The following is a 288,358-nucleotide window of genomic DNA, read 5'->3' as shown; positions in this document are numbered from 1 at the left end:
CTCCCTTCAAATCCCTGTGCTTTCCAAAAAGTGCTTGCTGAGCAGCCACATACATGGGGAAGCGGGTTTCATAAACCCCAAAGTGCTACGCATCCCCGTACTCAAGGAAAAAACATGTGAAGGTCTATCTCCAAAAAGGAGATGACCTAAACTTAGCAAGGTGGGTGGGATAAAATATAATCCAAACTAATCTACTTTGCAAGGACCAAAGTCTGCAAAAATTGATGGAGGGAACAAGTGATGTCATCCCCAATGATGACAGTTTTGACATTGTTAAAACTTTTCTTTTCTTTTTTAACTTTTTTAAAATGCATTCTATGACTGACCTGCAAGGGGGAAAAATTAATGCAAAAGTTTCTTAGGTAAGAAAAGATATTGTTCCATTTTATCTTTATATATATTTTGTCTCTTATTTATCTTTTAATTTAAAAAAAGAACATATTTTAGATATTAAAGATATTTAAGAGAATCTTTTAAAGATTCTCTGTCTCAAAGGAGAATTTAAATTGCTCCCCATACAAAAACCAGAGAGTTTTTACTCTCTTGGTACATTTTTTTTTTGACAAATTTTTTCTAAGTATAGGTTTCAAAGTAATGTATTTTTTTTAAGGTGTATTTTTTTTTAATAGATTTTAAACATGGATTTAATAATTGTATCACAATAATACTAGATTTATATGATCTCCTATGTTAACTTCATAATGGTTTTTGACACTTGAGTGCCAATACACTTACCTACTTTCAATATTGGAGCCGAGTACACCATGAATGTCGAGCCACAACATGAGCCGAGTTAGGAAAGACTTCAGGTGTCGAGTGATCTTCATGTGCCGAGTAGTTTTCAGATGTCGAGTGAAGATCAGGTGCCGAGTAAAGTTCAAGAGCTGAATGACTTTAAGTGCCGAGTCATATTCAAGTGCCGAGTCATAGATGATGCCGAGTAATACAGAAATAAAACAAGTGCTGAGTAAGCCAATTTTGTTTAGGTGTCGAGTTATCCACGAAACAGCATGTGTCGAGCATCAGTAATGCTTCAAGAGCCGAGTAACTCAGAATATCAGCATAAGAGTTTGTAATTGCACAAACTATGATGCAAACAGTTTTTGTAGTTGACATCAGGTAAATCTCGAAGGATTAAATGATAAGATCAAATCTTTTATCTTTCCTATGCAATCTACATGCAGCCAATAAGAAAAATGATGAAGGCATGCAACCAATGGAAGAAGTGCAAACAATGAGCGGAAAATAGAGATTGAATATGGATCGAAGATCCATACCTAACCCTAAATCCTCAAATGTCTTTATAAGGAAGACGAAATTTCATTGTAAAAGATACGAGCGGATATACAAGGGTGTATAAGGAAATCTACTTTTAGAACAAGGGTTATCAGATCACAAAGGATCAAGATCAGAGAAAGCAGAACAAGTGCCTACATTCAACAATCAAGGATTGTAATCTATCAGGTTCATTGTACCTAATACTTTCTAGCAATTGTATTAGAATGAAAATCCTATGGTGATAGGTTAGCTTAACAGCTATTTCGTAGATCCTTTAAATAGGTGATTAAATCCTTTAACAGGGTGGCACTTCATGTAAAGTGTTTGTAAATCCTCTAACCAGGTCACTATTGACACAATGTAAAGCCTTTAACAGGGCAGACCTTCATAAGTGGTTGAACAATATTGCTGCAGTAATTTTTGTGGGTATCATCCCCACCCCAATTTTACCTTCTTATTCCTGGAGGGTTTCTGGATTACCAAATTCCAGTGTTATGTGTTGTTGATGCATGTCTTAGTTTCATGTTTACTTGATGTATTTACATGCATGCAATTTACTTCTACCTAAAAGTTATATTGGTTAAAGAGTGATACTTCTGATTCAAACCCTCTCCCCCCCGCGCCCCCCCCCCCCCTCTCATAAGTCTTCTTCCTATTTGAATATTCCAACAATTGGTATCAGAGAATCCAGGTTCTCACAAGGAAAAGTTTGACAGCTTGGAGAAAAAGATCTAAAGATGGAAGTTTTCAAATTTGGAAAGATCATTGAAAACCAGGTGATTGATGTGCATCTCGCTCTACAAAAAGTAGAAGAAGCAAGAGTGGAATTAAGAAAATCTTTAAAGAGAAAAAAGGAGATAGCCATAGTTGAAAATGATATACACTACAAGGAGGTTGATACCACACAAGTGTTTACCAATGGAGACACTAAAGAATTTGATGCAGCAATAGCAGAACTGATGGAGAAAAACAAAGTTCAAGCAGAGGAGATAAGATCTCTCAGGATGGAACATGAATCACAGGCCATAATGATATGTGAAATTACTGAACAAAAGAAAAGAGCAGTTGAGGATAAAGTCATGATGGAAAATGACAAAAGAAATCTTGCAAACAGACTTGAAGAAAAATGTACTGAATTGACAAGGATCTCAAAAATGCAGATGGATACACTTGCCCAAATGATGAACCTTCATCATGAACTCAATGTGAAAGATATTGAGATCTCTACTTTGAAGATGCAGAATGAACAAATACAGAATGAATTGAACAGAGAAAAAGAGGCAGCAGAGAATCTCAACAAGTCAAGTGAAGCCATCAAGTATTTTGAACAATTGATGAAATTCCCAAGATCCACCCATGATACATCAGGACTTGGATACAACAGCACTGAAGTTGGAGAATAATCAAAGAGTGCTAAACAAAGAAGTGACAAAGGTAAGGATTCAAAACCCACTTGTCATTACTGTAATAAGAAGGGGCATACAGCTAATGTTTGTAGGAGTAGAAGATTCAATTAATCAAACACACCCAAGAGTAAGAACTTCAGTCACAAGTGCAACATGCAAGGACATATGACACAAGATTGCAGATCCAATGTCACAAGGACTCAGAGATTTGATGAGTAAAACTTGGAAAAAGAAAGATGAATGCAACACATCAAGTGGAGGGATCACTTCACCCAATGGGTCAAGTGATCACACTTCATTAAACTAAGCATGAGAAGTATACGGGACTGATATACAAAGCTATATCACACATCAGTCCCAAGACAAATAAGCTATGCAAAGTATAAACCTGCATGAGACAAGATGTCAAGACAAAATCTAAATGATGTTGCCAAGCTATCTTTGGATGCCGAGTTAAACTCCAACACATGTCGAGCTCCTAACAGCGATCGAGTTAATAACTGATGCTGAGTTAGGTCAAAAAAAATTCAGAAGCCCAGTTGGCAATTAAGCATTTAATGCAATAAAAATAGGGTATATTATCACGATTTTAATTAGTTTTACTCATCGCGATCAAGAAGCAAAGAAGAGAAAAAGAGCAGAGCAACTTCACAGCAAAGAATCCAGCATTTCAAGCAGATTGCAACCTCTCCCAACGTGTTTTCATCGATCTTGAGGTATTTTTCATTTGTGTCGAGCTATGCAATTTTATATTTCGTGTAAAGGAAACCCTAGTTTGCATAAATGGTGTCAAGTTCCAAGAAAATTGAGGACAAAGAGTTATTTGAAGTTCAGTTAGTGTCCAATGAGGTCAAGCAACCTGATTTTCGTCCCATACCTGAAGTTGCATACAAAAACGACCCAGTCGGAGCTCTCTCCCAAATACCCCCAAAAGTTGTAATGGTTCAAGACGTTAGGAAATGCTACAATTGTAAGATAGATGCCCTAGGAGATATGGAAATAAGGCAAGCCTATGAGAAATTATGCGTAGATGGAGTCTTAAGAGATGAATTCAAAATTGTTGAAAGAAAGGGTTTGACCCGAGTTTTGAGCTTTCCCACCGTATTCAAGACAGAATGGGTTAGACTTGTGTTGAGCAGAATTCATGGTGGTAGTCTGTGGTTAGAAGATATTCCCATCAAATTAACTAAAGAAATCATACATAGAGTAACAGGGTACCCAACCCTAGATCAGTTCAAAACTTTGAAAAGTGAATTGAAGGAGGTTATTGAAAAGAACAATGGTGCTCAGTGGAATAAGAGAGGAATGACAATTCACACCATACAGGATCCTCTAGTTGAATTTGCGGTTAGAGTCATCACCCATAAGTTCTACCAATCCAGTAGACTCAACAGTGTACCATGTATTGCAGTAGATGTAGGCTACAAATTGGTGAAAAAGGATCATACTTATGATCTTGCAGAACTGCAACTACAACAAATTAATGAAAACCTAGCTACCATAAGAAGGACAAAGGTACTCAATGCAAATTTGGAGCAATTCTAGTTTGTATATTCTTCTATGTTCAAAATGAGTTTCCCTCTTTTGGCAAAGTGACATGGAGGAATGATAGAACAATCATTGCCCAAATCAATGAATATATAAAACAAATGGGAGAAAATTTTGATACCCTGATGACAAGCTATTTTGAAGATTTCAAGAAATCCATGAAACAAAGGGTGAGAATACCAGTTACTTTAGTAGAAGAACATGTTAATGATATATGTTTCTTGGTTGATATTGACTTCACATACATCCAAGCAACAATTCCAAGAGTGAGATGGCTAAGGCCATTTGGATATGAAATCAATGGTGATGAGGCATCTGCAGCAATAACTGCATTATTGGCAGAAAAAATAGATAAAAGTGCTCCACATTTTGGCACTTATGATGTAGTAAGGTCAAAAATAAACATGGAATTAAAGACTACTTCCACATTAAAGAAGAAAGACAAATTGTTAAAGAAGATTAAGAAGAAATTTGGTGAAGAAATTGAGGCTGAAGCAAAAAAAGAAGATGATGACAATGATGATGAAGATGAGCAAGAACAAGGCCCAATGGAATTAACTCAAGGACTGGGTGAAGACAAGGAGGAAGGTGCAAAAGACAAAGAAGCCAAGGAAGCACCAATTGAAGCTGAGTCAAAGAAAAGAAAGGCAACAGAACAGCCTCCAGCTCAACAAAAAACAAAGAAATTTGCCATGCCATCACCTCAAAAGCCTACAACACGAGCTGTAACAAGGGCCTCCACTCAAAAGGTTAAAGAGGAAGTTACAAAGAAGAAACAAATCAAGGAAACACAGGAAGAGCCGAGGAAAAGAAGAAGATATGTGGCTCAACCTGATACTGATGAAGAAGATCAATCTGAAAAGGTAAGCCATTCTTCAGTTGATATTTTATGTAAAAAGATTGGAAATGGTTATTTAAGCAACTTAAATAAAGTTGATTTCAATAAGTTTACCAAAGAAGAACATAATAGGATAGAAGAAACAGTCTATGGAATGATGGCACAGTTCAAGTACACTCCACTTGAACTAGATGGACAATTGCCAAAAGAACTGTCTAAAATTGTAGAAGACAGATGGCATTTTTGTTTGAAAATGGAGAAGGAGATGAGGGAATCAACCCTAGTAAGCATATTGCCAGATTTGACTAAGGAACAAGTAAAGAAAGCAGTCAAAAGGCATAATAATAGGTTTACACCTAAATACAGGGCATTCTTCATACTCCAAAACAAAATGGAAGAAATTGTTCAAAGAACAATGAAATCATGGAAAAACTTGTACAAGAAGATTGAAGATTTTCTTGAAGAAAAATACAAGGAAGAAGCTGCTGCTCCACTAGAAGAGAGGAGAAAAAGGAGAGAAGAGAAGATAGCAGTAGAGAAGGGAGAAGAAGAAAAGAAAGTAGAAGAAGAAAAGAAGATAGAAGAAGAGAAGAAGGAAGAAGAAAAGAAAGATGGAGAGGAGGAAGAGACACAAAAACAAGATATAACGACAACAACTGAGCAAGAGCAGCAACCAGATCAGAGTGTGCAAGACACACAATTGCCACCCTCTAGCCCTCCTCAAGTATCCATCACACCTGCAAAAACTGTAACTATTATTGATGTTCCTAATACTTCTGGTCAGAATATCAATCCATTAACTGCAAAAGATCTCAAAAGAATCCTTGACCAATCTACACAACGAGCAATATTATGTGCAGATCCAGTATTGGTCAGTATGGATGAATTGCAAAAACTAGTAGAAAGCACAGTTAGAGATAAGGTGAATCCACAAGAACCACCTTCCATCATCTCTACAACTACTAGTAGTCAACTTCAAATGCCAACAGTTATCTCAACAGGCATAGTTGATACTACAATACAAAAGCCGAGTGCAGCTGTAGAAAAAGGAACATAACAAACAAGACAAACAGAACAAACAGGACAAACTATTACATCTAATCCTATAGCACAAACACAAGGTGCACTTCCTAAGATTACCATAATTGATCAAGATAGAAGACAGCAGGAGGAGGAAATAGTGGAAACCCCTAAAGAGCAGGAGGCAATACAAACATTGATAAATTTGCCTACCTCAAAAACTCCTTCACACCAGCCATTGCAAATATCTATACCAACATCTAGTACTACAAAAGTTGCAAGAGTACTTCACTATGGAGACCCTGAATTAGATGAGGAGATAGTCATACCAGGCTATGACTCAAAAACTATAACCATTGATCAAATAAATGAGGTGCAGGAAGCATTGAATAGGAGAAAAAGACAAGAGATACTTAGGAAGGAGTATAAACAAAAGCAAACACTACATGATATTAAGGACATCTTTATGGATGCCTTCAGTTTGCAATCACCATATGAGTCAAAGCATATCACGGAGCAATTAACAGATATTGTTGACCAGGTGACAAATGGAGACCAAGAGACAAATGCAAAACTTATGGAATGGTCTAAAAGAAAATTCCAGGGAAAAGTAAATGATCAAATATCAAGTCAAATTGCACTTTCCCATGTTAAATTGGCAAAGCTAATTGACAAAGTGAAAAAGGTACTTGAGAATATATTCTCATTGTACAAAAAGTTGTGTGACTTTTCATACTTCACACAGGAGACTAGCTAAAAGACAATGAGCTTGGAAAGAAATTTAAATATTTCTAGCATGTAGCTACCTAAAGATCCAGCTCAAAATGAGAATCATTTTACCCAGACGCTTTACACTCAAAAGGAAATAACTGTGTTAACAACAGAAGAGGCCAACATCAAGGCAAAATTGATACAGCTCCAGTCCTCCATTACCCCACATTTAGAAATACTCCATAAAGAGCAAGTCTATGCTGAAACTGTTCTCAAGAAAGACCCTAATCTTTCTGCATCAGATGGACTTATTCATCTTGCTGCAGAGACTACCATCCAGCATAAGTCACTAGAAATTGCTTTAAACAATTGGAATGCAGCTCTCAGGATGATTATGGAGGTAAACAACACATTTTTGGCTAAATATGGTCTTAACCCTTAAACATTCTTTGACATAAGTATCAAAAAGGGGGAGAAGAAAAAGAGATATAATAGGGGGAGATACAGATATTATGAAGATAAATTAATGGGGGATAAAAGATAAAAGTAGGAGCATGATATACAGATAATGGCACAATCAACTCAAGGGGAGTTACAAATTTTTTTGAGGTATATATTGTAAGTTACAAATTTTGATCAAGTTTTCTTTAAACTCTGTATATACCAAATAGATTAGTAAATGTACTCATAAGGTCAGTTAAGTGTTTTTGTCACTCATGTCAAAGGGGGAGATTGTTAACTTCATAATGGTTTTTGACACTTGAGTGCCAATACACTTACCTACTTTCTATATTGGAGCCAAGTACACCATGAATGCCAAGCCACAACATGAGCTGAGTTAGGAAAGACTTTAGGTGCCGAGTGATCTTCATGTGCCGAGTAGTTTTCAGATGCCGGGTGAAGATCAGGTGCCGAGTAAAGTTCAAGAGCCAAATGACTTTAAGTGTCGAGCAGAATAAAGTGCCGAGTGATATTCAAGTGCCGAGTCATAGATGATGCTGAGTAATATAGAAATAAAACAAGTGCCGAGTAAGCCAGTTTTGTTTAGGTGCCGAGTTATCTAGGAAATAGCACGTGTCGAGCATCAGTAATGCTTCAGGAGCCGAGTAACTCAAAATATCAGCATAAGAGTTTGTAATTGCACAAACTATGATGCAAATAGTTTTTGTAGCCGACATAAGGTAAATTTCGAAGGATTAAATGATAAGATCAAATCTTTTATCTTTCCTATGCAATCTACATGCAGCCAATAAGAAAAATGATGAAGGCATGCAACCAATGGAAGAAGTGCAAACAATGAGCGAAAAATAGAGATTGAATATGGATCGAAGATCCATACCTAACCCTAAATCCTCAAATGTCTTTATAAGGAAGATGAAATTTCATCGTAAAAGATACGAGTGGATATACAAGGGTGTATAAGGAAATCTACTTTCAGAACAAGGGTTATCAGATCACAAAGGATCAAGATCAGAGAAAGCAGAACAAGTGCCTACATTCAGCAATCAAGGATTGTAATCTATCAGGTTCATTGTACCTAATACTTTCTAGCAATTGTATTAGAATGGAAATCCTATGGTGATAGGTTAGCTTAACAGCTATTTCGTAGATCCTTTAAATAGGTGATTAAATCCTTTAACAGGGTGGCACTTCATGTAAAGTGTTTGTAAATCCTCTAACCAGGTCACTATTGACACAATATAAAGCCTTTAACAGGGCAGACTATCATAAGTGGTTGAACAATATTGTTGCAGTAATTTTTGTGGGTATCATCCCCACCCCTGTTTTACCTTCTTATTCTTGGAGGGTTTCTGGGTTACCAAATTCCAGTGTTATGTGTTGTTGATGCATGTCTTAGTTTCATGTTTACTTGATGTATTTACATGCATGCAATTTACTTCCACCTAAAAGTTTTACTGGTTAAAGTGTGATACTTCTGATTCACCCCCCCCCCCCCCCCTCTCATAAGTATTCTTCCTATTTGAATACTCCAACACTCCTAAACAAATTTAAAATGAAAAATATCAACCATATCCATTTTTTTTCTTTCCTTAACATAATTTTCATTTTTAACATATAAGGAAACTTGAAAATTTTGGCTTCATTAAACCATCATCATATCATCTTATTTCTGATGTGCATCCATCTAATTGAAAATTTTACAATTAAATCTCATGATAAACAAATATACTCAATCACCATTTTTTTATTGGCCAAACCTGATTCAAAGGCTCAGCCAGGAAAGAACCAGGAAGAAAACCTGACGTCGTTGCCATTACAACATAGTTTTGAAAAAAATAGTTACATAGGATTTCAATCCCAAATTACAACAGTTTAATTGAATTTCCTTCATGACCCTCATCGAGGGTTCGATAACAATTTCTGCAACCCTTTTCTAAGAACCGTGGAGGGAACAAAAACTGATCAGGTGACAATGAGCATGACCTAGAAACAATTCAAACATGCATATTCACACAAGGTAATCACATTAGGATTCACAATGAATCAAAACTAGGGAAAGGTGGATTTTTCCAACAGGAGATGTCAGACACAACACCAAATCAGGTGCCCAATCGGGGCTATAAATCAAGAATTTCTGTTCTTCCATTCTTACACGCCAAAACTCATACGTGGTTTGTGCTGACAGGTAGGGGCCCATAACACCCTACCCTCTCTCCCTCTTCTCGTCCTTAGAAGAGACTCTACACTGTTGGAGTCCAACTAAAATGACCTTTCCCGAAATTGGCCACTTCTGCCCTCTCCAAGGGTGAGTAATACCAAAACACCCATACAAGAAAGCTTCAAAATTTCAAACATAAACATGAAAGGAAATCATTCAAAATAACATGGTTTTCAAATCTTCCCAACATACCCACAAACATACAAGCATTCAAACAACAAGAAGGTAGCATAAGCATGAAACAAGAATGAAATCTGAACAAGGGAGATGAGAATTCCTACCTGCACAAAGAGGTAATGGCAAATGAACAAGTTTGAGTAGAGCTTTTCCCTTCCTTGCTTCAATCTTCCAAGACTCCTCTCTAAATGTAGAGATTGGGTAACAACCTCCACTAGACCAAGAAGGGTCTCTAAATAAGCCTCAAACTCAACCACCAAAGGGAGCAATAACTTCTCCCATCCACCTACAAATCTAGAAGCTCCTAACTCAACCCATACTATGGTTAACGACTAAGTGGAGGTGAGGTGAGACAACTCATGGTAGCCATAGTCAATTTTCGCACAAAGGCAAAAAGAGACTTTTTGAGTGACCTCAAAAGTCAATAAAAGGGGCTTAGGGGTTGGAAAAGACCCCCAACCCATACCCATACCCCTTGGGTATAAATATTTCATGTTTTAAAGCCTTAGGAATAGGTTTGGAACCAAACAAAAGCTAGGAAAATAATTAGGACCATCTAACAACTCAAAAATGCAAATTAAGCACTAATCCGGATTAAGGGTGACTAAACTCGATTAAGAACCCAATTAGCAAAAGATACTAACTTAATCTGACTTAGGTCCAAAGGTTACACAGCTAACCCTATCTGGCATGCTGAAGAGCATACACAATTCACGAGTGTCAAGCGACACTAAAAGAACATAGTTACGAACATTGACATTTATTGAACACAGAAAGAAAATACATACATCTCACAGTTAAAAATACTTGAACAAGGTTTCCAAAATTAGCACATAAGGATCAGTTCTGTTCCTCCATCGGCTTTCTCGACTAAAATATCTGCACACTCATTGCACACATCAGTAGTCCCAAAAATCACATGTACATATGTATATATACGTATCAGGAATCACATAAATTAAAACATCCATCTATAACAAAATCAGGGTTCCTATCATCCTATTCAATTCTTAACCATTTAAAATATCTTAAATCAAAGTATCAATCCTACATTTATTGATTTCATCAACATACATATACATAAAACATTAAATGACAAACATCAAATATCTAAAAATAACATCACACAACATGAAATAATATAGTATGTTCTAAGCATCAGATAATGTCTCGACATCTAGAGTCGTGAGTATCAAAATGATAAAGTAACAACTAAGGCTACGAAGGGTCGAGGCAAGGCCTCACACCTAGATTATGCCTGTTAATCTATCTTCGAAAAAGTTGAATATATAATATAAATTAAAGTAGTTTGGAAAATTTGTATTAAAAACAATTTTTAATAAATTAACTTTTTTCCTGATTGGCTATATCAAATTTTCCCAGTGGTTTAATTTTATCTAGAGAAGAAAAAATAGCAAATTTCAAGGCTAGGCAATCTTGTTGCGATGTTGACCTTTGTACAGACTTTTCGAAAAATGGGTTGGCTTTTACAAGTGTACATTGGCCCTTAATAAAAGCTACATTTATTTACATACTACAACTATTATATTCTCTTAGATTTAATAAAAGCTACATTTATTTACATACTACGACTACCATTATATTCTCTTTAAGAGCTTTTAGTGGCTTCAAAGATTACGAGTTCTTGACTGTTGCATCCAAAAACATTGCTTCTCTAATTTTGGAAACGCATCTGCAACCATACCAAGTATGAGGAGTTAAATGTTTCCTTCATTTGAAATTTTGTCGGAAGATTAACATTTTTGCAGTTGTATTCACTCCCAAGTTTTTTTTTTTTGTTGGTCTATTATGATAGGAACCTTAGAAAATTCCCAAATTGGGTAGGTGTGATTATGGGTGCCTCAACTTCAGGCTAGGTTACAACCTACCAAGAGTAGTAGCAATAATTTGTAGATGGCTATTGAATGTTATTATATTTACTGCATGTGAAATTTTGGTTGAAAATTAACATTTTTGCAGATTTCAAAATAGGTTCTCCTCATCCTATTATGTTAGAAGTTGGAGTTAGGCATGTTGGTCCTCATCTTTTCCCTTGCCTGTCAAATCTTCTACCATTGTTTGGATATGGGCTAATAGGAATCATATTTTGTAGAAAGTCTTTGCAACAACCTGTGTGCTAAAAAGCCTTCTCCATCTGAGGCTTGCATGCCATGTAAAATTGTACATGTACAATACATATATACTAGAAATATATACATAGGACTATACACCTCTGCTCGTTCTCTTCAACCTCTTTCATATGCTCCAATTCATGCATACAACAACCATTGTTGTGCACTTAGTCAGGTGTTAAAATTCCATATTTTGAACTTATATTATACAGCTGATCATGCTTAAAAAAGGCCTTCAAATTTAGGGATTTTTCTAGATGCATGTCCTCGTAAATAATCCTTATGAATGTCTTCAAATTTGAGACTTTTCCAAATATAGATGTTTGGAAAAATGGCTTGCGTCCTTTAAATTTAACACTAAACATCCACAATCAATAATTAACCTACACACTACAATTCTTTTTTGCTCCTTTGGAATTTCTAAAACCCTTTTTCTTCTTTGTGTTATTTGTCTGCAGAATGGGCAGAGCTAGGTAAAGTATAGATGGCTTGTTGTTTAAGGATAGAGGATATACTAAATAAATATATGGATGCCATGGAATAGGCATGTTGTATAGATGGACTAGGGGTTGGATTTTTGCTCCAACTTAGTGCTGGCAGGAAGACATTTTGAAAAGATTGGAGCCACAAATTGTGCATCTAAAATGCGATAAGAGTTACAGTGATCTTAGAATGTAATTGATGTGTTTTTGCACACAATCTTTTGTGCTTACAAGGGGTGTGCATACCATTTTTTCACATATTTTCTTTGTATACTATATTTGAAATCGTATTGAATTTTGTTTTCATACTTTATATAACCAAGCATATATCTATTTTTTCGCTTCATATACTTGGATTATTAAGATTGAGTTCATCTTTGCTGACTTTTCGATGAGAGAATTTTCAAGAAATAAATACATACACAAAATAATATCCTATGAGGCTTATTTAACAATGATTGATGTGAACCACTGTGACCTCATAGGACTTTGGGATTTCAAGCTCCTAGTCCCGTCCATGGGACCCTCTGCCTGTTCTGATGCCATTGATTCTAACTCTGGGACCAACATCAAATTTTATAACTAGCAATATAAACAAACCCGTCACCCATCTGAAATAGTATATAATTTGTTAAAAATGATAGCTACCAAAAGAAATGGCATCAGGAAAAATAAATATTAGAAGTTAACATTGATGAATATTTGTCGTATAAAAATTAGGAATTTTCAATAGAGTTTTTGGTTGTGTCTTCGGTAATTTTGGAATGAATACCTTTGGAGAGAGACTATTGATAATCATTGAGTGATTTGGCTAGGATGTCTTCTGTCATCATATTCCAATACATGTAGATCTATGGTCTATACTATGACCTTTTCTCAAACATGCCTCTACCATCAATACTTCCTTCCATACAATAGCTATCAATTTCTCAAGAAAGTGAATAAGGTGCGAGCCCTTTGCACATATTGCCTTCAATTTATGTAATTGCCAATACAAAGCAGAGCTTTAAAATAATGTAGCGGTCATTATCCTTATGTGGACTAAATGATGAGCAACTCTTATATATTTCTGTAACTTTTGATTCACTAGACTCAAAAACTTGAACACACAATTAGTAGTCTGAATGTTACAAGTAAGGTGTCATTTTGCCAAGCTTGAACATTAGACCTTTAAATTGCATAACGCTTTAGAATGAGTATCAATTTTCAACCCATGCTTGCATGACTCACATTGGTGATGGTAGATTTATATGAATTTGATACGGTGACTGAATTTACTTATTTATACTTTTTTGATAGCCCTGTATATTGCTGTCAGTTATTAGTTGTTTAATCAATATATACCACTGCATTTATAAATCTCTATTTTTTCAATATTTTGTAGTCAGTATCGTAAACACTATATCTTTTCCTTCTTTGTCCACTTAATGCCTCTTCCAGCACTTTGGTGATATAATATCTATTGTTTGCCCACTATATGTGTCATGTTGGATGAATGGATATGTGTTCTTATTAGTTCCTACCTATTCTAGAGAATTCTGCCTATTATAGGGAACTAATGTTTTTAGTAGAGTCTAACAATTAATTACTTGAATACTAAGTATCTAATATTATAAGATTCTAAGGTGATTTATTTTTTAAATGTATTTATGTTCATTAATTTCTAAATTCTTATTGGCCACCATTAATTTTGTTGGGGTTAAAATTGTTTTTTTTAATCTAAAAAATAGAAAAAATATATCACGCATTCTAAAAACTTTGCCTAAATTCTAGTACTTTGTTGACTTCTCCTTCAATTCATCCAAGCAACTATTGATAGTGAAGTTAAGGAAAAGCTCCCAACGGGCCAGAGAATGGTGTCATGACCAGTGTTGGTACAATCAGAAGTGCAACAACTACAGTAAAAATGAAAGAAGCAACACATTGCAAGATGAGATTTGTTCTGTTATAAAAACATGGCGAGTGCTAACCTCTTATCAATGGTGCAGTATATTCGGCATTCCCCCCAACAAATATATGGTCATCATTATAGTTTTAGGCTTGATGGTAATGGTAATATGTGGAGTTCAATTCTTACTGAAGTACTACAATTTATTCCTTTTATCGGTGCATGATTTCCTTCTCCAATAATTAAAGCAACTTGACTATTGAGTGATGAGCACCATAATGGTTGTTGTGATTGATCCAATGCAATATGACTTGAATATTGCCTAATTTGGTATGCATAGCTTAATGTTTTTAAGTTTTCCTTTTTATTGTAAAAGATTGAAAATTTTAAACATAAATCTATGAAATTAGGAGTCGGACAGTGTGTGAATGGCTATACCATTATAATATTGATTGTTTTAGCTTTCTTTAGGGAATGCTTTTCAGTTTTTAACTCTCTCTCTCTCTCTCTCTCTCTCTCTCTCTCTCTCTCTCTCTCTCTCTCTCTCTCTCTCTCTCTATATGAGAATTTTTTAACAACTTGTTTTTTTAAAAAGTGTTTGAGATTTTTTAAAGAGCTGAAAATGTATATCAACAGGCACAGAACACTCCAACTAGTTTTCATTGATCACAGTAAATATCATTAACAAAATCTTTCTGAATCACAATTGAGATTCACTTTAATGCAATAACAGATCTCACAATAAATTCACGTCAGAAAAAAAGTTGTTGCGTCACTATCACTTGTAAAAAAAGTATGTTTGGTGAACAAAACTTATGTGGAGAATAATATATGTTTGGTGAATTTATTTAGGGAATAATTATTCAATTTTCTTTATTGAATTGAAAAAGATTTATCATTAATTAATTTAAAATTTATTAGAACAATTTCTTATCAATTTATGACCTTAGGAGATTGAATATTTTAATTGAAGTCAATCAAAGTGTATTATTGTCAAATCTCAAATTAAAATATTTATCATTTTAATTTTTGAAAATTATTATTTTCAATTTTTTTTTTCCCCTAAAATAATTTAACCATATGAATCTTTTCTTCAAGTTAGTTAAATTATTAGTCGTACCACAAAGAACCAACATTAAACCCAATCTATTAATTTTTGCAATAAAAATCTTAAGTTTGAATTTTCTATATTTTTTTGTTAAAATATATTTTAATAGCTCTTGACTAGTTTTAAGACTTATTAATTAGTTCTAAATACATATTATCTAATAGATATTAGTTTAATTAATATTTATTTATTAAAATATTTATAATTAATTAATAAGAATTACTTTAGGTTGATTAAATTAATCATATTACATCAAATCTATTGACTTTTACAATAAAAATATTCTAACATTCTTATAAAGTTTGAATTTTTTTTTTTGTAATTAGTGTAAGTGTGCACATAACCTTGACCTTGTCTAATTGACTAAACTATAAAATCGATTTAATTATCGTACAAATCAGACTAGTTTTTGACAAAAGGTAGGGACTCAAGCTCTACTAGAGCTCTTGTTTCAATTAATTCAGATTTCAAATTTTGTGCTTAAAAACAAGCATCAAAATATAGGTTCATGTGGCCACTAGTTCCACAATTATTTCCTAAAAATGTTGAGCAACCATGCTAACCAAAATAAGCTTAGTGGTGGCATGAGAACATGCTCTAAGGCCCCGTTTGGTTGGGGAAGATGAATTTGTGGCATAACCAGGTTATAAAATAACTTGGTTTTCGAAAATCTGGTTTTGTGGTTTGGAAAGCCAATGGTTCGTTTGGTTGACACGAAAGATGAATATACCGTGGACCCCACAATATTATTAAAAAAACTATCATAAAATTCAAAACCTGATTTTAATTTCGAATTCCACCTTTTTATTGGAAGAAACATCTTCCAATTTTTGACCAAAATTGGAAGATGAAATTGAAAACTAGGTTATAATTTTAACCAACCAAACGCCCATGTCTTTCTGCAAAATCTGGTTTTACCCATAATAACCCAAATTTGGCCCTCATCTTCCAACAACCAAATGGGGTCTAAAGGTTAAATTGGAATCTTTTCCTACAAAATAAGAGCTCCAAATTTTTAGCCCTCTCAATTTGAGCAAGTGAAAAAGGGGTGGGTTGGATTTAGCCGGGGTGGAGTTGGATTTAGCTTCACCTTAGGGAATAATTCTGCCATTTGTCAACAACCTACACTTCATTTCCCACCAAAATAAAATCTCACCAAATAAATTTAATTTTTATTTTAAACATTCATAAGATAAAAGTTTCCTTGAATTTATGAGCTAAATTTTTTGTTGAGGATACACATATAAATCCATAAGACCAAAGTTTCCTTGAATTTATGAGCTAAATTTTTTTGTTGAGGATACACATATAAATCCATAAGACCAAAATTTCCTTGAATTTATGAGCTAAATTTTTTGTTGAGGATACACATATAAATCCATAAGACCAGTTCCCTTAAGTAGGTCCTCTTCCTAGTGTCCGTTTGTAAACTCAAATTAAATGTCTCATTTAATTGCATTAGCCTTATAAAAGGGTTTGCAAGAACACGTGTCAAGTGCGTCCTCAAAAAGCGAAAGTAAAATCGACAGCTTGGCTAGATCCGAGTGCACAAGCGGCCTTCCAATCAGATTCGAGCACAAGGATTCTGTGCTTTCTTAAACGTAATGTCAACCGTCGATGTTTGACGCGGAGTAGCATGGGCCGCCGATGGAAAGCTTTGTCTACAAATGAACAACAGCCGTTGGATGGAGAGGCGGCGTTAGCGCGTTACCGTCGAAATAGAAGAAGAAGAAGAAGAAACACAAACGTACTATTCGGGTTAAAAAACAAGAGTTAAAGAGGTAGGTCGGCTGAGATGTGTAACCGGTATATACCTATATAGCCAGCGCATGATTGCTTCGTTCAAATCCTTTGGCGCTGAATCTAGCGGGAGTTTTATTTTTGTGTTCTGCGATCGCTTATATCGTCTGTTTACCGTCCGGTGATAACATTCTTCAGTGAAAGGTATGTAAGAATGTTCTTCTGTCCTCCTTTTCGAATTCTAGTAACTTTTGCTTAAAGGCTGTAAATGGGCCATGACAAGTTTTAGGGTTAAACAATAGGGGTTTTTTTATTTCAGCAGATCTAGGGTTTTAAATCTACGTAGCTGTTTTCTTATGTTCTGATTTGGTTGTGTTGGAAGGTCCTTGATGTTTTTATACTGCGTTCTAGGTTGTTTTGGTTGAGGTTTTCGAGATTTGGTTAGTAGACATCGTGCTTGTTAGATTTTTTAGGGTTTGAAGACTGGTTTTAGCCCGTCTGTATACTATTTTAGGTGCGCGATGTATATGTGTCATAATTTCTTTTTTTATGTGCAAGTTGGAGAACGCTAAAAAGGAACATTTTCATTTTAATTTTCCACATCAGCCAAATTTTTCCTATGCTGTTCAGTCTAATTATTCCATAGTCCATGGTTTTGTTTTGATTTTTAGGTGCTTAGTTTAATTATGGCAGGTATGGTTTATATTTATCTGTATCTGCACGCAATTTTTTTCGGAGTTGTTTGCGTTGTGGAGGCTCTGTCCACTTGCGTGGCTGCAATTTTTTCACCCGCTGTCCGTTTAAGTCTATGGTTTTATGGCTATTCCTATATTTCTTAGTATAATTTAGGCATATGGGTATACGATTGTTTGTATCGTTACTTCAAAATTTTCCGAGATGTTTGTATCATTTAGGTTTTCTATGTATCCGTGCGCTCAGTTTTATTCTGACTAAATCCTTTTCATGCTTGGCAGAGTTTCAGGTTTTGTGATATTGCCCTTGATTGAAAAATGGCTCGTACCAAGCAAACTGCGCGTAAGTCTACAGGAGGGAAGGCTCCAAGGAAACAACTTGCAACTAAGGTATGCATGTGTGAAGGGCTTTTTATATGTTCCTCCTACGTAGTGTCATTGAATATCGGATTGTGGGATTTTTTCTGACCTTTTTGGGATGACAAGATTTTGCAACTTGTATTTTTCTAATCATGGGTAAGATATTTATGTAACTGTTTGTTTTTAACTTTTCAGGCTGCCCGTAAGTCGGCACCTACGACCGGAGGTGTGAAGAAGCCTCACAGATACCGTCCTGGAACTGTTGCTCTACGGTATATGACCTACAATTTCAATTAATTGATATTTTCTTGAACTGCTCTTATTTTCGAGTGATTGTACAAATTGTTCTGGTTTTAAATTTTTTCTTCTCTCTTTGATGTACAGTGAGATCCGAAAGTACCAGAAGAGTACTGAGCTCCTCATACGAAAGTTGCCTTTCCAGAGGCTTGTGAGAGAAATTGCTCAGGACTTCAAGGTGATTGCTGGGTTATTGTAATTTCCTTTATTGAAATTTCTTTTCTTATTTAATTGGAATTAAGAATTAGTTTACAAATATTTTATTGTAGTTTGTTGAAGGACGCCTGTTTTAGAATTTCTTAATTGTAAGATCTATGTTTAAGTGCTACATGATTTGTCTGATATAAGATTCATAAATGAATGCGCATGATTTATATTAGTTGACAATTCAGTTGTTGCAACGTGGTCGGAATATTAATACTTGTCACTATATTGCATTGTAGACTGACTTGCGTTTCCAGAGCCATGCTGTCCTGGCACTCCAAGAGGCTGCAGAGGCCTATCTAGTGGGTTTGTTTGAAGATACTAATTTGTGTGCCATTCATGCTAAGAGGGTTACAATAATGCCAAAGGATATCCAGCTTGCTAGGCGAATTCGTGGTGAAAGGGCTTAGGCCAGTTCATTTCTTTGGGATTAATTTGTAAAATCTACATTTTGTTCTGGTGGATTGTAAAATGTACATGGTCCTGGCTTTGAAGATCTTTTTTTGTGTTCAAGGAAGAGCAATCCTGTATGACTGCTCTGTAAAAACCAGTTACTTGGAATGCTAATTGATTTCACTCAAAAGTATTATGTACTGAAAATAAGGCGTCAAATTCAGTGTTTTTTGTTATTGATGTTGTTTCATCTTTCGAGATGGTACTAATTGATTAGTTTCTTCATATTTGGGGAGGAAGAAACCTAACTATTTAAATCTTTGTATGTCGACTTGTTCTGAATTAATGGCATGCTTTTGAATGGGTACTTGCTATATGTGAAAACTTTGAATCGCATTTGTGGTTGGAGAATTCATGAATTATTATGTGCTGAAAATAGGCTGTCAATTCGTTCTTTGTTGAAGGTAACGAGGACGTCTTTTGAGATGTAACTAATTGTAGCCTTCATATTTCATGTGTATGTGGATATGATGTAATTTTTGGTATGTATTCGATGGGAATCAATATGTTTTCCAGAAAAGCTCTCTTCACTGGTTAATAGTGACTGCATATGTTCTTTTTAGTGGTCAAGATTGAAAAGATATGAATTTGTATCTTCTGAGCTAAGTTCTGAAAAATACGTTGTTTATATTCATATTTAGAGCCTACCTAAATTCTGAAAATCCTTTTTATATATATCATAATTTTGCCCTATTTGTACTTCCTATCTATTTGATTGGATGATATTCTGGTTTTGTTCTGTACATGCTACACGGGGTTTGAGGAGTTGTCTTGATTGTTGTATAATCAATATAGTGAGTTATATTCATATTTAGGGTGTACTTATAATTTATGAACTTAACTATCATAATTTTGCCATGTTATTTGTACTTATTATCTATTTGATTGGGTGATATTTTGGTTTTGTTCTGTACATGCTATAAGGGTTTTGAGTTGTCTTGATTGTTGTATAATCAATATAGTGAGTTATATTCATATTTAGGGTGTACTTATAATTTATGAACTTAACTATCATAATTTTGCCCTGTTATTTGTACTTATTATCTATTTGATTGGGTGATATTTTGGTTTTGTTCTGTACATGCTATAAGGGTTTTGAGTTGTCTTGATGTTGTATAATCAATATAGTGAGTTATTTTGTTAATACATGGGTGCGATTGCTTGCTCAATCCCTTTATTGAGACAAGGCATATATCTTCATTTACTTTGAGTGTGGAGGTCGAATACTTCTATTTAGTATATAGGAGGTTAACCAAAAAAATTTCCCTGGAGTCAAATGTGGAAGGCTAACCAAAAGGATTTCCTTGGCGTCAAATATCATAAAACCTTGGTTTTGGTTAAGCATCCTGTTGGTTAAAGCGTCAAATATCAGGTTTTGTGAAATATCATTTGTCTTTTGACAGAGTATCATCTGGTTTAGTACGCTTTATTGTCCAGACATTAAGTGTCACCTCGCTTCTGTGAGGTGTATCGTATGGCTCTTAGAGAGACTGAGAAGTGTAGCTCAAATCTGATTGCTTGCATAATACGAGTCTTTTAGCCTAGTTTGTTGATATTTCCTTGAATAATGGATTTTCACATTCCTTAAACATCTCCTATCAAGTTGTTTTGTAGGGATCTTTGCTTCATTTGCATATCTTCTGATCTAGCTTTCGGTTTTGTTGGGATTGGTTGCAAAAGGAAATTGCATTAAAATTGAATACTAAATAAAAAGGTTGGAGTTGACGGTGTTAATTTTTTTGCTCATTTAAGGCTGTTAAGTAACCATTTCCTACGCATTAAAAATGAGAAGCGTCAATACCAAAGAAAAATGGGGAAGCTAAAATCAAATTTACCTATATAGATAATGACAACATTATTCACATACTTGAACCTGCAAATGAATTCATTAACATGGTGAGACCTAAAGAGAATGGACCCAACTATGGTTCAGAAGTTGATGAGGCACGTAGAGTTGTCTTGAGAGGTATTGTTCTTCTATGCAATCAGTTCTTGTAGTGAGCATAAACCTATGGTTCAGAAGTTGATGAGGCACGTAGAATTGTCTTGAGAGGTATTGTTCTTCTATGCAATCAGTTCTTGTAGTGAGCATAAACCTGTGATCATTTGAGGTGTCAATTCTTCTTCCCATGGAGAAAGCTTAAATGATTTCTAGGAGTCCAAACCTAAGATAAACTAATTCTAAGCAATAGGGATCCTCTTCCAAACTAATTCTAAGCAATAGGGATCCTCTTCCAAACAAGGCTACTTCTAACTAATCAACTTATAAGGGAGACCCCAATTTGGGAAGATCCATTATGTCACCACTTTTTTCGCTCTTTCAAAGTCGGCTCTGGTAGGAGCCAACCTTGTTAAATGTGACTTGAGGAATAAATTATTTTGATAGTAGTGGTTTTGTTAGAGGACTTTGATCATTCCATTTATAATGTCAAACTTTTTTAAAGATTTACATAGATTGTTAAGTCTTTCAAATGATTGTTAGGTCAACTTTTGTTAAAAAGATTTCAATACAAATTATTAGGGTTTTGATTTGTATAATTACAATTCACTTTTGTAAGTTTGGATCATTATTCGGTTTGACAAACTTACGCTTTTTGCTCAAATTCACTTGATTTCAACAATGTTGTGCAAGCAATTCCTTTTAGTGCCTCTCCCATTTGATATCTATAAATCACCCTAATGGGTGCAACTTTGATATTTTTTTGTGATGTGATTGTGCTACGAATATTTACATCATTCGTGCGGTAATTTTTTACTATTGTGCCAATGAAATGATTTAAATGGACTATTTTAATAAAATTAATTAGATGCTTTAATTATGTGATTTTGTATAATTGTTGCTTAGGCTATTATATATTGTGCATTTACATTTGAATGTGTTTGTTTCTAGTGTAAGACTTATATCCTTGGCAATAGCACATGGAGTTAGTGATCAAACTTTTTATGATGAGCAAATATCATTTTTGCATTTGCAATATATCTTTATTATTATTTTAACCTTTTGGTAATTGGTAAATGTAGAGTCATTATGCATGTTTCTAAACTTGTGAGCGTGTGCATTTAAGAGTCCATAGTGATTGTGGAAGTTATTTAATTAAAAATGCTTTAATTATTATAATTACTAACAGCTTTGTTGTAGTTAAATTTCATTTACTAGGAATTGCTTGATTTTGTTTGGGTTGAGAAGGGGTTTAATCTAGTTGGCCAATTATTTACCTAGTTTTATATTGCACTTTTAAAGTGAATGCATATCCCAAAAAGTGAGTTATTTCACATTTCTCACTTTGAAATTGGATTTTGGTGATCAATAACCCAAATCCTCTTAAGGAGGTATTATTGTGTTGCTCGTTATATGTGGGATTGACACGAGGTTGATGTCGTTGGATTTGGCTTGGGGAGACCTTGATTTTTTGATACTTTTGATAGCTTTAGCGGAGTGATTATTTTATTGTGGGCATTCCTATATTTGCCATTTTGGTTGCCAAGTAGGGGTCTCTCGTTTTTACATTTTGGCTTTGTTTTAGAGTTTGTTTTAGATAATAGTTTGCTAGAGGCAGAGAATTAGTGTTCCCCCCGTTCTTGTGTGATGGCTCTACTTTAATGTGATTTTTGGAGTTTTTTTTCTTGATTGTAAAAAGGATTTTAATTTTGTTGAATTTTTGGTTATTTTAAATTTTGTCTCAATTTGTGTGCCACCTAGCTTCCTTGAGTGTTTCTTGGCACCGATGTTGGTCATGGATTCAAATTCTCTATGAGGTTTCCAATTTGACCATGGTTTCTCTTTGCATCATTGGGATTTGTGTAGAATGTATACTTCCAAATTTAGGTCGGTTGAGTGAGTTCATGATGTTTGGTATTTTGTTGCCTTATTGGGATTCATGCAGAATCCATACTCCTAGATATATGCCGGTTGAGTGAGATTGTTCTTCTTGTTTGTTTTGTGGCATTTCTCATATCCCACCCTTGTATTGGTATTATGTGATTATTTCATGAAGTTGGTTGTGCCCACACACGAGCACGTGCGTGTGCGTATGACAGGATCTTGTGAGGCTTGAACTCCTAGACATAGGTCGTTTGGGGGATTGTTCATTTAGGGTTGGGTTGGGAACTTGCATTGTCTCTGGGCACTCATCATGTGATGAGCATGGGTGTGTAGGGTAGACGTGTGAAGTGGCTTCTCTTTTCATATACCTTGATGTGTATTTCAACAAGGTAGCGTGAAGAAGTTCTAATAAGTGATAACTAAATTAATAAATGGCTCCTAAACTTAATATCAAAAAAGTGAACACTTGGGCAGTCAATCTGAGGGCGTGGCTTGTACAGTTAATTCGAGGGCATGGTGATGGTTTTTTGAGGGATTCATTCTGCACCAATATGATGGTTCCCTGAGGGATTTGTTCCGCACCAAATATAGCTTGAGCTCTCCGATGCCAAGAAACTTACACTCCACTAGAGTCCCTACATAGTTATCCATAGTGGGTATGACCAGTGATTTAATGTATTGTATTGTCTTCATGATCATATAAATATTTGTATTACGTTCTTGATTGGTGTGTGTGTTAGCCATGGGTGATTGTCCTCTGTGATTGTGGTTGGCTCATTATCTCCACGAGCACGATAGGTGTGGACCTATGGGTACCATGTGGTTGGGAGGCGTAGCTACGTATACCATTGCTGGGGACCGGTATACCAAAGATCTATTTTCAATTTGAGGCCGATGCTAGAGATTCACTTGGTACTTCAGTGTATCAAGAGTATGTTGTCTTCTGATTTATGTGATGATTTAAATGCATTTGATATCATGTTTCGATGATGATTAATACGTTACTTGATGCATTCCTTTATCACGATGTTGTATCATATTGCTAGATAAGGTTTCTTACCACTTCTTTGGATTATTGATGCTATTGGTAGATTAGCATGTTGGATGTACTTGTTTTGATTAGAGAAAAACAAGTTTTGAAAGGACTCGAAACCTTGTACAAAGGGACAAGAAAGATATAATGAGGATTAAAAAACAATTGTGGAAAACCACCTGACAAACTAGAGGGACACAACAAGGTTCCCCACAAGAGGGCAAACAATCGAAGAAACCATTGACCATCAAGATTTACATTTTGGGCCAGACTTTTGAGAACGTAAAGACATATCAAATGAAGGATTGAAGGATTTGCCTTTTTTTCTTTTAACTGATGTCCAACCATCCTCCACCTTCCCAGTAACCTTCTGCCAATTCCCACTGACCCCCAAAACCCTTGCTGTAGGAGAAGCACCAGCAATAGAGTTCTGGACAGAGTCAACAACAGAAAAAGGGACAACATCAACATTCTGACTCAAAGCCACCAAAGGGACAACAATTGAATCAACAGAGTCAATAGAAGGAGAAGGGTCAAGAGTAACATTCTGAGTCAAAACCATTGAAGGGACAACATTCAAATCACCAGAGATAGCAGCAAAATCCTCAGCCAAAGAGAGATCAACATGAGAAGAGCCATCCAACCCATCCACCTCTATGGATACTCTTTGAACTGTATAGTGATCATCCAAAACCCTCAAACACCAAGAAGGTGATTTCTTCGATTGAACCATGTTAGAGGAGCATCGCACAACGAGATGGCTAGTCATATGACATTTCTTGCATCTAAAGGAAATACTCTCATAATCAAGACGTTGAATCCAAGATCCATTTGGCCCAACCAACTTTATCTTTTCAGAAAGCCCCTTGGAGACATCTGTCTTCACAAGGATGTGGGCATACGTTGTCCTATAGATATTGGAGGAAACTGAATCAATCAGCAAGAAATTCCTAAGGGCATCCTCTATAGCCTCCAAGATTGAATCTAATCAAAAGTGAAGGGGAAGATTCAACAATTATACCCAAAGAGGAATCTTATTAAAGGATTCAATATTTAGATTAAAAGGATGTACTTGTTTTTATGATGTTATTTGCTGGTTATTGGTAAGAATGATCTCATGAAACAACTCCAACTGTCTTCTTAGCAATTTAAGATTCATGCTTGGGGGATGGTTAGGGCCTTTGAGGTCTCATGAGGCCATTATGGTTGGGAGGAAACAAACATAATTGTTTTTAGTTTGGTGGTTTCTTTGCTTGTGCTTTCCTTCTTGTGATAGTTGATTTATGCTCATGTATATTCACTGCAATGTTGTTTTACGCATGAATACATTTGATGCTATGGATTAGAGGTTGAGTTATTTGGTCCCATTTATGCTCTCGAGTGATTGTTCCTCAATTTACATGGATCCAGTACTCCCTAGTGTGGAGGTTTTATATTTTTATGCTTTTTCTTTTTGCCTTGTTGATGCGTTGGTAGTATTTCTTCGTGTGGGAAGACATATTCTCGCATGAGAATGTATTGTCTCATGTGAGCATGTACTTTCCTCGCGCGAAGAAATGCAGTCTAGCACGAGCATGTATATCTGATGGAAAAACTCGCGCGACTTACTAGGAAAGCTTGCACAGGAGCAAATCCTATCTCATGCGAGCATCTTCGCTGTTTCCTTGCATGGAAAACAATGAGTGTTTTCGCACACTTCGAGTAGATGTGAAATATGGTTTTGATTACCCTTTTTGGCCTTGCATATTCCCATATCAAAACATATTAGTTATAAGGTGGATAAAATATACTGTTGAAGTATAAGTTGATGTATATTTAATTTCTTAAGATATATTTTAATATATGCAACCATTCATTTGAGATAGGTTCCAGATCTCTCCGAGTTAAGATAAAGATTCTACGAAATTTCATGGCTTCAGGAATTTAGACTTAGCCAAATTTAAGTGCTTCAGGATATTATTTTTTTTTGCAAAAAGAGGGGTAAAAATTTATTAAGACAAAAAGGAATACAACAAGGAGAGCTCAACAAGGAGCTCGATCCTGACCAACAAGATCATCAAATTCTTGCACCATCTCAAAGGACAGTTGCCTCCTATCCCTAATATTCCAACCCGGATCACGACTAGATGCCCATTTGGCTAAACAATCAGCAGTTCTATTCCATTCACGAGGAATATACGTGAACCTAATGAACTAAAAAAAGGAAGAGAAGAAAAGAATCTGCTTAACAATAGTGTCCAGCTGCCAACTAACATCCTAAAGCTCTTGCGAAGAAAGCATGTTCACCACCACCTGGGCATCAGACTCACAGATAATCTTACTCCATCCCCGCAAGCAACATTGTTCCACAGCATATAAAATAGCCTGAGCTTCCATGAGATTGTTAGTATAATCACCCTTATGAACTGAGAAGAAAAATTTAACATCCCCAGAATTGCAACGAGCCACTCCGCCAATACCAGCCGGACCAGGATTCCCACGGGAAGAACCATCAGTGTTAATTTTCAGAACTCCACAAGGAGGAGGAGTCCAGTGACCATCCCGGTTAACTCGACCCTTCCTCTGATGGTGAAGCTGCCTGGACATAGAAGGAAACCTATGAGTTGTAGCCCCATCCTGCAAATGAAAATTGAGGCGATTACAGATAGCAAGATCAACCGGATCCATACCCCCATCAAGCTCACACTTCACAAGAATAGTTTCCTGAAGAGAATGTGATATTTTTCACCAAAGATGTAAAAAACCAAGCCGAACATCTTGGAATATGTGACAATTCCTCTCCAACCAGATATGCCAAAGCATGAAAGATGGGCCAACAATCCAAGCAGCATGGAGAAAAGAAGACTTGGAGGGAATAGTACCCAAGCGGGCCCAGAATTCAGGCAAAGAGGAAGCATGCCGACAAGAGCAACCCCAAGCGCTCCACCAAAGGTGCCATATCTGAGTAGAATAGGAGCAATGGAAGAACAGATGGGAGACAGACTCCTCTCCATTACCACACAAAACACAATAAGAGGGGCCCTGAAATCCACGTTTACAAAGATTATCCCAGGTAAGACAATGGTTGTGAGCCACTAGCCACATGAAAAAATTGCACTTGGACCAAGAAACTTTATTCCAAACCTGCTTCCACCAAGGGACCTCAACATCCCCAAATAATTGTCTAGTTATCTCCTGATACCTAGCAGAGACATGATATTTACCAGACAAGGTACCGCCCCAAGCCAAAACATCTGAACCAAGCAAAGAAGAACACTCTCTAGAGGCTAGAATTTGAGAAAGCTCCTGACGATCCATGTCTGTACCTCCAGGAGGCCAATCAGAAGAATGCTTCCATCTGTAACCAACAGCAGGTCCCAATTGATAAGGAGTCTTGTAATGAGCCACTTTATCCCATCCAGCGGCAAGAAAAGAGTCACAAAGAGGCTGAAGATGAGGGTATATGGATAAAATGGAAGGGAATCCATCCCAAGCATCAGACCAAAACAAAGCCTGAGAACCTCCTTTACATATCCAAAACAGACCCCTCTTTACCAACATCGCACCTGTCTTCAAAGTATGCCAAACCATTGAGCCACGACCTTCAAGAGGAAGTGCAGAAACAGAGCAAGGATCAGCACCATGAAAATATTTATGAGTGATAATAAGAGCCCAAAGTTGATGTTGTCCAGAGCACCATCGCCAATAAAGTTTAGCAGCCAAAGCTTGACTACTCAATAGAGCAGATCGAAGACCAAGACCACCCTCCTTTTTAGGCCTACAAACAGTTGCCCAATTAACCAAGCTCCATTTAGTACTACGCAAATTACCACTCCAAAGGAATTGTCGAGAAAGAACATCAAACTCCTTGAGAAAGTAAATAGGTGCAGCGTGAACCATGCTTCGATAAGTAGGAAGAGCTTGGATAATAGCTTGAAGAAGAGTAACCCGGGCAGCAGTAGAAAGCCATCTATGAGTCCAATGATTTACCTTATCCTGAAGCTTGGTAATCAAATTTTTCCAGAAGAGACGTGGCTACCTGGAAACAGCAATAGGTATGCCAAGATAAGTCAAAGGAAGTGATCCTATCTGAAACCGTAGGATACCAACAATCCTGTGCTGAATAGAATCAGGAGTGTTAAAAAAGTAAATGGAAGATTTGTGCTCATTAACTTTCTGGCCTAAAGCTGCCAAATAAACGTCTAAAGCATGTCGAAAGGCTTCAACTTCCTTGATCCAAGCAAGACCAACAAGAGCAGAATCATCAACAAATTGAAGATGGGAAAGAGAAGGTAAGCCATTACCCCACCGCCAGCCTTGAATAGAATTCTGGGACACCTGATGCTTAATGAATCTGCCCAAGCCTTCAGCCATGATGATGAATAGATATGGGGAGAGAGGGTCACCCTGGCGGAGGCCTCTAGAAGCACCAAATAGTTGAGAAGGTTGACCATTAATAAGAACAGAAAAAGAGACAAAAGTAACACAACTCATAATCCAACTCACCCAGTCAGAGCTAAATCCAAAAGAAAGAAGAATACTCCTTAGGAAGCTCCATTTAACTCTATCATAGGCTTTAGCCATATCCAGCTTAACAAACATGGCTCTCTCCCTTGAAGTAGCCATAGAGTGAATAGCCTCAGTAGCAATAACCACCCCATCCAAAATTTGTCTGCCAGCAACAAAACCACCTTGTTCTTCTGAGATAATAATGGGAAGCCACCTTTTCAATCTCTCAGCAATCAACTTAGTAATAACTTTGTAAACCACATTACATAAGGCAATTGGTCTAAAAAACTCCAATTAATTAGCACCCTCTCTCTTAGGAATAAGAGTCAAGAATGTAGAGTTCAAAGCACGAAGCATCTGCTTGCTAGCATAGGATTCTTTAACCACCTCCAACAAATCATGATTAATGATGTCCCAAAATTCCTGAAAGAATTCAACTGGAAAGCCATCAGGACCAGGAGCCTTCCCCTTAGGCATGCCAAAGACCACCTCCTCCAGCTCTTCCAAAGAAATAGGATGCATGAGATAATCATTCATTTCCTGAGTGATAAGGGAAGGAATACAGGACAAAATAAGATTTTCTTCATTATCAGCAGGAGGAGAGTCCTCAGAGAAGAGGGTAGAGAAGTACCAAATAGCCTCCTGGAACAAAGCTGGCAAGGAATTCAGTTGGATACCTTGAGAATTAACCAAAGAAGAGATAGTGCTCTGATTCCGGCAAGATTGCATTGTTTTATGGAAAAAGGCAGTGTTACGATCACCTTCCTGGAGCCAATCAACTCTAGCCTTTTGCTTCCAAAAAATTTCCTCTCGAAGTTCCCATTCTTCTAGAGCTCTAGAAGCAAGGGATTCAGCCTTGCCAAGATCCTCTGAGAAACCTCGATCTCTAATCTCCCTTGTGATGACATCAAGATCTTCTTGAGCAAGCCTCTTCATAAAGTGAAGGTTCCCAAAGCATTCCCTATTCCATATCTTGAGCTGCCTTTTAACATATTGAAGCCTTTTAGAAAATGAGAACATTGCAGTACCATATGCAGGAGCACCATCTTTCCACCAACAGAAAACACAATCATGAAGAGAGGAGTCCCGAAGCCACATCAACTGGAACTTAAAAGGAGGATGCTTTGGAACATAAGCCCCTATAGCAGAAAATTTGATTGGCCAATGATCTGAACCCCTCCAATCAAGGATTTATGAAGAGATAGTAAGGGTGCCACTAACCCAGAAGCAAGAAACAAGAAATCTATCCAGACGTTCTGAGATAGCAGCAACACCAGTCCTGCGATTATTCCAGGTATAGAGATCATTAGAAGGCTTAACATTAGAGAGATGCAAAAGAGATATATGTTGCCAAAGAAGAGCAGAAGAAGGCCCCAATCTAGCCAAACCACCATGCTTCTCCTCCAGACTTAAAACTGAATTGAAGTCCCCTGCTAACACCCAAGGATGATAAGGATGACAATTTCTAACATATTGAATATGTTCCCAAAGTTCCTCCTTTCCCACAAGATCAATAGGTGCATACACATTAGTAACCATGATTACCTCTCCTGAGTCTAGAGCAGAAGCTACCATAGAGAGAGCTGAGCGAGAAGACATCCAACCAAGAGGAGAATTTTTTTGAGGATCCCAAAATATAGCTAAACCACCCGCACTGCTTGTTGCCCCAACACACTGGCATTGGCCACGAGACCAAATACTAGAGGCATGTTGGACCATAGACTCCACAGAGAGCTTAGTCTCTTGGATACAAAAAACATCAGGGCTATGATCAACCACCAAGTTATGAATAGCCTTTTGTCTAGGGATACTATTCAACCCCCTTACATTCCATGAGAGAATAATCATCATTGGGTAGAATTGGGAAAATGAGAATCCAAAGATTTCACTGAACCAGACTCAATCAATATATCTCCTGTGAGTTTAATCTTCTCTTGGTCTGTTTTGCGCCCACTCCTTAGAGGAGGAGCAGAAGAAGCCCGCTTAAAGGGTCGAGACATCAACCCCAAGGGGAGAGGAGAACCCTTGCCCTTACCTGATGGTAGCACATCCATAACCAAGTCAGCTAAAACAACATCATTATCCTCCAACACTGCAGGAGTCACCAGAGCCTCTGTCACAGGAGCTACAGGGACCTCACAGTTTTGATATACTACAACTTGAGATGCCCCACAAGCATCATTAGGAACAGATCTCTCATCTGGGCAAACTGGATCAGAAGAGATAGGAGGAGGAATACCCTCCTCTAGAACCATACTATCCAGCACCTCGAAGCGGTTAAAACCTGAATCAGATAATCTTTCTTTCAAAGGCCTCTTTTGACCATGGCCCTTAGCACAAGGGCGAACAGGGGTAAATCCATCCTTATCCTGCATTTGAGCCTTACCCTTACCTGTAGCATCTTGCGGATTCATCCCCTTGGTAGTATTAGCCATATGAGATTGTCCTCTCCCTGTAGTATCTGCCAAACCATTAGTATTGCCAGCTGTAGAACCATCCACTCCTTTGAAACTTGAGTTATGGGGGCACTGACGCAGTAAATGACCATACTCATGACAAATCCGACAACGGAAAAGGAGAGATTCATAATCTAACTTCTGCACTCAAGAAAAATCCCCCATACAAATTTCCAAAGAATCTGGTAATGGGTTATTCAAATTAATTTCAACACAAATTCTAGCATAAGAAATAAGCTTTTTATCGAGGGATTGATGTGCGATCGCAACCGGCTTCCCCAACAAAGCAGCAATTTGTTGAAGGATGTCTTCACGCCAAAATTCCAAGGGAAGACGAGGCAAGCGAACCCAAACTGGCACTGTTGAAGGAAGATCCTCAGCAGAATTAAAACCTGAATGCCAAGGTTTGACAAATAACCCCACATGGTTGTAGAAATAAGGACCTCCTTCAAAAACACGATCCCGATCAGACATGCAAGAGAATACAACAAAAAAATAACTATTCCCCGCCAACATAATCTCCATATCGCCTTCCACCTGCCATGAGCGGTGGATCCATGCCTCAAGAGCGGATAGGAAAATCCGGATTCCAAGAAATTTGCATATCAAAGCATGCTTGGTCCAATAATCAATGTCCTCCATTACAACCGTTGGAGGACTAACCAGAACATGGCGATCATGGCTGCGCGGAAAACAACCATTAACTTTTTTCAGCTTGGAGCTCTCCCCTGAATAAAATGATTCAGATCGCATTGCATGCATAGTTGGAGAAGAACCATCTGTTCTCACCAACGGAGAAGAAATCCCAGGCCCTGCCATGCAAACAATAAAATCCCAATCCAAAATTTACTGCAGAAGATTTCCAAAAACATCGACGCAAATTAAATCCAGTAGCTAGCAATCCAAACAGAACAGAAAAATAGTAAAGATCAAACACCAAGAACAGGCTAGGGGAAAAATCCTAGCCCAGCCGGCAGCCAACGCTTCTCCACATTCCAAAAGGGTTTGTGGTAACCTAGTGTGACTCGAACTGGAGTTGATGCGTAGCACCGGGATCATTAGCCTAACACTACGCCTCACGACTCGCCTTCACACCAACTCGGCTATTCACTCACCCTTGCTTCAGGATATTAGACTTAGCCAAATTTCAGGATTCAACATGGAGTCCAGTAGATTGGTGGTTGTAACTTTGAGCCCTCGTCTTGTGCATGGTCATTATTGGTCTTTGCTTGTAATTCTTGATTATGTTATGATTAGTGGAAATGGACTCATATGTTTAACCATGCTAGGAACTTGATCTTTGAGGCTTAAAAATATCTCTCCTTGTGTATTCTCATGATTCGTGTGATCTTTGGTTTGTAAATTATGGTTTAGTGCTTGGAGATCTTTGGAAGTGTTTGTAAAACTTCTGCTGATGTAGGCGAACTTGTGAGTTCAACCATATTCCCTATTCTCATTACCTTATTTAGATGTTTCATTCTTGCACTTGGTTACTTTATGTGGTTTCATTCCTTTCTTCACTCTCACTATATCTTCATTCACACTCACACTTTCTCCTTTAACTCTATGCCTCCTTAAATAAGTAATTCTTTCTTTGCCATTTTGCACAATCACCGTAGATCTTAGGGTTTACAATTTGGTTCATCAAATTCATTATATATGCCCACCTTCTTGATCATCCTCTAGAAAATTCTCTGGAATCCATCTATTAGGTATTTTCCTAATGATCCAACTCATCAATCTTATTTTCAACACAGTTTACATATCCCAAGAAATCAATTGATTCGACTGGAAATCATAATTTTTCATATACATTCAAAATACTATTACTAGGTAATCACTAAGTTCAGACACTTGGTCATCACTAAATCACTCTGTTTGCTGTACAACTTCTAGCTCAAAATCAACTAGCTTGCTTGGTCAACACTAAATTTTCTCGGCTTGCACTAGAATTTGGTTAACACTAGCATCACTCGACATTCCTTAATCTTTTACTCTTTTTCCTAGTTAAGCTTTACATCTATGATATAAACAATCACTTTGTATTATCAAAGTATAACTAATCAAATATCTATTGTAGCTTCCTTTGCATAACTCAACCTTTCCTCTTAGGTGCTATTGTTATGAGAAAACTTTCAAATTCTCTTCTTGAATTAAATAGATATGAAATTTAGATCATATAGAAACATGTCTTATTAATAGATCTGACATCAATGACAAAACAACAATTATTTCAATTGTAAGTTTCCAATAATCTCTCTCTTTGACATTGATGACAACACCTCAATACATCTTACAATACATATCTATGCAAGAATACAATTTCCCTCTTTGTTACAATGCAATCCAAAAGATTTCACTTCTGACCATTCTAATTCTCATCTTTGCAAGTTCATCTATCATTCTCTCCCACTTGGGTACATCTCTCTTCTTCTTCTCTTTAGTATATCTCTCCCTCTTTGACAAAAATGCCAAAAGCACTTTAGCATTCTTGACTTCAACTATCATCTGTCTATGACTAATCTATTATACTGATCTTCTTGTTAACTTCACTACCTTAGGCATGTTCTAAAGTAGAACTGTTTGCATCAATGTGTATGATATTCTAATTATAACATTTGATGCAATGCACCTTAACTATTTAAGTTGCTTTATTTAGGGGAATAACCCCTAATTTACCTCTAAGATATTCATGAGCATATTTAAATATGGCTTTAGTGAACATGTCAACAATTTGTTCTTTTGTGTGCACATATTCTAACTTCACTTTTTTGTCTTGAACTAATTCTTTCAAATAGTGATACTTGATAGCAATGTGCTTGGTCTTAATGTGCACCATTGAATTCTTTGAATTGTTGATGGCACTTGTGCTATTACAATAGATAACCAATGGATATGTAATCTCTTCTTTCATTCCTTTAAGTAATTGCTTGATCCACATAATGTTTGAACAATTCACTACAACAGGCACATACTCAACTTTAGCTGTTGATTGGAAAATATGAAGTGCAATAATAAGTTGTTGAATTGGAGATAGTGGGTGCTCGACATCCACTATTAGCAGTTCAACAACTTGTTATTGCTTGTCCATGACACCAATCTCTTTCCTAGAAAGAATGCACCTCGATTAGTGCTTTTTTTGTCATCAATATTTCCTATCCAATCTGATTTAGTGAATACCTTAAGTTCAAATCTATCACTTCTCTTGTAATACAATCTATAATCTTTTGTACCTTTGAGATATCTCAATATCCTTTTCACTACCATCATGTGATTTTTCTTAGGATTTGCTAAAAATCTAGCAGCTATCCCAACTACTAATGCAATATCAGGTCTACCATGAACAACATATTGCAATTTCCCAATAATTGATCTATATAATGTTTGGTTTACATCAACAGATTCATCATTCTTAGATAACTTACGTCTTGTAGACATAAATGTTCTTATTGGTCTCGATTCTTCATTTCCAAAAGTTTTTAATATTTTCTTGATATATTTGGACCGAGTAATGAAAATACCAAACTTCATTTGATATACTTGCAATCCAACAAAGAATTTGATTTCTCCAAACATAGACATCCCAAATTCCTTCTTCATTTCATTAGTAGATGATTTGCAAAGTGACTCTTTTCCTCCAAATATAATGCCATCAATAAATATTTTAGATAGTAGTACTTGTTCTTACTAGTCTTCAAATATGGGTTACTGTTGTCATTTGTCCTTTCAAAACCAATCTTCACCAAATAATTATGCAGTCTTTCATACCATGCTCTTGGGCTTGTTTCAATCCATAAAGAGCTTTGTTTAGTTTGCATAACATATTCTTATTTTTTGGATCCACAAATCCTCCAAGTTGTTCAATATACACTTCTTCCTCAAGTATACCATTCAGAAATGCAGATTTGACATCCATTTGATATACCTTGAAATTCTTGTAGGTTGAATTTGCAAGCAAGGTTTTGATTCCTTCAAGTCTTTCCATTGGAGAAAACATTTATCCATAGTCAACTCCTTCTTCTTGAGCATATCCTTTGCATACTACTCTTTCCTTGTTCCTTATAACTTCACCATTTTCATTGAGTTTGTTTCTAAAAACCCATTTTGTTCCAATAATATTTGTCTTTAGGTCTTGGTACTAAGGTCCAAGTAGTGTTCTTCTCAATCTGTTCAATTTCCTCATTCTTCACTTGAATCCAATCTTCATTGTCTAGAGCATCCTTTACTGATTTGGGCTCAAATTCACAAAGTAAGCATGTATCATCTTTGAGTCTTTTTCTTGTCATAACACTTGATTCAACATTACCAATGATTTGTTCAAGTTTGTCATGTCTCCTTACAAGCTTGGCTAGCACAAGTGGTTTTCTTCTATGTTCTTTAACAAGTTCATCTTGAAAAATAATCTCAAGCTCATTAATTCTTACCTTTTCAAGTTCAAGTCCAGATTTTGCATGCTCAACATTTTCAGTCTATTGCTCGATACCCACTATCTTTAGTCTGTAACTTCTCTAGAATCAGTCTATTAGGTGTTTTCCTAATCCTCTCATTGAATTTAATGATCCAACTCATCAAATTTTGCTCAACACAGTTTACATATCCCAAGAAATCAATTGAGTCGGTTGGAAATCACGATTCTTCATATACATTTAAAATATTGTTACTTGGCAATCACTAAGTTCTTAGATTCGGTCATCACTATACCACTCAGCCACTGTAGAACTTATGGCTCGACATCAACTAGCTTGCTTGGTTGATACTGATGCTCGATCAACACTAGATTTGCTTAGCTTGCACTAGAACTTAATTAACACTAGCATCACTTGACATTCCTTAATCTTTTTCTCTTTTGATCAGTTAAGATTTACATCTATGATATAAACAATCACTTTGTCTTATCAAAGTATAACTAATCAAATGTCCATTGTGGCTTCCTTTTCATAACTCAACTTTTCCTCTTAGGTGCTATTGTTATGAGAAAACTCTCAAATCCTGTTCATCAATCAAATAGATATGACATTTAGATCAGATGGCAACATGTCTTATTAGTATATTTGACATCAATGGAAAAACAACCATTGTTCCAATTGTAAATTTCCAACAAAAGGTCCATGCTATAATGGAAATTCCACCTCCCAAGAACATAAGTCAATTGAGGAGTCTTCAAGGACGTCTTTAGTCAATTAGAAGGTTATCAACTCATTGATAAATCTAAAACCTTCAACAAAAATCTACATAAAGGTGTTACATTGTACATAAAATGCAGAATGTGAGAAAAGTCTAAATCAGATCAAAGGATATCTAGCTAAACCTCCAATCTGATTGCTTCCTAGTCTAGGGAACTCACTTATTCTATATATCTCATCTATGAATACACCATTGGGAGCATTAATGGAAAGACAATGTGAATAAGGGAAAGAAAGAGCTATATACTATATCAATAGAAGTTTAGTAGATTATGGGGCCAACTACAATAAAATTAAAAAATCTTGCCTTGCTGTGGTATTTGCATCTCAAAAATTTTGACACTACATGCTTACTCATACTAAACATCTTGTGGCTAATATTGACCCATTGAAGTATCTTCTAAGAAAGGATACCCTTACTAGGCGCTTAGCTAATTGGATGATGATTCTATCTGAATTCGTTTTTCAATATATCAATCATAAGGCTATCAAAGGACAATCTATATAAAACAAGTTAGCTAATTTTCCACTTCAAGATAATGATCCAATCCAAATTGACTTCCCAAATCCATCTATTATTTATGTGACTAAGTGTACATGGAAGATGTTCTTTGATGGATCTCACACTCAAAATGGTGTTGTAGTTTTTGTCACACCTCATGGTTACACTATTCCGAAGTCATATAAGTTTCTATTTCCTTGCACAAACAATATTTCAGAAATTGAGGCTTTGACAAATGTGATTAATTTGGTTATTAAATGTAGGATAATTGAGCTACATATCTTTGGAGACTCTCAAATCATCATCAATCAAACTAATAATGATTACCAAATCAAAGATGATAAATTGATTCATTACAAGAAAGTGATTGACGATCTTAAGAATTAATTCACTTTTGTTATATTCTAGTAGATCCCTAGAGATGAAAATAAGGTGAGTGATGCTATAAGCTACTTTAACTTCCATTTTCGAGTTTCAAGAAAATGGGTCCAGATTTGAATTCTTGGTAGAGGAACTATGTCACCCTGCCTATTACTCCCCTTATAACCATGCCATTTTCACTATAGTTGGTCATAATTCCTCTTGATATGCTAACATTTAATCTTACCCACATGACCAAATCATTCTTGATGGCCTAAGCCATAATGAGAAAAGACAACTTGTTCGTAATGCTTCTCGCTATACCCTCATCTGGTGACATATTTAAGAGGATTCTAGATGGAACACTTCTTAGGTGTCTAGAGAAATATGATTTTGAATGTGCACTAGTTGAAGTCCATTCTAGCATATGCGGGTCTTACTTTAATGGTCTTGCACTAGATTGACACTACTACATTTGAGCTCATTTTTCGACCATTAATTAAAAAAGTTTAGGTTGGTTCAATTGTAAAGGAAAATTTTCATTTTTTTTGAATCTAAGCCCATGTTGGTCAAAATTTTGATCAACACGTGCTTAACTTTGAAATGAAAAATCATTTTCAATTTGATGGAGCGCGTGAAGGACTCCTTGTTGCTCACTATCAGGACAGTGGCGTGCGTATCACTAGAGACAATCCAGTTGGTACATCCAGGGGAGAATTAATTCTATTGCAAGATGAAGACAAAGACAGAATTGAGGTGGAAGGTGGCGATGAACAAGAACAAGTTCAACACCAGGGCAGTGACACCAGGAAAAGACATGGTAGAAAACCCAAATTGCTCTCTTCATCCCCATCAACAACTAAGAAAGCTGAAGAAGAAGAAGATGTTTGCTTCGATTGTTACGATGGTTATATGAGAACCCCAGTACCAATAGTTGAATAATGGTCCTTTATTGTTACTTTTGCCTAATAACGCTTGTCATTTTGAATGCTAGCTTTTAACAAGTTCTCTCTTCTTTGGGCTTGAGCATGACTTACATTTTTGTCTTCTCTTGCTCTCATTTTTTTTGCATTTTTTTGCATCTTGACAACTAAATTGATTATACCCTAGTTTGACATTTTTGATTTTTCAATCCAAATATTATTATGTAGGTCAGAGTGAGTTTCATTCTGAATTAGGAGTTTTGTTGAGTCAAAGGCAAGCTTCTTAGAGTAATTTTTGGCTAAGTTATGTCAATTCACAATTTTTTCGTGAGTTTTTGGTTTATGATCCAAGAGGGTGAGATTTTGTGCTCCCAAAAAGAAAAACTCAACATGTTTAACCTATGCCGTAATAAGTGTTTTTGAGAAATACACAATTAAGTTATTAACACGCATACAAAAACATTCGCTTCCATCCAACCACTACTTTTGCTATATTAAAATTGGTTAATAGATTTTTTTGAGAGATTTTGGGTGATGAAGGCTTAGAAGATAATGGTATTGGCTCCAGTATAGAGTCCTTTCATTTTTTAGCATATTTAGAACTGGGACAATTTTTATGTTTGCTTTCTTATCTCATATTGAAGTTAGTATGATGAACTCATAGCTATGTGTACTTTGATGTCCAAAGTAGGTGTTTAGTAATTGACTTATGTTTGTTCACTATGCAGCTTGAGGAGGATGACTAAAAGCGGCAACGTTTAATTATGTTCCCACCTACAGACTGGCAAGCTTTAGAATTTCACATGCAAACACTGATATAGGATATTGCAGCAGCATTATTGATGGAGTTTGAAAATTGGGTCCTCCATGCAAAATCTACTAGAACCATCCTTAAGACTCCATTAGATTCTCAAGCAAGTTTAAGCTCAAAAGAGGTTTGTGTTGCATAACTGTTTGAGCAAATGTGTATGTTTCTAGGTGAATCTAAAAATGAAATTAAGAACCTAACAAATAGTTTGGAAAAAATTGGAGGAATGTTTCATGACATGAATCTGCAATGACATTTGTTATTGTATTTGTTGGTTTAAATATTGCAAAGATATGCTAAAGGATGTTGATTTAACACAGGTGATTAAAGCAAAGAAAAGAAGGCTTGGACGTGCCCAAAAGACAATTGGGGATTTTTTCCTTTTGGTAGGTTTGCCTGTAGATGAAAATGCCCATTACTCAACAACAATAGAACTTGTCTGATTAATAGGAGATGTATTTTGGCATGATGGGGTCATAGAAGGCAGTGTGTGCACTTTAGTGGTATCTTGATCATAGATATCCATGGTAAATTAGAATCTGTATAAAAGAAACTTCTTTGATGTCTTTTATATTATCTTTTTGATCCCTGTCAAGTACTATATTTCAGGTTCTCAACTCTCAAATAGCCTCCTTTTATTTCATCTTTAATTTCAAATATATTAATTTACTTTGTTTCCACCTTAATTGTAATGTTAAACTATCAGTAATTGTTGAGGAATCCTTTATTCTTGAAGTTGATGTCAACTTTGTAAGTCTTTCACATGTCTAGATAGACTGGATGGGGCTGAAAGATCAAATGTTGGAAGAGGAAGTAAAGTACCGGTATTATGAAGCGATTCAACTTTATCGAAGGTAAGTTTATGGCAGCTTTGGTTTTGTTTTTGTTTGCACAAATGTGGTGTGGCTAAGATTTAAAAAATAATAGTAGTTTGAGTGAGTAAAATCATTTCTAGAAGTGTACCTTTTTGTTCTTGTATCTGTTTGCACTGATATATAATTGCTGCTTCAAGCACACCACAATTATGTTGCTCATTGAGGTATGATTTTAATTTTTATATAATCTTGTTGCAAGTGCAACTGTAAGATATCATAAATTGATCGTAGTTATTTAAAGCCAACTACGTTGACTTGGAAAAAATGTGATAAATCATGAATTGGTTGGCCACAAATTCACATTAAAAAGTTGTTGCGTTAACAAAAGCTTGTAGCTTATGGTTTGAACAGTAAAATAATGCAATGTTCTCATTTATGACCACAATAAAAGTGCCTAAACTTGCCCCCAAACCAGTGAAATTACAATTTTGACCTTGTTTTCATCTAAAGCCTTCTTTTATTCTCGTTCTTTTTGTTGGCTGCATCATTTTTTTGTGGAAACCCTAACCTAATACATGTTTTCAACCAAGTAAATCATGATTACTGTAAAACTCTTTTATCTTTTGGTTTGCCAATCTGTTTTTGAGAATGATTTTTGCTACTTGATTCAAAGCATACCCTACTTTCTTATACAACTTTGGCCATTATAAAGTTTATTTTTTTCATTACAAAGTTACTTTCTTGATAGAACATATCATATAACCTATCTTTTATTTTTAATTAATTATTGAGGGTTGCATTGGGCCTCTCCTTAAATTGTAGAAAAATCATAAGTTGGCTACAAAAATTAAACAATATTAATGTTAAATTGAGATTAGGCATTGCCAAATACTAAGAATAAATAATAAATTATAAAACCAAGCTAGTTCAAAGAAGCAGAGAACAAGATCATGAAAGTTGGGAAGAAAGCCTCTAATCTACCATAAAGATACACACATTCCTGATTGAAGAACTAGAATTCAAATGCGTGCAGGATGGGACCAACTTCCCTCCCCAGAAATTTGTTTGTTCAAGCCAGTTCAAAGAAGCAGAGAATAGGATCATGAAAGTTGGGAAGAAATCCTCTAACCTACATAAAAATGCACACATTCCTGATTGAAGAATCATAATTCAAATGCCTACAGGGTGGCACCAACTTCCCTTGTTAGAAATTTATTTGTTCTTTTGTATGCCACTTCACCCATTACTTGGTTTCTGCAGGAACTATCATCTCTGGCATTGTTGACTTAGCTTGTGCTTTCCAGATCATGGTAATTTAATTTGTTGCACTATTAGTCATTTTTGTTCCAGAAGGGAGAAGAGACCGGGATAATGCTTACATGAGCTAAACTCACACTAGGAAGAATCTTTCACCGTCCTCTTTTTAACTTTAGATCTTAAAATCATCTGGGAAGAAGCTCTTTTTGTTGATTCGTCTTTTCTGTTCGCAACTTTAGCTCAGAGACCTATCTTGGGAGATACAATCTTCACATCTTTCTCTATGCCTCAACTCCCTCAACAAAGAGGTATTCCTTTTTTGAAGATAGATTGATCAAGCATTTTAAATTCTAAAAAAAATTAATTACATTTAACATTGTTGGACAAAGACAACCATCAGCTTTTAACACACCCTTTTAATAAATTGGAAAAAAATCTTTACTGCCCCTTGACTATCAAGGTTCAACAATGATGTCTTCTATGTAGCTTGATGTATCAAAGGAAAATTTGAGAAGACCTTTCCAAAATAAGTACTGTTTGAGAAACTACCACACACTATTAGTTGCCACAAACTATACTATTTTTATCTAGATTTAATTCTTCTTCCATGTGTGCCTTTTGTAACATCCCTTCCTTAGTAAAATGGATACATTGTAGTTTAGGAAGCAATTTCTTTTTGAGTAGTGTTTGACGGAGAAAGCACGGGTATGGAGTTTTTGATGTTAAATCTATTCCTGGAACGATCTTGTTAGCATTCCCAAAACTAGGCCTTGACTAGTCTTTTTGAAGTCAATTTTTATGGCTTCGTTAAGGTTTTTTTATGGTGCAATTGAGGTGTTGTCATTTTCGTGGCTGATTTTGGGTTTTTAGTGACCCATTTAGACTTTTGAAACTTTGGAACTTCAAATTGGCGCTGTAAGTGGGGTTGGGGTTCGTTTTTGGTCTCGTTGGGGTTGTTTCATGGTGGAGCTAGGGTTCGCTTGTCAAAATTTAACTTATTGACAATTGAGATGACAACTAAACTGAGTCTTTGAATCATTTGACTAGTCTCCACATACATACACTTAGTCCTCTATAGACTTTCCACAATACCGATTGCCTTCAACACATTTATGTGCCAACAACACTGCATAACAAAAGGTTCCAGTGATAGTAATCTTTGTCAATAGTCAACTTTTTGAAAAGATTAATAGTTTATTTTGGATGATTTTCCTACGCTTCTCTAATGATATCTCTATTCATATCCCATCTTGGTGTGACATAGTTGCTGCTCCTTTCATGCGTTAATAAATCCATAGATAGGGTCGTGTTCTACAGTGCTGAGGATGAGAGTGAGTTACAATAGTTTGGCTTCTCCATAATCACTATTACTTAGCTATCCGATAGTCTTTTCTTGGTAATGTGATTTCGTCTGAGGATTATGTTGCTCTCAATGATCCTCTTTAATATTTTAATAGTATTAGTTGCCAATCCACGTTATTTTCTCAGTTGTAACATCTTTATTAGTTAGTAATATATTATTGTTGTTGATTGCCAATCTTTTCTTTGACTCAGTAATTAACATATCATTCCTTTGGTACTACACATAATGATAATGGTTATTATCTTTTAATATTAAACTTTATTTTATGGAAGGGGATATTACACCAACTTAGAATAGTCCTCAGACTATATCACCATCTCACCACAATCCCTCTGCTTAAGACCTTATGGATATCCAATTACTTGGAAGATCCATCCTTGTAATCCTAGGAAAAAGATTTATTTCTCCTAAGTCTTATGCATACCCTACTTTGAGTGTATCTATCTTCGCATATGTATATGTCCATAACTCTAACAATATATACTGACCTTCAAAGATGTCTAATCTTTGCCTTAATTCCTTATTAAAAATTATAACATTCAACTTAGAATGTCTTTGGTTCTTGTTCTTATTCACTAGCTAATGCAAGTTCTTCATCTTGTTTGTTAGTGAGGATTTCTCCAATTAGCTAGTTTTGATCTGTTATCCTTGAGGAGGGTTGCTTATTGTTGGGATACACCATTCTTGAAGTATTAATGTTTAATGCATTTCTATCTTAGATTCCCTTCTTCTTAGCTACTGTGTGCTGGAAAATGAATTTTAGGGTTTGTCTATCTCCAACTGTGACTCATAATGATCTTCATCAAGTGGAGATTTAGTTCTTTTGTGCCTTGTGATTACTATTCTTGTTTTGCAATGGGATGTATGAATGTTGATTATTATGTTAGTTCTGATTTTCTTTTGAAATTAATGTTGGCTGTGTGTGATGTTGACTGTAATTTTATATGTAATGTTGGCTGCGTATGGACTTATATTTGATTAGGGGTGGGTGGCTGATTATATCTTATATGCTAGTGATGTCCCATGTGTTGACTTATCATAAACTTTTGATTGGATTGTTAATGCAGATCAAATATTCAATCTACTAATGCAAGGGTATAATAAGCTTGTGAGTCTTCAATCTGATGATTCAATAGTGTCTTTACTCTTTTAGACTTTGAAGCTAGTTTTGGAAGCCCTGATGGTTATTGGTATTACAATTGATTTGGGTCCCATGTATGACTTAACTGAAATTACTTTCTATTCTAGTTTAAATATTAATATGATTGTTCTTTAAATGTTGGATTGTCTTGATTTTGATGATGAAGTATGTTATATATTTATAATCCTTGTCATATTACCCCTTCCCATTTAGTCTGGAAATTTCTCTTCGTTATTTGTGATACACATTGCATTTGAGCACATATGAATTGATTCTTACTCGGACTATAAATATTTTCTCCCCTATTTGCTGTCTAAATTTGTTTACACTTTCTTACTATTCTTCGAATTTGGCTAAATGAAGTGGTCATTTTTCTTCCATTCTTCGTTGTCTTGGCTAGTTTAAATTATTTTGCTAGAGCATTTTTTGTCAGGGCTAGTTAAGACCTTATTCTTCCCTTGGGTTTCATCCAAGTGCCCTCTCCTCTGTGCAACACTTATTTTATCACTGCTTTTGGTAGAATTTTGGTCTTCATTAAAATGTTTTTGAAATCACTTTTGTGCTATCAAATTGCTTCAGAGACCTCTTTCTGATCTTGAAATAGTAGTGGGGATCTCTTCCGAGTGGTAGATGAATTAGGGTGTTTATTACCACTTAATGAGCCCTTGAACTAATGTTCTCAGATTTATTGTGTTTTGAACCATGGGCAGGATGTATGTAATTGCAACATTATCTTATTTGATCAATCAATTTATCTATTTTAATTGGAATTTGATTTCTATTGTGGAAAATTGAGTGGGGTCATGCAATACTTGAAATCTTTCCAGTGAGAAGTTTTGAGTCTAATATTAAGGGCTGATATTATTGCTGGTCAGTAACATGGGGAGGCTATTTCTGGTATAGCTAAAGGGGCAGATTTATGTCTACAAGTTCTGCAACAGTCATCTTGCAAATATTGATGAGGTTGTCTCTAAGGTAGGCAACTTGTACTTGTAGCTTGAATTTTGCATAGGAATCACATTAATATATATTTGATTTGGGCTTTAGTCAGGTCAAATGGAGGGGCATTCAAGACTTCTTTAAAGTGGATGACTATGCTTTTGATTTCTTATTGTCTAAGTTGTCAAGTATATTGTTTGGAATAAGCCCATGCATTCATTGATTCTGGACTTTCACATTTGTTGAGGTTATTTTACTTGTGTGTTTTTAAAGCATCTTAATGCAACCTCCACAACTAGTCATTGAACTAAGACATATCTTCCTCATGTATGTTGGTATTAGGGACAAAGGGACCTGCATGGCTCATAGTCATTTAAAGACTTTTTGACAATTTGTTAGTAGGGGAGTAGTGAAGGGTATAATCCTCCCATGTTGAGATTTTCACTATCTAGCCACTTGTCCTATTGACAAAGCATTTTGGAACATGTGATGCTCTATATGTTATCCTTGTTATTTAGTTTTGACCAATGCAGGATTTAATTCAACGACAATCCAATTATATATTTGTGTTAAGTAATTGAAGGCTTCTACTAGTATTTATGGTTACATTTCATTTAGAAATTTGATTGTATTACTGTGAGTTTTCATTTTAGAAATTTCATTGTTCCTCATATATGTTGCAAATAACTACAAGGAAAGGGGGTACAATTAGCACACAAGCACCTTTAGTCATCTGGTAGTAGGAGGAAAGGATGTATAATCCATTACATTTAAAATTTCACCCTCTTTCTTGGGTCATATATTATATATTCATGGGTGAATGAGTTTGACTCAAAAAATGTATAGTTGAATCCTGATAGCAATATCACAATTTGACTTGCTGTGGAAAATATCTTAGGCTTATCTGTTGATGAGCTCAAGGGACTTTCTAATGAATGGTTCATAAGGAACAACACTTGTTGTAGGTTTTGCAAATGGGATTGCAAGTAGAGTGGTTTAAACCATGGAGGAAACTCCATAGTTAAGCTTGCTTGAGCTGGAGTAGTACTGGAATAGGTGAGCCTTTGAGGAAGTCGTGGTGCTTCACCTTTGTGAGCACTACCTAGATGCAATGAGTGCCAAGTGTTCCATTCATTCTCATGATAAATGAGTTTGTGTGAACTACTATGCATGAATCATGGTTCAATGAGTTTGACTCAAAAACTACACTGTTGAATCTTGATAGCAATATCAGAATTTGACCTGATGTGGAAAATATCTCCTACTTATCAATGATTTATGTGTCTGAAGTTTTAACATATTACTTCAATAATAAATACACCTTCAAAGTTCAAAGTTCAGACAATTCTGCTTTTCAACATTTTGTGGTTTTGGCCTGATATAAGACAATTATTGAAAACAGTAAGGTTTTTATATTTCTCATTATTTATTATAAAACCACTTCCCAATTGAGGATTGGCTTGTCATTGTGATGGTGTCCTTATCAATGATTTTAATTTAGAAAGTCATTTTTGAGATTATTGTTCTTAAGTCTGGAAGTTTTTCTTTGATGATAATTATGTCTTTAGTGTGCAGAACTATCTCTATTTTGCAACTTGTGATTTTGTTTAGATATGAAGCAATAATTGCATATGGTTATTGTTTTTAGTTTCAGTGGTTGATTGAAATAGGTATTGTTATGATTTGGGCGAAGAATATATTACAATTTATAACGTCTAAGGCCTCAGGGGACTGGAACCTTCGACCTTATGTGGAACAATGGGTGTGCCGGCTTGAAAAAAAAGTATGGAACAACAGCGTTCAAGCTACTGCAGATAATAGAGAAAATGTCAGGTGGTGGGGCGTTCTGTATGTTTGGCGTGGTGGTACATGTTGCTGGTACATATTTGGCTCGATAATACATTTTGGGCAGGCTTTGAGACAGTGACATACATGCTTGAGGTACCATGGAAGTTCCTCTGGACTGTCAATTGATTTGAGAGGTCTGGTTGTCTTTTCTCCCATTTTTTATAATGTCTTTTCAATTGGTGTTTCAGTTTCCTCGTATCTTGAAGATAAGAGTGTGGTGGGATTATGTGTGGGTTTTGGACTATTATGTTTTATGGATTAGAGCAATCTTAGGTAGCATTTTACATTCATATTGTTTTAGTATAGCCCGTTATTTTTCCTGGACTTCTATTGGGATATCATTAGTTTTAGGGTACGTAGAATGTGTTGTAATGGTATAAATGTTAATTTCATTGTATTTATAGTGACTGTTGAAAAATTGGCCAAGTTAATATTTTAGTTCAGATCTTCTTTTAACCGTCTTGCATTTTGTAAATTTTATCATATCATTTGGGTGTGTGGATATTTTGTTTACTGTCAATTCTATATATTGTATTTACATCTATCTTGACTAAATGGTTACATTTTTAATGTCGCAATTGAGGTATCTGTTTGGGACTCTATCAACCTTTTGTGAATCATGGGTCAATATCATTTAAATTGATTGTCTCATTATAACAACATTCTTGACAAGAATTTTTCAATGGAAGAAATTGATGAGGCATTTTGTAATATGGCCACTGAAAAGAACCCCGAAATGGATATACTTCCTATTGAGCTCTACCTTGCTTTATGGCCTTACATACCTGAAGACTTCTACAATGTGTATCTAGAAGGAGTTGAAATTGGTAATTTAGGTTAGTTATTAATCAAGATCTTATTAAATTCATTCCTAAAGGCAAGGGTGAAGACTTTGTGGATGGTTGGTATCCTATTACAATGCTCAATACCTCCCACAAAATTACTACTAAAGCTGGCCTTATGAATTAAACTTGTTACTCAATGATTGTGCACAACTAGAACAAACATTATTTTTAGGAGGAAGATTTATCTTGGACAATCTTGTGTTGGTTTTCCTCTTGCCCTTTTCTTGTATGTCCTTGTGGCTGATGCCCTTAGGTATGTTCTACATCATGCAAAGACTAATAAACTTATTCATGACATCTCCTTACCTAACAATTCCAATTCTCTCAACTTACACTTTGATGATGACAACTTACTTTTTATCCAACATTCTGCTAAAGAGGTGGTCAACATTATGGATGCCTTGGAAGTTGGCTATGCATAAGATAGAATTTATGGATGCCTTGGAAGTTGGCTATGCATAAGATAGAATTTATGGATGCCTTGGAAGCTGGATTTGAAGTTTGGAGTGCAGTTGGCTTCTACACTCGGGACTTTACTCTTTGGAACTTGGCAAGTTGGATGCAACTTGAAATTAACATGATAAATGTTGTGTATGTAGAATAAGTTGACTTTAGTAATGGTTGATGAATTGTAATTTGTGAGCATACGATGGTGTATGTGAATATCTGTACTTGTAAAACTAGGATATGTGATTTTGAGACCTAGTTGAATTCATTGTTTGTGAAACAAGAAATCATGGTCTGAGCTAACTTATTGTCATTAGGTTTATTTTGCCCCTCTTGAACATAATTGTTGCCAGATATTGTGAAATTTTCCAACAAATAAATATTTGAAATCAAATTTTTGCAAAACTGGCTCTTGTGGGACTTAGTTGAAGGAAGACCATAATTAGAGCGTAACATAAGTTTTCAAATGAAAGAAACAAAGTAAAGGTTCCTAAATTAATTTTTGTAACAATTTTTAGAACATATTTTCTTACATCAATCAATGATTTGTAATTGACATTTAAAGATATAGAAGTGTGTTAAGGTGTTGGATACTCATTCTGTGAGTCCAACATTATAAGTGACATTAGTCTGTCCACTCAATGACTATTTACACATTTGAATAAAAAACTAGTAAGAGGCCTGAGACTGCACAAAACCTATTTACTTCATGTGAAAATGTGTGGGTTGCCATAATTGAGAATGTTATCATTTATATAAGCAAAGATAAGTACTTGTATTGTAACTTTAAGCATTTTCTCATTTTCTCAAATAGTTTGTTGATGTCTATTGATCACTTTCTTTCAATAACTTTTTTAATATTTAGAGGAGATATTTAGCTTATTGCTGTATTATTTTTTGATTGTATTTTGGCGTACATTGGTGATATAACAAAAATTTAAATGCATAATTTTGATATGTATTTAGGACCAAATTGGACAGATTTATGCATCAAGAAATACCATATTTGACATGAAAAAGGAGTAAAATGCAGCAGAAAGTAACTAGCAAAAATGCATATAAGGCTTCAGTTACATTAATTGCTTTGATGCATGTTGGTACATTGATGCTAACTGAAACCCTTTAAAATACAACTATAACCTGGTGGATTAATAGATAAAAATTAGCTCTGTAAACCAACATAGACCAGTGGTGACTTCAACCCTCTAAAACAGGTCTTATTTCACACACTCAGATCAGCATAAGAGCCATGCCAACTAGGTGACCTTGCTGTGTAGAAAAAAGACGAAAATAAGTGCTCAAAATATTTGAAATAAACCCTTGACCGCCATAGATGAACCATGTGAAAAAAAATCACTGCATCATCTTTCTCTTCTTATGTTTGTGAGTTCACCATCCTTATAATTGCGTTTGGATTATTATTAGTAGATTTTATTTCCTTTGGCAGAATCATCTCCCCATTGAGCATCAACATCCACAAGTATTAGAGATTGTATAGATTCTAACAATAGTTCCTTAGCTCTTATCTCGATGACTTTGATAGATAATTTTTAGAAATCTTAACCTACGTAGGTCACTTTGAAATCCTTGTTGTGCACAACCTATGTCAACTCCCCAACAATTTGGTAGCTTGTGTTTGAAGTTGTCATGTATTGCAAAAAGGTTTTGGTGGCACTAAACGAGCCATTTGAATAAGCTTTTAGAAAAATAGAAGGGTTCCGATCTCACCTATAAGACACCCACACCCTTAAGAACCCTTGACACTTTTGGTCTATTTGTTCAATATCCAGCTCTGGACTAAAAGCCACTCTACAATTTGTCTTCTTTTTGTGGGGGAAATGACAAATAACTATGAGCCTCAAAATATTTTGACCAATGCCTAACAGTTTTCTACCAAGTAGTTTTCTACCAAGCATTGGTCAAAATTTTGACCAATGTCCTGCAATTTTCTACCAAGCAATGGTCAAAATTTTGACCAATGCCTTGTAGTTTTCTACCAAGAATTAGTCAAAATTTTGACCAATGCTTGGCAGAAAATGTGCTAGCAATTTCAAAAGTTTTCGACCAACCAGTAGGTTGGTTGAATTTTTTACCAGAAAATTTTTGACCAATGTGTTGGTCAAATTTGGTCGAAAACTAGGTGAAAATTTTGACCAGTAAAGGTCAAAAAATGAGCCCAAATGTACCACTGTGAAAAGTACTAAGGGCTAGTTATTATTGGCCTACCATGCAGACTAATGCTATGCACTATGCTAAGTCTTGTAACAAGAGTGAAATACATGGGAACCTAATTCATGCTCTAGGATGAGAAATTATTCCATCTATTACATTAAGTCTTGAGAGATGCTCCAAAAAATAATAGAATAAAGCACAAAAAGGGAAGTTTGAACTGAATTGGCCGCGTCTTTCTATAATCACTTCTGCTTTTGGGTCTGGTGCATATCATTTTTCTACACTCAAAGGAGAAAAACTCCCCAAACCTATCAACATCCTTCATTCAAAGAAGTTCTACATAGGATGCTCTTACTTTCTAGAGCTTTTGTACATATCTTAATATCATGAAAAAATGATCCATCTTAGTGAAACCTAGCAATAAGTGCTTTGATGTATCACCCCCCCACAAACAAAAAAAAATCAAATGTCCTTAAAAAAGAAAAAAAAGAAAATCCAGGTGGCAAGAACCTAGAAATATGAGCTACTTGAGACCTATGTACTCCTATCTATCCTCTTGTCACTTTGTGCGCTGATGCATTTTTTCTTTCATCTCTTTCCTTTGTCTCCTTTGTCTTTGATTTATCTCTATCTAGGTTTAGGGGGTGTGAGCTATATCCTACTTTGGTCTCTTGTGTAATATGGTATTTATTAGCGACTCACCCCAAATAGTGTTTCTCAATAGTTCCTTGAAATTGAGTGTTTCTTAACACTTATCGAATATGCTCCTTTGAGCCGATGCTTTTTTGTGTGATATTCATAACCTTCAGGAATGAGTCCTAGTGAGACAATGATTATCTTTTCTTTTTCACACAACAATTAAATTGAAATGAATGAGACTTGTTATGACTTATTTTCTTTAGGTTTCTACTTGTACTTGATGATTTTCACTCAACGTTCCCTCCTTAGTCTCTCTAGGATATCACTCAACTAGATGAATGGGGCATATTTTCCTTTGACTTCTTGTGGGTATAGTTTGATAATATTAGGTGTCTCTTGATTGATCCCTTGGACACTTAGGAAAATTGAAGCTATGTCCTTGTCTATTACATTGTGCTTATGGATATCTTGACATTTTGTATCTCAATACAAGAATAATATTTCTATATTAAATCTAGGGAATGTAACTACACTATTTTGATCTCTATATATTTAATGCATGGGTTAGGTTCCCACTGTAGAAGTTGAGAAAACCAACTTCACAGATCCTCAAGAACACCTACATGCAAATATCCTACAATGAAGAGAAACCATAAAATTAAAAAAGAAGAGCTTAGAAGTTCTCAAAAATGTGAGAGCGAAAATGTATTCTAAGTTATGAAAACAAAATACAAAAGTTCAACCTTTTAAGGTGAATGAAACCCTAAAGGAAAGAAAACTAGGTTTGTGCATTATAATTAATATAAAATATTAATTATGTGCACCTAAGAGAGCTAAAGAAACTAGAGTAATAAATAAATTACTCTTACAGCCCCCCTTATGCAAAGCTTAGGGGGAAGCTAACCTAGCAAAGCTATGAAAGTAGGAAAATGGGTCCCAACAACAAGGCCTAATCAGGTACCCAATACAAGGAAATCTCTAGAAACCAGAGGCAAAGGAGAAAACCCCTCTCCAAAAAGAGATAGAACAAACATGCTGAAAAAAAATGAAGGAAGGAAGGCCTCAACAAGACCCCCTAAGGACAACTTCCATAATCCCAAGCATAGACCGTAGCTGAAGATAGCGAGGCGATGCAAATGACTTGGTGAACATGTCAGAAACCTGTGCATCAATGGAAATGTACTCCAAAGAGAGAACACCATCCTGGATCAAATGACGAATGAAATGCATATGAAGCTCAATGTGTTTAGTGTGTTGATGCTCCACCGAGTTGTAGGAAATATGAATATATTGAAAAGAGGAAAATTTGACAAAAATTAAGAATATATTGAAAATTTTCCATTTTTAGATGCTTCGCGCAAAGTTATCTTCACACGAAGCTTATTTTGGGGTCTTCGTGCAAAGAGGCTTCGAAGGAAGCCAGTAAGGCAATTTATCACCTTTTACTAGGGGCTTCTTTCAAAATCCCTGGGGTTGTTTCTTGGCAACCGTTGGTTGCCATGTGGGAAGGCCTAGGGACTTCGAACGAAGCCCCTAGTGTAGGCAAGGAGCTTCAAACAAAGTTGCTTGGTTGCTTTGGGTACCAAAGGGATTCATTTGAAACCCCTTGGCTACTGTTTTGGGTGCCATGTCAGTCACAATTTTTTTTTGTTTGATAAAAAAATATTTTTTCCTGCATTTTTTAAATGAATACAAAATAATCTTATAAGTAATTCACCATTTTTGAAGAAAAAGGAAGAAGACTAAAGACAATTTGAAATACTTTGATAGTTTTTTGAAGATTGTAGACAATTCAAAATATTTTGATAATTTTTTGAAAATTGAAGATGGGATGACATCAAGGAAGACAAAGTAAATTTGCAAGAAATATATCAACTAATGCATAATAGAGAAATCGTGAGAAAACTTTAGCAAATTATCACAAAAAAAGAGAAGGTATGTACATGTGTAAATTCATATGGATGTGTATATTTGCAATTTTATAACTAATTTTCTAAATTTATTCATTTATATGCATGTAGGTCTTAATAAACAATCACAAGATGAGCAAATACATGTTGAAGAAGATTTGAGTCATGACAATCTAGGACATGACAAATTGGGACATGATAACTTAGGAAATGAATCAATGGAAGTTGGATAAATAAAAATATCACTCATAAAAATTTAGATCATTTACTTAAATAGATGTGGATAAATTGAAATTACTTGCTGATATTAAATCATTAAGTCTTTCCAAAAAAAGAGCTTTGAATAAGATAGTAAAAGAAATAAAAAGTAAATTTGATGTTTTGGAAATACTTGGAAAAACTCAAGTACTTGCTCGTGTTCTTTTATAGAAAAACTTAGAAGAGTCATTAAAATTTCTAGGTGTAGACACAACATCAAAAAGGAGAATATTTTCTAACATGCAAAGTGATATTATTGAAAATGTTAAGCAAGGTTTGAGCTCTACAGGGAAGAAAACTCGAAGTAAAGATAAGATCACCACAAGAAGAGTTATGTTTTAATCTATTATTGGTAGTAGTATATCCCAAAATAGAAAAATATCTTCAAGTTCATCGCATATTGGTTTTAGTAGAAAAACCATATCAAAATATATTAAGAGGAGAATAGTTTTGGATTATAGCACTTAAGAAGGAAATTGGGTAATTATGTGTAGAGCTCCTCATTGTGATAGGATTGATGATAGAATGAAAAATTTGGTAATTTCATTTTGGAATGATAATATTCATCCTTCATCAAATAATAGAGATATTCTCAGACATAGAGTTAGAACAAACCTTTATGAACATCACAGAAAACATTGGTTGGACATAAGACAACATGAAATGTATGTCTCATTTTGTAGTTCATATCCTAATATAAAGATTGGGTAGACATTAAACAATGTGTTTGAAACTACTTGTTGTCGTTATCATACTGAATTCAATCTCTACTATCAAGTTGATTAGAAATTTATAGAAGAAACTTTTGGTTATAAAAATGTCCCTCCTAGTAGACGAAGTGAGTTCATCTCATCTATTTTATGTGAAAAAATAGATGGTCCTATTGGTCAAATCAATTGCATTAGAGGTGTAATACCCCAAAATTGGCACATTGCCATGGTAAACCAATTTTGGTCTATTAATCAATCTCAAAGTCTTATTGTACTAGGCAATTCTGATTTCAACAATCTCTACTTGACCTAAGTGTCAAATGTAGAAAATCCCTAATCTGCATTAATTACATACGTTATTTAATTCCTAAGTCTAATCGAATTAGAAAAGGAAAACTTATTAATCAATTTAATTTAATTATGAGTCATGGTACTTAAATTAAATTAAATTAACCCCTTTGGCTAATACACAATAGGAATTAAATACATTTAATTAAATAATATCTCCTCATTTCAATTATTGAATTTAAATAGTTCATTAATTGAGAAAATCATGAAATATGAGGTAATATTTACTTAAATCTTCAAATATCTTCCAAAGATTTCATCTTGAGTTCAAAAAATGGAAACTTTGAGTTAACTTAAAAAGAAAGGGAAATAAATCACTCAACTAACTCTCAACTGAATCTTATTTCCTAAAATCTCTCAAAAGCTCCCTCTTTGATTGAAACTTTCTATTTGAACTCAACTTTGAATCAATCTTAACCTTTCATTCAGATCAATCTTGACCATTGACTTATTTGAATTTTTATAAAAGGAGCCTTTCTACCTCTCATTCAAGAAAAAAAGTCGAGGTGCAAGTTCAGTAATTAAATTATGCCAAATTCATGCTAGATTATTGTGTTGGAAATAGAAATGGGAAACATATACTTCTAAGGTTGGGGGGGGGGGCTGGGTGGTGGTGAATCAGAACTCCTAATCTTTAACCAATAAAACTTTTAATCTTCAAAACAATACATGCATGAACATATTGAATAACGTGTAAAGTAAATGCATCCACATAAACACTTGACACCATATATGATTACCCAAAAATCCTCAAATGAGAAGGTAAAACTGGGGTGGGGATGACACCCACAATTCTTAACTATTGTAGCAATAAAGTTCACCTATTAAGGTTATATAGTTTGACCATTCTCATGATCTACCCTGCGAAAGGACTGCCCTATCAAAGGCTTACAAAGGATTGTTAGATCGTACCCTGTTAAAGGATTTTAGCACCCTGTTAAAAGTGTGCTTGGCTAAAGGACTTTAGAATACTCACTTGGAATGTCAACCTGTTAAAGGATTTTACAATGACTATTAAATCAACCTTAGTCCAAAGGATTTCACCTGCTAATACAGTTGTTAGAAAGTAATAGTAGAATGTTTGATCTGATACACTTACAACTTTGTCTTGCTAATTTCAGATCGCAATTCTATCCATCTTGATCCTCTTGATTTGTTATATCAATGCTGTATGACTTCTCCTCTATTTTGTAAACTGATTATGCAATTCTTTAACACTTCTAAGTCACCTTGAATTTTTTTTGTTCAATTCACTTCCTTCAATTCTTCATTTTCATACCTTCCTTGCATACACATTCACTCTAAATTATGGGGCTTCGTCTCCCTTTAAAAAGACTTTGGTGGCTTAGGGTTAGGTACGAATCTATGACTGAGATGTTGGAAATGCAAATGGGAAATGTATACTTCTGAGAGGGGGGGGGGGGGGGGGGGTGAATCAGAAGTACTAATCTTTAACCAATAAAACTTTTAACTTTAAAACAATGCATGCATAAACATATTGAAATAACATGTAAAGTAAATGCATCCACATAAACACTTGACACTAGATATGATTACCTAAAAACCCTCCAATAATAAGGTAAAACTAGGCTAGGGATGACCCCCACAATTCTTCACTACTGTAGCAATAAAGTTCACCTGTTAAGGTTACATTATTTGACCATTCTCATAATCTGCCCTGTGAAAGGCCTACCTTATTAAAGGCTTACAAAAGATTGTTAGATCCCACTCTGTTAAAGAATTTTAACACCCTGTTAAAAGTGTGCCTAGCTAAAGGACTTTAGAACACTCACTTGGAATGTCACCCTGTTAAAGAATTTCACAATGACTATTAAGTCAACCTTAATACAAAGGATTTCATCTTGCTGATACAATTGTTAGAAAGTATAGTAGAATGTTTGATCTGATACACTTACAATCTAGTATTGCTAATTTTAGATCTCAATTTAATCCTTCTTAGTCCTTTATGATCTGATATGGAATTGCTGTATCCTCAATCCTCTGTTTTGATAACTAATTCTACAATTTTGTCCTTCTTCTAAGTCACCTTGAATATATACTGATCAATTCACTCCTTTCACTTCCTTCAAATCTTTTTTAGTATCACCTTCTCACATGCATTCTCTAATACTCTCTCACACATACTAAATTATGGGGCTTTGTCTCCCTTTTAAAAGACTTTGGTGGCTTAGGGTTAGGTATGAATCTTCGATTGAGATTCATCCATTTTTCTGATTGGTTGCATGTTGATCACATAGGGAATCCAAATAGATTCGATCTTATCTTCAAAGCTTCAAGATCTATCCATATGTCGGCTCAAAAATAGTTTACATAATTGTTTGTGCCATCACAAACAACTAGGTCAATTATGTGTTACTCAATACTTGTTAATACTGATGCTCGACACATACTATAATTTTGTCTTGCTCAGCACTTGAACTTGCTCAACATTTACTATTCACTCGACATTTGAACTACTTAGCTCTATCTATTTTCTCGGCATATGAGTGACTTGGCACTCATTGCAACTTGACATCTATACACATTATACTTGGCATATGTTGCTAGCTCGACATGAACTTAATAAAAAGCTTAAGTGTGTTAACACTCAATTGTCAAAACCAATATGAGATCAACGATCTCCCCCTTTGACATGAGTGGCAAAAATACTTAACTATACATGATGAGTCTAATCTCCTCAAGTATAATATACATCCAATTCAACATATATACACAACTTCAAAATTGTTCAAAATTTTGTAAAGAACTATATACCTTAAAATTTTATAACTCCCCCTAAGTTAATGTGTCTTTTTTGTATCCAAAATCTCTGCTATTTCTCTTTTTCTTCAATCATTTTGATACTCTTTATCTGATATGTTCTAATATGCCATGTTTTGATTTTCTTGCTGTTTGCTCCCCCTTTCTTCTCTCTATTTATTTTATATCTCCCCCTTTCATATGTCTCTCTCTTGCATATATCTTCTCCTTTGATATTTCTCCTCCTTTTAGACACTTATGTCAAAGGGTCTATATACTAAGTGTGTATTTATCCAATAAGTTCTTATTAACTTCCATTACAATCTTGAGAGCAACATCCTAGTTGTCTATTGCAACATCTAGTGATTTGATTTGGATGGCTGTCTCTGCTGCAAGGTGAACTAAGTTGTCCAATGTTGAAAGATTAAGATATTTCTTGAGTACTATTTTAGCATAGGCTATAGTTCTTTTTGTAGTATTTCTATGTGAGGGGTTAGGGAAGCTTGAATCTAGACTAGTTTGGCTCTTGTGTTAGCCTCTTCTGCTATTAATACAACTAGTTCTTTTTGTGTGTGAAGCATGGAATGAAAGTTCTTCTCACTTTGAGCTGGGTCTTGTGGTAATTTCATACCAAATATTTTCAAGTTTATTTCTAAACTTAGAATCCTCTAGCTCATTTCTTGTGTGAAGAGTGTGGGATCACACAATTTGGTGTATAGTGAGAATATATTCTCAAGTACCTTCTTCACTTTTTCAATCTTTGTAGCCAATTCCACTTGTGACAGTGCTATTCCACTGGATATCTTCTCATTTACCTTTCCTTGAAACTTCTTTTTAGACCATTCCATGAGTTTTGCATTGGTTTCCTAGTCTTCATTTGTTACCTATTCAACAATTTCTAAAAATTGTTCCAATATTGGCTTGGTTTCATTAGGTGTTTGCAAGTTGAATGCATCTAAAAAGATGCCTTTAATCTCATGTAGTGCTTTCCTTTGGTTATACTCTTTTTTGAGTATTTCTTGGTTCTATTTCCTTTCCAATGCCTTTTGCATCTCATTGATATGTTCAAGGTTCATGGTTGCATAGTCATATTTTAGTATGACTATTTCCTCATCTAATGTTGGGTCTCCATAGTGAAGTACCCTTGCAACCTTTGTTGAGCTCAAGCTTGGTGCTGAAATTTGAAGTGGAATTGCATCAGTGCTCGACTTCTGAATTGCTTCCTGCTCCTTTTTCTTTGGAATATTCTTCTCTTCTTCTAATCCTCTTTGATCAATCACAATTATTTGTTGTGCACCTTGTGTTTGTGTAGTAGGTACAAATACCTCTGTCTGTCCTGTTTGTTCCTTTGTGGGCTCCTATGTAGTCTTAGTCATTTGTTCGATCATAGTAACTTTGATGATGGTATCAACTTTTGCTGATGTATCTTTTGATGCTTGCTTTTGAGGTTGACCACTAGTAGTTTTAGGGATGGCAGAAGGTGGTTCTTGTGTATTCACCTTATCCCTAGTTATGTCTTCTACTACTTTCTATAACTCATCGATATTGACCAACATTGGATTATCACACAATTTTACCTGTAATGTGGATTGGTCAAGGATCTTATTTAGATCCTTTGTAGTCAGTGGATTGATGTTATGTGCTGAGCTGTGAGGAACATCTTTTACTTTTATTGTCTCTATAGATGTGTTTGTGTCATGTGGAGGGCTTAATGGTGGCAATTGTGTGTCTTGCACACTTTGATCTATTTGTTGCTCCTCAGCTGTTGCCATTTCATCTCCCTTTTGTTGTGTCTCCTCCACTATGTTATCTGCCTTTTCTTTCTCAGCTTCTCCTTCCTTGTCATTCTCCTCATCTTCTCCATTGTTTCTTCCCTCAAAGGGATCTTCTTCTCCTTCCTGGACAATAGTCAAGCCATATATCAACTTCCACATTTGAGTTGATTTCTTTACAACATCTTCAATCTTGTTTTGAAGAATGCTGAATGCCTTGTATTTTGGTGCAAGCTTGCTACCATGTTTCTTGTTTTCCTTTGTTATTTTCCCTTTTGATAGTTCTAGCATCACTTGTGCCAATGTGGACTCTCTTATTTCCTTCTCCATGTTTAGGAAATAATACCATTTATTCTCAACAATGGAATATAATCTTTGGGTATTGTAGTGTCAAATTCAAGTGGGCTATTCTTGAATTTTGCCATCATGGCATACATTGATTCTTCAACCTTATTTTGATCTTCTCTACTTAATTTATTAAATTCAATATTTTTCAAACCAGTTAAGTTTGCATTGTCCCTAATATTATGACAAATTTTTTCAATATCAGACTTGAGAGCATGACTTATCACTCTGAATTGGCTTACATCTTCTAACTCGGTCCTTTCTTCATCAAATTTAGGTTGTGCAACATATTTTCTCATTAATTTCTTCTACACTAGACCTTTTTGTTTAATAGCTTTTTTCTTCTCTTTTATTTTCTCCTTAGCCTTTTGAGTGGTGGCCCTTGTGGTTGCTCTTATGGCTGGAGTAGTGGGCTTTGTAGGACTTGGTTTTGCAATTTTCTTACCCTTCGGCTGAGTTGCAGGTTGTGTCTTAGCTTTTATCTTCTTTGGTTCTTGTTTTGTTGGTGCTTCCTTGGCTTGTTCCTCCTTGACACCTTCTTCTTCATCTTCACCCATGCCTTGGGTTAGGGAAAGAGGCTCTTGGCCTTGCTCTTGTTCTTCCTCTTCTTCATCATCATCATCATCATTGCCTTCAACTCCCTCACCAAATTTGGCTTTCAAATTCTTCACCATTTTATCCTTCTTCTTCAAAGTTGAGGTAGTTTTTAACTCCATTTCAAATTTGGATTTGAAAACATCATAATTACCAAAGATTTTTGTGGTCTTGTCAACTTCTTTTGCAAGTAGTGTAGTGATAGCAGTTGATGCTTCATATATATTGATTTCATAACCCAAAGGCCTTATCCATCTCACTTTGGGTATGACAACTTGGATAATGGTGTAGTCAATGTCTACCAAGAAACATATGTCATTGTAATACTTCTCCACCAGGGAAATTGAAATTCTCAGCCTCTGTTTCATTGATTTCTTGAAATCCTCAAAATAACTAGTCATCATAGACTCAAAATTGTCTCCCATTTGTTCAATGTATTCATTTATTTGTATAGCCACAAGCCTATTGGTCTTCCATCCTACCTTAACAAAAGAGGGAAACTCATTTTGAACATAAAAGAATATGCATATCAATATGGAACAAAACTTACATTGAGCACTTTTAGATCTCCTTATTGTTTGTGAGTTTTCAATGATTTGCTAGAACTGTAGCTCTGCAAGATCATAGGTATGATCTTTCTTCACAATATTATATCCTACATCAATTTCTATACATGGTACACGATTCAGTCAACTTGATTGATAGAATTTTTGAGATATGACCCTCACTGCAAATTCAAGAAGTGGATCCTTGATGGTATCAATGGTCATTCCTCTCTTGTTCCACTTTGCCCTTGTATTTTTCTCAATTGCTTCTTTTGAGTCACTCCTTAGGGTCTTGGGCCATTCTAGGGTTAGGTATCCTATAACCCTATGCACAATCCTCTTTGATAGTTTGATAGGCCCTCCTTCTAGCCATAGGCATCCATCATGGATTCTGCTCAAGAAAATTTGTATCCATTCCGTTTTGAAGATAGTGGGGAAATCTAGGGCATGAGTTAAGCCCTTCCTCTCTATGATTTTGAATTCTTCTTTCAACAGTCCATTCTCACATAATTTATCATATGCTTGATGAATTTCCATGTCTCCAATTCCTCCAACCTTGCAATTATAATATTTTCTTACATCTTGAACCGTTATGACCTTGGGTGGAATGATAGATAATGCACATTCCGGGTCATTTTTGTATGCAACCTTAGGAATAGCTCTAAATTTTGGTTGTTTTGCCTCATTACTAACCAACTGGACTTCAAATGGTTCCTTATCTTTAGGATTCCTAGAGCTAGAGGCCATTTTGAAAGCTAGAGTTTCAACAAATATAAAACTGCATAAATTTTTAACTTGGTATATGAAGAATAGCTTTAGATCGATAGAATGATGCTTGATCTCTACTAGAATTCATGAAAATGCTTCAATCTCTACTTGTAAATCAATTCTTCACTTTGCTCACTCTTGCTCTATGTTCATAATGATGAAAAATGAGAAAAATGTTTCCTGATACCCTATGAAAACATTATATTTAATGCATGGTGCATGTACAGCTGTAAACTCAACTTCTATGCAATTTCTACTTTACTCGGCATTCATTGGTTTTTCCATCACTCGGATACTAATAGAATTTCCCTTACTTGGCTCCAATAGTAATTTCCTTTACTCAAGAACTACTACTGACTCAGCTTCAACTGGTTTTGGTTGACAACTTGGCACACACTAGAATTTTACTCGACAATTGAAGAGCTTGGCTTCAACTGATTTTGGTTGAAAACTTGGCACACACTAGAATTTTACTCAACAATTGAAGAGAACTTTTCACACTCGGCAGTAAGATGAAAGCTTAAAGTTTGACCTTAGTTTTTCCTTGTTGACTTGCATCTTTATTCATGCTAGTTTATCCTTTTCAACACTAACTTATCTTAGAACTGATGTATGATGAGGCATTTAAAAATTAGTCCCGCATACCTCTTTTTGCTTAGTTTGATGAGATGTGATCACTTGACTTTTCAGGTGAAGTGATCCCTTTATTTGATGTGCTGCATCCATCTTTCTTCTTCCATGTCTTGTTCATCTCTCCTCTGATGTGCTCAATATCTACCTTTCCTTTTCCCTTTTTGAACCCTGAGTTAGGGGCCTTTGTCCTTGTTGGGCAGTGCTTGCTGATATGACCAATCTTTAAACAACTAAAGCATATAGTTTGACTCAATCATCTATTGTAACTACCACTAAAATGTGTTCTTATGCAATTCTCAGGGATGTGTCCATACTCTTGACAATAATGACAACTATGTCTTGCATTGTAATCCCAATTATAGGAATTTTCATGGCTTCTTCCCTTTTTTGATGACCATGTGGACTTGGATCTGCATTCAAAGGCTTTGTGTCCAAACTTTTGACAATTGTAACAATGTCCTTCAAATTTTGGTGCATTCATGGTTCTAGTTCTGCATTCACGTTCCTGATGACTTTGTTTGTTGCACTTGTGACAATGAATCATGTTCTTTGGCTTAGCATTTTGACTAGCATTCTTACTCCTACAAACATTAGCTGTGTGTCCTTTCCTTCCACAATGATGACAAGTAGGTTTAGAATTCTTACCTTTATTATTTCTTTCCTTAGCAACTTTGGATGTTTCTCCTTATTCAGTGCTTATGTAGCCCAATTCTGATGTGTCTTTGCTGGATCTAGGGGATTTCATTAGTTGCTCAAAATACTTGATGGCTTCATTAGGCTTGTTGAAACTTTTAGCAAACTCCTCTATTTTCAAGTCATTCTGTAATTGCTCATTCTGCAACTTCAATGTAGTTATCTCAATATCCTTGACATTCAACTCATGATGGGCATTCATCATTTGGCTTAGGGTGTCCAACTGCATGTTTGAGATCCTAGACAACTCTACTAATTTATCTTCCAATCTATTTGACAAAATTCTCTTGTCTTCTTCAATCATGGCCTTGTCTTCTATGGCTTTCTTCTTTTGCTCAGTCACTTCACATAGTAATATAGCTTGTGATTATTGTTCCAACTTGAGATTTTTGATTTCCTCAACTTGTACTTTGTTCTTGTCCATGAGATCTACCATTGGTGCATCAAATTCACATCAATTACCATTTGCAAATAACTTTGTGGTGTCAATATCCTTGTATTGAGTGTTATTTTCTGCCATAGCAATCTCTTTAGCAAACTTCTCAAGGCATCTCTGGCTTCTTTTAGTCGTTGTGGTAAGAGATGTATCTCAATCTCTTGATTTTCAATGGTCTTTCCCAACTTGTAAACTTCCATCTCAAGATCTTTTCTCCAAGCTGTAAGGCTTCTTTTGATGAGAACTTAGCTCTGATACCAATTGTTGGAAATGCAAATGAGAAATGTATACTTCTGAGAGAGGGGTGGGGGAGTGGGGGGTGAATTAGAAGTACTAATCTCTAAACTTTTAACTTTAAAACAATGCATGCATAAACATATTGAAATAAAATGTAAAGTAAATGCATCCATATAAATATTTGACACTAGATATGATTACCCATAAACCCTCCAATGAGAAGGTAAAACTAGGCTGGGGATGACACCCACAATTCTTCACTACTGTAGCAATAAAGTTCACTAGTTAAGGTTACATAATTTAACCATTCTCATGATCTGCCCTATGAAAGGCCTACCCTGTTAAAGGCTTACAAAGGATTGTTAGATCCCACCCTGTTAAAGGATTTTAACACGCTATTAAAAGTGTGCCTGGCTAAAGGACTTTAGAAAACTCACTTGGAATGTCACCCTATTAAAGGATTTCACAATGATTGTTAAGTAAACCTTAATACAAAGGATTCATCTTGCTGATACAGTTGTTAGAAAGTACAGTAGAAAGTTTGATCTAATACACTTACAATTTGGTATTGCTGATTTTAGATCTCAATTCAGTCCTTATTAATCCTTTATGATCTGATATAGAATTACTCTATCCTTGATCCTCTGTTCTGATAACTGATTCTACAATTCTATCCTTCTAAGTCACCTTGAATGTATATTGATCAATTCACCCCTTTCACTTCCTTCAAATCTTCACTAGTATCACCTCCTTGCATGCATTCTCTAATATTATTTCACACATACTAAATTATGGGGCTTTGTCTCCCGTTAAAAATATTTTGGTGGCTTAGGGTTAGGTATGAATCTTTGATTGAGATTCATCCATTTTCTTGCTCAATTCCTTCCATTTTTTTGATTGGTTGCATGTCAATTCTATGTTACTTAGCACTTGTTAATACTGATGTGCGACACATACTATAATTCTGTCTGGATCGACACTTGAACTTGCTCAGCATCTACCGTTCACTTGATACTTGAACTGCTCAGCTTTGTCTATTTGCTCGCAACTTGATTTACTCGACACACGAGTGAGTCCACACTCATTGCAACTCAACATCTATACACATTATACTCAACATATGTTGCTAGCTCGGCATGAACTTAGTAAAAAGCTTTGGTGTGTTGACACCCAATTGTCAAAACCAATCTGAGATCAACATGAGATTTATTCATTTTCTCGCTTAATTCCTTCTATTTTTTTGATCAGTTGCATGTTGATCACATAGGGAATCCAAATAGATTTGATCTTATCTTTAAAGCTTTGAGATCTATCTATAAGTCAGCTAAAAAATGGTTTACATAGTTGTTTGTGCCATCACAAATAACTAGGTCCATTTTGTGTTACTCAACACTTGATAATACTGATGCTTGACACTTACTATAATTTTGTCTTGCTTGGCACTTGAACTTGCTTGGCATCAACTGTTCACTCAACACTTGAATTTCTCGGCACTTGGGTGACTCGACACTCACTGCAACTCGACATCTATACATATTATACTTGGCATATGTTACCAGCTCGACATGAACTTAGTAAATATCTTAAGTGTGTTGACACTCAATTGTTAAAATCAGTCTAAGATCAACAATCTCCCCCTTTGACATGAGTGTCAAAAATACTTAACTGATCATAATGAATCCAATCTCGTCAAGTATACTATATTTACAATTTGGTATCTACAAAACTTCAAAATTTTCAAAGTTCTGTAATAGACTATATACCTCAAAATTTGTAACTCCCACAAGTTAATGTGCCCATTCTATATCCAAAATTTCTTCTCTTCTCTGAGTAACATGCTGATACTCTTTGTCTTCAAAATTTTTGACACTATGTTGCTATCTGATATATTTTGTTTTTTCTATTTGCTCCATGTTTGCTTACTCTCCCCCTTGATGGGTCTTCTCCTTCTCGATTATCTCCCCCTTTCATATTTGCTCCCCCTTTCATATATTTCTCCCCCAAGATATATCTCCCCCTTTTTGACACTGATGTCAAAGGGTCTATACAATGATTATGTATTTGTATAAGAGGTTCTTGTGGACTTCCATTATGATATTCAAAGTAGCATCCCAGTTGTCTAATGCAACATCTAAGGACTTGATCTGGATGGCTATCTCTATAGCAAGATGAACTAGACTGTCTAATTTTGAAAGATTGGGACCTTTCTTTAATACTATCTCTATATATGCTAGTTCTTTTTGGAGTATTTCCATATGGGGGGTAAGGGAGGCTTGTATGTTAATCAACTTGGCTCTTATGTTAGCCTCTTCTACTATTAACACAGCTAGTTGATTTTGTGTATGAAGCCCTAAATGAAAGTGCTTCTCACTTTGAGCTGGATTATGGGGGAGTTGCATACTTGAAATTTTCAAGTTCCTTTCCAGACTCAAAATTCTGTGGCTCATTTCTTGTGTAAAGAGTGTGGGATCACATAATTTTGTGTACAATGAGAAAATGTTCTCAAGTACTTTCTTCACTTTCTCTATTTTTTTAGCCAACTCAACTTGTGATAGTGTTATTCCACTATATATCTTCTCATTCACTTTTTCTTGAAATTTCTTCTCAGACCATTCCATGAGTTTAACATTGGTTTCCTGGTCTTCATTTGTCACTTGTTCAACAATTTTTGATAGTTGTTTTAATATAGGTTTAGATTCATCACGTATTTGCAAGCTGAAAGCATCTGAAAAGATGTCTTTGATCTCCTAAAGTGCTTGCCTTTGTTTATACTCCTTCCTGAGTATCTCTTGATTCTTCTTTCTTTCCAATGCTTCTTGCATGATATTGATTTAGTCTAAGGTCATAATTGCATAATCATATTTTGGTATCACTATTTCTTCATCTAACATTGCATCACCATAGTGAAATACCTGTGCAACTTTAGTTGAGTTGGAGCCTGGTACAGAAATTTGCAATGGTATTGCATCAGTTCTTGGCTCTTGAAGGACTTTGGTAGGAGTGCCAATTGTTGGTAAACTTACCAATGTTTGTATTGCTTCTTGCTCCTTTTCCTTGGGTATGTCCTTTTGTTCATCAAATATTCCTTGATTAATTATGATCAATTGAGGTGCACCTCATGTTTGTGCTTTAGGTACATAATCATCTGTCTGTCCTGCTTATTCTTTTGTTGGCTCCTTTTCCTTTGTAGTCTGAACTTTATCAACTTTTGTAGTAGTGTCAACCCTTGTAGAATTATCCTCTATTTGTATTAATGGTTGAACAATGGTAGCTATAGGGATAGAAAAATGTGGTTCTTGTGTGTTCACCTTGTCCCTAGTGATATCAACTACTACTTTTTGCAGTTCATCCACACTCACCAATACTGGGTTTTCACATAACCTTGCTTGTAATGTGGATTGGTCAAGTATCTTTTTTGAATTTTCTGCAATTAATGGATTAATTTTCTAAGGTGATTTATTAGGAACATATTTCATCATTATAGTCTTTTTAGTTGTATTTTTGTCATGTGGAGGGCTTATGGATGGCAATTATGAATCTTCCACACTCTATTCTACTTGCTGCTCATCAGCTGTTGCCATGTCATCTTTCTTTTGTTGTGTCTCCTCCATAGTAGTGTCTTATTTCTCTTTTTTTGTTTCTTCTTCTTTTTCCTCACCTTCTTCCTCATTGTTTCTTCCCTCAAAGGGATCTGCTTCTCCTTCTTTTATAGTTGTCAAACCATATATTAACCTCCACATTTGTGTGGATTTCTTCCCAACATCCTCAATTTTATTTTGCAAAATACTAAATGCCCTATACTTTGGTGCAAATTTGCTACCATACTTCTTATTAGCCTTAGTTATTTTTCCTTTTGACAATTTTAGCATCACTTGTGCCAAAGTAGATTCTCTTATTTCTTTCTCCATGTTTGGGAAATAGTGCCATTTATTCTCAACAATTGAATACAAATCTTTTGGCATTGTGTTATCAAATTCAAGAGGAGTGTTCTTGAATTTTTCCATCATGGCATATACTAATTCTTCAATCATGTTTTTATTTTCTCTACTAAGTTTACCAAATTCAATGTTTTTTAGTCCTGACAAATCTACATTGTCCCTAACATTATCACAGATGTTTTCTAGATCAGATTTGGGATCATGACTTACCATTCTAAATTGGCTTGTGTCCTTTGACTTTGTCTTCTCATCATCTGTTTCTAGTTGTGCTATATATTTTCCTCTTAGTTTCTTCTGCATAGGACTAGTCTACTCCGTTGCCTTAGTTTTCTCTTTGGCTTGATCCTTGGCTTTTAGAGTAGTAGCCCTTGTAGTGGCTCTTGTTGCTAGAGCTGTAGGCTTTTTTGCACTAGGCTTTGCAGTCTTCTTTGCCTTAGGTTGTGCAATTGGTTGTATTTTTTCTTTTCTCTTCTTTTCTTGTGGCTTTGCTTGCGCTTGCTTGGCATCTTCTTCCTTGAGACCTTCTTCTTCCTAATCCTCACCCATACCTTGGGTCAAAGCAAGAGGTTCTTGACCTTGTACCTCTTCTTACTCTTCTTCTTCTTCTTCATCTTCTTCTACTCCTTCCCTAAACTTGGCTTTTAGTTTCTTCATCATTTTATCTTTCTTTTTCAAAGTTGAAGCTATCTTTAATTCCATCTCAAATTTTGATTTTACAACATCATAGTTACCAAAATTTTTGGTAGACTTATCAACTTCTTTAGCAAGAAGTGTAGTGATAGCAACTAAAACTTCATCAATATTTATTTCATAACCTAGAGGCCTTAACCATCTAACTCTAGGTACTAAAACTTGGATGAAGGTGTAGTCAATATCTACTAGAAAGAAAATATCAGTGTAATGTTTCTCTACTAGGGAAACATGAATCCTCAACCTTTATTTCATGAGCCGCTTGAAATCTTCAAAATAGCTATTCATTAATGACTCAAAATTCTCTCCCATTTGCTCAATATATTCATTGATTTTCTCAGCAACTAACCTATTGGTCTTCCATCCTAATCTACCAAAAGATGGGGATTCATTTTACATGTAGAAAAATATACATATCAGTATTGAACCAAACTTACATTGTGCACTCTTTGACCTCTTTATTGCTCCTAGGTTCTCCATTATCTACTGCAACTGGAGTTTTGCAAGATCATAGGTATGATCTTTCTTGACTATCTTGTAGCCTACATCAACTTCTATACAAGGAACACTATTTGGTCAGCTTGACTGATAGAATTTATGTGATATAACTCTAACTACAAAGTCAAGAAGTGGGTCTATGATAGTGCCTATAGTCATCCCATGTTTGTTCCACTTGGCTCCTATATGTCACTCAATTACCTCCTTAGAGTCGCTTCTCAATGTCTTAGGTCAATCTAGGGTTGGGTATCCAGTAACCCTATGTATAATTCTCTTTAAAATTTTGATGGGTCCACCTTCTAGCCATAGACAACCATCATGTATTCTGCTCAAGACAATTTTGATCCATTCAATTTTGAAGACCATTGGAAAATCTAGGGCACGGGTTAAGCTCTTCCTCTCTATAATTTTAAATTCCTCCTTTAACACTCTATTTTTGCATAATTTGTGGTATGGTTGTCTAATTTCCATGTTTTCAATCCCTCCTACCTTGCAATTATAACATTTCCTCACATCCTAAACCATCACAACCTTGAGTGGAATAATAGATAACGCACCTGCTGGGTCATTCTTATATGCAACTTCTGGTATGACCCTAAAGCTTGGTTGTTTGACCTCATTGCTAACTAATTGAACTTCAAACGTGTCTTTCTCCTTTACATTCTTTGAACTTAAGGCCATTGTTCAAGCTAGGGTTTTAACAGATATGAAACTGCATAGCTGGATAGGTGAAGAATACCTTTTGAAATCGATGAACTGACGCTTGATCTTCACTATGATCCTTGCAAATGCTTCGATCTTTTCTTGTAAATCACTTCTTTTCTTTTCTCACTCTTTCTTTATGTTTGTAATGATAAAAAAAAGATGAAATTCAACCTTATATCCTTTGAAAATATAGTATTGCATGGTACATGTACAACTATAAACTCGACTTCAATGCAATTTCTATTTCACTTGGCATTCATTAGTTTTACCATCACTCAAGAACTATAAGAATTACCTTTACTTGGCACCAAAATTTTTTTCCCTTACTTGACAGCTACTACTAACTCGACTTCCACTAACTTTGGCTGACGGCTTGGCATATACTAGGACTTTTCTTGGTAATTGAAGAGGACTTTTCACACTCGGTAGTAATGTGAAAACTTAAGATTTGACCTTGGATTTTCCTTTTTGTCTTGCATATTTATTCATACTAATATATCTTTTTTAGTATTAACTTCTTTTGAAACTGATGTAAAATAAAACATTTTAAATATCAGTCCCACATACCTCCTTTTGCTTAATTTGATGAGATGTGATCACTTGACCTATTAGGTGAAGTGATCCCTTCATTTGATTTGTTTCATCCATCTTTCTTCTTCCATGTTTTGTTCATCTCTCCTCTGATGTGTTCAACATCTACCTTGCCTTTTCCCTTGTTGAACTCTGAGTTAGGTGCTTTTACCCTTGTTGGGCAGTACTTGTTGATATGACCAATCTTCAAATATCTAAAGCATGTAGTTTGACTCAACCACTTGTTGTAGTTACCACTAAAATGTGTTCTTATGCAATTCTCAAGTATGTGTCCATACTCTTGACAATAATGATAGCTATGTCCTATCTTGTAATCCCAATTATAGGAGTTTTCATAGCCTCTTCCCTTTGTTGGCTTATTGAATGACCATGTGGACTTGGATTTGCATTCAAAGGCTCTGTGTTCAAACTTATGACAATTGTAGAAATGTCCTTCAAATTTTGGTGCATGCATGGTTCTGGTTCTGTATTCATGTGCCTAATGACCTTGTTTGTTGCACTTGTGACAATGAGTCATTTTCTTAGGCTTAGCATTTTGACTATATTCTTGCTTTTGAAAACATTGGTTGTATGTCCTTTCTTACCACAATGATGACATGTAGGTTTAGAATACTTACCTTTATTGTTTCTCTCCTTAGCAACTTTGGATGATTCTCCTTCTTCAGTGCTTATGTAGCCCAATCCTGATGTGTCTTTACTAGATCTAGGGGATTTCAACAGTTGCTCAAAGTACTTGATGGCTTCATTTGGTTTGTTGAAGCTTTCAAAAAACTCCTTTTCTCTTTTTAGGTCATTCTGTAGTTTTTCATTCTGCAACTTCAATGTAGTTATTTCAATGTCCTTGACATTCAATTCATGATGAGTATTCATCATTTGCTTAGGGTGTCTAATTACATGTTTGAGATCCTAGATAGCTCTACTAACTTTTCTACTAATCTATTTGCCAAAATTCTTTGTCTTCTTCCATGGCATTGTATTCTATAGCTTTCTTCTTTTGTTTGGTTACCTCACACAACAATATAGCTTGTGATTCTTGTTCCAACTTGAGATTTCTTATTTCCTCAGCTTGTGTTCTATTCTTTTCCATGGGATCTACGATTGTTGCATCAAATTCATAGGATTTACCATCTTCAAATAACATTGTGGTGTCAATCTCTTTATATTGCATGTCATTTTCTGCCATAGTAATCTCTTTCCTTCTCTTCAACAAACTTCTCAAGGCATCTCTGGCTTTATTCAGTTGTTGTAGTAAGAGATGCATCTCAATCTCCTAATTTTCATTGATCTTTCCTAACTTGTAAACTTCCATTTCAAGATCTTTTCTCCAAGCTGTAAGGCTTCTCCTAATGAGAACTTGACTCTGATACCAATTGTTGGAAATAAAAATGGGAAACATATACTTCTGAGAGGGGGTGGTGAATCAAAAGTCCTAATCTTTAACAAATAAAACTTTTAATCTTCAAAACAATACATGTATGAACATATTGAAATAACATTTAAAGTAAATACATCCACATAAACACTTGACACTAGATATGATTACCCAGAAACCTCCAATGAGAAGGTAAAATTGGGGTGGGGATGACACTCACAATTCTTCACTACTGCAACAATAAAGTTCACCTGTTAAGGTTACATAGTTTAACCATTCTCATGATCTACCCTGTGTAAGGCTTGCCCTATTAAAGGCTTACAAAGGATTGTTAGATCCTACCTTATTGAAGGATTTTAACACCTTATTAAAAGTGTGCCTAGCTAAAGGACTATAGAACACTCACTTGGAATGTCAACCTGTTAAAGGATTTTACAATGACTATTAAATCAACCTTAGTCCAAAGGATTTTACCCTACTAATATAGTTGTTAGAAAGTAACAATAGAATGTTTGATCTGATACACTTAAAACTTTGTCTTGCTAATTTCAAATCACAATTCTATCCATCTTGATTCTCTTGATCTATTATATCAATTCTGTATGACTTCTCCTTCATTCTGTAAACTAATTATGCAATTCTTTAGCACTTCTAAGTCACCTTGAATGTTTACTGTGTTGGTTTAAGAATGGTCTTGACATCTAAGTGTCAACACACTTAACCAATTCCACCATATATGTTGAGTATACTATGTATGTTGAGTGAGTTATAGTAGTTGCCAAGTTAGAATCTTAACTGGTGCCAAGTGACTTCAGGTGCCGAGTAGGTAATAGATGTCGAGCAAAAAAGAGTGTAGTATGTGCTAAGAAACATAGAGTATAACAAGTGCCGAGCAATCCAAAAATGTAACATGTGCCGAGCAATACAGAAACATTCATGTGCTGAGCATCAACAATATAATATGTGCTGAGTAACATAGAATCAACATAATAGTTTCTGCCTTCACAAAATAAGATGTAAACCATTTTTGGAGCCGACATAGAGAGATTTCAAAAGCAAAAAGGATAAGAAAAAATCATTTACATTCCCTATGCGATCTACATGTAGCCAATCAAAAAAATGGAGAAGGCATGCAACCAATGAGAAAAATGCAAGGTATGAGTGAGAATTTGAGATTCAATATGGATCATAGATCCATACCTAACCCTAAGTCTTCTCATTCTTTAAAAGGAGGTTGAAAAATTATTGCACGTGTTGATGAGAATAGTGTATGGGGAGATATAGCAAAATTTTAGTATGAAGAAGGAAAGACTTAGAGGAACAGTGTAGCAATTACATATCTAGTTGATTAGAATAGAACAGGGGACACATACAGAGATCAAATCAAGCAAGGATCATAATAGGAAGAGCAGATCTAGTACATGAACCCAAAAATTGAAGATTGTACTCTATCAAGTCAAATGCTCTAATACTTTCTCACCATTGTATTAGATTCCAAAATCCTATATTGATAGGTTAGCTTAATAGCTAGGAAGGGAAACCTTTGGAGAAGGTGATGAAAATCCTATGTATTAGGTGGGTTTAACAACCTATTTTAAATTATTTAATAGGGTGACACTTCATGTAAAGTGTTTGTAAATCATCTAACTAGGTCACTATTGATACAATGTAAAGCCTTTAATAGGGCAAACCATCAGAAGTGGTTCAACATATTGTTGTAGTAATTTTTGTGGGTGTCATCCCCACCCCAGTTTTACCTTCTTATTCTTGGAGGGTTTTTGGCTTACCAAATCTCTTGTGTTATGTGTTGATGCATGCTTTCATTTCATGTTTGTTTATGTGTTTACATGCATGTATATTACTTTCAGTTATGTGTTAATGAGGGTTCAAAAGGATAAAAACTAGTTACCTCTGATTCACCCTCCCCTCTCAAAAGTACTCATCCCATTTTAACATTCCAACATACTATTCAATTCACTTCCTTCAATTCTTCATTTTAATACCTTCCTTGCATACACATTCACTCTAAATTATGGGGCTTTGTCTCCCTTTAAAAAGACTTTGGTGGCTTAGGGTTAGGTATGAATCTACAATTGAGATTCATTAATTTTCTTGCTTAATTCCTTCCATTTTTTTGATTGGTTGCATGTTGATTGCATAGAGAATCCAAATAGATTGAATGTTATCTTCAAATCTTTGAGATATATTCGTAAGTCGGCTCAAAAATGGTTTATATAGTTGTTTGTGCCATCACAAACAATTAGGTCCATTATGTGTTACTTGGCACTTGATAATACTGATGCTTGACACTTACTACAATTTTGTCTTGCTCGACACTTGAAATTTCTCGGCATCAAATCTTCACCTGACGCTTGAATTGCTCGACACTTGAGTGACTCGACACTCATTGCAACTCGATATCTATACATATTGTACTTAGCATATGTTACTCACTCGACATGAACTTAGTAAATATCTTAAGTGTGTTGAAACTCAATTGTCAAAACCAATTTGGGATCAACATATTGTGCATTAGATTTTATAGATTGTTAATAGCTTTTCATTATAGCTTTTAGTTGCATTCATGCTAAACTAGAACTCTATTTACTTATCTAGATTAATAGTTTCTTTCCATATCATTCTAGATTAATTTATACTTGCATTGAAAATACAAAAAATATAGATGCATTCATTCAAATCCTTCATTCTAGTAATGGTATATGGTTTATTGAACTCTTGATTATGAGAGCAATTAAAGAACCCCATCTAGATAGGAGGCAATAGGTCACATTGTGCAGACGTTCAAGATGAACAATCTCATGTTCATTCTTGGATGAACCTTACAAACAATGACTATGTTGAAGTGTGTGTCTAACCAATTTTAGCACATACATTTATGGTGCCCACCATGGGGCTTAACTTGATATTTAGCCTCAAATTCTCACTTTTAAGATCCTGATTAATTTTTGCCTGCAAGTTTTAAAAGATTTTTTCATATCTCCTAAAAGGCATGGAAATTATTAATGAAATTTGTTTTGTAAGTTTGTCTTGATGTTTGCAAACTCCAACAAAAATCATATTTTTTTTGGATTTTTCATTAAAATTAAATCATAGAATTTGGAAATAAATTTTTTTCTATACATTTATATCACATGCGCAAATCAAAAAAAATAAAATCATATTTTTTGGGTTGATCTTCAATTTGTTAAAATTTTAATGTTATTTTTCATAAAAAATTATTGTGGGCATAAATCATCTAACTAAATGATGAAATATTTTTTGTAGATTGATATGGATATGTGCGGCTCACAATTTTTTTTTTTTTTTTTCTAATCATAAATCTATTTAAAATTTTTTAATGATTTTCCATAAAAAAAATGTTTATCATTGAAATCATTGAATTTTGATCTAGAAATTTTATTGAAGATTTGGGATGCTTTTAGGAGCTTGCAATAAAAAGTTTAGATTTTTCTGATCAAACGTCTATTTTTAATATATTTTTAATATTTTTCGTTAAAAGAAATCAATTTATGGCACAAATCACATAATTTTAACTTGAAAATTATATTGTAGGTTTGGGATACTATCGAGAGCTCATAGTAAAACATTCATATTTGTTTGTTCCAAATTATATTTTTAATATGTATTTTCATAAATTTTTTAACTCAAGATGCAAATCTTTGAGTTTTAATCAATTTTTATTATTATTGCAGGTCTGTGGAAAGTGGTGAGGAAGCAAACATGGGAGGACTTTAAATTAGGAAGGAATGAACTTGAATGACTAATCATTTGTCTTTGAATGAATGTTGCAATTAAATTAAAAATCCAAACACACTCTTGAATGCCTTTAAACTAAAAAAATCAAATTCAATCTTGTGTGTCTTAATACATTGACAAATCTTTCATTGAATTAATGTTGCTTAAACCAATCTTGAATGCCATGAACTAATATCTAAAGTTTTCATTGGAATGCATGCTAGAACACAATCTTGAATACTTAAAGGAAATTTACATGCTTTCATTGGAATGAATCTTTAACACTCAAGTTTGGTGCTTAAAAAGAACACTCATTCAATCTTGAGTGCATAAAGGAATTGACTCTTTCCTTACTAATTTCTTATGAAGACGCTCAATTTGAAGATGCTCAATTTACTTTTGTTGATGAACTCTTGATCTCTTATGTTGACTGCGTTGTAAGTTGGAAAGAATCTTGCATGCTAAACATGAGTGTCTTCAAGAATAGATTACAAAATCTAAAGATTCATCGGGAAAGAACAAGTGTCTTTTAAAACCCAATGCCACTTACCTATTCACTCCTCTTGCACCTTTGGATGATCTTGAGTGCACAAGAAATAAGTGGACTTGTTTTATTTTGAGGAGGTCTGGTTGGGGATTTCATCACCCCTTGGGACAACCTCAACTTCTATGGTTTGGTGGAGTATAAATATCAGGAGGTGAATCGAAAGACACCTCTCTTTGAACTATAATCTTGTCACTCTTGGCTAATCCCTAAAGAAATTTATACCTTTGGGAAGTGAAGGTGTAGACTTGGGTTACTGTCTCCTCCCAAATGTGTGACATTATTTTCTTTCATCTACAGATTTGGGCCTCACGTACCTTGTGTATATTGAGGACACCCTATAGTTGATCTTTTTATATCCTAGTTGAAAGACTTGATATGATTATTGATGCATTTTGCTTGCTTTAGTATTCAAAGTCCAAAATCTACATAAATATTAAACAAGTCAAAACTAGTGAAATGACGAGTTAAACATATGATGAGAAGTTGCTTAAAAATGATAACTCTACCATCTTCTTGAATTTTCACTGGTCTATGTTAAGAAGACTCCCTACACAACTCTATTTGCAACTATCTAAAACTAAATTATCTTGGTTAAACACTTGTGACCCACATCTGAACTAGTCTCTTTGCTCCACTATTCTACTTGTTCTACTATGTTGTTATCCACCATTATCATGATAGTTAATCTCTCAGTTGTTCTAGCCACTCTTTCAATTATTCATATCTTGGAAACTGTAACTTGCACCTACTTTGAGATGACATTTTAGGTATGGTTTTAGTCTAAACCTATCAAACCTTTTATGTGTGGTTGTTCACATAAACCTAGGACATCACAACATCTAACAAAAAATGCACTAAATCCAATATTCCTAGTGAGGAAGAAGAGATACTTATTGCAAACATGAAGAAATAGATCCAATCAATGAGTGTTGAACTTCAAAGACTGAAGGAGGAAGATGAAACATCATCGAACAAATTCTCCTTGCAAGATTATTTACCTTCCTATAATGTTGAGTCCAAGCCATCTCAAAAAAAATCTTCAAACACCCAATAACTATAGAAATATCTTTGAATAAAAACCTTGGGAACCTAAACCAAAGCATGATTTCACCCCTTTAGGAAGATCTTATGAATCAACTTTGGAAGAACTTCTTCAAAAGAAACTCACTATTTTACTTGAAGTCACTTTAACTAGAGTCTTCTTTATGAGTGATTATTGTGCCTATCATAGACATAATCTACATGAAACTTTAGATTGCATGGAGTTGAAAAATAAAATCCAAGATCTATTTGATGTTGGCATAGTTAAAAAACTTAAGAACTTATCTATCAAAGATGCTACTCTCAAGCTTGATCAACCTCATGAAACTATGTATAGTAATTTTTCAAATACAAGTTCTACTTCTTCCCACATACCATCACCTTCTAAAGCATCTATGCTTTCCAACATACCTCCACCAAACAAAGCACCTAACTCTTTTTCTATTGACTATGTGTACCCTCAAGGGCTACCTCTAAAAGAGACCCAAGCTAATCTTGACTTAGCTGCAAACATCTCTCATAATACTCAAATTAAAGATCCAAAATGTTCATGTGCTAGTACTCTTATTATTCCTACTCCAACTATCCCTTCCCTATCTCTTCAAGATCTTACCATGAAAAATCTACATTCTACCTTGTCCTTAGAAGTGGATCCATGTCAAGAGGATTCTAAAAAAGCTAAAGATCAAGATCAAGAACCCTTTTATATCCCTCAAGATGTCATCCCTCCATCTCAAGAGCTACATAGTCCTCCATCTCCCATATCATGCCTCTGTACTAGGCAAGAAAATGATATTCCTTCTACCATCCCTAATGAGATTACTAAAGATCATGAGAAAAATACTTTTCCTATGCTATCTAAAAATCCTTGTCAAGATCAACATATCCCCTCTTGTCCTACTTCTCCACATCCACTTTAAAATTATACTAAAGATTTAAGTTCTCCTATCAAAGGTGTTTCTCCTATTAAAGTTATTCACGAGTCTATTAATGACATATGTCATGTTGCTCACTCTAAGGATGCTGATATCCCTATCCACTATCCATTTGTATCTTCAAAATCTATTCTTGGTCCTTATCCATCTAAGTTAAAGCCTTCAAACCTTCCATCTATTTTGGGACCTTATGTTCCTCCATTTCCTAATTCCACTATTAACCCATTAGCTACTTCTCCTACATTACCTCAAGATCAACAAAGACACAAATCCTTGAGTCCTTCACATAAAGCTTTCCATCCAAACCAACCATATCAACCTTCTTCATCTAGAAGTACCATGCATTTTGGAAGCAATTTGGATGATCAACTTAAAAATAAACATGAGAATCCATTTACAAATGATCACTATGTTTCCTCTAATCGACATGTGAATGCAAAAATAGAACTGTTCAAGAGACCACAAAGGTCCACTAAAAAAAAACAAAATTGAAGAAAATATTGTTCCTAAATCCATCATTGAAGAAATATGCTCTAAAGCATCCAAAAGTGAAGAAAACTCTAAAACTATATGGATTACCAAGTCTCTTTTGAAAGACTTGAAATATGAAAGCAAATCAAAGTTGACATTCCAACTTCCAAAGGCTTTCACTTCATCTTCTTCCAGACATCTTCCTCAAAATATTTTGAAGCCTTCCACTCCATCTTCCTCCAAAATTATCCTACCACTTCATACATCAAAACCTCAAACTATTTCATCCATATTTCCTCCATCATTCCAATATCCTTCAAGGTGTGTGTCAATGTTGATCTTGCCCACTTTTTCTTCTACCCTTGCGCATCCCTTTTAATACCCTATCCATTCCACCTTCTATCCTCCCACCTTTTATCCTTCCATCCCATTTATCTCATCCATAGCCTAAAACCTTATCCTCCATATATTTTTTCTACTATCTCCCTTCCATTACCCTATCAACATCTTTAAGAATACCTTTCTATGGTCTTGTCTTATCATAATTTTTCCTTCCAATAGGAGCACTATTCAAATTGAAAAAGACTTGAATTCTTTCCAAAAAATATAAAAAAATCCAAAAAAAAAGAAAAAAAGAAAGAAAGAAAAAAATGTGCCTCAGTGAAAACCTAGAAACAGGCACCTTGGTAGCAAGAGTAAAGATAAATAAATATGTCCTATGGTGAAAACTGATTCTTGTGGCACCTTGGACAAGTACCATAATAAAAACTTGGCAAACAGGCATCATGCACAATTCTTCCAAATCTATCCATTCCATCTTTCCTCTTTGATCTTGATGCTTTTGAGTTATTCGTGAGCATAGGTTATCTGATCCACTAGGCTTCCTCTCACTATCCTTCTTATCCCAAGTCACTCACTCATCACCTCCATTATCCTATCACTATCCTATCCACTTGACCTCTTAGTCTTGATGAAAAGAAAAATAAATAAATGGTTCTTAGAGGGCTCTTGAAATGTTCACTCTTTTGGATTACTTTCTTCCATGAAATCATGCTATCTCACTCATTGACTTTCATTGATTATCAAAAAATCACTTCATATGACTATCTTATATTTTCCCTAGCTTGGGTACTCTTGGAGAGCTAGTTCTTGAGGATCACTTTCACTCACTTCATACTCCTTGCCTATCCATATTTGCTTATCCACTACCTTGCTACTACATCTTGTCCTACACCTTGCTAGACAATAAAAAAAAAGATATGATCTCGCTTGAGAACTAGTAATCTCTAAATAAGTTCAAAAAATTTGAAAATGTCTAAAAATTGAAAAAATTCCTAAAAAAATGTATTATCTTGGTGAAAACCTAGCAATAGACACCTTGGTAATACCAAAAAAAATGAAAAAAGAGAAAAATACTAAAAAAATTGAAAAACAAAAAAGTGCCATTGATGAAAACCTGGCAAACAAGCATCATGGTAGTAGAAAATAGAATCTTTGCCAAGAATGTGAAAACTTGGTAGCAAAAATAGGTGCCTCTTGTTTTAAAATGCAATATCTTCCAATGCTTTTTTGGCCATTGAACAATCGCTTTCCCACTTTTATTTGTTACTTTTGTTCATGCATCCATGGATTGAATCTTGTCATAAACTTGGGGGCCACACCCTATAGTGTCTCATCGAATATCTCTCTCACATTAGTCACTAGTTGTCCTAACTGCATCTATCTATTATCATTTACTTTACTATTAAGATTCCTCTCAAAGAAGATCTCTTTTGCGTTAGTCATTAGTTGTCCTAATTGTGTCTGTCTACTATCGCTTAAGTTCCTACTGAGATTCTTCTCAATGAAGATTTCTCTTTGACATAAGCCATTAGTTGTCCTAAATGATTCTTCTACTATCGTCACCCTATTGAAGAGAATTATTTCACATATGTTCTGAATATCGACACTTGATATCAATCCTATAACACTGAAACAAAAATACAAATCTTGACACTACTTGAGCTATGTTGAGGTTTTCTTTATTTGTTTTACTTTCACTTTATCATTCCCTTTGAGAAACTTGAGGATGTCTATTTTGACTAAGAGAAGCAAGGACTTAGGGCATGATCTTTTCTTTGTTTTCTACTTGATGGTTTAGTTCCCATGATTTGAAGCATCCATATAAAAGGGGTGTCCATGGTAAAAGCCTCTATCTCATGTTGGGTGATCATGTATACCTCAACTCATTTTATATGAACACTTTAGTGAGGTTGGTTCTTCTCCTTGACAATTTGAGTGAATTTTATATGCTATAGTATAACACTGATGCTTGTCCTATTAAGTGAACATATGGGTAACTGCGAGTATACTTAAAACACTTATGTCTCAGGTTACGAATGTAAGGGTCATTGTAGACATAATATTTACTGAATACTAAGCATGAGAAGGATCTCTCACATGTTTAGTGTGTTTGTATGTAAGAATTTTTTTGATCATCCTAGAATTCATGCTTTGATGCTTATATTTTCTTTCCATATTAAAATGGACAAATGTTATGGTCATGCTAGCTTCTGGTGCCTTAATGCTTACATTTACTCCTGACAAAACTAAGACAATGTCATATTCATATTCCCATGATTGCAATGTTAGTGTGAATTGTATGAAATTTGTGGGTCTAGCTATATTCTCTATGATGATACACTTGATGATACACTATCTTATGGGTTCAGTAACCAAGTCCTAGGAATCACATCTAGCATAGGACTGCATCTCATATTAGACTTGCATTATGGCATAATTTTGGTAACTCATTTGATTGCGTTTCTTGACTTGAGAGGTAGAAGACTTCTCATACACATCACATTTTCATCTTAGCTATACAAATAATTCATTAATTATACCCTTGGCTAATTTAATTGCTTTGAACTCATTTTTAGGATCGAATTCAAAATTTGATGCACTTAAACAACTCAATTCACACTTTAAATTTTTGGGACTGACGTGATCAAACACTTGTGTAGTCCATTCACTAATACTTTGTGAATCTTTTCAAATGATTTCAAATCACATTTCTTGAGATTTTCCATTTTTTTTGGAAAAAGTCAACTTTGGTCAACCAAAGTCAAACTCAACCTTCTAGACCTTGAAATCACTATGAATCAACTCCAAGTTTGCTTCATGATTTTCTAATCTCTTCTATATTCCTCTAAATCTTTGATCACATGTGTTTTCCAATCTATGGTTCCACATCACTATTTTGGTGTGTCATCTTTCAATTTCACTCCTGAGGGGGCAGGATGATTACATCATTGAATCTTTCAAAACTAGCTTCAAATCAATCTAAATATTATGTTCTCATCACTCAGGGCATCTCATCACTTAGGGAATTGTGATCCCCTCTATCTGGCATCTATGTCATCTATCTCATCTTTTGATCAGCTGATTGATCTTATAATAGTTCTTGTCAGAGTTCTAATGGACAGGTATTGAGATAGTGTAACCTTGACTCCTCAGGATCAAGCCTCATTTTGGTGATGATTCTATAACTCATGATAGGTATTGTTATCTCTTTTATGGACTAGTATTTAGGTGTTATATCTTGAATTTGGGGGATTAAGCTTCATTCTGGAGATAATTCCAAATTCTTACTGGGGATTAAGCTTCGTTTTAGAGATAATTCCAAATTCTTGTAGGGATTAAGCTCCGTTCTAGAGATAATTCCAAATTCTTGCTAGGGATTAAGCTTTGTTTTGGAGATAATTCCAAATTCTTGTTGGGGATTAAGCTTTGTTCTAGAGATAATTCCAAATTCTTGCTGGGGATTAAGCTTCATTTTGGAGATAATTCCAAATTATTGCTAGGGATTAAGCTCCATTCTGGAGATAATTCCAAATTGTTGCTGGGGATTAAGCTCCATTCTGGAGATAATTCCAAATTCTTCATGGGGATTAATCTCCATTCTAGAGATAATTCCAAATTATTGCTAGGGATTAAACTTTGTTCTGGAGATAATTCCAAATTCTTGCTGAGGGTTAAGTTTCATTTTGGAGATAATTCTAATTTTTGCTGAGAATTAAACCTCATTCTGGGGATAATTCTAAGTTCTTGCTTTCAATCACTTTTTAATGGATAGATATCGAGATAGTCTAACCCTAACTCCTAAGGATTAAGCCTTGTTGTGGGGATAATACTATGAATTGTGATTAATCTTGTCATCTTCTAATGGACAGGTATTGGGACGGTCTAACCTTGACTCTTGAGAATTGAGTCTCATTCTAGGAACAATTCTGCGAAGTTTGATAATCTTTGTTCTTTCATTTTGGTATCTAGGTGTTCTATCTAGATTCCCTAAGGTTAAGCTTTGTTCTGGAGATAAATCTAAAAAGCTTATCGACTGGTCTTGCATCATCAATTTTAGAACCACTCTCACTTCTTGATCTATGCTTCATACTTCTGATTTCTTTGAATAAATTTGCTGCTCAAACATTTATTCAAAGAGGGGCAAATATAATACCCCAAAATTGGAACATTTCCATGCTAAACCAACTTTGGTCTATTAATCAATCTCAAAGTCCTATGGTACTAGGCAATTCTGATCTCAACAATCTCTACTTGACCTAAGTGTCAAATGTAGAAAATCCCTAATTTACATTAATTACATACTTTATTTAATTCCCAAGTCTAATCAAATTAGCAAAGGTAAACCTATTAATCAATTTAATTTAATTATGAGTCATGATACTCTAATTAAATTAAATTTACCCCTTTGGCTAATACACAATAGGAATTAAATACATTTAATAAAATAATATCTCCTCATTTCAATTATTGAATTTAAATAGTTCATCAATTGAGAAAATCATCAAATATGAGGTAATATTTAATTAAATCTTCAAATATCTTCTAAAAATCTCATCTTGAGTTCGAAAAATGAAAACTTTGAGTTAACTTAAAAAGAAAGGGAAATAAATCACTCAACTAACTCTCAACTGAGTCTTATTTCCTAAAATCTCTCAAAAGTTCCCTCTTTGATAGAAACTTTCTATTTGAACTCAATTTTGAATCAATCTTAACCTTTCATTCAGATCAATCTTGACCATTGATTTATTTGGATTTCTATAAAAGGAGGCTTTCTACCTCATTCAAGAAAAAATATGACGTGCAATTTAAGTAATTAAATTATGCCAAATTCATGCTAGATTATTGTTCATTAGATTCAATAGATTGTTAATAGATTTTCATTCTAGCTTTTAGATGCATTCATGCTAAACTATAATTCTATTTACTTAACTAGATTAATTCATATTTACTTGCATTGAAAATACAAAAATATAGATGCATTCATTCAAATCCTTCATTCTAGTAATGATCTATGGTTTACTGAACTCTTGATTATGAGAGCAATTAAAGAACACCATCTAGATAGGAGGCAACAAGTCGCATTGCAGAGACGTTCAAGATGAACAATCTCATGTTCATTCTTGGATGAACCTCACAAACACATACAAGAGGAACATGTGACAAGTGTTCTAATTTGGCACTTTTTCTTTTGAATAATGAAGATATTGATGTCACAAAAATGATAACTTGCAAGGATTACAAGTATGTAATGAATGAAACTAAAATTGGGAAATGATAAAAAAGATTATCTATATGCTGAAGAGGAGATGATTGTTGAAGTATTTATGAAAAAATTAAAAAGTCTGATACAACCATATATTCGTCATGCCTTTTTTTCAAAGTGGCAAGAACAATAATTTCAAACACTTAGAGATAACTTCCCACTTGGAACCATTTTGACAGTTGTTGACTTTGTAGAAAACTATTCATTTGTTCACCAAAAGGCTATTCAATCAGACTACTATTTTTTAGATCAAGTTACTATTATGGTACAAGTGTATTATCATCATGCACAATTAGATTTGGATGGTATTCAAAGAATAGTTGAAGCACGAGTGATCAAAAAAGAATATCACTTCTACATAAGTGATGATAAAGAGCATGATATTCATTATGTAGTACATTGTTTCAAGAATTTTTTTGCATATATCAAAGAAAGAGTCATAAGCATCGATAAAAATTATGTTTGTTCAGATGTTTGTGCTACACAATTTAAATCATCTCAACCATTTAATGCACTTTGTCGATATCATTGTGATGAAAATATACCACATGTATGGATTTTCTTTGAAAGTGGACATAGCAAAGGTGAACATGATGGTGCTAGAGCTTGTATCAAATGTGCTCTATGAAAGTATCAAATGAGTTATAAGGAAGTTTGTATAAATAATGCATTGACATTATTGAATGGTGCAAGACACATTTTGCATCAAATGAGGTTGGCACATCATCAAAAGTGAGTCAAATAGTACCATGCAGAGTCTTTTTGGAGATATCAGGTAAATGTACATACATGTGTATATATTTTCTCTTATCTAATTTAAGTTATACACACATGACATGTGAATATATACTTTTGTCTCTAATTTTTTTGTATATATTAAATGTGTCTTCAGGTGTCAATAGATAAAATATGCATGGTTACAAGAGGATAGAAAAAATATGATCCTTACATTCTATTATGAGTACCAATCATTGTAATTGGACATTGTACACAAGAGACTATTCATGTTTTTGTTGCTATTGCATTGTTGAGAATTACAATGAATGCATCAATCAAGATCGTGGATATGTAGGTCTATGGAATTTGGTGCCAATTGTTGTTACTGATACAGTTAATAGAGACAAAGATGCAAATTTTGATGAGATTCTTTTGATTTTTATTGATTCTAACCATATATCTGGACTAGTTCGAATTGGTAAGTAAAATTTTAAAAATAATAAATAAATAAATAAATAAATATTAAAGTCGCAAAGAAATTTTAGAGCTCACAATAGACATGTATGATATCTAAATTGTGTATAGGTGAAGTCTTTGCAATTATTGTTGAGCCTGGAAATGTAGGAGTGGGTTACTATTTATTGTGTTGCATTGTAGAAAGGATGAAGTCAACTAAACCTGAAGAAAGTTATGGAATGTTATTCTCTATAGGTACACATTAAATTAACTAAATTATCTATGTATATTATTAAATGATGAATTTGTTTATTATATGTACACATTAAAATAACTTTTAAATGCATGGTCTGCAAGTTCAGTTGTTTTGGAGGAAACATATCTTAGTCAACACAAATTAGTGAAACATGGAATTCACTTTGTTGATTACCAACCTGACAATAAAGTGCTTCAATATAGTCACTATGTTATTGCTACATCCATTTCTCTACATCTAGTTAAACATAAAGGTGAATGTCACAAGTGGAGATTAGATACTAAGGACCAAGAAATAATATTAAATATTCTCCATGAGCATGTGGAACTACTTGGAACCACTTGACATATTTCATATTTGTAACACTTGCTTAGATATTTCATATTTCCAAGACTTGCTACATTTAATACTTCATATTTATAACACTTGCTTAGATATTTCATATTTCATTTGATCCATTTCATGTACATGTATGTTCATTTCATGTAACTTACAAACAATTATATGTGTAGACATGTGTATATTTTATACATTACTTGTAGGACTTATATCGAGTGGTGTTCATTTCATGTAACTTAGGACTTATATGTGTATACATTATACATGAAAAAGCATTGAATGCAACTTAGGACTTATATAAAATTTACATGAACTCATTTCATGTTACACATGTAGCACTTATATTGAATACTTAAATGTTCATTTTATATGAATTTCAAGAGTTTATATGTGTACATATACATTTTCATTAATCATGTACATCTAAGCATAAACTAAATACATATATAATTTGTCTAATCATAAATTTAACCAATTGTGTACATGTCTAACCATAAACTAAGATGATCTACTAATATAAATATTCCTTGTTAGAGGATGGACCTTGTTAGGAGTCTATAACAACATTTAGTACATATCGGTCCCTATTAGGAGACTTTGAATACCTGTTAGGAGATTCCAACCCTATTAGGAGTTGTTCCAACCATGTTAGGAGTTGTGGAAGACAACTGGACCCACTGTCTAAACAACTTCAGGTTAAGATCAATGAACCCACTGTCCAAATGATCTTTGTATTATTTCTTGTAGATTAATAGAAATGAAATGTCCTTCCTTCCTCTTCCTTTTTCCTATCAACCAAACTTCTTCTCCTTCAAATCTTGTAACCAGATCACAAATCTTGCATCCAATAATCCCTTGGATCACTTACTCGCTTTCAATAACCACTCTGCTCCTTTTTGCAATTCATATTCAACAAAATGCTTGGTGCCCATTACAAACAAGGCAAAAGATTTCCTTTATACCATATCTTCAAAATAATTCCTTGAGTTTGCTTTGAGGCTTTCCCAATTAATTATAATAAGATAAATAATTAATTACAATTACAATAGCACTGTCAGCTCATATTCTATACAACTTCTGACACGTGTGATACTAGGGCTTGCGCACTTACTATCTTCATCATCTGACTATCATGAGTCATTGGCTAACCACACATCTTCTCATTACATCTTAGATGAAAGATATTGAATAAATATTAGAAACTACTTTCTAAGTACTCTATCTCTATACTACTGTCTATAAATTAGGTACAACTTTTGTACATATTCAAATTACATCCCACACACTTAACCTTGTCATTAGGACATAATGTAGAACATGTCTTTGATCATGCATGATTAGACCATGAAACCATTGTTTGCATAATTAAGATCTCTATTTTCTACTCTAGCAATCTTCACAAACTTATTGTTATGTTGACATTAATGAAAAATGCAATCATGAATGCAACATGTCAATACTCTCCAATGCTTAGGACACTCCCCCAAAGTAGTATCATCAAAATTCATGCTAACAATCTCCCCCTTTGGCATTGATGGAAACATAGATGAAAAACATCTAAGTTACAAGAATACCGACAATACTTTTCTATTGCTACTACTCTCATCTTCTCAAATCCTCTTCATCAATAAAATATGAAAACCTCTAGAATAATGCTCTATTCTTCTTCTTCTTAAGATTGGCAATAATTGGTCACAATAAAAAAATCACCATACGTATCTCCCCCATATATACTTAGGATATATTTTTCATGCATTCTTCTCCCCCATTGAAATCAATAAAAAAAGGTCTCATTATGTCAATTAAATGCTCCAATTCTTCAACCAACTCAAGTGTCCAAAGACACTGTTCAAGAATAAATATCAAGAGTCCTTAATGACTTAGCTTTGAAAAGATACTCCCCCATACAAGAAACATCAAAATTTAGTCCAGTCTAACAATATTTCTTTGTACCACTAGACTGATGCATTCTCTGCATCAATTACTCATAACTAGGTAGAGGCATGCCTCTCAAGTACTCAAATATATCTTCAGGCAAGGGCTTTGTAAAGATATCTGCAATTTGATATTTAGTACTCACATATTCTAGTCTAGTCTCCTTTTTTGTAGCCTTCTCTTTCAAGACATGATACTGAATAGATATATGCTTAATCTTAGAGTACAATAGAATATTCTTAGACATACTTAATGCACTTGTGTTATCACAATATATGATAACTGGTTATGTAAACTCAATCCCAATATCTTTCAACATCTGCTTCATCCACATAACTTGATTATAGTTATTTGTTGCTGCTACATACTCTACCTCAGCTATACTTTGTGAGATTCAATCTTATTTCTTGCTTAGCTAAGAAATCAATCTTCCTCTAAGGAAAAATGCTCCACCACTTGTGCTCTTTCTGTCATCCATACTACTTGCCCAATCCACATTAATATATGTACATAAGGTGAAATCATTTAATCTATCATACCAAATTCCATAGTTAGATGTTCTCTTCAAATATTTGAATATCCTGTTTACTGCTACGTAATGATACTCTTTAGGATCAACTTAAAATCTAGTACAATCCCAACTACATTTTCTCTATCTAGTCCAATGCGAGTCAAATAATGCAATCCTCCAATCATGGATCTATATTTCTTCTGCTCGACTATAGGTGTCTCATCCTTGCTAGATAACTTGTGACAAGTTATCATGGGTGTACCAATAGGATTACAAATTTCCAATCCAAATCTCTTCAACGAATCTTTAAAATACTTATCTTGTGAAATGAAAATACAATCAATCATCTACAATCTTAGGAAAAACTTCATTTCTCCTATCATACCCATTTCAAACTTATTCTTCATCTCTTCAACAAACTTATCACTTGCTTGATCATTGCCTCCAAATATTATGTCATCAATAAATATTACTATGATAAACAAACCATTATGAATTTCTCTCAAAAACAAGTTACCATCTGCCATACTTTTAAGAAATCCAAGCTTTGTCAAATACTTATCCAACCTTGCATACCATGTTCTAGGCACTTGCTTCAGACCATATAGAGCTTTCTTTAGTCTACAGACTACCTCTTTTTCTTTTGTCAGAGGGAAACCTTTGGGTTGCTCAGTGTATACCTCTTCTTCAAGTTCTCCATTTAGGAAAGTTTATTTAACATCCATTTGATATACCTTGAACTTTTTATTTTTTGCATAAGCCAAGAACACTCTTACTACTTCCATTATAGCTATAGGGGCATAAGTCTCCTCATAGTCTATGCCTTCTTTCTATGAGTAACCTTTACATACAAGCCTGGGCTTTTTTCTCATGACTTCACCTTGTTCATTCATCTTATTTCTGCATATCCATTTGGTTCCTATCACATTTTTGTCTTTAGGTCTAGTAACTAACTCCCATGTTTTATTTTTCACAATATAATCTAGTTCTTCCTTCATTTCTTGAATCCAATGATCATATTTACATGCTTCATTTGAAATTTTGGGCTCAACTTGAGAAATTAGACATAATTCCTCATTAACTCTATTTCTTTTCATCACACCTTTGTTTTTACTTCCAATTATCTACTCTAGAGGGTGATTCTTTGTCATGTTCTTGTTAGAGGTAGGAGTTTCCATTTTAACTCTTACCTCATCTCTTGGTTTAGATATCTGTTCTCCTCTTTTCTCAATAGTTAGCACATCATTCTATAGATCATTTTTAGTCTAAAAGAAAAATTCAACATCTTTCCTAACAATTTCAGAATTATCTTCTTCTTCATCATAATTATAATTGACCATCTTTTCCTTAGTACCAAAATTTTCATCAATATTTACATTTCCACACTCAACTATAGTCTTGGTTTTGTGATTAAAACATATGTATGATTTACTTTTCAATGAATAGCCAAGAAACATTGCTTCATCACTTCTTGGATCAAGCTTTCCAATGTCATCATCTCTTTCAATGTAACACTTGCTTCCAAATATTTTGAAATATTTAACTGATGGTGAATGACCAAATCATAATCATAAGGGGTCTTTCTCATACATTTTCTAATATGTACTCTATTCATAGTGTATACTATTATATTGACTGCTTCTCTCCAAAATGTCTTGGGTACATCATTCTCAAACAACATTGCTCTTGTTGCCTCAAAAACTGACCTATTCCTTCTTTCTGCAATGCCATTTTTCTAAAGAGTCTTGGGTGAAGATAATTGTCTTTTTTTTTCCATTCTCCTCGCAAAAATATGTTAAACTCTCTAGAGGTCAATTCTCCTCCTCTATATAATCTCAAACATTTTATCTTAACATTGGATTCATTCTCAACTCTATTCTTAAATATCTTAAAGTTTTCAAAAGCTTCAAATTTCTCTTTAAGAAATGCTACCCACATCATTCTAGTGAAATCATCAACAAAAATCATGAAATATCTTTCATTGTAGTATCCTCTTGTTCTGGTGGGACCACTCAAATTTGTGCGAACAATAACCAACTTCTCTTTAGTGGTGAACTTCTTACTAGGAAATGATACTTTCTTCTACTTAGCCAAAATGCACTCTTTGCAAACAATGTTAGTGGGCTTTGTAATATTAGGAAAGTCTCTAACTGCAAACGTACTACTGATCGTCACAATATTATCAAAGTTAATATGCCAAAATATTCTAATCCCTAACCAAATTTTATCCACTTTAGCAACTAAACATGTCATTTTAGTGGGATTTAGCTCAAATACATTATCTATGGACCTAGTTTTTGTTTCAATCATTTTACCATCCTTGTCCTTGATAGTGCAAGTGTTCTCTGAGATTGTACTTGATAATATTTGTCCACCAAATGTCCAACACTTAAATTATGTTTCAATCCATTAACAAAATAAACATTTTCAGTGTTAGTTCTTCCATTTAAAGTAATGGATCCAATTCCTATAATATGACAGGCTGCATTGTTACCAACTCTAACAATACCTCCCTAATAGCTCCTAAATTTAACAAACTTATTCATATCACTAGTCATGTGATGTGAACAACCATTATTAAGTTTCCATTTTAACTCTTACCTCATCTCTTGGTTTAGATATCTGTTCTCCTCTTTTCTCAATAGTTAGCACATCATTCTATAGATCATTTTTAGTCTAAAAGAAAAATTCAACATCTTTCCTAACAATTTCAGAATTATCTTCTTCTTCATCATAATTATAATTGACCATCTTTTCCTTAGTACCAAAATTTTCATCAATATTTACATTTCCACACTCAACTATAGTCTTGGTTTTGTGATTAAAACATATGTATGATTTACTTTTCAATGAATAGCCAAGAAACATTGCTTCATCACTTCTTGGATCAAGCTTTCCAATGTCATCATCTCTTTCAATGTAACACTTGCTTCCAAATATTTTGAAATATTTAACTGATGGTGAATGACCAAATCATAATCATAAGGGGTCTTTCTCATACATTTTCTAATATGTACTCTATTCATAGTGTATACTATTATATTGACTGCTTCTCTCCAAAATGTCTTGGGTACATCATTCTCAAACAACATTGCTCTTGTTGCCTCAAAAACTAATCTATTCCTTCTTTCTGCAATGCCATTTTTCTCAAGAGTCTTGGGTGAAGATAACTGTCTTTTTTTTTTCCATTCTCCTCGCAAAAATATGTTAAACTCTCTAGAGGTCAATTCTCCTCCTCTATATAATCTCAAACATTTTATCTTAACATTGGATTCATTCTCAACTCTATTCTTAAATATCTTAAAGTTTTCAAAAGCTTCAAATTTCTCTTTAAGAAATGCTACCCACATCATTCTAGTGAAATCATCAACAAAAATCATGAAATATCTTTCATTGTAGTATCCTCTTGTTCTGGTGGGACCACTCAAATTTGTGTGAACAATAACCAACTTCTCTTTAGTGGTGAACTTATTACTAGGAAATGATACTTTCTTCTACTTAGCCAAAATGCACTCTTTGCAAACAATGTTAGTGGGCTTTGTAATCTTAGGAAAGTCTCTAACTGCAAACGTACTACTGATCGTCACAATATTATCAAAGTTAATATGCCAAAATATTCTAATCCCTAACCAAATTTTATCCACTTTAGCAACTAAACATGTCATTTTAGTGGGATTTAGCTCAAATACATTATCTATGGACCTAGTTTTTGTTTCAATCATTTTACCATCCTTGTCCTTGATAGTGCAAGTCTTCTCTGAGATTGTACTTGATAATATTTGTCCACCAAATGTCCAACACTTAAATTATGTTTCAATCCATTAACAAAATAAAAATTTTCAGTGTTAGTTCTTCCATTTAAAGTAATGGATCCAATTCCTATAATATGACAGGCTGCATTATTACCAACTCTAACAATACCCCCCTAATAGCTCCTAAATTTAACAAACTTATTCATATCACTAGTCATGTGATGTGAACAACCATTATTAAGTTTCCATTTTAACTCTTACCTCATCTCTTGGTTTAGATATCTGTTCTCCTCTTTTCTCAATAGTTAGCACATCATTCTATAGATCATTTTTAGTCTAAAAGAAAAATTCAACATCTTTCCTAACAATTTCAGAATTATCTTCTTCTTCATCATAATTATAATTGACCATATTTTCCTTAGTACCAAAATTTTCATCAATATTTACATTTCCACACTCAACTATAGTCTTGGTTTTGTGATTAAAACATATGTATGATTTACTTTTCAATGAATAGCCAAGAAACATTGCTTCATCACTTCTTGGATCAAGCTTTCCAATTTCATCATCTCTTTCAATGTAACACTTGCTTCCAAATATTTTGAAATATTTAACTGATGGTGAATGACCAAATCATAATCATAAGGGGTCTTTCTCATACATTTTCTAATATGTACTCTAGTCATAGTGTATACTATTATATTGACTGCTTCTCTCCAAAATGTCTTGGGTACATCATTCTCAAACAACATTGCTCTTGTTGCCTCAAAAACTGATCTATTCCTTCTTTCTGCAATGCCATTTTTCTCAAGAGTCTTGGGTGAAGATAACTGTCTTTTTTTTTCCATTCTCCTCATAAAAATAGGTTAAACTCTCTAGAGGTCAATTCTCCTCCTCTATATAATCTCAAACATTTTATCTTAACATTGGATTCATTCTCAACTCTATTCTTAAATATCTTAAAGTTTTCAAAAGCTTCAAATTTCTCTTTAAGAAATGCTACCCACATCATTCTAGTGAAATCATCAACAAAAATCATGAAATACCTTTCATTGTAGTATCCTCTTGTTCTGGTGGGACCACTCAAATTTGTGTGAACAATAACCAACTTCTCTTTAGTGGTGAACTTCTTACTAGGAAATGATACTTTCTTCTACTTAGCCAAAATGCACTCTTTGCAACAATGTTAGTGGGCTTTGTAATCTTAGGAAAGTCTCTAACTGCAAACGTACTACTGATCGTCACAATATTATCAAAGTTAATATGCCAAAATATTCTAATCCCTAACCAAATTTTATCCACTTTAGCAACTAAACATGTCATTTCAGTGGGATTTAGCTCAAATACATTATCTATGGACCTAGTTTTTGTTTCAATCATTTTACCATCCTTGTCCTTGATAGTGCAAGTCTTCTCTGAGATTGTACTTGATAATATTTGTCCACCAAATGTCCAAAACTTAAATTATGTTTCAATCCATTAAAAAAAAAAACATTTTCAGTGTTAGTTCTTCCATTTAAAGTAATGGATCCAATTCCTATAATATGACAGGCTGCATTGTTACCAACTCTAACAATACCTACCTAATAGCTCCTAAATTTAACAAACTTATTCATATCACTAGTCATGTGATGTGAACAACTATTATTAATTATCCAATTTGATTTCTTTTCAACTTGTAAACTATAATTTTTTCTTCTCTAATTTCTCTATCAAGATCATCTTCCTTAAGGGCCCGTTTGGTAGTTGGAATTAGAATGGAATTGGCATTCAGAATTCTAAAAAAATTATTATCTATTGTTTGGGTTCGCACAATTAGAATAAGAATTGGGAAAAAGATGAATTTGGTATTCTCATTTGATCCTCAAAACAAGAATTCCCAAAATACCTGTTATTTGGAATTCTTGTTTTAATTCCCATTTTTTTTGAAAATGAAGATTTTAGCTAAAGTAAAATTTTATTGGGTTTGACATTCGGATGCCCATTTGGGGGCACCTATTTTTGCACAAATTTTTAAAATTTAATATTTTTAAATGGGGGTTTAATTTTTTGCTATTACTTGTTCATATCTTTTCCACGTTTGGAGTTGCTCACACAAATCACTGCCTTCATATATATCCTCCATACCTTTTGCTGTTTGTATTTTTTTTTTTGACTAGTTGTTACCAATAAAGACACCTGATACATATTTGTATTTTATTTGTCTTAATTTTTCTAATGTTTCTTAATTGCCATCTGTTGAATCTGTCGGTGCTTATGTTTCATCAGTCTTTGTCAACAATCTGACATGTTCTATAAAGACATGGATTTTTGCCATGACTTTTAGCATTTTACCCATCTATTTCAACACATGACTCCATCATGGCTTGGTTTTAAATTAACACACTTGACAATCAATGTTTCTATTGTGCTATTCCTTCACCATTTTGTTGCTCTTGAATGTTTTATCATTGTTGGCTAGCAATGATTTGTGTTCAATATATGTATATCACTACTCTGCTGGAATGAATCAAAATTTTTAATAATATTAGGCTTTCACCAATTATTATTGCTATTGTGTATGCTCATTCACTTTTTAACTCATACGATTATTTTGACTAGTATTCCAATTCCACAATGTGCAACCAAATGATAGAAATTTGTATTCTCACAATGAATTCTTGGTCAACCAAATAGTCCCAAATTGAATTCCCTAATCATAATTTGGATTCCAAATTCTAGAATCCCAAAAGCAACATTATGAATGCCAATGCTTAATTTATATTCTAGCAACCAAACAGGCTCTAATAGACATAAAACCTAGCTAATCATCACTTTCATTTTGAGCTCTTTCATCATATTCCTCATCTTCATTAGCATACAAAAAATTTCTATCTCTCCTAGGCTTAAACTTTCCCTTATACTTTTTCTCTCTTTTAGTACATTTAGATGCATAATGGCCAAACTCATTAAATGTCCAACATTTAAAGATATTCTTATCATCTTTTTCTCTTCTCCCAAGAAGTGTTATACCTTCTTCAATGTTCTTGTCTTCATCAAATTTGGTTCTGTTGCTACTAGCAAAATCTCCATGTGTGCTTGTGCTTCTAGAAAAATTTGGACAAATATTAAGGGCACTAAAAGTTGTCTCCACTCTTGTTAATTCTCCAGATTATCTCAGATCCACTTCTGTTGCTTCTAATCTTCCAAGCAATGTTTCTCTAGTAAATTCCTTAGTGTGGGGTATTAATAACTGAATCATTTGAGCTACTTGCTTGAATGGTGGTGTTAGAGTCTTTAAGATATTTCACACAACCTTATCTTCTTCCTTGGTTCCACCATGTGACTCGATTCATGTAACAATCTCTAATATCCTACGAATATAGACTCTTATAGATTCTTCTTCCATCATTTTATCATCTTGAAATGCACATATCCAGTTTTGCAACCTTACTCTTTTTGTATGTGTATCACCTTAAAAAATAGATTCTAATGATTCCCAAATTTCATGAGATGTTTGAAGTGACTTTACTTGACTGTATTCATTCTCTAGAAAATTTGATAGTAGATCTTCCATGGCTCTCATTTTGGAAATGAATATATCTCTCTCTACCTCACTGCATTCTTCAAGCTTTTCCTCTTTTACAATCGTCTTCTCACTCTTTGTCAAGATTCAATAACCTAGACCCATGCATAACAAATGCATCTTCATCTTCTCCTTCCAACTATCATAGTTGGACCCATCAAATCCAAGACTATACTTTTTGAAAAGATTCACCATTGATCTCCCAAAGATGTTAAGCTTATCCTTCAAGAACTCGATGCTCTAATACTAATTGTTAGAATATATAGCCCACTAATATAACTGGGGAGGGGGGGGTGAAGTACTTATCCAACTAATATCACAATTATCAACCTTATTAAACTTTAATCATATGAGCAATATAATCAGAAACCACAATACGACACTCAATTAACACCAAATATGTTAACTAGGTAAACCCTTTATAAGAGGAATAACCCCAGTGGGGATGATACCCACAAGATGATGTACTAATACAAGTATTCTTTGTTAGAGGATGGACCCTATTAGAACTCTATAACAATATTTAGTACATATAAGTCCCTATTAGGAGACTTTGAATCCCTGTTAGGAGATTCCAACCCCATTAGGAATTGTGCCAACCTTATTAGGAGTTGTACAAGACAACTAGACCCACTGCCCAAACAACTTCAAGGTTAAGATCAATGAACCCACTGTCCAAATGATCTTTGTATTATTCCTTGCAGAATAATATAAATGAAATTTCCTTCCTTCCTCTTTCTTTTTCCTATCAACCAAACTTCTACTCCTTCGGGTCTTGTAACTAGATCAAAATTTTTGCATCCAATAATCCCTTGGATCGCTTACTCACATTCAGTAATCACCCTGCTCCTTTTCACACTTCACATTCAACACAACACTTGATAACCATTATAAAAAAGGAAAACAACTTTCCTTTATACCATATCTTCAAAATAATTCCTTGAGTTAATCTTGAGGCTTTCCTATTAATTATAATAAGATAATTAATTAATTATAATTATAATAGCATTGTTGCCTCATAGTCTATACAACTTCTCACACATGTGATACTAGGGCTTGTGCACTTGCTGTCTTCATCATCTGACTATCATGAGTCACTGGCTAACCATGCATCTTCTCATTACATCTTACATGTAAGATATCAAATAAATATTAGAAACTACTTTCTAAGCACTCTATCTCTATACTACTCTCTGTAAATCAGGTACAACTTCTGTAAGTCTTCAACTTACATCACACACACACACTTAACCTTATCACCAGGACACTATGTAGAACATGTCCTTGAATATGCATCATTAGAAAATGAAATCATTGTTTGTACAACTAAGATCTCTATCTGCTACTCTGCCAATCTTCATAGACTTACTCCTATGTTGACATCAATGAAAAATACAGTCATGAATGTAACATGTCAATACTCTCCATTGCTTAGGATACTGCCCCAAAGTAGTACCATCAACATTCATGCTAACATGTATGTCATATTTCTAATCATAAATTGAACTAATCATGTACATCTAGCCATAAAAAAATAAAAAAATCTAGACCATAAACTAGAAACATATTGTTGGAATTACAATAGGAAAGGTAAACTTTTGAGGAGGGGGGTGAATCAATAGTTTAAACTTGGACCCATAAAACTTTCACCATTAATCCATCTCATCCATTAAATGTATAAACTAAAATAACATGTAAAGCATATACATCTAAAATATGTAGTCAAGTAAACATTCACACACATATAACACTAGATATGATTACCCAGAAACTCTCCAAGTGAGAAGGTAAAACTGGGGTGGGGATGACACCAAAAAATCTTCACTACTACAATAATAAAGTGTATCCAATGAAGTTTACAATGTTTTGATCATGAGACATGATCTACCCTATGAAAGGTCTACCTTGTTAAAGGCTTACAAAGACTGTTAGGTCTCACCTTGTTTGAAGTGTGCCTTACTAAATGAATTTAACTTACAACTAAGTAAGCACCCTATTAAAGGATTTCAATACAGCTTATTAGGATTACTTTTTAAAGAGATTTTGACTGAAATCACCTATTAAAATGTCTCAGCATTGGTCTTGCAGTTAGCACTTGATTGCTTGATAACAGGTCACCTCTAAACTGGTGTTTTCTTGATCCTTCTTGATTAGAGGTCTCTTTGCTGTATCCTTTTCCTTTCCTCTATTCTACTCTAACCAATTTTGCAATGTTGTCTCACTTCATAACTCCTAAGCCACCATGAATTCTTTGTTTGTGCATGCAAACTTCTCTCTTGGCTCCTTCAACATTCATTCACTCATAGAGATTTTAGGATTCGTCCTCCTTAAGAAGACTTAGGTGACTTAGGTTTAGGTATGAATCTACGACTAAGATTCATCCATTTTGTTGCTTAATCCTTCCCATTTTCTGATTGGATGCATGTAATTACATAGGGAATCCAACTTGAGATTCATCCTTATCTCCAAAATACCATAATCCATCCTTAAGTCAGCTCAAAAATAGTTTACATAGTTTTTTGTGCCTTTACAAACAAATATTTCAAAATTGTCTTACTCAACATCTGAAGTTTTTGATGCTTGACATACACTAATCTTTCTTCTGTGACTCAACATCTATATCACTCAACATCTACTATTTACTCATCTCCTAAATGACTTAGCATACACTGTCTGCTCGACACTTGAGCGACTTGGCACAGGAGTGGCTTGACACTCACTATGAACTCGACATGGTCTATAATATACATGTTGTGCTTGGCATATACTACTTGTTTGACATGAACTAAGTAAATAACTTAAGTGTGTTGACACTCACTTGTCAAAACTAATTTGAGATCAACAATCTCTCCTTTTGATAGGAGTGTCAAAAACACTTGAGTATGCATTAATATCCTTAATCTCATGAGCATAACATATCTCTAACTTGACTTATATACAAAACTTCAAAATTTCAAAATTTTGCAATAACTTAGATACCTCAAAATTTGATAACTCCCCTTGAGTTGATATATCTATTATGTATGCAAAATTTGGTACTCCTACTGAGTAAATATGCCTCAAATGATACTCTTTGACTTTACACTCTATTTTGTGCATGCTCCCTCTTAGCTTGATCTAACTTTTCTCTGTTTGTTTTCTTACTCTCCTTATATCTCCCCAAAATTCTTGTTCTCCCCAAAAATATTTCTTCTCCTTTGTCTTATTCTCCCCCTCTATCTTATTGTCTCCCTTTTTGATACTTATATCAATGGGCTATACACATATAGTGTGTTTGTCCAGAAAAGATTTATGGAAATCCAATATTATCTTGAGAGCTGCATCCCAATTCTCACATGCTACATCCAATGACTTGATTTGGATTTCTAGCTTGGTAGCAAGGTGGACTAGACCATCTAGTGTAGAAATATTTGGGTCTTTCTTCATTAGGGTTTCAACCTAGCCTAGTTCCTTGTGCAAAATTTATATATGGGGGGTGAGAGTGGTCTAGATGCTAATCATTTTGACCCTTATATTGGTCTCATCTACTGAAAATGTAGCTAATTGACTCTGGGTTTGAAGTAATGCCCTAAAGTGCTTCTCACTCTGAGCTGGATTCATAGGCAACTTTGTACCTGATGTATTGATGTGGCTTTCCAAGCTCAAAATGTGACTTTTGATCTCTTGGGTGAAGAGTGAGGGATTACACAAGTTGGTGTACAATGAGAATATGTTCTCAAGTAACTTCTTCACATCCTCAACCTTAGTTGCCAATGTAACTTGTGTCAGTGTTATATCACCTGATATCTTTTCATTATCTTTGTTTTGGAACTTCTTTTTGGACCATTCTAACAATTTAACATTAGTATTGAGGTCTTCATTACTAACCTTCTCCACTATATTTGTCATCTATTCTATTAGTGGCTTGGTATCATTAGGAGTTGGCAAACTAAATGCATCTAAAAAGATGCCTTTAATATCTTGTAGTGCCTACTTATGCCTATGCTCCCTTCTAAGCATTTCTTGACGATTCTTCCTTGCTAGAGCTTGTTGGATTATGCGCATTTGTTCTATACTCATTGTATCATAGTCATAATTTTTCAAAATGATCTCTATTGATCTTAGATTGGTTTTGACAAGTGAGTGTCAACACACTTAAGCCATTTCCTCATTTCATGTTGAACTAGTAATACATGCGAAGCACAACATGTAAATATTAGACCATCCTGAGTTGCAATGAGTGTCAAGTCACTCATGTGGTGAGTCACTCAGGTGCTGAGTAGATAGACCATGCTAAATGATTTAGGAACCAAGTAAACAATGGATGCTAAGTAATGCAGCTACTAAGTCATAGTATACATAATAGTGCATGCCAAGCATCAGAGACTTCATATGCCAAGTGACACAATTTTGACATATTTGTTTGTAATGGCACAAACAACTATGTAAACCATTTTTGACCCAACTTAAAGATAGATTTTGATATTTTGAGATAAGGATGAATCTCTATTTGGATTCCCTATGCAATTACATAAAACCAATTAGAAAATGGGAAGGTTTAAGTGGCAAAATAGATGAATCTCAATTGTAGATTCATACCTAACTCTAAGCCACCAGAGTCTTCTTAAGGAGGACAAAGTCCTAAACTCTTTATGGGTGAGTGATCAAATTGGAGGAGCAAACAAGATAGTTTGCATACAAAGCATTCAAGGTGACTTAGAAGTGAGAATGAATTGCAGAATTGGTTAGAGAAGAATAGAGGATAGAGTAGAGGATACAAAATTGATACATCTGATCATGAAGGATCAATAAGATATTGTGTAGAGGTGATCTATTATTAGATAAGCAAGTGCCAATTGTAGGATCTATGCTGAGACATTTTAACAGGTGATTTCAGTTAAATCTCTTAACAAAGTAGTCCTAACAGGCTATATGAAATCATTTAATAGGGTGCTTAGTTTTAAATTGAAGTCCTCTAACAAGGCACATTTCTAATAGGCTGTTGAAATCCTCTAACAAGGTGAGACTAAACAATCTTTGTAAGACTTTAACATGGTAGACCTTTCACAAGGTAGATCATGTTTCATGGTCAAATCATCCAAACCTTCATTAGATACACTTTATTACTACAGTAGTGAGGATTTTTGGGTGTCATCCCCACCCTAGTTTTACCTTCTCACTTGGAGGGTTTCTAGGTAATCATATCTAGTGTTATGTGTGTGAATGCTTACATGGTTACGTGATTTAGATGCATATGATTTACATGTTATTTTAGTATATTAATGCATGTGATGAATAAATGGTGAGATTTTTATGGGTCCAAGGTTAAACTATTGATTCAACCCCCAACCCCCCCTAGAAGTTTAATCTTTCCACTTGTAATTCCAATAGTTTGTATCAAAGCCTAGTTCTCTAAAAGAGAAGCTTTTTAGCTTTGAGGAAAGATCTCGATATGGTAGTCTATAAGTTGGGAAAGAATATTGAAAACCAAGAGATTGAAATACATCTCATACTACATCAACTGAATGAGGCAAGAGAGGAACTAAAGAAATCCTTGAAGAGAAGGAAAGAAATTGCTAATGCAAAGATTGACACACTGTATAAAGAGATAAACACTACCAAGATATTTGTAGATGGTGACTCTAATGAATTTGATGCAACAGTTGTAGATCTAATAGAAAAGAATAGAGTCCAAGATGAGGAAATCAAAAATCTCAAGCTAAAACAAGAATCACAAGCTATACTTCTATGTGAGGTGATTGAACAAAAGAAGAACACCATGGAAGACAAAGCCATGATTGAAGAAGACAAAAGAATTTTGGCCAATAGATTGAAAGAGAAGTCAATACAACTGACCAAGATTTCTAACATGTAGTTGGATACTCTAAGTCAAATGATGAATGCCAACTATGAACTAAATGTCAAAGAAATTGAAATAACTCAATTGAAGTTACAGAATGAACAATTGCAAAGTGACCTAAAGAGAGAATTTTTTTTGTAAAAGTTTCAATAAGCCAAATGAAGCCATCAAATACTTTGAGCAATTATTGAGATCCCCTAGATCCAACAATGATACATCAGGATTGGGCTAAACAAGCACTAAAGAAGGGGAATCATCCAAAGTTGCAGAAGAAAGGAACACCAAAGGTAAGAACTCCTAACCTACTTGTTGTAATTGTGGTAAGAAAGGACATACTACTAATGTGTGCAAGAGTAAAAGTACAAATCAAAATGTCAAGCCTAAGAACATGACTCATTGTCATAAGTACAATAAGTAAGGACATCAGGCACATGAATGCAGAACCAGGACCATGCATACACAAAGATTTGAGGGATATTGCTACAATTGTTAGAAGTATGGACATAGAGATTTTGAATGTAGATCCAAATCCATGTGGTCATCAAACAAGCCAACAAGGGTAAGAAATAATGGAAACTCTTATAATTGAGATTATAATACAAGATATAACTTTCATTATTGTCAAGAATATGGACATGTTCCTAAGAATTGTATTAGGACACACTTTAGTGGCAATTACAAAAGATGGTTAAGTCAAACTACATGTTTTAGCTGTTTGAAGATTGGTCACATCAGTAAATATTGTCCAACTAGGTCAAAGGCACCAAGTTGTGAATTTGATAAAGGTAAAGGCAAGGCATATGTTGAATACATCAGAGATGAGATGAACAATACATGGAAAAAGAAATATTCTTGTAGCACATCAAATGGAGAAGGGATCACTTCATCCAATGGGTCAAGTGATCACACCTCATCAAACTAGGAAAACAAGAGGTATGTGGGACTAATATTTAAAGGTTATATAATGCATCAATTCCAAAAGGATATAGTACTAAAAAGACTCAATTAGCATGAATAAAGATGCACAATGTTGTTAGAAATCCAAGACAAATCTTTAAATTTTTCATGTTGTTGCCGAGTATGAAACATTTCCTATGTATGCCGAATGGAATGTTAGTTGATATCGAGATGCCAGACTATCTAGTTGATGACAAGATCATAGTAACTACCAAATTGAGGAAATATCAATGGATGCCAAATGAACCTAAAATTGGGTATTGCTAAGCTTACAGTTGTATAAGCACTTAGCATTAAATGCAAGGTTTTTGAAGACTATATAATCATTTTTTGCTCATTTTTTCATCATTTTGAAATTGGGAAAGAGTGAGAAGAGCCAGTAGCAACTTTAAATTTATCAGAAGCAATTACAAAATATTTGTGTAGAGATTCATCATTAGTTCAACAAATTTTCAAAGATATTTATTAAAAGTCAAGCTATGCAGTTTCAATTTTCACAAACCCTAGTTTGACAAGATGACATCTAGTTCAAAAACCATTGAAGGGAAATAAGTTTTAAATGTTTAGCTTGTTAGTAATGAAGTTAAGCAACCTATATTTAAAGCCATTTTTGGCATAGCCTATAAAAAAGACCCTTCTAGCACATTGTCAATGATCCTGCAAAATGTGATAATGGTCCAAGATGTGAGGAAATGCTACAATTGCAAGATAGGAAGCACTAGTGACATGGAGATAAGAGGTGTGTATAATAGATTGTGTGAAAATGGTGTTTTGAAAGAGAAATACAAAATTGTTGAGAAAAAGGGTTTGACACAAGCCTTAGATTTTCCAAATGTATTCAAGACCGAGTGGATAAGAATTGTGCTAAGCCAAATTCATGATGGTTCCTTGTGGCTAGAAGGAGGACCAATAAAAATAACCAAGAGAATAATTCATAGGGTTATTGGCTACCCAACTGTAGATCAGCCAAAGACACTCAAAAGTGATTCAAAGGAAGTAATTGAGAAGAATACTAGAGTAGTCTGGAACAAGAGAGGTATGACTATAAATACCATCATTGATCCATTGCTAAAATTTGTTGTAAGGGTAATCTCACACAAATTCTATCAATCCAATAGATTGAATAGTGTACCTTGCATAGCTATGGATGTTGGTTATAAAATTGTCAAGAAAGATCATACATATGATCTAGCAAAACTTTAGCTACAACAATTGATGGAGAACCTTGGAGCTATGAGGAAAACCAAGAGTGCACAGTGCAAGTTTGGTTCTATGTTGGTTTTTATATTCTTTTATGTATAGAATACATTCCCCTCTTTTGGTATTGTAGGATGCAAGACAAATAGATCAATTGTAGTACAAATTAATGAGTACATTGAGCAATTAGGAGAAAACCTTGAAACTATAATGACTAGTTACTTTGAAGATTTTAAGAAGTAAATGAAGTAGAGACTTAGGATTCCAATTTCCTTAGTGGAAAAAAATTATAATGATGTATGTTTTCTTGTTGATGTTGACTACACATTTGTGCAAGTTTCCACACCAAGGGTAAGATGGTTTAGACCCTTAGATTATGAGGTAAATGTAGATGAAGCCTTAGTAGCCATAATAGCCCTACTTGCAAAGGAAGTAGATAAGACTGCTAAAGTCTTTAGAAACTATGAGATGGTGAAATCAAAGATTGCCATGGAACTAAAAAATGGCTCCACAATTAAGAAGGATAAGCTAGTTAAGAAGCTAAAAGCAAAGTTTGGAGAAGGTGTTGAAGAGGAAGAGGAAGAAGAAGAAGATGATGAAGAGGAAGAATAAACACAAGTACAAGAACCTCTAGCTCTAACTCAAGGCATGGGAGAAGATAAGGAAGAATATGATACTATAGGTGCCGAGGGAGAAGAAGTTGAGGAATCACTTACCACTTTTGAGTCAAAGAAGAGCAAGGAAAAGGCAAAGAAAGTTGTAAAACCTAGCCAAGCCAAGCCTACTGCACCTACCACCAGAGCCAACACATGTGCAAATACTCAAAAGTCTAAGGAAAAGTCAAAGCAAATAGAGAAAGGTAGACAATAACAAAAAATATAGAGAAGGAAGTATGTGGCACATCCAGATTCTGATGAAGAGAAGACATAATCATATGATAATAGTTAATTCAAGATGGTAAGTCACAATACTCTCTTTGATCTTGAGAAATTATGTGAAAATGTCAAGTGCGATGCAAATTTATCTGGTTTTAGACATATTGTCTTTGATAAACTGCGAAAAGAAGAGAAAACCAAGTGGAATAGGCATTATATGCCATGATGTCAAAGTTTAAGAACACTCCACTAGAATTTTCCAACTCAACACCAAAAGGTTTATATGATATTGTTGAGAAAAATGGCATTATTGTCTGAATTTGGAAAAATAGATCATGGAAACAACATTAGCCCAAGTAATGCCAGAGTTGAAAAAGGGACAAATTGCTAAGGTTGTCAAGAGATATGAAGTTAGGTTCACACCTAAATATAGAGCCTTTTGCATTCTCCAAAATAACATTGAAGATGTGGTCAAGAAATCAACTCAAATATGGAAACTTATCTATGGGTTGACCACTGTGAAGCAAGGAGAAGCTAATCCTTCAGAGGGTAAACATGATGATAATGATGATGACAAGGAAAATGATGATAAGGAAGATGATAAAAAAGATAATATAGTTGGGGAAGAAATAAAAAAGAAAAATGATGACAAGGCAACAACAAGATGAATAAAGTGTGCAGGACACACAAGTGTCGAGTGTTAGTCCTCCTCGTGACACAACAAAGACTACTTAAACCATAATTGTTAAGGATGTTTCTAGTGAATTAGCTCAAAACATCAATCCACTTACTATAGAAGATCTAAAGAAGATATTGGATTAGTCCACACTTCAAGCCAAATTATGTGGTAATCCAATTTTGGTTAGTGTAGAAGAATTATAGAAGGCAGTGCCTAAAGTCACAAGGGAGAAGGTGAATCCACAAGAACCACCTTCAATCATCCCTTTAGTTACCAATGTACAACCTTTGGTTAAAAAAAAAGTAGAAACATCCACCAAGATTGATACAAGTGTTAAAATTGATACAATTAAGAAGACAGAAAAGAAAGATACCACTATAGGTCAACAATAGGAAACATGACAGATAGATTCATCTGTACCTATAACAAAAGAACAAGGTACTAAAAAAGTCATAGTAATAGACTAGGGCAAGCCTGAAGAGAGTTGGCAAACACCAAAGGTGAAGGAACAAGTGGCCATCCAAGCATTGGTAGCCTTACTAGCATCTAGCACTCCTTCTACACAAGCTCTTCAAAAGCTAGGCATAGAAGCCATTCCATTGCAAATCTTAGTGCCAAGCCCCAACTCATCAAAGGTAGAAAAGGTAATCCATTATGGAGACATAAGCCTTGATGAATAAATTTTTATTCCAACATATGCTTATGATACTATGGCATTGGAGCAAATAGGAATTTTTTAATAAGACTTAGAAAGGAAAAAGCATCAAGAAATGCTTAGGAGAGAACACAGGTAGAAGCAAGTACTTCAAGATATAAAGGACATCTTGTTAGATGCATTCAATCTACCAACTCCTAAAGAGACCAAGCCACTCATAAAACAACTGACTGATATAGTGAAAAAGGTCACTAATGAAGACCTTGATACAAATGCAAAACTCTTAGAATGGTTTGAAAAGAAGTTTCAAGGCAAGGTAAATGAGGAAATATCTAGTGAGATAGCACTACAACAAGTTGCATTGGAAAAAAAAGGTTGAGGATGTGAAGAAGGTACTTGAGAATATATTCTCACTATACAAAAAATTATGCAATCTTACACTCTTGACTCAAAGACTAGAAGTCACATTCTAAGTCTTGAGAGCAAAATATTTGCATCACGTGCAAGCCTACCATCAAATCCAACGCAGAGTGAGAAGCATTTTAGAACATTGCTTTAGACATAGAGTCAGTTAGCTATCTTAATAGTAGATGAGGCTAATATTAGAGCCAAACTAATAAGTATTTAGGCTACCCTCACCCTACATATGGAGATAATGCACAAGGAGCTAGGCTATGCTAAGACTTATTGAAGAAAGATCCTAATCTCTCTACCTTAGATGGTCTAGTGCACCTTGCTACCAAGCTTGCAATCCAAATTAAATCATTGGATGTTGCATGTGATAACTAGGACACAACTCTAAGGATAATAATAGATGTCCATAAATCCTTTTTGGACAAACACACCATAGGTTTATAACCCATTTGACATAAGTGTCAAAAAGGGGGAGATATAATAAAGGGGGAGATAAAGACAAAAGGGGAGATAGAGAATATGAAGATAGAAAATATAAAGGAGATATGATATGGAGAAGTATGAAAAAAAAGAGAAACAACTAAGAAAGTGGGAGCATAGTAGTAGAGTTATATCATTGAGGTGATATACATTTTTGAGAGAAATCGAGCAAGCAAGGATAGATATTAGCTAAGAGAGAGCATATCAGATCAAAGAGTATCAGATGCAACACATTGAAGTCAAAAGGAGCACCAATTTTGAATACAAGATAGATCTATTAACTCAGGGGGAGTTATCAAATTTTGAGGTATACAAGTTAGTGCAAAATTTAAAAATTTTGAAGTTTTGTATATATGCCGAGTCATGGATATTTTATGCTTGAGGGATTAAGGTTGATCATGAATATTCAAGTGTTTTTGAAATTCATGTCAAAGGAGGAGATTGTTGATCTCAGATTGGTTTTGACAAGTGAGTGTCAACACACTTCAGCCATTTACTCAGTTCATGCCGAACTAGTAATACATGCCAAGAACAACATGTAAATATTAGACCATGCTGAGTTGTAATGAGTGTCAAGTCACTCAGGTGCTGAGTAGATAGACCATGCCAAGTGATTTAGGAACTGAGTAAATAGTGGATATTGAGTAATGTAGGTGCTGAGTCACAATATATAGAACAATGCATGTCGAGCTTCGTAGACTTCATATACTGAGTGACACAGTTTTGACATATTTTTTTGTGATGGTACAAACAACTATGTAAACCATTTTTTGAGCCAACTTAAATATAGATTTCAATATTTTGGAGATAAGGACGAATCTCTATTTGGATTCCCTATGAAATTACATGCAACCAATTAGAAAATGGGAAGGTTTAAGCAGAAAAATAGAATAATCTCAATCATAGATTCATACCTAACCCTAAGCCACCAAAGTCTTCTTAAGGAGAACGAAGCCCTAAACTCTTTATGGGTGAGTGATTGAATTGGAGGAGCAAACAAGATAGTTTGTATGTAGAGAATTCATGGTGACTTAGAAGTGAGAATGAATTGCATAATTAGTTAGAGAATAATAGAGGATAGAGCGGAGGATACATCATTGATACATCTGATCATGAAGGATCAATAAGATATTGTGTAGAGGTGATCTATTATTAGGCAAGCATGTGCCATCACATGATCTATGTTGAGACATTTTAATAGGTGATTTAAATTAAATCTCTTAACAAAGTAGTCCTAACAAGTTGTATGAAATCCTTTAACAGGGTGCTTGCTTAGTTGTAAGTTGAAGTACTCTAACAAGGTAGACTTCTAATAGGGTGTTGAAATCCTCTAACAAGGTGAGACCTAACTATCTTTTTAAGCCTTTAATAGGGTAGACCTTTTATAGGGTAGTTCATGTTTCATGGTCAAATCATTGTAACCTTCATTGGATACACTTTATTACTATAGGAGTGAAGATTTGTGGGTGTCATGCCCACCCTTGTTTTAACTTCTCACTTGGAGAGTTTCTGGGTAGTTATATATGTTGTTATGTGTGTGAATTGTTCCATGGTTATGTGGTTTAGATGCATATACTTTACATATTATTTTAGTATATTAATTCACGTGATGCATGAATGGTGAAAGATTTATGGGTCCAAGGTTAAACTACTAATTCACCCCCCGCCCCTCCTCTTAGAAGTTTACTCTTTCCACTTGTAATTCCAGTAATCTCCTCATCAAGGCTCACATCTCCATATTGTATAACTTCTTTTTCCTTTGATGAACTTAGGCTTGGAACTAAGATCTGCAATGGAGTTTTGTTCGTACTCAGCTTTTGAAGAGTTTGAGTAGAAGTGTGCTAGATGTTGGTAAGTGTTAGATTATGGTGATTGATCAAGAAAGTACTGCACATACTTTATAATTAGTGGGGTTCACCAATTTTTTTTTTTGGTACTATTCATAGATTCACCACTAAAGTTATGGCTAATTTATGGCCGACATGTTATAACCCTAAAGTGGTTTAATACTTGTATAAAAGGGTTTAGGGTTGGGTATTTTCATTATAGTGTGATGCAAAATTGTTTCTTGTGATGGTATTGAGCTGTAAGGGATTACAGATTGTAATCAGGTTGTAATCACTAGATTGTAATAAGATTGGACTTGCTTTTTGGTGGACATAGCCCAAGGATTAGGTGAACCACGTTAAATCTTGGTGTCTTGTGTTCATTTATGTGTGATCTATTATTTTCTGTTATTGGTTATATTTGCATGTAGTTTTTTATTTTTGTCCATGGTTTTATCCTAATAGTAAGATTACCAAGGTTTGGATGACAACAAAACTTCACCTTAGGTGTCAGTTCTACCTCTTTAGGCTTGCCCTGTTCTACCAAAATGAGTTGTCTTGCACCTTGATCTTGTGCTATAGGTGCAAGTAAGTCTATCTGACCTATTTCTTACTATTCTATAGTAGTGACTTCTGTTTCCACTGTGCTCTTCTCTACTATATCAACCTTGTTAGATGTATTTTTTGGTATTTGTACCAAAGGTTGTATATTAGTGACTGGAGGGATGATAGAAGGTGGTTCTTGCGGATTCACCTTTTCCCTTTCAGTATCAGTCACTATCTTCTGTAGTTTATCCACACTAACCAGTACATGATTATCAAAAAGTTTTGCCTGTAGTGTGGACTAGTATATGATCTTCTTGAGATCTTCCTCACTAAGGGGATTTATGTTCTATGCTATAACATTAGAAACATCCTTAACAATGATTGTTTTAGTATCCATACTTGTGACATGTGGAGGATTGACACTCAACAATTGTGTGTCTTGCACACTCTGTTCTTCATGCTGCTCTTCCTCAGCTATAGCCTTGTCATTTGTTTGCATTTTTGTTCCTCCCTCATTTATATTTTCTCAATCATCTTCTTCATCATCCATTACTTTAATGGATTCTTCCTCACCTTCCTTTGTTTTATTTAACCCATATGTAAGTTTTCACATTTGAGTGGTCTTCTTAACTACATCTTCAATATTATTTTGTAAAATGCAAAAGGCTCTATATTTAATTACAAACCTAATTGCATATTTCTTTATATCCTTAGCAATATGTGCCTTAGTTAGTTTAGGAATCACTTGTGCTAGTGAGGTTTCTCTAATTTGTCTCTCCAAATTTAGACAATAGTGCAATTTCTACTCAACTCTGTCATATAAGTTCTTTGGCATAGAGTTGGCAAGTTCTAGTGGAGTGGTCTTAAATTTTTCCATCATGACATATATGGCTTCCTCCACTTTATTTTTCTCCACTTTACCCAAATTATCAAAATCTATATGTGTGAATCTTGATAAATCTACACTATTTCTAACATTTTCACATAAATTCTCAAGATCTAAAAGAGGATTGTGACTCACCACCTTAAATTAGCTATTGTCATCTGACTCTATTTTCTCTTCATTAGAATTGACTTGTACCACACATTTCCTTCTTGGCCTTTTCTGCTCTTGACCTCCTTATTTTGCTGGTTTGGTCTTTTCCTTAGTCTTTTGAGCTATTGCACATATACTAGCTCTTGTAGTAGGTGTAGTAGGCTTGGCTTGGTTTAGTTTTGTAGTTTTCTTAGCCCTTGCCATAGGTTGTGCCTTTGCCTTCCTCTTCTTTGTATCAGTGGGTGTAGGTGCTTCCTTAACTTCTTCCTTGACACCTTCAGCTACTTTAGTCTCCTCCTCTTCTGGTTGATCTTCACTCATAGCTTGAGTTAATGTAAGAGGTGCTTGTGCTTGAATGTATTCTTCCTCATCATCCTCCTCTTCCTCTTTTTCCTCCTGCTTGACACCCTTTCCAAACTTAGCTTTCAACTTCTTCACTATCTTCTCCTTTTTCTTCATAGTAGAGGCAGTCTTGAGTTCCATGGTAATTTTGGACTTTACCATTTCATAGTTTCCAAATACCCTTGCATTTTTGTCCACCTCTTCTACAAGTAATGCAGTAATAGTTGCAGAGGCTTCATCCACATTTATTTCATAACCTAAGGGTCTCAACCATCCCGCCCTTGGCTTAGCAACTCGTACAAAAGTATAGTTATCATCCACTAGAAAATATACATCATCATATTGTTTCTCTACTAGTGACAATGGTATTCTCAACCTCTTATTCATTGACTTCTTAACATGTTCAAAATAATTTGTCATTAGAGATTCAAAAATCTCACCTAATTGCTCAATATATTCACCAATTTGCACTGCTACTGATCTATTTGTTTTCCATCCCACAGTACTAAATGAAGGGAATGTGTTTTGAACATAAAAGAATATGCATATCATTATAGAACCAAATTTACATTGTGGACTCTTCGTCTTTTTGATTGCTCCAAGCTTCTCCATCAATTATTATAGTTGTAGCTCTGCAAGATCATATGTATGATCTTTCTTAACAATTTTACAACCCACATCCATAGCTATACAGGGCATACTATTTAATCTACTATATTGATAGAACTTATGTGATATAACCCTTACAACAAAGTCTATCAGAGGATTAGTGATTATTTCAATTTTCATGCTTCTCTTGTTCCATACAACTCTAGTGTTTTTCTCAATTACCTCCTTCAAATCACTTCTCAATGTCTTAGGCCAATCTAGGTTTAGGTAACCAGTAACCGTATGGATTATTCTCTAAGTAATTTTGATAGGTTTATTTTCTAGCCATAATGAACCATCATGAATTTGGCTAAGCACTATCCTTATTCATTCTATCTTGAATACATTTGGAAAATCTAGGGCTTGTGTCGACCCTTTCCTCTCAACAATTTTGAATTCTTCTTTCAACACACCATTATCATAGAGTCTGCTATATGCTTCCTTAATATCCATATCTCCAATGCTACAATTTTGCACCATTAAGACATTTGGTGGTATCATGGTTAATGCACCAGAAGATTCTTTCTTGTAAGCAATGTCAGGAATAGCTTTGAAAATGAGTTTTTTGACCTCATTACTTACTAACTTAACATTCAAAACTTCCTTTCCCTCTACATTCTTCTAACTTGATGCCATAATGTGAAACTAGGCTTTGCAAAAATGTAAACTATTTAGCTCGACTCTTGATAAATACCTTATGAAATTTGATGAACTAGTGATGAATCATTTCTCAAACCTTGTACAATCACTTTGAATGTGTTTTGCATATCACCTTTTGCTCTGCTCACTCTTTCTCAAATTTGAAATGATGTGAAATGAGATAAAATCAACCAAATACCCTTTGAAAACCCTACAATAAATGTTGAGTGCTTACACAGTTGTAAGCTTGACATCAACTAATTTTAGGCTCACTTGACATCCATTTCCATTCCACTTACTTAGTAACCACTCCAAGCTTGACATCAAATAGCCAATCTATTAGCTTGACAACTTCTAGCATTTCACTTGACAGACATAGGAAATATTTTATGCTCAACAGTAACATGAAAAACTCAAAGATTTATCTTGGATTTATAACAATATCTTGCATCTTTGTTCATGCTAATGTTATCTTTTTAGTACTAACTCCTTTTGGAACTGATGTGCTACAATCATCTTTCTTCTTCCATGTCTTCTTCATTTCATTTTAGACAGTTTCAACATCTACCTTGCCTTTTCTTTTATCAAATTCACAACTTGGTGCCTTTGACCTTGTTGGACAATACTTACTAATGTGCACCTCTTGTAGTCACCTCTAAAGTGTGTCCTAATACAATTCTTAGGAACATTCCCATATTATTGACAATAATGATAGCTATATCTTGTATTATAATCACAGTTATAAGAGTTTCCATTCTTCCTTACCTTTGTTTTCCTATTTGATAACCACATGGGTTTGGATCTACATTCAAAAGCTCTATGTCCATACTTCTGATAGTTGTAGCAATATCCTTCAAATCTTTTTGTATGCATGGTATTGGTTCTACATTCATGTGCCTAATGACCTTACTTGTCATACTTATGGTAGTGAACCATGCTCTTGTGCTTGACATTGCGATTTACAGTCTTGCTCCTGCACACATTGGTAGTATGTCCTTTCTTACCACAATTATGAAAAGTAGGTTTGGATTTCTTACCTTTTTTGTTCCTTTCTTTAGCACTTTTAGATGACTCTCCTTCTTTAGTGCTTGTGTATCTTAGTCCTAATGTATCATTATTGGATCTCGGGTATCTCAAAAATTGCTCAAACTATTTGATGGCTTCACTTGGTTTATTGAAACTTTTAGCAAATTACTTTTCCCTTTTTAGGTCACTTTGCAAATTTTCGTTCTGCAAATTTGATGTAGTTATCTCAATGTCCTTGACATTTAGTTCATAGTTGGCATTCATTATTTGACTTAGAATATCTAATTGCATGTTGGAAATCTTGGTTAGTTATGTTGACTTCTCTTCTAGTCTATTGGCCAAAATTATTTTTTCTTCTTCAATCATTGCTTTTTCATCCATGGCTTTCTTCTTTTGTTTAGTCACCTCACATAGTAGCATGGCTTGTGATTCTTGCTCTAACTTATGCTCTATTCTTTTCCATTAGATTTGCAACTGCTGCATCAAACTCATTGGAGTCTCCATCTGCAAATACCTTAGTAGTTTCTATCTCTCTGTATTATGTGTCATTCTCCACAATAGAAATTTTCTTCCTTCTCTTAAAGGATTTCTTTAGTTCTTCTCTTTCTTTATTTAGTTGATTTAGAATGAGATGTATTTCAATCTCCTAATTCTCAATAGTCTTTCCCAACTTGTAGACTTCCATTTCAAGATCTTTCCTCAAAGTTGCAAAGTTTCTCTTTCAGAAAATAAGGTTATGATACCAATTGTTGGAATTACAATAGGAAAGGTAAGATTCTAAGAGGAGTGGGTGGGGAGGGGGGGGGGGGTGGGTGGGGGTGAATAAACAATTTAAACTTGGACCCATAAAACTTTCACCATTCATCCATCTCATGCATTCAATGTATAAACTGAAATAACATGTAAATCATATACATCTAAAACATGTAATCAAGTAAAAATTCACACACATATAACACTAGATATGATTACCCAAAAACCGTCCAAGTGAGAAGGTAAAAATAGGGTGGGGATGACACCCAAAAATATTCACTACTACAGTAATAAAGTGTATCCAATGAAGGTTACAATGTTTTGATCATGAGACATGATCTACCTTGTGAAAGGTCTACCCTATTAAAGACTTACAAAGACTGTTAGATATCACCTTGTTAGAGGATTTCAACACCTTGTTAGAAGTGTGCCTTGCTAAAGGACTTTAACTTAAAAATAAGCACCCTATTAAAGGATTTCAATATAGCCTATTAGGACTACTCTATTAAGAGATTTTAATTGAAATCACCTGTTAAAATGTCTCAGCATTGATCCTGCAGTTAGTACTTGATTGCTTGATAACATATCACCTCTAAATTGATGTCTTTTTGATCTTTCTTGATCAAACGTCTCTTTTTTGTATCCTTTTCCTTTCCTTTATTCTGCTCTAACTGATTCTGCAATGTTGCTCACTTCATAACTCCTTAGTCACAATGAATGCTCTATTTGCACATGCAAACTTCTCTATTCACTCCTTCAACATTCATTCACTCATAAAGAGTTTAGGGTTTGTCCTCCTTAAGAAGATTTAGGTGACTTAGGGTTAGGTATGAATTTATGACTAAGATTCATCCATTTTGTCTCTTAATCCTTCCCATTTTCTAATTGGCTGCATGTAATTACATAGGGAATCCAACTTGAGATTTGACCTTATCTCAAAAATATCATAATTCATCCTTCAGTTGGCACAAAAATGGTTTACATAGTTGTTTGTTCCTTTACAAAAAAATATGTCAAAACTATCTTACTTGACATTTGAAGTCTCTGATGCTCGACATACACTAATATTTCTTCTATGACTTGACACCTATATCACTTGACATCCAGTGTTTACTCGAATCTTGAATCACTCGGCATACACTATCTGCTTGGCACTTGAGTGACTCAGTATATGAGTGGCTAGACACTCACTATGAACTTGACATGGTCTATAATATACATGTGGTGCTCAACATATACTACTTTTTTGACATGAACTAAGTAAATAAATTAAATGTGTTGAAACTTACTTGTCAAAACCAATATGAGATCAACACATATGATGATCATAAATTAAACCAATCATGTGTTAAATAAAAAATGAATCATAAACACACGTGCAAAAATCAATACACACACACACACACACAGATATATATATGTCAAATCATAATGTATATGTCTCAATAAGATGAATGATAAAGTATACATGTGCATGTGTCCTAAACTAGAGAGTCATCTAGACACATGCGAACAAAGTGACCCTATGATCAAGACTCATGAGAATCATGTGTTTGCAAAGTATCAAATGAGCCCTACAAATTAAAATACAAAAATGTGTTAGACATATACCTATATATATACATGGGATATAGTTTCAAATATTTGTACAAATTTAAAGGTGTTGATGCAAGTGCACGTGCATCTAGCAAATTTCAAATTAATTTAAATTTCTTTTTAAAAATTACCTAAGCACTAATGGGTGTCACATCCATCATATTTGTACCCTTATAAGTAGTAGGCGTTGCATCAAAAAAATCTCTCCTCCCACTATGATTAGAGCCCACATAGGAAGAAGCATGCTCTTCTACCTATGCCTACAAAAATATAATTCATTTGGAAATATGAGTACATAATTATATACTTGTGAATATAAAGTTTTTATTGTAAAAATGAAACTTAAAAGAGCAGGGTCATCAATGACATGTACTAAGGTTTCATCAATAGAAAATCCATCTCCAATAGTTTTAGTCCTTTGAAATAGTGAGGAGTGCAAAGGACTAACAAGCTAGGATGGAAGTGGTGTAGAGTTAGTAGATTGAAATAGTATGTCTGTGTATGATCCTATCTCAGTGGGAACATGAATCTGACTCAAATCTTGTAACTTCTAATCAAGCACATCAAGTCCATCAATAAACATAGAAATACCTTGAACAACTACTAAGGTCCCCTTAGGTGGAGGTATAACAGACTTTGTACATTTGAGTACTAAGCGCTAGATTACTAAGAGCTAGAGTGCTGTGTAGAGTGCTCAACACGAAAGTCATATGTAGAGTGTTGTGTACTCTGGTGTGCATGACTTGATGGAATGCTCAAAATATAGGCCTCTATGAAATTGTCTCTGTGACACTATGTAAAGGCATCCCCTGTGTATCTGTGATATATGAATATGCCTATAAAAGATCATCTAGAAGATACAATGCCATCTCCATATGTCTGCACTCTTCTATGAGGCCACATATATCTCTTGGGGAAGTAATATGTGCAAATCTATAGATCTCATTAGTGGGCAGTGTAGTACTCAATCATGCCTTAGAAGATGATCTATACTGACTAGGTCTACTCAAAAGATATCTGCCTAGAGTGTTAGATGTAATGCTCTTAACAATAGATGCAATGTGTCCTATCCGATCAATTGCTTCCCTCTAAGAAGCAATGGAAACTCTATCCACAGTAGCATCCATCACTAGAGTCACTGCTAGGGTCCTAGATCCCACCAATGCACAATGATGAGGAACAACATGAGTCAACTCATGGTATGCATCACAATCACAAACTCTACTGCATCCCTAACCATAATATCTTGGAATACATAAATAGTTGACATGGTGCCCCACACAAAACTTTGCATACAACTTTTGGGCATAATATAATAGAATTTGGTCATTATTAGTATATTGACCATGTGCTACTAGGAATCAAGGGTATATCATACAAGCAATCTTTGGCACAACACATCTAGTAAATTGATATGCCCTGATCTTGGTCTTTCCCTCATAAAATGGGAAGACCTCTCATTTGATAATCTCCTTAGAAACTAGGCTCTAAACCTAGTCTAAGGATATACCAACTGAGATCTCTTCTCTAAGCTTGACAAAAATCCTATCTATAGACTGCGATGTAGATGTAGTTTGTGATCTAATTTTGTTGGTAAGCTCCTCAAGACTAGTCAAAATCTACTAGCATATACCTCTATAGATGATCTAAAGATATCTTAATAGCTGATCTTAGTCTAGCAGTCTATGTAGTCACAAATTGGAATATAGTCTTCATATCAGGAATGTGAGGGTGGAAAGATGATACATCAACAAGTGGTCAGTTTCCTTGAGCCTGAGCCTTTCCATGTCCTTAAGCTTGAGCCTATCCCTGATCATGTTCCTATCCTTGACCCTCTCCCTATCCCTAATCTTGAGGCTGAGGTTGATCATGGGATGCCATCTATGGGTATTACATGTGCAAACTAAATGTTAACTTAAAATACAAGAACATAAGGGGTCAATAAGGAGATGCCACATAATTACAAGAACTTGTATTCTAATAGGGGTAGTGATAGGTTCTATCATTAATATAAGGTCATAAGGGGTCCTATTAAGTATTATTTAAGTATTTCTAAGGTATTAAGAGGTCATCTATAAGGTCTTGAGTCTTATAAGTAATTCTAAGGTCTTAAGAGGTCATGCATAAAGTAAGAAGAGAGAGAAAGTGAGATGAGAGAGTGAGGAAAGACAAAGTGAGAAGATAGAGAAAGTAAGGAGAGAGAAAGTAAAGAGAGAGAAGGTAAGGAGAGAGAAGCGAGAGGAGATAGAGAGTGATAGAGTTTAAGGAGAGAGAAAGTGTGAGGAGAGAGAAAGTAAAGAGAGAGAAGTAAGAGGAGAGAGAGAAAGTGAGATGAGAGAGTGAGGAGAGAGAAAGTAAGGAGAGAGAAAGTGAGGAGAGAGAAAGTAAAGAGAGAGAAGTGAGAGGAGAGAGAGTTCAAGGAGAGAGAAAGTAAGGAGAGAGAAAGTGAGGAGAGAGAGAGCAAGTTGAAGGAGAGAGAGAGAAAGTTGAAGTAGAAAGAAAGTTAAAGGAGAGTTAAAGTTGAAGGAGAGAGAAAGTTGAAGGAGAGAGCAAGTGAGAAGAGAGAGAAAGTAAGAAGAGGGAGAGAAAGTGAGGAGAGAGAAAGTGATATGAGAGAGTGAGGAGAGAGAAAGTAAGAAGAGAGAGAGAGAAAGTAAGGAGAGAGAAAGTGAGGATAGAGAGAAAGTAAAGACGGGTAAAAGCACAAACCTGTGTCACCTTTTATAAAGAAAAATGATATCTGAATGCACTTGTTCAACTTTAATGACATAAAAAATGGTATTTGTGTTTAGAATTTGAAGAAGATATAAACTAATGAAATGTATAGAATTCGATGAATTTAATCCTATAATTTTTATAAATTTTTTGAGTAAGAATTTATTCTATTTTTAAAATTTGAAGTCTGTTTTTTAACTGTAAAAAACATAGGGTGTAGTTCCTTTCAAACAAGTATATGCAAATCATATTTTTTTGTTCTGATTTGAAAATATCTTAAAGATGACATGTATAGCTAGGCAAAAAAAAGAAGAAATTATTATTTTTGATTTATATTTTCTTTGTTATAAGTACTCAAGGTCAACCTTATCAGACTCCAACTATTTTTTCCTTCCATAAAAACTTTCCTATCAAATCTACACCTTTTTGAAAAAAATTACACATTCCCGAGGAGGACTCTCTCCTCTAGAGATAAATATAATTTTTTTTTTGTTGATATGATTTACTATTTTTTTCCTTTTTTGATGGAGCATCTTCTGAAATGTTTAAATATTGACTTATAATCTTTTGAAATTATAACATATTATAACTAATAAAAACACTTTAAAACTTATATAATGATGATATTCAATCTGAGATCTATTAAAGGTTATTTTTAGCTTTTGAAAAAATTAAGTTTTGATAGAGAAATGAGATTTGACCAAAACAAGTTTTTGTATCCTAAATGTTGACATAGATCTGTGCTTTTACCCAAAGAGAGAAGTGAGAGGAGAGAGAGAGAGTTTACAAAGAGAGAGAAAGTGAAATGAGAGAGTGAGGAGAGAGAAAGTGAGAAGAGAGAGAAAGTGAGGAGAGAGAGAAAGTAAAGAGAGAAGTGAGAGGAGAGAGGGATAGAGAGTTCAAGGAGAGTGAGAAAGTTGAAGGAGAGAGAAAGTGAGATGAGAGATAAAGTAAGAAGAGGGAGAGAAAGTGAGGAGAGAGAGAAAGTGATATGAGAGAGTGAGGAGAGAGAAAGTAAGAAGAGAGCTTGAGGAGAGAGAAAGTGAGAAGAGAGAGAAAGTGATGAGAGAGAAAGTAAGAAGAGAGAGAAAGTGTGAGGATAGAGAAAGTGAGAAGAAAAAGAAAGTGAAGAGAGAGAGAGTGAAGAGAGAGAAAATGAGGAGAGTGAAGAGAGAGACCATTCTAGAGAAGAGAGAATTTTTCTAGATATTGAAGGTAATTTTTTATTTTTTATTCATCTAGAGTTTTAAATTATTTTTTGTTTTCTACATCTAATCCTATTGTTGGTTTTCTACATATAATCATATTTTTGGTTTTCTACATCTAATCATATTTTTGGTTTTCTACATCTAATTATAATTTTTATTTTTATTGTGTATCTACCTAGCATTTTATATTTCTAAACATATTATTTCTTCCATTGACTACAATTTTAACAATATTTTCTAACATTTAAACTAAAATAAAACATATAAACTTAGGATTAATTAATGTATACCAAAAACAACAAAATGCCCATAAAAACTAAATATTCATAAAAAATAACTAAATATTTATCAAAAAATACTAATCATTCATCAAAATCAATTAAATATTTATTAAAAATAACTAAATAATCATTAAAAATAAAAAATGAACATACCTAGTATGCTAAATGCTTGAAGGAGGTTGAAAATGGTAAACCATAATGATGATGCAACTAAAGACATCATGAAGTTCGCTTCAAGCCCTACTGTAAAACTATCATCGTAAAAATGAATAGTGAAATGGTAAAATGACTTAAAAAAAACCATTTCTAGGAAGTGGCTAGGGTTAAGAGAGGCTTTGAATGAAGTTTGTAAGGCTTCATTTCAATCCCTAGTGAGCCTGTGGGCTGCTCAGGCTTTGAGAAAAGCCCATGGCTTCCATCGAAGCCACATCCACATGGCTTCAAGAAAAGCCATGTGGAGGCTTCGTGTGAAGAAACTTAAAATATTTTTTTCCCAATTTTCATCTACTTCATTTGTGATGAAAGGTGGGAAGTAGTTACGTGGCCTTACCCATATCTTGTTATAGTTTCTGATTATATTGCTCATATGGTTAAGGATTGATAAGGTTGATAATTGTGATAATAGCTGGATAACTAATTCACCCCCCTCTCAATTATATTGATGGACTATATATTCTAACAATACCTTCCTTTCCATGATGTGCAAGAGTTATGAGATTATGGGTCTCAAATGAGCCTAGCTAAAGAAACCCTTTAGAGGTGAACCATAGAATGGAAGATTCAAAGAGTAGAGGTGAGAATTCCAATGTCTAAGAATCAAGAATGAGCGTGATGCAAATAAAAAATCTAATCTAAATGAGAATGCAAGATATTAAGCTAATAAGTACGAAGAGTTATAAAATCACCTAGTTAAACTATGTGAGCTAAGTTATGCATAAAAGAAATACCAAGCTAATGCAAGTATGAGAATGTAAATGCAAATGAGTGCAAAGTGAGATTTCCAAGTGATAAAAAAGCTATAAGATAACATATAACATACTATTAGCATAAATTAGAATGATTTAGAGATTGAGGAGAGAGGTTCTCTTTTAAAGATAAATGGTTAATATATATTAAGAGGGAAAACCAAGGTTGGAGAATGAGTCTTGAGTGATACATCTGCACAAGAATCTCACCTAAGCAAGATCAATGGTGATGTTTAATAGGAAAAAGATATGTAGAGGAGAATAAAGATTCCACCCACCTTGGAAAGTGTACACCTCATGTGAGATAAAATTGCCTTTTCTTTTATTTTCAAAATAAGAATAATTATTTTCATGTCCACACTTAAGAAAAGTGGAACTTTGGGGACTTTATTTAATTAAAAGGGAATAAGTTATTTTAATTAAATAATCACTTAAGATATGGTGGTAAATCCATAGTTTATAATTGAATAAATATAAAAGTGGTGATTTGATAAATGAATAAGCAATAGATAGGTTAAGCAAAATAGCTAGAAAGTGGGCTCATAGTCTAGATAACCATTTTTGAGTGATTACATTTTCCCCTCTTTGACTAGTGTGTGAATGATCTAGGGATAGAATAAGTCAAAAATTGAAGATTTCAAGCTAATAGATAGATCTAACTCTAAAGAATAAAGCACAGAGAGATAGTTGATTGATAAGTAGGAGATAATTTCCACAACAAGTCAAATTGTGATATTGCTATCAAGATTTAACTGTGTGGTTTTGATTCAAACTCATTGACCCATGTTTCATGAGTAGTGATTCAACATGAATCCATCTCTCATGAGAATAAATGGAACACTTAGCACTCATTAGATCTAGGTGATGTTCACAGGGGTGAAGCATCGGGACTTCTCGGGAGGTCACCCATCCTAGTACTACTCTAGCTTGAGCACGCTTAAGTATGGAGTTCCTCCATGGTTAAACCCAAACCTTGAAATCCCATTTGAAAAACCTTCAAAAATTGTTGTGCCTTATGAACCATTCATTAGAAAGCCCCTTAAGCTCATCAATTGATAAGTAGGAGATAATTTTCATAGCAAGTTAAATTGTGATATTACTATTAGGATTTAACTGTGTGATTTTGGGTCAAACTCACTAAACCATGTTTCATGAGTAGTGATTCAACATGAATCCATATCTCATGAGAATAAATGGAACACTTAGCACTCATTGGATCTAGGTGATGCTCACAGGGGTGAAGCACTGAGACTTCCTGGGAGGTCATCCATCCTAGTACTACTCTAACTTGAGTGTGCTTAACTATAGAGTTTCCTCCATGGTTAAACCCAAAGCTTTCAACCCCATTTGAAAAACCTTCACCAAGTGTTGTGCCTTATGAACCATTCATTAGAGATCCCCTTAAGCTCATCAATTGATAAGTAGGAGATAATTTCCACAACAAGTCAAATTGTGATATTGCTATCAGGATTTAACTCCGTGATTTTGAGTCAAACTCATTGACCCATGTTTCATGAGTAGTGATTCAACATGAATCCATCTCTCATGAGTATAAATGTAACACTTAGCACTCATTGGATCTAGGTGAATAGCACATGGGTGATGAATTGGGACTTTTTGGGAGGTCACCCATCCCATACTACTCCAGCTTGAGTGCACTTAACAATCCTAAATAGTTGATCCTAAATGAACAATCCATTAGTAGTGGTATTGGACATTAGAAGAGAGAGAGAGAGATACAGAAAAAATGAAAAGGTCAAGCATATTCTCCTGAGGTATATCTTATAGCAGAAATAATTTGCAGTGATGAAATAAATGATAAAGTATTCCTAAGCCCTTAGAATCAAAACAAAAATGAGGTAGAGGAGATGCAAGAATAAGATAGATTTGATGAAATTGAGATATGCCAAAGTCCATGATGAAAAATAAGAGATTAATACCAAATAATGACCACTAAGCAATGAAGATATGCCCTATTTTGAATGAGTTTGACCAAGAAAGATAAAGTATAAGAATGAGGTCAAAAAAAGAAGAAGATGAAATGAAATGGAATGAGAAAGAAGAGTCAAAGAGAGTAAAAATGATAAAGAAATGAAGAACTGATAATCTCCTTAGAACTTGAGACTTATCAATGGTAAAGTATTATCTAAACACCAAAACACCACCAGTGAGATTCAGAGATAAAGCCTCAAAAGGGTCAGATAATTATTGGAATTCTTTAGAATAATTGAGAGGGGGGTGAATCAGTTATCCAAGGTCTAGATGTACAAATAATTTTTTTCACAACTTAGTGAACCCATATCCATAAAAAATTTTCATTATGCATGCATCTAGTAGATTATGCAATCACATAAACTTGTAGGTTAATGTCAAATCAACACTGCATAAATGTAAACATGAAACATAACAAATTCAATAACACATGTGACACAATGATTTAACTACAAACCCAATTTGCGAAAACTACCAGTAACATGATACTAATTCTCACTCTTCTGAATTGATTCCCTATGAAAGGTTAACCTCGTTAAATGTTACAATGCACATTGTTAAATGTGACCTAGTTAAAGGATCTCAATCACCCTATTAGGAGTGAGCCTTGTTAGAGGAATTTTGATCATTCACTTGGAATGTCACCTAGTTAAAGGATTTGATAATGAATTTTAGGTCAAACTTAATCCAAAGGATTTACCCTATATTGGTACAATGATTATAAAGTAACAATAAGGCTTGATCTAATAACAAATTAAAACTTCACTTTGTAGATTATAGATCTTTGTTTCAATCCTCCATTCTTCTTGGCTTTCACACACTTTAGCTTTGATGGCTTGTTCACCCTTCAATCATTCATACTCTTAAGTCTTCTTACTTTGCATGCCAATTGTATATTCTATATTTTGGCGACTATGAAAGAATACCCTAGACTCCTTGTCTTTCTTGGGTTCTCGCACATGCCAACTATTATTTCATGCCTTGTATTCCCTTATAAAGAGAACTTAGATCTTTTTTCATCCATCCTCCATCGTCAATTTTAGGGTTAGGTAGGATTAGGTAGGATTCAATGAATCCACCCATCTATTCATTTTATTTTGTTTTAGAAACTTCTTCAATCCTATTTGAATTTTCCTCAAAAAGGTTTATCTTGAATTTTGTGCCACCAGCTCATCAAGCTTATCTTCCACATGGTTCACACAATCCAAGAAATCAAACTTGTTAGCTTAGATTAATTGAATTCACGATCTTTCTCATAATGTTGACACTCGACATGGACTAGCTTCTGATGCTCAACACATACTACATTGCTCAATATGCACTATTAAAATACTCAGAAAAAACTAAAGTTTACTGGTGCTCAACATTAACTAAATTTTACTCAGCTTACATTGTGTCACTCAACATATACTAATCTTTGACTTTAATCATCTCCAATTAATTTTTTGCTCAGCTTGCACTAACCTTGCTCAACACCTACTATCCACTTGGTTAAACTTAGTAGACTTAATTCTTCTTTCATGTTCTTCTAGACTTAATCAGTGTATCCAACCTTTGCAACCTTAAGTAGATAATCAATGCATTATAATGACATTGTCTTTACTAATTCTCATACTCCTTTTCCATATCTTAACTCAACCTTTCCTCTAGGTGTTGTTGTTACCTCATTTGATCAAATCCTCTTCATGAATCAAAAAAATGATAGTACTCAAATCATTCAAGTAGTTGTCTTACCAACAAGTAGTAGGTTTGACATCAATGACAAAATAATGATTGAAATACTTATTCATAGTTATATAAACCTATTTTTCAACAATCTCCCTCTTTGGCATTGATGACAAACCAAACTAACCAAACTTAATCAGCATAACTAAAAAAATACCAAAAAAAAAGTAATTCTTTGTATTGAAAGCTCCCCTTCTATCAACAACTTTCATCTTCTAAATAGGTTACAAAGTTCTATTATGATCAATAGACAAAAAATCAGTCAATTCATCCTTATAACTCCCTCTTACTAGGTATTCCATGTTTCTTTTGTATTTTCTTTCATCTCCCTCAGTAGATAGGATTTTTCCCTCATCTGTGTTTTTCCTCAACATGATTTCTCCCTCTTTGATAAAAATGCCAAAACTTGTCATCTTAGTATACAACTATGAACAATTTTATTTTCTCCCTCTATCACCTAGCTTGTGACTAATTTGTAACTCCAGCTCTTTGAGTACTTTAGGAAGCTCCTAATGTAAGATCCACTACATTAATGTGTAGCATATATTAAACAACTTGTTTGATGTAGGGCACTCCTCATGCTTCTTAAATAGCCTTTGATAGGGGTATCACCCTTAATTTACCTCTTAGATACTAATGAGCTTCCTTAGGTAATGCTTTTGTGAAGATATCAACTATTTGGCCTTTCATGTCAACATATTCCATCTTCACCTCTTTATCTTGAACTAATTCTCTCAAGTAATGACACTTGACTACAGTGTGCTTTATCTTTGTACACATCACAAGATTCTTTGATATATTTATAGCATTTGTATTATCACAACAAAGTATCACATGTTTAGTGATTTCCCCCTTCACACCTTTGAGTAGCTATTTGATCCATACAATGTTTGTACAATTTACTACAACAAAACCATATTCAGCTTTGACATTAGACTGAGAAATGTAGTTTTGTTTCTTGCTAGTCCATGTAACCAACCTTTTTCCCAAGTAAAATTCTCCTCTACTAGTGCTCTTTTTGTCATCTATATTTCCAACCCAATCAACATCAGTGTAAGCTCTTAATTCAAATTTCTCATTTTTCTTATATTATAGACCACAATCTTTTGTTCCTTTTAGATATCTAATTATTCTTTTTACTACCATCAAATGATTCTCCCTAGGATTAACAGAGAATCTTGCAACTATCCCAATTGATAATGTAATATCAATTCTGCTATGTACTACATATTGTAATTTTCCAATCATAGACCTATATAATGTTTGATTCACCTCAGCTGAATCATCATTCTTTGACAATTTTTGATCTATCACATAGGTGTTCTTACTGGCTTTGAATCTTCCAAACTAAAAGTTTTCAATATCTCCTTTACATACTTTGACTGGGTGATGTATATACCATATTTCATCTGTTGTACTTGCAAACCCAAAAAAAACTTGATCTCTCCAATCATAGACATCTCAAATTCTTTCTTCATTTCATTTGAAAAACCCTTACATAAAGTATCTTGACCTCCAAATATGATATCATAAAAAAAAATATTCAAATATTAAAATACCTTTTCCTTTCTCTATCTTCAAGTACAGATTGCTTTTATCATCAGCCCTCTCAAACCCAATCTTCATAAGATAATTATGAAGCCTTTCATACTATGCTCTTGGTGCTTGCTTCAAACCATATAAAGCTTTGTGTAGTCTACATACCATGTTTTTGTTGTTAGCATCAAAAAATCCTTCTGGCTATTCTATATAAACCTCTTCCTCCAATATACCATTTAGAAATGTAGACTTAACATCCATTTGATAAACTTTGAAACCTTTGTATACATACCATGTTTTTGTTGTTAGCATCAAAAGATCCTTTAGGTTGTTCTATATAAAACTCTTCTTCCAATATACCATTCAAAAATGTAGACTTAACATCTATTTGATAAACTTTGAAACCTTTGTATGCAGAGTAAGCAAGTAGAGTTCTTAATCCTTCCAATCTTACAACATGAGAAAATGTTTCTCTATAGTCTATCCCTTCCTCTTGAGCATATCCTTCACAAACTAATCTTACCTTGTTCCTTGTGACTTCACCAATTTCATCTAACTTGTTTTTGTACACCTACTTGGTACCAATCACATTTTTATATTATGGTCTAGGAACTAGAGTCCATGTCTTATTTTCCTCAATTATCAATCTCTTCTTTCATGGATCTACTCTAGTCCACATCTTCTAAGGCATCTTTCACTATCTTAGGTTCATGCATGCTGAGAAAACATGTATTATTTCTCAACTTTTTCCTTGTCATTGGTCTAGCATCTTTATTTCCAATGATTTGTGTAGTAGGGTGATGTCTCTTGATATACTTAGACAGTATTGGTTCTGCTCTATTTTCCTCATTTGTTCATTCAACTTCTGAATCACTATGTACATCTCTATTAGGTAGTTCAACATCTCTTTCATGTACACTAATCTTAGAATCAGAATGTGCCTCAACTTTATTCTATAACTTGGAACCTAAGTGTAGCTTGATTCCTAAATGCAACTCAATATTCATAGTATGTGACTCGACAATCGCTTAAAGTTGTCATTGGTTTGAAACTTGATATATAACATCTTCATTAGTAGGCATACCTTCATAAAACTATACAAATAATTTGTATTCTTCTGGTTCCTTCATAAGTGCAATCTCATGTACTTCTATATATTCATCAAATTTCACATTTTTACTTTCCACAACTTTTTTAGTGTTAGTATTTAAACACTTATAAGCTTTACTTCTTATGGAATAACCAAGGAATACACCTTCTTCAATTTTTGCATCTAGTTTACCATTCCCAAAATATTTAAGAATATAACACTTGCTTCCAAATACCTTAAAATATTTTACATTGGGTGAGTATCCATACCATAGTTCAAAAGGTATCGAATGAGTACCTTTCTTGACCTATACACAGTTCAAGGTATAGACAACGATACTTACAACTTCTCTCTAGTATTTTAAAGCAACATTTTTCTCCATCATGAGTGTCTAGCAAAGTCCATTACAAATTTGTTCCCCCTTTCAACAATTCCATTTTGTGGAGGGGTCCTAGGGGTAGATGTCTATTTTTTTTATTCCTCTATAATCATAGAAGATCTAAAACTCATTTGATATAAATTCTCTTCCTCTATCAGATCTCAAACATTTGAGACTTTCACCCATTTCTTTCTCAACTCTTGCTAAATACCACTTAAACATTTGGAAAGCATCAAATTTCTATTTTAGAAACATAATTTTCATCATTCTAGAATAATCATCAACAAATAGCATAATGTACTTATCTCCTTTGTAGCTTTGTACATCACTTGGTCTACACAAGTTAGTATGAACAATCTCTAATATTCTTTTAGAAGTGTTACTCTTACTCTTAAAACTTGACTTTGTCATTTTGCCTAACTGACATTGTTTGCAAATTATATTGTCAGGTTTCTTCAACTTAGGCAAACCTCTTACTCTTCTCATGTTACTTATACTAACCATGTTATCAAAATTAACATGACATAACCTCTTGTGCCATAGCCATACATCATAAAATTCTACAACTAAATAAGTAGCATCATCCATATCAAGGTAGAATATATTACCTCTAGTTTGATCACCTTTTCCAATTAGTTTTCTATTAGTATTATATATCTTAGCAATCTTGTTCTCAAACTCAACCTTACAACCTAAACTATTCAATTGTGACACACTCAACAAATTATAGTTAAGTCCTTCAACATAGTAAGCATTGTCACATAAAATCTTTTTTGTTAGTTTGATAGAACCTTTTCATTTTATCAAACATGGTGCATTGTTATCAAAGCTTACACTATTTCCATCATAATAATTCAAGGTAATGAACTTACTTTTATCTCCAGTCATGTAATATGAATATCCACTATCAATGCTCCATCTGTCACTATTTTTCACACAAGATAATAGTGTAGTTGCCTCATCCTCATCCTCATTTGATTCATCCTTCATTGCAACATACACCACTTCATCATCATGATCAACATATTCATCTTTTTTTTCTTCTTCAGCAATGTAGCAAGCCTTCTTTGCTATCTTTATCTCTTCTACTTTTGTACTTGTCTCCACCTTTGTAATTCTTCTTCTCTAGATATCTAGCAACAATATGACCAACCTCATTGAAATTGAAACACATGACAGGTAACTTACCTTTAAATTTTCTTTTACCTCTCTAAAATTTCCTTACTAGCAGTGCTTCAAGGTGATCTACATCTTCCTCATCTATATCACTTTCACTGGACATAGATTTTATGTTTTTCTTCTTCTTCTTACCAGGTTCCTTCAATGATAGCTTGGTTTTGAAAGTATATTCAATAATTTTTGGTTTCAAATGATCAAAATTAGATATCTCAAAAGTAGTGAGCCTACCTACTAGACCTTCAAGGGTTAAATCAGTTCCTGGTATACATCTCAGTTCTTGAATTGCAGAAACTCTAATAGCATAAATGGGCAGAAGTTTTCTCAAATGTTTTCTTAGTACAATGTCATCAATCTAACTTACCATTAGCTCCTCTTATAACATTAACAACATCTTTATCCTAGAAAAAGCAATATTATCACCTTCTTGCATTCTCATGTCGTTAAACTTACCTCTAAGATTTTTAGATTTGGCACTTAGAACATTGGTGTCTCCTCCATAGATGGTGGGAAGAGCATCTCACATTTTATTTGCACAATCACAACTCTTGATATCATCAAATTTGACACAACTTAGGGCAGATGCAATCTCCAACATTGCTTGGTTGTGTTCTTTCTTCTTTTTTAGATCTTTAGAAGTTAGGGCTCCTATACGATCAATGTGCTCTATGGTGATGGTAGATTGTGCATGATCTACAAGTCCTCCAAGGTGTATCTTCATCAAAATTTTCAATTCAGGAAAGTTATCTCTATTAAGCTTGGGCTCCTCTCTTTTTGACATCTTGATCTTTTTGCTTTTAGTACCTTCAAACTAGTCCTCTTAAGCAGATGACTCTAAAACCAATTACTATAATTATTTAAAATAACTGGGGGGGGGGGGGGTGATTCAGTTATCCAAAGTCCAAATGTACAAATAAAACTTTTCATAGATTAGTGAACCCATATCCATAAAACATTTTCATTATGCATGCATCCATTAGATTATGCAATCACCTAAAGTTGTAGGTTACTATCAAATCAACTTTGTAGAAATTTAAGCACGAAACATAACAAATTCAACAACACATTTGACATAATGATTTAATGTGGAAACTCAATTTGGGAAAAACCACCAGTAACATGCTACTAATTCCCTCTCTTCTGAAGTGATGCCTTGTGAAATGCCAACCCTGTTAAAGGTTATAATGCACACTATTAAATGTGACCTTGTTAAAGGATTTCAATCATCTTATTAGGAGTGAGCCTTGTTAGAGTACTTTTTATCATTCACTTGAAATGTCACTCAGTTAAAGGATTTACAAATGACTATTAGGTAAACCTTAATCCAAAGGATTTACCCTAGATTGGTACAATGATTAGAAAGTAATAGTAAGGCTTGAGTTTATAACAACTTACAACTTCACTTTGTAGGTTACAGATCTTCATTTTAGTCCTCCATTCTGCCTAGCTTTCACATACTTTAGATTTGATAACTTGTTCACCCTTCAAGAATTCACACTCTTAAGTCTTCTTACTTTGCATGTCAATTGCAGACTCTATAGTTTGGCCACTATGAAACAATACCCTAGACTCCTTGTCTTTCTTGGGTTCTTGTACATGCCAACTATTGTTTCATGCCTTGTATTCCCCTATAAATTGAACTTAGATCTTTTGTCATTCATCCTCCATCATCAATTTTAGGGTTAGGTAGAATTAGGTAGGATTCAATGAATCTACCCATCTTTTCATTTTATCCCCTTCTAGAAACTTCTCCTTCAATCCTCTTTGAATTTTCCTCAAAATGGTTTATCTTGAATTTGTGCCACCAACTCATCAAGCTTATCTTCCACACAGTTCACACAATCCAAGAAATCAAACTTGTCGACTCAAATTCATTGAATTTATGATCTTTCTCATAATGTTGACACTCGACATTGACTTGGTTTTGATGCTCGACACATATTGGATTTCTTGGCATCCACTATCAAAATACTTGACATGAACTAAAGTTTACTAGTGCTTTACATCAACTAAATTTTAATTAGATTACACTATGTCACACAACATATACTGATCTTTGTCATTAATTAGCTCCAACTAATTTTCTTCTCATCTTGTACTAACCTTGCTTGACACCTATTGTCCACTTGGTCAAGCTTGGTAGACTTAATTAGTGTATCCAACCTTTGCAACCTTAAGTAGATAATCAACGCATTATAATATATCTATCTTAATTGATTCTTGTACTCCTTTTCCATATCATAACTCAACCTTTCCTCTAGGTGCTATTGTTACCTCATTTGATCAAATCCTTTTCATCAATCAAACAAATGATAGTACTCAAATCATTCAAGCAATTTTCTTACCAACAAGTAGTAGGTTTGACATCAGTGACAAAAAAATGATTGAAACACTTATTCATACTTGTATCAATATATTTTCAACAATAATTGTGTAGAAGAAGGATAAATTTTAAAACAAATTTTGACCAGAAAGATGAACCAAGATTTGAATTTTTATCCCAAAACTAGATCTAGGATTTCAAAATTAGGTAGGGGTGCAATTTTTGTACAAACTTGAGGAGTTCAAAAATTAGGTCCAAATGTTATATAAAGGATCCAAATAGGTGAAAATATGGTTAAGAAAAATTAAGGAAATAAGCATAGTTGACTAACACATCTACGAAAGATAGAAGATTCTCTTGACACTCAAATGAAAACTAATCTAGAATGAACCCTAAAATGTAAGCTAGTATGCAAAGCTGAAATTGTAAGGGTTATATAAGTAGGTCCTAGTTTTTATCATTGAGCCTTATTAGGGGAATTAGAAGACCATACAATCATTGCTAGAGTTAAATATGAGGATATGAATATGATGTATATCTGATAGGTATGTGAGAATCAACCTATGCATCAAAGACATAAAGGTAAAGACAACAATATAGTTAGATTCCCTCGATTAAGTGTAGCAAGATTATGCATGCACCGAGACACAAAATGTTGAGAAGGCTATAAGAATGTACTTGCAAAAAAATATACAAGGATGTAATGTTGAAGATCCCAAGTGTCAAGTGAGGCAAGAAAAATTATCAAGATACCTAATATCTAACAAAGTACACCTGTAAATAGAAATCAAAGGAAAATATTCCCCATGCGCCTAGTCCTCTACTTAATGGAACTCTTGAGAGACTATTAGGGATGGAACAATCAACATATAATTCATCATAGAAAATACACAAAGAAAATAACCCAACAAGTCTCAATTAATTTAGTTTAAGTGTTTGTGTGAAAATGGAGTTGTTATCTTCCTAGGACTCAAGTTTGCCATTGAAAAATAGTGTAACATCCTAGACTATAGCTAGAATATTCAATAAGTATTGAGAAAAACTTGATGTCAAGGGGAAGTGTTGAAAAATAAATTTTTGAGAGATGCCAAAGAAACCCTAATGTAAATAAGAGACCCTAATAAGATTAAATAGTTTGTGCCCCCTAGATGTAGACAAGAGTTAACTCCAAGATAGGTAAGGAAAATCAATATGAGATGAGTAGTTCAGAGCATGTAATGTCCCTATTTTGGAGGAGTTAATTATTTATAAAGTTATCGATAAAAAAATATATTACAAGGTAACTTTATATTTAATTAAGTGATATATCTTATAAAGTCTTTAAATAAAATAATTTTCTAGAAGTTGCTGGAAGGAGCAGAGAAATAATTAAAAAAAGAGAGGCCAACCTATCAAGGAAAAAAGAATAAATAGGCATTGAGGGCTCATTGCCTATCATCGAGATTTATTATTGATTTTTTCTGATGTGTGTTGTGGAGCCTAGGGTTTTTGCAAGTAGTCACAATTGGCCATTGAGAACGAAAACTCTCAATTGGTACGCAATTTTGAGGGTGTGAAAGATCACCTAAATTATTGCTACTGTGGGAAGGATATTTTAGTCCTTTCACTTGTACTTAATTGCTGGTTTGGAGTTTTAAGTGGAGTTTCACTTTCACCATATCATCTTCAACAGTCAGTCTTTAGTATCTGATCAATCTAGGTTCTTCATTTCAGTTTGTAGTTGTAACAAGTTCTCAATTGTATATAGCTAATTAGGGTTTTTCTGGAATGTGCCATGTCATAATGTTTCAGTGCTGAAAATTTCCATATCATTTGTAAAAACATTTGGTTTTGATTGAATGAATACATTGGCACTATTATTTCCTTATTTCAGCAATATACTTTAGTAGTGTATTAAATTTAGGGTTTTGTTTAGTGGCCTATTGGAAAGGGTCATTACAATGGTATCAAAGCATGTTTCTTGCTAGCCTGATAGGGTTTATCCAACCAATTTACATAGGGAACCAGCATAACGAAGAATATGGTTGAGAGACATTCTCAAAGCCCATCTAGAAGTGTGCAAGATGATGAGACTTTACAACATTAGGAGAGGCTTCTACAATCAATAGAGGCAAGTACACAGGCAATGATGGTTATGATGCAACATTTGATTGGGGAAAATAGGAGAAATAATCATGATACTAAATAGGATGATAAGAGCATAGCAAGATCACAACATAGGACACGGTCTGGAATAGATAATAGACCCACACGTCGTACATTCAGGGAAGAAACTCCAGCATGCACACCTAATGCTATGGTAACAGATATTGTAGATGAACTTTGACAAGCAAGGAATGAGTGGGATTCATTACCAACATATGTATAGGATGGGTGGACATTTGACATGTACCTAAACTATAGAGCTGCCAGGAAGAAGCAAGCAGATAAACATAATGAGTTGCAATAGGTCACTAACAAGTTGGCATTACCCACATTTGATGGTAGTGGAAAAATGACTACTCATTCTTGGATTCATAAGGTGGATACTTTCCTATCTCTGAAGACTATGATAGAATTTGAAGCACTCAAGTATGCTACTTTACACTTAGATGGGGTAGCACATGATTGGTGACACATGGCATGATCACATTACAATAGTTTCAGATAACCACTTATTAAGAATTCATCGATATATTGATAGAAAGGTTTGATAAAAAAAAATCTTGAAGTTTATTTTCGAGAGTTAGCCCAATTGAGACAGTTAGGAAGCTTAAAACAATTTATCAATGACTTCCAGAATCTTGTAGTGATGGTGCCTAACATTTTAGAATGAAGGCTAGTCATTTTATTCACAAAGGGATTAATTGAACCACTCAAGGGGTGTGTAAAGGCTTTTGATCCTCCTACATTATAGGAAGCCATGAAGAAAGCCCGTAGTATGGAACTTACTACTCCAGCAAACCGGTTTAGTTTGAAGGGTTCTTCATCATTTAGAGATAACAAAGGGGAATTCAACAAGGATAAAGAGAAGGTTAGTGACTCAAAAGGCAAGTTAGCTATACCCTTGGATAAGGAAACACTTAATGAAATATGTAGGAATAAGCTATGCTTCTTTTAAAAAGGTCCGTATGAGTTTGGTCATGATTGTCCTATGAGGCCTAATGGGAAGGTTAACTGGGCGATGTGGGCTTATTATGAGGTTTTAGATTTAGACAACTTAGAGCACCATGATGAGGATCCTAATGGGGTAGAGGGTGAATAGGAGATAGATAGTGTTGAGAAAAAAGAGGCTCTAGAGCTACATTTACAGGAGGCACATCTGTCTAGTATTCAAAGAGAGGGATCTTTTAGACTCCAAGGAGTCTTAGCAAGGCATAAGGTTATTACTCTATTGGATATAGGTGCCACACATAATTTCATTGATGCACAATCTATGGAGAGGCATGGACTCATTACTATGGATTTTGAAGGATTGAGAGTCAAGGTAGCTGATGGATATACTCTTGTTGTGACAGGATGGTGTGAGATCTACTTTTGCACTTGAACAACTATGAGTTCAAGGAAAACTATCATGTGGTCAACATGGGTGACATGGACATAGTACTTGGGATGCAGTGGATACATTCTTTGAAGGAGGTTACTCTAAGACTAGAGGATATGGAGATACGGTTCGAGGTGGATGGTAGGACTCATGTGCTAAAGGCTATTCATAATGGTGATGTCAGGACTATCTCACTTAGACAGATGCAAAGATTAGCCAGGCATAATAATATAGAGTGGGAAACAATATGTGCCTTGATGCCTACCTAGGAAGACCAACATAAGACTGAATATCATCCAGATATTCAAAAATTGAGAATCAAGTATGAGAAGGTTTTTAGCGAGATTCCACCAGGCAGGCCACCAAATAGAGGCATTGAGCATATTATCGAGCTAGAGGAAGGAGCTAAGCCTATCATGATCACACCATAACAGCACCCAAAATGAATCAAAGATGAGATCGAGAGGACCATCAAGGAGTTGCTAGCAATGGGATAGATCAGACCAAGTAAGTCACCTTTTGCATCTTCTGTTGTTTTGGTAAAAAAGAAGGATGGTACTCTACAAATGTGTATTAATTACAGGGTGTTGAATAAGAGAACTATAAAGAATAGGTATCCCATCCCATGCATTAATGAGTTGATAGATGAATTGCATGGGACTTGTTATTTCACAAAAAATGATTTGAGATCAAGCTATCACCAGATTAGAGTTCAAGAGCAGGATATTGAGAAAACTACTTTCAGGTGTCATTGTGGGCACTTTGAGTTTGTAGTCATGCCTTTTGGTTTGACTAATGCACCTACCACTTTTCAATCCACTATGAAAAAGGTCTTCCACCATCAGTTGAGGAAATTTGTGCTGGTGTTCTTTGATGATATTTTGATCTATAATAGAACATGGCAGGAACATTTAGAGCACTTGGAGACAATATTGAGAATTTTACAGAGGGAGTCCTTGTATGCCAAGTAGTGCACATGTGATTTAGGGATGACAAAATTGTTGTATCTTGAACACATCATTAGTGCGAAAGGAGTGCGAATGGATCCTGAAAAGATCTGTGCTATTGTTGATTGGCCACCACCAGAGAACCTTACATAGTTAAGAGGGTTCCTTGGTCTATATGGATTCTATCACAGGTTTGTCAGTGGCTACTCATGACATGCAGTGCCCATGACAGATTTGCTAAAGAAAGGGGCATTTGTGTGGACTTAGGAGGCACAAGAGTGTTTTATGTGGTTTGAGAAAATAATGACTACATGCCCAGTATTAGCATTGCCTAATTTTATGAAGCCATTTGAGCTTATGCTTTTGGAGAGGGAGTTGGTGCTGTACTCATGTAGGACAAGCATCCTATAGCTTATGAGAGTAGGAAACTTAGAGGGCATGAGAGATCATTCAACATATATGATAAGGAGATGTTGGCCATCATGCATGCCTTGGCCAAATTCAGACAGTATCTTGTGGGCAGAAAATTTTGTATTAAAATTGATCATAATAGTTTGAGGCACTTTTTGGGACAGTGTGACCTAAATGATCATCAGTAGAAGTGGGTGAGTAAGTTACATGCATATGATTTTGATATCACATATGTTAAGGGGACACAAAATATTGTTGCAGATGCTTTACCTTGTAGGCCACACCTCACTTCTATGATTAAAATATAAGAGGATAGGTGACACTTGATTGTAGCAAAATATGCCAAAGACACATGGGCCTCTGCTATAGTGGAAGGAACAACAATCGAAACTAGATAAACTCTCATAGATGATTTGATCATTTACAAGAATAGGATTTACTTAGTCACAGGATCGAAAGTGAAGTAGTTGATTTTGAGAGCATTCCATAATTCACCTACAACAGGCCATCCTAGGTATTTCAAGACTTACAGGGTAGTAGTAGAACAGTTCACTTGGGAGGGACTTAAGGTTGATGTTTTGTAGTATGTGCATGAGTGTCATGTTTTCCAACAGAACAAACAAGAGCACACTTATCTAGTAGGGCTCCTATAGCCACTTCCTATTCCTAACAGGAAGTGGGAGTGCATGTCTATGGATTTTATTACGAACTTGCCCAGGGCCCAAGGGCATGATTGTATCTATGTGGTGGTGGATAGGCTAAAAAAAATGCCCACTTCTTCCTTATCACTACTACATACTTAGCAGCTCAGGTGGCAAAGGTCTTCTTCAAGGAGGTTTTTAGATTACATGGTTTGCCTCAGAGCATTGTGACTGATAGGGACAACCGCTTCATGAGTCACTTTTGGTAGGAGGTATTTCAGTTGTGTGGTACTAAGCTTACACCTAGCACTAGTTATCACCCACAGACTGATGGTCAAACAAATATTGTAAACAAATGGGTGGAAGGGTACTTGAGGAATTATGTGGCAGATCAACAACAAGCTTGGGTCTGATGGATATATCTCTATGAGTATTGTTATAATACTACATACCATATGACTATATAATTGACACCCTTCATGGAAATTTATAGCTATGAGGCACCTAGTTTCTTAGATTTGTTGTTGGGAGACAGTTGGGTACCCTGTGTAGGTGAACTATTATAGGAAAGTAAGGATATAGTTGCTACTCTCAGAGATACCATTGCTAGAGCTCAGAACTAGCAAAAGTAGTATGCAGACAAGAAGAGGACTAAGCGTAGCTTTGAGGTAAATGATACAGTTTACCTCATGTGCAGCCATATAAGTAGTCCACTCTCAAGAAGAGTGGTGTAGAGAAAGTTAAGCCACACTGTTATGGACCATTCAGGATCATCAAGCAAGTTGGTGAGGTGGCTTATGAGCTAGAGCTTCTTCTAAATAGTAGAGTGCACAATGTGTTTCATGTATCACACCTCAAAAAAGTGTTGGGTCAAAATGCGATGCCTTCTACAGTATTACCTCCCTTGGATGATGAGGGAAAATTGAACTTAGTGCCAAAATCCATTCTAGATAGTAGAGAGAAGTAGCTTCACAGGAGAGTAATCAGAGAGTATTTGATTAAGAGGAAAGATTTACCTATTGAAGATGCTACTTGGGAGGGAGAAGTGATTTTGCAGCATCCACCATTAAGATTGCTTGAGGCCAAGCAATTTTAGGGGGGGCGGACCTATAATGTCCCCATTTTGGAAAAGTTAATTATTTATAATGTTATTGATAAAAATATATATTACAAGGTATCTTTATATCTATTTTCTAAGTTTTCATCATGGTACTTTCTAAATGCACCAAAAAAATTGGTTTTCTATTGATCTCAAATTGGTTTTGACAATTGAGTATCAACACACTTAAGAAATTTTGTAAGATGATACCGAGTATAATCTAGATGTCAAATTACAATATGTGATGAGCCATAAATTCAACAAGTGCTGAGTCATTCATATGCTAAGCAAATAGATAGTGCCGAGAAAGTTTCAAATGGTGAGTGACTAATAGATGCCGAACAAAGTCCAAGTGTTGAGCAAGGAAAAATTTAGTATGTGCCGAGCATTAATAATCAATAAGTGCTGAGTAACACATAATTAGTATAAGAGTTTGTGCCTTCACAAACTAAGATGTAAACCATTTTTGAGCTGACATAAGGATAAATCTCAAAGGATTAAAAGATAAGAATGGATCTACTTGGATTCCCCATGTAATCAACATGCAACCAATCAAAAAATAAAATATTTGAGCAGGAAAGATGGATGGATCTAAATCATAGATTCATACCTAACCCTAAGTCACAAAACCTTTTTAAGGAGGTCAAAGCCCCATAATTCAATATGTATGAAAGAGTGTGCGAGAAGGAAATGCATGAAAGGAGATAAAACTAGAAAAGTTTGAAGTAAGTAAAAGGGGTGAACTAACTTAGAAGAAGGACAAAATTATATATTAGTTAGAAGAATACAGTATCCATACTACAAATAGCTTCATACTAGATCAGTGAGGATCAAATTGGATAGAACAAGGATCTAAAATCAACATTAGTGGATTGCAAGCAATCAGGTCAACCATTCTAGTATACTTTCTAACAATTGTATTAGAAGAATGAAATCCTATGGAGAAAGGTTGGTTAATAGCCATTATATAAAGCCTTTAATAGGGTGACATTCCAAGTGAATATTTTGTAAATCCTTTAGCTAGGTAGACTTCTAATAGAGTGTTAAAATCCTTTAACAAGGTAGGATCTAACAATCCTTGTAAGATTTTAATAGGGCGGGCCTTTCACAAGGCAAATCATGAGAATGGTTAAAATATGTAACGTTAACAAGTGAACTTTATTGCTGCAATAGTGAAGAGTTATGGGTGTCATCCCCACCTCAGTTCTACCTTCTCATTAGAGGGTTTTTGGGTAATCATATTTGGTGTCAAGTGTTTTTGTGGATGCATTTACTTTACATATTATTTTCATATAACTATGCATGCAATGTCTTAAAGTTAAAAGTTTTATTGGTTAAATTTTGATACTTCTAATTCACCCCCCCTCTTAGAAGTATATTTCCCACTTATTAATTCCCAACAATTAGTATAAGAGCTAAGTTCTTATTAAGAGAAGCCTTACAACTTGGAGAAAAGATCTTGAGATGGAAGTCTACAAGTTGGGAAAGACCATTAAGAATTAGGAGATTAAGATACATCTTCTGCTACAACAATTGGATGAAGCCAGAAATGCCTTAAGGAGTTCACTAAAGAGAAGGAAAGAGATTGCCATAGCTAAGAATGACACTCAATAGAAGGAGATTGATACCACAAAGTTGTTTGAAAATGGTAACTCATGTGAGTTTGATGTAGTAATTGTAGATCTCATGGACAAGAATAGAGCACAAGCTAAAGAGATTAGAAATCTCAAGTTGGAGCAAGAATCACAAGCGATACTGGTTTGTGAAGTAACTAAAAAAAAGAAGAAAGCCATTGAGGATAAGGGGATTATTGAAGAAAACAAAAGAATTTTGTCAAATAGATTGGAAGAAAAGTTAACCAAGTTATCTAGGATCTCAAACATGTAGCTTGATACCTTGAGCCAAATGATGAATGCCCATCATGAGTTGAATGTCAAGGACATTGAAATAACTACATTGAAATTGCAAAACAAGCAATTGTAGAATGACGTAAAAAGATAGAAGGAATTTTTTGAAAGCTTCAACAAGAAAAATCAAGCTATCAAGTACTTTGAGCAACTACTAAAATCCCCTAGATCTAGTAAAGACACATCATGTTTGGGTTATACAATTACTAAGGAAGGTGAGTAATCCAAAACTACTGAACAAAAGAATGATAAAGGTAAGAACTCCAAACTCACTATTCATTTTTGTGGTAAGAAAAGACATACAACTAATGTTTGTAGGAACAAGAATGGTAGTCAAAATGCCAAGCCAAAGAATATGAAACATTGTTACAAGTGCAACAAACAAGGTCATCAGGCACATGAATGCAAAACAAGGACCATGCATGCACCAAGATTTAAAGGACACTGCTACAATTGTCACAGGTATGGACATAAAGCCATTGAATGTAGATCTAAGTCCATATGGTCATCAAACAAGGGAAGAAGCTATGAAAATTCCTATAGTTGAGATGACAACACAAGAAATCACTACTGTCAAGAGTCGGACACATCCTTGAGAATTGCATAAGAACACATTTTAGTGGAAGTTACAACAGATGGTTGAGCCAAACTACATGTTTCAGTTGTTTGAAGACTGGTCACATTAGCAAGCCCTGCCCAACAAGGATAAAGGCACCTAACTCTAACTCAAACAAGAGAAAATGTAAAGTAGATGTTGAGCATATTAGAGGAGAGATGAATAAGACATGGAAGAAGAAAGATGGAGGAAACACATCAAATGAAGGGATCACTTCACCTAAAGGGTCAAGTGGTCATAATTCATCAAGCTAAGAAAGAAGGTATGTGGGATTGATATTTAAATGCTTTATCATACATCAATTCCTAGAATGAGTTAGCACTGAAAAGGTTAGATCAGCATGAATAAATATGCAAGGTTAAAACTTCAAAAGTTTTCACACTATTGTCAAGTAAGGAAAGTTGTCTTTAGATGCTGAGTGAAATCCTAGCATATGTTGAGTTGTCTGCCAAAGTCAGTAAAAGCTGAGTGTGTAATGATTGGTGAGTAAAAAGGGTAAATTCTTATTGAAGCTGAGTATGGGAAACTCTAGTGGATGCCTAGTATTGGAAAATCAATGGAGGTCGAGTAAAGAAAAATTATATAAGGAGTTGAGTGGATAGTTGGATATGTACTAAGCATTAAATGCTATGAAATAAAGGGTATAAAGTCAATTTTTCAATCATTTCTTATTATTGAGAACACAGAGTGAGAGTAAGAAGAGCACAAAAATGATTTCCAAGTAGAGATTGATTCTTTTGCAAATATTCCAATGAAGATTCAACATTGTTTCTTCAATCTAAGGTATTTACTCAAGTGTCGAGCTACGCAGTTACAAAATTTCTATATTTTGAGACCTATTTTTAGAAATGGCATCTAGCTCTAGGAATCCAAAAGACAAGGAACTATTTGAGGTTTAGTTGGTTAGCAATGAAGTAAAACAACCTAATTTCAAACCAATTCCTAAAGTTGCTTATGAAAATGATCCTGTTGATGCATTGTCTATTATCCCACCTAAGGTTGTTATGGTGCAAGATGTCAGAAAATGTTATAATTGTAAAGTTGGAGCAATAGGTGACATGGAGATTAGGCAAGCTTATGAAAAACTTTGTGAAAATGAGGTATTTAAGGAGGAATTCTAGATTGTTGAGAGAAAGGGCTTAACCCCTGCCCTCAATTTTCCCATAATTTTCAAAACTAAATGGATAATAATAGTGTTGAGAAAAATTCATGATGGATGCCTATGGTTGGAGGGTGGACCCATAAAGTTGTCAAAGAGAATCATACATAGGGTAACAGTGTACCCAACTTTAAAATGACCAAAGACCTTGAGGAGTGATTCAAAATAAGCCATAGAGAAAAAACTAGGGCTAAGTTGAACAAAAGAGGCATGACAATAGACACAATCAAATATCCACTTGTAGAATTTGTAATAGGGTTATATCCCATAAATTCTACCAATCAAGATGACCAAATAGTGTACCATGCATTGTAGTTGATGTGGGATACAAATTTGTCTAGAAATATCATACATATGATCTAGCAGAATTGCAGCTGCAACAAATTATGGAAAATTTAGGTTCAATAAAGAGATCCAAGAGTGCTCAGTGTAAGTTTGGATCAATTTTGATATGCATATTTTTCTATGTACAGAATGAATTCTACATTTTTTGGTAAAATAAGTTGGAAAACAAATAGGACTATAACAGTGCAAGTTAATGAATATATAGAGTAGATGGGAGCCAATTTTGAAACCTTAATGACAAGCTATTTTGAAGACTTTAAGAAGTTTATGAAGCAAAGGCTCAGAATACTAGTTTTTCTAGTGGATCAACATATAAATGATATTTGTTTCTTAGTTGACATTGATTATACATACATCCAAGCATTAGTACCAAGGGTTAGATGGCTGAGGCCACTTGGTTACGAAATTAACATTGATGAAGCATCATCAACAATCACAACATTACTTGCAAAAGACATTGATAAAAGTGAAAAATCCTTAAGCACTTTTGATGTTGTGAAATCCAAGGTAGACATGGAGTTGAAGATTTCTTCTACCCTAAAGAAGAAGGGTAAACTACTCAAAAAGCTAAAGGCCAAATATGGTGAAGGGACAATAGGAGAAGAAGAAGAAGAAGAAGATGAAGAAGAAGAAGAAGAAGAACAGGGCCAAGGGCCACTTGCCTTGACACAAGGTATGGGTGAAGATGTTGAAAAAGAAGAAGGTGCTAAGGATGAAGAACAAGCCAAGGAAACACCTATCAAGCCAAAGCCAAAGAAAAGAACAACTCAAAAATAGCTTGCAGCTCAGCCCAAAGGCAAAAAGATAGCCAAGCCAAGTCTAGCTAAGCCTACTACAAGGGCAAGTACAAGAGCTATAATGAAGGAGGCTAAGGAGAAAAAGAAGAAGAAGGATACCGAGTAGGAAGGTCCAATAAAGAAGAAGCTAAGAAGAAAGTATGTTGCACCTCCTAAATCATATGAGGAAAGGACTAAATCTGATGACGATGGCCAATTTAGAGTGGTGGGTCACACCATCAAGTCTGATTTAAAAAATATATGTGATAACATTAGAGATAATGCATACTTATCTAGTTTAAAAATAATTGATTTTAATAAGTTGAATAGAGAAGAACAAAACATAGTTGAAGAATCAGTCTACACTATGATGGCCAAGTTCAAGAACACTCCACTTGAGCTTGAATATTCAATACCTAATGAGTTACATTCTATAGTAGAAAATAAATGGAATTATTATTTTAATATGGAAAAAGAAATAAGAGAGTCAACATTGGCTTGAGTAATGCCTGAGCTCACTAAAGGGAAAATAAGCAAGGCAAACAAGAAGCATGGGAGCAAATTTGTACCCAAATATATAACATTCAATATTCTCTAGAATAAGATTGAGGATGTTGTAAAAAAGTCCACACAAATGTGGAAATTAATCTATGGGCTCACAACTATAAAAGAAGGAGAAGAAGATCCCTTTGAAGGGAAAAATAATGGAGAGGAGGATGAAAATGAAAAGGAAGGTGAAGGAGAAAAAGAGAAGGTAGATACAGTGGAGAAGGAAACACAAAAGGATGATATGGAAACTGCTGAAGAGCAGCAAATAGAATAGAGTGTACAAGAAACACAATTTCCACCTCCAAGTCCTCCACATGACACTTCTACACCTGCAAAAACAATATAAGTAAAGGATGTTTCTAACAATTGTAGTTAGAACATAAATCCATTAACTACAGAGGATCTCAAAAAGATCCTTGACCAAACAACTCTACAAGCCCAATTATGCAACAATCCAGTGTTGGTTAGTGTAGATTAATTGCAAAAAGTAGTAGCTGACTTGACTAGGGATAAGATGGAAACAAAAGAAACATCTTCAGTCATCCCTACAGCTACAAGTGGAAAACCCAAAGAGAAAGCTACACAAGATACATAAGCTAAGGTTGACTCCACAGTTAAAGTCACCAGAACTATCGAGGAGTCAACTGAGGACCAAACAGGATAGATGGATACTTTTGTTCCTATTGCATAAGTAAAAGGTGCACCACCTCAAATAATAGTTAATGACAAAGATACAACTAAGGAGGAGAAGGAGACCCCAAAGGAAAAGGAGCAAGCAACTATTCAAACTTTGGTTAAATTTCCAACCTTTGAGACTCCAACAAAAATGCCACAAAAGTTGAGCACTATAGCAGTACCACTTCAAATATCAACACCAAACTCAAGATGGAGACCCTGGACTAGATGGAGAACTAGTCATTCCTAAGTATGACTATGAAACCATGAACACTAATCAAATAAATGAAGTAAAAGAGGCACTAGAGAGGAGAAAGAAGTAGGAGATACTCAGGAATGAGTATAAATAGAGGTAAGCATTGATTGAAACAAAGGACATCTTTTTAGATGCATTTAGCTTGGAGGCACCTGATGAAACAAAGCCAATTATGGAGCAACTTTCAAACATGGTGGATTAGGTGCAAAGTGAAGACCATGATACAAATTCCAAGCTAATGGAATGGTTAGACAAGAAGTTTCAAACAAAGGTGAATGAAAGAATATCGATTGAGATAATACTATCTCAAGTAGAACTAGCTAAAAAAATTGAAAAGGTGAAGATAGTACTTGAGAACATATTCTCATTGCACTCAAAATTGTGTGATTCTTCCTTCTTCACATAGGACACTAGCTAGAGAATCATGAGCTTGGAGAGGAACTTGAAGATATCAAGTATGAAACTACCCAAAAATCCATCTCAAAGTGAGAAGCACTTTAACACAACACTTCACACTCAAAAGGAGCTAGCTACATTAATAGTAGAAGAGGCTAACACAAGAGCCAAGTCAGTGCAAATACAAGCCTTCCTAACCCATCACATGGAAATTTTGCAAAAGGAACTAGCCTATGTAGAGAATGTGATAAAGAAAGATCCCAATCTTTCCACATTAGATGGCTTAGTTCACCTTGTAGAAGAGACAACCATTCAAAACAAATCCCTAGAAGTTGCAATACAAAACTAGGATGCTACTCTAAGAGCTGTAATGGAAGTAAATGAGAACTTCTTGGCTAAATATTTAGTTAGTGTCTAAGACCCTTTGACATAAGTGTCAAAAAGGGGGAGAAATTAAAAGGAAATTAAAGAAAAAGGGAGAAATTAAAGGCACATTAGGAGAAATTGAAAAGCTAGAAGGATACTTAAACTGTAAGGGGAACATGTGAAAGGGGGAGTAATATAATAAATAGAGAAGGAGTAAAATAAAGAAAATTAGAGCATAGCAAGAACACATCAAATAAAGAGTATCAAAATTGAAGACAAGGAGTATCAGCTGAGGCACATCAATCTATTCAAAAATATTTTGGTTACAAGGATATGGCACATCAACTCAGGGGGAGATACCAAATTTTGAATTTTTTTGAAGTTTTGTATATATGTCAAAAAAATGCATATTATACTCAAAGAGATTAGTTTCATTATGTATAGTTAAGTGTTTTTGAAACTCATGTAAAAGGGGGAGATTGTCAATCTCATATTGCTTTTGACAATTGACTGTCAACACACTTAAGAAATTTTCTAACATGATGCCAAGTATAATATAGATGCTGAGTTACAATATGCGTCGAGCTAGAAATTCAACAAATGCTGAGTCATTAAGATGTTGAGCAAATAGATAGTGCTGAGCAAGTTTTAGATCCTGAGTGACTAATAGATGCCGAGCAAGGCATAATTTAGTATGTGCCAAGCATAAGTAATCAATAAGTGCTGAGTAACACAGAATCAACATAAGAGTTTATGCCTTCACAAACTAAGATGTAAACCATTTTTGAGCCAACATAAGGATAAATCTCAAAGGATTAAAAGATAAGGATGAATCTATTTGGATTCCCCATGCAATCAACATGCAACCAATTAGAAAAATGAAATATTTGAGTAGGAAAGATGGATGAATCTCAATCATAGATTCATACCTAACCCTAAGTCACAAAACCTTTTTAAGGAGGTCAAAGCCCCATAATTCAATATGTATGTGAGAGCATGCAAGAAGAAAATGCATGAAAGGAGATAAAGCTAGAGAAGTTTGAAGGAAGTAAAAGAGGTGAATTGACTTAGAAGAAGGACATAACTACATATCAATTGGAAGAATAGAGTATCAGTACTACAAACAACTTCATACCAGATCAGTGAGGATCAGATTGGATAGAACAAGGATCTAATATTAGTATTAGTAGATTGTAAGCAATTAGGTCAACCATTCTACTATACTTTCTAAAAATTTCATTAGAAGAATGAAATCCTATGGAGATAGGTTGGTTTAACAACCATTATATAAAGCCTTTAACAGGGTGACATTCCAAGTGAATGTTTTGTAAATCTTTTAGCCAGGTACACTTCTAATAGAGTGGTAAAATCCTTTAACATGGTAGGATCTAACAATCCTTGTAAGATTTTAATAGGGTAGGCCTTTTACAGGGTAGATAATGAGAATGGTCAAAATATGCAACCTTAATAGTTGAACTTTATTGCTACAGTAGTGAAGAGTTTTGGGTGTCATCCCCACCCCAATTTTACCTTCTCATTGGAGGGTTTCTGGGTAATCATATTTGGTGTCAAGTATTTTTGTGGATGCATTAACTTTACATATTATTTTCATATAATTATGCATGCAATGTTTTAAAGTTAAAATTTTTATTGGTTAAAGTTTGATACCTCTGATTCATCGCCCCCCACCCAGAAGTATATTTCCCACTTGTTAATTCCCAACAGTTTTCACCATAAGAAAATTTGATTAGTCTTTACTTTTTCTACCATGGCACCTATTACTAGGCTTTCACCAAGGCACATTTTCTCTTTTTTATTTTTTTAGAAATAGGTCAAGCTTTTCAAGTTAGATAGTACTCCTATTGGAAAGATAAGTCATGATAAGCCAAGACCATGGAAAAGATGCTCAAAGATGTTGATAAGGTGATGACAAGGAGGTGATAGTAGAAAGAGCACATGGAGGATAAGATTTCATGGCTTGGAAAGCTAGGAGTATGGGTAGTAGGTAAGCATATGCTTGAAAAAATGGTATGAGTATAGGTGGGAAGTGGGAAAGATCAACATTGACACAAACCTTGAAGGGTGATGGAATGATGAAGGAATCATTGAGAAAATTGTTGGAAATATAAGAGGAGTAACTAAGAGGGGAGGGGTGAATCAGTTATTACAAAAATAAATCCTAGATCCCTTAGATGTTAGTACAAAACATAAACTTTGTTGAAACTGCTATTACTCAATTAACACATAGGCACTTGATTAACACCATCAATATGTTGTAACTTGACAAGTACTACAATAATAACTGTTACTGAGAAAATAATGAACATGAAAAACTTAAGATGTTAAGTGTGATTAACCTTAATTAACTTAGTTGCATTCAAATAAAAAAAATAGCATGAACAAAAGTGACACCAAGATTTAACGTGTAAACCCAATTTGGGAAAGCCACCAAATGCAACTAGTTACTGATTTCACTCTTTTGAAGTAAGCCTTGTTAAGAGCCAACCCTATTAAAGGTTACAAAAAACACTTTTAGGTGTGACCCTATTAGAGGATTTAATCACCCTATTAGGAGTGGCATTGTTAGAGGTATTTAAACATGTCAATCTAGAAATGCCACCTCGTTAGAGGATTTACAAATAGCTATTAGGCTAACTCTGTTAAGAGATTTGATAGACTGCTAGAATGGTTAGAGAGTAACAATTATATAATGTGATTGTTGATGTAACTATATTTCTAATTTTTGATCTCAATTCTAGCTCAAAAACTTGATCCTTACTGATCAAATTAATTTTTGTAGGCAAGCAAGGATATTTTGCTTATTCTTCCAATTTGCTTCCTTTAAGCATATTCTTATCTTCCACACATTCTCACACATTCAATCCTCAACTTGAACTTATATTTATATCATATACATTTCTAAGTCATGTTGAGTACAACTTATAATAATAATTGTTCATCTCTTAAGTTAGCTCAAACCAACAAACAAATCCATTAAACTCAATATGCCAAAACAAGAAAATCCTTTGTTAGCCTAGCTTGCTCAGTAGATACTAACTCTAAAATGATTTTTCTATGTTAACCAAGTGAACTCGGTTAACACTAAAACTTCATAAATTTCCTTTGGTAACCAAGTGAGCTCGGTTAACACTGGTTCGAGCCAAATTTCCTTTGTTAACTAACTGAGCTTGGTTAACACTGAACTTCTACGAACTTCTCTTTGGTGCCTGAGTGAACTTGGTAGGTACTATCTTTTGAACTTGGTAAAAAATAGAATGCTCAACAGACACATGAAACTATCTCCATCACTCAACTAAGATCTATAGACACTTATTGGTAAAGATATAACATTTTGTGTAACATCAAAGACAATATACAATTGATCAATTATTTTCAACAATCTCCCTCTTTGGCATTGATGACAACACACCATGTCATAATGAAATAAAAATTTAGAGAAAAATTAAAGTAAGGATAATATCCTTAGTTTCATTCTGATTCTCATCCATGAGAACTCCCTCTATTTGTATGAACTCCCTCTAACATCAACCTCTCCCTCTGATTCTGGTTTCTCCCTCTATCAACAAACTCTCCAAGTTTATTCTTCATCAAACTCTTCCACTTTGACATCTTCAAACATTATTTCTATCATATGATAGAAAAATATCCCTCTTTAGAAATTTTTTGTGATATGAATACAAACTCTCCCTCTTTGACATCTTATACCAAAGATAATATTCAGTGAATTTCAATATACATGATGTACTAATTCATATGCAATCTGCCCTTTCATTATTACATCAATTTGACTAACCTTCAAGAATACTTAGTTGATGCATCACTAAATATTGTTTAGTGAGCTTTAGATAGGGGAATAACCCCTATCTTACTTCTTAGATACAAAAATGCATCCTTAGGTAATTGCTTGGTGAATATGTCTACTATTCATTCTTTAGTATTCACATATTCCAATCTCACCTCTTTGTCTTGCACCAATTCTCTCAAAAAATGATATTTTACTACAATGTGCTTGGTCTTGGTATGCATCACAAGATTCTTTGATATATTAATTGCACTTGTGTTATCACAGAAGATAACCACTGGATCCTTACTTTCTACCTTCATACCTACCAACAATTGTTTGAACCAAACAATATTGGAATAATTGACTACTGTTGCAACCCATTTTGCCTTTGTTGTAGACTGAGAGATGCAATTATGTTTCTTACTTGTCCAAGACACTAGTCTTTTACCAAGAAAGAATGCTCCACCACTAGTGCTCTTCATCTCATCAACACTTCCTTCCCAATCAACATTTGTGAAGGCTTTTAAATCAAAGTTGCCTCATGATTCTCTTTATTTTCATCATATGATTTTCTTTAGGATTAGCTAAAAATCTTGCCACCATACCAACTGCAAGAGCAATATCAGGCCTAATATGTACTACATATTGACGTTTTCCAATCATAGATCTATATGTGGTTTGATAATCATCATTTTTGGAAAACTTATGTCTACTAGACATAGGTGTTCCAATTGGTCTTTAATCCTCCATTCCAAACTTCTTCAGTATCTCCTTGATATAATTAGATTGAGTAATGTAGATACCATCTTTCTTCTATTGAATTTGTAAGACAAAAAAGAATTTTATTTCTCCAAACATTGACATTTCAAATTCCTTACTCATTTATTTTGAAAAAGATTTGGACAAATCATCATTTCCAGTAAACAATCTATGATCCACAAAGATTTCTGCCAACACAATCTTCTTATTTGGTCCTTCTTTGATGTATAGGCTACTATTGTCATTTTTCCTTTGAGAACCAATCTTCATCAAATAATTATGAAGTCTTTCATACCAAGCTCTATAAGTTTGTTTGAGAGCATATAATGCGTTGTGTAGTTTACAAACCATATCCTTTTTGCTAGGATCTACAAAAACTTTAGGTTTCTCTACGTAGACTTCTTCTTCTAAAATTCCATTCAAGAATGAAAATTTCACATCCATCTAATACACTTTAAATGCTTTATGTGAAACATAAGAAAGTAGAGTCCTAACACTTTCTAATATTGTATAGGAGCAAAAGTTTCACCATAATTAATACCTTCCTCTTGAAAATAATCTTTGCATACTAACCTTGCTTTGTTTCTTGAAACTTATCCATCTTCATTCAACTTATTTATGAATGCCCACTTTGTGCCAATTACATTCTTATCCTTGGGTCTAGGAACAAGAATCGAGGTCTTATTCCTTTCTATCTATTCTATCTCTTCTTTCATTGCTTCAATCCAAATTTCATTATCTAAAGCATCTTTAACAGTTCTAAGTTCAAATTTAGTAAGCAAACATGCACCTTTCAATTTGTTCCTTGTCATTGTACCTTTTTACTTATCTCCAATGATTTTCTTAGGTGGATGGTGCCTTCTAACATATCTTGTAAGTACAAGTACTTAAAATTTAGAGCTTGTTCCACTTGCCTCATCATGATCTTTTGCATCATGTTCAGGTCCCATTGTTTGTGAGTCAAGTCCTTTAGGCTCAGACTTGGGTTGCATTGGCTATAACTCGATAGCTTCTAATTGCAAATTGGGTCCTTTAGACTATGACTTAGGTTGCAACTTGGGTGCTTTTGGAGATTTTGGGGACTCTAGAGGTGAAGTTTTCTAACTTCCAATTGGATTAGGCAATGTATCAGGTTCGAAGTAAATAAACCTTCTATAGTCTTTAGGTTCTTTGCTGCTCTCTTCTTCACTCTTTTATGAAAACTCATCAATATTCACATGTGCACTTTCTATGATTTTATGAGTAGTTAGATTCAAATATTTGTATGCTTTACTTTTGTTGGAGTATCCTAAGAATATGCCTTCATCATTTTTGACATCAAATTTACCTTTCCTAGTGTCCTTTAAGATATAACATTTGCTACCAAATAATTTCAAGTAACTTACATTAGGTTTATAGTCATACCATAGTTCATAAGGAGTTTGATTTGAGTCTTTCTTTAGCTATACTTTGTTTAAGGTATGAACTGCTGATTGCTACCTTCTAGTATTTGATTGCAACATTCTTTTCTATCATTAGGGTTCTTTCACAATCCATGATAGATTTGTTCCTTCTTTCTGCTATACCATTTTACTAAAGTGTACTAGGGGATGATAATTGTCTTTTGATTCCTTTATTAGTGTAGATATCATTGAATTCATTAGAAATGAATTCACCTCCTCTATTTGACCTTAAATACTTTAGTTTCTTTCTCAAGTTTAGCCATATGCCACTTGAACTTTTGAAAATCTTCAGACTTATCTTTTAGATACATTACTATCATCATCCTAAAATAATCATCAACAAATAAAATGAAATATTTATATCCACTATAGCTCTCTATGCCAATAGGTCCATAAAGGTATGTATGAACTAGCTCCATGACTTCTTCAGAATGATGGTTCTTGCTTTTGAAACTTGTCTTTCCCATCTTACCAATTTGACAATTTTTGCATAGGCCCATATCAGGTTTCCTCAGACTAAGAATACCTCTCACTCTTTTCTTTTTTCTTATCTTGACTAGGTTATCAAAGTTCATATGAGACAATCTTTTATGCCATGTAACCAACTTTTTTCTACTTGAGCAATGAAACATGAACTTTCACTTAGATTTAGGTAGAATAAGTTACCTTTTGTTTGATTACCAGACCCAACTAGATTTCCTTTTCTAGCTAGTAGCTTGGCCTTCCCATTCATGAATTCTACCTTGAATCCAATGTTATTCAACTGTGCCACACTTAGTTGATTATGCTTTATTCCTTCAACCCAATAAAAATTATCACATCTGAGTTCATTGGTTAGAGAAATACAACCTTTTCCTTTTGTGCAACATGGTTCATTGTTTCCAAATCTTACACTCCCACCATCATAGTGTTCCATATGTTCAAACTTTTTTTTATCACTTTTCATATGATGAGAACAACCACTATCAATAATCCATGTATAATTTTTGATAACATGATAAATAAGTGCCATTTTATCTTCATCATCACCAGATTTATCTTTTACAACAATATAAACCATTTCATCATTGTCACTCATGAAACATACATTCTCACCTTTATCCTTGTAGTCTTTGTAGTTTTTGAAATCTTTCTTTCCTTTATACTTGTTCCTCTTTTTTTCTTCTTTGTCTTCTCTATTTGGACACCTTGCAACAATGTGACCAACTTCTTCACAAGAAAAATAGAATAGAGGAATTTTACCTTTGTACTTTCCTTTTTCTTTGGGATATCTTCTTGAAAGAAGGGCTTCAATGGCTTCATGATCACTATTAGAACTATCTTCCTCTTCACTTTTATATTTTTTTCCTATAGACTTTTCAAATTTCTTCTTGAGTGAAAACTTTGATTGAAATGTAGATTCAAGATTGCTAGAACTAGGAATATAATTATCATAGTTATCTAGCTCAAATGTTGTCAACATTCCCACCAGAGCATCCAAATTTATCTTATTATTGGGATCACATCACATCTCTTGAATAGTTGACACTCTGATTTCATAGATAGGAAGAAGGGCTTTGAGTAGCTTGCTTACAACTATCACATCATCAATTTTCCCTCCGAAGGCTTTGATTGCACTTACACTAGCTTTGATTCTCTCAACATATTTTGCAATGTTTTCATCCTCCCTCATCTTCATCTAATTGAACTGACCTCTTAAGCTTTCTACCTTGGCTTTTCTCACATTATCATGACCTCCATAGATATCTTTTCTCTTGGTCCACATCTCATGAGAAGTAGCACAACCTTTGACCTCATCAAATTCAACATAGTTAAGAGTGGATGCAATGTCAATCATCATAATGTTATGATACTTCTTTTCAAAAATATCCTCCATAGTCATAGTTCTAGTAGAGCTTTATACTAGGTATTCAAATATTTTAGACTTGAATCACTAATGGTTTCTAGATGTAGCTTCATAAGTTCTTTCCATGCCTTGAAGTTATCTTTGTTCAACTTGGGAATCTCTCTTCTGTAAGACATCTTGATCTTTAGCTTAGGTCCTTGAAACCTTCTCTACAAGAACCAAAAGCTCTACTACCAATTGTTGGAAATATAAGAGGAGTAATTGAGTGGGGAGGGGTGAATCAATTACTACAAAAATAAATCCTAGTTCCCTTAGATGTTAGTACCAAACATAAACTCTACTGGAACTATTGTTACTCAGTTAACATTATCAATACATTGTAACTTGGAAAGCACTATAATAACAACTATTACTTGAAAAATAATGAACATGAAAAAATTAAGATGTTAAGTGTGATTAACTTTAATTAACATAGTTGCATACACATAAAACAAATAACCTGAACACAAGCGACACCAAGATTTAATGTGGAAATCCAATTTGAGAAAACCACCAATTACAACTAGTTACTAATTTTTACTCTTCTAAAGTGATCTTTCCTAGGATCCAACCCTGTTAAAGGTTAAAAACACATGTTAGGAGTGACCCTATTAGAGGATTTAATCACCCCATTAGGAGTGGCCTTGTTAGATGTCTTTAGACACTTCAATATAGAAATGCCACCTTGTGACAGGATTTACAAATAGTTTTTAGTCTAACTCTATTAAGAGATTTGATACACTACTACAATGGTTAGAGAGTAACAATGATATGACCTAATTGTTTATGCAACTATATTACTGATTTTAGATCTCAATTCTTGTTTGAATACTTGATCCTTCTTGATCAAATTAATCTTTCTAGCCCAGAAAAGGATATTTTTTGTATCCTTCTAATTCACTTCCTCTAAGCATCATCTTATCTTCCACACATTCTCACACATTAAACCCTCAAATTGACCTTATAATTATATCATATACATTGCCAAGTCATGAGCTTGAATACAACTTATAACAATAAATTTTCATCTCTTTAGTCATCTTGAACCAACAAACAAATCTATTAAACTCAATATGCAAAAACAATAAAATCTTTTGTTAGTTGACCCTGCATGGTTGATAGTAACTCTGAAATGATTTTCCTATGTTAACCAAGTGAACATTGCAACTTCATAAACTTCCTTTGGTAATCAAGTGATCTTGATTAACACTGGTTCCATGCCAAATTTCCATTGTTAACCGAGTGATATTGGTTAACTCCAAACTTTTGTGAACTTCTCTTTGGTGCTCGAGTGAACTTAAAAGACATTGTCTTCTAAATTTGGTAAACATTAGAATTCTTGGTAGACACAGAAAATTGTCTTCGTCACCTGTGTGAGCTTGACAAACATTGACTGGTAAAGATATGACATTTTGTGTAACATCAAAGATAATATACAATTGATTAATTATTTTTAACAGAAATAACTTGAGGTCTTGATATGTGATATGGTAGGAGACATTTGGAAGAAGATGGAGTGGAAGGATTTGGAATCTTTTGAGGAAGATGTTTGGAAGATGATCGAGTGGAAGCCTTTGGAAGTTTGAATGCCAAATTTGATTTGTTTTTAGTACTATAATATTTCAAAAGAGACTTGGTAACCCATATAGATTTTGATTTTTCTTTTCCTTTGGATGCTTTAGAATACATTTTTTTAGTAATGGATTTAGGAACCCATATTTTCTTCACTTTTTCCTTCTAGTTATTAGACCTTTATGGTCTCTTGAATGGTTTTTCTTTCTTTTTAGTTTCATGTCACTTAGATATGACATAGTCATATTCATTTTTTAATGGTTTATTGTATTTATTCTTATATTTTACATCTAAATTGAAAAAGTAGATGAATATTTGTCAAGGAAAAGATTCTTTGTTGATCTTGAGATATAATGAAAGAAGTAGATGAAAAGCTAGAGTGAAAGGTATAGGAGATGGAGGAATATAAGGTCCTAATATGGATGGAAGGTTGAAGGATTTATTTTTGATGTATAAGGACCAAGGATAGACTTAGGAGGTGCAAACAGATAGTGTATAGGGATATCAACATCCTTAGATTGAGAAACATGTCCAAGGCCGTGAATAGATTCATGATTAGCTTTGATAGCAAAAACACCATTGATAGGATCATTTAAATCTTGAGAATAGTTTTGAATTGAGTATGGAGAAGTATAACAAGAGGGGATACTTTGATCTTGACAAGTTTCTTTAGATATCATAGGCATGGTGACTTTCTCATGATGTTAATAAAGCTCAATTGAAATAGTGGAAGTGGTATCATCATCATCATACTTAGGAGATGGGTAAGACATAGGATCTGGAGGGGTGACATCTTAAAGGAGATGAAAGGGTGCTTGATCTTGATCTTTCTTGACATTTACATCTTTAGCCTTGTGAGAATCCTGTTAATATGGAGCCAATTTTAAGGAAAAGGGATAATGTGGAGCTCACATGTGATGCAGGAGCATCCAAAGGTATAAGGGCAATCTTGTGTCAACCAAAAAAATGTACTTAGACTTAGTTTTTGTTTCATATGTTTTCATTTTTGGATACCCATTTGGGTTAAATAAAGGTTCCAACTCTCATAGTTCCACTATTAGTGTTCTAGGATAGAGTATTTGAACACCTTAGGATACGTGTAAATGCCAAAAAAAAAGGAGTATGTAATTGAGCCATCATTTTGGTGAACTAGAAGGTGTAAATTGGTTGGATGTTTGTAATTGTAATTTGGAGCATTCTAGAAAAAGAATCAGGTCAAAGGCCCCATGGTTTGAAAGTTATCACAGTTTTTTAGTTTTTGGAGACCTCCTAAGAGTGCGTCAAAGTCAAATTAGGGGCATTAAATGACCTCAAAAAGGGCTGAAAAATGGGGGATGAGTGAAGCTCATCCATAGGGCTATAGAGTGCTTTGAGAGCTTTCTAGAAATATAAATGGTTTATCAATCGGAGCTACAGTTCAAAAGTTATGCCTCTTAAAAGTTCGGTTATTATTTCTAGATTCTTCTAGATTTGTGTCGACTTCTAACACAGCTTCTAGAGCCTTCTATTTGGTCGATGGATTCCAACTAACACTTTCTAGAATGTAATCCTAATCCTTAAACCTTCAAGGTCTATTTAAGAACATTTTTGGCATTGTAAAAGGCAGTTCGGAGTGGATTTTGAGAGGAGGTACTAAAAAGAGAAATTATCTCTAGACTTATACTGTTGTAAGCCCTTAGGGCATGTTTTGAAGTCTATTTTCTCTGTACTAAATGTAATAGCATATTTACAAAGTTAATACAATTTTCCCTTTCCTATTGTGTCCATTCTATGCTTGGGTTGTGTCTCCATCAAGTGGTATCAGAGCTGGTTTTCCTGAGTGTGTAGACAGAGCGCCGATTGTGAGGTAGTTTGCACTAGGACTATGTGGTTGAGGGTTTGAGTTAAGAAGATGCCTCCACAAAGATAGCATGGTGGAAGGGTCAGAGCTATTAATCCTAAGGAGGTTAGAGCCCTCCAAAGGTAGGTACAAGCATTGCAGGAGGAGCTTTGTAGAGGAACAAATGTTGCTGCAGGTGATGAAAGTGAGCAAGACAATGAAGAAGAAGAAATTGGACTAGAAGGGGAATTTGACAAGGAAGTTCTAAATCAAGTAGAGGAAAGGCTTTTTAGGGCCATTACTAAGTTTGGAAAAAGACCTACAATTGATGTGGGTGTATTTTTAGGAAATTTGAAACCAGATGAGTTGATCGATTGGATCAATGAACTGGAAGAATACTTTGAGTATGAGGATATCAGGGACCCAGATAGGGTTAAGTTTGCAAAGGCCAAACTAAAAGGACATGCCAAAATCTAGTGGCAAGAGGTTCAATTGGAATAAAATAGAAGAGGAAAGGAAAAGATCACAAGGTGGGATCGTATGGTGGACAAATTGAAGAAGTAATTCATTCTTGTTGATTATGAGCTTGATTTGTTTAAGAAGATGCATGGGTTAAAGCAAGTAGGAAAATCAGCCCAAGAATATACAGAGGAGTTTTACCGACTTTTGATTAGAGTAGGGCATACAAAAGCAAATAAGGAGAAGGTTTCTTGTTATATCAGTGGGTTGCGACCTAGCATCTAGGAGGGATTAAGTCTGGTAAGAATGACCAACGTTGAAGAAGCATACCAATTTGCCCTAAAAGTTGAAGAGAAGCTAAATAAGAGGTTTGAAGGGAGAAAAAGAGGGCATGGTCAAGGAGGAAGGGGTAGTGGTAGGTCATTTGGAGGCTGAAATGAAACCCAAAAGAAAAATGAAGATGTGGGTACTAGCAGGAACTAGAGGAACGAGGGTTTCAATTGCTCCCGTGATCAAGACTTTGGAAATCAAAGAGGAAGAGGTAGAGGACATGGACAAGGAAGAGGAGGCTTTTGTGGTACCTATTTCCATTGCAATGAAGAAGGTCATCATGCCTTTGAATGCCCTCAATGACAAGGAAGGACAGATAGGAGAGCTAAGGGTCAAGCTAGGGTTGCTCATGTGGATGAGGATGCACAATCATCACATTCAAAGGATGCAAAAAGAGGAGAGACTTTAGTAAATGAAAGGGTCCTACTAAGTGGTGAGATTGAACCAGGACAAAGGAGGAGTTTATTTTGTACCAGGTGCAAGTGTGAGGATAAATGTTGTGATGTGATCATTGATGGTGGTAGCACTGATAACTTGGTATCAGAGGAGATGGTCTCTAAGTTGAAGCTAAAGAGGGAGAAACAACCCCAACCCTATTGGATTTCTTGGGTGAAAGATGATCATAAGGTCCTGGTAAGTGAACAGTGTTTAGTGAAATTCAAAATTGGGAGTTACCATGATGAAGTTCTCTGTGATGTTATTCCAATGGATGTTTTCCATCTATTGTTGGATAGACCATGGCAGTTTGATAGGCATATAGTACACGATGGTCATGCAAACACATACTCTCTAACAAAGGATGGATTTTTCTGCAAACTAAAGCCCATGAAAAAGGAAGGTGAAAAGGTATGTTGCAGTGCTAGGATTTCTCTTGTTGATGGAAGGAAGTTGTTAGATGGCATGAGACATCAACGTATGTGCTATGCTTTGATTCCTAGGAAAGATAAAGAAGGTAGTAGTGAAATATTACTTGAAGTTTTAGATTTACTAGGTGAGTTTGGAGATATCATCTCTGATAATGTTCTAGAAGGATTGCCATCGATAAGGCAAATTAGTCATCAGATAGATTTAATTCTAGGAGCTAGTTTGCCTAACAAGGCTACTCACAGGATGACTCCTACTGAAATTGAGGAGCTAAATAGATAGGTTCAGAAGCTATTGAGGAGCTAAATAGATAGGTTTAGAAGCTATTGAGGAAGGGCTTAATTCGAGAGAGCCTGAGTCCATGTGTAGTACCTGCACTACTAGCACCAAAGAAGGATGGAGAGTGGAGGATGTGTACAAACTCTCGAGTTATAAATAGGATAACCATCAAGTATTAGTTTCCTTTGCCAAGAATGGATGATCTTATGGATTACTTGAGTGGAGCTCAGTACTTCACAAAAATAGATCTCAAGAGTGGCTATCATCAGATAAAGATTCAAGAAGGAAATGAGTGGAAAACTGCCTTCAAGACCAAGGAAGGTCTTTATGAGTGGTTAGTCATGCCCTCTGGATTGACGAACGCCCCAAGCATCTTCATGCAACTTATGAATGAGGTACTTAAGAAGTTCTTGGGAAAATTTGTCATTGTCTATTTGGATGATATTTTAATTTTCAGCAAGACTTTGGAAGAAAATTTATTGCATATTTGTAGTGTCCTTGAAAGGTTAAGGGAAGAGAAACTGTTAATTAATTTGAAGAATTGTATCTTTGCAAAAAGGAAGTTAGTCTACTTGGGGTTTTTTATATCACCTGAATGTCTCAACATGGATCCAGAGAAGGTAAAATCCATCTTGGAATGGCCTACTCCAAGGTTTGCTACTAAGGTAAGATCGGTCCATGGTCTAGTTAGTTTTTACAAAAAAATCATTAAGAATTTCAGTGGCATATGTGCACCCTTGACTGACACAATAATAGGGGATAGAAAAGAGTTCAAATGGACTGCAGTAGCTGCGAGAAGTTTTAATTTGCTGAAGAAGAAGGTGACAGAACAACCTGTGTTGGCACTTCCAAATTTTAGAAAGGTGTTCCAGGTGGATTTTGATGCTAGTGGTAGTGCTATTGGAGCTGTATTAAGCCAAGAAGGTAAGCCTATTGCATATTTCAATGAAAAATTGAATGACGCAAAAAGAAAGTATTCTGTTTATGATCAAGAGTTGTATGCAATAGTTCAAGCCTTAAAGAAATGGAGGCATTATTTATTGTCAAAGGAATTTGTTTTATATAATGATCACCAGGCATTACAATACCTAAATAGCCAAGGTAAATTGAATTAGAGGCATATGAAGTGGGTAGAGTTCTTGCAGAGCTATACATTTGTGTTGAAGCATAGAAGTGGAAAATCTAATAGGGTTGCAGATGCACTAAGTAGGAGACAGTTGTTGCTTATAGTAATGTAGGTTGAAGTAGTTGGGTTTGATGAACTCAAGAATTTGTACCCTAAGGATCTTGATTTTGCTAAAGCATGGAAAGCTTGTAAGGAGCTTGTTGCTGTAGATAAAACTAAGTGGTTAGACTATCTAATTTAGGATAGTATGTTATTCAAAGGTAGTCAATTATGCATTCTAAGGAGTTCCCTAAGGGAAAATTTGATTAAGGAGAAACACAGTGGAGGGATGGCAAGACATTTTGGTCGAGATAAGACCATTGTCATTCTTAGAGAACATTATTTTTGGCCTTAGATTTCACAAGATGTGAAGAAGTTTGTACAGAGTTGTCAAATTTTTCAAGTTGCCAAGGGATTTAGTCATAATACTGGACTCTATCAGCCATTTCCTATTCCATCAAAGCCATGAGAGGACATAAGTATGGATTTTGTTCTTGGATTGCCGAGGACACAAAGGGGTAATGACTCAGTATTTGTGGTGGTTGATAGGTTCTCCAAAATGGCACATTTCATTCCATGCCACAAAACTCATGATGCTATCCATATAGTAGACTTATTTTTTGGAGAGGTGGTAAGACTACATGGTCTCCCACGGAGTATAGTTTCTGACAAAGATACCAAATTTGTGGGGTATTTCTGGAGAACATTGTGGAAGAAGTTGAGAATAGATTTGAAATTCAGTTCCACACATCACCCGCGAACTGATGGCCAAACAGAAGTGGTAAAAAGAAGTCTGGGCAATTTGCTGAGATGTTTAGTTGGGGATAAGCCCAAGGGATGGGATTTGATTCTACCACAAGCGGAGTTTTCTTACAATAGCTTTGTAAATAGGAGTACTGGTAGATCGCCATTCCAAATTGTATATGGAAGTAGCCCAAGGACTGCACCAGAATTGAGGAAGATAGAGCAAGGGGAGAGGACAAGTACTGAAGCTGAAGAATTTGTTGAACATATCAAGCATCTACATGGGGAGGTTCAGGCACACATTACCAAGATGAATCAAGAGTATAAAGCTATTGCTGATCAAAGGAGAAGACATAAGGAATTCCAAGTAGGGGATCTAGTCATGGTACACTTACAAAAAGAAAGATTTCCAGCTGGTACTTACAATAAGCTGAAAATGAAGAAATTTGGTCCCTGCAAAATTCTGAAGAAACATGACTCAGGAAATGCATATGAGGTGGAGTTGCTAGATAGAATTCACATTTCTCCTATTTCCAACATTGCAGACTTAATAGAGGATCATGATGATGGTGTAGATGAGGAGTTGATGTTAGAGCCATGTCCAATTCCTACTTCTAAGAAGGAGGAGATAGAAGAAATTTTAGATCATCATGTGGGTAGGAGTACCAGAAATAGGTAGTATGAAGAGTATTTGGTGAAGTGGAAAGGTTGGCCGACTAAGGACTCAACTTGGATATCAATAGTTGAGGTTTCCCATTTGGGATTTTCTCTACCATTCATAAAGTGACAGGGTCACTTTTCAATCTACCCTGAGTGTCTGACATAGGAGCATCCAAAGGTATAAGGGCAATCCTGTGTCAACCAAAAAAATGTACTTAGACTTACTTTCTATTTCATATGTTTTCATTTCTGGATACCCATTTGGGTCAAATAAAGGTTCCAACTCTCATAGTTCCACTATTAGTGTTCTAGGATAGAGTATTTGAACACCTTGGGATATGTGTAAATGCCAAAAAATAGGGGTATGTAATTGAGCCATCATTTTGGTGAACTAGAAGGTGTAAATTGGTTGGATGATTTTAATTGTAATTTAGAGCATTCTAGAAAAAGAATCAGGTCAAAAGGCCCCACGGTTTGAAAGTTATCATAGTTTTTCAATTTTTGGAGACCTCCTTAGAGTGCTTCAAAGTTAGTTTAGGGGCATTAAATGACCTCAAAAAGGGCCAAAAAATGGGGGACAAGAAAAGCTCATCTATATGGCTATAGAGAGATTCAAGAGCTTTCCAAAAATATAAACGGTTCGTCAATCAGAACTACGGTTCAAAAGTTATGCCTCCCAAAAGTTCGGTTACTATTTTTGGATTCTTCTAGATTTGCGTCAACTTTTAACGCACCTTCTGGAGCCTTCTATTTGGTTGGTGGATGCCAACTAGCACTTTCTAGAATGTACACCTAATCCTTAAACCTCTGGGGTCTATTTAAGAACATTTCTGGCATTGTAAAAGGCAGTTCAGAGTGGAGTTTGAGAGGAGGTACTAAAAGGAGAAATTATCTCTAGACTTATACTATTGTAAGCCCTTAGGGCATATTTTGAAGTCTATTTTCTCTGTACTGAATGTAATAGCATATTTACACAGTTAATACAATTTTCCCTTTCCTGTTGTGTCCATTCTGTGCTTGGGTTGTGTCTCCATCAAAATGGTATAATCTCGAAGAGATAAGGAAGGAATAGATGAAGTAGGCATAGTTGGCATAGCATTGCATGGAGGTTAAGGATCTTTAATCTTAGTAGCATGGAAAAGGTTTGCAGCCAAGTAAAGATTAGCTTGAGTTTCTTTTAGAGATAGCCCTTAAGGATGCACTAGTTAGTGTAGAAAGAATTAGGTTCTTTGTTCGATGGAGGCATGTTAGAAATATTTGATGTTTTAGGAAGTTCATACATATTGGAAGAAGTAAGGGTGTTAAAGATATTTTCACTAGACATAGGTTCATCAATATGATATTTCTAAAGATAATTATACTCATCACATGAGTCATCAGGGATTCCAACATCAATGATCCCATCATCAATAAGATTTTGGACTTCATGTTTCAACTCCATGAAATATGATGTACTATTTTCATTATGTTGATGATAGGCACTGATAGGTCAACTAAATAGCTTATTAACAAAGGATTGGACATCCTATTACATTGACTCCATGATTTGACAAAATCACATTTTTTCTAAGAATATCACACTAACTTCATTTTATTTTGTCAAGCTAGAAGCATAAGCTTGAGAGGGTGACTGCAAAGTATATGCTCTAATTCCTCTTTAAGTCATTATAACTAAAACATAAAAGGAATGCTGAAGGAAACTAAACTAGGGATTGAAACAACATCTTATCTTAAGATTAGAGTAATGCTACAATAGTAAATCTATCTATGCACCTATGCCGTAGGAACAATTCAATGATTATGTTATCAATGACTACAAGAGAAAAATGTTTACTTTGCAAAGAAACATAAAAGGAAATGAAATCTATTCTAACAAAGTAGTTCACTCACCAAGTAGGCCCTCTTGGATGAGTGAATAGAAAAGACGATCAAGACAAAAGGTGGAAGCTTGAACTTTGTATTCTATTTGAACTTTGTATTCTATTTATTCATAGTAAGAGATTACATATGATTAAAAACAAGATTACATGCTACTAATATGAACAAAGAATCTATTCTATCTTCCTCCCAACAAAATAACTTCTTTTAAAGCTATAGTGGGCATTATTTAAAGGAAACTTATAACAACTTCCTACTTCTACGATCACTCTATCAATGAGGATCAATTATAGATCATAAAGTTTACAATAGAAATATCATTAACTATGACTTAACTCCTCCAAGAACATAGTAGGTTGAGGAAGCTATATTTGTGCACTGCCATAACAAAAATCACATAATAATCTACTTGTTGTGATGATTCATCAATGTTTAGCTTTGACTTAGTGTTGAAATGTTGAATTTGAGTATGTGCAACAAGTACCTATAAACCATTGAATGCAACAACTTCCATGTACATATATATTCATTTCATCATCAATGTTAGAAAAAGTATAATGTTCAAACTATCACTCTTTGCAAATCCTATGGCTATAGGAAGGAACCTACCCAAACATAGCATGGATGAGGAAACATTTATCTGCATGTAATATTCTTTCATTAAACCATAGAAGTCCATAGATTCAAGCAAATACAACATATAAAAACTATCTATACTTCAATCTTCATGTCTTCACATATAGATAATATATTCATAAAACATAATTTCCTTTTCTTAAACCATAGAGTCATAAAATTTTTCTACAAGAAAATTGTCTAAAAACAAGATAAAAGGTTCTCAAAATAATGGAGTTTTAGAGGCTCATAATTCCCCCCAACTAATCTATTTCTAGTCCCCAACAATCATGAAGTTCTTGATCTAAGCCCACACTCTCCAGTCACTAGGTGTCCTTTCACCTAGCTCATTCTGCACATAATCAAAGTAACCATAATTTGTCTTGACCCTCTTCTAATGCCAAACTTCAATAGTCATGTGATGATCTTTTGCATTGTCATTTGCTGCTAGTAGTGGTTGAAGGAGAACTGGTGGCTAGTATCTTAATTGTAACCAATGTTTGCACTGATTTCTCCCCAAGTTGATATACCAAAAAATCCTAATTATGGCAAGAGTCAAGTTTTGTGGAGAATGAGATTATCTTATTTTTAGATCATGTGGCATTCTAACCCATCACTACCTTGAGGCAACAATTGCTGTCTCAACATTTTGAGATAAGTGTTGTTCCCATTTTGTAAAGGTCTATTCTCTAACTGTACTCACCTTACCAAGTCCTACAGGATTGCCCAAAATAGAAATCCAATCCAGATATGTGCATCTAGAATGTTGAACTTTCAATCTCTTGAAAAAAGGTGTTGTCATTTCATTCTCCCTATAGGGTGTGGCTTGATGTTCTCTGATTATTTCATTTTGTATCCATGACATTACTACTCTTAGTTGCCCATCCCCTACATACAAGAGTAGGTTCCACTCAGTGCCATGGGAATAGATAGAAATGCATCATAAATCTCATGTAGGTTAGAGATAGAGGAAATAAGACCTTCCATAGTTCTATTTAATTTATAATTTACAAATTGTTCTTTAATAAATAAAGCATATATTGGCAATGGTGATCTACATTCCATTAACTCAAGAATTAATCCTATGATCTACTCAATTCTTCTCTTCAAGACTTCATTTTGATCTGACTTTGTTTCAACTAGTAACTCTACTCATTAATACCATGCTTGATTTTTCCTTTCTCTAATTTCCATTGAGATCTCTCCCATAACAGTTGTTGAAACAAATTAGTTCTTACAGACAAAGGTGTAGACAAATCGGGTAGTGGCATTGGCTCTTGATTAAAGAGGTCTATCCATTTAGGTGCTAAATGGAGAGTTTTTATGACACTCTGTGGTGTAGAGAACTCTTCTTTTCTTATAACAACTCTTGTCTCCAAATTTTATTTCCTATTGGATTCAGTGGTTGCTACAACTAATATGTTTAACCCTTCTTGATCTAGTTTTTCTAGTACTTCCTTAACAATTTAAGGTCTAAATTTTGGGCAATTCTCTAAAGGGAGTTCTACAAAATTTTCACTAATATCTTGCATATCAGGGTTTTCCTCAAACTTCTCAGATATTTAAAACTCACCAGACTCCTTAACGCTATTGATAAGCACATAATCAACACTAAAATCAAATTTTGATTGTAGATTTTGGGCTTTGCTCTCATTTTTACTAGCTTGAGTTTGCTGCAATTTTTCCTTTAGAGAGAACTCCTTTCACATTCAAAAACTTTAGGGGTAACTATGGGAATAGATGCTTTAGGAACCCTACTCTCAAAGAGTCTCACACTTCACCTCGTGGGTGGTGTTGGCAAGCACGAAGGATTCTTTCATTTCCACTTGCTTAAAGGTATTTCCACCATAGGTGCTTCAGGAGGTTTTTCTAGATTTTACTCCTTTTGAGAGTGCAAGGGTTCATTAAGGTTACTCTCCTCATCTTGTTATTGTTCTAACCCTTCTACTTTAGGTTCCAAAATTTTACCTTTCTCTTTCTCAGTGGAGATCTATTCTTAGCAGATGATGGGGCCTCAGGAGCACTAGCAACTTCTACATTTTTGCTTCTCTTTTTGTTAACAATGGAGGGTATAGCTTTGAAAATCCTCTTCTTAGTTGGTTTGGGACTAGAGGGAGAGGCTTCAAGAGAATTTTTGTAAGAATCTACCTCAGGGAAGAATTTACCCAAGACCAAGGAACTCAAAACATAAGCACAAATTAGACTAGAGTATGATCAGAATAACTGTATAGTATTCAATTTTATGTACAAGTACACCAGAAATGCCTCAATATAAAGGCCTCTAAGATGCATCTAGAATGCCTTAGAATCAACATCATGATAAGTCCAACAACCAGGAACATGTCCACCAGATATGGGTTATCCTCCATTATGCATGAAAGTAAGTGCAATGATGAGAGGATAAGCCTACAAAGGTGAAACACACACATCAATGTTGTAGACAACATGTGCTAAATTATGAGTGCAAAAAATTGTGTTGTCTACATGACAACTTAGTGAATGATGCAAACTCTTGTGGTGTAGACACCATGTGCATAATTAGAGTTGTGTACTTTTGTGTTGTCTACATGAGAACTCTAGAAGATGCGCAAACTCCTAAGTGTCTCATAAAGAGAAATAATAAAATAATGCAAAATAATAAAATAATGCACTAACCTAAGTAAACTTAAGCAAAGTGTAAATAGTAAATACCTATTTACACCAACACCCCCCTTAAGTGCAACTTAAGGGAGTGCACTTAAGCTCACTAATGCATAATGGGTCCCAACTACTAGGCCATGTTAGGTACCCATGTACAAGAGAAATGCTAACAATGATGTAATGCAATCTCTCATAAAGTAGAGAAAGAGGGAAAACCTCATGGGAAAAACCCTCCTCCAAAAAGAGAGATAAGTACAATAGAGAAAAAGAGAGAGAGAAGAAAACCTCATAAGAGGAAAAAATTCCTCCCAGAAGAAGAAGAAGAGAGAAGTCAAGGGACTCCCCTATCTACAACATCTTGCACCCCCAAGAGATCTCACAAATGAGTATCCTTGACCTCGATGAAGGGTTTGGTGAAGATAATCAGTGACCTACTCTGCTCTAAGATAGTCTATAGTGCAATGATCTATTCATGTATAACCTCTCTGATATAGTGCATATGAACCTCAATATACTTTGTCCACTGATGTTGAATTGGATGCTTAGAGATTTCAATGGCACTCTGGTTATCACAATGAATAACGTAGGCTTAGGTAGATCAAATCCAAACTCCTCCAAGATGTGCTATAACCAAAGAGCCTCTATAGTTTTATTGACAACCCCTCAATACTCAGCCTCTATGGAAGAAGGAGCAACATTGTTTTGCTTCTTACTTTGCCAACAAATAGGGCCAGAACTAAGGTGAAATATGTACCCTTAAGTAGACTTCTGAGAATCTAAGTCTCTTGCATAGTCTAAATCTATGTACCTAATCAACTAAAGCCCTGTACCTACTGCATAATGAATCCCATGTGTGTGCGTTCCCTTGATATAGTGTAAAATGTGCTTGACAGCCTTCCAATGAAGCTCATGAGGTTCTTGCATAAAGCATGAAACCATACCAACTACAAAAGCAATATCAAGGTGTGTGTGTCAAGTAGATAAGGCTCCCAACTAACTATCTATATAATGTCGCATCAACAAGTGGAGTTGTGCACTTGGCCTCTAGCTTGACACTTGATAGGAAGGGAGTAGGATTAGGCTTGCAGTCACTCATGTGAAATAGAGAAAGCAAGTAAAGAGCATACTTGGGCTATAAAAGTGTGATTCTTATTGAAGATTGTATGATCTCAATGCTAAGGAAGTAATGTAGCAGACCCAAGTCTGTCATAGAAAATTTGTCCTATAGAGAGGTCTTGACATTGGCTATGATGGATTTAGTGCTCCCTATAATGATCAAGTCATCAACATAAAGCACTAAGATCAAGTGAGAGTCATCCTTTGAAAGAATGTAAAAAGTTGAATCAAAATGACATTGTGTGAAACCTATTGAGAGGAGGAATGAATCCATTTTGGCATACCAAGCTTGAGGAGCTTGCTTTAGACCATAAATAGACTTCTTTAATCTACAAACCATATTAGAATCCTGTACGAAACCTTGTGGCTACTCCATATAAATTTCCTCATGAAGGTCACCATTTAAAAATGCACTCTTAACATCCATCTAGTGTACAACCCATCCTTGAGCTACAAAAATTGCTAGTGTCAGGCGAATGGAGTTCATCTTGGCAACTGGTGCAAAAATATTTGTATAGTCAATACCTGGAACCTATAAGAAACCTTTGGCAAATAGTCGAGCCTTATGTTTATCAACACTTCCATCTGCTGCAAATTCGGTTTGATAGATCCACTTGCATCAAACCACTTTTCTTCCCTTAGGAAGGGGAACTAAGTCCCATGTGTTATTTTTCATCAATGAATTGTATTCTTCCTCCATAGCTTTATCCCATTCTAGAATGTCTGATGCTTCCTCAAAAGACTATGGATCTGAAGCAATGGCTATGTATGCATGTGGAAATGACTTGTGCGGTGACCTACTCCTCTGAGTATTTGAAGGATTTCTCACCAATGAACCTACTGCATCAAGAGTTTTTTGTGCCCAACGAGGTTTAGTGGAAGAAGATGAAGGAATGTCCTCAACTATTTGTTAACCCTACAAAGGTGGTGTCCTACAAGTCAAGTTTGGAGGAATTTCATCTTTCAAGTCACTTTCATCATTATGATGACTATCCACATAGGAGGAAGAAGGAGGAGTTGAAGAAGCCAAACTTGGACATGTCTCTTCAAAATGAACACTCCTCTCATAGAAGATTTTGTGAGTCTCTAGATCCATTAGTTTGTATGCTTTGAGATGATCAGTATATCCAACAAATATGCATGGTTTTCTTTGTGGTTCTAATGCTTTTCTCTTTTGTGGAGATATCCTAGCCCATACTGGACAACCAAAAACTTTAAAATGCTTAACACTTGGTTTCTTGCCACACCATGCCTCAAAAGGTGTTATCCCATCTAAGCCCTTATGTGAACTTTGGTTTTGAATGTAGTTCGCATAGCACATGGCTTCAACCCAAAACACTTGATTGAGAGACTTGTGTTGAAGCATGCAAGTAGTCATTTCCTTAAGGGTTCTATTCTTTCTTTCAGCTACACCATTCTACTATGGTGTGTATGAAACTGAATGTTGAAGATCTATCCCCTCATGTGTGCAATAGTCTATAAGTTTGGAGTTTACATATTCTCTGCAATTTTCTATCCTTAGGATCTTGATGGCTTTCCAAAATTTCTTCTCTACTTGAGCTTTGAATGTGATAAAGTTGTCAAAGACTTCACTCTTATGACCAAGGAAAAAGACCCAAGTGTACCTTGAAAAGTCATCAATAAATGTGAGAACATAGTGGGCCTTACCAAAAGAAGGTAAAGGAAAAGTGCAAGCTACATCACTATGAACCAATTCTAGAACAACAGTTGCCTTTGTCATATTTCTCTTCAGGATGTTTACTTGCTTCATAGCCTAGACACACTCCCTCTAAAAACTTGACTTGAGATAGACCAATGACCATTTCCTTGATACTTAATTGTTAAAGGTAGCAATAACTAAGGTGTACAAATCTTTCATGCCATAGTTTACTTTGAGTGTTTGAATGAGTCAACAAGGCAAGAGACATGGACTTAGGCACAACATGTGAGAAAGAATAAAGTCTAGTCTCATGGCTTTCCTTTCCAATCGCCACCATTGAATCATCTTTTAGATTTTTCACCACTACTATGTCAGGAAGGAACTCTACTTTGTTGTCACATCCATAGTGAGTTATTTGATAGATGGAGAGAAAGTTGGTGCTAAGGTTAGGAACATGAAGTAAATCTTTGAAGATGCCATTCTCTAACTCAACATTCCCTTTACTTTCTACTTCAATTTGAGTATCATTTCTCACATAGATGTAAGGTACATTTGAAGGTTTTAAAGAGGAAAATTTCTCCCTTGAAGCACCCATATGATGAGTTGCTCCTGAATTTAGAACCCATTCCTTTGCATTATTAGTACTTGCAACTAAAGCTTGGCCCTTTCCCTTTGAAGTGGATGAAGAACCCTTATCCTTGTATGCATTAGGAAAATCAATTTTGTGTTTCCTCATAATGTTAACCAATTCATCAATCTACTTATCTTTGCACTCATGTTCATCATGTCCATTCCTCTTACAATAGGAACATGTTTTCTTCTCCTTCTTGTTGGAATTGTTCCCCTTTTGATTGTTCTTGGAAGAAGACTTTCCTTGTTGTGAAGAAGAATGTTGAATAGAAGAAGATTGACTTGTGGAAGATTGTTGTTTTGAGGAGGACTATTGTGTGTCATCTTGTGGCTTAGCCTTCCATTGCTTCTACTTCTTGTTTGAGTTTTTGCCACTTGAATTACCTTCATTTGCTACCAAGGCTTTGGTTTTGAAAGACTTGAGAATTCCCATTCCCACTAGATTTTCATGTTCAAAGATCAACATTTCTGAGAATTTCTCGAATGAAGGCTTAACATAGGCACTACCCATTGTCACTTTGTGTGTATTAAAGCTAGAAACAAAAGGAGCATATTTAGGTGGAAGATGAGTCATGATGTGTTTGATCATCTTTCCATCTTTAATGGGTTCATCACAATCCTTCAACTATGCCCTATACATTTCTACTTGGGTAAGATAGTCTTTAATTGTATCAAAATTTCTAGGATCCAATTTGAGAAGTTTATCCTCTATGGTGTAAGCCATCTCTTTATCTTCTATCCCATACAAAGCTTCTAGTTTAGCCCAAACCTCTATTGGATCTGTAAGCTTCCTAATGTGAAATTTGACAGGATCAAATATTTTTTCAACAAGGTTCCTAGGGCCATCTCTTGTTTGGATTCCCAATCTTCTTTATGAGCTTCATCAGCATCAGTAGGAGGTTTCTTGGTTGCACTAGTGACATAACACCATAAACCTTTTTCTACCAATGACTCTTTAATGTTTTCTTTCCAAGTAGCATAATTATGTGGAGTTAACTTTGAAAAAGAACCCATAATGCAAGAAAACAAGATCAAGGAGAAATAGTACACAATACACACCCCCCCTTTTTACTCAATCAAAAAATCCCCTCCCCCCCAAAAAATGATTTTGGCAATTTTTATATAGAGTGCATTTACAATGGGCCACTTGCCAAAATGGACGAAGTGGGCTTTTTGATTTTTCTGATTACAACCTCTATATAGAGTACAAATCTAGACCATTACAATGTAGCTCAAAATTACATCAATTGTGAAGCATGACAATGCAAATCAAGACCTATCTCTGAAAGTGATACTTTTATCCAAATAAGACTACAATTTGATTATAGATTTGAAAATTAGACAAAAAAATATACACTTTAAAAAAAAATGGAACCTAAAAAGGAGTCCAGATGAGCCCGTACAATGCCTTTGAAGTTGCAAAAAATAGGATTAGATAGGTACAATCACAAAAAAATGCTTATACTAACCAATCTGAGCACCAAAACTAGAAACTAGCTGCACCACTAAAAAATTCAAAATTTTTTACCCAAAATAAAAAAAATTGCACTTGGTTTGGAGTCCAGATGATCGAGTAATGGTCATTTGAAGTCGGGTTGCCAAATCAAAAATACGTCTAAAGAGGGTTCTACAGAGGAAAATAGTATGTTAAATTTGACGGTCAAATGGCTATCGCAGCAGTTAAAAAATGCCCTAGAATGACGATCAAATGGTCATCAAATTTAGCCCATGCTTTGCTAATGTTAGCATTTGCTCAAGCCTGTGGTGATGTCATCCGGTACGGATGATGATGTGGCAATGTATGGATTTGTATAGAAATTCAGATGTGTACTACTGACTCAGCACTAACTAGGCTCCACAATGGATGTATGCTCAATGAAACATTCACTGGCATGTCTAACAGCGGGCAGGCCTGGCCATGTGTCATGATGTGGAGTGGCCATCTATTTGTTGGCGTTGACTAGGTTATCAGCTTGTGTTTGCTTGTGTGGTAGTATGATATGCAAACTTGGCATTGACTCAGACCCTGTACATGTCTGGGTTGTGTGTACAATTGTCAGATTGCGCAAGGGTCTCTTCTCTCGTTTGCGGAGTTTGAAAAAATTGGCAAAGGTACAATGGTCACAATATAAATTCTAATGGTCAGATGAAAATTTGATCAAGGAATTTAGTCCCACATTGAGTATGCGGTGAACTCAATGCTATTTAAAAACTAGAGCCTACGATTGTTAAATAACAAAATGCGGGCTATGGATAAAAAGGCCACCATTTTGATGATTGCCGTGGCTAGAATTCTTGGGGTTGCCGATGGAATTGAGAAAGCTGATTTGTTTGCCAAAAATTATAGTAAAAAGCCCATAGAATATTGTGAAGTTACCTGTGAATAAAAAAGGAATATTCTCTGTGGAATATTCAACATGCAGGCCTGTGCTTGTGTGCAAAAAAAATTTCTTTGCCTTTCTTTGTATGCCTGTCTGGGTTGAAACTAATTTTGAAAATACAAAAAAATTGTAGGAAAAATATTGAATAAATAGATCCAAAAATAATTAATAAGATCGAAAAAAGACCATACCTAGATTTGTAAATTGGGCCTTCGAGTTCCAATTTGCAAAATTTTTTTGCCTCTTGATTGACTATGGCCTAAAATAGGCAAATTTATAGTCAATCTTCACTGAATTGTCACTTCAAATGCAATGGCAAGGTCTTCTTTGACTCTAGATGCTCCCAATTGTAGCTGATACTCCAGATCTGAATCAGGTCCCTTAGAGAGATGAAGTAATAAGGTCTCTAATGGCTATGTGATGAGTATCTCCCTCAGCTTTGGTACCATGTAAGAATCTACCTCAGGGCAGCATTTACCCAAGACCAAGGAACTCAAAACATAAGCACAAATTAGACTAGAGTATGGTTAGAATAATTGGATAGTATTCAATTCTATGTACAAGTACACTAGGAGTGCCTCAATATAAAGGCCTCTAAGATGCATCTAGAATGCCTTGGAATCAACATCATGATAAGTCCAACAACTAGGCACATGCCCAATAGATATGGGTTATCCTCCATTATGCAAGAAAGTAAGTACGATGATGAGAGGATAAGCCTACAAAGGTGAAACACACACATCAATGTTGTAGACAACATGTGCTAAATTAAGAGTGCAAAAAACTGTGTTGTCTACATAACAACTCAGTGAATGATGCAAACTCCTGTGGTGTAGACACCATGTGTATAATTAGAGTTGTGTACTTTTGTGTTGTCTACATGATAACTCTAGAAGATGCACAAACTCCTAAGTGTCTCATAAAGAGAAATAATAAAATAATGCAAAATAATAAAATAATCCAGTAACCTAAGTAAACTTAAGTAAAGTGTAAATAGTAAATACCTATTTACACTGAGGTACAAGAACTCCTTCCATTAATCAATTTCTTGCTTATTCAATTCCCTTTCTACGATGAATTTTATTAAGAGATGGTGAGAGGTAGATTGATCTTTTCCTAACTGCACTAGAGAAGTTTGCTTCTTAACAATGTTAAACATGAAATCTAGAAGGTTTACCTATTTGTAATCATGTCATAGGTGAGCTAACATTTTGAAATGTAGGGCATGCAAGTATGTGTAACATACCTCACACTAATTAAATATTCACTAATTACACTTACTTAAGCTTGCTTAGGATAATGCATTGCATAGTAGTTTGTGATTGAGACACTTCAGAGTTTGCACCTCAATTAAACACATGGTGTGGGAGATTTCACTCTAGGTGGTCATAATTGTTATCTCATTCCACTTTTAGTGTACTTATCACATTATCATCCTCATCATCACACATACTTCATTTCATAATGGAGGATGATCCACCTTTGATGGACATGTGATTCCACCTTGTGTGGATGATAGCTTATCTTCTCCTTATCATTGTTTCTTATCACCTCTCCTATATAAGGAAGCCTATTATGTACATTATATATCAATCAAGTCCATTATCAATAATAGCATTCTTGCATCTTCATGCAATTGTCTTTCCAATCTCTTGTGGAAGTTATCTTGGTCTTTCATTTGATCTTGGCGGTGTTGTAGAGTCACCTAAAACTCTAACATAGTATTAGAGATCTCATGATGTGAAGACTTCTTCTGAAGAAGTGCAATCTTGGCTTGACTTATTATTGGTGCAGCATTTGGCAATTTGGACATCACAATTTGGAGGAGATTTTGAAAGTCCTATTTTGTGACCTTTTATTACAGGTAAAAATTGGAGCTTGCTGGTGCAAATTAGAGGTTGACATCATATAGCAGAGGTCCAAAAACCCCTAAATCAAATTTTGTTTCATCCAAATTGGACATTTGAGGCCAAATCTAGAGCCATTTGATTTTTGAAGGTGTGGTAGCGATGATTCAAAAAAAAATTTTAGAGGCAATTTTCAAATAGCGGTATCTCCCTCATATGGACTCCTTATTCTAAGAAATTTTTATTGTTTTGGGGTAGAATTTCACAATCTACACAATGGTGTAGGAGATTTTGGATCTCAATCTTTGAATTTTTTTGAAAATCACAAATCCCATTTTTTGCAACTTTCAAGGCTCTATTTGGGCACATTTGGTAACATTTTCATGTGCAATTTATTTTGAAAGTGCATGATTTTTCCTCTAATTTCTAGATCTATAATCAAATTTTAGTGATTTAGAGTGGGAATATCACTTTTAGAAATAGGTCCTTTTTGGCTATATTTGCACTTGGTGAATTGAATCAGTAATTTGAATGATTTATCAGTTGATTTTAGTCATTCTTTGATTCATTATGGATTTTTCAAAAGATCCATTACACTCCATATAATTATCATGAATGGAAACAACTAGTTTCTAATCAGTTGATGTGTATTGGATTGCTTAGAATGATTCTTGGACATGATCTAGAACTAGCTAGAGGTGTTGTAGAAAGAAGAAACTGGTTTGATAGAAGGGATAAAGCACTTGGCTCTCTTAGATCTACCATCTCCAATGATTTCCTATATCATATTACATCTTGCACACATCCTCATGATGCCTAGACTACATTGGAAGGAATCTTTGGTAAACATGATAGAATAAGAAAATTCAAATTTGAGAATGAGATTATAGGTCTAAGTCCATGTGATTTCTAAAACATTCAAGACTTTTTCTCTAAGTTCAATTCCATTAGATTGGAGCTTTCTAATTGTGGTATTATTAAAGATGATGAGAAATTAATATTATCCATTCTTTCCAAGCTAGGTCTTGGATATTCAATTTTTGTTTCCACATTCTATGCTACTATGGATACTCTTGGTAGTGTATACAAAATGCCTTCTCTTGATGAATTTGTAGCTCAACTCACAAGGCAACAAGAAAAGTCAGCATGCATGGGTCAATTTAAGCCTTGAAATCATCAAGCATTGATTGCAAATGACTCTTCTTGAAAGGTTACCAAAGGAAAGGGAAACAAACAACACAAGGATCCTAAGCAACATGAAAAAGGTGATGACTCTCTTTCACAACATAATATTGAATCCAAGTCCTCTTCAAGAGAGGAATCATCTAGAAGAAAGAGAGATAAATGTGCTTATTGTAAAAAGTTAGGACATGATGAGCATAAATGTTTCCATAAGAAGATTGATGAGTTCACTCACATTCTTCATAAGAACAATATCCAGTTGCCCTCATCAATGTCTTCTCCTTCTTCTCAATATCAAGCAACTACTACATCTACATCATCATCCAAAGGCAAAGGACAAGCATTTATTGCTTCCACACATCTTGAGCAAGGTAAGTGGCTTCTTGATTCAGGTACATCACATCATATGGCATCTTCTATGGATATGTTTTCTTCTATTGAGTTTTGTACTTCTCCACCTATATTGATGGGTAATAATACATACATGAAGGTTTGTGGGAAAGGTTCTATTCCTATTGGAGAGGGTACATTTAATGATGTTCTTTGTGTACCATCCTTGACCACTAATCTCCTTTCCATTTATCAAATTACTCATGGGGCACAAGGTAAAATTGATGATTTCACTTCTGATTATGTCTATATTAGGGACATGGAGACTAGAGATGTCATAGCTATGGGAGTTTTTGATCATACATAATGCTTGTACTCTTTTACACATTTTGTTGATAATGATGATGATATTCATGATATACCTAATCGTTTATTAAGGGTGAATAATTCATGCGAGGAGAACATTGGATACTTGAGTCATTTTGTTCTTGAGATAAGTGTTGAACTTCCTACTCCTCCACCTCCTGCTTCTTTAGACATGAGCTTTACTATTCATTAGGATGATCTTTGTGCTTCAAATCTTGTAGTGTGGGATGAATTAATAGATGCTCTTTTAGATAAGTATCATAATGAAAATTTGGTTAATACATCTAAGGAGGTTTCTCTTTGAGATACTTCTTCACCTTCTTTGAGGATTGGATTTCCCAACTCTTCATGTTCTCTTGATTTTTCACATCTCATAGGTCATCTTGATGGTGTGACAGAATCTTTGAGCTTGGAGACACTTATTCAATCTTTAGAGATGCATACATGGAGACCTTCTTCCTCCTTCCTCACTTTTTACATGGAGTGGCTTCTTCATCTTTTGATGTATTTATCTCTTCCTAAGGAGAGACATGTTTCTTGTAGGCATTGGATTATATTTTTCTTGCAGGTACTCTTCATCTACATTGGAGCTTCTTCATTATGGGGGGGATATCATGTCTCCTTACTTGCTTCCTATGGGGGGACCATTCTTTGTATATACATGATGTATGCAATTTTTGGGGGGTCTTGAGTACTCCATCCATCCATGCATCTTGTTTTCATCTCTCTTTTTGGAGGAGGATAAATAAAATGGCCTAATATTGCATTTTTGGGGGGTCTTAAGAATGCATGAGCTACTTATCAAAGGGATGTGACAACTATCTTTCTTGACATGATGCACAAGAATATGGAAGACTATGTTGATGACACCCTTGCTGAGTCCAATAAAGAAGAACTCATTTAGCTGACTTGAGTTTGATATTCAGCCACATGGAACAATTTCAACTTGGGCTCAATCCTAAGAAGTGCACTTTTGGTTTCACTTCAAGAAATCTCTTAAGCTACATCATATCACCTAAAGGCATAGGATTAGTTTATCCTAAAAATCTATGAAAAATAATGGAAATGCCACCTTGTAGGGACATTGATCAATTAAGAAGTCTTTAAGGATGTTTGAAATCTAATAGGAGGTTCATCTCTTAGCTGGATGATAGGTCTCAACCATTCAAGAAAGATAGTTGTCATATCCCTTTGGGGTCTTGAGGACTCCATCCATCCATGCATCTTTTTTTCATCTCTCTTTTTACATCCACTTTATGAGAGATTACATTTCATGTATTGCATTGTGTATTGTACATGGGTACCTAAAATGGCTTAGTACCTGGGACCCATCTTGCATTATGAGTTTAAGTGCATTCCCTTAAGTTGCACTTAAAGTGGGGGTGTTGGTGTAATTAAATATTCACTAATTACACTTACTTAAGCTTACTTAGGATAATGCATTGCATAGTAGTCTGTGATTGAGACACTCGGGAGTTTTTACCTCAATTAAATACATGGCGTAGGAGAATTTCACTCAAGGTGGTCATAATTGTTATCTAATTCCACCTTTAGTGTACTTATCACATTATCATCCTCATAATCACACATACTTTATTGCATAATGGAGGATGATCTACCTTTGGTGAACATGTGATTCCACCTCGTGTGGGTGATAGCTTATCTTCTCCTTATCATTGTCTCTTATCACCTCTCCTGTATAAGGAGGCCTATTATGTACATTTTAAATGAATACATTGGATGTCAATCAAGTCCATTATCAATAATAGAATTCTTGCATCCTCATGCAATTGTCTTGCCAATCTCTTGTGGAAGTTATTTTGGTCTTTCATTTGATCCTAGGGGTCTTGTAGAGTCACCTAAAACTCTAAAAAAGGAATGGTGACAGATAGACTGATCTTTTCCTAACTTCACTAGAGAAGTTTTCTTCTTAACAATGTTAAACATGAAATTTGGAAGGTTTACCTATCTGTAAGCATGCCGTAGGTGAGCCAAAATTTTGAAATGTAGGGCATGCAGGTATGTGTAATGTCCCTTGCACATAAATTCCTAGATGATAAACATGACTGGTTGAATAAAATACATCGGCAAGGATAACCTAGAAGTACCTTGTTTCTTATCAATGTCTAGTGGGGGTCCTAGTATATATTGAATTGTGCCCTAGCTATCTTTAGGTCAAACTCTTTCTCTCAAATTTTGCCTTCCTGGGGCAACCCAGTGACCTCGACTACCACCTCCTCTGAGAACCCAATTCTCAGACCTTTAACCACTACAACACCATCCTTTAAAGTGCTCATGAATTAAAGATCGAACTCTTCATCAAATCCTTTTAAACTAAGATGATAATCCAACCATCCCCTTCTTCTAAACATTTCACAATTGATTGCATCTCCTAAAAGAACTCAATGGTCAACAGGCTTGTTCCTCTGTAGACCTCCACCCATGGTTAATTCTAGCTAAATTATGGAAAAACCATGATGTTTTAGGTCTTGGTGAATCAAATTTTACAATATTAGAACACTAGCCCTTGTTATTTCAAAAAAATGACATGTACTTGGAGAGTTTAATGTACAATATCTCATAATATCCTTCTTGCATCAAATTTCATAATTTCTGCTCATGTATGGGTCTTTCACTTGAATATGTTGCAAATCATTAGTAGAATATAAGTAAATAATTTTAATGTCCTTAATTTCATAATAACACATTCACAAAAGGACAAGTCACCAACACGTGCCATTAAATATGTAATTATTTCTAGTCATCTTAATGAACTTTTGAAGTTACATGTGATTTGAAATTGATTTGAAAGAAAACATTTAATATTTCCCTCCCCCCAACTAAATAAAGGCATGGGTCCCACCAAACTAGGATATTCAAGTGTGAATAATTATAAACAATACCAAATCTTAACAAAGCATGAATAAAATAAAATAAAATGCATGCAAAGTTATGCGGTAGGTACCTGACAACTATTGCAAGAACGATGTTCTAGGAAAGAGCATTGGAATTGACAAAGTGATGGAATGGAATGGTAAGATGGAAGAGAGAGAAGGTGAAGTGGAACAGATGTGAAGAAATTATATTCAAAATGAAAGTGTTTATTATGAATGCCTTAAACGGAGTCAAGAATTATTAGGAGTCAGGGTAGGAGACCCAGAATCTTTGGCTACAGGAATGAAAAATGCCCTCATTATGCTAGATTCTATACAAGAAATCTTAATGGCTAATTGGTTTATTGTAAAGCTTGAGATTAACCAGTGTGTTTGAAACTTCCCTGGGTTATGCTGGTACTTTGAGTCATAAAGGAGAGCCCAATCTCCTATAGTAATTTTTTTTTGTTTGATAAACTGGTCATGCCACTATTTTCTTTGGTGTTGAATGAGCTCAGTATTGTTTAATGCAGATTTCCTCCATTCATCAAGACCATTTAAACTCAGGATTTGGTCCTATTGGGAAATGGTGAGTTACATACTGAGCTCCAAGGTAGGACTCAATGTTTTGTATTCAAATTTTATAGGCATTACTACTAACTTACCATAAAAAAGCTCAAAGGGAGTAAAACCAGTTGTGGACTTCCAAGTGGTTCTATAAGCCTAGTGAGCTTTAGGAACGTGTGTGGCCCAATCCTTCCTATGGAGCATTACAGTCTTGGTGAGAATAGATTCTAGCTCCCTATTAGTAACTTGTACTTGACCATTAGCTTGAGGATGATAAGGTGATGATTTACCATTCCTAATAATATATGCCTTCATAAGAACAATTATCAAATTTGATATAAACTGAGTTCCTTGATTAGATGTCAACTTCCTAAGAACACCAAACTGTGTAAAGATGAATTCATGCAAAAAAAAATTCCACATTGACATCCCTTGGGTGTTTCATGGGTTTAGCCTTTGCCCATTTGGTGATGTAATCAATGTACACTAGAATGTAGGATTTGCCTTGTGAAGTAAGTTCAATGGGTCCTACAAAGTCAATCCCCCATTTGTCAAAAAGAGTGACAACTACTTGAGGCTGCAGGGGCATTTCATCTGATATAGCAGGTCTTCCCATTTTTTGACACTTGTCACATTTCTTTGTATATATTGTTACATCCTTGTGCAAGCTTGGCCAATAATACCCAGTTGTCAAGATTTTGAAGGTTATCCTTTTGGTTGTAAAGTGACCTCCATAGGGCTCATCATGACATGCTTTCAAGACATCCTATGTTTCATCCTCTCTTAGAAGCCTACACATGACTTGATCTTTTCTAGTATAGAACATAAATCCAACAATCCATGAATAATTAAAGCTCTTTTCTGCTAGTAACTTTCTTGCATGGGCAGAGAAGTGAACTTTCATTTTACCTATGGTGAGGTAGTTATCAATATGCACATACCATGGGTTTTTTTGGACAATAGAAAAAGGTGCTCATTTGGAAAACTATCATCAATGGCTGCAAGATCATTAATGACATGTAACCGAGAGAGATAGTTGACTACCACATTGGCCTTACTAGGTTAATCAACTATGGTGATGTTGAATTCTTCCATGAGCAATAACCATCAAGCTAATCTTCCTAAAATTGTAGGTTTTTTCACCAAATATTTTATAGTAGAATGGTCAGTGTGAACAAATATTTTTATCTAGTAATGTAGTACCTGAACTATTGAGGGCATAGATGATTGCAAGTAATTCCTTTTTAGTGACTATGTAATTAAATTCTACACCTTGCAAATTTCAACTAATGAAATAAATGGCATGTTTGATAGAGTCTACTTTCTGTCCTAACACAACACCAATAGCATAGTTCGAGGCATCTATATGAATGTGAAAAGGCAGACCCCAATTGGGTCCTCTCAAAACAAGCACTATGGTAGTAACTTCCTTAAGTTGTAGGAAGGATGTTCCACAATTAGAGTCCCAAGAAAATTCAGGATCCTTTTTGAGTAGGTTGTAGAGTTTTGGTACAAGTTTGCTAAAGTTTTTCATAAATCTTCTATAATATCCAACATGTCCCAAAAAATTGTGTACATCCTTCTGTTTCTCTAGTGTAGGCAAGGTACTAATGACTTCAATTTTTGTTGGATCTACTTGGATGCCCTTAGATGAAATGAAATGACCTAGCACTACCTCTTCCTCCGTCATCATAAAAAATTTCTCACTATTTAGGGAAAGGTTATAGTCTTGACATCTTTGAGTATTGTTTTTAAATTTTATTTTTATTCTTCAAAAGTAGCACCATAAATAGTAAAATCATCCATGCAGATCTCCATATAGTTAGCAAAAATATCTGAAAAGATATTGATGATAGCTTGTTGAAATGTGGCTGGGGCACTACATAAGTCAAAAGGCAAGATTAAGTAGGAAAAAATTCCCCATGGGTAGGTAAAAGTTGTTTTTCTTGATCTTCTAGGGCTATTTGAATCTGATTGTAACCACTGAAACCATCCAGAAAAGAAAAATACTTTTTACTGGCTAGGTTGTTAAGGACTTGGTCTATAAGTGGTAATGGAAAACGGTCCTTCTTAGTGGTTGAATTGAGCTCTCTATAATCTACACACACTTGTCATTTTCCTTCCTTCTCGGGTACTATGACTAGGGGTGAGACCCATTTTCTATCAGAGATGAGGTATATAAAACCAACACTTAATAGTTTCTGCAATTCATTCTTAACTATATCTTTTAAGAAAAGGTTAACCCTCGTTTAAAGCTATCAAATAGGTTTGAAGTTACAGATGATGTAAATCTTGTGAGTGTAGACCATAGAGTCTAATCCTTTCATGCTAATGCAATCTCAAGAAAATGCACTTTGATTCTCCTATAGTAACTACAACATAGCTTTTTGTCGAGAGGGTGATAAGGTATTGTTTACATTTAGTTCTTTGCCTAGACCAATTTCCATCTTAATAACCTTATCTGCCATGAATAATTAGGAAACATGAGGAGAATCCATCTCATGAGGTAATAATGAATGGAGAAATTATGAAGCTTCTAAATGAAGTGGTGAATTTAGGGATGGTAAAATGGTTTCTAAGATACATTTAGCTTGAGGACACATTGGAGATTATGTTCCATATTCAATTAGAATAATGGATCAGATTATTTCATCTTCTTCTCAAGAAACTATAAATGATTCTCTACCTATCATCATCAAATGATGGATGGAATTGACTTCTAAATCATAATCACCCAAGTCTAGCTAGATTACTTGGTCATCTAGTAAGAATGGTTGAGCAGGGGAGTATAAAGTCAAGTTCTTGGTATGAATACCATTGGATATTGTCATCTTTCTAGATCGGCAAGCTATATAGGCATTTGTAGTGTCGAACCATGGTCTTCCTAAAATTAAAGGATATCCTCCCATATTAGCCTTTGGAGAGAGAACAAAAAAATCAACTAGATACTCAGGGTCAAAGTAACTATAGGATTCCTAGGGTCAAAGTATTTAGGTACAGTTAATTTCTCTAGCATTAAGTAAGACAACTATCCTAGGACATGAATGGTTTTTGGGTCCTTCTTCTTCTTTCTTGGCTACTTAATGCATGCTTCCTTAATAGCTTTAGCATAGGAAAGAACTTCCTTAATAGCATCTGGCAATGATATTTTTACAGTCATCTGCTTTAATTTATTAAGAAAATCAATGACTGCATGGTTCTCAACGGGCTGACTTTGTTCTATCAACCTATAGGGAAATGGAGGTTCTTTGGCTACAAGAGAGGTCTGCTAATTTGAGTCATCTGTATCCTCAATCAGAGGATCTTCAACTTTAGTTATTATAGAATTTTGGGGTACAAGAAGAGTGGTGCCTGACCTCAAGTGAATATTATTCAATGAGATGGCATAGCTTTGTTGTTGAGCCTACTATTTAGTATTGTTCATATTAGGATTAGGTTGAACTCATAGTTGGGTCTGCTTGGGAGGAGTATTACTAGCTACATAAGGAGGCATTAGTGCTTGCTGTTGAGGCTGTGGATTAGGGTTTTCTATGTAGATTGGGTATTCCAATTTTGAGGTTGCTACCAACCTTGTTGAGGTTATTGCCAACCTTGTTGAGGTTGTTGTCCGCTATTGTTTCCACTAAAACTAGTATTTTGAAATTTTTGTCATTGATTATTATTTTTATAACTTTGAAGAGGATGTTGTGGCATAACTTGTCTTTGAGCCCATGGAATTCTTTGAGTGACATAAAGTACTTCTCCATTTTCATCAATGGCTTTGAACTCAGTTGGTATTGGTGTGTCTCCACACTTGCAACATACTTGCATCTATAGTAATTTTTCTTTTCTCTACATTGTGGAAAGTATTCAGTCAACATGGCATCAACTTCATCTTTCTTTCCTCTGGCTTACATGATGGCTAGATGAGTGGCTACATAATTAATGATACCTTTCTTGAAATCTGATAGAAAATTAAATAATTTCATCTTGGATACTCCTGAATTGCCATTAGACTTATGAGGTAGGTCTCTAAGTCCCCTAACTTTCTTCATAGTAGCTCTAAAATAATTTAGGCATATACTTTGTATATCAGTCCAAATATTTTGAGTGATATCCCCTCCTACCATAAGGTCTAGAGCTTTAATGCTTCCATCATTTACACCTCTGAAAAAAAGATGTTTCTTTCACTCCTCATTCAATTGATGTTGTTGTTACACTACAGGTTGAACATGAACTAGGAAACATAATCTTACAAGGTTTCATCATCCTTTTGGGACATTTTGAAAATGTCACCCCCTTTTAAATCTTGACCCTTGCATTATTCCTTATACTTTATGAGAAATAAATTGCTCATTTTAGGCCAATCTACTACAGCATTGACACCCGACCCCATGAAACATCTCAAAGCAGCTTCTTTAACGGTAGAAGGAAACAACTTCAATTTGTGGGAATTAGTTATATAGTCATAACTTCCACATAGTATTTCAAACTCAAAGAGAAAGGTTTTAGGGTCTTCAGTGATCAAGCCATAAAACTTGGGAAGTGCAATAGTAGGTATGTTCTTCAAATTTTGGTTACCTTCGTTGAGGAGGGATATGAAAAGGAAATGTTGGTTGAGGTTGAGACTGATCCATTCCTAGAGGGGATACTGGTAGTGGGGCTTGATAGATGACAAGGGCAAGTGGCTTATCTTGGTATTTAGGTTCAACAAAGAGATCATTCAAATCCAAGGATTCATTAGAGGATGAGGGTATTCATTCTTGAGAAGCAACGAATGGATTTTCAAAAGGTTATCCTTCATTCTTATTGTGAGGTTCTTTAGCTTCAAGATTAAAAATGTCTTCCTAAATATTACGAGGAAGAAATCTCCCAAAGGGGTCTCTTCTTCTATGCATGCAAAATAATGTGAAATCTAGACTAACATAATGACTTTAGGTTTGAATTAGTTTGGTACCTTCCTTGGAAATGGTGCCAAAAATGGCTAGTCAGCTAAATACCTCAGTAACAAAGGATTGGACATCCTTTCACATTGACTCCATGATTAGATAGAATCATGTATTTTCCTAAGAATATCACACTGACTTCATTTTATTTTGTCAACCTAGGAGCATAAGCTTAAGAGGGTGACTACAAAGTATATGATCTAATTCCTCTTTAAGTCATTATAACTAAAATAGAAAAGGAATGTTGAAGGAAGCTAAGCTAGGAACTAAAATGACATCTTACCTTAAGCTTAGTGTAATGCTACAACAATAAATCTATCCATGCACCTATGCTATAGGAACAATTCAATGATTCTATTATCAATGGCTGTAGGAACAATAGAAGTCTACTTTGCAAAGAAACAAACAAGGAAATGAAATCTATTCTAACAAAGAAGTTCACTCACCAAGTGGGCCCCCTTGGATGAGTGAAAAGAAAAGATGATCAAGATAGAAGGTGGAAACTTGAACTTTGTATTCTATTCATTCATAGTAAGAGATTACTGCTGGTTAAAAACAATATTAAACACTACTGATATGAACAAACAATCTATTCTATCTTCCTCTTGGTAAAAAAAAATTCTTTCAAAGCTACATTGGGCATTATTTAAAGGAAAACTATAACAACTTCCTACTTCTATGATCACTCCATCAACAAAGATCAGTTACTGATCATAAATTTTACAAAGAAATATCATTAACTATGATTTAACTCCTCCAAGAATATAACAGGTTGAGGAAGCTATAATTGTGCACTGCCATAACAAAAATCACACAATAATCTACTTGTTGTGGTGATTCATCAATGTAGTCAGCTTTGACTTGGCATTGAAATGTTGACTTTGAATATGCATGACAAGTACCTACAAAACATTGAATGCAAAAACTTCCACACACACACACACATATAATATTCATTTCATCATCAATGTTATAAAATGTATAATGTTCAAACTATCACTATTTGCAAATTCTATGGCTACAAGAAGGAATCTACCCAAACATAGCATGGATGAGGAAATATTTATCAACATGTAATATTCCTTCATTAAACCATAGAAGTCCATAGATTCAAGCAAACACAACATATACAAACTATCTATACTTCAATCTTCATGTCTTAACATATAGATAATATATTCATAAAACATAAGTTCCTTTCCTTAAACCATAGAGTCATAAAATGTTTCTGCAAGATAATTGTCTAAAAACAAGATAAAATGTTATCAAAATAATGACCTTTTAGAGGCTCATCAGGCATAATAGATTTCCAAGAATGGGTTTCCACATGAGTTAGACTTAGGCAATGTGATAAGCTTAGTGTCAAGAAGTGTTTACAAGATGGCATAATAAGAATATTCCAATGGAGTAAAAGTCCTTTCAAAAGTATTCTTGTTATTTTCTTGTTATTTTTCAAGTGTATACGATGCATCCATGTCTTCATCATATTGGTCAAAGATAGGCTAATCATGATATTTTAGTGTAGAGTCAAAGGAGGTATCACTTTCATTTTCTATAGAGATGTCTTTAGATCCCATGGATAAATAAAACTAATGTCTTAGTGTGGAATATGTAGAGCTTGAAGAAGATGATCCGTGTGTATATGGAGAAATTGAGAAAAACTCATGTGATGATGTCATTCTTTCATCTAACATTTCTCAAGTTTAGACTTCATTTCTATTATGTGCCTAGTGAAAGAAAGGTAAGCAAGATCATTGGTCTCTTCTAGTTCTTTGATTCAAGCATATGGGACTTGAAAATATCTAGTGGCATGAAGTATCTCATGAATATCTAGACTTGTTTGAGGTTTTCAAAAAAAAAAAAAAAACCCACAGTGGAAAACAAAAACTCAAGCATGAAGGAGACTAGAAGACACTAATAATATGACACGAGATAACTTAATATCCAAACTAGAGAGGTAGAGTTTTTAGATTCCAAAGATAGTAGAGATAGTGATAAAGTAACTTATCAAGAAAAGTGTCCAAGTAATTTATGAAACCAGTGACTTGAGTCAAGATATAATATCAAATCCATAAATAGATGAACAAGTGAACAACTGTCCCAATCAAGTAGAGTAATCAAGAGATAAAGGTAACCATTTCAATAAAAATAGTCCCTAACAATTAGATTTCAGATCAAATAAATGGGGTAGACCAAGTATAGACATCTTATATCATCCAAGAACAAGTTTGAAGCAAGACCAAGCAATTTTAGTAACTAGCTGAGATAGTACGAGAAGCCAAGTGATTGTAGGACAAAATAAATAAATAAATATACTTTATAAGTAGTATTACTACACTTTAGTCCAATACAATACTTTCCAAGAGACAATATGATACTTTCTAAGAAGCAATATGATACTTTTCAAGAAGTGTTATGACACTTTTCAAAAACTAGAAGTATCATATGATATTCCTTGCACACCAATGCGACAATAGGATATTTTGACAAAAAAGATATCTTGTGAAGTGTTTATTCTCAAAAGACTTGATTTGATTGAGTTTTTTGAACAAGTAGATTATTGTAGAAATGTTTAGTTCTAGTTTTGATAGTGGAACATTAAGTTTTGATAATAATTATGAGGAAAGGAAACATCTTCAAGAAATTAGTCAAGGGACAAAGCAACCTTGCCAATACAAACACTTGGGAATTTTAAAAGAAAAAATTGTATGAATACTATCATTTGTGTATGTTCAAAATATTTCCACAGGTCTAGCACATTCAAAGACACATTGAAGCAATATCTACCTAAAGGACATGACTCATTCCTCAATACTTTGGCCCACAACTTAATGCTCCATTTGATGCAGGCACATCTCATTACTAAATCATTTCAAAGGTCCAAGATTCTTCATATATTTTAAATGGTCAATTTTAATAATTTAGGATTATGTCTTAGTGGATAGAATTAGGTGTTTTATTAAATAAATGTTATAGTTTTTAGTCGGATATGTTAGAGAGTTAGAGGAAAGGGTTAATGATGTTAGTGTCGGTTTTAGAAAGGATAAAATTAGTAATAGAAATGCCATGCGGTCAATAATTAAAAGAATCTCATCAGAAAGTTGGTGGCAATTTTAAAAGTGTTCATAATGACAAAAAAATGGCTATGGAATAAAAGAAACCATTTCATATTCCTTCTATTTGGAGGAAAGTCAATTTTTTTTAAAAAGCCAATCCTATTCTTAGCAGCTACAAGAATATCCATGATTGCTGCATGGTATTGATGATTCCTATTCTTAGCAGTTACAAGAATATCCATGATTGCTGCATGGTATTGATGGTAAAACGTCTTTCAAATTCCTATTCTTAGATGGAAAAGAAAACATTTTTATTACTACTGGATAGCAAGGCCAGTCAGACTTTGGTTATTAAAAAGCCAATCTTTTATGTAAAAAAGGATTCAAACTTGGGGAGGAATGGGAAATTTTATGTCTCCTTTGGTCTCCTGCATTTTTTTTCTTTCAAGATTATGGTTCTACTATTATGCTTCATATATTTCTCATGGCAATTAGTTTAGGGAATAACAATTGCAAAAAAATGTACTCTGATGCGGGGTCAATATCTCAAGTTTGAACCGTTGGATTTCTCTCAAATTTTTATATGTTGTTTGAAACCTAGTTACACCAAATATCAACGGTTGGATTGAGTAAATATTTTCTGGTTCTAGAGTTATTCATGTCTGAGTGCGGGTCTATCCGAAGGCAGCAAGAAGATATTTTGGGGGATTTTATTTTCAAAGTTTTGTTTATTTTAGTGTGTGATCCTGAAGGTTGTAGATGCCCCTTGAAGCAACTCAGTTGAGTGACTAATTCCTCCTGAGTTTTCCAAGGTGTGGCTTTGCATCATTTTTGGTATCAGAGCCTAGCAAAAGGTTTGAGAAAAAAATAGTTGTGTATATGTTTGTGTGATTGTGAAAGATTGAGAGAAATAGTCCGAGAAGAAGTCTAGGAGACTAGATAAGAAGAAAATAACCTAGCTGAGGAATGATGGGACAAGAAGAAGCAACTTTATCGTATCTTTTTAGAAGGTATCGGTAGAGAAAGGATTCTAAACAGAAGGAGATAGAGGAAAAGAAAAAAAGAGAGAAAGAAGAAAGGAGAAAACAAAGAGAAGAGCTAAGCAAGATAGAAGAGGAGATAAAAAATTTGAGAAGGAGACTTGAGGAGAATGACGCTAAGTTGAAAGAGAATAAAGCTAAGTTGAAAGAAGTGCAGCAAGAACACAAAGTGCAGCAAGTATCTCTTGACGAGAGCAATAACAAGACAAGCCCTATTGGATTTGAATGCAAACAATCTATGGTTGGAACAGTAACATGTCTTTTGAAAATAGAGAAGAGTACAATGCTAGAAGGTACTCCTATGAAAAAGATTTTTGAGGCTAAGGATAAGAAGGAAGAAGTGATTCAAAGCACACAGGTAGAGGATGAAGAGTTAGATCAAGAAGAGGAAAACAATCCATTAGAAGGGCATAGACAACAAGTGAATGTTGGTGTAGAGACTAAGAGTGAACAACAGGAGGTTGTTGTTGAACCTTGTGAGGAAAAGGTTCTTGCAGATGAAGAAGAGTTGGTGACAGGTGTGGTTCCAGACAATATTTGCCCAGATGATGGAGATGTTGACACAAATGATCAGAAAGGAAAAGATGTAGTGCAAAGATCAGATGCTGAAGAGAAGACTATTGATGACAAGAATGAAGTATTTTTTGATCATTGTGATGCTCTAGAGATATACAAACGAGAAGCAGATGTTGGTATGATAATTTGGTATTTTTATGTAGGTGATACGAGGCTGTTAAATATATTTGTTCCAAGATTTGACATAGGTACCATGGAAGGTATTCATTCTACAGTTTGGAATTAGAATGTTCTGGCAAGTGGCATCAATTCCATCATTCTTATGGTGACACTATTGCTTACATACAATTGGAAACTCCGGAAAAAGATTGCAGCAATTCAATGGGACTTGAATTTTCTGTCCCTGGGAGTATGATGCAGGCGCATCTCATTACTAAATCATTTCAAAGGTCCAAGATTCTCCATATATTTTAAATGGTCAATTTTAATAATTTGGGATTATGTCTTAGTGGATAGAATTAGGTGTTTTATTAAATAAATGTTATAGTTTTTAGTCGGATATGTTAGAGAGTTAGAGGAAAGGGTTAATGATGTTAGTGTCGGTTTTAGAAAGGATAAAATTAGTAATAGAAATGCCATGCGGTCAATAATTAAAAGAATCTCATCAGAAAGTTGGTGACAATTTTAAAAGTGTTCATAATGACGAAAAAATGCCTATGGAATAAAAGAAACTATTTCATATTCCTTCTATTTGGAGGAAAGTCAATTTTCTTTAAAAAGCCAATCCTATTCTTAGCAGCTACAGGAATATCCATGATTGCTGCATGGTATTGATGATTCCTATTCTTAGCAGTTACAAGAATATCCATGATTGCTGCATGGTATTGATGGTAAAACGTCTTTTAGATTCCTATTCTTAGTTGGAAAAGAAAACGTTTTTATTACTATTGGACAGCAAGGCCAGTCAGACTTTGGTTTTTAAAAAGCCAATCTTTTATGTAAAAAAGGATTCGAACTTGGGGAGGAATGGGAAATTTTATGTCTCCTTTGGTCTCCTACGTTTTTTTTTTTTCAAGATTATGGTTCTACTGTTATGCTTCATATATTTCTCATGGAAATCAGTTTAGGGAATAACAATTGCAGAAAAATGTACTCTGATGTGGGGTCAATATCTCAGGTTTGAACCGTTGGATTTCTCTCAAATTTTTATATGTTGTTTGAAACCTAGTTATGCCAAATATCAACTGTTGGATTGAGTAAATCTTTTCTGGTTCGAAAGTTATTCATGTCCGAGTGCGGGTATATCCAAAGGCAGCAAGAAGATATTTTGGGGGATTTTATTTTCAAAGTTTTGTTTATTTTAGTGTGTGATCCTGAAGGTTGTAGATGCCCCTTGAAGCAACTCAGTTGAGTGACTGATTCCTCCTGAGTTTTCCAAGTTGTGGCTCTACATCACCATTGCCTTACACAAAGTGGTTATCCATAATAGATAATGGATTTTACATATGGTGAGTCAAATCTTGGGGTGATCTGAATTGTCCACTAGGATCAGTCCTTGCACCAAGATAGGCAACCTCTAAATCCTAAGGTGCCTAGTAAGGGTTCTATTAATAACACCCCTCTTGCAGCCAATATGGGATGGAGGCCTCACAACCACATTATTAACTTAAGAATACTCACCTAGTAATTTCCTCATGGTCCCAATCCCACAAGTAATCTCACTAAGTGAAGTCAAGTGTTATGCCCCCAAAGGCTTTCACTTTTGTTAAGAGATTTTGATTATAGTGGATTGGATTAGCTATATTTTTCTTGTTCCCACTTTGGGTCATTCCTATTGGTATCTTTTCACCAATAAAAACCCCTCTAAAGGTAAAATATCACTAGTAAAGACTTTGTTCAACCAATGACGAGTAAATAATTCTTATTCACCAAGAAGGTGGAGAGCATAATCTCCTATCAACAAAGGAACCTTACTAATGGGTTTATGTGCCTATTAAAATGAAATAAATAGTATATAACACACTTGAAATTAAATCAAGACATTTTTTATTTTTTCCTTTTCCTTGGGTAGGCCTACAATAATGTTAGTAGCCTTTTTTGCTAATTTTCCTTTAGAAATGCAAGAAAGAAATATAGGCCTATACAAAATAAACAAGGGTTAGGGCATCAAAATAGTCAATGAAATCTAAAATAACCTTGCAACATCACTTTAAGGACCTATTAGAAAACCAATAAACCAAAATATGAAAGCTTAGAAATGCAAAATGAAATCTAAAAGCCGAATTGAGAAAATGAAACATATAGAATGACACTATTGGATGATCTAGTATAATACTCTATACTAATGTTGAATGATACTTGTTGAATAGTAGTACAAAAAAATATAGAATACTAGTACGATGATGAAATTGGACCTATATAATATCCATTCATAGAAAGTATCATACAATCATAGAGAAATTATCATATGATATTTCTAGCTATAAAATAAAAATTCAAATATGCAAATACAAATTGAGACAAAAAGAGAAAAATAGAGCTAAATAATAATGTCTAGCCCCATAGTGGGTGCCAAAAATGTATACCAAAAATATGGTATGCTTATATAAACCATTACGCTTGAGAGAACCCATAGAAGACGGAGTCTCAAGAAGCATCTTATAGATTCCTATCCATCACATGCAAGAGTTACGAGATGATGGATCTCAAATGAACTTGGCTAAAGAAACCCTTATAAGGTGCACCATAGAATGGAAGATTCAAAGAGTAGAGGCAAGAATTCCAATCTCCAAGAATCAATAATGAGTTCAATAAAAATGTGAGATCTAGGCTAAATGAGAATGCAAGATGTAAGATTGAGCTAACAAGTATGAAGCGTTACAAAACCACCTAGTTAAACTATATGATTTAAGCTATACATAAAAGAAATACTGAGCTAATGAAAGTATGAGAATGTAAATGCAAATGAGTGCAAAGTAAGTGCTCCAAGTGCTCCAAAAGCTATAAAAAAATGTGTAGCATAATATTAGTATAAACTAGAATAATCTAGAGAGTGAGGAGAGAGCCTCCATTTTAAAGATAAATGGAAAGTATAGAGAAATAGGTAAACTCAAGGGTGAAGAATGAGTCTTGAGTGATCTATGTGCACAAGAATATCACCTAAGAAATATTAAAGATGGTCTTTAAGAGGAGAAAGATGTGTCGAGGAGAATAAATTTATTCCACCCACCTTGAAAAGTGTACACATCATGTGAGACAATTTTTTTTCTTTAATTTTAAAAATAAGAATAATGTTTTTCATGTGCACACTTAGGACAAGTGGGACTTTGGGGCTTAATTAAATCAAAAGGGAGAAATTTATTTTAATTAAATAAAGACTTAGGATATGGTGGTCAAACCATAATTTATAATCAAATATAGAGTAAAGTTATGATTTAATTAAAGAATAAGAAATATATAAATTAAGCAAAATAGCTATAAAGGGGTCTTAGAGTCTAGATGACCATTTGTGGGTGATAATACCTCTAGGGAAACTCCAATCTGTCAAGAGATTTATATCCAAGCTTGTAGATAAATTTCATCCATTCACACACCTACTTTGAAAAGATCAATACTTCAAGTGGGATCTAAACTATCAACACAAGTTTAAGAAAATCAAGGAGCACCTTGGTTAACCCCCTATCATAGTGCCACCTATGCAAATGAATCCTCTCAACCTCTATATATCAATGAATCCAACTACATTAGGGGCACTTCTTTCCAACTAGATAATAATGGGAAGAAAAGAGTCATTTATTACATTAGTTATACCCTTATCATCAATGAGATAAACTACACCTCTATGGAAAAATAAAGTTTGGGAGTAACTTTTTTTAACTCAGAAGCTTTTTCATTACATGATAAGTCATACAATAAATCTCATACCAAAATTAGATCTACTAAATAAATGTTATCTTGCACAAATTTCACAATCTACATTTCTAAATATGATATTCTTTTGAGTGAATTTGACATCTAGTATATTGATAGAAAGGTCATAGAGGGGCAAGTCATTATGAAATAATTATTAGAGGTTCCTCAAGTTGATGCTTATAAAGTAGTCATAGAATTTCCATATAAACACATGTATATGGTAGAGGAATAACCTTGTTTGAAACTATACTTGATTGGGTCATACACATCACATAAATCATGAGAAAGTATATTGTTTGTCACACCTCAAGGTGAAAATATCACCAAATAATTGAAACTAGGACTTCAATATACCAACAACATATTTGAATATAAATTCCTCATCATAGGATGAAGAAAAATAATACACTAAAATATCACTAAGTTACAAGTCTTCAATGACTCTCAAATCATCACCAAAGAACTTCTAGATGAATGCCGAACAAAGGATGAAAATTTTAAGGAAATGGTTCATAAAGTAAAGGAACATCTTATGAAAATCTAGTTCACACAAGTTCCTCAATTGAAGAACAGGGTCACAAATGTTATGGCAACCATCAGACTCAAAATCCCTTAGGATGTTACACAATATGATTTATTAGACAAGAAATTACATGTGATCTCCTATAGAAAAATATGAATCCAAAATGGTATGCATCTTGGTTGGTCCCCAATCCTTGTGGTACCATGAATTTAATATTTACCTAAAGAATGGTATCTTTTCACCCTACCTCACAAATATCCAATGCAAGAACCTAATTTGTAAAGCTTCCTACTATACTCTAGTAGATAGCACCCTATATTGTCAAGGTTACCATGGAATCCTCTCTAGGTTTTTACACTCAAAAAATTCCACTTTGGCTCTATAGAAAGAGTAATATAGGATTTTTAGTGCCCACATGATTTTTATGGTCCTAGCCAAGTAGCTCCTGAGGGTAGGATATTATTGGTCCATAATAGAACATGATGATTTAGATTTTTCAAAAGGTACTTACTATGTCAACACCATGCTAATATGATACATGATCTTACACAAGATCCATCACCTCTCACCATAACATCACCTCTCTCATGCTATGGTTTCAAACTTATTGGTAAGATCACTCCATTCTCTATGGATGGACATTAACTCATAATGAATTCTACAAAGTACTTCACCAAGTGGGTTAAGGCAATTGCACTTGCCATCACTACCAGAGTCTAGATTTCAAAGTTCCTAATGTAATTCAATATTTTCCCATTCAACTTCTCCTCCAAGATCTTCACAAATCACATATAACCCTTTTAAAACCAATAAATGGTTGATCTATGCAACCTCCTTTGCATACATAATTTTTTCTCTAGTCCACACCTCAAGGAAACAACCAAGATGAGGTAGCTAAAAAACTATCCTCAAAATTCTCAAGAAAGTTGTTAGTAATTCTAGATATAACCAACATCTCCAAATTAACCTTACCTTTTAGCTATATCGTACTTAGTATCTAACTCCTACAAGTACCACGCCATATTACCTAGTATATGGAATTGAGGTAATATTACCAATTGAGGTTGATCTTGTCATGAGCCCAAATTTAAGGATATATGAATATTAAGCAATGATCATAATTAAGAATAATAATAAATAGAAAATAATATTATGTAACCAAAGAAGTTTATAATGTATTCACATTTGAATATATATGATATTAATAACTAATGGTAATAATAATAAATTGATTAATAGACTAATCAATATAATATATAATAATAATACAAGAATTATTGTAAGTGATAACACAATATGATATTATATTTACATAACATATATTTAATATGTTATAATAGCATATAATAATTACAAAGATATTAATTATAAATTATATCAAACAACAATAATAATTTTATATATATTATGAGATGAACATATCCAAAAATAAATACTATAATATGTGATTGTAATACAAATAAAAATAAAAATAAAGCATATTACTTTAAAGTAAATATTATTATAGATAATATATAAAGCAAACATACTATAATGAGATTACCAAATTAATATATGATTATATGATCTATACACAAGACTAAAACTACAACCAACATTATAAACTTAATCAAATATATTAAAATGCATGCAGGGTCACGTCGCATCATGCACATATTTAAGGAGGCATGCATAGGAAGGAACAAAGACAGAACAAGCAAACATCAAATGACATTGGGGAAAGTCAAGGGTACTAAAAACATTGAATACATCGCATACTATTTCATTTGGTTCATTCTTCCATAACCAAAGTACAAATTACTAAAGATCCCTATCTAATTCACCAAAGACTCTATATTACTATTGCCTTCTTTCATCAGGTTTGGACGTGAGTAGACGTGGACTATTTAATTTGTCATAAAAGACATGGAGCAAGGGTGAATGAAGAACCATAATACTGATTATCACATTTGAAATAAAAGAACAGGATCGAAGGAAGAAGAAGATAACCAATCACAATGGAGAAGTGGTGAAACAAGAACCATAACCACAATGGTACAAAGATATGTAGCTAAACCCATATAAGGTTTCAAATACAATATAGGAGCACTCAGTGATGTGGTCGTCAATTTTTTAAGGCATTGGACATACAAACAATAGCAACAATCCTCCACTTGCAGTAGGGATGTGGAAGAGAATGATAGGAGATCACATTAGCTGATAAAAATATGAAACAAGGAAAGCATCAGGGTTAGCAGATGTAAGTGGTGACATTAACACCAACTTATATATAGTACATGAGGTGAATCATATTTTTCCTATATATAAAGTAATCACCACTATTACGAATCAATTATCAATATATAAATTGACTCACCAATATACAGAGGCATAAGTAAGAGAAGGGAACAACTTGGTATCTTATTATGATAGCTTCCTAATTTCAAATATATCTCATCTTATATATAAGATTAGTATTAATTTATATATATATCATTCAAAGGATTGGAATTGGTTGAGAATAAATGAAAATTCTATACATTTCTAAGAAGAGAACGAATTATTATCAAATTTATAAATTTGAAGAAGAAATTATCTAATGTCCTAAAAGGGGACATTACAATTGGTATCAGAGCTTGGAATCCTGCTAGCCTATGAATCATTGGATTGAAGAGGCAAACGATTATTGCTAACATAATATAGGACAATTCTATTTTAGCCTTCCATCATTGAATGCATTTGCCAAGAACTATTCTCGATAATCCAAACTTCATCAAATATGACATAGTCATTGTTTTTCCTGGTAAAACTAGAGGTCATAGTGATGGTGTTGGTGTATTTGGGAGAAGTAGTAGTAGCCTCGCTGTGCTCAACAAATGGTAAGGTTTTTTCACAAATTTTTGCCACTACTGCGATATATAGAAATGATTGAGTCTACTATATTCTTATTAACTCAAACTTTATTTCTGAATGGGAGTTTACATAATATTGAATAGATATATTCTTGAACATAATGAGTTGCCCATTCATTATAGCCAATCTAAATACTCACAAACTGAGCCAACGAAACCCATAACATTTTTCTTGCAACACCTGATCACAAAAGTTCAATTAGAGCTTTTTCAATCCAACTAATTATAATAGGTTGTACGGTGCCCACTTTCACAAGAACATAGAACAACTGAAAAGGGAGCAAGGTGTGTAGAAAAAACCTTTTATACCTATCTACTCAGAAAAGATAGTGCAAATTTTCAAAAATCTTTGAATATTTACTAGAAAGAGAATCCATTTTTAGGAGAAGTAATAAAGTGAGTGATTGCTTCAAAGTGAAACCTTGTAAGAAAAGGCTCCTAAAGAAACAAATGAAGAGTAACAAGCTCTGACCAAAATATGAATGTTGTGAAAATACCAAAACTTTTAAAAGCAAACAAATCATAAAATAGTTATGACACTTCTTATGGTATTATATAACTAAAGGAAGTCAAATACATCTACATCAGTAGTTACAATCAGTTCTATATATCCAAGTTTCCAAACAGTGAAGGAGTCCAACTAGCAATTTAAATATTCCAATCAGCAACAATATAAACTTGGACAAGTATACCATCAATTGTAGAAATCATTCCCGATCAGCGTTCAATCCTTCTTGAGGGTATAGAAGAATGAAAAAGGAAGGAAAAGCTTTACGTGAAACTCTAAAATTAAGAAGATGAGATATGATCAAGGGAACATCAATAACATTCAATCAATGAATAGAGAGGGAAGCCACTGGAGCTTCGAGGAAGTTCAACCATAGTTAAAAATATGAAATTGTGAGTTTCCTTAATTAGTGTAATCATAAAAGGTGTAAAATTGATTATTTGAGAAATGAGTTAGGGATTTCAAGTAGCTTTCCTATGGAGTCTACAATCAAGGAAGGTCTATAAGATGCCTTATTGTAGTACTAGTTAAGGGAAAGACTATATAGAAACCCTATTGTATTTAACTTTCCTATGGGGTCTACAATTAAGGGAAGTTTGTTAAGACACCTTATTGTAGTATCAGTTAAGGGAAAGGCCATATTTAACTTTCCTATGGGGTCTACAATTAAGGGAGGTCTATTAAGACACCTTATTGTAGTACCAGTTAAGGGAAAGACCATATTTAACTTTCCTATGGGGTCTACAATTAAGGGAGGTCTGTTAAGACACCTTATTGTAGTACCAGTTAAGGGAAAGGCCATATTTAACTTTCCTATGGGGTATGCAATTAAGGGAGGTCTGTTAAGACACCTTATTGTAGTATCGATTAAGGGAAAGGCCATCTTTAACTTTCCTATGGGTTCTGCAATTAAGTGAGGTCTGTTAAGACACCTTATTGTAGTATTAGTTAAGGGAAAGGCCATATTTAACTTTCCTATGGAGTCTTCAATTAAGGAAGGTCTGTTAAGACACCTTTTTGTAGTACTAGTTAAGGGAAAGACTATAAGGGAATCTATCCTTCCTATGGAGTCTACAATCAGGGAAGAGCTGCTATGATACCCTATTGCAGTACTAGTTAAGGGGAAGATAGTAAGGGAAGCCTACCACTTTCCTATGGAGTCTGCAATTAGGAGAGAACACCCTATTGTAGTACTAGTTAAGGGGAAGATAGTAAGGGCACCCTATCAACTTTCCTATGGAGTTTGCAATCAAGGGAGAGCGGTTAGGACACCCTATTGTAGTGCTAGTTAAGGGAAAGATAGTAATGGCTCTTTTTCACAAGAACCTTTCTAGCCAAACAAGAAATCCACTAAGTAGACCACCTCGTGTGGATGCCTAACACCTACCACCAGGGCTAAGGGGGCCAAGGTTCTGCTCTTGGGCTTAGTATGGAACTGGCTTTGACTAACTTATTATCATTTGAATTTCTTTGAAGTTTATATATATTTACATGCATGTACTGATGCTTATTTTATGGTTATAGGGTTCATAAGCCTAATCAAGAAGTATAGACATTGTGTATTGTTAATTTTAGGATCTAATCAAGGCCATGTATGATGTGTCTACATCGTGTCTTCATGCATCAATGTGTATGCCTTGTGTTTTCTTTGTGTCTTCATACATTCATATGTATACTTTGCATTCAAATGCATAATACATGTATGGCTCTTTTATAGAATAAATGAAGTAATATTATCAGCAAAAATTTGAATGGGATCTAGTTTGTTATATAAGAGAAAAAAATATGAAAATGATTATTGCTTGAGGACAAGCAAACTCGAGAGGGGCGGACTTGTCATGAGCCCAAATTTAAGGATATATGAATATTTGAATAACATATTAGACAATGATCATAATTAAGAATAATAATAAATAGATAATAATATTATGAAACCAAAGAAGATTATAATGTATTCACATTTGAATATATATGATATTAATAACTAATGATAATAATAATAAATTGATTAATAGACTAATCAATATAATATATAATAATAATACAAGAATTATTGTAAGTGATAACACAATATGATATTATAATTACATAACATATATTTAATATGTTATAATAGCATATAATAATTACAAAGATATTAATTATAAATTATATCAAATAACAATAATAATTTTATATATATTATGAGATGAACATATCCAAAAATAAATACTATAATATGTGATTGTAATACAAATAAAAATAAAAATAAAGCATATTACTTTAAAGTAAATATTATTATAGATAATATATAAATAAAACATACTATAATGAGATTACCAAATTAATATATGATTATATGATCTATACACAAGACTAAAATTGCAACCAACATTATAAACTTAATCAAATATATTAAAATGCATGCAGGGTCACGTCACATCATGCACATATTTAAGGAGGCATGTGTAGGAAGGAACAAAGACAGGACAAGCAAACATTGAATGACATTGGGGAAAGTCAAGGGTACTAAAAACATTGAATACATTGTAGACTATTTCATTTGGTTCATTCTTCCATAACCAAAGTGCAAATTACTAAAGGTCTCTATCTAATTCACCAAAGACTCTATATTACTATCGCCTTCTTTCATCAGGTTTGGACATGAGCAGACATGGACTATTGCATTTGCCATTAAAGATGTGGAGTAAGGGTGAACGAAGAACCATAATACTGATTATCGCATTTGAAATAAAAGAACATGATCGAAGGAAGAAGAAGATAACTAATCGCAATGGAGAAGTGGTGAAACAAGAACCATAACCATAGTGGTACAAAGACATGTAGCTAAACCCATATCAGGTTTCAAATACAATACAAGAGCACTTAATGACATGGTCATCAATTTTTTAAGGCATCAGACATACGAACAGTAGCAACAATCCTCCACTTGTAGTAGGGATGTGGAAGAGAATGATAGGAGATCGCATTAGTCGATAAAAATATGAAACAAGGAAAGCATTAGGGTTAGCAGACATAAGTGGTGACATTAACACCAACTTATATACAATATATGAGGTGAATCATATCTTTCCTATATATAAAGTAATCACCATTATTACGAATCAATTATCAATATATAAATTGACTCACCAATATATAGAGGCATAAGTAAGAGAAGGGAACAACTTGGTATCTTATTATGATAGCTTCCTAATTTCAAATATATCTCATCTTATATACAAGATCAATATTAATTTATCTATATATCATTCAAAGGATTGGAATTGGTTGAGAATAAATACAAATTCTATAAATTTCTAAGAAGAGAATGTATTATTATCAAATTTATAAATTTCAAGAAGAAATTATCTAATGTCCTAAAAGGGGACATTACAATCTACCATTAATAATCATATTATTGATAAATATAATTACTCAATAGTATTACCATGTGGCCTAACTTACCTAGCTAAACCTACTAGATGAAAAAATACAATAAGAATACCAAAACAAGCTAAAGAGGAGCTTTAAAAAGAAGGTCTATCCATGAAAATTCCATGTGGGAGACATGGTATTGAAAGGGAACATGAAGATACAAGCTAAAATAGAAAAGAGAGGAAATCTTGAGTCTACTTGGTTGGGCCCTTATGTTGTCACTGCATGTTTTGTCTTAGGAGCATATCAATTATCAACACTTGAATGTGAACCTATGAATGATCCCACAAATATCATTTATCTCAAGAAGTTATATGTTTGATATATATAGTGCAGCTCACTTATATGAATAAACCATAAAAAATATTAAAAAAAATGAAAAATCATCATCAAGACAAAAACTTGACAATTCAAGTAGCTTGATAATACCAAAAGAATTCAAAAAAAAAGTTCAGAGACTAAGTATCCAATGGTAAAAATTTAGAAATTCAAGCCCCTTAGATAGATAACTTGGTGAAAAATTGGTAACAAGTGTCATTCCATTATCTATCAAGATCCAACCCCATATCCTCATAATATTCACTTATCCACAAAACCTATCTTTCCAGTGTATTCCATCATCATATGTGTATGATAAAATTTATTACTATACCAATTCCTAAGCTTGAAAAGGCATCAACATATTATATCATAACTATATAGAATCCTTATCTTTTTTAATTGTATTATATCAATTTCACTACCACCTTTTCTTTAGCTTTTGTACAAAATCCTTTTACTATTATGATTAGTTAATTTTGTACTTATCCTCATAGTTAGTTGTTAGTTTTGGTGTCATTATATATATCTTAGATTTTTTTGGTATTAATTGCATGAGATTAAAGTCCTTGTCTCTCCTAGAGATGGTCCTTGGTTCTCCCATCAATGTGCTCCAGAAAGTGTATATCTAAGATCCTTTATCATCATGTTTTTCCTAGATCCTCTTTTTGCCAAGTTATCATAGTTCATAATCCTACCAATAGGTACTTATAGGATGTATCCTTCTTCATGTTTGACCTAATTCAATTAGTACCCAATCCTACCAATATATTTGGCAAAAGTTATCCTTCCTTGAGATTTCCACGATTATTTATATCATGGTACATAGTGAACGGGGAGATTCAAGAGCAATGTCTTAATATTTTTCTACGTATGATTCAGTTAAATGTGACCCATGTATAACCAAATATCTGATCATTCATAGTTTCATGCTATACTTGAGAATTATCAATTGTTTGTGGGTTCCCCAATATCAATATTACCTTAAGTTCTTCTAGATTCATGTATGATGCTAGAGAAATCCTTGCATGTTTATTTTGAGTTTGTCCCATGCAATGTTTGTGATAAGGTCTTCATGTTCTTGGTAATCTTGATAGATCTCCAATATTTATATATCAAACTAAGTGCTCAATGGTGGTGCTTTATTTCAGAGTATCCCATGTTGAAGCTTCAAAAGACCCTATCCCCATAAAAAATCCTAGAAAATTCTATCAAAATCCAATCTGATCAAAATCAATTCAACATCATAACAATGAGAAAATAAAATCCTACCAAATTCCCCCAAGTTACCACCTTATTTTTTAAAAGGAAAATAACCCAAGGCAGCCCCTTTTCTCCAAAATAAAAGTTTAACATCCTTTCTCCCTTTCTCTTTTTGATATATCATCGAGTCCCATTTTCTCTCCCCACTACCTTCTCAAGGGGTCATCACCTAGTTTAACCTCTCTCTCTTTCTCTTCAATATTTTAGAGTAACTTTCTTTCTTAAAAATTTTGTCGCATCATCTATTATTGTAAACATATTTGAAAAAATGTTATCCTATCTCTATGTTGAAGAGAGGAAAAAATTAGAGACCTAAATATAATTACTCAATTAAGTAATCTTATTATTTGTCTTCTAAGATATTATTATTTAAGTAGTAAATATTTAATTAATTTATGTCATCCCCCTATCTAACTAATCTAATTAATTAACTATGTTCGAATTAATTATCAAAATGGTAACCCATAGTCTAATAATTAATAAAATCCCCTTCCTCTATTAAATTGAATAAGTACACATGTAAGAGCCTCCAACACAACAGTTATGTATGAGTCTCTCATCTAGGATATTTTTGGTTCAAGTCTAATCAACACATAATAATAATTAATCTAGGCTTTGACCCATTACATATAATAATATATTTAAAGGAAAGAGCATACAACACAATGATAATTTGTGAGCCTCTCATGTTGGAGCTCTTGGGGTTGAGTTTACTTTTTTTTAATAAGAAAGAGGTTTACAAGAGGTCGAGGCCAATGATTAATTTGAAAAATAATACAACCCAACTGAAGGGGCATTGAGAGGATAGTGTTGGGTAATATTCCTTTTAGTTTAGCCTCAATAGATGCATTACAATATTTCCAAAGTTTATTTGAAATCATATAAGGTTAATAGAAAACATTAGCTTCTTCATCTCACAATATCTCATTTCCTTTATTCTACCTTGGCACCAATCTAGTATGAAAAAAAATACCATAGCCACTAGAATTCTATATTCTAATTATTAGGAGGGTAGTGAAAAATAATCTAGAGAAAGTTATTGAGAAAGAAGAGTTAATTTAGTGATATAGAACAAAGATGATAAAATATGAAACATAAGAAGTGAAGACAAAAATATTATAACCAACAAAGTATATTAAAAAATTTATTTTATTATTTCCATTACATCACATGAAAAATCTTTCAAAGGGAGAAAAAGTTGCAATAAGAGAAACATATTTTTATAAGTCATTAGGGGATAGATTATCAATCCCTTAATTCTCAATATCATCTTCTCTCTTGTTACCTTATCACTATATGTGATTAAATAAAATCTTATCAAATGATTTAAAGTTCCATTGCTTCTTCAAGCTCAAAATTTAACTTCCAATTTAGAAAGGAGCATTTTCTTAGAGCATTAATTATGATATCTGAATCTCCTTCTATTTTGAGCTTCTTAAGTCCTAGCTCTTTACATAGAGAAATTCCTTCCACAAAAGTTGAAACTTCCACCCAATTTTTAGTAGCTTCACTAATATATTTTTCTATTTTTTCAAGCTCATTCACTACATCATCATGTATACTAAACCCAATTCCTTCTTTTTCTGGATTCCTTCTTGAGGCACCACCAAAATTTAACTTATACAATCCCTTATTTGGCACTTTTTATTTACAATATTTTCTTTTTCCTGGTCCTTGAGCATCCCCCTTACATGTAAAGTAGGGAATTTTTAGGCCAATCCATCAACCTCACATCTTCTCATCCCAATGAGAGATAACTGCCAGTTTTATATTTGAATTTGATAGTTTATTGTTGGTCAATTCAATAATGAAGGTATCTATTTTTTTGAAGGTTGTTTTAACCTCCATCTTCCTATATTGGAAGATTCTTCTATTCCTCTCCTTCCATATTTCTCATAGGACTATGGAGGGAGAAAAGATCCATATGAAGTGGAAGATACTATTAGATCATAAGAAGGGCCAAGCTATGTGCAAACTAATAACAAAATTTGAGGGAGTCAAGCTCCAACCTAATTGTGAAGACAACCATTGCCAAAAATGGTTGGAACAAGGACAATTAAGGAAGATATGATCTATTATCTCCTCCTCTAACTCACATAGAGGACATATATATGGTCCCTAGAATCCCATTCTTCTAAGTCTTTCTATTGTTAGGGCTCTCTTATGGAGGACAATCCAAGTAAACACATTAGCTTTGGGTAGGCAATACTTGTTCCAACTTAATTTTAATGGAAGAGGAGTCTTTACATGACCTTGAGAGGACTCTAGAAAATTGTAACCTTTCTTCGAATTGTATTCCCTACTATTATTTCCATCCCAAATAAAAACATCGATAACACCCCTGAATGAGACTTTTCTAGAATGAAGTAATTTTTGCAAAAGTTCCTTATCTCTTGAGGAGATATCCTCTCCATCTAAATCCTTTCAATGTCATCTAAGTTATACAATATTAAAAACCACATGATCTTTAACCCTTGATCCTTATTATTCTTCTAAATACTCCATAAAATTGGTGAGAGAAGGGAATTTATTTAGGGCCTTATAACCCTCCTAAGAATCATGTCATAAGGAGGAATCCTCTCCATTTCCTAGGTTCCAAGTGAGTTTATCTTGGATGATAGATCTACATTTGATCATAAAATTATAGAATCTTGAACCCCTTGGAGGATTAGCCTCCCTAAAGAAAATAATCAAGCTAGGGGAAGATAGGTATTTGTGGCCTAAAATCATGGCCTACTTTAGATGAGTGTATTTAAAAATTCTCCAAACTAAATTGGCTCTTAAATATAGCCCTTGTAGTTTAATATTGTTGATACCTCCCCCCCCTAAATCCTTACATCTACATACCCGATCCCAAGCTAAAATGTGGAACTTTATTTTCTCAGCACTACCTTTCCAAATGAACATTCTCAAGTATCGATTAATTTCATTTAGTTTACAACTTAGAAGCTCAATGCAAGAAAGTTGATAGTTAAGTTGGGTAGATAGAACTGATTGAGCCAAGGTCTTCCTCCCAAGTACAAAGAGTCATTTCCCTTTCCAACCTACAGTGATTTTATTTAATTTATCTATAATCAAGTCTCAAATCTTGGTAGTTTGTTGCCCAACATCTAAAGGTAACCCCACATATTTATAGGGAAAAGAACCTTTATTGAAATTGAAAATTTCATAGATTTTCTCTTCCATGATAGGTTGTGTATTAAAGAAGAATATATTTGATTTATCTTTATTGATTTCTTGACCTGAAGCTAGAGATTATTGTGTTAAAATGTTATACAAAGTGGTGACCTCATCAATCATACTCTATCCATAAATCATAGTATCATCTGTCAAATTTTGGTGTGTAGTCAGATCAAGAGTACTAGCGATGAGAATTCCCTTAACAAACCCTAAGGATCTAGCCCTAGAGATAGATATCCCTAGAGAATCTACCATTAAGGTAAAGAGGAAGTGGGATATTGGATCTCCTTGTCTTAATCCTCTCGAGATATTAAAAAAAGCCTATCAGAGCACTATTGACTAAGATAGAGAATTTTGGAGTTGAGATATATTCAAAGATAAAAGAAATCCATTGCTTTGAAAATGCATACGCTTTTAGACATTTGCATAAAAATCTCCATTCTATCCTATCATAACCTTTCTTAATGTTTAATTTCATAAGCATGTTTGGTGCCTTGTTATTTTGGATTGAATGTACAACCTCCTTAGCTATGAGAATCCCATCATATATAGATTGCCTTGGGACAAATTTTTTATGTTCCTCACTAATAAAGATTTGGTAGGATCAATTGAAGTCTAATAGCTAGGATCTTCATAAAAATATCAAATAGGCTATTGGAGAGAGATATAGGTCTAAAATCATTAAAGGTTATTGGTTTATTTATTTTAGAAATTACAACAATAAAAATATTATTAACTTCCTTTAGAAGTTTATCATAATTTGTAACACCTTATAGGGCTCTATTTATATCATCTCCCATGAAATCCAAACACTTCTAAAAAAAGATAGTAGGAAAACCATATGGGCTTGGAGATTTGTCTAGATTCATTTGGAATAGAGATACTTTAACCTCCTACTTATATTTTTTATAAAATTAAGTAATTTTGATAAGGGAAGATAAGTTTGGGGATATATACTAGGACATCTTGTTGAGCACTTCTTTGGGTGTTTCTTTTAGAATATCATCGAATCCTCTAATGGAAATTACTTCTAGAAATAGGAAATACTGAGAGGGGGGTGAATCAATATTTCACAAACTTTTTCCCAACTATGGATATCTTTAATAACCTTAGAACATGTACATGTGATTAAACTAAAAAGTAAACATAGCAGTAACACAATGGAACTCATAACATCATTATTTATTAACTATGGAAATCCTATCCAAGGGAAAACCCCAGTGGGGATGGTACACACGAAATGATCCACTAATCAAAAGTATCTTGTGAAAGATATTGACCCTATTAGGAGTCTATTACATCTGTATAGTGTTTATATCCTTGTTAGAGGACTAGGCCTTGTTAGAAGCCTCAACCCAATTATGAGTTGGTATTATAATTAAAAAATTATGCTAGATGATCCCATTTATCAAACACACAATCACAATAATGTATATTATACAAAAAAGGTATAGATACAAAAACCTCTTGACAATGTTGATATCTTCAATATACAATTTCTCCTTTGTATCTCTTTGTACATAACTTTGCATTTACAACCCTTTTTCTTCTCTAACATAAAGTTTACATTACATGCAAAGTAAATTTTATTGAAAATTTTGTTAGGATAGACATTTTTTTTGGTTTTATTTATGGAAACATATTAGTTGTGTGAAGAGGATAGATCATAAAGATTTAGTCCTAACAATTATACTTAGAAAATTATCTAAGTATCATACAATTTATCTGCTAGAATAGTTAGAGTTTTGGCTAGCAAGATTTATAGGCATATCATGGACACATATGAAGTTAGGTATAGATACTTTTCAATATGATGATGACATATGCAAGAGTACAGGATAGTACAAATAATACAAATAGAATTATGGGTAGATTACCAATTACATCAATATATAGACATAACAAGGTATAATAGAGAAATATGTATTTTAGGTTAAGGAATTATTTTATTTAAAAAATAATTGATTAACTAATTAGGGATGAGATCATATATGTTAACTATTGACACAAAAGTCTGCACCCTTCCCTAAGGAACTACTTCTTAGGCGACCTCGTGTAACATGAAAATAACCTCTAAGTGTGGGACTTGCACTCTAAGGCTGAATCTCTGAGGACTACTTCCTTACTATCAAGATGCACCTAAACTACCACTTGGAAGGAAAATGGAGAAGGAGAACTGAAAAAAAAATGTAGAAAGGGAAGGGGAGGTGATGCACTGAGATATAAATAGTGGTTACAACTCTGCCTATAGATGTACTACACATCAATGAAACACCCAACTACATTAATCTTAACTCTATTACACCTTCTAAGAAATAACATGGAGGTTTGGAATTGGTTGGAGTGATGAACAGAAAGGAATTTCACTATACAACAACTGTTAACAGACTTAACACAACACATAGATCTAAGAAAATGGAAAAGAAACATTCATTTTAAGGAAAATACATGCACTAGACAACAAAATGGCAAGAATAGGTAAGAAAATGAGAAATTTCATTAATGGAAGGAAAAAATGCAGAGCATAATGCTGCTACAAAATACAAACGAAGAAGAAATCATAAAAAGTATTTACAACTACCTTTTAAAGAGTTCAGGCATAACTCAAATCTAACTTGAAGTCCAAACCCCAACCAAGGTGGAATCAAGTTTCAGAGAGCATCAATAAATGAATATTAGAACTAAATCTGATCTTGAAATCAATCTACTATAATGAAGTGATAGGCAAGGCAAAACAAATGCACCTAGCCGTAAGAAATCAAATCCCATGAGATTTGATCATTACAATCATTAATGAGGCATGAAGGTGCATAGATGTTGTGCAAAACAAGGCCAAATAATGTAATTTAGAATTAAAGAAAAATCCTTGTAACATGCCATGGCCACAACAAATAAATTTGTACCACTACCAAAAATGTGGGATGGGATAACATGCAATGTTAACCCGCCGCAAAAATCATAGAGTTGACCTGTGCAAAATAAATTTGATTTCCCCTAAGAAGATGAACAGTTGATGTAGATCTAAATGGCCTAGATGCTATGAAAATATCCTCAATAGATGAATAAAAAAAAAACATAGATCAAGATCTCTACATAATTATGAACAACTAAGATACACTCAAAATACCCACAAGATGCTTCTAGATCCAATGACCATTGTATCTTCACAAGAACAAAGGGAAGCAATGTGAAAATATGAGAACTGTGTAATTAAAAGCAACCCACCACAAGAAGGATCTTCCATGTGGCATGAAACTATTGGTTGGAACACTTCTTGAATGTTTGGTTAAAGAGGTAAGACCAATTTTGTGATTTCGCGAAAGCAAGAAAAGTCACTCCCCAAAATAGTGGAAATGGTTAATGCAAAAAGTTAACTCCAATAGAAAATGTGTGTTAACCCACAACTCCACAAATGAAGGAAAATGATCCAACTTGATCAATGAAGGAATTGAACTAGCTTAGCCAATGAAGGAACCAAACCAACTCGTCTCATGAAGAAATTAACACGAGATGTTAACCCAACCAAAAAGAGCATTAACCCACATCAAAGAATCTAGCCCATTGAAGATATCTCTAATCAATTATTGATGATGGGTTGAATGGGGGAAAAAATGGTCAGCATTAACCCTAAATCAGTGAAAGTTAATTTTTTATTTTGTAATGTGTATAAAGACATTAAGGCCAATTGGGTAGTCATTTTTAAATTAGAAAGGTATAAAGGAAAGATTATGAATGTGAAGTTTTGTGAAAAATTATATGAAAAATATAATGAATGATAAGAGAAATGCAAAGTGAGATAAAAATAATTGTGATGAGAAGAAAAGACAAAATCATATATTCAAGATATCATCAATGGTGTAAAAGAGGTTTTTGTATCTATCTCTTTGTATTAAGGAACTTCATTGTATATTGTATGTTTGGATAGTGGGATCATCTTGCATACATTTTGTATGTGTATATAAAAAGTATTAACAAGTTTGAGGCTTCTAACAAGGCCTAAGTCCCCTAACAAGGACAAAGATACTATACAAATGTAACGGACTCCTAATAGGGTCAATATCTTTAACCAAATATTTTTATTACTTGATCATTTTGTGGTTACCATTTCCACCATGGTTTTCCCTTGGCCAAGGTTTCCCTAGTTAACAAAATATGGTGTTATGAGTTCTCTTATTTCATGGTTGTGTTTACTACTTAGTATAATTAGTTTACTTTCATATGCAAGTTATAAGGTTGTTAATAATATCAAGTTTTGGGCTAAAGTTTGTAAAATGTTAATTCACTTCCCCCCCTCTCTTAGTATTTCCCATTTCTGACAATTGGTATTAGAGCACAATTACTCAAAAGAGGCTTAACAACTTGAGTAAGATCCATATGGATATGTAATAGTTACAGAAGAACCTAGAAGAAGCTCTTGAGCATATTGATTGAAGACAGAGATAGTTTGAAAGAAAGATATAATGATGCCAAAGAGTACATTCAAAAGCTAAAAGACAAGATTGATCATCTCAAGTCCAAGAAAGAGCATAAAGATAAAATGAAGGGCAGTGATGAAGTTTCAAGATTGAAGAAATAAAAAGAGATCTTGAAGCATGAACTAAAAATTATTGATCTAAAATTGATCTTGAAGAAAGATGATAGTAAAGTTGAATCTAATCTCATATTTGAAATTAAAGTTTGAGGTCCAACCTTACAAAAGGCTACATCTGAACTTGAATCCAACAAATTGCAATATGTAGAACTTGAGAAGTACAATACTATTGTGAATGGAGAGCTAACCCATACTAAGAAATAACTATAGAAGTTATATGAGAAGATTGATGAATAAATATATTTTTAGAGACCTTATGATAAGATTGGTCTTGTATATTTCATTAGAGGAAAGTCAACTAGAAATATGAATATAGAAAGGAATCTGGTCCCAAAATTCATTAGCCTTATCCAAGAAAAAGAAGATTTGGACATGATTGAGTCAAATTGTTTGATACATCTAAGGAGATTGAACAAGTTGATCAACCTAAACAAATTTATGAACCAAAGAAACCTGCGTCACCTAAAGAAGTGTGATACACATTCAGAGGTAGATGTTTGCGTGTAATGAAGTTGTTCATATGAAAAGAAATTGCATAGTTAAGTCAATCAAACCAGTTACTAATTTTTATTGTTATAATTGTCATTGTTTTGGTCATAGAGTAGTAAACTATAAGAAACCTAAGTTTGATAATGGAAATAGAAATAGTGAATGTTTAGAGGTACTAACCCTACAGGAAGAAGATTTGAAGAAGAAATCAATGGAGTTAGGAACAACATTGTGTGTTATAAGTGTAAAAACTTTGGATATATAACTAGAAATTTTAAAGCACCTATAAACCATCCTAGACATAGATTTGGAAATAATGCACAAGTATGCCAATTGTGTAACAAATTTGGTCATATAGAAAGATTTTGTAGAATGAATATGAGGAACATCAATAGGAATACAAACTTCAGAAGAAATATGAACAATAATACAAATTAGAAAGAAAGCTTAAAGGAATATGTGGAAGAATTCAAAGAGGTATTTCTCAAAGGTAAAGATCCATCCAGTTCACGTATGGTGTTAGAAGAACAATCATTTGAAGCACCTGAAAGAAGATTGAAGTCAACAATTGTATTTGATTCATCCTATTTGAATTAAGTACTTTATATAAAAAAATTAAGCATCAGAGAGGTAAAAGTGATGATAGAGAGTGAGTTAAAATTTGTGTATTCATTATAAGGAATAATATGATGTATTGAAGCCATGGTTAAGAAAGCAGATTATTTGGAGATCATATATGAGTGTGCAAAAGAAATTGAGTTGCATGTTAGCCAAAAATACTTTTTTGGTGATTGTGTACTTGCACAATTAATGTAGTGATGAAAGATATTTAAGGATTGAAATTGATTCATGGAGTACCATTTCATTGTGCAAGAGTTGAAGAAGTACTTTTGAGCAAATCTGAGGTGAAGTTGAAGGAGTTTTTCAAGTGCGAGTGGAAGAAACCCTAGTTCTACAAAATTAAGGTATTTTATGATTTACAAAGGTTGAATTATTGAAAATTAAGTTTGAAAATCCAAGTTAAAAATGTATGTCATTAGTTAACAATGTGGAAGATGAATTGAGACTAAAGATGAAAATAAACCCTATCCAACTCTTGGAAGACAATCCGACAATTGTATTTTTAGAAATATCAAATAAAGTTTTATATTTGGAGGATATTGGTAGCTATATTAAAAGAAAATTTCACTTTGGAGGAGAAGGAATAATAGAAAATGAGCATGACTTCATCTAAAACAAGGAAATTCATCTTAAAGATGAATTAAAACACATTGAACACAATGAATTAGTCAAATATTTGTTCACTAATGAGTTTGATAATGAGGAGTGGACTAATACCATATTGAGTAGAGTTCATGATGGAAAGTTCTAGTTAGGATATATGTGGAAGAAATCTTAGCTAAAATCATTCATGAGGTCATTAGTCTATATAATGAATCAACTATACCTATGAATGAAAATAATGTAAAGGAAGTTATTTTAGAAAACGCTAAATCTGTATTTAATGGGAGAGAAATTGTCATTGGAAATATTTTAGAAAATGATGTTAGGTTTGTGAGCATAGTCGTAGCCACTAAGATTTTTTCTATTGCTAAGAAAGATGGCATGGCAATAGGATTCATACATGCAACTTACAAATTGTGCATTGAAAAATCAAAGAATAATTTAAGTGAGATTCTGAGAATGTAGTTGATAGAAAACTTGGAGAGATCAAATAAATTCAGAAATATTCAATTTAGATTCTCATCTTTGATTACACACATTTTCTTCCATCTAATCAAAAGATTCTCATTTATTCCTATAGCAAAGCTCTTGAACAGTGGTAAGAGTACCATGGAGAAGATAAGTGGTCTTTTCTTAAAGGTATCCAGTTGATAAGATTGACAACAATGAAGATCTTATTGTGAGGACATTTTAGAATGAAATGAAACAAAGGTATAGAATCTCACCATCTATGGTTAAAAAGTTTAAAGAAGATATTTTCTTTATGGAAGATACATATTTCACCTATGCATAAGTAGTAAAATCAAGAATGTTATACGTTGAGCCACTTGGTTATAAGATCACAGATGCATAAATTGAAGGATATGTTTACATTATTCTTAAGTATGATAATGATGAAGAGTTCAATAGATTTAGAACTTATGATAAAATAATGGAGAAGACCTATCAAATAAAACTTGGAAAGTCTACATAGAAGAAGTTAGAGTGCATAATGAAGAGAATACTAAAAGTCATAGTGTAGACACTCAAAAATGGTTCTCATCTATGGTTTAATCACTTTTTTCGCACTAACTTGTCCCATTTTCTGATTTTAACTAATTCTAATATTTTTGCTAACTTGGTTTTCATATGATTATATCTCAAAAATATTCTTCATCATTCATATCCCCTTTCAAATCAATTGCAGGTCACTTAGAAACCGATCTCCATTTTATCCAAACTTTCTAGAATCATCCCAATCAACTCAAAGTCATCCCAATCAACCTAAAATCATCCCAAATCAACCCATAATTATCCTATATCAACCCAAAATCATCCCTAATCAACCTAAAACCATCCCAAATCAACCATAATCAATCCAAAACATGTCAAATTTGTCAAATCAATCATCATCTATCCTACTCTAGGTATTGTCATGTCTCTCAGTGCCTCAAAAACTTATCAAATCTGACCTTAGTACTCTCATGTCCCTCACACTAGATCAAACTATCATTCTTATCATCTAATCATTAACATTGTCGAGTCCCTAAGTTTTAGATCATGGCATTATCAAACCAATTGAATAACTTTAACAATGTATGCTAATGTTATTATGATCAACCTTATCAATCAATTTCAATCTTGTAACATTGACAATGTCCATTAATTGTTACATATGCTTAATACATGTCATGTGTCCTTGGCATGTTATCAATCCTAATCATTCATTAAATTTGATCATGGCTTTGATCTACCCATCATTGTCCTAGTCAATTTGCATAATCATCACATTTCATCAAAGGGATAACCTTGCATTTATGTCATCAAATTGGCCAATAATTTACTAATTTATCCTATAGGATTAGATAACCCATAATCTAATCCTATGCCATTCTAATCATTTTCTTCTCACATTACTAATCATTCTTCCTAACTAATATTCTCAATTAATTGATATTTATTAATTAATTGATTCATCTTTGCAAACTATGGGAATTCACAATTTCCTAAGTTTTATTTTCCACCTCTAATTTCCATTTGTGTGGATATATGGATTTTTAATTCAAATATTCCACGTAATCTTGCCACATGGACATCTTACGTCATAGATTCTATCCTTACACTTGGCTAAGATATGTCATAATTAATATATTTGTATTCCTTATGTATATCTATATTAAGCCTCCACCATTATAGATTCTTGGCTATAAGTGGCTTTGAGGTGTCACATGACACATCATAGGTCCTCCTCCACTTTTAGCCATGTTAAATTCCATGCATCATAGAATCCTACTAGTGGCTTTGAGGTGTCATATGCACTTCATAGATTCTCTTCCACTTTTAGGCATGTTGACTTTCATGCATCATAGAATCTCACATTTTCCATCTTGTGTCTATGCATCATGAATATCCTAAGGAATATTGTGCCAAGTTGCACATTTGTGTTGAAAAGTGTCCACCCTCTCATTAAATCATCTCCTCTTTCATGTTGGCTATAAATTGAGCCTTCTTGCTCTCATTTTTTGTCCTTAGGTCCTTAGTCTTTAATATTTTAGAACTCCTTACGCTTCAAATCACTCTTCTGGTATTCTTAGTAGAATCATTTGATCATAGGATTTTTCTTTCAATTGTATGCATTATAGGCATTTGGAGCTACATCATATGGAGAAGAAAGAAGGACATAGGAGCTACAACTAAAGAGGGAGTTTTTACTTTGTGTTGCTTTCTTTGTTTTAGTTGGATTTCATGGTAGACTAGATGATTTTTAGTGTATTTTTATCGAGTTTGGTGATTTATCATAGTATGCTATATGCTTAACCCATTTTTTTGTCCTATAATTGGTGAACCAAACATGAAGATCATGCTTAACTAACTTGGGTTTCTTGTTTTTGTGCTTGTAGGTACAAGGAAGGAGCTCGTCTGGAGGGGTATAGTGCTTATTTTCTCTCCCTTATCAAACCTAGTCTAATTAGGGTGCCTAGTAACATGATTTTGAGCTTTCATTTATGAATTTTGGTAGCTTTCCATGCTAGGGTGCACTCTTCTCTATTAGGGCACACTTGGGACCTTTAGGAAGCTATTTTAGGGGCCTAGGAGTCACCATAACTCCTATCTATTGTTCATGTTTGAAAAAATGTGCTCCAAAACCACAAAGTGCAACTATATAGGCCCCAAGTGCACCATGGGTGCAATCTACACTATCTAAGCACACTTGGTTGAGTAGATGTCAAAATTTCAAGTTTTTGGGTATTATTTTGACCCCATTTCCCCACAGTCTACATCCATCCTCCCAAGTGTTCCTAGAAACTACCAACTACACCCTTCTAGGCCCCAAGTGCACCATGGGCACACTCTACACTCTCTAATTTCACTTGGGGGATTCTTGAGTCCTTTTCTCCTTTTGGGGCATAGTCTGCTCTGTTAAAGTGTAGTTGGTTCATAGAAAGCACCTATTTTGATCAAAATCTACATCTAGGGTTTCAATTTCATTCTAGCACCTAGAATAGATGTTTTCATGTTATTGATGATATGTTTTTAGCATATGGTGATCATTAGGAGAAGACATATCAATTGTAAACTACTAATTCTTATTTGCAGGACATTGTTGAAGACCCATGTGCTTGTCTAAACATTGTGTGTGGATTTATTAGATTAAATAACACTTCATTTGGTGCAATAGAAAGAACTTTTCTTTTTTTCCTATTGTCCATGCATTATTTAGAACTCTAGAAGTTACATGGACATATCCTCTTCCCTTGCAATTCATGGATATTTAGACTTCTTTAGAGAGGCTTGCCTTGGACCCAAGACTCACCACTTGGTGAGCCCCAGGGGATGACCTCAAAGTGGTAATGGGCCAAATCTAGGTCAAAATTTAGGCCACCATAACAAACTTGATACATTTAATCCCATGTTAGTGGTATTGTCATGTGATAGCTTTCCTCTAGTACCCTTGTGATGCATCATACCCTAGTTCTCGGGGCTGGGAGACCTTCTAAGGAAGTTTATCATTCACTTTCCAAATGGAATGCCTACACTAAATCCTTTTTTTAAAGGCCAAAAAACTTTCTATCCACTTACTTAGGGGGTCACTCATGCCCATGAAGACATCCCACATACTCATGATCCTTAGTAGTGGCAACAATCCCTTAGGAAGTGATGACCTTTGGATTTGGATCTTGGTAGCCTCAAGAAGTGAGTGTGCCATAAGGGGGATCCTGTAGTGCCAAGATCCTAGGTTGTCCACTCTAGATAAGTATGACTAAACTTTGGTTCAAGTGGGAATTCAATGGATACAATCTTAAGGTCTAAGTTGTGGTGTGTCTTTTCACTTTAACAACAACTATTCTTGTTTATGGTGTCTTGCATGTGTGAATACCATTAATCAAGATAAAACCAAATTTTCAAACATACACCAACACACTTTGAACCTTGGATACTACCAAACATTGTCAAAATATTACATGTATTATAAAAAAATTGTAAGCTTTGTCAAACACTTGAAACTCAGAAAACATGGCAACTTGTAACCTTAGGAGTGCTTGGCATGACTTAGATTCCATCCTTGCATAGCATACCATTGCACTTATCATTCTTTGAGATTCATACTTGCATCCCCTATACCCCACTTTGCATTCTATTAGTTCTCATTTTGCATCTCTTATCTTTCATATTGCATTCCTTAGGGTTCATTTTGCATCCCTTATTCTTTACATTTCAACCCTAAATATGCATCTTACATCTCCCCACTTGCATTCTTGCATGCCCAACCTTCATATTTCACACTTCAACCCTCATTCTATGTGTCCTAACCATCATTTTACTCCTTCATTCTAGTCTTATTACTATCCTATATCATTTAGCTATCTAGAACATCAGTTTAGAAGTCACCAAACCCAGAAAACACCTTAATTTTAGACCACTTTACCAACTACACTCTAACTAGCTCCAACTACACCATGGGTGTAGTTGGCTCTATTTGAGTGCACTTGGTTTCCATAATTCCCATTTTAAACTTCTAGATAGCATTTTGGGACTTTAGGAGTGTTATTAGGTACTTGGATAGGTCCTTCTTTCTAAGCATGTCCTAAACTACATTCAGCATGTCCTAACCTTCATTGTGCATACTTTAAGCTTCATTCCTTCGGTCATAACCCTCATTATACATCTAAAATCTGATCATAACATCATCCCTACCAACATAGCTCTTTGGTATGGCATTTTGATAGCCACATAATCCAGAATCAATAAACATTCAACCTGTAATACCCCAAAATTGGCACATTGCCATATTAACCAACTTTGGTTTATTCAATTATTCCTAAGTCCTATTTTACTAGGCAATTCTAATTCTGATAATCACTCTTTGACCTAGGTGTCAAATGTAGAAAATCCTAATCTACATTAATCATATTATTTATTGAATTCCTAAATATCAACTCAAATTAGCTACATAAACCTATTGATTTAATTTAATTTAACTATAAGTGTTCTACTTTAATTAAATTAAAATTACCTCTTTAGCTAATATAGAAAGGAATTAAATACATTTAATTTAATAAGATATCTCCTCTTTTTAATTATTGAATTTAATTATTCAATTAGTTAAAGTTATCCATTTATGAGGTCATATTCTATTTTATTAAATTAAATATTCTCAAAAAGGTGACCAGTTAGCTCCTTTTATCACTCGAAAAGGAATCAATTAGCTCCTTTTATCACTCAAAAAGGAATCAATTAGCTCCTTTTATCACTCAAAAAAAAAAGTTAGCTCCTTTTATCACTCAAAAAGGAATTAGTTAGCTCCTTTTATCACCCAAAAAGGAATCAATTAACTCCTTTTATCACTCAAAAATGAACTAGTTAACTCCTTTTATCACTCAAAAGGAATCAGTTAACTTCTTTTATCACTCAAAAAGGAACCAGTTAACTCCTTTTATCACTCAAAGACAACTAGTTAACTCTCTTTTCATGAGGAAGTTTCCTTTATGACTATGTCTCCTCTTCAATCTTGGCTATCCATTCTGATTAATCTTAATTGTCGATCACCTCTTGGATTCTATAAAAGAAGCTCTCCATTCCTCATTATAGAGGATGAATTTTAGAATTTGCATTGAACTTATGCTGAAATTCTTACTCACTTTTCTCACATTTGTATAGCTTTATTTCTTTCATTGTAATATCATTTAGATTTTAAATATGCATCCATTTAGCATACTATGCTTCTTCATTTCTTAGATTAACAATTGCATCTATCATCTAGATTAATTGCACTTTCATTTAGCTGCATAAATTCTTTGTTCTAGAGGTCTAGTTGCCCGCTTCTGGTTCTGAGAGCAAAGGAATAATCCTTCTAGCTAGAGGGCAATAGGTTGCTCTATTAGAATTTTTGGATAAATGATCCAATGTTTATTCTAGGATGATATCATAGGTAATGACCATGTTGAAGTGTTTGTGAGAATCTAAGGCCCGCATTTCACACACACATTTCTAGTGCCCACTGTGGGGCTCAAATTTTTTTTTTTTTTGGCCTCATTTTCTATATTTTATGTATTTTTTATTGTTTTGTCCGTATAGGTTTCTAGACTTTTGTGCAAGAAATCTAATTTTTGCGTGAAGATCTGAAGATTTCGTGTCTTCCTCTACACTTTCTCACATGAAAAAGTGCATAATCATGCAGATTCTTGTTCGATGCACATGATTTCTTTGAGCAAGTCTGTGCATGATTTCATTTGGAATTTTGCAACAGCAATGCGAAAAATGGTTTTTCAAATTCTAGTTTATTATGATGTTTGTTTGACTAATAGTTTTCTCTGAAGCATTTTCTTTCAGATTTCTATTTTTCCATTTTTCTTTCTAATTTTTTTTTTTTTTTTTTTTGTAGCTTAACAATGGTTTGCAGGACATTTTAATTTTTTAAAATTTAAAAGTATAAAATGAATTTTGACTTTTGATGTTTTCATAGGTTTTGACTTTTTCTAAGCTATTTTATGGGTATAAAAAAGAACAAAAAAAGTTAAGTTTTATTTTCCCATAGTTAAGCTTCTATTTGACCAATGGTGTTTTCTAAAGCATTTTTCACTTCGATTTCTATTTTTCAACAGCTTAATAGTGGTTTTTAGAATGCTTGACAAAGAGACCTTTTATCCCAATACTTCAAACATATACTGACTGTGCGAATGCAAGATGCTTGTCAAATATACACATGATGAAGACTTGTTTCAAACCCACATAAATGTTGTGTCTTCTTTTATTGCTTTTCACACATAGTATAAATAGGGCTTGTGAACTTTGTAGGGTACAAGATAGGGGAATAGGGGAGTATGCTCTTTACCACTTAGAAATGCGAGTGCAAAATGCGAGCCTCTAATTCTCACAAACTTTCACGTGAAATCATGTATAGACCCACGAGAAGAAATGATGTGCACTACACGAGAATTTGCACAATTATGCACTTTTTTGCATGAGAAAGTGTAGAGGAAGACACGAAATCTTCAAGTCTTCATGCGAAAATTAGATTTCTCACACGAAAATTTAGAAACCTATATGGACAGAACAATAAAAAATGCATAAAATATAGAAAATGAGGCTAGAAAAATTGATTTTTTGAGCCCCATGGTGGGCGCCAGAAATGTTAGTGTGAAATGCGGACCTCAACTTTTTACAAACACTTCAATATGGTCATTACCTATGAGATCATCCTAGAATAAACATTGGATTATTTATCCAAAAATTCTAACAGAGCAACCTATTGCCTTCTAACTAGAAGGATTATGCCTTTTCTCTTAGAACAAGAAGTGGGCAACTTGACCTCTAGAATGAAGGATTTATGTAGCTAAATGAAAGTGCAATTAATCTAGATGAGAGATGCAATTGTTAATCTAAGAAATGAAGAAGCATAGTATGCTAAATGGATGCATATTTAAAATCTAAATGATATTACAATGAAAGAAATAAAGCTATGCAAATGTGAGCAAAGTCAAATTCCAAAATTCATCTTTTGTAATTAGGAGTGGAGAGATTCTTTTATAGAGTCCAAGAGGTGATCGAGGGTCAAGGTTAATCAGAATGGACAATCAAGATTGAAGAGGAGATCCGGTCATAAAGGAAACTTCCTCAAGAAAAGGGAGTTAACAGGTTGCCTTTGAGTGATAAAAAGAGTTAACTGGTTCCTTTTTGAGTGATAAGAGGAGTTAACTAGTTCCTTTTTGAGTGATAAAAGGAGTTAATTGATTCCTTTTTGAGTGATAAAAGGAGCTAACTGATTCCTTTTCGATTGAAAAGGGAGCTAATTGATTCCTTTTAGAGTGATAAAAGAAGCCAATTGATTCCTTTTTGAGTGATAAAAGGAGTTAACCAATCACCTTTTTGAGTGATAAAAGGAGCTAACTGATTCCTTTTCGAGTGATAAAAGGAGCTAACTAATCACCTTTTTGAGAATATTTAATTTAATAAAATAGAATATGACCTCATAAATGGATAAATTTAACTAATTGAATAATTGAATTCAATAATTAAAAAGAGGAGATATTTTATTAAATTAAATGTATTTAATTCCTTTGTATATTAGCTAAAGAGGTAATTTTAATTTAATTAAAGTAGAACACTTATAATAAAATTAAAATTAAATCAATAGGTTTATGTAGCTAATTTGAGTCAATATTTAGGAATTAAATAAATAATATGTTTAATGTAGATTAGGATTTTCTGCATTTGACACCTAGGTCAAGTAGCAATTATTAGAATTAGAATTGCCTAGTAAAATAGGACTTAGGAATAATTGAATAAACCAAAGTTGGTTAATATGGCAATATGCCAATTTTGGGGTATTACACAACCAATTCTCCCAATTGCGCCATGAAACTACCAACTATGCTCAAAATGGACCCAACTGCACCATAGGTGCAATTGCTACTGTTAAAGCACACTTGGTGCTGCCATAGTGCACTTGATTACCAGAAAGACCTTTTTGGGCCTCCAGATTGCATTTTGGGACCCTAAAACTACATCTAGAAATTCTACACATGACAAAAAACATCATTTTGCACCCCAAACATCATTATTTATCCTAGGACCTTTTCATATTTCATGTCCAATCATCACAATCCTCATTTTGACCCTCCCAAATCTCATTTTGAACCCAAAACCTTTGAAATTAGTCAAAAATTAGAACAAAGTATGAGTCCTAGAGAATCTCCTAATGTTGATGGATGATGGATCTTGACTATTCCTTTTATCATTTTTATCATTTTTTTTGGGTTAAACACTATCTATGTATTTATGGAATTGACCTTTTCATTTTTATCAACTCGATCTTTTTGTCTTTTTATCTCTTTTTGGTCAAGATCCAAAGTTCACCATCACAAGGTTAAACTCTTAGACTAATAATTTACAAAGATTTGATCCTAAGTTAAAAACCTTGCACACACTCTTGTCATAGCATTATTATATTCCTAGTCTCCCTAAATTTCATTTTGATTAACCCTAGTTTCATAATCACTTCATCTTGCATTGTCCAAAACACTAGCATCTCTATCAAACCATGTCAACTTATTTATCAATCAACTTGTCATCTTGACCTCATATCCCCATATTGCATGTTCTAAATTTCATTATCAACCTTAGTATAACTCCATTTTCATAGTCCAACTTTCATACATCAACCTCTAACATCATTCCCAAGTCCAAAATCCAACCCTAATCTTCATTTGTCATACCATAGAGACATTTTCATACCCATTAGTGAAAATCCAAAACATCATTCACATTTGTATTTGCATCACTTCCTTAGGAAATTTTCACCTTGCATATCAAAACCCTAGTTCATTTGGCACTTCCATAGGTTTCATAACATCCCTAAACACCTAAGAATCCAAAAAATGCTCATATCTTGCATACCCACTTCCATATTATCAAGTTTTTCCCAATTTTACCAACTGCACCCCTGTTTTACCAACTACGCACTTCAAGTGCATAGTTGGTAGTTTCAGAGCACACTTGGTAATTAGGGATTTAATTTTAGGTTCAAAAACCCTAAACTACATTCTCATATCTTACATTGCATCCCTAAAGCCTAGAAAACACCTAAAAATACTCAAATCATTCACATTCTACATATTCGTTACCCTAACACATATTTTTACCAACTACATACCTTCTAGTTACCAACTACATACCTTCTATTTACCAATTACTTACCTTTAGGTCCCCAAAAGCACCAAGGGATCAATTAGTATTGTTTGAGCATAGTTGGTAGTTTAGGTGCACACTTGGGAGGCAAAGTGTCCACTTAGGGTTTTCTCTATTGCATTTGCATCCTTAGGTATCATGCCAGCACTTACAAGGACAAAATCAACTTAGAGACCTAAAGAACTATATCAACCCTTATTTTTTGAGGTACAAACACAACCTAAAGCTTATCCAAGACAAAAGAAGAGCAAGAAACCCCAACAAACGTTTGACAAAGAACAAACTAAAGCATCACAACCCTTTTTTTGTGAACCCATTAAGCATGTATCCACAAGATCATAACCATCAAGGAATGAAACAACCAACCCTAACCAACACACCTACCATGAGTTTTCCTTCAAATGATTTCCCTAAACATGGAATGGTTCAATGGAGTCCCAATTTCAAACCCATATTTATACCTATACCACCCGGATGTGGAAGTGTACCTACAACTCTCGATGATGAAGAAACTCACCCATTCAAACTCAGTAAACCTAACACAAGTACCTTCAATCCTCTAAACATACAAGGTACTTTTCACCCAAGTGGAGATTCTAACACAGATTATGGAATCACTAATGAAGAAATGGCTAAGGCTTATCATGACAAGACTTTTTGCAAAAACTTCATACTTTTGGTAGCCCAAGAAATTGTCAAATTTTAATCCAAACCTAGAGGGACCTAAGTCCAAACATCAAAACAACCCAACACTTGAAAACATACAACCCATGATTAATTTGGACTTGGACAAGGGAAAACAACCTTTCAAATTTTCAAACACACATATAACACGTATAAGATCTCACCAAGAATCAACCATTGAAATCCTTTAAAGTACTTTTTGTTTACAATTGGCTAATAGAGATATGTAATTGTTGTCATTTATGGAAACAAAAGATGTACATGCTCACAAGAAACCTCATAAATGAATATACTTAGTGTTTGGTAATCATAAAATTATCTGAGTATGGAATTTGGTTTACAACAGTGTATTGTTTTGTTTATAACTTGTTGCTAACATCATATTATGACCAGCAAAGTTAGATAAAGATAGTATACATGTTGGTGATGACATGTATAACCTTAGAAGTTAGTATAGACTACATGGAACATAGATAATCATGTTTGAAGTGAAACAAAATAGTGGAATTGAAGGAAAGGATTATTTTGTTTATAAGATAATTACTTGTTCAATTAGGGCTAACATCCTAGATGTTTACTCTAAGTTGGAAAAGTGGGTTATGGTCTTAGTTGACCCAAAAAAAATTTGTGTAAAGGCATGATAATTATGCAAAGGACATCTTGCAATGAGAAGAGTGATTATGATTATAAGTGTTATCTTGTTATTGTGATAGTATGTGAACTTTTGTGAAAATGATATATGTGAAGTTTCATATGAGCTATTTTGTGATCTGAGATCGAGTTGAAGATTAGAGATCACTCAAGGACAAAGATAAAGTACTTATATTCTAGAATTTTGATTACTTGTTTGAGTAGTGAGCTCTTCATGTAATTGGAAGTGCATGTTTAGGTAGTGGGCTCATCTTGCATTTACTATACTACAAATTCTAATAGGGTTGGAATCTCCTAAAAGGGATTCAAAGTCTCCTAATAGGGACTTCTTATACTAAATTTTCTCATTGACTCCTAATAGGGTCCATCCTCTAACAAGGAACTTATATATTAGTATATTACCTAGTGGATATCATCCTCACCAAGGTTTTCCCTTGGCCAGGGTTTCCCTAGTTAAAAAAAATGGTGTTATGAGTTATCTTTATGCATTGTTACTATTACTATTCAACATTACTTTATTGTTTTGTTATGCATGGTTTAAATTAAGAAATAATATCCAGTTGGTGACTAAAGTTTTTAGATTATTGATTCACGACCCCCTTCTCAGTAATCCCTATTTCTAACAATTAGTATTAGAGCATAATTAATTTGAAGGGGCTTAACAGCTTTAGTAAGATCCCTATGGATGTGGAATAGTTGATGAAGAACCTTGAAGAAGTTCTTGAACAAATTGATCTCCTCACTAAAGAAAGAGATGAGTTGAAGGATAGATATGAAGACTCCAAATTATACATTAGTCAATTGAAAGAAAAGATTGAAAATCTCAAATCCAAGCCTAAATCTACTAAATCTAGAACTAGTGATGATGATTATTCAAAGTTGAAGACAAAGTAAAAGATCTTGAAGCATGAATTAAAGATTAAAAATCTGAAATTGACTTTGAGAAATGATCCTAGCAAAGTTGAATCTGATTTGAAGACTAAGAATGTAGATTTGAGAGAAAGTCTAGCAAAGAAAAGATTGAAAGAAGATCATGAAGAACTTCATAAGTACAATATTATTGTGAAAGGTGAATTGAATTAGTTCAAGCAGTAGCTTGAGAAGCTTTATTCTAGTAGAGAAAAAACTTGATGATTCAATGTCAATTCACAGACCTACTTACTATAAGACTGATCTTGATTATCTAATCAACATGTTTATGAAGAAACCTGAGATTAGATCAAATTTGAAAGAAAGAGATAAATGTGATGATAAGATTGAATCTAGTCAATCCTCTAATATATCTAAAGAAATTGAGCAAAACAAGGACGTTGAAATTTTGGATGAACCAAAGCAAGTGGAATCTCCTGAGGAAACTAGGTATGAATTTAGGGGTAAGTGCTTTTTATGTAATGAAATAGGTCATATGAAAAAAGATTTTACTAATAAGTCATTTAATCATGTTAAGAATTTTATTGTTATAACTGTCATGGTATGGGTCATAATGCAATTAATTATAGGAAACCTAATAATGATAATGATAGAAGAAATAGTAGAATGTCTACTAACCCTACAAATAGAAGAAGATCTAATGAAAGGACATCAAGAGAAGGAAGATCTTATGAAGATAGAAGAAAGATCATGTGTTATAAGTGTAACAACTTAGGACACATTGCTCAGAATTGTTATGCACCTGATGATCAACAAAATCTTAGAAGCAAAGCACCAATATGTCAATTATGCAACAACTTTGGACATACAACAAAGTACTGCAAAAAGGATAGAAACTTTAGAGATAGAAGGAACAATAGAAGAAACTTTGGGAACAAAAGGAATGATGGAAGAAACATTGGAAAAGAAAGAAGGAACCATGAAAGAAATTCTAAAACTAATAGTGACAATGAGGAATACAAAAACATTATTAGTGAACTTCGAGAAGAACTTAATGAGGCATTTGTAAAAGAAGTAGATATCTCAAAGAAAAAGCTAGATGATGATGAGACAAGAAGATCAAAGTTAGTTGTTGAATTTGATTCAACTAAGTTGAATTAAACTTGTTCATAGCATCAAAATTTGAAAAATTCATTCAGAGATTGAATTAGAGGTAGTGAAGTTGGGAAAAGGTGTATTGAGATAAGTTTAGATGGTACCTAAGCTTGTTTGTAATTTGAAGCTCATCTAAACAAGTTATGAAGGAATTCAGAGTTACTGGGATTATAGAAAAAGGCTAATTCTATAACAGAAGATGAAAAGTATGTTTTTATAAAGAATTTCATAATGTGAAGTTTAGTATATTTTTTTCATGATGGAAAATAGCTATGGAAAACCTCAGGTGACATCTAAAGATTGGATAGATGATCTTGAGATTACAAAATGTAATTGATAGCTTTTTCATGTTTGCAAAGTACATAATTAATGCAAGTTCAAGTTGATGGAATAAATGGAGTACATAATTGATTTTCACTTCATTGTGAATACATTTGAAGTGAAGAACACTTAGAAGTGACTTTTTATAATGATTTTGAAGTGAACCCTATTTTTAGAAAGAGGTATTTTATCTTTTTTCTACAAATTTGTTTGGTAAAAGTTCATATTTGATAGAATCATGGATATGTCAGTAGTGCACAATGTTGGGAATGAGGATAGACCTAAGTTATAGGTTGTTTCTATAAAACTTGTTGAAGGAAACCCTAACTCAACATTGTCTATCACTCCAAACAACGCAGTATATCATGACGATGTAGGAAGTTATCTAAATAGTAAGTTTGAGTCAATTGGTAGTGAATACATGAACAAAGATATGGAATTAGTTTTCAATCATGACATGACTATGAAGCCCAGATTTGAACATTGAAGGGAACTAGACCTGTTTAAATATCACTTCTATTGTGACACAGATCATATTCAGTAAGATACATGATGGAAAACTATGCATGCAAGATAATGTAATTTTTATTTCTGTCGACCTAATTCATGAGGTACCTGGTCTTAGTAAAAAAGGCAGTGTACCAATAGGTGAGAAAATGGTCAAGAAGAAAGTTGAAAGTTACACTAAAGCAATGTATAATGGAAAGGCCATGGTGATCAACACCATCAAGCAAGATGATGTAAGATTTTTGAGTAGAATCATTGCCTATTCTATTTATGCAAGTTCAAATATTGATGAACTATTAGCCAGATTCATCTATGCAACTTAGAAGATATGTGTAGAGAAGGAAAAAGTGAATCTTAGTGAAATTCTGAGAATGCAACTCTTAGAAAACCTAGATAAGATCAAGAGGACAAAGAATGGTGTGTTTAGATTTCATTCATTGATCAATCGCATATTCTTTCATGTACTTAAAAGATTTCCTTACTTATCACTCATAGAGATAATGAGTAGTGAAAAATGTAAAATGGAGAAGATCATAGAAGTATGCAGAAGGCATCCTAAAGATAAGATATTAGATAGTGACAACCTGATAATGAGAAGATTTCAGAATGAAATGAAACAAAGATACAGAATTGCACCTGCAATTGTGGATAGATTTAAGGAAGACATTTGCATTTTGGTTGATACATATTATACCTATATTCAAGTAGTGGAACCTTGGGAAACATTTCTTGATCCCTTGGGTTATGAATTAAATGATGATATAGCAGTTGCTTATATTGATTTATTGTTGATAGATAAAGACAAAGTAGAATACAAATTTGGTACTTATGATGAGATCACACAATCAGCTCATCAAGAAACCTTGGAGAAGGCATCACACAAGAAGATAGAATCTATAATGAAGAAAGCACTATCAGATGTTGGAATGATAAAGAGTGAGTATGAGGTCGTAATACAAATTATGAAGCAAGGAATACTGAATATTCAATCTTTGTCAGTATCTGTTGTAGAAACATCTTCGGAGCAAAGTATTCCATATGCAGTAGTGTCAAATGTTTAGCCTAGTGAACCAAAAAGAAAATATAAAAGATTGGTCAAAGAAGTGATTACTAAAACAAAGAGGGTAAAAAAACAAGCCACTAAACTAGGCAAAAGACATAAAACATTGTTGACAATTGTTGAGTCCAACGATGAGAGGAAGAAGAATAAGAAATCAAGCAAGCAGAGAAAGTGACTCCATTAAAGAAAATTCTAAAGAGAATATCAGATTTTAGAGAATCTATTGCTCTAAAATTAATTATCTTTTGTTGAGAAAAAGTTGGACGAATGTGTCAAGGCCAAGGACACATATTCTAACCTTTTGTATTCTGATCTTAATGCAGTTGAGATTGCATCATATGCTCTATGTGCAATTCTCACCTTAGTTGAATCGACCAAGGAGACATGGACTAAAGGTATGAACAATCTTAAGGAAAACTTTGATGATTTAATGAAGATTATATCAGCATAAGGAAGGACAACATTTTTGGATAGTTTCTGACATTTTTGACCTTTGACATTGATGTCAAAGGGGGAGTAGTTGCAAAATATTGGAAAGTACTTGAATTGTCAAAAAGGGGAGAATATTGTAAAGTATATTGTAAGGGAAAGATTATGTAATGATGGACAAATTTTAATAGATGTAATGCAATATGTTTTTGTTTTGTTAAGTTTATTTGTCACTTAGCCAATTTTCCCTATTTTTGTTGCCATCAATGCCAAAGGGGGAGATTATTGACAATTAACTAATAGAGATATGTAATTGTTGTCATTTATGGAAACATGTGATGTACATGCTCATCAAAAACCTCATAAATGAAGATACTTAGCATTTGGCAATCAAAAAATTGTCTAATTATGGAATTTGGTTTACAACAATGTATTGTTTTGTTTATAACTTGTTGCTAATGTCATATTATGACTAGCAAAGTTAGATAGAGATAGTATACGTGTTTTTGATGATGTTTATAATCTCAAAAGTTAGTACAAACTGTAGGAAATAGAGATAATCATGCTTGAAGTGAAACATAAAAATAGAATTGAAGGAAAGGATTGTTTTGTTTACAAGATAATTATTTGTCCAATTAGGGCCAACATCCTAGATGTTTACTCTAAGTTGGAAAAGTGGATTGTGGTCTTAGCTAACCTAGCAGAAATTTGTGTAAAAGAATGGTATTTAAGCAAAGGACATCTTGCGATGAGAAGAGTGATTGTGATTACAAGTGCTATCTTGTAATTGTGATTGTATGTGAACTTTTGTGAAAATGATATATACGAAGTTTTATATGACCTATTTTTTGATATGAGACCAAGCGAAAGATCAGAGATTAGTCAAGGAAGAAGATATAGTACTTATATTCTAGAAGTCTTATTACTTGTTTGAGCAGTGAGCTCTTCATGTAATTGGAAGTGCATGTTTGGGCAATGGGCTCATCTTGCATTTACTCTACTACAACTCCTAACAGGGTCGGAATCTCCTAAAAGGGATTCAAAGTCTCCTAATAGGGACTCCTTATATTGAATTTTTTCATTGACTCCTAATAGGGTCCATCCTCTAACAACAAACTTATATATCAATATATTATCTAGTGGGTATCATCCCCACTGGGGTTTTCCCTTGGCTAAGGTTTCCCTAGTTAAAAAAAAAATGGTTTTATGAGTTATCTTTGTGCATTTTTACTATTAATATTTAGCATTACTTTATTGATTTTTTTATGCCTGGTTTAAAGTAAGAAACAATATCTAGTTAGCAACTAAAGTTTGTAGATTACTGATCCCCCCCCCTAGTAATCCCTATTTCTAACAATTTTGAACACATTAATATAAATCCGTTGTTTGATGAACCTCCATCAATCAATGACAACAAAATTCTTCCAAAATATCCCAAAAGGATGTTAAGAATTGAACTCAATCAAATAATGCAACAACAAGATGTTCCTAAGGGGACTTACACTCTAGGGATGCCAAAAATACCTCCTTTTGAGGAAAATAAAAAAAGTGCACCCTTGCTCCTAAATTTACCAACTATTATGACATCAAATGTTATTGGGCCTCCCATGAGTATACGATGTGAAAAATCAGTTGCAAAAATCCCTATGGACATACAAAGGAAGAGTCTTATTGACATTTCACCCAACCCCAAAGGAATATGTCTCATTGCCAAATTAATATGATGTCCCAAGGAGAAATATCTAACAAAAAAAAGTATCAAAAAAAAGATACCAACATGATGTTTTCCTCTAAAGGACATAATGAAATTCCAAGACAACAATAACCTATAGTGGTACAAGGACTTAACATCCCCAATGCATAGTCAAGTCAAAATTCACTTAGCATGCATACAATATATCAACAACAACATCAATTACAACAAAAAAACTCAAGTGGTGAAAGGATCCAATGTCCCTAACACATAATCCAATGTAAATCCACTTGACTTACACACAATGTACCAACAACAATTCCAACAACAACAAGGCATGTTCGCTAAAAAATGAGAGAAACTAAAAAAATAGTTGGAATACCAAAGATGCCTAGAGAAAAAAATTACCTATCAATAACACTTTTTCCAACAACAAAATATGCCTCAACAACCTCAACATATACCTCTACAAAAATAGTCACATAAGTGGTCTCACATGCAACCAACAGAGGTATCTCAACAACAACCACAACAATTGATATAACAACCCATGGTACAACCATCACAATCAATACCATAACAAATACCACAAAAATTACCCCAACATATACCAAAATGAGGAACTTTTTGTCTTTGATGTACTAACATACCTCCACCACCTAGCAGTACATCACCTGAGTCTTGAAACACAAAAATGTCAGAACCGAGTAGACATAGTTCTCATGATAGAAAATGATCTACTTGTAGACACAAAAGACTCAAAGAGAGGACTATCATTCAAAACCCTAATGAAGAGTTACTACAACAATTCAAACAACTATCCAAACAAGTTAAGGCATTGGGAGTCTAGAAGAAAAAAGCTCTATACATAGTAAGGGACTTACATCCTAATCTATTTGATAAAAGTTTGTATATGCCTCCATTCCCAAAATATTTTGAGGCACCTAAATTTGAAAAATATCAAGGAAAATGAAACCTTGTTGATCACATAAAGGAATTTTGTGCCTCTTGTACCAAAATTAGTGATGATCCCACCTACCTCATGAGACTATTCCCTCATTCTCTCGGTGGGCCTACACTCGAATGGTACTCCAAACTTCCTGGTAACACAAAATCTTGGTTAGAATTAGAAGACAAATTCATCTCCCACTTTTCCTTCAATATTACAAATGAGGTGACACTTTCTGATTTGTGCTTGACTAAATAGAAGATGGGAGAGTCATTATCAAATTCTTATTACATTTGAGAAACTTAGTCAGTCAATGATCATTGGACATTCCTGAAGAACAACAAGTTAATTCGTGCATTGAAAACCTAGTCCCCAACTTAATGTACAAACTCAAGATCAAAAGTCCAATCACCATTTCCAAGTTGATGTAAAAGAGAGCTAATATTGAAGACACTCTCATCCGTAAGGGCATCCTCAACATGAACAAGGAAAACACAAACACAAACTTTTCTAATGACAAGGAAAAAAAATTCTCTAAAAACAAGAATGTAACCAATGATGATATTGTGGATGCATGAATAATTAGTGCAACACAACCTCAACTAACTCCAAAATGTAAAAACCCTACAAATTTTCAAAATTCCAATCAAACACCACCTTAATAATATAAAACTAAGACTTCCACACATGACAAACCTCAAAGACATCCTAGAACCAAAGACAAAAAATTCACACCCTTGGGGATACCTCTTGACACTGCACTTCAACAATTACTTAGTAATAAGTTCTTGTAGTTATCTTTGATTAAAGATGAACCATTAACTAAAGCCCCTTGGTGTAATGAAAACAAATTTTGTGATTATCATCACACCAAAGGACACAAGACCTATCATATTTTTAGTTGAAACATGAAATATAAGATCTCATCAATGATGGTGTAATCATAGTCAATCCATCACTAATAGCATCCAATTCTGATCATACTATTTTTAAAGATCCTTTAGGTAATCATTAAATGGGAAAGCCTCTATTTCAAACTCAAGCTCCCAAGCTAATGTAAACTACACACACACTGGATATGACTACACCATCAACTATTTTAATGGGTCTAACTCCCACATATCCACATTCACCTTAAAATCTGAAGACCCTTGTTGTGTTGTCACCACCTATCACACTCAGATTACCTTACCTAGAGCGCCAACTAGACCTACAACCATAGTAAAACCTACAACCTCTACTAGACCTATTGCTCCATGTAAAGTTGTTGATCCCACCCCTTCAGATTATAGTCTCGTTGACCAGCTTGGAAAAAACCCTATGCAAATATCCATCTTGGATTTGCTACATGCATCCCCTAGCATCAAAAGATCCTTGACCAAGCTTTAAAAGAGTCCATCATACTAGATAACATTGATGTTGCCTAGTTCTAGGCCATGGTTGGGAATCTATCCATATCACAACATATCACCTTTTTTACTCGAGATATTCCTAAAGATAGACCCAACCATAATGACCTCCTTCATCTCAAAGTCTTTATCCATAACGCCAAGGTCAAACATGTTTTAATAGATGGAGGAGTGAGACTACAAATTTTTACCCTTAAATTTTTCAAGGCTTTGGGTTAATCTAAAGAAGATGTAGATCCCTCTTGCATAATCACAATAAAGGCTTATGATGATGGTGAATGCTTCTCCAAGGGCATCATCATATTACCCATCATATTTGGTCTAACTATTGAGAACACATTATTTTAGGTCCTAGATATTGAAATGAATTACAACATGATACTAGGATGCACTTGGATCTATGCTATGAAAGTGGTGCCTTCTACATATCATCAATGTTTGAAGTTCACCTACAACAATGTGGAGGTTACCATCCTTGGTGATCAAGATCCTTTTCATTTTTGTGCTAATCTAAGAGATGCTACTGCATACCAAGTCCCAACAAATGAAGCACAATCCATAAATTCCTCCAAATATGTGGATCTTGATATACTCCTCAATAAGGCCAAGGAAAAGTTGAAGATTGAAGACAAAGGGTGTGGAGAATACTTTATGTCTCAAGTATCCCATGTTATGGAGTCACCAGTTTCTCCACAATCTTTTGGTAAAACACAACTATTGCAAGCACAACATTTTGAACATACATCTATCTATATTGAGAAAGAAAAAGTAGAACAAGAACCCACTTTGATACCTCCTAACAATTATGGACCTGGGCTTACTATCATGCAGAAACAAGGCTATGATGGATGTAGTGGTCTTGGATCTCAAAAGAAAGGAATAATTGAACATATCACTATAAAAGGATGACCTCCTAGTTTGTGGCTAGATTCAAACCATTAAGAATAGGTCCTCCTAGTATAAAGTATCCTCATGTGAGATTGTGGATGTTTTGAATTATGAAAAGGCATCTGAGGACACCCAACATAAAATAAATAATCCTTATGCACTTGACCATATCTTTGTTGACCCCAATAGTACAACTAAATCTGATATCCATACATACACCTTTGATGAGAGCCCATTCAACATTGATGATGACATCCCCTCAAGTTATCCTAAACTTTTGGATTGGGACTAGTGTGGACTGCCAATTTTTGATCAATTTGACAATGTTGCCACTTTAGTAATGGACTTTGAAATCTATGAAAGCATTGCAATTGACAATTAAAAAGAAGTAATTTCTCTTGAAGTGAACACATTAGCATATTTTGGGGAGTTAACTCCACCTTCTAGTGGCAAAATTGAAAACAAAGAAAAAAAATGACAAGAATAGGTCTCTTGGTGAAAACCAAAAGGAACTATTAGACCACGAAAAATTAAAAGATAAGAAGCTCCTAGGGATTTAAAAAAAAAACAATTTGATTGCATGAATACAAGTGTTCTAGTGTTCAACATGCCACAAAGTCTTTTTGAGCTCTCTTAATTAGCCTTCATATGGAAAGTTGTTGGTCTCAATCCTCCTAGTTCTTCCTTATATCTAGTTATCTATACCCAAATCCTACCACCTAACCTATCCAACACCCAAAATCAAACCTTTATCCATCAAGCCTTTGAGAACATCATCATTAATGACATCCTATACAAAGGATCCTTTGACCCAATTATCCTCAGAAGCCTTAATTTGGGAGAATCAGACACTATCTTACATATGGTACACGATGGTATATCACAATCCCTTTCTAATGGTTTGATTTTAGCTATAGAATCAAAATGAATCCTATGTAGTTATGGTTAGTTTTGGTTCGAAAGATTATTAGCTAGCAGATTTCTTCTCAGCATTCATCAACAATGTTCACAATTCCATCTAAAAGTCCTAGAAAAATATTTTTTAGAAATAGCTACAAATCATGAAAAAGAAACAAAAAAAAAGTAAAAAAAAGTCATGAAAAAATGGATACCTTGATGAAACCCTAGCAAACAGATGTCTTGGCATGAAATTTTGAGTCAAGAGAAAATTTTGTCCAAAAGTGAAAACCTTGAAAATAGGCACTTTGGGCAGGTACCATGGTGAAAACCTGGAAAATAGGCACCATGTGTAATTAGTTTTTGCTACTCCACCTATCAAGATTCCATCTGGTTCTTCCCCCTTGTCATTCCCTAACCATATATTTTATATTGCAAGACGTACCTAATCCTTGATCATGACCCACAAACTGGTTAATATCCATTGTTATCTTACCTGAGCGTCACCAGTATGTACATACTCTATCTTTGGCCTTTGTACATAGTTTATGTCTTGTCTAGGGGCATATCACCTATACAATGTATAAGTTTGAACTTGAACTAGGGGCATGTCCCTAAGCACATTTTATCCATTGGACTTATCGCATATTGGATTGGAGCTAACACTTGTAAATCCTTTGTGATCTTAAAGTAATCCAAACCCATCAAATATGATCCTAAAGAAATCCTAAACATTCACATATGATCTTGAAAAAATCCTATATGTTGAAATATGATCCTAACAAAATCATAAAAATCATAAAACATCCTGAAGAAAACCTAAAAATCTAAAATATCCTAAAGAAATTCATAAAAATCATGAAATGTCTTGAAAAAATTCATAAAAATCATAAAATGTCTTGAACCAATCACTAAAAATCATAAAATGCCAAAAAGTAACTGAACATCATAAAACTTCCTGAAATAAACCCTAAAAATCATAAAATGTCTTGAAGAAATGAGTAACAATAAACTTTAAAATCATTCATTTTTCTTGAAAACTCGCACTTTCACAGACTAAAACTGAAAGCATGAAACTTCCATGACAATCACTCCATCTGAGCAATGTGAACCAAAAATAATCCAATATATCACTATGAACCTATCAATTGAACCAACACACAAACCTATCACTCTTTGAAAACCTAAAACACTAAAAAGAAAGTAAAATTAACAAGAATAGTTGTTGGCTCATGTTGTTTAGTGAGTGATTTATTTTTGCTTTTTTTTTTCTTTGATCATGTTCCTATGGTACTCGATGATATAAACTGATATGTGAGAGTGGCTGGGATGGTGCATGGTTCTCTTTTTGTTTTCTATTTGTTAACATGTACCTTTGTGATTCTATGACATGTATATATGCCTTAGGAAGGACAAGGTCATTTTCTATCTGCATCATGCTTTTTTACACAAAAGGTTTGCATTTATGCTTTAGTTCTTTATGCCATGATGTCTTACATTTCATCTGCCATATCAAAATAAAGCTCCATTGACATATAGTGCACTTTATGAAAGAAAAAGTCCTCACCTCATACTAACTGGTCCTCATCTCATCTCCTCTATCTTTTAATGTTCATTTCATCCACTACCATCTTCATCTTTCATTCATGCATCTCTATATAATCATTCACTATCTAGCAACCATTAGTGGCTTTCCACCAAGTCAAGCCTCAATTTGACCTAGGTTTGACCAAATTTGACCAATTTTGACCTTTTTTACTAATTTTACCCATGTTTAGACCTCTTTTCATCATTTTGGGCATGCACACAAGGTTTTAGGTCATTTTAAGTCCAATCGAGCTAATTTTGGCGCTTGGAGCCTTCTGAGGTGCAGTCTACACTATCAGAGTGTAGTTGGGCTTCCCAAGTGCACATAGGGTGCACTTGGTCATCTTAGAGTGCACTTGGCATGACCAAGTGCACCCTCTACACACTTGGGTGCATTTTTGGTGCACTTGGGGTAGATGGATGCCCGACACTCCTCTCAGAGCCTTGGTTGACCCCTTTTTTGCACTCCAGAGCCCATAACTTTTGCATTTGAACTCTGATATGCAATCTGTCAAATGCATTATATTTTTATCTTCTTTGTGAGAAAATTTATCTATAATTTTAATTATTTGGTCACTTTCTTGAGTGGGAGCCCTTGAAACTACTCTCAAGCCCCTGATTGACACCCATTTTGCACTTTGGACCCTTAACTTTCACGTTTGAGCTCTGATTTTACATCCATCAGCTGCTATGGCTTTGTCTTCTGACTATCAAAAAATTGACCTATCATATGCCTATCTTGGTAAATTTCTCAAGGGGGAACCCATATATACCACCACTACTGGGGCATACTTTTATGGCTTTTTCATTAGGATTCTTTGACACAACACTCTAAATCACATTGTATCAAAGAGGGACAAAATGTAGATGCTTAAAAATGGTTTGCATCTATGGTTTAATCACTTTTTCACACTAACATGTCCCATTTTCTCATTTTAATAATCTGATCTTTTGGCCAACTCGATCATCATTTGATTATATCTCAACAATATTCTTCATCATTCATATCCCCTTTCAAATTTATTGCAAATCACTTCGAAACCGATCCCCATTTTATCCAAACTTTCCAAAATCATCCCAATCAACTCAAAATCACCCCAATCAACCTAGAATCACCCCAATCAACCCATAATCATCCCTAATAAACCTAAAATCATTCCAAATCAACCAAAATCAATTTGGAACATGTCAGATATCTTAAATCAATCATCATCTATCGAACCCTAGGCATTGTCATGTCTCCCACTACCTTAGAAACCTATCAAATATAACCTTAGTACTATCATGGCTCTTAGTGCTAGGTCAAACTATCATTCTTATCATCTAATGATTGATATTTTTGAGTCCCTCAGTGTCAGATCATGGCATTATCAAACTATTTTAATAGCATTGACAATGTTTGTTGATGTTATTTTGATCAACCTTATCAATCAATTTATATCCTTTAGCATTTACAATTTCCATTAAATATTACATATTCTTAATCCATGTCACGTGTCTTCTGCATGTTATCAATCCTAATCAGCCATTAAATATGATCATGGCTTTGATATACCCATAATCATCATAGTCAATCTACATAATCATCACATTTCATCAAAGGATATTGTCACATTTATCTAATCAAATTGGCCAATCATTTATTAATTTATCTTATAGGATTAGATAACCCATAATCTAATCCTATGTCATTTCAATCATTTTTATCTCTTATTACTAATCTTTCTTCCTTACTATCATTCTCAATAAATTGATATTCATTAATTAATTGATCCATCTTCGCAAACTATGGGAATTCACAATTTCCTAAGTTCTATTTTTCCACCTCTAATTTCCAATATACTAATTCCCATTTGTGTGGATATATGGATTTTTAATTCAAATATTGCACATAATCTTTCCACATGGACATCTTACATCATAGATTCTATCCTTACACATGGCTGAGATATGTCATAATCCATATATTTTTATTTCTTATGAATATCTATATTAAGCCTCCACCATCATAGATTCTTGGCTATAATTTTCTTTTACGTGTTACATGACGCATCATAGATTCTCCTCCACTTTTATTTATGTTGATTTCCATGCATCATAGAATCCTACAAGTGGCTTTCAGGTGTCATATGCACATCATAGATTCTCTTCCACTTTTAGGTGTGTTGACTTTCTTACATCATAGAATCTCACATTTTGCATCTTGTGTCATATGCATCATGGATATTCTAAGGAATATCGTGCCAAGTTGTGCATTTCCATTGACAAGTGTCCATCCTCTCATTCAATCCTACCCTCTTGCACGTTAGGTATAAATTGAGCTTTCTTGCTCCCATTTCTAATCCCAACTCCTTGGTCCTTAAATCCTAAGTCCTTAATCTCTTGGTCCTTAATCTTTTAGAATTCCTTAGGCTTCAAATAACTCTTCTAGTACTCTTAATAGCATCATCCCATCACATGATTTTTCTTTCAATTATGTGCATTATAGGCAATTGGAGATACATCATATGGAGAAGAAAGAAGGACATGGGAGCTATAACTAAAGAGTAAGTTTTTACTTGATGTTGCTTTCTTTATTTTTGTTGGCTTTCATGGTAGACTAGATGGATTTTAGTGTATATTTATTGAGTTTGGTGATTGCTCATAGTATGATAGATGTTTAACCCATTTTCTGGTCCTAGACATAGATGACTCCAGAAGAAGTTAGTGTAGTAAGAAAAATTGTTTCAGGGATGAGGAAAAGTGGAAAGCAAAAGTTTCACTTGTGAAGAAGAAGAAAATTTTTTTTTATTGAGGTAAAGAGCAAGTCAGCCAAATTGGCTGAGGTAAAACAAGAATGTACTAATGCATCTAGGAAGACAAGGATAAAGGCTATGGCAATCGGTACTAGAAAGAGGAACAAAGAGTTAATTACATTTGAAACCAAGAAGAAGATGAGAGGTCAATTAAACACTCCCAAATAGACTAAGACAAAAAATAAAGAAGAAGAACAATTAGAGGTTGCGAGCAAAGGAAGAAAGGCCCAGAAGCCTAAAATTTAGAAAATGAATTGTGCTATCGTTAATGAAGATAATTTTGTGCAATTGAACAAATATTACCATTTATACATTGGTATTGAGAGATTAGAGCTTGAGAATTCCATTATTAGACATATAATCCTATCTAATGATAAATTTGAAGATATTCAAGAGAAAATTCCTAAAGACTTGTATGATAGATTAAATAATAGAAAGAGAAGAGAAATTGATGAAGGTAATTAAATTAGAGAAAATAATATAAGGAAATTGTGTGAAGTTGAGGATGAAAAAAATCTTGAAAGTATAGTAAAGGGTAGTGAGCTCCTACTAGTAAACAAGAGGACAAAAACTTTGATAATGGGAGGAAATTATGAAGAGGTGAATATAGAAACCAAGAAAGCTATTGTAAAATTCATGACCTCTATATCAAGCCAAGAACATGGAGTAGAAAAAGCAATGGTAAAAATATTATAATCAACTCCAAAAGTATCTATTGGTACTGATACCATGCAAGTGGATAGTACAATGATCACTTTATACACTACAGAGGATCCATTTAACAATTTTGGTACTAATGTTGAAAATTTGGTAACCTATTCAAGCTCACAAGATGAAGAAGAGAAAAAAGAAAAAGATAAAAGAAAGAAAGAAAGAAGTTGAGAAAAAAAGATACTAGAAGAAAGAAGGATAGAAGAAGAAGAAAAGGAAAAATAAAAGAAGAGAAGAGTTGGAGAAGAAAATAAAATAAATGAAGAGGTAGCTAAGAAGTTAGAAGACAATGAAAATAAAAGAAATTGGAAGAAGAGGAGAAAACGAGGAAAGAATAAGAACAAATATGAGAAGAGAAGAAGAGATTAAGAAGGAGGAATATGTTGGAAATATAACGTAGGCTAGGTTACTGATAGGGGAGGGGTGAATCGGAAACCAATAAAACTCTATCTTATTTCTTCAATTAATCCTTCATATAATTTTCTGATCTAATTGCATGCATGAAAGAATGAAAGAAATAAGACATTCATAACACTTTGACACAAGATATGGTGACCCAGAAACCTTCCAATTAGAAAGTAAAACTGGGGTGGGGATGATACCCACAAGGTTTAGTACTGTAGTATAAAGTTAACCTATTAAGGCTTATAATTAACCACTTCTATTGATCTACCTTGTTAAGAGCAATAAGGACTATGAGGTTCACCTTGTTAAAGGATTTACAAATATACAATGAAGTATGCAATCTATTAGGAGATTTAGAAAAAGATTGTTAAGTCCACTTGATTAAAGGATTTGACTGATGCACCTGTTAAGATGAATCGGTGGTTGATCTCTTATTTGCAACTTTTATTAGCTGAATGAGATTCCTTGAATTGCAATAATCACCTGGTTGTCATAGATAAATCTTTGTTGTCCCTTACAATACTTGCATCCTTATTTAATGCACACTCATACACTTTATATTCTTTCTCATTGATACACTTGGATATGATACAATGAATTACATATATCAATCCAAATAACTACTTACTAGAGTTAGCTACAATACCGATTTCATCATAATTCACAAAGTCAATCCAACTATTATAACTCAAGTTATGAAGACAAAATTGGTGATATTATGATACCTAGAAAACACTATCAATGCTCAAAAAACTTTGGCACTTAGTTGAAGTTGAAGCTTGGTCCACACTGATCACTTTTGAGTAGCTCAAACTTAGTCAACACTATGTGACCTAGTGAACACTGAGAAACTTAGTAGCTACTGAATCACTCAGTTGACATTGCATGACTCGGTCAACACTAGATTTACTTTGTTAACACTGTGAGCTTGGTAAACACTTTAGAACTTGGTTAACAGTACAAAGCTTAGTTAACACTAGAGTCTTCATCACTTCTATTGGATAGCTTGGTAGACACTACTATGCTCAGGCTATACTAAAAATTGTCTCAACTACTCGGTAAACATTGTGTAACTTGGAATGAACAATAAACTAACTACTTAGCTTTGTTGCAACTAAAAAATTTGGTTAACACTACTAGATGAATAATAAGCTTAGTAGCAACTATAGAGCTTGTTAGTAATGCAACCAATTGACTAAGTGTTGAGTCACTAATAGACAAATTGACCTTAATGTCAATAGTCTCCCCCTTTGACATTAGTGAAAAAAAATTTATCAAACAAAAATTTTGAATACTCAAAATTATAAGTCAAAAAATTCCTATATCAATATTCTATGTTTTCAACTTGGTTTTGACTTCCTGCTATGTAGCTTGGTAAAATACTCTATTATACTGATTTTTCAAAATTTCTTTTGTAAAGATATTTTCTTCTTATCTATATATGTATCTACATATTACTATACTACTCCCCCATACATATATCTCTCCTATATACATATATCTAGAGTATAGTATTCTTCTCCCCTTTTTTATCAATAATATTCTATACAGATAATCTTCTACTCTCACATCTTCTCCCCTAAGCATATTTACTTCTCCCCCTTTTTGACACAAATGCCAAAGGTCTATAATATCTACACATTAATACCAAATGTGACAAGAAATTAGAATGTACTTTCAAGATTAGTACCATAGTCTTGTCCCAATTCTCTTGCAAAACTTTACTTACATGTAAGGCTATCTATATTTTTGCTGACAGTTCCATCATGTGGTCTACTATGGAGAAGTTGTTGTCATGGATGAGAGTCTTTGCATGTTCAATGTGCTTTTGTAGTACATTCATGTTTGGAAGAATCATGCCCTAAATTTCTACAAGTGTGGCCCTAATTTTGGCTTCTTCCCTCAATAATTTTGCCTAGAGATTTTTCAAATATCTGATCTTTGTGAAGTGTGTAGAACTATAACTCAAATCAAGTGATAGTTGGTGTGTACTTTCTTTCATATCCTCATCTATCTTGGACAATTTATCCTTGATCTTCTTTGTGAAGATAGACATGTTACTCAATTTGACAAATTAAGAAACAACATTACTGATAGATGTTTCCAGTTTAGCAAGAATGTTAGACAGTTCTACTTGATCTATAGCAATATTTAGTGCTACTTGCTCCAACACTTTAGTTTCAAATTTCCTTTCAGCTCTCTGCAATAACTTTTCCTATCCATTTAATTCTTCATTATAATTGTGGACAATTTTAGCTAACTAATTCATAATAGGTTGTTTTCTATCAACCTCAATATTCGAAGCATCAATAAATATGCTCTTTATGTCCTCAAGGAATTGATTTTTCTTCTTCTGCTCTTCTTTAAATTTTTTTCACTTAGACCTTTTATTCAAAAGTTCTCCTAAGGTATCCATTTGATGAGGAGCAAGGTTAGAGATATCCCAATTTGGAATAACAATGTCCTCATCTAGATCAATGTTTTCCTCTTTACCCTTTTCTTTTGACATTACTGATGAAACATTTTATTTTCCTTGATTGAGAACTTTAGTGCTCGATAGGGACCGAGTCTCAACTATCATTGCACTAGATTTGGATACACTTAATATTGAAAGTATAGTAGAAATATATGGAATAGAAATAAATGTAGTGACAAATAGAATACTTGTTGTACCAAGCTACTGCTCGGTAGAACCTGATGTTGGAGGGACTAGCTACTCGACATATGAAGTGTTGGTCACTTCAATCAATGAAACACTTAGCAATATAGATCTAGAGATTAGTTGGGTGCAAGGTAATCTAGTGGTAACCACAACCAACTTGATAAAATCCATCTTTGAGCCTAATTGCACCAAGGCTTTACTTAGAGAATAAGGAAAGCAAATCATAATCTGTGCTGCAATCTTCTTTATATTAGATTCTTCAATAAACTATATTTTTGGAAGGCTTCCTCCAGTGGCTTCTTTTTCTTCCTCCTCATCATCAAAATTAACATCATATATCTCATCATCCTTGATTTGTACTTCTTCTTCTGTGTCCTCATCTTCACCATCTTTGTCATCATCGTGCACAACAAAGTCACTGGGTTTGTGCAACCCATATATGTTTTTCCATGTGGTAGTAGTAGACTGAATCATAGATTCAATGTCTTAAAAAGTATCAAACATGTATTGAATTTAAGAGTGGGTTTATTCTCATTCTACTTCAAAGATACCTTCACCTTTTTCTCACTGAAAATTGACATAATTTTCTCAAGGTTTGTTCATAGATTTCCTTAGCAGTCTTCATCGCAGTATCCCATCTAGGTTTAACTATCAAAAATTCATTAGAAATTTGTTGTGAAAGCTTATAAGGTGAGTATTTCCACTTACCCAATTTTTCCATAAGGGTATCCTCAATCTTCTTTTTCTCTTCTTTACTTCTAGTCTCATACTTAAGAGACTTAAAACATGGCATACCTTCTCCTTCTTCCATCTTCTTCAATCTTTCTTGAAGGTAGGTGTAGACGTCTTAAAGATAATCTATTTAGCTTCATTTTCACCCAACTCTAGCTTCTTCTTGGAAATTTTTGTTCTTCTCATAAATATTGTAGGAGAGGACTTAGTAGGTTTGGTTATTATAACCTTCACCTTCTTCTTTGGAAGCTCCTCTTCCTTAGATTCAATTTCCTTTGCTTCATCTTCTTTATCTTCATCATCTACATCAGCTCCTTTACCCTCAGTAATCATGAAAGGAGAGCTTGATGACTTGGTATTCTTGATTATCTTCTATATTATCTTTCTTCCTTTGTTAACTGCTTGAGATAGCTTGATCTCAAGCTCAATTCTGGCCTTAGCCTCATCATATGTTCCAAAATAAGTTGCCTTAGAATCCACATATTCATTTAGTAGAGCCTCAATGATATCTTTTGTGTCATCTATGTTAACCTTATATTCCAGAGGCTTAACCCATGCCACTCTAGTTTTGACTTCCTAAATGTAAACCTTGTCATAGTCAACCATAAAAAAAATATCTTGCTCATAATATTCTACAAGCTTCTTGGGAATACTAAATATTCTTTTCATTTTCTCCTTAAAAGTTTCAAAATAGTTGTCTATAATGCTATCAATTTTTTCTCCCATCTCTACTATGAATTCATTGATTTGGTATAGCACTAGAGTATCTTTCTTCCATATTATAGATCCTTTAGAAGGGAAAAAATTATAAATATAAAAGAATAAACATGTCAAGAGAGAATTGAACTTACACATATTGTTCTTTGACACTTAGATATTCTCCATGTTCTAGCTGAATTGGTTTAGCAATAGCTCGACAAGGTTGAAAGACAAATTGTTTTTCACAACCTTGTATGCTAGGTCAACTACTTCACATGACACATTGTTCAACCAGCTTGATCTATAGATATTGTGAGCAATTACATAGATGCCAAACTTTAATTCCATGTCATTCATACCACTTGGCTTCATACCTCTTCTGTCCCACTCGGTAAGAGTTTTCTTTTTTAGTTCTTCTCAACCTAGGGTTTTAGTGGTCTTTCCTTTATTCAACATGGGAAATCCAATAATATTATGAATCATTTTCTTAGTTATTAGAATAGGATGATCTAACCATAACTATCCATTGTGAACATGGTTTAGGATAAATCTGATCCATTTCACTTGAAAATCCTTTTGCATATGCAAAATATGCATTAAACCCTTTATCTCCAAATGTTTGTGCTCTAGTTTGAGAATGTCATCCATACATAATTCATTGAATGCTTCATTCATTTCTGGTGTTCCAAGCTCTTGAATAGAATAGTGATAGAATGAACGAATGTAATGGATAGGAAGTATCTTTAGTGGAATTTGAGATTGTGCTCTAGTGGGGTCTAGTGTCTCTATAATTGCTAGACTCATTTTGAATGTGGGAGCCTTGCAATCCACTCCATTAACTAACATTTCCAAACTTTTCTTGACTTTTCTTCTTGAAGATGCCATCACTTGGTAGGGTTTCAAATATGGGAGATTTCTTCAACAAAAACTGCTTAAATCACTTGGAGGCTCTGAATTCTCTCTTCACTCTATGTTTTGAAAATTTGTAGTGAAACAATAAAATTGATTTCTTCCTTTTAATGAATTTCTTTTTTTCGATTGCCATTAATGCTTCATACACATACTCACTTGGTGATAGGATGTCCTCCACTTGGTTTGGTCTTTAATGCTCAAAATACACCTTCAACTTGATAAGGTCTCTTAACTTAGTAGGAACTACCAACTTGACATATGTATCCTAAGAAAGATGTGCAGCCCGACCTTGCTTAGTAAGATCTTGCGACCCAACCTTGCTAGGTAAGGTCTTGTGACCTAACCTTTCTTAATAAGTTCTTGAGTTTCCATCATCACTCAGTGATCCTTGCGCATCTTGAATGATCATATGGATCTTTCTACTTGCTAGCTAGAACTGATGTTAGATGAATTCTTTAGAATCATAGTTCTAGTGGTCTCCATAGGGGAATAATTTGAAATGGTTGGGCCACCCAACTCATTGATTTGGGTGTCAACAATTTTAGGACTTTGGCTTGCATTATCTGGAGATTTCTATACCCATTGTTGCCTCATTTTTTCTCTAATGTTATAAGCTTTTTCCTTCTTTTCATCTTCAATTCTACTTGTGTTCATACAGTTCTTTGCAAGGTGTCCAAGTTTTGTACAAACAATACATCTCTTTTCCTCATGTGATATTTCACACAATTTTCTCTCATGTGCCCAAACTCACCACAATAGTGACATCTACACCATGTGTTGTAATCTCATCTGAATATTGCTTTCACAATTTTCTCTATTAGGTTCCACTTTTTGGTCTTGCACTCTGAAGATTTGTCTCCTTGTTTGTTGCAATTGTGATACTTTCCTTCAAACTTAGGTTTCTCTATGCATTCATTGCTCTATGTACATGCTTGTTACAACTATAAAACTCTTCATTGAATTTTTCTTTACCATTGCTCCAACGTTTATTTGATGTATGACATATCTTACCACAATGATTGCAAGTAGGACTTTTTTTCTTTTGAGCTCCTTCCTGAGATGATTCAAATTTTTCTATATATCATAATATAGCTTTTCCTTTGTGTCTATGTTGATTTTTCTCATTCAATTGATTCATACTTTCTTAAGATTTTGTCATTCTTTCATTGGTTTGCTTTTCAATACTGATATCATTCTGCAATTTCTCATTCTCTGTCCTTAGATTGATAAGTTCTTGATTTTCATCATTGAGTTGATCAATAAATTCTACTTGCTGAAGGGATATTTGTTGAATTTCATTATCCTTTTCTTCTATCATTTCTTTGGCTTTTTCTTTTTCCTCCATTACTTCACATAGTCTGATTGATTTGATTTCTTGCTCCCTTTTTAGCTTTTTGACTTCTTGAAGATTGGAATTTTTCTATAGTAGGTCTTTTATTGTTGCATCAACTTTATCTAAATTTCTTTTCAAACATAAGTCTTCAATTATTTCTTCAATATAGAGATTTTCATTCATTTGTGATGCAAGATCTTTCCTTCTTTTCAATGATTGAGAGAGTTGCTCCTTTTCTTTCTTGGGTTATCCAATGGCCAATTCCAAATCAAAATTTTCATTCTTAATAGCCTTATCTAGCCTATATAATTTCATTGTCTCTATTCTTATCTCAAGTTGCTAAAATTCTTCCATGAGAACCAAATGCTTTGATACCAATTTTTGGAAATATAAGGTAGGCTAGGTTACTAAGAGGGGAGGGGTGAATTAGGAACACTTTGATGCCCACACTTTGATGCCCAATGAAAAAAATACAAAACCATTTTCATCTTCACCATAGGCTTCCAGTCCTATAAGGACAAGAAAACCAACATGTAAATCATCCACATCTGCATCACTCTATCAAACTGATGCAGAAGCATCCTGGCTATCGCGTTATCCTATTGATTCTATTGGTTGCTGTCAAGTTACAACAATTGTCAAGTGCCAGTAAATTTTTAGTCATTGTTGAGTTGAAGTTATCCAACATCATGCTAACATATTGGTTAGTGTGTTATCCCATTTATTCTTCTAGTATCAATCGAATGATCCTTTAAGTGTCATGTTGGTCGGTTGCAGCATTAGCCAAGCATGTAGTGTTTGGCGAGTTGCAATGTGTGCCAAGTGTTCTTATTGGTACCAAGTTTTCCCATATGTGTTGAGTGCCAGTATTAGTTTTTTGTATCTATTTCTAGTTTGGGCCGATCTGGCAGGTATTTAATTTCTTGATCGGTATTTAATATTTGTTGAGAGCTAACTTGTGGCTTGGTTATGTATTTAATGTAAGGGTTTTTTTATTTGGTAATTTGTAAAATTCCTACTTGTGGTCGTGCAAGTATTTAAAGGGGTATTGGGTAGAGTCTTAGGAATTATTATTCAATGATGGATTATTGTGAAAGAATGGAGATGTAGAATTTGGAAGTGTGGAGTCTTAGTCTAAAGTAGTTTGGAGATAGAGTTCGTATTTGAGTCTGGAGATTTTTTTTTCTTTGAAAGATGTATTCTTCTTTGTAATGGCCATAACTTAGAAGGTCATATAGCTAGGCATGTTGGATGTAAACTTCTTGATTCAAATATATGAAATATTGTCTCTCTAGATATGAAACTTGTTCCTCTTATTCATTTTTCATTGAGTGTATGTTTGCTAGTTTCTAGATCACCTCATTTTGGGGTACATTCAGATTAGCATTGCATCATTTGGTATCAGAGCTCAATTTTTCTTGAGTGTGCAAGAAATTTTTTGAAGTGTGAGGAATTTTGTACTAGGACCTTGGTTAGGAAAAGTTTATCAGAGAAGGGTTTTTTCTTTTAGAAGTCCTAGCTAGTTGGTGATTTGGTGTAGGGTTGCAGATCTATTGATTTGGCCTACACTTGTAGAGGACTCATTGTTAAATTGTTGCATGTGTAAAGAAGGTTTTTGGAAGGAGAAATGTGGATCTATAATTATTTGACATGTTGAAGAAACTTGCAGTTGAAGTTGAAGCTATCGAGCTAGCACAAAAGGAAAGAAGACATCTTGATGATGTTGAGAGTGATGAGTATGATTCTTTTTGGGAATATTTACATGAAAGGATTGATGATCTAGAAAATTATGATTTGAGTTGGCATTTGAGGATTAGAAAGAGGGTTGTTTGGCTAGTTAAAGATATTATAAAGAGAAGAAGATAGATCGTGGAAGTACATGATGATTTTGTTGAAGTTGATGAAGTATCTTTTGGTTCTCATGAGTAGGTAGACTGATCTAACATGGAAATATAGAGCATCTTGTTGTGTGCAATGGGATTGCTAAAGAAGAGAGTTTTCCTTATTTTGGTAAGGATCTAGATGTTGTTATTTAGAATGATGTTAATGAAGACATATCTATTGGTTTTGTTGCTGATCTGGAGTTACATGTTCATTTTGTTATGGATGTTGCTTGTGGTAAGAAGATGGATTTACTTGTTGGTAATCTAGTTAATGGTTTCAAAGATGTTATTGATGTGGATTTTGACGATGTTTCTAGAAGAATGAGTATATATACTATTATGAGTATGGATGAAATAGGGTTATCATTGCATTTTCTTGATATGGATTCATTTGGCATTGATTTTGTGGAGGATTCCTATATTATGGATTTATATACTTTTGCTATGATGGATTTGAGTTCATATATTGTTGATGATCAAGTTTGTGATTTGGATGTTGTTACTGATTTGGTTTTCATATATGAGGATGATGTTATGGATGATTCTGATGATAAGTTGTAGATGGAGCATTTTGATTTTAAGTTGAGTGAGTATGTTGATTGGATGGATGATATTCTGATTTTTGGATGGATGAAGCATAGATGGTTAATTTCCAAATTTGATCTTTTATCCAAGATGGAGTGGAAACCTTTTGTTAAGATGAAGCTAAGTGTGGAATTGTCTTTCAAAAGAAAAATGTGGGGCACATTTTTCTATTTACCTAGGGAGTCTGATGCAGGAACATCTGAGGTCTTTTCTATTTACCATGGTAGTTTGTGTAGGAGCATCTTCTCATCATATTATCCCATTGATTATTTTGGTTATTGTCAAGTTATAGTACTTGCTGAGTGCCAATAAATTTTTAGTCATTTCCAAGTTGAAGTTATCCCACATCATGTTTACATACTAGTTAGTGTGTTATCCCATTTATTCTGCCAATATCAACCAAATGTTATCCCATTTATTCTACCAGTATCAATCGAATGATCCTTCAAGTGTCAAGCTGGTTAGTTGTAGTGTTAGTTGAGCATGCCGTGTTTGCTGAGTTGCAATGTTTTCCAAGTTGCAATGTGTGATGAGTGTTCATGTTGGTGTCTAGTTTTCCTATATGTGTCAAGCACCAGTACTAGTTTTCTATGTCTATTTCCAGTTTGGGCTAACTTGGCAAGTATTTAATTTCATAATGGGTATTTAATATTTGTTGAGAGATGGCTTGTGGCTTGGTTATGCATTTAATGTAAGGGTTTGTTTATTTGGTAATTTGTAATAGGCCAACTTGTGGCTATGCAAGTATTTAAAGGGGTCTTGGATAGAGTCTTAGGCATTATTATTCGATGATGGATTATTGTGAAAGCATGGAGATGTAGAATTTGGAAGTGTGGAGTCTTAGTTTGGAGTAGTTTGGAGATAGAGTTCATATTTGAGTCTGGAGATCTATTCTTCTTTGAAAGATGTTTTCTACTTTTTAATGGTTATAAGCTAGAAGGTCATAAAGGCAGGCATGTTTGATGTAAACTTACTGGTTTGAATATATGAAATATTGTCTCTCTAGATCTAAATCTTGTTCCTCTTGTTCATTTTCCACTATGTGTTTGTTTACCAATTTTTGGATCACCTCATTTTGGGGTAAATCTGGATTAGCACTACATCACAAACACTTGAATCTCAACCATCCAATCAACATACTCACTCTTAGGAACAAACTAAATGTAATTCTTGATCAAAAAAACCTCATTCACATCAAAAAATAATGAATCCACATGTAAAACAAAAAAAATCCACATCAACATCAATATATAACTCCTCAGAAATATATTCCAAACTCTCAACACTAGTAATCTTATTATTTACAACAATATGCTCTACAACATATAATTCACCACCAACAACAACCAAATTATTCATGACTAAGTGCTCTATAATCTCCATGTCAGACTCAACTAATTGATCATGAAAACCAATATCCATCCTAGCATCAATAAGATTAGGAATATCCTTAGCAACAAACTCTAGTTACTCTACAAGTTTTGTATCAAACTCCACAAACTGATCAACAAAACCAACCTCTTCCACCTCAACCTTGCAATGCCATCTTCTCTCTTGATCAAGTCTTCTTACTAGCCAGACAACTCTCTTTTGGATCAGTAGACTCCAATTCCAATAGCATACAACTTCCTTCTTTTGTTTCTCAACTCTTTTAGAAAAATTAGTATCCACCACAATGTCCACTCAAGCTATTGTCTCATTAATCCTCCTCTCCACTATATCATAGAGATTCGTAATCATCCCAAGGTCCAATCCTCTCGGAGCCATCTTCCAAGATCTTTGCAAACCCTCTACATTAAATCACCAATAGGTCAATCTTCTAGAACAAGATCAACCTTCCATCTTCACAACCATAGATACATCTGCATATCCTCCCAAGGTCCAGGTGCAAACTACCTCAACTTTAGTGCTCAGTCTACACACTCAAGAATAACCTTTGTTTTGATACCACTTAACTTAGTGCAAGGTAGGAGAATCCCCAAAGGAGATGTCCTAGCCCCCAACAAATAACCACACAATGAAAGATAAACAACAATGCAAGATCTTATAGCAAGTTACAACTCTTTATTCATACAATAATTAATTACATGCAATGTGTCAGGCTATAAGGCCTTCCTAGTTATGGTCAAATACAAAGAAAGTAATAGTTCTACAAGATCCATCAAGATCCCATCCAAACCCTAGCTAGTCTAGATCCACACTCTGGTAGAAACCTCCAAGGAAGATCCAACTAGTACTCGCAAGCCCACCAAGAAATCTCCTTATTTCTCAAGCCTTGGCTACTAGCTCTTCTCAAAATTTTCTCCTCTACCACCTCCTCTTCTCCAAGATGGATGAATAATCACAATCCTATTGTAAACTATCTCACATTTGGTGCTCTATCCATAGACTCAGGAAAAACTTTCCCTTCAACCACTCTCTAGACTCATTCCTCCAAATAAATGAGTGAATAATGACTAAAGACTTCACAATACCCCCTACTTATACCCAACTAAGCCACAAGTTAGCATAGTAAGCTACAAATTAAATATCCCTTACATTAAATACTTGAAGAGCCACAAGTCATTCTCCAATAGAAATTAAATACCAAATGCCTCATAAGGCTTAAAATACTTATTAAATACATCAAAATTAATTAACCAAGACCCAAATAGGTCCACTCAACTCCACCAAAATGCCTTAATCATGTAGGATAGCCAACTACCCCAGGATGCTCCTGCATTAGTAAACTGATTATTTAGCTTGGTAGCAATGTAACCAACTAACTAAGTGTTGAGTCACTAATAGAAAAATTGACCTTAATTTCAAGAGAATAAAGGAGGAAGAAGGAAGAAGAGGATAGAAAGATAGCAGAAGAAAAGATGAGAAAATAGGAAGAGAAGAAGAAAAATGAGGAAGAGGAGATAGAGGAAAGTGTACATAGTTCTTCTAGGACGCCCTTTGCACTAACAACCCTAATAGGATCTGATGATGATGATCAAACTGAATTGATCTCATCACTCAACAAAATAATTAAGAAGAAAAAAAAGTTGAATAGTTTGCAAAGTTCACTAATGGAAGTGATTAATAGACTATAGAACATAATATCCATATAGATGACCAAGGCAGATCCAAAAGATAGAGAAAAAGTTGTCATTCAAGTTTTTGATGTTGAGTTTACACAATTATCTGATATAGAAGCAATAAAGATACAAACTTTGCATGATGTAGAGATATTAAGAAAAATATTTGAAAATATCATAATTGATTGAAGAACCTTGATGAGAAGATCAAGGAGTTGAGACACTTTTAACTGAAGGAAAGAAAGTCCATGGAAAGTGTGTGTGCATGTGTATGGACAAATCAGGGATATTATAAATGAATTAAATAGAAAAACTAGAGAATAGAAATTATTGATGAATAAAGTGCAAGATCCCTTAGTCAAGATTGTAGATTTTGAAAATATAGTCAGAAAAGTGAATGATGATATCCAAATTTTATAGCTATAGAAGGAAATGAAGTGGAAGAGATTCTCATTGCTAAGAGAATTTACCTTGCATTGAAAGTTGATCTAGTACAAAGACAACTAGAAGAATTCTTGACAATGAAGGCATCTTATGATAATTTTTCCTACAAAAATTTAGATGCAATAGAGATAGAATCTTATGCTCTATGTGCAAGTTTGAGTGTAGCAGATGTAGTAAAAGACAAATGGGATATTTAATTCACCACATTAAAGAATAACTTTGATGATTGCTTCTTGCAAATCACCAACCAACAACAACCTTGAAGGTAATGTTGCAATTTTTGACTTGTACATAAGTTTTGACACCTTTGTCATTGATGTCAAAGGGGGAGTAATAAGGAAAATTGTGTAAAGATATGTAAAAGAGGAAAGATAAAGTATAAGGGGGAGTAATTTAATAGCTAGAATCATAATCAAAAGGGAAGCTATAGTAATTAGGAGATATAAGGAAAGATGGTTAATATGTAATGATCCACAATTTTGAATTTTTAAATTTTTGTAAAGGCCAATTTTGAAGTTTGTCATTTTGGGACAACCAATTTTCCCATATGTTTCCATTAATGCCAAAGGGGGAGATTATTGATAATTTTTCTAGGACAAAATTTTTGGTGTTGTCATTTATGGAAACATATCAGTTGTGTTAAGAGGGTAGATCATGGAGATTTAGTTATGATAGTTATACTTAGACAAGTATCTAAGTATCATATAGTTTATCTGGAAGAATATATAGAGTTTTGGCTAGTGAGATTCATAGGCATATCATGGACAATGAGAAGTTAGGTACATATATCTGATACTATGATGATGACATATGCAAGAGCACAGGACAATACAAATAATACAAACATAGTTATGGGAAAATTACCAGTTACAACATTATATAGATAGACCATGGTATAATAGAGAAATGGGAATTTTAGGTTGAGGAATTTTTTTTTACAAAATAATTAATTAACTAATTAGGAATGACATCCTAACTGTTAACCCTATGTCAAAAAAAGTTAATTTTGCATTGTGTAAAGTGTACAAAGACATGAATGCCGACTGGGTGGTAATTTATAAATTAGAAAGGTGTAAAGGAAAGATTGTGAATGCAAAGTTTTGTGAAGTATGTACGTATTGTGTGATATGAGAATTCTACTTAATGATTAGAGGAATTTGAATTGAGATAAAATAATTGTGACAAGAAGGAAAGACAAAAATTAGATATTGAAGATATTAATAGGAGCATAAAAGAGTTTTTTGTATCTATCTCTTTGTATTAAGGAAATCTATTGTATATTGCATGTTTGTGAAGTGATCTCATCTTGCACACATTTTCTATTTGTATATAACAACTCCTAACAAGGTTGAGGCTTCTCACAAGGCCTAAGTCCTCTAACAAGGACCAAGACACTATATAGCTATAAGAGACTCCAAACAGGGTCAATATCTTTAACTAGATCCTTTTAATTAGTGGATCATTTTATGGGTACCATCCCAACTAGGGTTTACCTAGTTAAAAAAAATGGTGTTATGAGTTCTCTTATTGCAAGGTTATGTTTATTGTTCAGCATAATTAGTTCACTTTCATATGAAAGTTAAAAGGTTGTTAATAATATCCAATTTTGGGCTAAATTTTGAAAAATATTGATTCACTCCTCCCACTCATAGTATTTCCTATTTGTAACACATTATAATGTGCAAAGAAATCACACAAATTTTCATATATTGGTCTTTCCTTTGTACTTTTCTATTTTGTCTCATTAGCTTTCATGTCTTCACACATGTCCTAAAACACAAAATTGACTTTTGCTAAGTTAAGGTTAACATATAGGATGTTATCCCTAATTAGTTACATAATTATTTTTGTAAACCATAATAATTCCTTAACATAAATTACAATTTCCTTTACTCTAGTTTGTTTTTCATGTACATAATTACAACCGTTAAATCATTAATATATTTGTCCATACAAATCATAATGACATGTGCTCTAACATATAGGATTATCATACCCTACCCTATATTCCCTCAAGTGTATACATGTCAATTCTCTCTTTGTGAACTTTACAAACCAAAAAGGTGTCTCTATTGATAGTTATTTTCCACAACACTTAAACAATTTTCTATGTCTTCAAACCAAAACTTTGTCTTCACAACTTTCTAACTTAATGTAGATGATATGTTTCCATAAATGAAAACCTCAATGTATTTCCATATTCACATATTTTCCAAATTTCCAACAATATTCCCATTTAGCATTGATAGAAACATATGGGAAAATTGGCTAAGTCCCAAAACTACAAAATTACAAAATTATAAAGCTATTCACATGGCCATACAAAATTTTCAAAACATGGATCATTTATATTATATACCATCTTTTACAACATACATACTCTCCCTTAGTCTATACTTTGCCTTATACCTCCTCATACTTTCATACAATACACTCCCCCTTTGACATCAATGAAAAGGTGAGCCAAACTATATATAGGTCAATTTTTTTAATTTTACCTTCATTCTTTTATGCTAATGAATTTGGTAAAAATGAAATGCAATCCAAAAAAATGCTCTCAAAACCAATTAAACCTTTATTCCATAAATCATTGACTGAATTTGATATTTTGATAAGTGTGCATAGTTTATAATATGTCAATTCCATGGCTTGAAAGTAAGAATAAATGAAGTTCTCATAAGATATCTTGGCCTTCAAGAAATCATCAACTTGTTGGTGCATTGCGTCTATCTTCAAGTATAAATGTTCTCTTAATAGAGATAGTCTCTATAATATCTGCTCCTTGTTAACCTTCAACATTCTTCACTCATCATGAATATTGCTTATTCTTTTCTCCAATTTATTAACCTAAGCATCTACATTTTTTAGGTCACTGGTCACACTTTTCAGTTCATCTTCCTTGTTCTTGACCTATGAGGTAAAGGTGTGCATCTATTCAAGTGCTAAAGCACATTTCTCATATAATTCCTTTGCTTCATAACTTCCTCAATTGTTTAATTATAGTGTCTAAATTTGTCAATTCATCCTTAACATTGTTACATACCTTACTAAAAAGATTTGCATCATGTCTAGCCTGGGTTTAATAGTGACTGCCTCTACCAATGTCTTGAAACAACTATCAAATTATTGTAGAACTCTATTTTCTTTCTTTTGATGATCACTGTCACTAATCTAAATTGGAAATAAACTTTGCATTTTACTTTTCATCTTCTCAAGAGTTTCTTGTGTACTCTTTGTGGCATTTCTTTCCTTAATAATTATGTTGATAGAATATGTGGAAATTAATTGTAATTTTTCAATATTGTTTACCTCTATACTTGTAGAGTTTCCCATCATACTTTCTAGGAGTGATTCCAATGGGGTCTTTGGAGTGCTAGGAGTTTTTGTGCTTGGTTTCTTTGTATGAATAACTACTAGAATTTGTAAATTTTGATTGTCTTCTTGATCTTTGGTCTACGCTTTCTCCTTTATTACTAATTTGTCTACCTCTTTTCCTTTTTCTCTATCCTCTTTTAGAGTTTCAACTTTTTGTTTTGTTGTTATCTCTTTCTCTACCTCTATGTGCTTAAGTTGTGATGAAAATGATGATGTTTCTTGCACTATCATTCTCTAATGAGTATGCAACCTAGGGGCTATATTCTTAAAAGTTTTAGCCAATGTGACTAAATCTTCTGATTTCTTTGCTTCATACTTATTTTCTTCTTATTTCTTCTTCTCATTTCCTTCTTTATTTTCATCATCAAAACTAGGATAGCCAACCAGGTTCTTTATGGCCAAACTGTCAACAAAAATGGCTTGATCCTTAAAAGAGTTCTCTGTCTCATCGACACTAATATGTGTAGTGAGAATTTTTATTTTTTCATCATCAATTATTATTTGCGGTGTCTCATAAATTGTGCCTTATGTAGCCTTTTTGTCTTCTACTTATTTCATTAAAGCATCTACCTTTTCTTCTACTATAAGAGGATTTTGGGTCTCTATTTCCTCCCCTATCATTAGGTTTCCTTCCTCTTGATTAGGATTAGGTGTATCGAAGATTATTTTGTTTTTTGAAGTGTCTATTGCTATCACTCAATTATTTCCTTCTATCATTAACTTTATCATGCCTTATTCTATTTCCTTGTTCACTTGTTCATAATTTCCTCTCATAATTAGAATTTCCCTTGTCTTATTTATTAGTAATGATTCTAGGATTTTAATGATTATCCCATAATTCTCTTCATTCTCAATTTTACAAAGTTTTCTAGTAGTCCTTTCTCTTATTTCTTTGTCTTCTTCCTTTACTCTCATTTTTCTATTCTTTAACCTCTCATATAAATCCTTTGGTATTTGTCCATGAATATTTATAAACTTTTGTTTCAATAATATCATTTATCTAATTATAGTATTCTTGAATTGTAACTTTTCAAAATTATCATAGAGATTATAAAATTTGTTCAACTTAGTGAGATTTCCTATATTGATAATCAAGTTGTTCATATTCATGATCTTTGGCTTCCATTTCTTCCTACTCTCACTAGTGTATTTTGGTTTATCCTTTTCTACATTCTCTTCTTGTTCTTGTTGCTTTTTTTGTTTTCCAACATAGGTGACTATTGTTTTTTTCCTTTTTCTAAGGCCTAGTGGCTAATTCTTTCACTCTTTTTGTCTTTTGTGGTTCTTATTCTTGTTTAACTTAACCAATATGTTTGATCTCCTTGTACTTTTAGGTACAGATGATTGAACCTTTACTATACTAGCATCTTTCTCCATAGGATGATCCAATATAATTTTTATGTTGATGGTGGTGGAACAAACTATGGTAGAGGTGCTACTATTGCATAAGGTGCAATAGGTGATTGCATCGATGGAATCACAACTATTACTCCCATCAAAATTCCACTTTCTGTTACAAGTGATTTGGAAAATAAATTTTTTGATAGTCCACTAGCTCTCATCTCTTTAGTTGTTCCCAATGCTTCTCTGAACTCTTCTCCACCCATACCTAATTTTTTGAGTAAATAATCAATTTTATTATCTACTTTCTTTCTATCTCCTTATTGTATAATTGACCTTGAACTTCTCTTAACTTTTATTCATAAGTGCCCTATCTAGGACACTCTTTGTCCCCTTTAAACTCAAGGATTATCTTTTCATGGCCTTCAATTATTTTGTCACTTATCTCTTAACTTATAAGGTCAATGAATTTAACTCTAAGATCAATTCCTTCCATGCATCTTACGTTTATGGTTCATCTTTATATTTCTCTACAATAGAAGGTGGTACCCTATACCTTTGTTTCATTTTAGACTAAAAATCCTTCATCAATCTAGAAATGTCATCTATGATTCTATCTATAGGTAGGTTTCTATAGTAATGACTAATTAACACTATTATGGTTTTGTTTTTATCCCATTCATAACTAGGTATTCCATGGAATTTCCTTATCACTTGAAAGAATACATGGGTACATAGTGATTCAAATATGAAGGTTTCATTCTTATTGTTTTTTATTTTGTCCAAGTTATCAACCAATTATTGCCTAAGGATTTCACACATATTAACTTTCTCATTTACTACAATCATCATATAAGATGTGTTGATGAATCCAGAAGGTACAAAGTTTACCCTAGAATTATAGTTCATATTGTATTTAATTATTTTTTTGATAAATTTTACATCATATTGTTGAAAATAGATTGATAAAAGTATGATAAATGGGCTTCAATCATTATTTTTCCATTGATGTCAAACCTGCTACTTGTTGGTAAGGCAACTGCTTATATGATTTAAGTACTATCATTTTTTTTATTGATGAAGAGGATTTGATCAAATGAGGTAACAATAGCACATAGAGGAAAGGTTGATTTATGATATGGAAAAGGAGTACAATAATCAGTTAAGATAGTGCTATTATAGTGCATTGATAATCTACTTAAGGTTGCAAAGGTTGGTTACACTGATTAAGTTTAGAAGAACAAGTTAAACAAAGTTTGTCTACCATGCTTGATAATCTGCACAGTAGGTGTCGATTAAAGTTAGTGCAAGCCAAAAAAAAAATTAGTTAGAGATGAACGAAGTCAATTTCAGTGTAAGTTGAGTAAAATAGTGTAATCCAAGTAAAGTTTAGTTGATGTTGAGCACCAATAAACTTTAGTTTGTGCTGAGTGATTTGACAGTGGATATCAAGCAATGCAATATGTGTTGAGCATCAGAAGGTAGTTAATGCTGAGTGTCAACATTATGAGAAAGATCAAGAATTCAATGAATCTAAGCCAACAAGTTTAATTTCTTAGATTGTGTGAACCATGTGGAAGATAAGATTCATGAGGTGGTGGTACAAAATTCATGGTAAACCATTTTGAGGTGAATTCAAGAGGATTGAAGGAGAAGTTTCTAGAAGGGAATAAAATGAAATAAGGAGTAGATTAATTAAATCCTATCTAATCTGACCTAACCCTAAAATGAATGATGGAGGATGAATGAAAAAATATTTTAATTCTCTATTTATAGAGATGGCTAGTTAGAAACAAGGGTTGTCATGTGCGAGAACCTAAGGTAGACAAGGAGTCTAGGGTATTACTTCATTCAATGACCTAAGAGAAGAGTCTATATTGGCAAGAAAAGTAAGAAGGCTTAAGGGTATCCAGATTCTTGAAGGGTGAAAAAGGTATCAAAGATGAAGTGTGTGAAAGCCAAGAAGAATGGAGGACTAAAATAAATATATGTAATCTACAAGTGTGTTGTAAGTTGTTATTAGATCAAGCCTTATTGTTACTTTCTAATCATTGTATCAGTTGAGGGTAAATCCTATGGATTAAGGTTGACTTAGCATTCATTTGTAAATCCTTTAATCAGGTGACATTCCAAGTGAATGATCTAAAGTCCTCTAAAATGGCTCACTCCTAATAGGGTCATAGAAATCCTTTAACTGGGTCACATTTAATAGTATGTATTATAACCTTAACAGGGTTGGCCTTTCACAGGGAATCACTTCAAAAGAGTGAGAATGAGTAGCATGTTACTGGTGGTTTTCCCAAATTGGGTTTCCATGTTAAATCATTGTGTCAAATGTGTTATTGAATTTTTTATGCTTCATGTTTACATTTCTGCAAATTGATTTGATAGTAATCTACAAGCTTAAGTGATTGCATAATCTAATGGATGCATGAATTATGAAAATGTTTTATGGGTTCACTAAGTTGTGAAAAGTTTTAATTGTACATCTATACCTTGGATAACTAATTCACCACCCACCCCCCACCCCACTCTCATTTATTCTAAATAATTTCAAAAATTGGTATCAAAGCCATCTGCTTAAGATAACTAGTTTGAAGGTAGTAGAAGCAAAAAGATCAAGATGTCAAAAAGAGAAGTACCCAAGCTCAATAGAAATAACTTTCTTGCATGGAAAATTTTGATGAAGCTACACCTTGGAGGACTTGCAGATCATGCACAATCTACCATTGATGTTGAGGATGTTGATCCTGCTGGAGTCTCAAATGCTAAAAATCTAAAAAAGAAGAAAGAAGACAACTAGGCAATGTTGGAGATTGCCTCTACCCTAAGCTATGTTGAGTTTGACGATATCAAAGATTGTGATAGTGCAAAGAAAATGTGGGATGCTCTACACACTATCTATAGAGGTGACAGAAATGTTCTAGGAGACAAAGTTGAAAGTCTCAGAGGTAAGTTCGATGATATGAGAATGCAAGAAGGTGAGAATATTGTTCAATATTGCTCTAGGATAAAAGATTTTGTTAATGCAATAAGAGGAGCTACTGGTAAAATAGATGATGGTACTGTACTAAGTAAAGTTTTGAGAATATTTTTGCCTATTTATGTTATTAGAGTTTTTGCAATACAAAAACTAAGATGTATGCTAGGGAATGATCTAACTCTTGAAGGTCTAGTAGGTAGGCCCACTACTTTTGATCTATCTAATTTTGATAATTACAAACCTAAAAATACTGAATCTGCTTTCAAAGCTAAGCTGTCATTAAAGGAACTTGATGAAAAGAAGAAGAAAAAGATAAAATATGTGTTTAGTGACAATGATACATATGAGGAAGATGTAGATCAACTTGAGGCACTATTAGTAAGGAGATTTCATAGAGGTAAAGGAAAGTTCAAAGGTAAGTTACCTATCATGTGTGTAAATTGTAATGAGTTTGGTCATATTGCTTCTAGATGTCTAGACAAGAAGAACTACAAAGGTGGTGACAAGTACAAAAGTAGAAGAGATGAAGACATCAAAGACTACAAAGAAAAAGGCAAGAAGTCTTGGTACATTTCTGAAGAGGAAAAAAAAAGATGGATCTGATGATCATGACGATGAAATTGTTGGATAATGTTGTCCTTAATGTCACACAAATGTCATATCAGTTACTAGTCTCAACTAACCGAGCTCAGCTACAGTGTCAACCGAGCTCACTCGATCATCGAAGAAAATGAAGCAGTCAGTATCAACCGAGCTCACTCGGTCATCCAAGAAAATGAGGTAGATAGTGTCAACCAAGCTCACTCGGTCATCAAAGAAAATGAAGCAGTCAGTATTAACCAAGCTTACTCGGTCATCAAAGAAAATAAGGCAGACAAGTGTTAACGAAGCTTACTCGGTCATCAAAGAAAATAAGGCAGACAAGTGTTAATCGAGCTCACTTGATTATCAAAGAAAATGAGGCAGACAGTGTTAACCAAAATCACTCAGTCAACAAAGGAATTTGGCAAAGATAGTTTCCACCGAGCTCACTCGGTCATCTATGGAAACTCAGTACTTACCGAGTTCTCCCGGCGATTGAAGGGTTGTCACGGAGTTCACTGTATTAACCAAGCTCAGTCGATTAACACAAGAATTATTTTTTGAACAGTATTAACCAAGTAGGGTTGGCTAGTAAAGGGATTTGTTAGTTTTTAATTTTAATTATTTCTAGCCGACTATTGTATTTGTTTGATTATTGGTCAGTGATTCGAGCCGACTAAGATAATTTGAAAGGTATATATGGTCACTCAAGTTGTAAATCAAAAGAGAAGTGTGAAAAGTTATGAAGCTGCATTATAGTGTGAAATGAAAAGGTGAATGTTGAGAAAAGTTTGATGAAGGATCAGATGCGTTAAAGGAGCTGAAAAGTTGTATTTGATCAGTAAGGATTCGGTCAAGAATAACAGAGATCTGTAATCAGCAAAGATAAGTTGCTTATTGTATCAGATCACTTCATTGTTGCTTTCTAACCATTGTAACAGTGAACTCAAAATCTCTTAACAGAGTTGGTTTAACAACCATTCTATAAATCCTCTAACAAGGTGACAGTTTAGTTGAAATGTTCTAAAGACCTCTAGCAAGGCCACTCCTAACAGGGTGATTAAATCCTCTAATAGGATCACACCTAACAGTGTGTTTTGTAACCTTTAACAGGGTTGGCTCCTAATAGGGCTCACTTCAGAAGAGTGAAAAATAGTAACTAGTTACATTGGTGGTTTTTCCCATATTGGGTTTCCACGTTAAATTTGGTGTCTCTAGTGTTCATGATTGCTGAATTGTTTTTGGTTATCAGTTCTTAATAATAATAATTATTTGCTGCATTATCAAGTTTCAGTAATTTGTAACTAAGATCAAGATTTTAGACATCTAAGGGACCGTGAAATGTTTTTGTGGTAACTGATTCACCCCCTCCCCCTCTTAGTTACTCCATTCTCATTTCCAACAATTGGTATCAGAGCTTTTGGTGCTTGCAGGAAAAGATTTCAAGGTTCTAAGCCAAAGATCAAGATGTCTTACAAAAGAGAAATTCCAAAACTTAACAGAGATAACTTCTCAGCATGGAAAGGGTTGATGAAACTTCATCTGGCTATTGTTGGTGATACTGGACTAAAATACCTTGAAGAAGAATATGAAGAACCTTCTGGCACATTGTCAGTTAATGATATTGCTGAAAAGAAGACTCACAACAATATGATGATAGACATAGCATCTGCTCTTAGCTATGAAGAATTTGATGACATTAAGGACTGCAAAATTGCCTTTGACATGTGGAACAAGCTAAAAGAGATCTATGGAGGAGATGATAATGTGAGAAGAGCAAAAGCAGAAAGTCTAAGAGGACAATTTGATCAAATGAGGATGAGAGAGGATGAAAACATTGCAAAGTATCTTGAAAGAGTTAAAGCATGTGTAAGTGCAATCAGGGTAGCTGGAGGTGACATCAAAGGAGAAACAGTTATAAGAAAAGTTCTCAGAACCTTGCTTCCCATTTATGCAATCAGAGTCTCTGCAATTCAGGAAAGAAGGTGTGAAGCAAATCATAAGATAAATCTTAAGGCCATAGTCGGAAGACTAACTGCATTTGAACTAGATAACTTTGACAACTATGTTCCAGCCTCCAAAAACATTGAATCAGCATTTCAAGCCAAGCTCTCATTGAAAGAGAAAAACCAAAAGAAGATAGAATCACAGTCAGAAAGTGAAAATGAATCAAGCCAAAGTTTAGACAATGATCTTGAAGTGATTGAAGCTCTACTAGCAAGGAAATATTCTAGAGGTAGAGGAAAATACAAAGGTAAAGTTCCTCTAATCTATTTTTCTTGTGATGAAATTGGTCATATTGCAGCAAGGTGCCCAAACAAGCAAAACAATGATGAAAAGAAAGATCACAAATGGAATGGCAAGAAAGAATTTAAATCATCCAAGAACAAAGGTAAGAAATCATGTTTCATGGTTGAAAATTCTAAGGATTCTGATAATAGTGAGGATGAAATTGTTTATATTGCTGTTAAAGATGACTCTGACAGTGATGACGAAGACAAAATTGCTCTTATCTCTCATGTAAGTAAGAATGATACATGGATTATAGATAGCGGTTGCTCACATCATATGACTGGTGATAAAACTAAGTTTGATCAGTTTGAAGACTATGATGGTGGCAGTGTAAGGTTTGGTAATAATGAAGCTCATTTCATAAAAGGAAGAGGAAGAATCTATCTATCCAAAGAACTTATATGTAATAATGCCTATTGGGTTGAAGGTCTCAAACATAATTTGCTAAGTGTTGTATAGTTACTAAATACTGGATTCAAGGTGGAATTCATGCATGGAAAGGCAAGACTGTTGAATGAGCAAGGAAAACTGATAGGATCTAGCACCCAAACTAAAGGTAACTTGTTCTATCTAGAACTTGGTAAATGCTCATGTTTTATTGCTCAAATTGAAGAGAGTTGGTTATGGCATAAAAGGTTGTGTCATGTCAATTTTGATAATTTGGTAAAAATAAGCAAATTCAAGAAAGTAAGAGGCATTCCTAACATTAAGAAACCTAAGGTTGGTCTATGCAAGAATTGTTAGATTGGTAAAATGGGAAAGACTAGTTTTAAAGGTAAAAACTATCAGTCTAAAGATATATTAGAAATTGTGCATACTGATTTATGTGGACCCATTGGAATAGAAAGCTATACTGGAGAAAAGTTTTTCATTCTTTTTGTTGATGACTATTCAAGAATGATGACTGTCATGTATCTAAGGAATAAATCAGAAGCATTTGAGAAATTCAAATGGTATTTGGCAAGAGTAGAAAAAGAAACAGGGAAAAGGCTAAAATGTTTAAGGTCAGACAGAGGTGGTGAATTCATTTCACATGAATTCAATAACTTTTGAATTGAAAGAGGTATTAAAAGACAGGTTTCAGCACCAGGAACTCCAGAACAAAATGGAATAGCTGAAAGAAGAAACAGATCCATTATGGATTGTGCAAGAACCTTGATGATAGAAAAAAACATTGCTATCAAATACTGGAGGGAAGCCATCAGCACTGCAGTTAATACCTTAAATCGAGTATAGTTGAAGAAGGACTCATTCAAGACTCCCTATGAATTATGGTATGGCTACAAATCCAATGTAAGTTATCTGAAAGTATTTGGAAGCAAATGTTATATTTTGAAAGAATCTAGAAAAGGAAAATTTGATGTAAAAGGTGATGAAAGAATATTTCTGAGATATTCTTGCAAAAGCAAAGCATATAGATGTTTAAATCTATCCACTCACAAAGTCATAGAAAGTGCACATGTGAAAGTTGATGAGTTTGCAGACAAATCAGAAGAAGAAAGAAAAAAGATACCTGAAGACTACAAGAGATTTGTTTACATTGAACCAGATACTATACCAAGTATACCATTCACTCAAGAATCCTCAACTCCTAAGTCTTCAGTAACCAAGTTGCAAATAGTTCAAACCGAACCACAACAACATTTAGACACTACCGAGCAAGTATCTACCAAGTCTGAAGCAACCAAGCCAGAGCATCCTGAACATGAAATTGAAGCACAAGCAGATATCGATGAAACTCATTCAAGAGGTAAAGAACCTGTATTAGCTAAATATGTTAAAAGACATCATACACCAGATCAGATCATTGGAGACAAATCTAAAGGAACCCTGACAAGAAGTAAGTTGAAAAATACTTGTTTACTTGCTGATTTTGAACCTAGAAGTATTAAAGATGCATTGGGAAATGATAGTTGGATTGAGGCAATGAATGAGGAAATAGAAAAGATAGAGAAGAACAAGACATGGACTCTTGTACCCAGGCCTAAAGATAAGAATATAATTGGAACCAAGTGGGTATTTAGAAACAAGTTGACCGAAGATGGTAAGGTATCTAGAAACAAAGCTAGATTGGTATGCAAAGGATACTCTCAAGAAGAAGGCATAGATTATGGGGAAGCTTTTGCTCCTGTTGCAAGATTGGAAGGAGTCAGAACCTTACTTGCATATGCTGCTCATAAAGGATTCAAAGTTTATCAGATGGATGTCAAGTCAGCATTCCTCAATGGAATACTGGATGAAGAGGTTTACATTGAAAAACCTGAAGGTTTTGTTGATCCAGATAAAAGGAACATGGTTTGTAAATTACACAAGGCACTGTATGGTCTGAAACAAGCCCCTAGAGCATGGTATGAAAGATTGCATAACTATCTTATTCAGATTGGTTTTCAAATAACTAATGATAATAGTAGCTTGTATATAAAGAAAGAACCAGATAATAAGATTGTCTTGGCAAAAATATTTGTAGATGATACTATTTTCACAGGGAATGATGATCTTTGCAAAGAATTTTTATAACAAATGAACAAGGAATTTGAAATGTCTATGTTTGGTGAAATAAAATTCTTTGTTGGTCTTCAAATTTAACAAAATAAGAATGACATCTTCATTACTCAATCAAAATACATCAAGGAGATATTGAAAAAGTTTGGTATGGAGGACTGTAAACCTTTTGGAACTCCTATGTGTACTGGATTGAAACTTACCAAAGATGATGAATCCAAAGAAGTAGATCAAACATCGTATAGATCTATGATTGGAAAGTTGTAGTATGTAGTTCATACCAGGCCAGATATTGCTCTTGTAGTTGGTATTGTTGCAAGATTTTCAGCAAAACCAAGAGAAACTCACCTAATGGCAATCAAGAGAATAATGAGATATTTGAAAGGAACTAAAGATTATGGACTATGGTACAAATTTGGAGGTAATTTGGATTTGAAAGTTTTTACTGATGCTGATTGGGCAGGGAATCTTGATGACAGAAAAAGCACAAGTGGAGAAGCATTCTTTCTTGGAAAGAGATTGGTTTCTTGGACAAGCAAAAAGAAAAATTGTACATCCCAATCTACAGCAGAGGCAGAGTATGTTGCTGAAGCAGTAAATTGTTCCAACATTGTTTGGTTTAAGCAGTTATTACAAGGAATGAAGATGGAAATCAAAGAACCAGTTGTTATGTTCTGTGACAATACTAGTGCAATCAACATATCCAAGAATCCAGTGATGCATTCCAAGACCAAGAATATTGCAATCAAATATCATTTTGTTAGAGAATTGGTGCAAGACAAGGAGATCAGATTGGAATATGTTCACACAAAGGAACAAATTGCCGATATATTCACAAAGCCCTTATCTAAGGATGCATTTTTGTATCTTAGAGGTATGTTAGGGGTCATTCCCCTATTTGAAGTTCACTAAAATAAGTTTTAGTGATGCATCAACGCATATAAGATTGAAGATCTATCTGTTGATGCAGTTTAATCAGAAATCATTGCATATGAATCAGTACTAAAGGTACATTGCAATTCACTTTACTTTTGTTATCTTTGGCATGTGTTGTCAAAGAGGGAGAGATCTACTGTCATATCCTTTTGAATTTTTTTTGAAATTTGTGAAATTTGAAAAATCTGCTATGAAGTTCCTTAAAAGAGGGAGACTATTAAAAGAGGGAGAAGTCTGTTATCTTGTTGGACTTATTTCAAAATTTCATTTTGTTATGACATGTTGTGTTGCCATCAATGCCAAAGAGGGAGATTGTTGGATAATGTTGTCCTTAATGTCACACAAATGTCATATCAGTTACTAGTCTCAGCTAACCAAGCTTAGCTACAGTGTCAACCAAGCTCACTCAGTCATCGAAGAAAATGAAGCAGTCAGTATCAACCGAGCTCACTCAGTCATCAAAGAAAATGAGGCAGATAGTGTCAACCGAGCTCACTCGGTCATCAAAGAAAATGAAGTAGTCAGTATTAACCGAGCTTACTCAGTCATTAAAGAAAATAAGGCAGACAAGTGTTAACCGAGCTTACTCAGTCATCAAAGAAAATAAGGTAGACAAGTGTTAACCGAGCTCACTCAGTTGTCGAAGAAAATGAGGCAGACAGTGTTAACCGAAATCACTCGGTCAACAAAGGAATTTGGCAAAGATAGTTTCCACCGAGCTCACTCGGTCATCTATGGAAACTCAGTACTTATCGAGTTCTCCTGGTGATTGAAGGGTTGTCACGGAGTTCACTGTATTAACCGAGCTCAGTCAATTAACACAAGAATTATTTTCTAAACAGTATTAACTGAATAGGGTCGGCTAGTAAAGGGATTTGTTAGTTTGTAATTTTAATTATTTCTAGCCGACTATTGTATTTGTTTGATTATTGGTCAGTGATTCGAGTTGACTAAGATAATCTAAAAGGTATATATGGTCACTCAAGTTGTAAATCAAAAGAGAAGTGTGAAAAGTTATGAAGGTGCATTATAGTGTGAAATGAAAAGGCGAATGTTGAGAAAAGTCTGATGAAGGATCAGATGCATTAAAGGAGCTGAAAAGTTGTATTTGATCAGTAAGGATTCGGTCAAGAATAACAGAGATCTGTAATCAGCAAAGATAAGTTGCTTATTGTATTAGATCACTTCATTGTTTCTTTTTAACCATTGTAACATTGAACTCAAAATCTCTTAACAGAGTTGGTTTAACAGCCATTCTATAAATCCTCTAACAAGGTGACAGTTTAGTTGAAATGTTCTAAAGACCTCTAGCAAGGCCACTCCTAATAGGGTGATTAAATCCTCTAACAGGGTCACACCTAACAGTATGTTTTTTAACCTTTAATAGGGTTGGCTCCTAATAGGGCTCACTTCAGAAGAGTGAAAAACAGTAACTAGTTACATTGGTGGTTTTTCCCATATTGGGTTTCCACATTAAATCTAGTGTCTCTAGTGTTCATGATTGCTGAATTGTTTTTGGTTATCAGTTCTTAATAATAATAATTATTTGCTGCATTATCAAGTTTCAGTAATTTGTAACTAAGATCAAGCTTTTAGACATCTAAGGGAATGTGAAATGTTTTTGTGGTAATTGATTCACCCCCTCCCCCTCTTAGTTACTCCATTCTCATTTCCAACAGAAATGGTGTATGTTGCAATAAAGGATGAATCTGGTGAGGATGAGGCAACTGCACTAGTGTCTTGTATGAACAAGAATGATAGATGGATCATTGAAAGCGGGTGTTCACATCACATGACTGGAGATAAAAGTAAGTTCATTACCTTGAATTGTTATGATGGAAATAGTGTAAGGTTTGGTAATGATGCACCATGTCTGATAAAAGAAAAAGGTTCAATAAAACTCATAGAAAATATTTTATCTAACAATGCTTATTATGTGGAAGGACGTAACTAGAATTTTTTGATTGTGTCACAACTGAATAATTTAGGATCTAAGGTTGAATTTGAATTTTTTTTTGCTAAGATATATGATACTAATGAAAAATTGATTAAAAAGGGTGATCAAACTAGAGGTAATCTATTCTACCTTGATATAGAGGATGCTAGTTGTTTAATTGTAGAATTTGATGATGTATGGATATGGCACAAGAGGCCATGTCATGTTAATTTTTATAACTTGGTTAGTATCAGTAACATGAGAAGAGTTAGAGGTTTGCCTAAGTAGAAGAATCATGATAATATAATTTGCAAACAATGTCAATTAGGTAAAATGAAAAAATCAATTTTTAAGAGTAAGACTCATACCTCTAGTGGAATACTTGAGATTGTTCATATTGACTTGTGTGGACCAACTGAAGTGCAAATCTACAAAGGTGATAAGTACATTATGCTACTTGTTGATGATTATTCTAGAATGATGACAGTTACGTTTTTGAAATAGAAATATGATGCTTTCCAAATGTTTAAGTGGTACTTAGCAAGAGTTGATAATGAAATAGGTAAAAGTATGAAATGTTTGAGATTTGATAGATGAGGAGGATTTACATCAAATGAGTTTGAGATGTTTGTTAATGATAGAGGAATCAAAAGACAGACATCTTCTCCCACATTTTCTCCTCAAAATGGAATTGTTGAAAGGAGGAATAGGTCTATAATAAAATATTCTAGGAAACTAATGATGGAGAAAAATGTTTCTTTGAAATACTAGAGAGAAGATGTAAGTACAATTATTTATACCTTGAATTGTGTACAAGTCAAGAAAGGTACTCATTCAACACCTTTTGAACTATGGTATGGATACTCACCCAATGTAAAATATTTTAAGGTATGAAGCAAGTGTTATATTCTTAAAGATTTCAAGAATGGTAAACTAGATGCAAAAATTGAAGAAGGTATATTTCTTGGTTATTCCACAAGAAGTAAAACTTATAAGTCTTTAAATACTAATACTAACAAAGTTGTGGAAAGGGAAAATGTGAAATTTGATGAATATATAGAAGTATATGAGGCTAAAACTATGAAAGAAATAGAAGAATGAAAATCATTAGTATAATTTTATGAAGGTATGCTTGCTGATAAAGATGTTGTAAATCAAGTTGCAAACCAACAACAAGTTTTTGTGCTTGTCGAGTCACATACTATGAATGCCAAGTTACATTCAGCAACGAAGCTACATACAAGTGACTAGTTATAGAATGAAGTTGAGGCACATTTTGATTCTAAAATTAGTGTACATGAAAGAGATGTTGAACTACCTAAAAAAGATGTACATAGTGATTCAAAAGTTTAGAGACCAAATGTAGAAGCCAGAGCTCAACCAAGATTGTCTAAGTATGTCAAGAGACATCACCCTGCTACAGAAATCATTAGAGATAAAGATGCTAGACCAATGAAAAGGAACAAGTTGGAAAATGATATTTTTTTTTTGAGCATGAAAGAACCCAAAACACTGAAAGATTCCTTACAAGATGTGGACTGGAGTAAATCCATGGAAGAAGAGATTGACTAATTTGAGAAAAATAAGACATGGACTCTAGTTCTGATGCAAGAGCATCCTAGGATTTTTTGTGATCTTGTATATTGGGGGTATTTAGCTTTAGAGTTATGGACTCAATCACCAAAGGAGTGGGGCTCAATCATTGTTAAAAGTAGTGTTAGATGAGGTACTCGGTCATTGAAGGGCCTTAGTCATTGAAGAGCTTGGTAGATGCTATTGCTCAACACTCACTATTGTGCTCAACATGTGTTGGTTGCTTGACATCTATTGGTTTCTTGGCATGTGTTGGTTACTTGGAAATGCTTGGGAATTTTCTAACACTCAACAATGTGTTGGTGCTGACTAGAGTTCTTGGTGCATTTGGCATGTGATTGTGACATGGAATGATCTGAGAGTTTGTGTGGACCTATGAGTGGTTTTGGTTATCTCTTCTATGTGCATTTAATATGTGTTGTAAACTTGGGGCTTGCCCTAATAATTTTTGTGTGGTTATCACATGTTAATTTTGGGTTAACATGGGGGTTAACATTTTGTATTTAATTCTTGATGTGAGTTGACTTGTGGCTTAAATATGCATTTGATGCAAGGGGTTTTATTTAATTTGTAATTGCTAGGCTAACTTGTGGCTTAGTTGGGTATAAGTAAGGAGTCTTGTGGAGTCTTTAGATATGATCATCTAGCTTGGAGAAGGAGATGAAGTGTAGGAGAAAACTTTGAAGAGCTAGTAGCTATGGCTTGGAAAACAAGGAGATTGCTTGGTGGGCTTAAGAGTACAAGTTGAGATCTTCCTTGGAGGTTTCTATCAAAGTGTAGATTTGGACTAGCTAGGATTAGTGTTGTGAGTTGGATCTTCTGGGATCTTGCATAGTTGTTATTGTATTTGTTGTTGTATTTAGCCCTAACTTAGAAGGCCTTATAGTCAGGCATATTGTATGTAAATAGTTATTTTATAAATAAAGAGTTGTGATTTGGTATCAGATCTTGCATTGTTGTTATCTTATGTTGTGTTATCACTATGTGATTATTGTTGGGGGCTAGGACATCTCCTTTGGGGATTATCCTACCTTGCACTACATCAAGTGGTATCAAAGCAAAGGTTGTTCTTGAGTGTGTAGATAGATCATCAAAGTTGAGGTGGTTTGCACCAGGATTGTAGGTTGATTTGGTGGAGCTGATTGATCTTCTAGATTTGTGGATCTATTAATTAGGATTTGTGAAATTTTTGGAAGATGCCTCCAAGAAGATTGTACCCTAGGGCGATTGATGATCTTAGTGATGTTGTGGAAGAAAAGATCTTAGAGAAGATGAGAAAAAAGTTTACATCTGAGATTGCATTGATGAAGATTGACATGATTGCTAAAATTGTGAGTGCTCTAGGTGGTGTACCTAGGCATGTGGGTACTGAAGGTAATTATGAGAAATTTGTCAATGATTGTAAATTTGTTAGATCAAGTGTTGAGGATATAACTAATCATGTGGAGAGACCTATTGGAATTAGGGTTGGTTAGTTTGCTCAACCTAGATCTCAGTTGTAGCTGAAGCATAATATGGAGGTTTCTAATTTCTCAAGTACTTTGAATCTTGAAAACTTGATTGATTGGATTGGTGAATTAGAAGACAACTTTGAGCTTGAGGATATTGAGGATCCACTCAGAGTGAGGTTGGCACAAACTAAGTTAAAGGGACATGTTGCTCTTTGGTGGAAGGAAATGCAAAGAGATAGAGAGGAGGAAGGTGAAATGAAGATCTCTAGATGGAGATCAATGGTGACTAAACTAAAGGCTAAGTTCATTCTTATTGATTATGAACTTGAGCTATTTAAGAGGTTACAAAATCTGAAATAGAAGGCTATGGTTGTGAAAGATTATATTGAGGAGTTATACAAGTTGACTATTCAGTTTGGGTATAGAGATTTTCCAAGGGAGAAGGTAGCTTGGTACATTAATGGTTTAAGATTCAATATTTAGGATGAGCTTGGTGTGCTAAAAATTTCTTTGATGGAGGATTCTTATCAAAATTCTTTGAGAGTAGAAGAGGAGCTAAATAGGAAACACAAACATAATCCTCGAGGAAAGGAGAAGTAGGATAGCTAGGAATAAGCTAAACTGAGTGTAGAAGGTGAACCAAAACCTGTTGATCAAAAAAGGAGGATAGGTGAAAGTGCGTTCAGAGGTAATTATTTCAAAATGTGGCAAAGAAGGACATAGATCTTTTGAATTTCCAATTGGTAGGACAACTATTATTGTGAATGAGGTTGAAGTCTAGGATAGTTAGCCTAAGAAAGGAGAGAATTTGTTGGATTAATGAGTACTAGTGGGTTAGAGAACATTGGATTCTTATTAGAGGACTTGTTATAAGTCTAGTGGCAAGGTCTACAAGGTGATTATGGATGGTAGTATTACTGATAACCTTGTTATTGAGGAGATGGTTTAGAAACTTGGTTTGAAGAGAGTGAGACATCCTTATCCTTATAGGATTGGTTGGTTGCAAGGTGAAGATGCTTTTGAAGTGAGGGAATAATGCCTTGTTGATTTCCAAATTGGGCAGTATAAGGATCACGTGTTGTGATATTGTGGATATGAACAATTTTCATGTGTTACTAGGTAGACCTTGGCAATATGACTATAGGGCTATGCATGATTGTGTCAGGAATGTGTTTACTGTTGAGAAAGGTGGCAAGAAGTTTTCCTTGAATCCTTTTTAGAATGAAGAGCTTGGTAGAAGGAACCTGAGTATTGGAAGCCAAGTTGAGTTAGTAGATTCTAAGAAGGTTGGAGATTAACATGGAAAGTAGACCTGTGGAAAACATATGATGGATGTGAAGAAGAAGAATAAAAACAAGGGAAAGAGTGTGCAAGTTGAAGACTTGGAGGACATGTATGTGAAGAACTTGTTTGGGATTTATGTGTTGAATCACAGAAGATGTTCTTCCAGCTTCTAAAACATCTTTTTGAACCCAGATGTTTGATGCAAGAGCATCCTAGGCTTTCTAGTGATCCTGCATGTTGGGGTTATTTGGCTTTGGAGTTGTGGACTTAGTCACCAAAGGAGTGGTGTTTGGTCATTGCTAAAAGTAGTGTGAGCTGAGGTACTCAATCATTAAAGAGGCTCAATCATTAAAAAGCTTGAATGATATTATTTCTTGGTACTTACTATTGTGCTTGACATGCATTGGTTTCTCAACATATGTTGGCTACTTTGCATGTGTTGGCTGCTTGACATGTGTTGGTTACTCAGCAATGCTTGGGAGTTTGTTGATACTTGGAAATGTGTTGGTGCCAACTGGTGTTATTTGTGCATTTGGCATGTGATCATGATGTGGATTGATCTAAGAGTTTGTGTGGACCTATGAGTGGTCTTGGTTATCTCTTCTATGTGCATTTAATATGTGTTGTAAACTTGGGACTTGTCCTAAGTATTTTTGTGTGGTTATCATGTGTTAACCTCAAGTTAACATGGGGGTTAAAATTTTGTATTTAATGTTTTTCGTGAGCCAACGTGTGGCTTAAATATGCATTTGATGCAAGGGATTTTATTTGAGTTGTAATTTCTAGGTTGACTTGTTGATAAGTTAGATCTTGTGGGATCTTGTAGAACTATTATTGTATTTGCTAGTGTATTTGGCCCTAACCTGGAAGGCTTTACAGTCGGGCATATTGCATGTAAACATTTATTTTATAAATAAAGAGTTGTGATTTGGTGTCAGATCTTGCATTTTTTTAGTCTTGTGTTGTGTTTCCACTATGTGGTTATTGTTAGGGGATAGGACATATCTTTTGGGGATTCTCCTACCTTGCATTGCATCAAGTTCCTAGACCAGAAGACAAAAATGTGATTAGTACCAAGTGGGTATACAAAAACAAGTTAGATGAAAATGGTGAAGTCACAAGGAACAAGGAAAGATTAGTTTGTAAAGGATATGAACAAGAAGAAGGGATTAACTATGGAGAAACATTTTCCCCTGTTGCAAGATTGGAAGGAATAAGAACTATACTTGCTTACTCTACAAACAAAGGTTTCAAATTTTATCAAATGGATGTTAAGTCTGCATTTTCGAATAGTATATTGGAGGAAGAGGTTTATATAGAACAACCAAAATAACTTGTTGATGCTAAAAAAAAAGGCATGATATGTAGACTAAAAAAATCTTTATATGATTTGAAGCAAGCACCAAGAGCATGGTATGAGAGGCTTCATAATAATCTTGTGAAGATTGGATTTGAGAGGACTAATGATAACAATAATTTGTACTTGAAGACAGAGAAAGGAAAAGGTATTTTGTTATCTAAAATTTTTGTTGATGATATCATATTTGGAGGTCAAGATACTTAATGTAAGGCTTTCAAAAATGAAATGAAGTAAGAATTTGAGATGTCTATGTTTGGAGAGATCAAGTTCTTTGTGAATTTGCAAGTACATCAGATGAAATATGATATATATATCACCCAATCAAAGTATGTTAAGGAGATACTGAAAATTTTTGGATTGGAGAATTCTAAGCCAATAAGTACACCTTTGGTGATAGGACATAAATTTTCAAAGAATGATGATTCAACTGAGGTGAATCAAACATTATACAGGTCTATGATTGGCAAATTGAAATATGTAGTACACAACAGACCTAATATTGTATTATCTATAGAAATAGTTGCAAGATTTTTTGCTAATCCCAAGGAGAATCATTTGATGGTTGTAAAGAGAATAATGAGATATTTGAAAGGAATAGAGGACTATGGTGTATGGTCTATGCTACAAGAAAAATGAGAAATTTGAATTGAGAACCTATATTGATGTTGATTGGGCTAGAAATATTGATGACAGAAAGAGTGCCAGTGGAGGAGCATTTTTCTTAGGAAAAAGGCTATTTACATGGACTAGCAAGAAACAAAATTGCATTTCTTAATCTACTACTAAATTTGAATATGTTGTTGTTGTAGTAAATTGTACAAACATTGTATGGATCAAACAACTACTCAAAGGTATGAAGGAAGAAATCACTAAACTTGTGATACTTTATTGTGATAATAGACGTGCTATAAATATATCAAAGAATCTTGTGATGCATACAAAGACTAAGCACATTGCAATCAAGTATCATTACTTAAGAGAATTAGTTTAAGATAAAGAGGTGAAGATGGAATATGTTAACATAAAAGAGGAAATAGTTGATATCTTTACAAAAGCATTACCTAAGGATGCTCATGAGTATCTAAGTGGTAAACTAGGGGTGATACCTCTATCAAAGGCTATTTAAGAAGCATGAGGAGTACCCAACATCAAACAAGCTTGATTGACATATGTTACACATTGATGTAGTGGATCTTACTTTAGGAGCTACCTAAAGTAATCAAAGAGTTGGAACTACAAATCAGTCACAAGCAAGGTGAATGAGGGAGAAGTTGAAAAAGTTCATATCTGCATATGAAGATGACATGTCTTTGACATTGTTGTCAAAGAGGGAGATAAAGGAATTGAAATAAGAGAATAAGAGGGAGAAAGTATACTAAGTTTCATGAAAGCTGAGGGAGATGAAGGAAAAATCTTGATCTACCTAATTGTGACTACTGAGGGAGAAAGTGTACCTATTGATTACATCTACCTAGTGAGAGGGAGATGATTTTATAGGAAATATAAGAAGTGATCAAAAGGGAGTCATAAGGATGAGTTGATTGTTTTTTAATTAGAGCATAAGGGCATATGCACCAAGTTGTGGTGCCAAAAAGATGACAAGGAATTTTTTTTCCTATTTTACAAAGCGCGTACGCGCTATAGCACGCACGCGTTATAGTGCATACGTGCTATAGTGCATACATGCTTTAAAAAAATAAAAAGTATATATGATGGGTTGCAGACCCACAACCCATCATTTTCATTAGTATTTTCTTCTACTCCTACAACGAGAAATGCGTACACAAGTTGAAGACTTAACATTTTCACCACCATTTGCCAAAATGCCTCCTCGTCGATGAAATCCAAGACCACAAGTGCACCCACGACGACGCCGTAAGTGATATAAACCTAACTTTGCATTGTTTGATATATTCTTCATATTGTTTTGTAAGTTTTTTATATTCTTTTGTAGGGTTTTTACAAATTTCATTTAGATTTGTTTATTTATTTGGTTTTCAATTGATTTTTTATCAGGAAATATTCATAATCAACCAAAAATCCACAAGAACATCAAAACCCTCAAGAACCCCAAAACCAAAACCCTCCTCAAGAAGAACAAAAAATTCCACAACTCAAACCAATTGCAAGACCTCCACTAGGAACACAAGAAAATATAATGAATGAAATAGTGAGAGGCAAAATTGAATTAGAAAGACTCATTGCTCAGTTGAAAGAATCTGGACAAACCAATCCAATGAGGGCTCAATTGGCATCATCCCTCGAATCCATTAACACCTAGATAGCCTTAATTAGTGGTCAGTTAGATATTTGGCGGGTTAAGAGGGATGAACAAAAAAGATTTTATGCAAATAAATTGTCATATGAAGATGTTAAAAAAAAAGAAATACCAAAATGTAGTATATGTTCATTATTTAGAAAACCCGGTGAGCAAAATACTGTTAGAGAGGGTACTAAATGATTCCCCATCCATTGGTGCATACACGATGCTATTAGAAATAATTTTTGGGATAGAGGGTGGATGGTTTTTGATGCCCCTCCTTGCAACAATCATGAGGTCCCCATGTATTTTTTGAAGAAATTATATTGTTTGTCCTTGGGGAGATCCCCAATTATTTTGATATATTAGACTCCCAAGGTAGAGGTGGGGGGTCATCATTTGAGAGGCTGGGAGCACGTCGTGACCCTAATGTAGTTAGGGCACTTGTGGTCAAGTCACAATGCGAGCATGTGACTATTCCTTTATTTGCGAAGGAAAATGTAGAGGCCAGCACTCTAGGGACCATTAATGCTTTGATGCAGACCCTCATCCATTCCATGAGACCATTAGTTGAGGGGGAGCCTTCTGTGCGTCGTGGTCACATGTGCACTTCATGCGGATCCCTATGCACGTCTGGCACTCATGTTGGAGATGGTGCAAATGATGGGCTTGTCACCGATCAATTCCTGAATGAGACATTTGGCATTGACACACAGGTAAATTACAATTATAATTTACTAATTTGATCACATTTCATATGTATAGTGAATGATTAATTAATTAGCATCTATTGACATTGTTCAAAATTCAAGGTCAGAGTGTTGTTGGGCCTAGCAGCGATCCTCCAGGCCCATTTTTTGTCCCTTCCATGAGTCCTGAGGTATGTATCAATTTAATCATTTTTATTAATACATACATTTATTATGTAATCATATTAAGGATTGACAAAAAAAAATTATGCATGTGCATCAGTTCTCCATAGGACACTCAACCTTTACCACAGACTCGGAGCATAGACATCATACGAGCTTCACACAGGTACAATTGTTTCATGTTAATTTAATTCATTTGATTATATTTATTTTATGTTTCATGTTAGATGTAATGTTTATTGTATGACATGTAGCTCATGATGTCAGACACACCTCCTCATCTGTAATAGTCTGTTGATAGTGGAGTGGCCGCAGCTATGGCTAGCTCACAGCCACTGATGGAGGTATGAAAGAATTTTCTTCATTTTAGTTGTTGTTTATAATAGTTAATCTCAAAATTTCTAACGTTAACCTTTGCTTATATATTACTATAGATTTTATGGTTTTTACACAAGCAATATGTATGTTAGGCCTACTGATACTCTTTTAATTATGGATCAAAATCTTTTTTTTGTTTTACTAAGTGGTAAGGGGTAGTTTTGTTTAATGGTTATCTGCTAATAGTAGGTTAGTTTGTTGTTAAAGGGTCAGCCCCCTAGTTTTGGCTACTTTTAATTAAAAAACTAGGAGTGAAGGTAGAAGTGGCAGTGAAAGAATTAGATAAAGAAGAACTAGGAGCACATATTGAAGTTAGAAGTAGAGAAGAAGTTAAAGGTATGAGGACTAAGAGTAGGAGATAATGAAATTAAAAGTAAAGATAGGAATAGAAGATTAGTTGTATTCCAAGTTGATTGCAACTAGGAGTAGGACCTACAAGATGGAAGTTATATGTTTTCTATAAAGAATAGTCAAGTTTAAAGATATAATTGGTGATTAGATATACTCACCTTGGTCTAGTAGAGTCATAAGTGCAGGAGAATTTGTGTTTTAAATTAATATTATTCATAGGCCAAAGTCAAATTTTGAACTTGATAATAGAACTAGGCATATCCTTATGATTCAAAGAAACTATAGTTTTTGGAATCAACACCATCAACTCTCCTTCACTATTTCTTTGGGATGAATGGAACTAGCATAAAAAAATTCTACATTCTTTCATTCTCGTCCTCATCCTCCTCTCATACAAAATAAACTTGGATAAGATAACTTACTAGACTTTTTTATTCATGGCCCTTCTCTCTTCTTTTCATACTCTTATAGCTATGCTAGTGGGATAAATCATTGAGTATTTTCTTATCTTTTATTTTTGCTCTTTCTTTTCTCAAGTGACCACTTGAGCTTTTGCTATAGCTTTTACAACACGATGCTTGAGATTGAGACATTTTTTTGAGTGAGGTCTCTTCAACTAGTTGACTTGGAATCTTAGTAAGCTTTAGGATTTTGTTGTTCTTTTATGTATCCTTGCAAATGAATGCAATAGTTAATATTCTTGGTTTGGGAGCTTCTGTCCTTCAGCTTGGTGATATTTAATCTCCTTGCAGTTTTCCCAAAATCTTTACCTCTTTCTCTTTTTTTCTTCTACTTTATTGTGTGCATGAGGTGGAAACATGCTTCCAATAAAGTGGGGACTACATGTATCATTTGAAAAAGTAAGAACACTTATTTGGTATTATTTTTAGCCCCCTTTTAATATACATTATGGGTTCCTACATTGATTTCACACTCTCCTTTAAACACTCATTGGACCTTCAAATTATTATTTAAGTCCTATATTGATTCATTTTCTTCAAAAACTCAAGGTTACCCTTATCTATAAGTGTGCTTCTCTATTTCAACTTCAATCAAATAATTCCTTTCATTTATTGGACCTTATCTTACCATTTATGACATGTATTTTCTCTCTAAACCCAAAAATAAGTTGTTAGATCAAATTTCACATGTTCTAAATATCTTGGACCCACAATCAAAACTTGGGTTGGAATTGGTGGGTATAAGATGACTTTGGTGATATTTACTTGGGTACAATATTTTTTTTGGTGATATGTGTATTTATAAGTGATTATATTTATTGAGTTGTTGTAGGGCCTCGTCACGCCTAACCGTCCACGAGCATTTGAGGTGAACTTACAGAGTGACTATTTTTTGGCGGTAAGAAAATAATTGATTTTGTGTGTACATATATTTGATTTCAATGTATAATAAATATTGATTCATATCTACTTTCTTTGTATCAGTTGGAGCTGGAGAAGAGCCTCAACAAGAGGTCGAGTGAGCGTGTCAGGAGGGCCCTATCATCTCCACTATCTCCCTCCACATGACAACAAAGGATGTCGAGAGACTTGTTTCCTTCCCCTCGTGGGAAGGAAAAGATGTAGTTGATCTAGACATATATATATATATATATATATATATATATATATATATATATATATATATATATATATATATATATATAGGTATCAGTGGACATATTCGATACACATTTGATGTATATGACATTCTATATTTGATGTATGACATTTATTCGATGTATGACATTATTCGACTTATGACATTATTGGTTAATATATGATATGTTTGTTCATATACGACATATGATATGATATGTTTATTCATGTATGGCATTAAATTAGATATGTTTGTGTATGACATTAAATTAGATATGTGCATACATATGAAATTAAATTCAATACCTAATCTATTCAAAAATTTGATAGAATATTGATTAACAATAAACTTTATCATTGTTTCAGCATAAGTTAAGAATTTGCAATATGTCATCGTCATATGATTTATGATCTTGTTCATGTTTAAAGTTTTCCTTCTCTATCATTTGTTTATCAAGTTTAATTCAATACCTAATTAGTTTGAATTTTTGATACAATATTGATTGGCAATAGAATTAATTAGACAATATTCATGGACCTCTTGGAAATTGGTCACCTAAATGAGAACCTTGAGATTTATTAGGAACTCCATCAAAGAAATCAGTAGTTTGAAATTACTCTATCCAACAAAATAGTGGTCTACAAATATTAGAGAGATAGACTTAATATTTACCAAGTGGTCATCCAATGCCAAGTGTTGTGGATGTATCTCCATTCAAAGTTCAATCACATCTTAAATAATAAACATTTTAGGAGTAAGAATAAGTTATCTAACCTTATTAACATTCTTTTGTATGAGTTCCAAGTAAGGTATCAAGAGTGCTTGAAATTCAAGACTTTGTCTTCTCATCTTGTCCATGTCTTTACTTAAATCAACCTGGATTAACTAAGGTACCTCAATTAACTTAAAAACACTATTCTTTAAATCCTCATCAATATTTTTCAACTTTCTTTAAAATATATTGTGTCAAATGTAGTACATAACATAACTATTGGAGTAGGTGGATTATCTCCTTAAGAATATTTTCTAGCTCGGTTGTAATACCACCAAGTTCAACTTGTTGAGCAGTAATGGACTCATTTAGTTTCTCCATAATCTTCTTCTCTATTCTTTTCTCTTCTAATTGTATCAAATTTTCATTAGCATCAACATCAGGTGCATTTACCTATTTTACAAGTAAACTTAATTGATCAATCATTGGAGGTTTGTCATTGGCTGGTGCATCTAGAACAATTTGTAATAAGATGTCCTTCACATCTTATAATACTTGTTTGTACTTCACTTTCTATCTTTCTCTTTTGCATCTTTCCCCTTCACAATTTTCCATAATTTATCATAGCATTAGAATCCAATTTTGTATTATCATAGATTGAAATTATGATAGCTTCATCTAATATTACCTTATCTTTTCTACTCTTTTTCATCTTTTTTTTGTCTTGTAATGTGATTGATCTTGTACTTGGTGATATGATTGGTTGCACTAAAGCCATCTCCTCCTTAGATTTCTTATTTTTCTCATCAATTAAAGGTTTGTCTTACTTTACCCACTTTTTGTTGTGCAAATATTAGGCTATTTAGCTAGTGTCCCCATAACAACATTTGAAACAAAAATTTTGTTTAGTTTTGGCTATGTGTATACAACAGTGTTCATTATTATTTAAGGGAATAGTGATAGTTACTAATCCATGTAACCCCAATAATGTTTCCTTGTATTCATTACAGTCCTATAAGTGTTGATAATTTCTATAAGGATTTAACTAATTCTGACTTGGTTGTGCATAAGGTACCTATTAGTAAGTCATATTTTGTGAATAAGGACTCTAAGAAGAATTTTGATCCTTTGCAAAGCTATTCTCCACATCAAACTCCCATGCTTAATTCAATTCAAGTGTCTACTTTTAAGAGACAACAAAGCAAACCTAAAGCTTAAAAGATAAAGGAGAAAATTGACCTTGGTATTCAAGCTACTCTGGAAAAAAATTTGATAGATAGCAAAAGGAAAAGGAGTGCAAAAGGCACTCCTTAGAAGAATGAGGGACCTTTCGTGAAGTGTCAGACAAAAGATGTGCTCTCTAATATAACTTGATGCAGGTGGTGCTGATGTAATTTTGCTTGAAATTTTTTTTTTTTCTCAATAATCATATTCTTCTATAATTGCAAAGTTGACTAAGTGGAACTCATTTCATGTTCATGTTGTAGGTGCTTCGGGTGGTTCATGTATTCTTTGGAACCATAAATATTGCATTGCTATATATTCAGTCTTTTCCTAACTAGTGGCAAGTAGTTGTTACTAATTTTGGTATGTCATTCATAGTGCTCAATATATATGGCCCTACTTCTACATGTGATGATAAGACATAAATTTTGGATTCCTATTCTTAGGCTATTTCCAACATTCAAGATGATAAATTTATTGTGCCTGGGGATTTCAATGGCATTCTATCTCGGGATGAGAAAATTGAAGGTATATTCCCCCTCTTCATAAAATGATAATTTTTTTGATTTTGTGAATAATAACACCCTCATTGATATCCCTCCTTCTAAAGGGGCATTTACATGGACCAATAAGGGACAAGAATTTCACAAAATTACTAGAGACTTGATAGGTTTCTTATTTCTCATGATTGATTCCTTTCAAATATTAATATTAATTCAGAAATCCTCACTTTGGTTGCTTTAGATCAGTTTTCCATTTCTCTATGTATTGAATCTAAGGGGAGTCCCAGTGGTAGTAAAACATTTTTTAAGTTTAAGCATATGTGGTTTAGGCACTTGGATTTCTTGTCACTACTCAACCAATGTTGTCTGCTCCTTTTGTCAAGGAATATAGAATGTATCAGCTTCACATGAAGCTTAGATAGGGTTTACCTAGCTACCTAGAGCTAATGAAGTAGACAGTTCAATCCCACAATGAAAGGTGAGAGAGATTTGGCAGTTGGCAACTTTGTACTAGCCAACATTGCAAGTTTCAGCATCACCCGAGATGGCGTTGTAAAAAAAAAAAAAAATGTGATCTCCAAAAAGTGAGAGAGGTTATTGTAGGTCTCTACAACATGGTCTTGTAGGAACTAGAATCGCATCCATACCTTGTACGAGCTCCAAGATATGCCACATCAAAGATTGCAGCCCTATGGGATTTAGTGACCCTTGGGGACATTTTGGTTCAGCGTGCCTGAGAATGTTCGAGCGCTAAAGGGGGTAGGACAAGGTTGAGGATAGGGTTTACCCGGCTACTCAAAGCTAACAGAGCTGATAGTTTGATCCCACAATGAAAGGTGAGAGAGATTTGGCAGTTGGCAACTTTGTACTAGCCAACACTGCAAGTTTTAGCATCACCCGAGATGGCGTTGTAAAATGAAAATAGAATGTGATATCCAAAAAGAGAGAGAGGTTATTGTAGGTCTTTGTAACATGGTCCTATAGGAACTAGAATCACATCCATACCTCACACGAGCTCGGAGATATGCCCTATCAAAGATCGCAGCCCTATGGGATTTAGTGACCCTTGGGAACATTTTGGTTCAGCATGCCCGAGAATGTTTGAGTGCTGAAGGGGGTAGGAAAAGGTTGAGGATAGGGTTTACTTGGTCACTCAGAGCTAACAGAGCTGACAGTTTGATCCCACGATGAAAGGTGAGAGAGATTTGGTAGTTGGCAACTTTGTACTAGCCAACACTGCAAGTTTCAGCATCACCCGAGATGGCATCGTAAAATGAAAATGGAATGTGATCTCCAAAAAGGGAGAGAGGTTATTGTAGGTCTTTGCAACATGATCTTATAGGAACTAGAATCATATCCATACCTCGCATGAGCTCCAAGATATGCCCCATCAAAGATTGCAGCCCTATGGGATTTAGTGACCCTTGGGGACATTTTGGTTCGACGTGCGTAAAAAATGTTTGGGCACTGAAGGGGGTAGGATAAGGTTGAGGATAGGGTTTACTTGGCCACCTAGAGCTAATGGAGCTGACAGTTTGATCCCACGATGAAAGGTGAGAGAGATTTGGCAGTTGGCAACTTTGTACTAGCCAACACTGCAAGTTTCAGCATCACCCAAGATGGCATTGTAAAATTAAAATGAAATGTGATCTCCAAAAAGTGAGAGAGGTTATTGTAGGTCTCTACAACATGGTCTTGTAGGAACTAGAATCACATCCATACCTCACACGAGCTCTGAGATATGCCCTGTCAAAGATCGCAGCCCTATGGGATTTAGTGACCCTTGGGGATATTTTGGTTCAGCATGCCCGAGAATGTTCGAGCACTGAAGGGGGTAGGACAAGGTTGAGGATAGGGTTTACCTAACCACCTAGAGCTAATAGAGCTGACAGTTTGATCCCACAACGAAAGGTGAGAGAGATTTGGAAGTTGGCAACTTTGTACTAGCCAACACTGCAAGTTTCAGCATCACCCGAGATAGCATTGTAAAATGAAAACAAAATGTGATCTCCAAAAAGTGAGAGAGGTTATTGTAGGTCTCTATAACATAGTCCTTTAGGAATTGGAATCACATCCATACCTTACACAAGCTCTGAGATATGCCATGTCAAAGATTGCAGCCCTATGGGATTTAGTGATCCTTGGGGACATTTTGGTTTGGTGTGCCCGAGAATGTTCGAGCGTTGAAGGGAGCAGGACAAGGTTGAGGATAGGGTTTACCTGGCCACCTAGAGCTAACAGAGTAGACAGTTCAATCCCATGATGAAAGGTGAGAGAGATTTGGCAGTTGGCAACTTTGTACTAGCCAACACTGCAAGTTTCAGCATCACTCGAGATGGCATTGTAAAATGAAAACAGAATGTGATCTCTAAAAAGTGAGAGAGGTTATTGTAGGTCTCTACAACATAGTCCTTTAGAAACTAGAATTGTATCCATATCTTGCACGAGCTCCGAGATATGCCCCGTCAAAGATCACAGCCCTCTAGCATTTAGTGACCCTTGGCGACATTCCAGTTCGGCGTGCCCGAGAAGGTTCGAGCGCTAAAGTGGATTGGAAAAGGTTGAGGATAGGGTTTACCTCACCACCTGGAGCTAACAGAGTAGACAGTTCAATCCCACGACCTTTTTTCCACTAAGTTGCAAATTTGAGCAACTTTTACAACTTTCAACAATGCAACTTTGCACAAAAAGTGCAATTTTTACATTTTTCACTTGATTCCAATTCTATGACTTAGAAAAGGTTCAAAAATAGTAAAGCCTCAAAGGAATATAGGAATATAGATAGTTTTATGGTTATTTCCTAAAAGTTGCTAAATTGTTGCAAAAGTTGCTAATGCAACTTTGCAATTTTTGCATTGACAACATTTGGGTGAATTATGCATTTTGGCTTGGAGGGTATGGAAACTGAAAGGTGTTGATGGGAACATGCTAGATAGGGTAGAAAAAACATATTAAAGCCTAAAAACATCTTAGAGTTGACTGTTTGTAGGATTTTTCCATCAAGAACTAGAAGAGTCACTTGGCACATTGTTACAAATTTGCTCATTTTGGGTTGTTACTTGGGTCCATCACCCTATCCTCTACATCAAGATTGATCCTAGGTTAGGGGTGGATAGAAAAGACCTATAAAGGTATTAAATAATGTAATAAGGCTATCAAAGCCTCTAAAAGATGTAAAAGGCACTAAAAGTGCAATATTTTGTAAAATTGCCAACATTGGCAATATAAGCCAAAATGGGCTTAATCAAGTCATGTAAAGGATCCAAAGGGAGGTTTCATTTGGTTTTGAGAGTCTAAATGAGTTTAAAACCTCATTCCCATGTGTAGGAGTTAAGTTTGGCTAGTCAAAATTGATTGCTCCAAAGGTGGATTTAGTGTTTTCTCTAAACAAGAGTTTCATTTTACATTGGAAGTCATCTAATATAACCAAAGTGAAGGTGTTTGAACCATTTTGGGATTCTAGAGATGTTTCAAAGTAAGATTTATAGAAAGCCCTAGGGTAAAGGTGTTAGGAATAAGGTGTCTCAACCTTGTATAATTCCTATTCTTATTATTTGTTTTGTAAAATGTATTTCTTGCAAATAATGTTGATGTGTCGACATCTTGAATTGTGTGTAAGGAGATCATGACTAAAACGGTTATGACAGATTCCTATGACATGCAAGAGCTGTGTTAGGAAGATTCAATGATAGGTGAAGACATGTGGCAACTAAAATATTTGAGTACTATTATAAGCATTTTTAGCATTGCGAAGAGATGCGATGTAAAAAAGGTGTATTGTTGGTACTGCGAGTAGCTATTGGAGTCTTTTGTTGTTGATGTTGAACTTGCATTGCAAGTGTATTGTAACCTCGTGTTGAAGATAATACATTATGTAGGTTCTAAAGGGGTGGGGTTATTTTATTGAAATGTTTTTTTCCCACTGGCAAATCCTTGTGTTATGTGTTCCTTTCTCTGTCTATTTTTTGTATGCATGTTTGGCTGCAATATTGTTGTTTACATGATATTGAATTTGTAAGTGTAGAAAATTTTAATAGGATTTGCATCATACTTTCCTTATGAGATTAGTGTAGGAAGTTTTTTCTGCACCTGAGTTTCCTTACAAAAGGGGCTAGAAAGGAGGGTATGCAAACTCACCTAGGGCTAGATTTCTATGCTCCTTTCAAACACTTATTTGCTGATTTCATTGCCTAGCCAAGTATGCAAAGTTACCTAGGGCTTCTTGGGAAAAAAAAAAAAAAACCTCTGCAAAACAAGACCAAAATACATATTTACATAGTTTATACAATCTATTACTTGATTCCAAAGGGCCATCATTATTCCACCATTGGAATTCAGGTTATAGAGGTTTCTTTGCTGATTGCTTTGTACAGACCAGCGAACTAGCAACTTTAAAAATATTTTTCAAACTAGTAAAGAAACTGATAAAAAAAACTCCTAATCTTTACCAAAGCATCTACATTCTATACACTATCAAAACACATGAAAACAACAACCCTATCAATCCATTAAAGGTGTGGGTGAAGGGCAAAATCATAAAATTGTCATCAAAATGCTTAGTTTGCTCTTCATTCCAATGCCAAAATTTGTACAAAAGCATGTGCCAACCCTCAAACTGACTTGGACTTGGATGTGCTTATTTAGTTCAATGGTTTGAATCTATTCTTGAAACAAGTCATTTGCTGAATGTTTATTACTTCTTGGGGATCTAGTTTGACTCCTCAAATCATTGGTATCAAATCTAGTAGATCTATTGAGGGGTGCAAAATTAGTTACTTGTCTTGTAGATTGTTATATTGAGAAGATGCCTCCAAAAAAAATATACAGAAGGAGATACAAGAGCTGATATAAGCTACTAAAATAATGGATAGAGAGTTGAGGAAACAAAGAGACTAAGATGCAATAAGGTAAAGAGAAGTGAGACAAGTAAGCAAGTAAAATGCAACCATCTCGGAAATCTTGGAAGCTTTGGAAAGGATTCCTATGAGGGATGTGCATGAAGAACAAGAAACTGATGCTTAAGCACTTGAGAATCATCATGGAGAGGATGGAGGGGACTTAGATCTTGAAGAAAGAAGTATGATAAGTTTTTTGAAGATATTTCAATGTCGTAGAAGAAAGACAATAACTAATTTCCATATCTATCATGGCAAGATAGATAGTGAAGAGGTTTTGCGGTTGATGGATTCCCAATAGAACTATTATAATTATGGAGATATAAGTGAAGTAAAAAAAGGTAAAGCTATACAAAACATAGCTAAGAGGGACAACATTGACATGGTGGAGTAGAACAAACATGACCAAATGGTGAAGGATGTGCCTCTTCCATCAAATAATACATTCCAATAATGTGCCTGTACCAAATTGTTTGAAAAAACTTTAATGACATTTAAATACAATTGAAAGAAATGGAATTGATCTCCCTTACTCATGTAGATGAATAAAATTGGAATTTAAAAAAGAGAGGGACATCCGCCATAAAACCATGCAATCATGCACTTCTTGATGGGAGTATCATAAGTTCATTGTTAGATGGATATGCCAAATGTGGAAGAATTAAAAGGAATATATGTTGATTGATTGAATATAAAACCAAACATGTGGAATATGATTATACAGATTACAAATTATAAGACTATGCCTTTCATGATAGTCGCATTTTCATATTGGCAAATGAAGAATGACTTTTGGAACAAACATAATAAATACTTCCAAATACAAATGAAGCCAATGTATTGTATTATAAGATCGAATGGTAAAGACCAAGCCCAAACATTTATTAAGGTGTAGCATTTATAATTGTCAAGTTCATGTGAAGAAGTCATCGTTCATATTCTAATTGTTGTGTAATTTGATGATAAGAAGAATACAATGATATAGAGGTTGATAGTGACTTAAAAATTTACAAAATGCAATCAATGAGAATTTTACATTGAGGGGGGAGTAATAATCAATGTTTCATTCTCATTGTTTGACAAACTCTTATATAAAGAGGGAGTAGATAGATGATATGGTTTAGTCTTCTTTCAAGAATCTTAGTCTACAATTCTAGGCATAAGATGATTAGCATACAATGGTACTTGAACAAAGAACACTAATAACTATTGAGGATGTGAATTGATAATACCATTTCGCAGATGATTTTGGCATCTCACCCTTTATCACTTGTGCGTCAACTTTATTAGCCCTCTTCTTTGGTGATCTACAAATGAAGAATTAGCACAGTAAAAAATCTAAGATAAGATTAAAAAAATGGGTCCTATTAAAGAATCTAATATAAATTCAAATAATGTATCTATATTCTAAACAAATCAAAACTAAATCTCATCACTTACACATCATAACAATATGGTCCACCTTAGTCATGTGATAGTCTTGGGGAAGAGGTTGTAACATTGTATTTGGATCCAATTGATCACTTTTTCTCTCTCTCCCAATTCAATCTAATGAGCCAACCAGATCTGCTCGACATTTTAATGTCTCAAGTATTGCCTCATGGTCTGACTCGCGAACTTTCCAAAGAATCTTATTATGTGGTTTTCCACCATATTTTATCAAGTGGACATTTGATGTGACAACAAGATTTGAATAATGAAGAATCTTCCTCTCTATTTGCCAATCCTTGAATAACCACAAGTTAGGATTCTTCATAGGGTATCGTCTAAGCCATGTGCCTATTACAACCACTGCACCGATATGGTAATTCTAAACCTTCACCATCTATAACCGAGTGATCCAATTTTTGTTTGGCTTCAACACAATGACACAAATAATAATCTGTCCCTTCTTCATTGTCTTCAGGTGCAATAACAACAAAAACATGGCCTGCAGTGACAAATGTACAAAATGTGGTCACTAATTCAGAAAATACTTAGGTAAAAGTTATAAAGTTACATATTGAAATTACAAAGATATATATATATATATATATATATATATATATATATATATATATATATATATATATATATATATATATATATATATATATATATATATATATATATATATATATATATATATATATATATATATATTACCAGGTTGCACTAGATTTGACAAGCGGTCAAAGTAAATAGATGAATCCATCTCTACCATTTTTAGTGCTTGTGGGGGACGATAGGTGTCAATTGGGTCCAAAACCCGTATATCCCATTTGTCCACCCATTCAGTTGACTCACAGTCATCCCAATTTTCCTCTGCACATGATGGACAATAGCATGCCATTTTTTGTGTGTGGATACTCCATGAACCTGCATCAGAGCTTCTAAAAGAGTGGAACTCACTAGATCCTGTTAGTGTGCAACAATCCTGATATGGTGCAATGTTAGTATTATCTATCAACTAGAAAAATCTACGAACTATAGACTCACCTTCCTTACCTGGACCCATTGTAGCCTTACACCATTGGATGATGGATTTTGCATCTATCAATATTGCTCCATCTTTATACTTTAGTTCTTCACAAGCCAAGGCTCTTTTAATGCATGCGCCTGCACCATCATGCTCTCCCTTACCATGATCAGCCTCTGTGAAATTCCACATATATTGAATTCTACACAACCTGTGCATCCTACTCAACCAATAGAACACCTATGCATTCTTGAATTGAGATGCACAATTGTCTGACCAAATAATGTGTTGATGATATGATATGCCCCTGTTATCCAAATCTCCATAAAATAGTTGAAAAAAATCATGTAAAAACTCCGTAGAATGTTATTAATCATCGCTGATGTAAAAATGGTACTCCCTCAAAATCTTCCTGTCATCCTCTGTACTTGTAGGTGAATGCATGAATGTTATGTGAACAAATATGAAAACTTGTTGAGATGTATAATACTTTTCTTGCACCTCATTTTGTGGTTGTAGTGTGTAGTTCTCTGCAAAATCTACAACCGAAACAATGGTATCCAATGGAAACGTATCCTTGCACAACTTGAATTGCAAATCCAACCATTGAGCTCTATGGGTATGCCTTGCATACTCGTAAATAATCTTTTCACGAAAAATCTTCATGAACTCATACACTGAAATCTTTTCAATAACTAGATCACATCTTTTACCATGTTTCCCATCTTTTAGAGCATATGTAACTGTCTTGAATTTTCCATAATCTACTATTTCATTTCCAATTGCATGTGTACTATCCATATGTTGACAAGTTGATAAAAGTTACAAAGAACCACAAAATAAGCATGTACCATCTAAGTATGATGTCTTGTAAAATTGTTGGCCATCCCCTATTTCACATAAAATGTTGGATATGAATTCTCTTGAAGATCTTGGTGGCTCTTTTATGTCACAATCCTACAAAACAAACTAAGAATGCAAAACTATGCATATGTGCCTAAAAACATCAAAATGGTTAGAAAATTAAATATGTATCCTATAACAACAAGTTGTGCGTGTGTGATTTATTTTCACATAAAAAGGTTTGCCCATCTCAAAAAATCTTTGACTTATTTGAATTTGAGGATACATACCAATAAATTTTGCAAAAAATTGTGTTTGAGTTGAGTCCAAAATTTTTTTCGCATGTGGCTCGCGATTTCGGCTACCAATCCTCCTTCTTACAACATCTCTTTGATTAGGAGAAACACATGTGTTATTTTTTCAAAAATCTTCTATCAATGATTTCAAGGCTTCACTAATTTCTTTATCCTTTCGCGGTAGTCTACCGCTAAATGTCTATAACTCATTTTTTGTTGGATCTTCTAATCTCTCACGCCTTAGCATGGCTCTCCTTAAGGTACCTCTACCAATTTTTAATGTTTTTCTTGTCTTTCTCATGAGTCAAGCTTTCTTCATTTGGCTACTTACTATTGTCGATGTGAGTACTCATCTTGTGATATTACTATCTTTGGTGCATGATTTAGAACCCACTTTGTCATAAGCACTCATTAGATTCTTTACAATATTTCTTTCATTTGAATCATCCATCGTTCTTAGCCCAAGAATCTTCATGATAGGCCTAAATTTCAAATTCCTCATCATTTCAACAAATAATTGGTATTGACCTATAATATTTAATTCTTCAAAAAATAATCTCCACCTATGATTAAATTTTCTTTGACAAGTACGCTTGCTAATCTTGTCAAGCATTGATTTCAAAATGTTAATATCAATATCAATCAAATATTTTGGTTTTCTAAAATGAATTCTAGAAGGTGTTCTAATCTCTTCAATTCTCTCAACATTTGGAACATCAATATAAGGTTGAGTGTATTGCGTACCTTGAACCAAAGATGATGTGCCTTGACAATAAGATGTAAAAGATGGAATATCACCTACTTGATGTGTTGATGTTGTGCTTTCAACATGACATGATGGAGTGTGTATATCATCGGATCTATAAATCAATGTCTCTTCTACATGAGAGGATGATATGAATTCAACATTGGAAGATGGTGTAGTGGATGATATGACTCCAACATTTGAAGATGGTGTAGCAGACGATATGACTCCAACATTGGAGGATGGTGTAGCTTCACACTTTAATTGTCTTCTTGAGTGTAACAATTTCATTCGTTCTCTTTGTCTATCTAATTATTCCTCCTTGTTTCTTTGTACTGGTGGTTCTTGATTCTCTTTGAAAGTCGATTCTTCATCATTGGTTTGCAATTTTATTTGTTCACATAGTAATTTCATTTTATCTATTTTAATTGTCAAATCTCTCTCCCTATCTACATTTGTTTGAATCTTTGGTTTCTTCCTTGGCATGATGATGATTTCTACATGTCAAATTATTCAAACATCTGAATTACTTAAAATGCGTAAATTACAAATTATTCAATTACATATAAAATTATAATTATTTGAATGAATACACAATATATATCAAACAACTTGTCAAATTTCTAACCATTTCAAAATAACATTTCATTCAAACATACAATTTTCAATGAATTCACTATATATTACAGAACATATCAAATTATAATCAAATTTGTATCTATATATCGACAAACAATATTTAAAATGGATTGCAATAACCTTTTCTATTAAAGGAATATTAAAAAATTCTTCAAGTCATGTATGCAATGATTGAATTTGGTGTTTGCTTGCTTCCAAAAGTGTTGAAATAGTGTTTGCTATGTTGAAACCCATGTTTTCTGTCAGAATAACAGAGAGAATAATAGACCAAAAGTTAAAAATGGATGAAATGGGCCCCAAGGTTGAGTTTTGACCATTTTTTGGTGATTTGAGATAGTGCGTACGCACTATCTCAAAACACATCACTCCCCATCCTCCCTACTCTCTATCCTCCCTACTCTCTCCCATCCCCTCCCTCTCTCTCTTCCTACTCTCTCCCATCCTTTACTCTCTTTCACTCTCCCTCTCCCACCACCTACTCTCTCAACCTCTCTCACCCCCTCTCCTCTCCCATCCTCGGATCTTTAGATCGCTCACACAAACTCTTATCCCCCCTATCTCTCTCCCTCTCCCTCTCCTACCACCTAATTTCTCTCCCCCATCCCCTACTCTCTCTCTTCTCTCCCATACCCTACTTTGTCTCTCTTACACACATTCCCATTCCCCCTCTCTCTCTCCCACTCCCACCACCTACTTTCTCTCCCCCATTGTCGTACTCTCTCTACCACCCCCTACTCTCTCTCACACTCACACTACTACTACCTACTATCTCTCACTCTCAAGTTCTTTCTCTCCCTCTCTACTCTCTCTCTCTCCCATCTTGTACAAGCTCTCTCTGCCTCTCCCACTCTCTCTCCCATTGCCTACTTTCTCTCCCCCATCCCTTGCTCTCTCTCTCATCTCCCATCCCCTACTCTCTCACACTCTCACACTCTCCCCCATCCCCTACTCTCTCTCTCCTCTCTCATCCCCTACTCTCTCACACTCTCACTCTCTCCCATCCCCTACTCTATCTCTCGTACACATACACCCCCATCCCCCCTCTCTCTTTCCCTCTCCCATTGCCTACTTTCTCTCCCCCATCATCCTACTCTCTCTCTTTGCCACCCCCTACTCTCACACTCTCACACTCTCTCCCATCCCCTACTCTGTCTCTCTTACACAAACACTCCCATCCCCCCTCTCTCTTTTCCTCTCCCACTGCCTACTTTCTCTCCCCCATCATCGTACTCTCTCTCTCTTTGCCACCCCCTACTCTCACACTCTCACACTCTCTCCCATCCCCTGCTCTGTCTCTCTTACACACACACTCCCATCTCCCCTCTCTCTTTTCCTCTCCCACCACCTACTTTCTCTCCCCCATCATCATACTCTCTCTCTACCACCCCCTACTCTCACACTTTCACACTCTCTCCCATCCCTTGC

General features: G+C 34.2%; 1 protein-coding gene across 1 annotated transcript; it reads left to right on the top strand.

Moving 5' to 3' along the window:
• The first annotated feature begins 17,109 nt into the window (after positions 1-17,109).
• Positions 17,110-19,328, top strand: LOC149530604 (histone H3.3). The gene is made up of 5 exons (XM_089811340.1): positions 17,110-17,212; positions 17,983-18,090; positions 18,256-18,332; positions 18,445-18,535; positions 18,801-19,328. Exons 2-5 carry the CDS (start codon positions 18,019-18,021, stop codon positions 18,969-18,971), a joined length of 411 nt encoding a protein of 136 aa, XP_089667466.1. The 5' UTR covers positions 17,110-17,212; positions 17,983-18,018; the 3' UTR covers positions 18,972-19,328.
• The last annotated feature ends 269,030 nt before the right edge of the window (positions 19,329-288,358 follow it).

The sequence above is a fragment of the Cupressus sempervirens genome, chromosome 11 (assembly GCF_028749045.1).
Source record: "Cupressus sempervirens isolate cs-2001-9-10 chromosome 11, ASM2874904v1, whole genome shotgun sequence".
Lineage (NCBI taxonomy): Eukaryota > Viridiplantae > Streptophyta > Pinopsida > Cupressales > Cupressaceae > Cupressus > Cupressus sempervirens.
The sequence above is the reverse complement of the archived record's forward strand: the minus strand, read 5'-3'. Positions and strand labels throughout refer to the sequence as shown.

What these genes read in the sequence shown, in the direction of transcription:
- LOC149530604 (XM_089811340.1), top strand. Translation starts at nt 18,019, where the DNA reads ATGGCTCGTACCAAGCAAACTGCGCGTAAGTCTACAGGAGGGAAGGCT. An exon ending in GGAAACAACTTGCAACTAAG is followed by an intron (nt 18,091 to 18,255) that starts GTATGCATGTGT and finishes TTAACTTTTCAG; the next exon opens with GCTGCCCGTAAGTCGGCACC. An exon ending in CCTGGAACTGTTGCTCTACG is followed by an intron (nt 18,333 to 18,444) that starts GTATATGACCTA and finishes TTTGATGTACAG; the next exon opens with TGAGATCCGAAAGTACCAGA.